Source organism: Globicephala melas, chromosome 3 (assembly GCF_963455315.2).
Source record: "Globicephala melas chromosome 3, mGloMel1.2, whole genome shotgun sequence".
Lineage (NCBI taxonomy): Eukaryota > Metazoa > Chordata > Mammalia > Artiodactyla > Delphinidae > Globicephala > Globicephala melas.
In genome coordinates this window covers 159,692,843-159,947,858 of record NC_083316.1, presented here as the reverse complement: position 1 = coordinate 159,947,858, position 255,016 = coordinate 159,692,843, and the positions used below count along the sequence as shown (strand labels likewise).

The 255,016-nt window shown below is 54.6% G+C and overlaps 12 protein-coding genes and 1 pseudogene across 48 annotated transcripts; 6 read left to right on the top strand and 7 right to left on the bottom strand.

The window, feature by feature from the left end:
• Positions 1–13,920: 13,920 nt before the first annotated feature.
• Positions 13,921–18,915, bottom strand: TMEM59L (transmembrane protein 59 like). 3 transcript variants are annotated; one of them, XM_030880069.2, is made up of 8 exons: positions 18,667–18,915; positions 17,597–17,756; positions 17,402–17,511; positions 16,109–16,174; positions 15,435–15,537; positions 15,012–15,129; positions 14,792–14,909; positions 13,921–14,546 (listed from the first exon to the last, which is right to left on the bottom strand). In XM_030880069.2, exons 1-8 carry the CDS (start codon positions 18,826–18,828, stop codon positions 14,418–14,420), a joined length of 966 nt encoding a protein of 321 aa, XP_030735929.1. In that variant the 5' UTR covers positions 18,829–18,915; the 3' UTR covers positions 13,921–14,417. The 3 variants fall into 3 exon arrangements, with proteins under 3 accessions (XP_030735929.1, XP_030735928.1, XP_060152902.1); XM_030880068.2 differs by having other exon boundaries at positions 16,109–16,261; positions 18,667–18,913; XM_060296919.2 differs by lacking the exon at positions 16,109–16,174.
• A 6,321-nt stretch (positions 18,916–25,236) lies between these two features.
• On the top strand, positions 25,237–37,460 carry CRLF1 (cytokine receptor like factor 1). 5 transcript variants are annotated; one of them, XM_030880067.2, is made up of 9 exons: positions 25,237–25,349; positions 29,952–30,233; positions 30,570–30,699; positions 30,867–31,036; positions 32,053–32,210; positions 32,345–32,513; positions 34,437–34,624; positions 34,738–34,780; positions 35,279–37,460. In XM_030880067.2, exons 1-9 carry the CDS (start codon positions 25,238–25,240, stop codon positions 35,290–35,292), a joined length of 1,266 nt encoding a protein of 421 aa, XP_030735927.1. In that variant the 5' UTR covers position 25,237; the 3' UTR covers positions 35,293–37,460. The 5 variants fall into 5 exon arrangements, with proteins under 5 accessions (XP_030735927.1, XP_030735926.1, XP_060152899.1 ...); XM_030880066.2 differs by having other exon boundaries at positions 34,733–34,780; XM_060296916.1 differs by having other exon boundaries at positions 31,993–32,210.
• On the bottom strand, positions 35,864–39,977 carry REX1BD (required for excision 1-B domain containing). 7 transcript variants are annotated; one of them, XR_009563540.2, is made up of 5 exons: positions 38,456–39,316; positions 38,279–38,361; positions 37,763–37,991; positions 36,651–36,800; positions 35,864–36,097 (listed from the first exon to the last, which is right to left on the bottom strand). XR_009563540.2 is itself a non-coding variant. In XM_030880075.3 (5 exons), the coding sequence occupies exons 1-5, from the start codon at positions 38,555–38,557 to the stop codon at positions 36,025–36,027; spliced, it is 552 nt and encodes a 183-aa protein (XP_030735935.1). In that variant the 5' UTR covers positions 38,558–39,311; the 3' UTR covers positions 35,864–36,024. The 7 variants fall into 7 exon arrangements, 6 of the variants coding, with proteins under 6 accessions (XP_030735935.1, XP_030735938.1, XP_030735937.1 ...); XM_030880075.3 differs by having other exon boundaries at positions 36,724–36,800; positions 38,468–39,311; XM_030880078.3 differs by having other exon boundaries at positions 36,724–36,800; positions 37,763–37,967; positions 38,468–39,301.
• A 132-nt stretch (positions 39,978–40,109) lies between these two features.
• UBA52 (ubiquitin A-52 residue ribosomal protein fusion product 1) lies at positions 40,110–42,632 on the bottom strand. 2 transcript variants are annotated; one of them, XM_030880083.2, is made up of 5 exons: positions 42,512–42,632; positions 41,491–41,604; positions 41,138–41,224; positions 40,386–40,488; positions 40,110–40,300 (listed from the first exon to the last, which is right to left on the bottom strand). In XM_030880083.2, exons 2-5 carry the CDS (start codon positions 41,591–41,593, stop codon positions 40,207–40,209), a joined length of 387 nt encoding a protein of 128 aa, XP_030735943.1. In that variant the 5' UTR covers positions 41,594–41,604; positions 42,512–42,632; the 3' UTR covers positions 40,110–40,206. The 2 variants fall into 2 exon arrangements, with proteins under 2 accessions (XP_030735943.1, XP_030735944.1); XM_030880084.2 differs by having other exon boundaries at positions 41,491–41,601; positions 42,512–42,623.
• Positions 42,633–42,772: 140 nt separating this feature from the next.
• Positions 42,773–50,834, bottom strand: KXD1 (KxDL motif containing 1). Its single transcript, XM_030880082.2, has 5 exons — positions 50,709–50,834; positions 48,025–48,146; positions 46,832–46,984; positions 45,386–45,432; positions 42,773–44,583 (listed from the first exon to the last, which is right to left on the bottom strand). Exons 2-5 carry the CDS (start codon positions 48,123–48,125, stop codon positions 44,354–44,356), a joined length of 531 nt encoding a protein of 176 aa, XP_030735942.2. The 5' UTR covers positions 48,126–48,146; positions 50,709–50,834; the 3' UTR covers positions 42,773–44,353.
• Positions 50,835–55,556: 4,722 nt separating this feature from the next.
• On the top strand, positions 55,557–64,993 carry FKBP8 (FKBP prolyl isomerase 8). 3 transcript variants are annotated; one of them, XM_030880088.2, is made up of 9 exons: positions 55,557–55,701; positions 57,088–57,407; positions 59,753–59,922; positions 60,077–60,165; positions 60,460–60,680; positions 61,251–61,423; positions 63,323–63,400; positions 63,901–64,032; positions 64,458–64,993. In XM_030880088.2, the coding sequence occupies exons 2-9, from the start codon at positions 57,113–57,115 to the stop codon at positions 64,542–64,544; spliced, it is 1,245 nt and encodes a 414-aa protein (XP_030735948.1). In that variant the 5' UTR covers positions 55,557–55,701; positions 57,088–57,112; the 3' UTR covers positions 64,545–64,993. The 3 variants fall into 3 exon arrangements, with proteins under 3 accessions (XP_030735948.1, XP_060152897.1, XP_030735945.3); XM_060296914.2 differs by lacking the exon at positions 55,557–55,701 and adding an exon at positions 55,752–55,873; XM_030880085.3 differs by lacking the exon at positions 55,557–55,701 and having other exon boundaries at positions 60,463–60,680.
• A 7,604-nt stretch (positions 64,994–72,597) lies between these two features.
• Positions 72,598–154,077, top strand: ELL (elongation factor for RNA polymerase II). The gene is made up of 12 exons (XM_030880089.2): positions 72,598–72,747; positions 124,692–124,739; positions 131,473–131,594; positions 131,970–132,133; positions 134,297–134,571; positions 138,095–138,219; positions 143,657–143,753; positions 144,974–145,448; positions 149,620–149,686; positions 149,909–150,080; positions 151,223–151,267; positions 151,867–154,077. Exons 1-12 carry the CDS (start codon positions 72,613–72,615, stop codon positions 151,981–151,983), a joined length of 1,842 nt encoding a protein of 613 aa, XP_030735949.1. The 5' UTR covers positions 72,598–72,612; the 3' UTR covers positions 151,984–154,077.
• Positions 154,078–157,397: 3,320 nt separating this feature from the next.
• ISYNA1 (inositol-3-phosphate synthase 1) lies at positions 157,398–160,737 on the top strand. The gene is made up of 11 exons (XM_030880094.3): positions 157,398–157,536; positions 157,643–157,771; positions 157,922–158,083; positions 158,454–158,586; positions 158,679–158,872; positions 159,069–159,218; positions 159,301–159,516; positions 159,629–159,793; positions 159,903–160,016; positions 160,090–160,307; positions 160,433–160,737. Exons 2-11 carry the CDS (start codon positions 157,652–157,654, stop codon positions 160,632–160,634), a joined length of 1,674 nt encoding a protein of 557 aa, XP_030735954.1. The 5' UTR covers positions 157,398–157,536; positions 157,643–157,651; the 3' UTR covers positions 160,635–160,737.
• Positions 160,738–160,972: 235 nt separating this feature from the next.
• SSBP4 (single stranded DNA binding protein 4) lies at positions 160,973–180,575 on the bottom strand. 15 transcript variants are annotated; one of them, XM_060296901.1, is made up of 17 exons: positions 180,463–180,575; positions 168,775–168,847; positions 168,343–168,404; positions 168,172–168,256; positions 164,670–164,759; positions 163,889–163,948; positions 163,734–163,803; positions 163,507–163,574; positions 163,355–163,422; positions 162,982–163,027; positions 162,848–162,883; positions 162,693–162,747; positions 162,539–162,609; positions 162,382–162,460; positions 161,964–161,992; positions 161,594–161,817; positions 160,973–161,339 (listed from the first exon to the last, which is right to left on the bottom strand). In XM_060296901.1, the coding sequence occupies exons 1-16, from the start codon at positions 180,558–180,560 to the stop codon at positions 161,608–161,610; spliced, it is 1,200 nt and encodes a 399-aa protein (XP_060152884.1). In that variant the 5' UTR covers positions 180,561–180,575; the 3' UTR covers positions 160,973–161,339; positions 161,594–161,607. The 15 variants fall into 15 exon arrangements, with proteins under 15 accessions (XP_060152884.1, XP_060152890.1, XP_030735957.2 ...); XM_060296907.1 differs by having other exon boundaries at positions 161,710–161,817; XM_030880097.3 differs by lacking the exon at positions 180,463–180,575 and adding an exon at positions 176,880–177,237.
• On the top strand, positions 176,242–194,213 carry LRRC25 (leucine rich repeat containing 25). Of its 4 annotated transcripts, none has more exons than XM_060296912.2 (4): positions 176,242–176,395; positions 189,820–189,931; positions 190,535–191,334; positions 193,215–194,213. In XM_060296912.2, exons 3-4 carry the CDS (start codon positions 190,544–190,546, stop codon positions 193,351–193,353), a joined length of 930 nt encoding a protein of 309 aa, XP_060152895.1. In that variant the 5' UTR covers positions 176,242–176,395; positions 189,820–189,931; positions 190,535–190,543; the 3' UTR covers positions 193,354–194,213. The 4 variants fall into 4 exon arrangements, with proteins under 4 accessions (XP_060152895.1, XP_030735965.2, XP_060152893.1 ...); XM_030880105.3 differs by having other exon boundaries at positions 176,243–176,395; positions 189,820–190,009; XM_060296910.2 differs by lacking the exon at positions 176,242–176,395 and adding an exon at positions 179,640–179,890 and having other exon boundaries at positions 189,820–190,009.
• Positions 194,214–196,264: 2,051 nt separating this feature from the next.
• Positions 196,265–199,909, bottom strand: GDF15 (growth differentiation factor 15). The gene is made up of 2 exons (XM_030880106.2): positions 198,249–199,909; positions 196,265–197,075 (listed from the first exon to the last, which is right to left on the bottom strand). Exons 1-2 carry the CDS (start codon positions 198,529–198,531, stop codon positions 196,432–196,434), a joined length of 927 nt encoding a protein of 308 aa, XP_030735966.2. The 5' UTR covers positions 198,532–199,909; the 3' UTR covers positions 196,265–196,431.
• A 12,189-nt stretch (positions 199,910–212,098) lies between these two features.
• On the bottom strand, positions 212,099–254,623 carry PGPEP1 (pyroglutamyl-peptidase I). 5 transcript variants are annotated; one of them, XM_060296913.1, is made up of 5 exons: positions 254,491–254,623; positions 252,357–252,409; positions 239,338–239,454; positions 230,699–230,931; positions 212,099–213,118 (listed from the first exon to the last, which is right to left on the bottom strand). In XM_060296913.1, exons 1-5 carry the CDS (start codon positions 254,522–254,524, stop codon positions 212,920–212,922), a joined length of 636 nt encoding a protein of 211 aa, XP_060152896.1. In that variant the 5' UTR covers positions 254,525–254,623; the 3' UTR covers positions 212,099–212,919. The 5 variants fall into 5 exon arrangements, with proteins under 5 accessions (XP_060152896.1, XP_069901403.1, XP_030735971.2 ...); XM_030880109.2 differs by lacking the exon at positions 212,099–213,118 and adding an exon at positions 225,406–225,742; XM_030880107.3 differs by lacking the exons at positions 212,099–213,118; positions 254,491–254,623 and adding exons at positions 225,406–225,742; positions 253,860–254,460.
• On the top strand, positions 237,044–237,739 carry LOC115865480 (COMM domain-containing protein 10 pseudogene; annotated as a pseudogene).
• Positions 254,624–255,016: the final 393 nt, after the last annotated feature.

Genomic DNA, 255,016 nt, shown 5'->3' with positions numbered 1-255,016 from the left:
GGAGTAGGGGCAGCCCGACCGTTTAGTGCTGCACTTCAGGAGCGGGGTTGGCTGTGGGAAAGGGGAGCGGCGGAGCCGAGCCGAGATGAGAGGAAGGACATGGAGAAACTGGTCGAAGAAATCTGAGAAACCCCCCTCTCTCCTTCCAGGGTCACTCCCTCGCCAAGACCTCCCTCAGACTCAGGAACTCACCTGGTGCCCAGGCCTCAGACTTCCAACCCATCTTTGGGTCCCAGCCCTCCCCCATCTTCCCAGAGCCTCCTCTCTCCCATCCAAGAACCTCCACCTTCAGATTCCAACATCTGCCCTCAGATCCCCAAACCTCCTGCTTCACCCTCAGTTGTGGTTCCCATACCCCCAAACCCCTGCCCTCAAGTTATCTCCCCCATCCTCTGCTCAAATCCCAACTCCACTCCCCCAAATCCTTGCCCACAGACCCTTCAAACCCACACTTACACCCCCAAAGTCCATTCCACCAGACCCAACCCCCTGGACATCCCAGCTCCAGTGCCGCAAACACCCCTGTCTTCAGCCAGGGCGCGAAGTCCTGCATCTGTTTCCCTTTGTTCTTCCTTCTTGCCTCCCTTTCCTCTCCTCCCTTCTGGACCCCATGGAGCCCAGAGCCAAGAAGGTAAAGTTTCCAGAGCCTTTGAGACCACCCCCCACCCCACCCCCAACCCACTGAACGCCTAGAATCTTCACCCTGGAAGGGTCCAAGCTTCCAGGATTTTCTCTCCAGCCTTGAACCCATTTATTCTTTCACCTTCTGAGTTGGAAAACCCTCCCTTGTGCAGCCTCAGACAGGGTCCAAGGGTCCAAATGGGGCTCAGAGCCTTCCTGCAGTCAGCGCTGGGGAAAGGGGCTGGACATGGGGCTGGAGGGCCCAGAGGAGGAAGCAAGGGGCCTCCCTGGGTGGGCTCCTTCAGGTAGAACCAGACGCAACTGATCCATCTCCAGCAGAGGGTCGGGTACACAGTAGGTACTCAGTCATTTGTGTAAAATGCTCAGGACACTGGAAGTTGATAGATACTAGGTGCTGAAGGGCCCTGCTAACTCCTCCAGCACACAATAAGCGCTCGATAAATATTGAATGTGTGAGAGCATGAGCAGCTCACATTCCGGCTAGCTCTGCACACATCCCCTCACCTGCCTGTAGTCTGCCTGCCACTTGAGCCTTTGTTCCGGATGAACCACATGCAGGCATCAAACCCCGCTCAGCAGAGACCTTCAGCTCGCACGCCCGACACATACAGCTGTAGGCAATGGCATCCATGTGCACCCACACTTCATAAACACACAGATTTGACCCACATGTCAGACACATAGTCAAAGATAAGCAAGAAGAGGTTCACTGGGCCCCTGGCTGCGTGTTTACAGGTAGCACACTGCAGACGCATGGTCTGTGGACACACTAGTTACTTCAAGATCACATAGCACAGGACAGCCAGTGCAAAGGCCCTGAGGTAGCATGCCTGCAGTGTTGCCTGGTGGGGGAAAGTGAGGGAGAGGGAGAGGGAAGGAGAAGATGAGGTGGGCAGCCACGAGGGGTGGTCTAGGTCATGGAGGGCTTGTGGACCACTGTGGAGGCATTTTCCCTGTGTGAAATGGGCGGGGGGCTAGTGAGCAGAGGGAGTATAACCAACACCGACAGTTGGAGGCAATATCTTGACTTAGAGACATTACTTAGGAGGTAAGATTTCCTGGCCAAAAGATGGTGCTCATCCCATGGTGGTGGCCAGGGAGGAATGGGAGGCGATCCTTGCCAGGATGTACTTTGTAGGTGGAGCCAACAGGTGATACAGCAGATGGGATGTCGGGGGGCAGGCAGAGCGAGGCCAGGGATCCCCCCCAGGGTTCTTGGCCTGAGCCCAATGGGCTGCAGTACCTGGAATGCATCACGGGCAGGTGGGGACAGAGAGGACCCAGGAAGGTTACTGCACACAGTCATCCAATAATGATGACCCACGGTCTGGCAGAGCGCACAGGCAGGGACATGGCAGACAGCGTCTGCAGGCCTGGCCACCATCTGGCCCACAGCTGGCACAGCTCTCCCAGAGGCAAAGGCCTCACCACCTGCTCCCCGCTCCAGACCAGCTGTGGGACTCACGGCCCCAGGTTGGAGCTGGGAGGCCTCCTTATAACCTCCAGGTGTTACAGAGGAGGAAATTGAGGCCTGGGGGATAGGAGATGCCTTGCTTTCCTACATCCTCACCCTGGGGCCTCATCCACCCTGTCTGCCCTTCACCACTGAGTGGCCTCAGAGCAAGCTGCTGACACTCGGGCGCCTCCTTCTGCTTCTCTATAAACTAGAGAGGTCACCTTCAAATAAATTCTCACAATCTTTGCTATTACCCTTAGTTGCGCATCAACTTCTTATGAGCCTCGAGGCCTTGAGTGGGTTGCTCCAGCTCTACACGTCAGTTTTCCCATCTTCAAAATGTCCTTGTGGGACAGAGCAGAAGCCCGGATAAAATAAACAATGTACAGGGCTCAGGGCCACTCAGGTAGTAGATCCTAACTCCATGCCAGCGGTGGGCATCTCCCCTCTCCCACACTCACTCTTCGACCCTCAGCCCTGCTTGATTTTTCTATCTAACAAACTCTGCATTTTAGGTTTCCTTGTTTTAAAATGGAGATATAATTCCCATGCCGTAAAATTCACTATTGTAAAGTGTACAATTCAATGGCATTCAGTGCATTCATGATGTCATGCAATCAGCACCTCTATCTAGTTCCAAAACATTTCCATCACCCCAAAAGGAAACCCCATCCCCGTTAGCTGTCACTCTCTGTTCCCACTCCCTCAGCCCCTGGCGATCACTAATCTGTGTCCTGTCCCTATGGATTTACCTATTCTGAACATTTCATATAAATGGAATGACATGTGTCCTCCTGGGTCTGGCTTGTTTTATTTTATTCAGCATAATGCTTTTGAGGTTCATCCACATTGTAGCATGTGTCAGTGCTTCATTTCTTTTTATGACTGGGTAATATGCCATAGTATGGGGATTTCCCTGGCAGTCCAGTGGTTAAGACACTGCAATTCCACTACAGGGGGTGTGGGTTCGATCCCTGATCGGGGAACTAAGATCCCACATGCTGTGCGGCATGGCCAAAAAAAAAAAAAATTCCACAGTATGGATGGACCACGTTTTGTTTATTCATTCATCCACTGATGGACATTTGGGTTGTTCCTCTCTTGGCGATTGTGACTAGTGTTGCTGTGAACATGCGTATACAAGCATCTGTCAGAGTCCCTGTGTTCACTTTTGGGGGGGCACATACCTAGGAGTGGAATTGCTGGATCACAGGTTAGCTCTATGAGGAATTTTTTGAGGAACTGTCTTGCATTTTCTTTTCTTTTCTTTTCTTGTTTTTTGGCCTCATGGCGTGCGTCGCTTGCAGGATCTTAGTTCCCCAGTCAGGGATTGAACCCGGGCCCTCAGCAGTGAAAGCGCAGAGTCCTAACCACTGGACCACCCGGGAATTCCCTGCATTTTCTTTTCTTCCTTATCCTCTGTCATCTCCTCAAGGGATGGGGACTCTGTTTTCTTCCTAGCCACTCCACAGAGCCCTGGGCAGCACCCAGAATGTTAAGTAAATACACGATGCATGAACAAATCAATGTGACTATTGGCTGAACAAGAACTCTTAGGTTCTCTGGGTTCTCAATTTCCATATATGTGAAATGCGAATGGACTCAATCCTTCCCTTGGTAAGAATTAGTCCTGGGCTTCCCTGGTGGAGCAGTGGTTAAGAATCCACCTGCCAATGCAGGGGACACGGGTTCGAGCCCACGTCCAGGAAGATCCCACATGCCGCGGAGCAGCTAGGCCCATGGGCCACAACTACTAAGCCTGCACTCTAGAGCCCGCAAACCACAACTACTGAGCCCACACGCCACAACTACTGAAGCCCATATGCCTAGAGCCTGTGTTCCGCAATGAGAAGCCACCACCATGAGAAGCCCACGCACTGCAACAAAGAGTAGCCCCTGCTTGCCGCAACTAAAGAAAGACTGTGCACAGCAACGAAGACCCAACGCGGCCAAAAATAAAATAAATTTAAAAAAAAAAAGAAGGAAAAGAATTAGTCCCCCTTTCTCCAAAAAGGCTGTGAGCCTGACACTCAGATGCCCACGGTGTAAGCACCATGGTTTGCTAACTCGCCCCAAGCAAACAGTCACCAATTCTGCATTTCTTCCTCCCACTGCTGCCTCCACAGATGCTCAATGGCCAGAACCTGAACAGCAGAGAAGGTCAAGTGCAGAGATGGGGAGGGGCTCCTGCAGTTACACAGCAATGGCTTTGGGCTCTGCGCCTTAAGGAGTGGGCCATCTGGGAGGCTGAGACAGAGACAGCTCTGGGGAGCCCCACCTCAGTTGGAGCACTGGGGGCAGACGCCAGTCCACAGCCAGGCAGGGCCAGGACTGCTGCTTAGAGGTGAGCCAACCCCAGGGAACCTCATGCAGGGTGGGCAAAGGAGGCCCCAGTAACTGATCCCCAGTGGAAGTGGGCTCTGGGCGAGGGGAGGAATCCCAGCTTCCTCCGTTGTAACTATTAATAACATAGTAGCCACTATGGGCCAAGTGTTGTGACATGTCCTCCCAGAAGCTTCTTCCTATGAGCCAGGGGTCCTGGTAGCTCCCCAGGACCAAAGTCACATGTGAGTGTCCGGCAGAGCCCAGCCTCAAGCCAGATCCAAATCTCACCTCGTTTCAAATCTACACTCTTCACAGCTGACTCATCCCCTCTCAGCCTCAGTTTTCTCATCTTTAAAATTGGCATACACCCAAGGGACGTGAAATCGGGTGTTTAAACAAATACACATGCACACATGTTCACAGCAGCATTAGTCACGACCGCCAAAAGGAGGAAACAGCCCAAGTGTCCATCAAGTGACAAATGGATAAGCAAAATGTGGTCCATTCATACAATGGACTATTACTCAGCCATGAGAAGGAATGAAGCTCTGACACATGCTATAACGTGGAAGAACCTAGAAAATATGCCGAGTGAAAGAAGCCAGACACAAAAGGTCACCTTTTGTATGATTCCATTTATATGAAATGTCCAAAACAGGCCAATCCTTAGAGACAGAAAGCAGACTGGTGGTTGCCAGGGGCTGGGGGAGGGGGGTGGGGAGTGGCTGCTAATGGGAACAGGGCTTCTTTTCGGGAAAAATGGAAATGTTCTGAACTAAACAGAGGTGATGGTTGCACAATATCGTGAATGTACTAAATGTCACTGAATTGTTCACTTTAAAATAGTTAATTTTAGGGAGTTCCCTGGTTGCCTAGTGGTTAGGATCTGGTGCTTCACTGCCAAGGGCCTGGGTTCAATCCCTGGACGGGGAACTGATACCCCTCAAGCTGCGCAGCAAGGCAAAAAAAAGGTTAATTTTGCATTATGTGAATCTCACTTCAGTGGGAAAAAAAAGGGGAGGGGCATAGAGACCACTTCCTTCCAGGATTGTGAGCGGGGCTCAGTGACAAATAAACATAGTTGCCCTTTATCTTGCTCTCTCGCTGTCACCCCAGCCGGCCTCACTGCAGCGCCCCCTTGAAGTCAGATCTGCACCGGGTCCACCTTCTCTAACTTTACCTGCCGTCTAGAACGTTTCCTGCCTGGGTCACCCTCCCGGGCCACCACCATAGCTATACCTCCTAAGATCATACTGGGTACTCGGTGACCTCCAGACTTTGACCCTCATCCTCACAACAACCTTGCGAAGTGGGGAAAGTGAGACTCAGAGAGTGGAAGCATCCTGCCAAGGCTCAGGAGCAGGAAATGGAGCCCCCAATCTCCGACTCCGAGGCTATGCCCTCTCCAGCACCCCATGCTGACTCCCTCTCCTCCTTTTCTTCAGGCATTCAATGAGCACTTATTGACAGCTTCCTATGCCCCAGACCCTGTGACGGGCACGGAGTACATGCTCCAGACAAGGCTGAGACAGCCCTACCCCCAGGAGAACAGTCTCGCTGAAAAGAAATTGAACAAACACCCTCACTGTACTGGGTTGAATGGTGTCCCCCCAAAGACATGTCCACCTGGAACCTCGAAATATGACCTTTTTTGGGATAAGGGTCTTTGCAGATATAATTAAGGTAAGGATCTCGAGATGAGATTATCCTGGATTGGGTGAGGGAGCTAAATCCAATGACTTGTGTCCCTAGAAGAAGAGGTAAATCCAAACAGAGGGAAGGCCATGTGAAGATAGAGGCAGAGATTGGAGGGATGTGGCCACAAGCCAAGGAATGCTTGGAGCCACCAGAAGTTGGACGAGGCAGGGAAGGATCCTCCTCTAGAGCCTCCAGAGGGAGCACAGCTGCCAACACTTTGATTTCAGACTTCTGGCACGGCAGAAGGGCTGGTCAGTGTGGTCTCGTGCACCCTCCCATGTTCTTCAAACCCACCACAGGTCTCTTCCTCCAGGAAGCCTTCCTGGCTGCTCAGCAGAGACCCCATTTCCCCTCTGCCTAGTCTGGCTGCCTAGCCTGTGTCCAGATTGGGGCCTTGCCATGTTTCCAGCCTCTTGAATCCAGCACTGACTGGCAGCAAATCTGTCGGTGAATGAATAATATTTTCTTGTGCTGGCTCTGCTCTGGCTTTCCTTCGTTGCTTCCAGCCTTGCAGCTCTCTTGAGCCTCCCAGTGTCCGCACTATCACCCCAGAACCCAGCCCCCACTGGCTTCTCCTACAGGGGGAGAGGGTCCCCAGCCCGAGCTCCCTGTGTGTGACTTCTTCTAGGGAAGAGCAGAAAAACCCAACATTGAAGACAGATGGAGCCGAGTTTGCACCTTCTCTGCAATTTTTTTTTTAAGTTACCATTTACAGAGTGTTTTCAATGCCCAGAACTGTGCATTCTCATGTATTCTCACCACACCTCTGAACGGTTATTAGTGTCCCCATTTTAGAGATGGAAACGTGATGGCTCTTACGCTCATCTGGTGGGAATGTCAACTGGTACAACCACTTGGGACAGCCGTTTGGCAATATTTGCTAAAAGGGAGTATTTGTACACTCTGTGGCCTAGCAATTCCAGCCTTGGGCATTTTACAAGTGTCCTGGGGCTGCCACAACAAATGACCACAAACGGATGGTTTAAAACAGAAATTTACTCTCTCACAGTTCAAGAGGCCAGAAGTCCAAAATCAAGAGGTTGGCAGGGTTGGTTCCTTCTGAGGGCTCCGAGGGAGAATCACGCCTCTCTCCCAGCTTCTGGTGTTGTCTGCCATTTTTGTCATCCCTTGACTTGCAGCTATACCACTCCAATCTCTGCCTCTATCTTCACATGGCCTTCTTCTTGTGTCTCTCTGCATATTCATTTCTGTCCCTAACCAAGACACTCTCACTGGATTTGGGGCCCACCTTAATCCAGTTTGATCTGGATTCTTAGCTAAATTCCATCTGCAAAGACCCTATTTCCAAACAAGGTCACATTCTGAGGTTCCAGGTAGACATGAATTGGGGGGGATTTGGGGCACCACTCAACCCACTACAGGTATCCCTCCAACAGAAAGGAGGACAGGGATTCACCAAAATATGTAAACATAAATGGTCATAGCAGCCCCAAACTGGAAACAGCCCAAAGGTTCATCAACAGGTTGATGGATAAACAGACAACGACATGGTCAGTGGTGGAATACTATGCAACAAGGAAAAAGAATGACCCACTACTACATGTATCCCACAAGGGATCTCACCAATGCTAAGCAAAAGAAACAAAAAGGACACGTGTTGTGATTCCATTTACTTGAAATTCACAAACAGGCCACACTAAACTGTGGTGACAGAGGTTGGGCCAGGGGGCCACCTGGTGGGGATCATCAGGGAGGCAAATCAGTGACCACAAAGGGACACGGGGCCTTGGGGTGATGGAAATGTCCTATATCTTGATTATGGGGCAACAGGGGGGATTACATTTGGCAAAATTCATTGAGCACTTAACATGGTTGTATTATTAAATGTAAAGTTTGCCTCATTAAAGCTGATTTATTAAACAAAAATAGGGAGTTCCCTGGTGGCCTAGTAGTTAAGATTCCGGTGCGTTCACTGCCGTGGCCCAGGTTCAATCCTTGGTAGGGGAACTGAGATCCTGCAAGCTGCATGGCGTGGCAAAAAAACAAAAACAAAACAAAACAAAAAAACAGGTCGGAGCTTCCCTGGTGCACAGTGGTTGGGAATCCGCCTGCCAGTGCGGGGGACATGGGTTCGAGCCCTGGTCCGGGAAGATCCTACATGCCGCGGAGCAGCTAAGCCTGTGTGCCACAACTACTGAGCCTGCGCTCTGGAGCCCGCGTGCCACAACTACTGAAGCCCGTGCATCTAGAGCCCGTGCTCCGCAACAAGAAAAGCCACCGCAATGGGAAGTCAGTGTACCACAACGAAGACTAGCCCCGGCTCGCCGCAACTAGAGAAAGCCCGTGCGCAGCAAGGAAGACCCAATGCAGCCAAAAATAAATGAATTAATTAATTAATTAAAAAAAAAAAGCAGGTCGGATGGAGCCAAGGGGACAGAGGTCAGATGTGGGGCTGCCTGTGGGAAGTGACTGGAAGCGGGCACAAGGAAGCCCCTGGGGGCTGGTGTGTACTCTGTATTTGGGTCACAGGAGTGTTAACCATTCATTGGGCTGCACAGTAAAAATGGGTGCACCTTGCTGTTTGTAAGTTACATCAGATTGAAAAGAAAAAACCTGGGGCTCAGAGAGGTAAGTAACTCACCCAAGGTTCCCTTGGAGCTCTCACCACCTCCTGGAGCTCATCACCACCTCCTGGTCTCATCACCCCCTCTCTCCATTCAATCAACAAGCACTTATTATGCACCTAGGGATTCAACTGTAAGCACACGAGACCCGATCCCCGTCCTTCATGTTCCAGAATATTCTGGAATGTATATTCTAATGGGAAGGACAAACCTGAGACATACAAACCAATCAATGGCCAAGATCTTTCCAGATGTGATCATTGCCATGAAGGCAATGGGCTGAGAGTGACCGAGCGGGGAAGGACTGCTTTAACCAGGAGGTTGGGGGGAGCCTCTTTGAGGAGGTGATGTCCCAGCTTTAATAAAGCAGGAGACAGAATGTTCTAGGGTGTTCTGGGACATTCCAGAACATTGTGGAAGGGCCCAGAATGTTCCAGAATATTCCAGGTGGAGGTACTGTGTATGGATCAAGCCGGGTGCCTGAAAGAGCCTGAGGAACAGAGGTGAGACCACATTGGCTGGGTTGACATGGGCAAGGCTTGGAGCTAGGAGGGAGCGTGTTGACAAAGATGTATTGACAGCAGCCTCCTCAATGTGTGGGACACAGCTGTGACCGAGACTGCTACAGTGTCGCATCATTTATTAAACCAATCATCACACAAGCAAAGAAGGCATAACTTAATTGTCAACATGATAGAGGCTTGAGCTGGAGCGTAGTGAGTTAGGGGGGCTGGGCTGAGTCACGAGTTCAAGGAGAGACATTCGGGCTGAAAAGTTGGCTAGGAAGAGATCAGAGTCTTCCAGCCAGAGGGAACAGACTGTGTGGGGACTGTTGGAGCCACAGGAACCTGGTGGGACTGGGTGTGAAGGGGGTGGTGGGCAGCATCACGTAACACAGGACCCCTGGAGACTTCAGTTTCCCTGTTGGGCTCACACTTGGCCCCAAGCAGGGACTTAAGCAATCCTCAGCTGGGATCTGACTTAAGCAATCCTCAGCTGGGATCTGGCCTGCACCTGCCCCCCTCACAGAAGAGAAAGACATGAGTCCCCATTCTTCCCTCCAAGATCTTGCAGAGTGTCTCCAGGGACGCCTCCCTCCCTCCCTTCCCACCCCTAGGCCCAGAACTCAGGCCTGTCGCCAGGGAACCAGGACCGCAGGTTGCCATGGCAACCCTCACTACCCAGACACATGGGCGCTCCTGCTTGTTGCCATGACACCAGCCACCCACCCACCTTCCACCAGGCCTGCACTGGGGTACGAGAGGAAGGCGGAGGGAGCGGCAGAGAGGGTGGCATCCCAGATGCCTTGCGGAGCTGGGGGGAGGGCTGGGGACAGACGAGGAAACTGAGGCTCAGAGAGCTGCAGCAAGTCAGGACTTATCTGTGGGTAAGCTCTGTGGACACCTGCCCCTGGGAGGAGCCTCTGATGGAGGTGAAGGGCTCCCTCTCTCCTAAGACTCCAGAAGAGTCTTCACTTGGCACTTGAGGCCCCTTCTCCAGTGAAGCCCTCAGAACGGCAGGTTATGTGAGTAGGTATTACTTTTCTCTGAATGTACACACACACCTTCAACACGCATACCCGTGCACCTGGGACACCCTCCCTTCTCCCCGGATTCTACCCATCCTTCAAAGCCCAGTTCAGCTGCCACCTCTTTCAGGCAGCCATCAGTCACCACCAGCTTGGAAGGGAATCCTCTCTCACCTCCACACATCTACAGGGCTCACAGTTTCTACCCGCACCAAATGGCGTTACGCATTCCACAACTATGAGGGATCCGATCTGGGCCCAACCCTGGGCTGTTCACCGGGGTTTCAAGAACTAATGCACTAGGGACTTCCCTAGTGGCGCAGTGGTTAAGAATCTGCCTACCAATGCAAGGGACGCAGGTTCGAGCCCTGGTCCGGGAATATCCCACATGCCGCAGAGCAGCTATGCCCGTGCGCCACAACTGCTGAGCCTGCACTCTGGAGCCCACGAGCCACAACTACTGAGATTGGGTGCCACGCTACTGAAGCCCACGTGCCTAGAGCCACCGCAATGAGAAGCCCACACACCGCAACCAAGAGTAGCCCCCGCTCGCCGCAACTAGAGAAAGCCCGTGCGCAGCAATGAAGACCCAATGCAGCCAAAAATAAATTAATTAGTAAATTAAAAAAAATAATTAATGCACTAGGGAATTCCCCAGTGATCCTGTGGTTAGGACTTCATGCTCTCACTGCCAGGGACCCTGGTTCAATCCCTGGTCCGGGACCTAAGATCCTGTAAGCCATGAAGCAAGGCCAAAAAAAAAAAAAAAAAAAAGATTTAATGCACTAGACACACACCAGCATACAAACAAAGCTCTCTGCCCTTGCAACTCAGTCTTGAGAGAGGGGAGGGAGGACAAAGAGACTGGGATCAGTCACAACTTTTCAGTTCCAAGGAACCCAACACAAACTGGCTTAAGCCAAAAAATCAAGGACAAGATGGCTTCAGGCACAGCCTGATCCAGGACTTCCAGCAAAGGCATGAAGATACTGTCTCTTTCCATCCCTCTAGCTTCGGACTGACATTCTCCCAGCTCAACAACCTCACTTAACAGGGCATGTCTCTCTCCCAATAAATCCCACCAATACCAGAGGAAGCTTGGGTCATGCTGCTCAACTTCCCCTGAGCCACATAGCTTTGATCAAACCAAACCAGAGTTCTGTTAGAGAGCAAGATGAGGGTGACAAGGTGACAGGTAGATTCCTACCAAGTCTATGATGGTGTCCTGAGCAGAGGGAGCAACTATAGCAGAGGTCTGGAGGCTGGAACATTGATGTCCCTTATGTCTTCAGACTAAAAGTTTGGAGGAACATAAGAGGTGGTGGCTGCCAGCTTGGTGAGGATTAAAAGCCCTTAAAAGGTTAGCAGAGGAGGTACTTCCCTGGTGGTCCAGTAGGTAAGACTCTCGCGTGCATGCCGCAACTAAGAGTTCACATGCCACAACAAAAACAAAAAATATCCCGCATGCCACAAGTTAAAAAAAAAAAAAAAGAAAAGGTAAGCAGAAGAAATTAGGTGGTGTCCGAGGGCAACAGGGAGCTTGTAGGAGAGGGACAAGGTCAGACTTGTGTAGAGAATGGATGTGACTAGGTGAGGCTGCTTCTGGGGTCTGAGAGGGAAACAGGGAGACACCCAAGCAAAAATAATTACTGGTCACCTGCTCCACGTCAGTTCACATGTGAGATCCTAGGGAGCGGCCTTCCTGGAGCTCATAAAATTATGTTAAACGAGGCTGACATTGAAGCAAATAATTCTTAATCGACTGTAAATGTGGTAAGCACAGGGAAGACGAACGGGGAGCTGAACATGGGTATAACAGGGGATGCTGGCCGAGTCTGGGGTGGTGGGGATGTCTTTGGTTGAGGATGAGCCCTTTTTGTTGAGAACTTTGGTAGAACAGGGCTTCCAGGGTGTTGCTGGCAGAGGGAGATGCAAGTGTAAAGGCCCTGGGGCTGGAAGAAACAAGGTAGGTTCGAGGGATCCAGAAAGAACCCATGTCAGCAAGGGACAAAGCCTCTGTAGAAGTGGTTGGAGATGCTAATTGGGCCAAGTCATGGGGGTCCTTGTTGGTTCATGTGGATATTTGGGCTCCTCATGGCAGCACTAGACCCCGGAATTAGGGTAATCATTTAAATAGATAATGGTGATCATTGCACAACATTGCAGATGTACCTAATGCCCCTGAATTGTACTCTTAAAAACTGGCTAAAATGGCAAATTTTATGTGATGCATATCTTTTACCACCACGAAAAAATAGAGGAAAAACCTTAAATGTACATCAACTCAAACTAAAGAACCAGGAAACAGTCCTTGAGTCGCACTAGCCAGGGCTGTGCAACACCATGTGGCTGCGGGTGGCGCAGAAAGAACGTTTCCGTCATCACACAATGTTCTGCTGGGCAGCGCTGGCCTGCCATCACGTCTCACCTCTGCCCAGGTCTTATTTCCTGGTGACATTCCCGGGGCTGCTCTGAAACCCTACACTGGGCCCAGAAATGTACTCAGGGGCCTAAATTGTCTTTATGTTGAATCCTGATGCTCATGATATCAGGCAGGGTCCTGGCAGCAAGCAGGAGCCAGTCAGAATGGAAGATTCAGGAGAGCAGTAATAAAGGGGATATTTACAAAGGCACAGCAGGGTTGGGTAACGAACATGGGGTGGTGCAGCACACAGGATGGGCAACAGTGGGGAGCTGTTAACACGCCCAGGCTGAAGGCTCATTTGGTGGAGTTGTGGCATTGGGTTGGAGGATGCAGGGAGAGAAACAGGGAGAGAAACTCCCAACTTCTCACTCCTCCTTCCTTCCACCTCCTGCTGGTGGCCCCCCGGCTGACTCTAGCAGAGGCTGAGGGCCCAAGTGAATCAACCTCCCAGGACACCGGGCGGGGTGAAGGGTGGTGGGGCAGATCATCAGCCCCACTCAGCTCTCTCTAACTCACCTTCCCCCAACCAGTCACTCATCACCCACAGGCCTCCATCAGACCTTGGAAATCTGTGCCACATTGACCACCATGTCCCTCATCCCAAACTCTTCCCAGGAGATGCGGCCCCCACCAGCCAAGAATCTCTGGTTGCCAGCAACAGAAACAACTCTAGCCTACTTAACCAAAAGATTTACTGGGAGGATCTTGGGGAGTCTGCAGAATGGACAGGAAGGATGGAGTGCCATGGCTGTGGCCTCATCAGGGTGGGCTGTTCCTGTCCTACAAGACTCCTCTTGAATGCAAAGTGCGGGAAAGAACGCCAAGTCTGGACCTCTTGAGTAAGGAAGGGGAGAGAACCTGTGGACAGGACCCTGAGACTGCCCCCAACGGGGCAGAGCTCCATCCCAAAAAGAAAGGCGGATGGAAGCCAGGTGGTGACAAAATTAACAAATGTCCTCTTCAAGATGTGACCTGTCCATTTCACAGGAGCCACGTGGAGGCCCAGGACCCACCTGGGCCAGGCAGGTGGCCCAAGCCGCTTATCCAGAGTCACCCCTAGTTAGGAATGTGATGTGCGCTGGGTAGCAGAGGGGCTGTCCTTCCAGGTGTCAGCTGGTTCTCATCACTCAAGCCACGGGGAGTTCCCGAAGTTCACCTCCCGCATCTCAGAAAGGGCCTGGTGGGCAGAGGTCATGGCCACGTTCAGGCCAGTCCCCAAGAGACAGGTGGAAAGACCAACAGAAGCAGGCTCAGTCAAAAATGGGTTTTGTATCATGGTTTATTCCTCCCGACCACCATGCTGCAACTCCCAGCATGGCGCTACCCACCACCTCCCCTCTTGGGGGTGGGGGGCCTCCTCTCACGAGGCTACATCTCCGGTGGTGGGGTGGGGAGAAAGGGGGAAGCCCTGGAACGAAGCGGCTCCCCTGTGACCTCAGCCCCCCAGAGGGGAGAAAGGAGGAAGGACGAAGGCAGCACAGAACTGGCGTTGAAATACTCAAGAAGCTACACGATAGAAGACAAAAGTAACACGCTCTGGGGAAGCGGGGTGTGGAGGAACCAAGGTCAGATCCCGCCCCCCAGGAGGGGCAGGGCAACCCCAGGATGGGGGGGGAAGGGGGAGGGGAGAGGGGTGGGACTGGGAAGAGAAGAAGAATTTGGGGAGAGGAGGAGCCCAAGGACCGTCCCACCCTGACCCGGACTCCTAGGCAACGGGCAAGTGAGACCCAAGGAGCTCCTGAACTTGGCAATGGAGGCCTACAGCTTGGTCAGGTCCAGCTTCAGCTTGTAGGGCGGGGGATTATCTGCAAAGGCGTGCGACGGGGAAGGGTACAGGGGCCAGTCTGGCTCTACCATAAAGCCCTTGTGCTGCTCCAGAGACAGGGGCTGCAGGAGGAGGAAGAGGGAGCGAGGGCTATGAGTCCCCAACCTGGCAAGGCTCCTTCCCACCCCTGACCTGAGGTTGCCCCTACTAAGGGTGGGAGTTGTTTCCCCCATTTCATAAGGGAGTGAAGAAACTTGCCTAATGTCACGCAGCAAGTCAGGGGTCCCTGCCTCCATGGGAGAGGGGGCAGCCCTATCCAGACGAGGGAGCAGTTCTCCTCCCACCCCTGCCTGTGGGCCCCGCCCACCTGGAACTTGAGGTGCTGGCCGGGTGCGGTCACCAGGGTGGAACAGCTCAGCCACAGCATCACCAGCACGGAAAGAAAGAGGCAGCAGGCCAGGATCCAGCGAGGAAGCCCGGATCGCCTGCCCCACCCCGCAGGCACGCTCAGTGGCCCTAGTTGGGCCAGATAGTCACTCCCCTCTGGCCCCACCCCCCTCCACCATCCCCAAGGTTCTGCAACCCACCGGGACATGCAACTGAGGAAGTCGTTGTCCTGCAGCTCATCGGACTCCACCTTGGCCTTGCTGCTGGTCTTGACTCGAATCTTGGCCTTCCTTACCTTGTCCAAGGGGCCTACAGGGTCTGAGAGAATAGGTCACCTCTCAGCAGCCTCCAGGCCTTCGCCAAGAGGCGACAGCAGCCATGGAGAACAGAAAGGAGGCCAGGACCTGGGGCAATGGGGCATGGGGTCCTGGAATAAATCAGAACCCTGAAAGATGGACCACGGACCCCTGGGAGATGCACCATGGAACCCAGGGAGATGGACCAAGGAACCCCAGGAGCTGAGAGATGGAAATCCCAATCCTCAAAGGTTCATTTGTCAGGAGAACCCCTTGTGACAGTGGAGCCACCTGTGGAAGGAACACGGGTCTAGGCTTGGACCTTACCAACATGCACCTCCAAGGCCTCAGGGTGGGATCCCCGCCAGGTCACCTCCACTCGCTGCAGACGGGCCCCCTCGTGCCCCAGGCTCTCTACCACAGGCTGGGTCTGGGCCAGGAACAATACAGCACAGAGAAGCCCTTTAGAAAGGCACCATCTTGGCCCTAGGAGGCATCTCTCTGTGCCCCCTGTAGGTTACATTGTCCCAAGCCCAGCTGGCACCTAGTTCCCCTGGGGACAGAGAGGACACCCTCTATGGAGCTGTGAGCTGTGATACCAGGGATGCTGTTCCCTGCTAATATGGGGCCCTGATTTGTCTTGCTCCTAAAGTAGGGATGTGATCCAAGGCATGCCAGTAGAATCACAGGGATTGGCTGAGAGGTTATCACATGACTGAACCAGGGCCAATCAGCTCAGTTAAAACCTCAGAGAGGTTGTCATCTAGAGCCTCAGGCATCCACCCTGCTGTGCGGAGGGATGTGCTTGCCTGAGAATAAAGCCACCAAAAAGGACAGCAGAGTCCAGCAGTGGAGTGAGACACTGAACCCCTGGATCCAGCTGTGCCTGAAGCTTGTCTCCTGTGGACTTTGCATCCCATGAGCCAAGAACCAACTCATCCCACCTTCTTAGCCTGACCACCCAACCACTACTCTAGTGCGGCCCCTGCCAGAGCCCTCACCTGGAACACCACCACCTTCCCATTGTCAGTCTGCAGGTAGTATGTCCAGGTGGAGGAGACGAAGCCCTGCGCCGAGTTGACAAGGTCATTGCAGAGGGTGGAAAACAAGTCCAGGAGCGAGAGGGCCCCACTTGGAGCTTCCAGAACTTTTCTCTGCCAGGGGGAGGCCCAAGGCACAGAAATGTCACCAATGTAGGGCATTAACCAGTGGGAGGGCAGCTGGGAGAATTGATTGTGATCAAAATTCACTAAGTGGTTTGAGGCAACAGGGCTTCATACAATGAACACAGACCTCAGCACTGTATTTGGCTGACTGTGTGCCCTTGGGAAAGTGGATTGCCCTCTCCGAGCCCTGAAATGGGGATGATTCTCTTCCCTCGTGGGGTTGCTATGAGATTTCAACTAGACAATGGTACAAGTGCCTAACATGTAGTAGCTACTATTATTAAAAATATCACCATCATTGTTCTTATTTTGACAGCATCAGGAGAGAACTCAGAATAGGAAGAAATGATAGTGCACTGTGCTTTTATGAACAGTGAAAGCCTGGAAGGGGTGGAGGAAAATGAGTGAAGAGGGAAAAGGCTTTCTGGGGAATCCCAGCCCATGCGTTTCTGGCTGTGATGAAGGATTTCCTGTGCCTCAGCTTCCCCTGATGCAGCGTTTTCTAGACTCTCTCACAGACTATGATAGGTGAGCAGTTATTATTTCTCCCTGGAGTGGGGGGAGGGGTACTACCTGTGTGCCTGGGAGGCTGCTCCCTGCACCTCCGTTCTGAGCCACCCCAGATGAGAGTGGCCACTTGTTCCTCACGAGGAACGTGATTAGACCAGTAGCTGGCATGTAGGTGGTCAGTAGTCAGCTCTTGTGGCACTGAAGATGAGGGAGGTGAGGGGTGGTCACAAGCCCTAGTGGCACTGGCTTTAAATCCCACCTCTGCACAGCCCTGTGTGACCTTGGCCAGTTGCTCTGTGGGCATGAAATGAGGATGACACTGTCTCAGGTGCCTCCGGGTGGCCCAAGGAATTGAGGACAGGCTGAGGTCAGGCCTGGACCAGGACAAACGCTTGCTAAGTAATGTAAACGGTGGCTGTTTTGGCGGCAGCAGGGGAGGGGAGGGGGAGAAGTCACAGAGATGATAATTGAGTCTTGGGATGTGAAATGGCTTAATCAAGGACACTCAGTAGGCCCCGAATGGAATGGAGAGCTTCAGAGACGCTGGATGTGAGTGCAGATTTGGGGGGTAGAGGAGAGGGGGGATGGGCCTGGGGCCACAGGTGGGAGGGCGCCCACCTTCTGCTCCAGCTCAGGCTCGGCTTCGGGCTCCGGCTCTGGATTCTGGCTCCAGCAGCCCTCGCTGCAGGCCTGCTGCTCTGTCTCCTTCACGTAGGCCTCCACACAGGCTGCAAGAGGCAGGAGAGGGTGACTGGGGGCACAGCCCTTCCCAGGCCACCTCTCCCCACCCTGGCCCACCCATCCAGCCCTTACCGGCTTCACACTCAGCCTGTGTGGCATTGGGCTTGGAACTCCTGGCCACGAATCGGCAGATGGAGAAGAGGCGGCAGCCTCGCTCACAAGCACTGATCAGGACGGCCCTATTATGCGCATTCGCTTTCCGGGACTCAGTGGGGTCCTCCTCCAACTCCTCCTGGAAGCGAAGATGTGGGGTTCAGGCCAGGGGAGGGGCAGGAGGAGGGCAGCGCTGGAAGCCCTCATGTGAGGAGGTAGAAGATTTGATCCCCCCCAGACCTTCTAAGGAGTTTGGGATGAAGTTGGGGAGGAGGCCAAGCATATTAACAGGGGCTCTTAGCTCTGATGAGGAGAGAGGGAGAGGGGGCTTGAGAAAGAATAAACAACGGAGGTTGCTGGGTTTGGGTAATGGCTGGAAAACTGGGGAAGATCGAGGGAAATGGTCCCCCCCCAAGGCTCCAGGGAGGAGGGCTTCTCAGGCCTGAAGAAGGAGGGGGGGCTCAGAGGAGGTTTTGTCACCCTTCAGGCCTGGGAAAATTGGGATCCGACTGGGGGGGCATGAGGATAGGAGTGGGGGCTGGTAGCTCTGAGGGGGGGAGGAGGAGGATGTGGAAGCTGCTAGGGTAGAGGGGGAGGAGAAGGGGACTGTCAGGCCTGAGGAAAGTGGGGGTTGGACGCCCCAAGGGTCCTTGCGCAGCAGTGTGGAGCCAGAACCCTCTAGGTAGCATCGGGAGCCCCAGTCTCCTCCCTGCCTCAGGCTTGGAGAGACTCCAGCAACACCGAATTCATCGGAAGGACCCACATCCCTAAACCCTCCCCCATCAGAGGGACCCCACGGCCCCTCCCCTGCGGGAGGAACATCCCCATCCTCATCGGAGGGACCCCCGACCCCTGAGCTCACCACCATCGAAGGAACGCCAGCCCTTCCCCCACCAGAGGGACCACCCCCATTGGAGAGCCCCCTTCCCTGACCCCTTCCCCCTCCGAGGAACCCTTGTCTCCCACTCCGAATGGGGGGAATCGCATCCTCAACCCATCCCCCATTGGAGAGATCTCTGGTCCTCCCGCTGGCGCCGCATGCGCTTCACCTGAGCGGGCTGCGGATTAGGGTAGCGGTCTCGGCACCGCAGCTGGCAGCTCTGCGTGTCCCCGAGCTGCAGGGCGAAGGGGTCGCGGGCAGGCGGCGCGGGGGTGGCGGGCGGAGGCTGCAGCAGCAGCAACAGGAGCGGCATCAGGGCGACCGAAGCCATGGCCAGGCCGGGCGCAAGGAGCGCGGGGGACGCCGGCTCCTGGCAGGCGCGGAGGATGCGGCGGCGGCGGCGGGGACCGGTTAGCTGACGTCACCCGAGCGAGGCAGCCTGGGAAGGGGGGGTGGGGGATGCGGAGAACTGGCGGGGGAGCGGCGCTGCGGCACCGTGAGGGTGCGGGCAGGGCGAGGCAGGTGGATCGTGGCCCCCGCCGTCTGTCCCATCTCGGGGGTGCCATGACACCTCCCTAGTATCCACGCACGAGGGATCTCAGCCGTCGCTAGGGGCCAAAAGGAAACAAATAGTGTGGTAGGATGGGGGAGAGATCTATTCTCCAGGGAATCAAGGAAGGCCTCCCGGATAGGCAACGTTGGAGCTGGCCACGCGAGGAGGCCGAAGGAACAGCGAGGGCCCTGAGGAGGGGATGAGCTTGTTGGAAAAGGAAGTAGGAGGGCGGTGGTCGTGGCTGGAACCCAGCCAGAGAGTGGAGATGGAGGGTCGTGAGTGTCGCAGAGCTGTGTTAGAGAAGGCCTTCTGAAGGTCTGTGTCATCATCTACTTTGGTACCCAAGTCAGAGATCCGGTAACGTGTGCAGTTTGCCTCCTTTAGGAAGCCCTCCCAGACCCTCCAGGGCTCCCCCAGCCTCTCCTCCCTCTGACCCAGCCCTGATCTACAAACCTTGGGGATCTGGTCCCTGCTCTCCCAGACTAGGGGCCCCTCGGCCTGGGGCTGAGAGGGAGGCGGCACAGAGATGTTGATAGGGGCGATGGGGTGCTGCTAAAATTTCTAATTCTCATGGGAAAACTTGGGACAAGCAGGAACATTTCTGACTTCCATCGCACTCCAAGGTGACAAGAGCGTAGCCCCATGAATCTTGGGTTAGGAGGTCCCCCTAGCTTCCTCTCCGGCAGGCATGGGAGTGAGGGCTCCCCTCTAAGCCTGAGACCTTGCAAAAATGACACCCTCCCTCTCTCTGGCGTGCCCCGCGCAGGTGTCTGCCGCCTGCGCATCTTCCATCCACCCTCTGCCTCAGCAGACAGGGCACAGGGCGGCAGCCACTCGGGGTCGGCGTGTCAGAGGGCGCCGTAGGTTCCGGCCGAGGAGGAGGGGACTGAGGGGGTGATGGCTGGCAAGCCCCCTCCCCCGGCCGGCCGCCGCCTTTTCATCTCCGCGCCTCGACCAGCCCCCCACATGGCTTAATCAGGCGCGGCTGTGCCTGGCGGACCCTGAACATCTGGATCCCCGCGCGGCCCTCCCCCGTCCCGCCCCTCCCGGGCTAGGCTGCCGCGACCCTGCGGCTAGGGCCTCCAGCCTGCGGTTTGCGCGAGAGCCAGGGAACCCCGCATCTAACCCACCGCGCGCCAGGCCTGCGCCTTGGGAAACAGCCATTGGTTATGACCAATACTGTTCCCCGTTTCACAGGTTGGGAAACCTAGTCCCCAGGACCCCTCCGCAGAGCCAGGTTTCAAGCCCACACATGTCAATTCCAGAGCCCAGCGCGCTGAAGCCGTCCACAATTACTGTTCTTCATTCATTCCAAACAAAACACTTCCCAAGTATTTTCTTGTAACAACCTATAAGGAAGAACTGGCAGCGTTGTCCAAGTTACAGCTGAGGAAATTGAGGATCAGGGTGGCAAAGAGGGTCGGCCCGGGTGACAAGCGAGGGAAGCCAAGGGAGGTGGGCAGACCCCTGCCAAGACTAGGAGGTGGGGAGTCAGGGGAATCGGGCTTAAGAGGCGTCTCTTAAACCACAACAGGAAGGAAGGAGACCCGCGCCTTTTTAAAAGCGGAAGGGGAAACTGAGGCTGGAGGAGTTGGGACGCTGGCCTAGGTCGCTGGAGAGGAGTGAGAGGGTTTGATTGCCTCCCACTCACCCCCTTTTCCGCTGCAAGAGGCCGCCTGGGGCGGGAGCGGAAGGAGGACTTGACCCCGGCCCCCCAGGTGAGCCCCCGCGCCCCTCCTGCCGTTCCCGAGGGAGCAGGTCCAGGTGAGGGGCAGGCGGGCCGGCGGGCGGCCGGGGTCGGGTTTCAGGAAATCCGCCGACATTCCTTCGGGGCTTAAGAGGGAAAGTTGACTCGGCACCGCCCCTCGCCCCCCCCCACTTCCTACCCCCCGGGGCGGCAGTTGGTGGGGGGGGGCGGGGGGAGGGCGCTGCGGCCGGCCTGGGCGTGAATCAGAGGCGGGCCGGGAGTCCGGGAAGCGGCAGCCGAGGTCAGGGCGGGCATCGGACAAGCGCCCTTTATCCCTTGCCGCCCTCGCCACGACCCTGCTGACCCCCACCCCCAAGCCGGGTACAGCCTGGGGAGCGGGCACGGCTCCCTGGCGCCGGCGGCTTGCAGACAGTGGGTGGGGGGAGGGGAAGGGACACAACTGTCACCCCCAACATAGCTGGTGCCTCCTGGAACCCAGACGTCCTAGGTTCTCCAGGGTGCGGAGAGGCAGGGAACCCAGGCCTCCGAGGCCCGGTAAACACTGGCCCTGACCTAGACACAGGCAGCTCTTCACTCCTGAGATCTCACCTCCAATGCCTATGGGGGCTGGATTTTTTTAAGTATAGACTGCACAAAGCTTGGGACCCAGGCAACCCAGCTCCCCAGGCTGAACCTCCAGGGTGGAAATGATAAAGCCCCGCCTTCTCTGGCACACATGTCCTGAACCTAGGTTCTGCTGTCCCAAGCCCACGTCCAGGCGAGCCCCTCACTGTCCCTGCTTCCTGGGCACACTGGCCTGGAACACAAGGCAGCTAATCCCATACTGAGGGGTCTCAACATGGGAGAGGCAGCTCTGTGCCCTCCTCACTCCCAATGGGACCCTGAAGGGGCTGTTACTACTGCCTCTCCCTGGGGCCCCCTCAGTGCCCTGGAATTATGCAGGGAGCTGGGCTGGAGGCTCTCCCCCAAGGTAATCCTTAGGTGCAAAGACTGAGGAGCCCCTCCCTCATGTGGGGCCCTCCCTCCATCTGCCACCTCAGTACATTCCCAGCCACCTTCAAGGACTTGGGTCAATATTTGTCAGAAGTTCCATCAACGCTCATTCCCCTTCCTGCACAAAGAGGTGGTGGGACTGATGAGGAAGGGGTTAAGCCACCTGGAGAACCAAGGGCAGGGAAGGGTGCACCTAGAGGCCAAATCACTTTCCTCAAAGTCAAAGGTTTGAGGTAAAGGTCACCCAGAGGGCAGAGGGTATGCTCCAAGGAGGGGCTGGGTGAACAACCCATACCCTTCTACAGGTAAGGATCAGAGAGGGGTGGCTACCAGGTTGGGTCACACAGCAAGTCCAGGGCCTGGCTGGGATCCCAGACAGCATGATTCACTGGGACTGAACTTTCTTGCTACTCTGAGGCACTGAGAATTCTCCATCCTTTCATTTTGCAAATGTTCACTGAGCTCTTCTCCTGTGGCCCTCACTGGGCCCAGCATGAGGTCCTAATGGCTCTCAGGGTGCTCACAGTCTGAAGAAAATATCTCAAGAGAAAGATGATGTTCGAAAAACTGTGTTACAAAGATAATTTAAAAAGGAGAAGGGGATGGAGGGTGCCTGGGAAGGTTGGGGGACCCCTCCGAGAATACTTGACCTGTGACCTGACGGAAGAGAAGGTGCTAACTGGGGGGAGATCTGGGGGAACTGCATTCCTGCAGGGGGAAAAGCAAATGTACAAAGACCCCCTGATAATAAACAAGCCTATGTGTTTGGGAGAAACGGGTGCAGCAGCTGGAGTGGAGTGAGGGAGAGGAAGAGAGAAAATGAGAAGAGAGGAGAAAAGGAGGGGAGAGAGGGTGGCAGGGCAAAAAAGACCTGCTTTGCTTCTTGTAAAAACTCCTTCTGGGGCTTCCCTGGTGGCGCAGTGGTTGAGAGTCCGCCTGCCGATGCAGGGGACACGGGTTCATGCCCCAATCCAGGAAGATCCCACATGCCGCGGAGCCGCTGGGCCCGTGAGCCATGGCCGCTAAGCCTGCGCGTCTGGAGCCTGTGCTCCGCAACGGGAGAGACCACAACAGTGAGAGGCCCGCGTACCGCAAAAAGAAAGAAAGAAAGAAAGAAAAAGCTCCTTCTGCCTGCTGTACAGACGAGGGCAAGAGGATTTACCCAGGAAGCCTAGGAGGAGGCTGGGCGGCATCCCAGACGGAGATGGTGGGGCCTGGAGCCGGATGGGGTGGAGGAAAGGGGTCCGAATCTCAGAATGGGGATGTGTTTTGGAATCAGCCAACAGGATTTGCTGATGGATTGGACGTAGGGGATGAGCGAAGGAGAGAGCTGTCACGCGCACCTCCAGGTCTCTGGCCCGAGCATCTGGGTGGATGGGGGAGCCTTTTCCCGAGACTGGGGAATGACTGGGGAGGAGCAGAGACTGGGGAGGAAAATAATCAAGATTTTGCTCCAGAAGCCTGAAGTCCTCCAGGAGGGAGTCAAACGTTGCAGGACAGAGGTTGTGGGGGAGGGGGTGGTATATATCCTGGAAACACAATTCCAGCCAAGAACTGCCACCTCCACTTAACTCTCTGGACCACCTGGCAGGTGGGACTATGGCCCCATTTTTCAGAGGTGACAAACTGAGGCTCCAAAAGAATGTGCCCCCGGTGCCAGACACTATGCTAAGTGTCTAGACCGTGGAGCCTTCTGCTACGTTGCAACTTCCCACAGAAACCCTTAGGCTGGCTAGGAGTCACCCACTGCGCTGAGGAGGAAACTGAGGCAGAGAGGCCTGGTGTGCCCCAGTAAACGACAGTGCAGTATGCCAGGGCTTTACTCTCTCCTTCACAAACCCATCCAGCGTCCAGATGGGGGACTAGAGGGGCGCACCCCGGACTCCATCCTTTAATCCTCTTTTCTGACAGTCTGAGGTCTGAGTTGGGGACCCAAGTAGCAGGGGTGGAGGGCAGCCGTGAGCAAACGAGATGGGAACTCCTGAGCCCTCCTCAGACACTTTTACCTGCTTGGCTCGTTAGGGACCAAGACGGAGGGTCCAGATCTCTAAGGGAACCCCTGGAAAGGGGAGTTAGAGCCCTTCCCCTCTGAGGGCACGCGGCTGGGGGCAGGGCTGCGACTCTAACAGCCCGGCTGAAGGCGGCCCCGGAACTCTCATTTCAGGCTCCCCCTCCACCGGGGCCTTGGAGGTCAGGAGCCCTTTTATCGTGGGCGCCCGAATTGGGTGGGGACTAAGAGTAGGGGGGTGAGGCGCCCGGGCCTGGAGGGGTCCCGAAACCCAAGCAGTGGCCAAAAATAATAACACGGAGAAGGATCCCTACGCAAAAAAAAAGAAGACAAACTATGCGTCGCTCGGGGCAGCCGGCGTTACCTGGAGTCGGCGGGCGGCGGCCGCCCGAGCGATTAGTCACTGCGTGGCGCACCCCACCCGCGGGCCGCTGAGCGGATTTTTCGGTGGGGAGGGTGTCAGCGAGTCGGGGGGCGCCTCCTTACCGCTCTCCTCCTGGGAATCTGTCCTGCCCCGCAAACGGGACCCGCGCAAGCCCCCGTCCCCTTTCCCACGGGGGCCCATTTCTCCCAGCCTCCCCACGCGGGAACTGCCTACTGAGGCCCCCGGGTGCCCCCAAAGAACCTCAGCTTGGTGCCGCTCGAGGGGGACAGCTGAGCCAGGGTAAGGTCCAGGGAGGCTGTGCCTTGCGGCTTTTTCTCCGTCTTCCCTCCAGCAAAGCCTGGGGCCGAGGCTTCGCGCGCTGGAGGACCAGAAGAGGCGGGATGAAGTGGGAGGGGGAGCGCTGGGCCAAAACCGGTGGGACCCGCGCGCCGATGGCGTGGGGCGGGAGGGAGGGCGACTTTTAGGCCCCTGGGGAGGAAGGGGGGCTGGAGATGGGAGCAGGCGGGGCTCAGGGACCGCTCAGTGGGGGGCGGGGCCAGAGTTCGGGTGGGGGCCGAGACAGAGGATGGGGGGAAGGAGCGGGCGAGGGCTGGGGGCCTCAGGGGACGCCGAAGGGGCACATGGCTGAGAGCAGGGTGCAGGGAAGTGGGCGAGGGTATGGAAACCCCACTGGGGGCTCCAGGTCCCAGATTCGGGGTAGGGAGCCTGGAGCTCGCGGGGTTGGAAAAGGAGGTCCCAGGTCGGTAAGGGTAGAGTGGGGGGTTTGGGGCCGCGGGAAAGGGCGCGTGCGGTGCGCGGCGGGGCGGAGGCCGGACGGGTGGGGCCCGCGGTGCCCGCGGGCTGGCGGGCGTTGGGGAGGCCGGTGCGGGGCCCGCCGCTCGCCCCCCCCCGGGGGCCGGGCCGGGGGCGGGGCCGGGCGGGGCCAGCGGCGCATTAGCGCCTTGTCAATTCGGTTGCTCAGACTTGCTCTGGCCTCCGCGCCCGCGCTCAGCGACGTGCGGGCTACTTGGCCCGCGCCCCGCCTGCGCCCCGAGTCCCTCGCCGCCGCCGCTGCAGCCGCCGCCCGCCGCGCGCCCCCGGCAGCGCCGGCCCCATGCCCGCCGGCCGCCCGGGCCCCGCCGCCCAATCCGCGCGGCGGCCGCCGCCGCTGCTGCCCCTACTGCTGCTCTGCGTCCTCGGGGCGCCGCAAGCGGGATCAGGAGCCGGTGAGTAGCCGGCGCCGTGCTCCCCTCTTCCCGCCTGGGCCGAGAGCGTGCGCCCCGGGGGCAGCCGCGGGGGGAGGGGGCGCGGGCGCCACCTGGACGGCCCGGGAACAAAGGAAGGCGCCCCCGGCGCGGCCCTCGGGGCATCCTCACCTGTGGGGCGCACGGCGCCGAAGTCCCCTGGCCCGAGGGTCCGGCTTCCGCTGCCGAGGCCTTTTTACCTGGGCTCTCCTCTGGAGGACGCCCGAGTCGGCCCAGGGGGGTCGAGGGGCCGCGCGGCCTGGGACCCTCTGCACTCCAGGACGCGGTGGGCGCACGCGATAGCGTCTGCTGACTCGGAGACGCGGGGACCGCGGGTCACCGCTCTTGGGCGGCGGCGCACGCGGTAGGCGCGCTGGGTGCCGGCCCTGAGCGGGGCCCCCCCGGGTGGAGGGATGAGCCCCGTGAGGAAGGCGGGGCGGGAGGGGGCCGCTCTGGCCGCCTGGCGCGCGGCCCGGGGTCCCCGGGGACGCGCCTCTCCGCGGGCCGGCGCCGCCGCCCTCCCCCTGCGGGACCCCGCGCGCGGGGGTCCATGGAGTCCTCTCCACTGGCGGCGCTCAGAACTGTTCCCGGCCACGCTGCGCCGGGCTAGGAGAATCTAGCGAGAGAAATCTTTGTGAGAGAGTGGGTGAAAGTGAGAGGGAGCGGGCCCAGGGAGTCCGGGCACCGCAGGCCCAGCCGTTGTGGGGGGGAGCAGCCACCGGGAGCCCACAGCCCCCGCAGGCCGAGACCCCCGCCCTGCTGGGAGCGCCTGGCCTCCGGTACTCTCCGGTCCCCCACCCAATGCACACCCCCGCCAGGACACGGTCTCCACATCCAGACCCACTCTGGGACACACCCAGAGACACACAAAGACTCACACTGGCTTGTGGCCCGTCACCCTCGCCCTCAGATGTGCACACACTGCATCCCAGATGCACATTCGCACACCATCGGGGCGCACACACACATTCCATCCCTGACACACACACATTCATGGTCACACTCTTTCCGAGGGAGAGGCAACACAGGGCACGCACGCAGGCACAACCTGCCCTGGATGTTCGCAGTCACTCCACACACCCCATCCAGGCACACAAGTCGACCCGGGTCGGCAAACACTGCACCCCAGGTGGGCCTACATTGCGCAGAGCGGTTTGCAGGCTCCCTGCGGTGCTCTTTCAGAAAGAGCAGGGTCCGGTGTCCTGGAGGTACTTGCTGAAAGCCTAACATGCCCAAGGCTCCTGGGCAGATGAGGGGCTGTCCCAGGCCCTTCTGGGCTTCCTGATAGCTCTGCCAGGCAGTGGGCAGCACCTGTGATGCCACCTTTAGTGGCAGGCTTTGTTTCCCAGCCAGCAGAGCAGCAGGCAAAGGTGGTCGTGGTGGAAGGATTGTTGTGCGTGTGTTTTTTCCTTTAAGGGGGAAGAAATTAAAGATTCTCACACCTCGGCAATATGTTTCTACTTACGGTGTGGTGTGTCTTAGCACCTGACCAGCAGGCGGGTGGGTCGTAAAGCGTCTGCAGGTACCAGCGGGACAGGAGATGGGGACCCCGGATGGAGGCCACCCTCCTGCCTTGCTTGCAGAGAATCTCACACTTTTCCCTTTTAAAACACATGGTGTTCCTTTTTAATAACGGCAGTGGCTCCAGATTGGGAAGGGGGAGAGAAAAGACTTTTAAAGGCCCCAGCTCTGCGGGAAAGGCGGGGAGGCAGGGAGCAGGGGAGGGGGGCTGTCCAAAAGCCTAGCCCAGGGATCTGCTTAAGGGAGCCTTCTAGGAAGCCCCCCAAACCAGGCCAAGGGCCCTCCCAACCTCAGTGGGCTGTCCCCAGCTGCTTTGCCTGGGCTGGAATGTGTGCATCCTGGTCCCAAATGCCTTGGCCCATTGTTTGGGGAGGCCTGGAGGGAGTGCACCAGCCAGCCAGGGACCCCAGAGCTGGGAGGGGCCCTAATTCCAACAGTTGCTAGGCACTGCAGTGTGCTGGGCCCTCTGGACATGGTGAGCTCATCTCATTCATCTCCCCAGCAGGTAGAACGTATTTTCCTCCCATTTTACGGAGGAGGAAACTGAGAACAGGGGATGGGAAGCCAATTGCCCAGGTGCCCCAGCCGAGATGGGCACCCACATCCCAGGAGGAGAAGGTCTCCCTGTGACCTTTCCTGCTGGAGCTTGGGGTGCGGGACTGGCCTGTCCAGGCCCGCCTGGCCTTGCCCTCTTGCCCTGTCCCCCGCCCAGCCCTGGGAGGGCAGCTGCAGCTGCTGGCAGGCAGGCCACACCAGCCCAGGCCAGGCTGGTGTGGCAGAGGGGCAGTGCCACAGCCAGCCAGGACCCCCCTGAGAGCCCCCTTCCTGGCCTGGCCGTGGGGGTGAGTGGGGGACAGGAGGGCTGTGACCCACCCCTGGCAGTTTGAGAATGGGCCTGGGGTCCGGGCAGGCCTGGCCGTGCCTCCCACCCTGCTGGGGGGGGGGCCCAGGCAGGAAGCGGTGGGTGGGCCGGGGCAGAGACGCTGGCACGCCCGAGTTCATGCTGAAGGAATTCCGAATTAGCGGGCGGCTGGCTGCCTGGGACCTCCGGGGCGGCCCCCTGGCCCCCCGCCCCCCAGCCGCCCCCGCCTCCTCGGCTCTGGCCGGCACAGCCGGCTCCTTCGCACGGACGCTGAGACCTCCGGCGAGCCCTGGGCCAAGCCCCAAACGCAACTGCGATCCCAGGCTCCAACAAGACATGGCCCTCAAGCCAAGTTTGCCCCGGAAAATCGTCAGGGCTGGCCCCGGGAACTGTGTCCACCCCATCTCGCCCATTTGGGGCAGTGAGAGCCAGCACAGGGCAGCCGCTGGCATTTAGGGGCCTCCCAGGGAAACCAGGATCACCCTGTCCTTGGCTGCCAGGGAAGCTGGGCTGCCCCTGCCTCTCTGCCCCCCTGCAGTCCCTTCTTACAGCTGCCCGGTGATCCTTTTAAAATATAAATCCCTCCCTTGCTCAGAAGCCTGGAATAACTCCTCCCTGCAGGTCTGGCCCCCTGCTAACCTCCCAGACCTCATTTCCTACCACCCCTGCCCCCCCAGTATCTTTGCACTTGCCGCTCCCACTGCCTAGACACTCTCTTTTGTATATTTTCATGGCTACTTCTTTCACTTTATTCACATCTCAGCTCAAATGCCACCTCCCCAGACAGGCCTCTTGGGCCATTTAGCTGCCACCCCTGATTCGTGCTTTATTTTCTCCCTTACTTGTTCTCCTAGACATTTATTTGTTCTTTTTCTTACTGCTCCCTTGGATTCAAGGCCCAAAAGGGCATGAATTTTGGGTATCTTGGTCACCATTGTGCCCTCAGGTCCTGGCACACTGTAGGTGCTCCTTGAATGAATGAATGAACGAATGAGTGAATGAGTCCTCACTACTACTCTGGGTGGAGGGAGAGGCCCCTTCCCAAAGTCTCAGAGAAGTAAAAGAACTGAGTTAACCTCCAGAGTGACCTGGGGGCATTCGAACCCAGCTCAGCCTGGCTTAAAGATCCCACAAGGTTGTCCTTAAGACAATATTTTCACTCTTCTCAAACAATCTCATGTGGCTGATACCATGATGCCTACTTCCCAGGTGGGGAGACTGAGACTCAGAGGGGCATCAGGGGCTTGAACTGTGCATCCCCTCCCCCTCTTCTGTGCCTTGGTTTCCCCTCGGATAAAAACAGCTCTCTCTTAAGTTCTGATCTTTGGACTAGAAGGCTTCTCCAGTGGAAGGCAGGAGGAAAGGCATCAACCACGGCACCCCAGAGGCCCCTGTGCCCAGCACCCAATTCACACACAACCCAGTTTAGGAAGTCACTTCCCATCTGATCTTCCCAATGGCCCTGAGGACCGTGAGTTTTCTTGTTCCCATTTTGCAGATTAGGAAAACTGAACCGAGGGAAAGCATGATGATGGCAAGTCCCTTTGGATGGGGGTGGGGAGCCTAGAGCTTGCCACGATCACTTTCAATTCCAGCGGCAGCGCAGAGACTGACAAATATAGGTTTAAATAGTGTGCCCTTCTTCTATTTGGTGACCTTAGGCAAAGGACTCGATCTCTCAGAGCCTTGTTTTTTTTTTTCATCCATAAAATGAGCAGGATTCTAGTAGGGGTCAGGGCACCCCTTTTTAGAAGTGCCTTCCTCCCCACAGAGACACATGTGTGAGGTTCTGGGGGTAGAAGAGAAAGAACACACAATCTGTTACTTCTAATTGTCAAAAATAAAATGAAAAAAAAAAAGCAGAGTGTGGTGGTTGTCAGAAGTATGTGCAAAGCAAGAGGTACTTGGATCTGAGTGAGGTTTGTAACCACTCAGAAAGCCCTGAGCAAGTCAGTGAGGAAGTGCTTTGGGAGGACCTGAGTTGTGGAATCAGACAGTCCTGAGGCTGAATCTTGGCTTTACCACCAACCTTGGGTTTGTCACTTGACCTAATAGAGCCTCAGTTTCCTTCTCTGTAAAATGGGGACAATCATATAAAGCTCCTTTGCAGGACTACCGTGAGTCTTGGAGGACCTAGGATGGTGGGGGATGCTCAGGGCAGCTCCATCCCAGGCCTGACAGGTGCTCCTCTCTGACCCCAGACACGGCTGTGATCAGTCCCCAGGACCCCACGCTCCTCATCGGCTCCTCCCTGCAGGCCACGTGCTCAGTGCACGGGGACCCACCAGGGGCCACCGCCGAGGGCCTCTACTGGACCCTCAACGGGCACCGCCTGCCCCCTGAGCTGTCCCGAATGCTCAACGCCTCCACTCTAGCCCTTGCCCTGGCCAACCTCAACGGATCCAGGCAGCAGTCGGGGGACAACCTCGTGTGCCATGCCCGTGACGGCAGCATCCTTGCCGGCTCCTGCCTCTATGTTGGCCGTAAGTGGGCCCCCAGGACACCTAGGGGTAGCTCTTGGGGGCAACATCTCCCTCTGGAGAGGGGCATGAATCATGGGTCCTCTGGTCTGGGGCTGAACAATGGGTATACTGGCATAAGTTGAGAGGTACAGGCCACTAGGGTGGGAATGAGAACCTGGAGACCACCCCCCCACAAGACCATCCTCAAGAGAGCCACGCAGGCGGTCCTGCCAACATCTGCTCTGTCCATCCTCCTTCCGCTCCAAGGTGGGGGCCCCAGCTGGCAGCCAGCAACTCCCCCTTCCACCTGTCCACGGCCCATCCAGACCCTCAGCCCCTGCACCCCCCCTTCCCCAGTTCCCCCAGAGAAACCCTTCAACATCAGCTGTTGGTCCAAGAACATGAAGGACCTGACATGCCGCTGGACGCCGGGGGCCCACGGGGAAACCTTCCTCCACACCAACTACTCCCTCAAGTACAAGCTGAGGTTGGTGGTGGCCCTCGGGTGACATGTGTTCCAACCTGGCTGTGTGGCCTTGGCCAAGCCTTTCCTCTCGGAGCTCTGGTGTCCTCTCTGCACTCCGGGGCTGCTGGGGGGAGGTTTGGGGGCCCAAAGGGACCCTCACATGTCCTCCTCCCCTCCTGCCCCTGCAGGTGGTATGGGCAGGACAACACATGTGAGGAATACCACACGGTGGGACCTCACTCTTGCCACATCCCCAAGGACCTGGCTCTCTTCACACCCTATGAGATCTGGGTGGAGGCCACCAACCGGCTGGGCTCGGCCCGCTCTGATGTGCTGACACTGGACATCCTGGATGTGGGTGAGCCCTACCCCCGCTGCAAGGCCAGCCTGGCCCACCTGGGATCCACCCCCTCCCCCTCGGCCCCCACCAGCCCAGCCACACTGCAGCTCAGCTGAGGTCTGCACTGCTGGTTGGGTTGGGGAGAAGCTAGGCATCCACCCGTCCGTCCCCAGCCCCCTGAAGCAGCCAGGATACCCCTACTCTGTGGAGAACACCTGGCCTGGCTGCCTCCCCCTCGACAGCCCAGGTGTGCTGAGAGGGGCCCCCCGGGGAGCTGGGAGGGGGGCGCCCAGGTCTGGAGGCGCCCCAGGAAGCAGCAGCCTGTAGCTGGGGGGGGGCGTGCAGGCGGGAGGCAGGAAATGGATGATCTGCGAGCAGAATTGGGCCTAATCTAATTAGGGTGTTTCTCAGCCCCAAGCAGGCCTGTGCCTTAACCCTTTCGGCCCCTCACCAAGGCCTCAGGGGAAGAGGTCAGCCCTCCCTGCTGCCCAAAGGGCTCCCAGAAGGTTCCTCAGAAGTGTTGCAGTGACTCCGTCCTCCTGCTTCCCACTTTGCTTCCTTAAGTCCTGAAGCTGCAGTGGGCATGTTCTAAGCCTCAGTTGTCCCTTTGCACCGAGCAAAGCCGTCACGTTGAGGACCTTTGTGAAGTTGGAAAGAGCAGGAGGTGGTCAGTGGAGGGGTCGGGGGAGCTTCCCAGGAGTCTGGCAGCCCGAGGGCTCCCTGGTCTCCTGGGCATAATAATAATAATATCATCATGCAGGCAGTGTCTGCTTTTTACATAGTTCCCTGAAGATAGGATTATGTTTCTCCTGTCACAGATAATAATGGTGATAACAGCTAACATTAATTGAGTGCTTCTAGGTGCTGAGTGTTTCCTGAATATTATCTAATGTAATCCACCCGTCCTGAAGGGGGGAGAGGGGAGAACGGAGGCAGGTGCCATCTAAGCCACGTTCCCTGGTATTTGGACCCAGACAGGGACCAGCCAGGTCCAAAGAGAGCCCGGTGCCTAAGCCCCGCCCCGCCCCCCCTAGTGACCACCGACCCCCCGCCAGAAGTGCACGTGAGCCGCGTAGGGGGCCTGGAGGACCAGCTGAGCGTGCGCTGGGTTTCACCGCCTGCCCTCAAGGACTTCCTCTTCCAAGCCAAGTACCAGATCCGCTACCGAGTGGAGGACAGCGTGGATTGGAAGGTGCCCGCACCCACCCCCCAGTTCCGCTCCTCCCTCCTCCTCTCGCCCCTCCCCACCCCAAGCTGCCCCTGCCTCTGACCCTGCCCTTGCCGCCCAGGTGGCGGACGACCTCTGACCCTGCGCTTTCTGCCCAGGTGGTGGACGACGTGAGCAACCAGACCTCCTGCCGCCTGGCGGGCCTTAAGCCAGGCACCGTCTACTTCGTGCAAGTGCGCTGCAACCCCTTTGGCATCTATGGCTCCAAGAAGGCAGGGATCTGGAGCGAATGGAGCCACCCCACGGCTGCCTCCACCCCCCGAAGTGGTGAGCACCCCAACAGGGCTGGGTGGTCCTGGGACCAGCCCCAAACCAGTCTGGGCCTCTGTTTCCTTGTTTCCTTCAAGAGAGCAGAGGTCTCAAACTCTTGGCCCCAGGGGCCAATTGTGGCCCTTGGATCTATTTTCTTGGCCTGTCATTTGGGAAAAAAAAGTTTGACCTACTGGCAGACTTTTAAAAACAATAAGTTTGAACACAAATATCCTAGATTCCCTAGAAAAATTGTCTAGAAAATGTAATAGGACACAGCCAGAGTTACTCCACAGCCCCCATCAGCAGAGGCTGCCCCTTAAGTCAGGGCCTTTACTCTTTCAGTTGCGCCATCCCCACCTGGCCTGTTTCACCCACATGTACCCCTTCCCCAGCCCCTAAGGGCAAGTAAGTTTGAGACCCCTGCTTCTAAGACGATGGGCTGCCAACTCTCCCTATGACCGGCTTTGATTTCCCCTTCTGTTAAAGGTAGCGGGATGGGATGATCAGGGGCTGGGTCTGATTTCCTTTGCGGTCGGGCCGTGGCGGGGGGGGGGGGGCGTATCTAAGCCCATGGACCTCCCTTCTCTCCTTTGTGAAATGGTATGAAATCTTATTTGGTACGTCTGGCCTCAGCTTCCCTATCTGGAAAGTGGGGATGATAATCATGCCTGCCTCAGGCTACTGTGAGGGTTAGATGAGAGATAACCCATGGAAAGTGCTCTCATGGTGGGTGCCACCCAAGCGTTTGCAAGTGATAGTTACTGAGACTCCCATCCCCTGCTCCCCCAGTGGTTTCACCTAAGGGAGAGCCCCTTTTCTGAGATGAGGACACCAAGGCCCCAAGGTCACACAGGGATCTGAACTCAGTTCCCTTGAAGTCCTGGCTCATGCTCCTGGGGTGATGGGGAAACCAAGGCCCAGAGAGGATCCCAGAGTCAGGGAGTGGCAGAGCAGGGCTCCAGCCAGTTCCCCAGACCCCATCCCGGGCCCCTCCAGGTTCGGCGGTGGGCGGGAACTAGCACAGCTGGGAGGGGCCTGGGCCTTGGCCCCTGCTCGTGCCCAGCACCTGTGATTCTTGCACGTGAGCCAGCAGGCGGCTGTGTCCGCTGGGGAGGCTGGGGAGGCCAGGGGAAGCCGGCAGGGGCGGTGGGGGCCGGGGCTGTGCCAGGGCCTGTCAGCGGGTCCCCAGCGTTATTTATGACGTGAGGCCGATGTCCTTATCCGCCAGCCTGCTCAGGGCTGGCTGCGGCCAGCGACTGGACCGACAGGCCGGCCTCCCAGCTGGCCCTCCTGGCCCACTCCCCATCCAACAGGCTGTACTCTCAGGCCTGTCCTGGGGGCTTGCCCCTCCCCCTCAGAGCCACCTCGAATTCTCTGTCTCCCTTCATCTCTCTGTCACTCACTCTCTTTCCCTGTTTCCATCTTTCTGCCTTTCTTGGTTTCTGCGTCCCTACACCCCCAGTGTCTCTGTCCCTCCCTGCTCTGGCTCTCCATCTCTCGAGCCTCTGCATCTCCTTGGCTGTCTCTCATTGCTTTCTCTCTCCCTCTATCTGTCTCTCCTTGCCTCCATCGCTCAGTCTCTGTCTCTCTCTCTCCAGCTCTTTCTCATCAGCGTCTCTTCCTTCCTCTGCCCCCTGCTCTGTCTGCTTCTCATCCCTTTGGCCCTGGCCTCTCTCTCCTCCCCCCGCCCCCTTCCACTCACACCTGGCTCAGGCCACGGGAATCGGGTTCCTAGAGGGGATGTGGAGGAGGAGCCCCTTCCTTCCCCTGCCCCCTATCTCCTTGGGGGCGCAGCTGGGCTGCAGTGCAGGGCTGGGCCGTGGGGAGGATCGGGTCCCGTAGAAACAGGGTGGGAGGTGCCCTAAGGGAACATCCCTCTCCTGCCCGCGCGCGCCCTCTGCCGGGCGCGCCCTGACCCTGCCTCTCCGCCCCCATTAGAGCGCCCGGGCCCGGGCGGCGGGGCGTGCGAGCCGCGGGGCGGCGAGCCGAGCTCGGGGCCGGTGCGGCGCGAGCTCAAGCAGTTTCTGGGCTGGCTCAAGAAGCACGCGTACTGCTCGAACCTCAGCTTCCGCCTCTATGACCAGTGGCGAGCCTGGATGCAGAAGTCACATAAGACCCGCAACCAGGTAGGAAGGAGGGACGCCCGGGCGAGAGGTGGAGGGGTGGGGCCAGGGGGGTAAACGGGCTGGGGAGGTAGGTCCTCAGCCCTCAGACACTGCCTCCTTCCTTCCAAGCACAGGACGAGGGGATCCTGTCCTCGGGCAGACGGGGCGCGGCGAGAGGTAAGGGGGGCCCAGGTGGGTGGGCAGGCAGGGAGACAAGGGCCCCTCCTGGTGGCCGTAGGCCACGGGACCTCCACCCTCAGCCCTAGTTACTGAGGTGCAATCCCTTCCTCCATCTCTCTTATCAGCATTTACGTTAACACCTCCTGTGTGCCTGCCCCTGTAGCCCTTAGTCTAGTAAGAGCATCCAGACCCCTTTAAAATGTCCAGAGGGGAATGTCATCCTCAGGGATGAATGCACATAACCACCCGGTAGCATTATATGAGCGCCTACTGCATACCGGCCCCGTGCCAAGTACATTACCTGCAGGACACCCCATGGAATAGATATTACTTTTCAGAGGGGAAAACCGGTGCCTAGAGAGGGGCAATAGCCTACCCAAGGTCACCCAGCTGAAAGTGGTGGGACCAGGACCTGAAATGGGGCCTCCTCATTTGCTCTGTGCTCCTGGCCCCTCCCAGGCTCCTTGCTAAGCCTGGCTTCCCCTCTGCCTGCAGGTCCTGCCAGATAAGCTCTAGAGGCTGGGGCTGCCCTCCCTGCTGCATGGAGACCCAGGGGCCACCCCCAGACTGGGGGCCACCTCTGTACCCTCACCTCAGGGTGCCCCAGCCCTCTCGGCAGCAGCTGGGGTGAGCACTCTGAGCTCCGAGGGCCACAGCAGCTCTGGCCTCCACGTGAGGTGCACCCCAGTGCGGGGAATGTGTGTGAGGGGGGCTGAGCTTCCCAGAACGCCTGCCAGGGCTGGGGGTGAAAAAGGGTCATTACTCCTCCCTACCCAGGACCACTCCAAAGAGTCTTTTTAAATAAACAAACTATTTAGGTGCCCTGACTGTGAAGGTGAGTTTGGGGCTAGAGTGGCCTAGGGTGGGGGCTGACGAGGAATCCTGATGACCCTTTGGGATGGGAATCTTGACCTCCCAGAATCTAACTCTCTCCATGATCTGAAATATCTGGTTTCAAACTCCTTGGAGAGTGTGATTCAAAACACCAGAGTTTTTACACTCATGGAGTGGGGGAATCTTGCACCTGCCACCCCTGGCTTTGTGGGATCCCACCGCAGCACAGAGAGACAGTGGAGCAGCTGCAGACGAAAGGTTCTTTAGGTTCTTTATTATGAGAGGTGAGGCGAACTTGAAGAGGGTCAGTGGTCCGGTGGGGCATGACCCCAGCCAGCTGGCAGTCAGGGCAGAGCGCTGTACACCCCATTTCCCATCTCCTCTGGCTTGTCCCTGGGGAGCCACCATCACTCGGCAGATTCTGCATCAAACCTGAGATCCTGGAGAACCTCACTGATCGCTTCCATGGTTTTAATTACCCTACAAGAGTGGATGGGAACTATAAATAAAATCCAGATGGGGCGAATTAGCCGCCGCTGCGCAGCTCCGAAGGGGCTGTAGCCAGCCCCGGGCCCTCTTGCCTGCCGCCAAACCTCCAGGCAGCGCTAGCAGCCAGAAGGACCATTTAGGTGCCTGGGAGGATGGGTGGTCCCACGGGTCCCGAGTGGCAAGAGAAAAGGCCATCTTGGGTGGGTGTGTGCCATCAGGAAGGTGTGCAGGGTGACTGTGGCACATGTCTAGTGGGTGTGCACACGTGTGCGCTTGGGGGGCCAAAGGAAGGAACGTGCAGGCGTGTGCCTGGTGGGGCCTGGGCGACCATGTCCAAGCTCGGAGTTGAGCCATGTGAGCAGGATTGGTGTGTATGAGGTGCGCAGCTGTGTCCTGGGAATGCACAGCGAGTCTGGTGTGAAACTGCATAGCCTGTGTGCTGAGGGAATGTGTGTAGTACATCTAGGAGTCACCAAGTGAGTACTCTGGCGTGCACACCCTAAGGGTCGTGTGCAGATCTGCCCTTGCCAGCCCTGGGGCGCACCTGGCTGGGGGTGGGTGCCCAAGGGTGCATGTGCAAATCTAGCATGGTCAGCCCACTGGGAGGCGGTGCTCACTTCATCTTCAGCTGGTGCATCTGCAGGTTGTCCTGCCCAGTCAGCTCTGGCGTCCCCATCAGCTGCAGCAGGGCCACCTAGTTGGGGAATAGGCAGCAAGGAGGATGTCACAACTGGCAGAGGCCACCCCCTGCCCTCCCACATAGTAGGGAGGAAGAGACACTGAAGCACCGGGAAAGGCAGCGCAAGGGTGGGGCCACAGCAGGCGCGAGTCTCAAGGGGCGGTACTTCGCGCAGAAGGAATCTAGGATTACGTTTAGGGGGGCTCCTGAGGAGAGGGGCCGAGTGGGCGGGCCCTAGAATCAGTGCAGAGCGCAACATGGGCATGACCTCATGTAGGCGGGGAAGGGGAACAGTGGTGCAATCTCAGGCAGGGATAGGTGGGCGGGGGCGGGGGTGGGGTGGGGTGGTTGGGTTGTGAGGGTTGTGAAGTAGGCGGAATCTCAGGGACCAGCCGGGGAGTTACAATCCCTAGACTGGGATTGGGTCTCTAAAGCAGCGTGGCCTGGGAATCCCAGCGTAGAGTGTGATGTGGGCGTGGCTTCACGTGGAGTTGGCCTGGGAATGGTAGTGTATCTTGGTCAGGATTGGCTGTAGAGGCAGAGTAGGCTGGGCCTTGGATCCCTAGCGGGAGGAACAGAACCTAGGCTGGGATCGAGGGTGTACCCGGAAGGGGACCTGGCCTGGAAATCCAAGGCCCCCAATCAGCAGGGAGTTGAGTACCTGTCCTGGGGCATTGGGACAAGCCGGGGGGGGTGGGGATAGGAGCATTGTAGGGTCGGGGTCTGGGATAGAGTGGGCGTGTCCTGGGACTAAAGATCTGGATGAAAAGTGGGGGCGGACTAGGGGGCTAACCCTGAGACTCTCCAGTGAACTTAGTGGATGACTGAGGTGGGGCAGGAAGAGGGGGTGCTGGGGCGCCAGGGGCGGGGTTCGAGGGAACGGAATCTGGTCCCTCCCCCAAGGGGTGCACAGTGGGCCATGGCCCGAGAGACAAGCCGAGGAGTAGGGGGGATACATGGAGGGGGCGGGACCTAACCGTGGCCAGGCGCGTCTCCTCCAGCTGCTGCAGCCTGCGCACGTGGCTCGCGAGCAGCGGCTGCGCTCGGGGTCCGGCTAGCTCGGCCTCCACCGCCAGCACCTCCCGCGAGGCGGCGGCGAAGGCCTGGGTCACCTCGTGTACTGTGCTCCGGTAGCGCGGAAAGTCGTAGGGCGGGCCGCTGCTCAGGTACTGTCGGTGGCCTCTGCAGCAGGCGGGGATCCTGAGGCTACGGCCCCGGCTCTCAGGCCCTGCACCCGCATCGACCACCTGAAAGCCCTCCAAGTGTCCCCTAAACCCCAGAGTGTGGAGGACGTTCTGACTCCCGCAGGGTAACCCGAAACGGGCCCACTCCCGCGCACGCGGAAGGGAGCGATCTGGTCTCCCCGCAAATCCCGCCCCACCTCTGACACCGCGGCCCCGTGGGGACCCAGTTCCTCCCCCGAGGCACGCTCATCCCCGGAGCGGGCTGTGGGCTGTGGGCTGACCCCTCCCCTCCCCTATGCCCTCACTTACTCCTCCAGCCGGCGGAAGGCCTGCGCGCGCTCAGCCTGCAACTGGTGGATGCGCTGCACCAGCGCCCGTATCGCGGCATCTTTCTACGGGGCGAGGGGCACGGCTAGGGTATGAAGCCGGCGCCCCCGCGCCTGCACCGCCCGCCCTGCGCCTGTTCCCGCTCGGGCTCGAGCTCACCCAGGGCCACACCAGCTGCTCGCGCTCCGGGGCTCCAGTGGCTCCTGCATCACCGGGCACCGCGGGGACAGCGGACTCTGCCGCGGCCTCAGTGATGATCATGACTACGCAGCTCTGGTCCCACCCGGGAGCAGGTTGCTCCGCTGCGCCTGGCGCCCCCTGCAGGCCCGGAGGCCTCTGGAGCCAGCTTGTGGCGACCAGCTAACCTGGAGACCCCGGGGGAAGAATGGGGAGCGAAGACTGGGGGCTTCTCAGGCCTGACACCCTCCACCCACCTCCACCCCTGTGCTTGTTCCCGACTGGCGCCTGCCTTAACGTTTTCGACCTTAAATGTACGGTTCTGTATACAGCAAGGCTGTCCTTCGGCTTGTTTCTATGCAGCTATGTCAAAACCCGACTTCAGGGCTTCCCTGGTGGCGCAGTGGTTGAGAGTCCGCCTGCCGATGCAGGGAACACGGGTTCGTGCCCCGGTCCGGGAAGATCCCACATGCCGCAGAGCGGCTGGGCCCGTGAGCCATGGCCGCCGAGCCTGCGCGTCCGGAGCCTGTGCTCCGCAACAGAAGAGGCCACAACACTGAGAGGCCCGCGTGGAGGGAAAAAAAACAAAAACAAAACCCGACTTCACTTCCTCACATCCCATCCCCACTAATATAAAGAAAATTGAATCCAAGAAGTGATAGCCATCATCTAATGCCACAAGGTTGTGACAAGAGTGGGATTTGAACGCAGGTTCTGACACTGGAGAATTCCAAGTCACTGGCACCCACAGGTTCTGTGTGAACTGCTTTGAAGAGGGGGGCCTGTGCAAAAGGCCCTAAGGTGGGAGTCAGTGCAGGGCTGAGGTCAGGGGTGGGGGGTGGGGGGTGGGAGGGTTCCTATTAAGTACAGAGAAGACCTGGGAGCTGGACATACACTGCCTAGTTTGAGCTTCAGGAAGCCTCCTCCTCCAGGAGTGGACACAGGGTAGACCAGAAAGATGGTGGTGGCCTGGCCTTAGGGAAGAGGGGGCAACTGACAAAAATGAAACTCAACTGAGGCCTGAAGTGAGAGCCTTTAGCTGGTACTCCAGGTCTCAGCTGTTCTCAAGCATCACTGTCTAGGCCTGGGTTGTCACCTACAGGAAGCCCCAATCACCCCAAGACAAATAAAAGCATGGCGTTGTCAGGGCACTACAAGCCCTCACCTGACAGACATCAGTCTTGGGTGGGACTCAGGAGCTCCTAAAGGTCAGTCAAAATTGAGAACAGGTATTTTACGCTAGGTGGGGTGTTCCTTCCTACCCCGCCATCCACCTACACCCAAACACCTCCAGGCCCCAGATGTGAGGGTTGTTAATGTGCCTGACCAGGTCCCACCAGTCCCTAGGCTGAGGTTTTTATTCCCATATTACAGATGACAAAATCCAGATGGTTGGGCTCACTAGGCTATGTGGCAGAGAGCCAGGAGTGAGACTTGCCTGTGCTGTGGTTATGACAACTTTAGACATGAAGGGCCGAGACCATGGTCAACTTTACAGGTAAGACAACTGGAACCCAGGACAAAGGACCCCCAAGAGCTATGAAAAACTGAGTGACAGGACGTCCCTAAGGGAGATGCCCGCACCTCAGCGACCTCCCCACTGGACAGACCAACCACATGGACAACCAGTTACTGCTCCAGTCAACGAAAGGGAAACTTTACTGAGGCCCCAGGGTCATGGGGCTTAGGCAGGAGGCCACCCTGTGGGCAAAGAAGAAGCCGGTGGAGGGGCCTTATTTGACCTTCTTCTTGGGGCGCAGGTTGTTGGTGTGGCCGCACTTCTTCTTGCGGCAGTTGACAGCACGGGGGTGCAGGCGAGCGTAACACCTGTGCAAGGACACGAGCGAGTGGTGAGGGCACATCCCGACCCCCAGCAGGGCCAGCCCACACCCCCAACCTGAAGAGTACATACTTGCGGCAGATCATCTTGTCGCAGTTGTATTTCTGAGCGAGCTGGCGAAGGGAAGGCTCGATGATGCCACCTCGCAGACGAAGCACCAGGTGCAGGGTGGACTCTATAGGAAACGAAGGGCAGAGAGAGACAGTGACTGAGCCTAGGCTCACCACGTCAGTCCCACAGGTGCAGGGCAGCCTCCAGTGCCCTGCAGACCAGAGCTTCTCACGTGTTGACAGGGACACATCAGAATCCGTTGCGTGTTCTATGTGTAGATGGACACACCAGCCCAGCCCAGCCCACAGAACCTCCACCTTGTCATTTCCCACCAGTCCTCGGGGAGTCTGAGACTAATATACATATACATCAACAGTGGTGTCCATCTGGGTTTCCCCAAGGGCAAAGCAATTCTAAGTGGTGCAAGGACCTTTTATTTTCCTAGGTAAGATATTTAAATCTTTTGCTGCAAAAAGTGGTGCCGATTTTCTTTACAGTAATCACATTGAGAAACACAAACACAAGAATTAAAGAAAAAAAGTGAGTAAGAACATGAGAAACCATCGCCATTTGGAAATCCTGGTGGAGATCTTGAGATGCTTTCCAGCGATGGAAACAGTACCTTACAAAGCAATACTCCCTAGCCCTATCTGATCCTCACCTTAAGAACAATCCTCCTCTACAGCCCCCTCCCAGTGCTGAAGAGGCTGTCAGCTACCCATCCTGGGTCCTAGGCCCCACTGAGGTCCTGTCTAGCCACCCCACCCTCGTACCTTTCTGGATATTATAGTCTGACAGAGTGCGGCCATCCTCCAGCTGTTTGCCCGCGAAAATCAGACGCTGCTGGTCAGGTGGAATGCCTAAAAAGAGAGCACTTCAGTTACTAAAGCTCTGGCAAGAATACTACCAGCAGATCTCCCCTCCCTCCACAGGGCTGTGCCAGGATCACCCCCAAACTGTCAAAAGGGAAAATGAGGTAGAGAGGACAAGCTGCCTTCCCAAGATCACACAGGGGAAGCACTGGCATGGCTGAGATCTGTCCAAGCACCCATTCCACAAGGGACAGCAGATCCCCAGGGCTGAAGGGCCCCCATTTTGCGGAGCACCCAGCCCCAACCCAACTCACCCTCCTTGTCTTGGATTTTAGCTTTGACATTCTCAATGGTGTCACTGGGCTCGACCTCTAGAGTGATGGTCTTGCCCGTCAAGGTCTTCACAAAGATCTGCATCTCTGCGTCTGCTGGGGAGACAGGGGGGAGAATGGCCGGATGGAGTAGTGAGCACTGAAGGTCTGAGCAGCCCGAGCTCACAGGCTGGCCAGCCTTAGTTCCTGACAGCCCTGTGCCGGCATCGACTTCAAATGCAGGCCCGCCCCAGTGCCTGTTTCCTTCCACCCTCCAAGCCGGCAGCTTCGTCTTTAAAGATGGAACGAAAAGTTCAGGTCTACGGCACCACCTTGCCAAGAACGGTCTGGAGGTCCCATCCTTCCTCTCCTCCGCCAGCCCCCAGTCTGCCTGCAGCCGGGGTGGGAATCCCATCTTAGTAGCATCCCCCCAACACACAAGCTTTCCTCCCTACAGTCCCTTCTCCTTATTCCAAGCTCAGACACCCAAAACTTTGGCTTCCTTCTGGGTTACGCCCTAATCCTCAGACCACATTTCCTGCCTTTGATCCAATCCATAAGTACCAACTGCCAACCACGTGCCTGATACTTGTTTACACAGGTATTTCCGTTTTTTCACTTTCCAAGTCTAGAAAACGGCTGCTACTACCAGACTCTACTTACAGATTTAGAAAAGGAGACAGAGACCCAGCTCAAAGGCTTAATATTTTTAAATGGACTGGCAGAGTGTCTGCCACGAGACAAAGTTACAGTTAATACTCCTCCCCATTAAATCGGATATGCCCCGAAGGACACATCCTCGCCCCAAAGCCTCGTCAGATAGCTGGGGCCGGCGGAGCGGGCAGGCTCCTCTTCCAAAGGCCGGCTTCCCTCCCATGGCCCAGTTCGGGCTCGGAACCCGGCCCAGTGCGCCTTGCTAAGCCGCCCCACAGGGCCTAGCTCGCCTAGACGGATTCCAGGCCGCCCCCTCCGCTGCCTGGGTCCCCGCAGGCTACCGCGCAACCCTATCCAGGCCATCACCGACCTGCTCCGTCGTCTCGTTGACGAGAAAGAGAGCGGTTGAACCGGAAACCGCCGATTCGCCGCCGAGGGCGCCTGCGCACCGAGCACGCTGCGCGTCTGCGTCACAATCCGCGCCGCGCCCCACCCTCGGCCCCGCCCCGCCCCTATGCTGGGTGCGGGCGCACGAAGCAGCGGTGCCTGTGAGCGGCCGATGCCCACCTGCCTCGGGGTGCGAGCTCCGCCCGTCGGGTCACGTAGGAAATGCCGCACTTTTCCTGGTGTTTCTGCTCGCTGTTTCCAGGCCGCCTGAAGACTGCCCGCACGTAGCGGGTGCTCCGGAAATATTTCAACAGAGTAGGGGAAACTGTTTTGTGCTAAAGTGGAGGCATTAAGCAGAGGGTCTGCAGGTCCAAGACGCAAGGGTCGAGGCAGGAGGCGGCGTAAGGGCCGAACGTGTTGGAGCCACTGGAGGCCGGCCGCTGTGCACAGATGGATTAAAGGGCGGGTCCGTACAGGAGCACGGAGAGCAGGTGGGGCTGGTGCATTCAGGAAATGGGGTGGGACCCAGGGTCTGTTTAGGATATAAGACGGAGGAGACTCAAGGATGGCTAAAAAGTGCTGGGCGCCGGAAAGCGGTGAGAACTGAGAAGTTACCTGTGGGTTTGGCAGCGTACCTTATTTCCTTGAACACTTCCCGGCGCCCCCTATGGACCAGGCAAAAGCAGACACTCTGAAGTCTGGGAAGAGGCCTTTAATAACACAATTTCTAAGTGCTCCAAAGATGAGGGGACTCTGTGGGAGTGTCTGATGGGGAATGAGACCCTCAGCTCCTTGAGGAGCCCACCTTAGGGCTGAGATTTGGAGGAGGAGTTACTCAAGGAGGTAAAGGAATAATGTTGTGGGCACTGGGAATAGCACATTTGAAGGCCTGGTTGGTGACAGGAAGTGGGGTTATTATGGTTGCCACCACTGGAGACTCCCACTCAAAGCAGAGCAGCCCACTTCTTTCCAGCTCAATGGTGCCTGGCTGTCCATAACCATCCTGTCCCACGTCCAGCACTTGCCCCCATTCTGGACTGCTGGGCCCAAGGATGGAAGGAAGCCACTGCTAGGTGCACCCTTCCCTTTTTAGTAACAGAGTCTTTTTATTGATAACTTCCCAACAGCATCTGTAAACATCGGGTACAAAAATATTCTGCTTAACTCTGTTCTCCAAGGTGGCTCGGCTTGCTCCATGGAGGCCCCAGGAGAAGCCTGCTGGGCCCTCAGGGTCCATACCGCTGGTCCGAGAAACAGGGCCTAACCAGGCTCGGTGCTGAGGGGATGGCTAATCTCTGCCTTGAGGCTTCTACAACTGTCTCAGAAACCTCTTTGAGATAATGATTGGAGAAAGTATTCAATACTGTCATTGAAGGAAGGGGCAAGGAGACCAGAATTAGTAGGCACAGGGGTGGGCTGGGGTGAACTCAGACATGACAGTGCTTGGCCACCTTGAGGAGGTCCTGACCAGGGTGCTGGGGCAGAGGACATCTGGCTCTGGTCTCTGGGAACCTTTAGGTGTTGCTCAGAGCAGACCTCAGGCCTGGCTCTGCACCCAACCCGACTCCAGCTGGACTGGTCATCCCCTGGCCTGGCAGAGGGGTCTACAGAAGAGAGATGTTCTCAGTGAGGGAGGAGGAGGAATGATAGATCCCCAGGAATTCCATACCCCAGGGAGGGAGCCTTGTCCCCCAGTGAGCCCCAAATGACAGAGTAGGGTGGCAAAGCTGACTGTCTCAAGGCAGGGTTACCCACTGCCACCTCAGACATCTGGGCAGTGGCACCGCTGCTGCCCTGAGACCCATCCGAGCTCCTGGGAGTAGGGCTACTCGCCCGGCGTCTCCTCGTCATCTGTATGGCTGTGGCCATTGATGGCAGGGGAGCCGGGCCGGACGTGGGACAGGTCCTCGAAGCCGGGGCTGAGGGAGGGCGAGACTGTGTCGGGGCTGGTGTCACATGAGCCTGTGCTCTGTTCCGAGGTGGCAATGGTTGTTGTGGTGCTGGGCGGGATGGGGTCTTCATCCTCGTCTTCCAGGAGGGACGCCTCCGGGATGTCTGGGGGAAGGAGGCCCAGCAGTTGGCTTAGTCACCATGCCAGGCACTGTGATGAGGGATTAACTGGGCCCAGGACCCCTGACAGCTACCCCCACCCCATGGGACATAACTCAGTTCATTTTACAGATGAGGAAACCGAGGTCCAAGCAGGTGAGAGGCCTCTCTTTAAGGTGAGGTAAGGTAAAGACGCAGGTTCTCTGGGGTTAGGCCTACGCGGGCCCTGGGGGCAAGTCTGAGCCTGGCTCTGCCCTCTTGACTGTGTCACCTGGGCCAGGCCCCTCACCTGCCCGTGTCTCAGCTCCCTGCTCTATAAACTGGGAATGATGGCATTGCCTTTATGCCTGTGGTTGTCAGCGGCCCTGGAGTGGGGAGCTGTTGGCCCATTCTGCAGACTGGGTAAACTGAAGCTCAGCATGGAGGACGCTGTGCTTCCTCTGACAAGTTACTGCCCCTCTGGGCACAGTCCCCACCTCATAGGTGTTTGTGGGTAACAGCCTGGCTCGTAGGGGTACGTGACATTCACTGGGCTAAGGACTGTCATCATTCTTGTCCACATTCCCTCGTGTCACCTCCCCCAAGGGAGGAGGCTCTAGTCCCAACACCTGCTCCGCCGGTTGCCAAGAAGATCAGGCCAGCACTCCCGCCCCTGCCCCAGGTCTTACTGGACCCACTGCCCACTAGGGCCCGGGCTTGGTGTCAGCCCTTGAGGTGACCTTCCAGAAGCCAGCCCTGGGCTGAGGGCCCTGGCATCCAAGGGCACAGAGCCCAGAAGCGGGATGTAGGAGCTCTGGGTGACACTTACGGCTGAAGGCCTCCGGGTGCTGCCTGGCCAGCTTCCCTTTCAGTGTCCTGCAGGGGAAGGGAAGGCACACAGGGCTGAACCTGCAGAGTGTGCAGGCTGGGCCCAGTGCAGGCCAGGAACCTCCCCGTCACTGCTTGTCATACTCTGCTCCAGGGCTGGAGGTAGGACTGGGCGCTCAGCCAGCGGACCTCCCACCCCCAGGATGGATGGCAGCTACCCAGCTGTCACCCAACTTCTGCGTGTCCTTGGTGCTGGCTCTGCGTGCCGGCTGGGCCCTCTACCTGCAATGCCTCATGTCTAAACCTCTTCTACCGGGACAACCTTCCAGGAAGCTTCCCTTCCCCTTGCCTCAACAGGCACTCCTCTGGGTGACTTGTCCTAGCCTGTCTCTCCATCCCCGGGGTGAGGATGTCTGTGGGGGCCAGGAGTGTTGACTATCCACACCCCAAACACCGAACACTGGCACTCACTAAACTGAGCTTCACAGAGAAGCACCTGCTTCCCTTTTTAACCTGGTTTTTCCTTTTTACCTGAAGTAACGCAGTTCTGTTTACAAAGAATTACAAAAGGCTCTTCAGAGCAGTCTCTCACCCTTGACTATGGCCAGCCAGCACTGTCCCCCCCAAAGTACCACTGCTGCTGCATCCCTGCCTGGGTGGACACACTTATCTCCTTCCTGAGTGACACAGATACACACAAAAGGTGTCAACCCTTGTGGTTCCTACTCTACTCCCACCCCTGCAACACCACACGTGGGCAACCAGCCTGGTGAGATGCCCCAGAAAAGATACGCTTTGATAAAGGATTTATCCGGCCTGTCTTGTGATTTCTGCACAGAGCATGCTCCAAGGAAACATGTTGCCCTCAATCTGTGGCACCTGCTCTGCCAGCAGATGCGGCTGCCCCCGGAAAAGAAGAAGCAGCACAGTCAGCCAGAAATACAGCTGTAGTGCCAGCTTGTTCCAGGCCTCGGCGCCCCAGCAGCAGTTGTTAACGGCAGTAGTGGTGATAGGAGCTCTGGGGGCCGTGTCAAGCATTCTATGTGGCTGGGGACTTGGACATCGTCTTTCTCTGTCCTCATGGAAACCAGCTTGAGAAGGACCCGCAAAACCTGGCAATCTCATTTTCCTCTTGAGAGAAGTCCTGGGTGGAGGCCAAGGGGGACATAAGGCTAGCCTTTCACTGTCTGCTCCTGCCTGCCTTTTGCATTATGGGTCTGGCACTATGTTGCATTTTCAAAAAAGGAATAAAATCTAAATTCAGAAACTCCAAGATTTTCAGATCTTCTCTAATACTAAGTGTGCAATGAAGACTCCTAAAACAAGCTGAATCTCCCCACCACCCTGCTATGTGGAGAGGACGGCCCTTATTGAAAAGAGGAGGAACCCTCTTTTCAGGCTCAGAGGCTCAGAGCAGGAGGCAGAGACTGGAGAGCCAAGCACTCACCTGATCCTGCGGAAGATGCTGTCCAGGTCCCGTTTCATCTCCACCAGGGTCCTTGTGTGGTGCAGAAAGCGCTCGCTCATCTGCTGCAGGCGGGCACTTGACAGGTTGTTGAAGTTGAGCAGCATCTCGTTTGTCTTCTCAAAGCGGTCCAGCCTGGTGGCGGAAAAAGGGCACCGACTCCTCTGCTCAGCCTCCAGGTCCCTGCCAACTGATCCTGCTAGGCCCTTTCCTGCTCCATGACCTTTGCATAGACCATTCCCTTGTCTTGTGGAGCTCTACCTGGTGTTTGAGCCAGCTAGCAAACTCCTATTCAACTTTCAAAACCCTACTCAAAAATCCTACTCAAGTGTACCCTTCTCATGTAGCCTTAACCCTCTCCCTCAAGTAGGCTCTTTGACACTCTGACTCCCCTAGCCCCAGCTTCTTTCTCTTGCCCAGCCCTGACACCCCGAGACCAGGAAGGTTCAAGTCTGATTTTGTCTCCCCTCGGCCTGGGAGTTCCCCAGGGTCAGGTCTGAATCTGAACTAAAGACCTAGGAGGGAGATGGGTATGCTGAGACCCAGACATATCCAGCACCACTGTCACAGGGCAAGAAAGGTAAGGTATCAGGTCTGTGCTGGGTTGTAAATGGAAGGAAGAGCCTTTGGCTTAAAGACACAAAAATAAAGCCCCAGGAGACCATGTTTCCCCCGGAAGGTTGTGTCAGCCCTTCTTCCCCACAGAGCAGGCCGGAATTAGGGTGAGGCTATGGTGGACACAGTGCCAAGCCCCAAAGAGGGCAAAGGCCATTCACAGCCCTTCCAAGTGACCCTGGGTGCTCCACAGAGACAGCCTAGGCTCTGAGAGAACAGGTTCCCAACAGGAAGTGAGCCGACTGGCTCCCTTAAATCCCCCAGCAGTTCCTTCCTTATCCCCCTCAAGTCTCCCCACCCCAGGCCTCGGGAAAGGAGCTGCTGTGGTCCCCGCCAAACTGTCCGCAGCTGCGAAACTGTCCCAGAGCCCTGCTTCCTGTGCCAAGGCCTCGCCTCCAGACCAGGAAGGAATTTACTTTGGAGCCAGCCAGCAGATTTGCTCATTTCCTTCATTTTATCACCAGTGTGGGCCCGGGGTAGAGGCGGGCAGGGCAAGAATGCTGGCCAGCAAGTGGATTCCTTCCCATACCGGAGGCCCAGGGCCCTTGGCTTCCACTCACATGTTCTTCTGGGCCAGGATGATGGCGTTGACATCGTCCGCATTCACCATGCTCAGGATGCGGCTACAGAAGACCCTCGAGGCCGAGTCCGGGGGGTCCATCTCTTCCTCCTCCTCCGCTGCCTGAAACAGGCGGGAAGAAAGTGTTTTCAGTCTGCATCAGGAAGTGGGGGGAGGTGGGATGGGGGGCTGGGAACCCCACAGGCCACCTGTCCGTAAGTGGGTCATGCCACCTGAGCCTCAGCTTTGTCATGCCAGGAACTCGGGGGTGTTTCGAGAACCACAGGAGTTCCTATTTATAACTTGCACCCAAGCACATCACAATCCCATCACCCCTCCCACCTCCACACCTGCCCCTCTCCACGTGCCCAAAGCTACAGGCACCTTCCTCCTGCATAGACCTGCCCCCTCCTCCTGGCTGCCCCCTCAAATCATCACCCCCTCCAATGCCTTTTCTCCCAAGAGGTCTTTGATGACTACCCCTATTCTGGTCACTCATCACTTCACCTTTTTTTAATTGCTCCACTGTCTCATCGCTTCCTGAAATTATCTTAGTTATCAGTTAACCCTTTTGCCTGTCACCCCCACAGCAATATTAGCTCCAATAGAACAGAGGCATGTGTTCTTTCTTGCTCGCTGCTCTGTCTCCAGAGCCCAGCCCAGAACCTTGTTCACAGCAAGGGATTGCCTGAATTTAGTTTTATGAAGGCAAACGGAACCTTTCAAACTCAGCTCTGAAGCTAGACTTATATCAGCAAGTTAAAGCCAAGAATTTCAGGCACTGGCAGCCAGGCTGTGGGCCCCAGCAACCCAGATGGCTCTGTGGCTCTTGGCTCCCAGCTTCCCTGGCACACAGATGCTATCCCAGCAGGTGGGGACTTCCTGGACCATGCTAGGGCAGGAGGGACCACAGCTTCAGCACTGACCCTCCTAAGGAGGTTCAGGAAAAACCCAGAATCCTGACATAGCTTGGCTCTGTGGTCTGCACGTTTAATCGCCGACTGAAAGGCCCACTTGCAATTGGTTAAGGTTCACACACAGGATCAGGAAGGGCTTTCAGAGCCCACTTAACTACCCTCCTCTTTATTGAGCACCTACTGTATATTAAACAAGACACCGATTTCAAACCCTGGCAATTGTTACCATCCTTATTCATACATGAGAAAATTGAGGCTCAGAGACTGAGGAACTAGGCAGTTGTCACACAGCCAGTGAACATGGGTCACAACTCAAACACCCACAGACCACAGGATCCACAAATATGTGACTCTGACGTTCAGTAGCTACCTGTGACAGGACAGCTGCTTCTTGCAGCACCTGATTCCTGCCAGACTTCTGATTGTTTCCAGAAATAAACCTGAAATATGGATTTCTTTTTCCTGTGAAATCGCCTCATTTACAAATGTTAGCAACTAATATTTTTCTTACCCCAACACCATAGAGGCCAAGAGTACGTATCTATTTATGCCCAGAATCTGGCTATCAGTTTGCAGCCATTACGTGCCTTCTGGAGATAAACTGCCACACCTGACGAAATCCACCACCTCCCCAATCACCATGTTTGAGCTCCTTCTATGTGCCAGGCATGGACACCCACACCCTCCACATTTCCAAAGAAGATCATGTATAAAGAGGACACTTGGGCTCTCAAAGGACAGAATGTGGCGGGAAGCCCACAGCTAGAGCCTGGCAGGTGCAGGATTTGGACCTGTGGGAAATGGTTCTGCTACAAAGATGGGCTCTTTCCTGTCTCTGGCTCCCAGATGTGAGGGCTGAGGGATTCAAGGCACACTCCCCCACCAGCTGCCTCTCACCAGGAAGCCTTCCCTGACTAACATACACATACAGAGTGGAAATGACCCAGCATGGGCTCTGATCCTTGCTCCAAATATATTTATGGGGGACACACGCAGAGAGGGAGACTGTGTGACCTTGGGAGAGTCACCTCACTTCCTAGATCCATTTTCTCACCCAGAAAATAGGTATAACAAAGAATCTGAATCTCACAATGCTGTCTGTGGGGACTAAAACCAATAGTGCTAAGAGGTGCTGGGCTCGGAGCAGTCAGTTTCTCCAAGTGGAGTGTGAAGAAATCCTAGGACAGGGCCCGGGAATCAGTATTCTAATGAGGGCCTCCCTAGTGCTTCCAAGAATACAGAACAAACACTTATATAGCACTTCATTTAATCCTCAGTCTCCCCTACAAGGGCATCTCCGAGGGCACCAAAGGCTCCCAGGGGTGGGCTCAGGTCACACACCAATACGGAAAGGCGCCGCTACTCCACCCAAGTCATTTAACAGAATTTAATTTGGCTGCCCAAGCTCAGCAAAACCCGCGAGGCGGGGCGGGGTTCACAAATCCCCTCATGCCCCGCCCCTGTGAAGCGGGAAACTGAGGCCCAAGCAGGTCAACGCCCGATTCCGGGAGACACGGCACAGCCTGAACACAGGCGGCCCCAACTCCCGCGCCTCGGATCCAGACTCGGCCCATGGCGCCGCCCGCGCGTCCACCGCGCAGACGGGGAAACTGAGACCTGTGCGCAGGAGGGGTGCCCAGATGTTGCCAGCGGCGCGCCCCACCCCGCTACAACCCGAGAACCGCGCCCGACCCGGCCCGGCTCCCCAGAGGCCCCTGCGTCCCCAGCCCCACCCCGAACTCGGCCCCGGCGTCGGTGGCAGCAGCACCTGCACATCTGGCGGCCTTGCTCGCGCTTCCGGGATGGCGCCCGCGCCGCCGCGACGTCACCACGCACCATGCGTGCGAGCGCGCGTGGCGGCGACGTGCCCTGGGCTGACTTGCGTGCGTGGAGGCGCGGCAGGAACGGGTGGAGCTTAGATGCAGCTTCTATTTGCGGGTGCATCACAACAAATAGCCAATCAAGCAGTCTCTCTCGCGCCTGCGTAGTTTCCAAAGCCTGAGCTCCAAGGCAGCCCGGAAGGGGGGAGGGGAATGGGGAGGGAGGATGAAACAACCAATTTTATAGATAGTAAGACTGAAGTCCGAGAGCGGCAAGCATTCCCACAGGGTCATACAATCCTCGAGTGGGCTGTGGTGGATCCAGACCCAAATGTTCTGCTTTCCAGGCTGAGAATCAGACTCACTCGCGTTCAAACACTCTGCTGCGTTTTTGGTAACCTTTTTCTGGGCCAGGATCCTGCATTGCATTTAGTCATGTCTCCTTGGTCTCTTCCACTCTGTGACAATTCCTGTCTTCCTTAATCTTTCATGACCTTAATACTTTTGAAGAGTACTGGTTTTGTAGAACACCTAACATTATGGGTTTGTTCAATATTGCCTCATGATTAGACTGAAGTTGAGCAGCTTGGGAAAGAATCCCACAAAAGTGATGTTTCCTTCTCAATGCATCATATCAGGAGACACTGGGATGTTGATATGTCTCATTGTTGGTGACGTTAACTTTGATTACTTGCTTAAGGCAGTGTCTACCAGCTTCTCAACTGTCAAGTTACTATTTTCCTTTGCAATTAATAAGTATCCTATGGGGGGATACTTAAGAGACCATGTAAATACCATTGGTGTTTTGGTCTTGGGTTTTTTTTGTTGTTGTTTACATATTTTTCACCCTTTAGTTTTAGCATCCATTCATGGCTCTTGGCAGCAATAATGATTACTTACTATGTGTTTGCATAATGGTGATTTTTAATTTAATTATTAATTGGAATTCTGTTGTAAACAAGAGCTGTCCATTCTTCTCAATTATGTATTCAAGTATTTATATCACTATGGAGTCATGAGTATTTATTTTATTCTGTGCCTTATAATTAATTTCTATATTATTTATTTTACTGCCCCTTTAATTTAGCTCCTATGTCTTTTTAATATGTCTCCATGTTTCTGTGAGTACGTCCTTACTTTTGGCATCACAAGATGTTCTGTGCTTGCTTTGGAATATCCCTGGAATCAGCCATTTCTCCAAGGAGCCTGGTTCTGCTTCTTGGAGAATGGTATTTAGAGACCAAGATCTGGGTGCTGGGTGTGCTCACTGCTACCCAGGTATTATTGCTTAGAGACCCTCTCAGCAGTCAGAGCTAGGAAATACATGTATGTCTACTAACGCATGCATATACACATCTATTTTTAGTTCTATATCTGTTCCCTTGTGTCTCTACTGAAAACCATGAGTTCATACTGAGATGAGGATGCATTAAGTGAGATAACCCAAGTTAAATGCATGAACAAAATGGGGCAAATAGTAATTGCTTGATAAGTGTTAGCAATTATCATTAGTTTCTGGGGTCTTATGAAATGTATGTTATATATTATATGTCTGATTTTTCTGTGTCTCAGTTTGTTAACTGTGAGTCTGGGTGAACCTAGCATCTGCCTCTTAAGGTTGCTAAGAGCTTGAGAGATACACACATACCTTTGGGCACATGGAAGACTCTTTGAGAGCCCTGGAATTGGCATATCTGAGTTCTAATTCCAGCTGTCACATCCTAGCTGGGTAGCCTTGAACAAGTGGCTTAACCTTAAGAAATCATGCAGGTTAATTCCTTACAAGAGGGGTCCCCAACCCCGGGCTGTGGACCAGTACTTTTCCTCGGCCTATTAGGAAACAGGCTGAACAGCCGGAGGTTGGCGACGGGTGACCAAGCAAAGCTTCATCTGCCACTTGCCATCACTCCCCATCAGTCACATTAGCACCTGAACCATTGCTGGCATTACGGCCTGAACCATTGCCCCACCCCACCCCCATCCGTGGAAAAATTGTCTTCCACGAAACCAGTCCCTGGTGCCAAAAAGGTTCGGGACCGCTGCCTTACAACAGAGTTTGGCCCATTGTAAGCCCTTGGTAAACTGAGGGTAAACTCTATTATTACTCTCACACTCTCCTGCCTTCATTCATTGAAAAGTAAACGATGATCAGGAATCTTATACATTCTTATAGTTCAACCAACAGTTTTAAAAATTGTTCAGTAAACCCTCTAGTCACCCCTTCTGGGTTTGGCCCATATTCTGAGAATCCAGAAAATACTCAGTCCCTGCCTAGCCTTGGAGGATGAAGGAGAGTCTGACACAGACAATCCCAGCCCTGAAGGGAACAATGTTGGGTTAGAGGGAGGAGAGACTCAAGGCTGGAGGAACCTACAGAGTGGGGTTTGAGGACTTCTGAAGGCCAGGAAGCAGGTACATCTGGATGGAGTTTTGAGGTAGGATTAGGAGTTTTGCAGGTGCTGACAATCATTCAGGACTGAGGGGATCACAGGAGCAAAGACAGGATGGTGGGAAAGCACATAGTGTGGATTTGATCTTTTAAGAATTGTGGAGCTCCATGAGCCAGACAGCAGCCAGTGCTGAGAAGAGCCTGGGTGGCGGCTGCTGGGAAAAGTAGACCTGTGGCTCTGTCTGCATGGCTTTGCCAAGCTGTAGCAGAAGAGGCCCAGACTGGAGAAACCAAGCTTTTCAACGGGTCTCTTGGGCTCTGTTGGAAGCCAGGGAACAATTACGAGGGTCCTGGAAGGGGTGGGGGCTGCACACTGAAGCCAAAAGGGACTTGGCTGGTCCAAAATGTTTTCCTTTTCTATTTTGTTTAAATTTTATTTATTTATTTTCTTGGCTGTCTTGGGTCTTTGCTGCTGTGCGCAGGCTTTCTCTAGTTGTGGCGAGCCAGGGCTACTCTTCGTTGCAGGGCGCGGGCTTCTGATTGCGGTGGTTTCTCTTGTTGCTGACCACGGGCTCTAGGCATGCGGGCTTCAGTAGTTGTGGCACATGGGCTCAGTAGTTGTGGCTCGCGGGCTGTAGAGCGCAGGCTCAGTAGTTGTGGTGCAGGGCTTAGTTGCTCCGTGGAATGTGGGATCTTCCCAGACCAGGGCTCGAACCCATGTTCCCTGCATTGGCAGTCGGATTCTTTTTTTTTTTTTAATTTGATTGATTGATTGATTGATTTTTGGCTGTGTTGGGTCTTCATTGCTGTGCGCGGGCTTTCTCTAGTTGCAGTGAGCGGGGGCTACTCTTCGTTGCGGTGCATTGGCTTCTTATTGCTGTGGCTTCTCTTGTTGCGGAACATGGGCTCTAGGTGCACAGGTTTCAGTAGTTGCAGCACGTGGGGTCAGTAGTTGTGGCTCACGGGCTCTAGAGCGTAGGCTCAGTATTTGTGGCACACAGGCTTAGTTGCTCCGCAGCAGGTGTGATCTTCCCGGACCAGGGATCGAACCTGTGTTCCCTGCATTGGCAGGCAGATTCTTAACCACTGCGCCACCAGGGAAGTCCTCCCCTCCCCCCCCACCTCTTCTGACAGGGCAGCCTTCCTTCCTCCCCGCCTTCCTTCCTTCCTTCCTTCTTTCCACAATGATTTCCCTGAATACCTCCCCCTGTTTTGTGCCATGCAGTATGTAGGCCTCAGGACTAAAACAATAAGAAACAATGTACCCTTCTCAGATTTTGGGGGTCTTCCAGTCTACCGGGTGAGGCAAAAGTCAACTGACGGCACAGACACAAGTGAATCAGTTATGAAGTGGAGGTTCATTTTACCAAGACTGCAGCCAATCAGGACACCTGGCCTTGCCATGGGGAGGTCAGGGATGGCTTCCAGTAGGAGGTGACCTCAGAGCACCTATCTGACAAGTTACCGCCAAAAGCCAGTTACCTTCTCCAGTGTTAGCTACCTCCAAAAGCCAGTGTCCTGCTCATTTATTCATTAATTCATTCAATTATTCATTCATCTATTGAACTCCCATAGGGCCTTAAGCATCATTCAAGGAGGTGGTGAGGACAAAACAGACAAAATTCTTTCCAGGCTGGAGCAAGATGGGGGGAAGGGGGGAAGCAAAAGAATGAACAAGATCATTCTGGAAGGGGGTAACTGCTGGGAAGAAAATAAAATAGAGTGAAAAGGAGTAAGTGCCCCCTCTTTCAAAACATGAGCCATAAAAACCCTTCTAATCAATGCTGACACCTTCTCCTGGGGCCGTGGACACCTTATCATGCTCTAGCAGAAGGTGCAGGGAGGAGGGACTCCTCCCAGTAGCCCTGCTCTCTCAGCAGTTAACCTAGCCATTATTGAGTTCCTCCAGTATGCACCAGGCCACCCTCCCGGGATTAGACAGACCAGGTGCAGGGGCGGTGCAGCAGGGCGGAGGTTCTGTGTGCTCTTGGGCACGTCGCTCCCCCTCGGGGCCTCGGGTCTACAGAAGTAACTAGCGGTTCAGAGTGGGTTATCCAGCAGTCTGGCTGCTCTGACCTGCAAGCCTGAGCTCCTTAAGGAAATACCATTTAGTGTTGTCCTCCCAACAGCCCCCAAGGTGAGAGTGCGCGCATAGAGGTGTTTATCCCCATTTCACAGATGAGCAGAATGAAGCTCAAACAGGGGTTGTATGTCTTGCCAAGATGCGCGGCACTGACCCGAGAACTGACTCGGATCTTCAGCCCCCCGCCCCCGCCTCCGCCTCCGCCTCCGCCCTCGCCTCCGTCCGGGGTTGGCGCGACGGCCTCTGCCCCTTTAAGAACGCCCCAAGGATGCAAGCAGGAAGGGGGCGGTGCCTGTGCCTGAGACGGATGTGCTCGCGCACCAATGGACGCTGCAGTCACCGCGGCGGCGTCCAATGGGCGCGGTGAGGGCGGTGCTGGGTGCCAGAGCCTGGTTCCCGAGGCGCGGCGGCCGCGGCTGGGGGCGGGGAGGGGGGCGCAGGACCCCAGGCTGGGGTCCCGGAGCCGGAGGCACGTGTCCCGGGGCGCCGGCGGGGTAGCGCTGGCCCGGAGCGCTGCCCGGACCTGGGCTAGTCCGGGGGCCGGCGCGGCGGGGGCTGCGGCTGCTAGGCGGAGTGAAGGGCCGCGGGGGAGGCGAGCCGGGGGGCGCGGGGGTTCTGAGTGCCGGAGAGGGCGCGGCCTGGTGAGGGCAGCTGGGGGTGGGGGCCACGGAAGGTCAAGGGCAGCGGCTGGGGGCGCTGCCGGCGGAGACGTGCAGGGCCGGGGGCGCCCGAGGGTTGCGGGGGGTCGGGAGCCCCAGACTGGTGGCGTCAAACAGGCGTGGGGCGTTGGGAACTTGGGTGGGAGGTTGACGGTAGGCCAGGCCGGTGCAGGGGGCGTCTGGAGAGCGTAGGGTGTTATGGGATGGGGAGGGGGGGCGTCTGGGGATATCAAGGTGTTGAGGGGCGACGGGCCAGCTGTGGGGGAAGCTGGCCCGGGCTGGGGTCGGTGCTTGGGGTGGGGGGAGGGCTATTTATGCGAGCGCAGGAGATTGTGAGGGTGGGGGCTGGGAGGGTCTCAGAAAATGGGACCCGAGCCCGGAAGGAGCAGGCAGGTGAGGGTTAGGGAGGGGATGCTGTGGGTTAGAATGACGGCTCTACCACCGCCAGAGCTTGGGGCCTGGGGGAGGCGGACAGTTCTTGATGGTCCAAGGAAGAAGCCGTGGGGGTCTCGACCACTCCTCCTCAAAGGAGACTACTTTGAGAAGGTGGTAAGAAGGCCTGAGGAGAGGAGAAAAGGCTCCCAAGGAATGGCTTGGGTCAAGGTCCCTGGTGTTGGGGGCGGTGGTATTAGGTTCAGTGTATGGAAGGAAAGCCTTGGGGTTTCTGGGTGGCTCCCCTTAGGAGAAGGGACAGCTGGAGGTGGGGAACTCTGGTAAAGATTCAGTTATTTTTCCCTTGGGCTCTAAAAAATAGTCTCCCCAAGATCTCAGGGGTTGTCCCCCTGAAAAAAATCCCAGCACCAGCTCTGGACATTTAAGCAGATAAAGCCCTAGGTTCAAATCCTGCCTCCTGTGGTTGGCTTGCTCTGTGACCTTGGGCAAATGGCTTTGCCACTCTGGGCCTCAATTTCCTTTTCTGCAGGGGGAATGTTCCCTACTTCCCCGGGGTGTTTATAAAGATTAAATAATAGTTAATAATAGCTAACACTGTTTCAACCTGATGCCAGGGCTTGATGAGTGGGTTGTTAAGTCCTTTGGACAAACCAGGGTTGTTACTCTACCCACGCTGTAGATGAGGAAACTAAGGCCTGGAGCCCCTGAGTCACACAGCAAGTGATCGGCGGTGTGGAGAATGGAGGCAGAGGAGATTTGAGGGGCTTGGTGGGATTCTTACCCCCATCCATTCTCCCCACCAGGGCCAATTCCCATCCCCCCAGCAGCATGGCATCCTGTGCTGAGCCCTCTGCTGCGGACCCTGAGCCCACTGCCCCGCCACCTGCTGGGGTCCCACCACTTGAGGACTTCGAAGTGCTGGACGGGGTGGAAGACGCAGAGGGCGAGGAGGAGGAGGAGGAGGAGGAGGAGGATCTGAGTGAGCTGCCGCCACTTGAGGATGTAGGGCAGCCCTCACAGGAGGAGGCCGAGCAGCCCGGGGCCCTGGCCCGAGAGTTCCTGGCTGCCATGGAGCCAGAGCCTGAGCCCGCCCCAGCCCTGGACGAATGGCTGGACATCCTGGGTAAGGAGCAGGGGTGGCTCGGGTTGACCGACAGGGCCTGGACAGCTCAGGTTCAGGAGTGACCTTGGCCTAGGCCCTCTCCCCCTGAGCCTCATTTCCCCATCTCTGTTGTGAAGGAGGTTGGAAGTAAAACATGTGGTAACCACGTTGATCGCCAGCCACAGGCAGTTGCTCGAGACACTTCACGTTTATGCCCTTTTCTTGCCTCCCCACCCCATGACTTGCTTTCGCAGAGCTGTTAACAGGGCTCAGAGAGGCTGAATCACTTGCCCAGAGCCGCACAGCCAGCACAGCAGGCACTGGCAGCTCCCAATCCCCACTTTTCTTGGCATTTGTCTGGCAAGTGCCTGTCCCCAGAACAATGTGTCCTGAGGTCAAATAGATCTGTGGAACATTCCATTTTGTTCATCCCTGTGTCTGGTTGATAGTATTCATTAGTGTGCTAATTGTTCAGAAAAGTCCTGCAAGAAAGAAACTAGGAGAACCCACACATGTGCCACCCCCATGTACCCCATCACAACAACTCTAGAAGATAAACACAGCGATACTAGTTCTGATATCTAATACACTAAATAATGCTAATGACCACACAAATAATAGTAAAACATTATTACTACTATCATTAGTGCTAATGATACAGTAGTATCGAATAATACTGGTACTGATAAAATCGAATTGGTACTGATTTCACCTCCACTACAGATATAAACCTTACTGCGCCTAAAAATAACACCAGGTGATATTTACTGAGCATTGGTTCTGTGCCAGGCCTGTGTATCATCTTATTTTATCCTCACAGCAACCCCACGATGTAAGTCCTACCATATCCCCGTTTTACAGATAGGGAAACAGGCTCAGAGAGGTGAAGGCACTTGTCCAAGGTTGCACAGCCTCCTTGGCTGTATTAAAGTTTGGGAAGCTCTTCTCTAATGATATTAAGAGCTGCCCTGCTCCCTGCCTGAGCATGAGGATGGCTCTGTTTGTTTATATTCGAGCCAGCTGCTTTCTGAAGTCAGAATTCAGGCTTCTAGACAAGGAAACTGAGGCCTTGAGAGGGGCTGTGATTCTACATCCCCGGGTTTACCTGGGTGAGAGGCAGTGCCTGGTTGAGGTCCTACCAGCATATCCACTATTAGTGCCCAGAAACCTCAAGACACAGGGGTCTCTTGGCATCCACTAGATCATTGGTTCTCAAACTGGATGCAGGGGCATGTATAAGTTGGGGAGCACTGCAGAAATTTGGAACACTCTAGAATATTCCATAGTATTAATAGATCTCTCTGCCCCTAACCTTTAGACTGGGGTCTACTCAGACTCATGGTAGTATTTTCCAGACCAGTGGAATATTATGGAATACAGGTACTTGTTGGAACATGGGTGACTGCAGATGATGTCAGTCTGACGTGCCCCGTAGGTGTAAGCCCTCTATTGCCCCAGCAGTTGTCATGGCATGACAGTGGCTGTCATTGCGGGGGCTCCTTGAGTGGATTCATGAGAGCACGGGGCCCCATGCCTGGTACTCAGTAGGTGTTGGCTGTGGCCATTTGGCCATTCCTAAGATCGTTTGGGGTATGGAGGGGAACATAGTGGTCTCTTCGGCCGCTGGAGGGGGGCGTTGGGGGCTACTTTTGCTTATAGGTCCTTCAGTGATGTGGTGCTTTGGTCGGGACACAGTCCTGGCATCACAGGTGCTCTGCTAACCAAGCAAACTACTCACTAGGTGTCACCAGGATACCCCCTGATCACCCCATTTCATGGCTGGGTAAATCGAGGTCCACACGTCACAGGGCTGAGATTGGAACCGGAGGAGGGAGGAGAGGGTAGCTCCAGAGTCTCATTACTGGGTATCCCTGCTGCCCTGATTGTGGTAGGCAGGATGGCTTTTCTCAGCCCTTTGCCCTCACTGAGCCTTGACTTTCTTTTTTTTTTCTTCTTTTGGCCACGCTGCCTGGCTTGCGGGATCTCAGTTACCTGACCATGGATTGAACCCGGGCCACAGTAGTGAAAGCCTGGACCCGGAATGCTAACCATTAGGCCACCGGGGAACTACCTTGGTTTTCTTAAGATAACAGACCAGCCAGCGTTCACTGAGCCCATCCTTGGAGCCAGTATCGTCAGTCCCCAAATCAATCCTTTCATGCCCAGTGTCCAAGCCGGGGACACTGAGGCCCAGAGGCATGGGGTCACCTGCCCAGTAGTGGCGGAGTGGCCACTGAAAACTCAGCTTGTGCCCTGGTGCTGTGCCACCCCCAGGATAGGCAGGGCTGGGGAGGGGGGAGTGCCCAGGGGGCAGCTGCCCATCTGAGCTGCTCAGTGACAGGCTGCTTGTCCCTGCTCCATGGCAGGGAATGGGCTGTTGAGGAAGAAGATGCTGGTTCCAGGCCCACCAGGCTCAAGCCGCCCGGCCAAGGGCCAGGTGGTCACTGTGCAGCTGCAGACTTCGCTGGAGAATGGCACACGGGTACAGGAGGAGCCGGAGCTGGTGTTCACTCTGGGTGACTGTGATGTCATCCAGGTGGGAACGGTGCAGGGCCTGGGCAGTTCTGGGTGGGGAGGGGCTGGGGTGAGATGCAGGGGAGGTGGTGGTGGTGGTGGCGGCCGGGTGGGTGGGCACTGCTGTACTGCACCTGGACCCACTCAACTCATGCCACTCCCCTCCCCGACCCCAGGCCCTGGATCTCAGTGTCCCGCTCATGGACGTGGGAGAGACGGCTATGGTCACTGCTGATTCCAAGTACTGCTACGGCCCCCAGGGCAGGTGAGTACCTGCTGCCTGCAGGGGTCCCTGTGAGGGTGAAGAAGTGGGTGGGACCGGTTGCTCCCCCATCTCACCCTATCTAGGTGCACATTTTATAGAAAAGGAAACGGGCTCCGGGAGGGGAACACCCGCACCAAGTCACGGAGCTCAAGAGTAGCAAGAGTTAACTTCCCTTGTGTTTTACTGAGGAGGGGGTGACGGCCCTTTCCCGCCTGTTCCCACTGAACCTAGTGTGTTTGGGGTTCAGTCATGGTGGCCGCTGGGTCTGAGTGCTGTCCCCACCCCATCCCCCAGCAGGAGCCCATACATCCCCCCACACGCGGCCCTGTGCCTGGAGGTGACCCTGAAGACTGCCGTGGATGGGCCTGACCTGGAGATGCTCACGGGGCAGGAACGCGTGGCCCTGGCCAACCGGAAGCGGGAGTGTGGCAATGCTCACTACCAGCGGGCCGACTTCGTGCTGGCCGCCAACTCCTACGACCTCGCCATCAAGGCCATCACTTCTAGTGCCAAAGGTGACCGCCAGGTCGAATCCCAGCACCTCCTCTGCAAAGCCATCCCCACTAGTGCTAGAAACTTCAAGCCACAGAGGGCCCCAGATTCAAAATGTTCTAGAAAATTCTAGAATACGGATAGATGTTTATGCCTAGTCTTTAGATATTTCTAGACTTATATCCCAGGTCCGTGGACTGTTATGGAGTGCAGGTAGATGTTGGAACGTGGGTGACTGCAGATATTGTCAATCCATGATCAGGCCCTCGTTCACTTAGGCTCCATTTTTGTCGACTCCTTGGGAGTGCCCTGAGGACGGCACTGGTCTTGGCCCATGTTAGAGATGGGGAAACTGAGGCCAGAGAGGCCTGAGGTCCCCCAGGGAGTAGGTGGTAGAGGCCCCAGCACTGGCATCTTGAAAACCCCCCATTTCCTGTGACTGGGACGCTCAGAGACCCTTCCCCCCCAGTCTCCTCCAGTACCAGCTGCAGTGGGGTGGGCCTAGGCCTGGGTCACATAATCCCTCTGCAGATGGTTGTGGGTGGCTGGCGGTGTGGTAACAGTGGCTGTAGTTGAGTGCTGTCCCCCAACAGTGGACATGACATTCGAGGAGGAGGAGGAGCTCCTGCAGCTGAAGGTGAAGTGTCTGAACAACCTGGCAGCCTCACAGCTGAAGCTGGACCACTACCGTGCAGCGCTGCGCTCCTGCAGCCTTGTGCTCGAGCACCAGCCCGACAACATCAAGGCGCTCTTCCGCAAGGGCAAGGTGAGCTGCAGCTCACAGGCAGCAGGCGGGCAGGCTGGCTCCCTGACCTCAGAGCAGTGGCGCTGGTCCCAAACCCTAGATTTGAGATAGGCACAGGTATCAGTCAGCCAAGCTCTCTGGGGTATAAATGGGGAAACTGAGGCTCAGACAGGTGCAGGGGTGTGGCCTGGGTCACAGCAATTCATTGACTGAGGCCAGATTTTTTTTTTTTTTTTTGTGGGCTGCACTACATGGCATGTGAGATCTTAGTTCCCCAACCAGGGATCAAACCCGTTCCCCCTGCATTGGAAGCGTGGAGTCTTAACCACTGGACCACTAGGGAAGTCCCCTGACTGAGGTCAGATTTGAACCCTGGGTCTTAGGTTCCCTCTACTCCCCAACACTGCCCTTTGGCCCATTGATAACTGTTCTTTGCATATAACCCTTTGTGACTCTCATCTCCCTCAGAGTAAAAGCCGAGTTCTTATTTCAGCCTTTAAGGCTCTGAGCTATCTGGTCTTCCTCCTGCCATCATCTTCCAGTGTGCTGTTGCTTTTTTGCATGCTGCTCAGCTTCTCCACTACTTGTTGCCTGGGCCAGGTCTGCTCCTACCCCCGTGCCTTTGCACAGGCTATGTTCTCTGCTTGAGATATTCATACCCCAAATACACCTATGGGTCCTTCTCTCACCTCCTTCAAGTCTTTGCTCTGATGTCACCTCCTCAGGAAGTCCTCCCTACAACACCCACCCTGACCCTCTGCCCTGCCTTCATGTTTCCTGTGTCACTGTCAGCATGGCCAGGTGTCATGCCTCTTGTCCATCTCCCTTACCAGAAGGTGGGGATTTTGTATGTCTCATTCACTGCTAAATCTCTAGCCCTTCAAACAGAGCCAGGCATACAGTAGGTGCTGAGTAAGTGCTGGTGGAATGTAGGAGTGAATTTGGCTTGAATGGATTTGACTTTAATTGCTTTTGTCCCCATCTCTGTTCATCTTCACCCTGTTGGGATAGGGGGTGCTTTCAGCATTTTTTAGCAGTAAACCAAGGAAACTGAGGTGCAAGCAAACGCAGGGTCACCTAGTGTGTTAATGAGAGGCCTGAGCAGGCCAGCCAGCATTTTTTAAGTGCTTTTTGTGTGTAGAGTTCTGCATAGAAACGGAGAGTAGAGAAAAGATGTTGTCCCTGTTTTTCAAGGGTTTAGAATCTTCTTGTGGGGAGTGAGACTGTCTGCTCATGTAGCCTTATACATGTTTGGGTCTGCTGGTTGAAGGTGACGGAAAACTACTCAAATAGATTCAGCCAAAGGAATTAACGACTTGTGGAACTGCCAAGTCAGGGGTAATGGCTTCAGGCACAGCTGGATCCAGGTGTTTAGAAATGCTGTGCAGATGCTGTGTCTGTCTGCCGCATTTCTCTCTCAGGCAGGCTCCTCTCTCAGGGTGACCAAGATGCTCCCTCCTGCTCTGCCAAAAGCTCCAGGCTTCCATCCCTTCCACTTAGCAACTGGCCTCTCAGTGGTACCAGCAGAGTTCAGGCTGGATCTCACTGGCTGGCTTGAGTCACATGCCTGGCTCTGAATCATTCGATGTGGCCAGAGCTTTGGCAGCATCCATTTGGCTTCTCGAGCCAGCCGAGGTGGTGAAGGAGGAGGAGAGACCAGCACCTGGGTCTCCTGCACAGGATGAGCCAGACACCCAGGAGAAGGAGCAGGTTAGGGGAGTGACACCAAGCCTGGTGGTCTGCTCATGTAGTCTAAGGGCTCAGGGGAGCAGTGTACGGGTGACTGGACCCCCGGGGCACTTGCTAGAGATACATTTGGGACTAGTCAGGTGGCCAGGAGCCTGGCAGGGCTGGGTCTCTTGAAGGAAAATGTGGCCCACCGTGGGTCCAGAATGATATACGCCCCACTTCCTCCCACAGGTGTTGGCCCAGCAAGGCGAGTACAGTGAGGCCATCCCCATCTTGAGAGCAGCCCTGAAGCTGGAACCTTCCAACAAGGTGAGCAGAATGGGGGCACCCTGAGATTTGCTGTGCCGGCCTGTCTGGGAAGTTTTTCCTGTGGCCTGCCCCTTAGCCTTCTTGCTGTGGCTCTCCCTATGGTGTTTCTACCTGGGAAGTGGCAGGGGGTAGGTAGCTGAAGGGCCCCAGCCCACCTGCTGAGGCCCTTATTGACCCTTGCATAGGCAGTCTGGACTCACCCCCAACAGGGGTCCCAGAGGCCAAGGGCACTAGCCAGCCTGGCCAATGCCAGTGTCTTCAGCTTTCTTCCCAGAACCTTCCTCTCTCCTGGCCACCCTTGCTCCACTCCATCTTCTGGCTTCCTAGGAGGATGGAGATAGCAGCCTTCACTTCGCCGATGCCCAGAGAATAGCTGACAGAATTCCCATGTCCCAGTGGTTCCAGCCCCGAAGGGCCCCAGGGCCCCAGAAAGGCAGACTGCCAGCAGTGATCGTTGGCTTCTGCTGCCACCTGCTCTCACAGACACCCCCCTCTCACAGACGATCCATGCAGAGCTCTCAAAGCTGGTGAAGAAGCATGCGGCCCAGCGGAGCACTGAGACCGCCCTGTACCGGAAGATGCTGGGCAACCCCAGCCGGCTGCCTGCCAAGTGTCCTGGCAAGGGTGCCTGGGTGAGCTGGGGCCGGCGGGCACAGGGAGGCTCCTAGAGTAGGGGCAGGGGCTATGGGCAGGGTACGCCATGCAGAGGGAGTTTCTTCATTTTGCAAACATCGATGTCTTCATGAACTGGGGTGTTGTGGACCATGCTGGGGACACAGAGAAGCCCAGTGCTGTGTGACCAGGACTAAAGCAGAAGATAAAACACAATCTGGAGGGCTCAGGGTGGGGCTCATCCAGAGGGGAAGGGGAGGTGTACCAGAGGAGGGGACATTTGGCTTGAGTTTTGATGCATGAGTAGGAGTTTTCCAAGAGGCAGGCAAGGCATTGTCAGGCAGTGGTTTCCTGGGAGGCCTTTTTGGGGCCTGTTGCTAGCTGAAGTGCAAGACATCCGTCTTGACCGCTGTCTAGCCTCCTCTTCCCTCTCCTTTATCCACAGTCCATCCCATGGAAGTGGCTGTTTGGGGCAACTGCTGTCGCCCTGGGGGGCGTGGCACTCTCTGTGGTCATCGCTGCCAGGAACTGACCACCCAGGTGGCCGCCATCCCCTCCACTCACCGTGGACCCCACCCTGCGCTCCCTAACTCCCCCAGGCTCCCTGTCCACTGCCCTAACTGGCCTAGCCCCCTCCTCTGGGGCGGGGGCAGTGAGGTTTGGGGGTCGTGTGGCCCAGCGAGCAGGAGGGACTGAGCCCTATAGGAGGAAAGTGAGGCAGGGCCCGGGCCCCACGTCCAGCCCGGAGCAAGGGGGCCCTCATTCCTCCAGACCCAATTCCCACCCCTGACCCCACCCCCTGGGTTAGGTCCCAACAGGGTCCAGCCTCAGTTTCTCCTTCCCAACAGGCCTGGGGGCAGCCCTTCCCCCACCCATTCCCTGTCCAAGCGCCAACTCCTCCTGCCCCGCCTGCTGCCCTCTGTCCAGGTACCCCACCCGCCACCCCCCAACACACAGTGAAATAAAGCCTCCCACCCCGCACCCTGCTGGCTCTGGAGCCTTCTTCCACCATCACTTGGGGCTGAGCCAGAGACAGCCTGTGCCTTGTCCAGGGTCACACAGGACCGTGGATATGGCCAAGCCAGGACTAGAGTGGGGGTTGTCTGCTCTCAGATCACAGCAGACCATCTTTACCAATGGGGACACTGAGACCTGGAATAGCGGGGCGTTATGCTCAGGGTCCCTGGTCAGACTCTGGGGGGGTTCACAGCTAGCTATGCTCCTTACCCCACCTCTCTTGACTCTGTTGCCTCTTCTGAAATTGGGGACCTTGATGGGACCTAACTGGGGACTCTGCTGAGCCCTCAGTGACCACAGGGGTCTGGCTGTGCAGCAAGAGGACAGCCCCATGTCTGGGCAGCAACATAGCCAGTGCAAAGGCCTTGGAGCAGCATGGAACCTCGTCTGTTCAAAGTTGATAAAGGTGGGTGGTCAGCAGAGCTGGACCCTGCAAGGCCTTGGGGGCTATGGGGAGGGGTTGGGAGCTCCATCCCATCTCCTTTTCCCTACAACCCAGGGCTGTTGGAGCTTCTTTCCAAAATGTTGCCCACCGTCACAACCAGGACAGCCAGAGCCAGTGTTTGGGCCTTTATTAACCTGAGTTCCTCTCACTGCTGCTGTCTCTGAGATAGACCACACAAGTGTTCGGCCTGCCCCCATCCCTTACAGTCCAGGAGTAGAAGCAACTGGCCACAGCCACCCAGCAGAAGGTGGCCATCAGGCCTGGAAACTAGATCTTTGCCCTGCCTGCTCCAGGCCGTTGCTGGGCCACCTGGATTACTCTCAGGGCATAAATTGGGGTGGCTTGGACCTGCTTCTCCTCTCCACCATTCAGCCCCCTTAGGTTTCTACCTTGTCCTCAGACAGGAAGGGGGCTCCATGGAAGGTGCTGGGGCGGGGACCATGGGTTGGCCAGGCTCGGGAGACCTGCATCTCAGGCAGGATACCCCCTCTTTCCTCAGTCTCCTTGACTTCAGGCTGGGAAGCTGGCCTGAAGGTTGGCCAGGGGGACTGTGGGCCGGCTGGGGTGACTTCCTGGCCCGGGTGTGAGAGTCACCACTGCTGACATTCCTGAGCACTGATTGTGTGCTGGCAATGGGGTTAGTCCACTGTTTACCCACAGCAGCCTTGTTCTGTGCCCATTTTTCATGTATTCTGGGGACAAGTCCTTTGTCGTATAGGTATATTGTGAATGTAGTTCCCACTCTGTGGCTCACTTTTCATTTTCTTAATGATGTCTTTCAAAGAGCAGACATTTAAAATTTGATGCAGTCCAATTTGTCAGTTTTTTTTCTTCCATTCCATGTGCTTTTTGTCAATATTTGCTGAGCCCAGCTTGTAGAGATTTTCTAGGTTTTCTTTTAAAAGTCCTATGGCTTTAGCTTTTGCATTGAGATCTATGAGCCACTTTGAGTTAATTTTTGTATGTGGTGTGAGGTTGGGGTTGAGGTTCATTTTTTTCTTCTTTTAAAATATTAATTAATTAATTTGGCTGTGCTGGGTCTTAATTGCAGCACATGAGATCTTCGTTGCCGCATGTGGGACCTTTAGTTGCAGCACACAAACTCTTAGTTGCGGCATGTGGGATCTAGTTCCGTGACCAGGGATCGAACCTGGGCCCCCTGCATTGGGAGCGCAGAGCCGTAGCCACTGGAGCACCGGGGAAGTCCCCATTTTTTTCCATGTAGCCATCCAGTTGTTGCAGAAACATCTGTGGGGAAGACTTACTTTTCCCTAGTGAGTTACTGTGGCAGCTTTGTCAAAAGCAACTGACCACACATGTGTGTCTTTTCTGGACTCTGCTCTATGGTAAGGGTCTCTGTGTCCCCTTGGCAGGTTCCACACTGTCCTGAAGACTGTAGCTTTTTAGTAATGATGGAGTCAGGCTGGGTGTGCCCTCCACCTTTGCCCCTTTTCTCCACGGTTGCTTTGGTTGTGTCCCATTATTAGCTGAGCAGACTGAGGCCCAGAGAGGAGACATCTCCTGCCCAGGGTCCCACTACCTGGAAGCAACAGGCAGGATTTGGCCCAGGTCGGCCTGCCTCCAGAGCACATGCTCCATCCACCAGCTGGTTCTGCATCTTACTGCAAGTTAAGGCCAGGAGATGAGAAAGGCCTTGAATGCCATGGCCAGATGTGTGACTTTAATGTGTTCACCCCCTTGGTCATTCCATCCTCAGTAGTCTGAACAGGGTTGGGGTGGGGAGCCAGGGCATCCAGGACGAGGGGCATCGAAGTTGCCCTAAAGGCACAAGGAGGCCTTTGGTGGGTGGCAAACGGTGCTTGCTCCTGGTTCAGGCATAGCATGTGCAAACGTGTGCTGGCTGGCTGGTGCGTGGTATGTTCAGAGGACAACTAGGATGGATTTTTCTTTCACATCAAAACATATACCAGTGCCTTCTGTGTACCCTGTCTTCGGCGATGACTCAGCCTGAACTTGCCCTCGAGGGGCGCGACTCTCAGTGGGCTGTGAGTTGGAAGTGAACATGGTAGAATGAGCTTTGCGTGTGAGAGCTCATGTCTCCCGAGCACTTCAGTGGGATGACCTTTGCATACTTCCATCTCATGTCATCCTTAAAGGACAACTTCCTGGTGGGGAGTGTTGGCTGGGGTCACCCAGTGTGGAATCATCAGTGTCTCTGAATGCTTGTGCTCTATTTCTCCTCCTGGTGGAACTCACCTTTACTCCTCATCATGCAGATGGAGCTGGTTCCCCACCAGCCTTCAGGGGTGGATCTGCAACCCAGGCCTGACCAATCAGAGCATTCTAGCCCCCTGGCCACAGTGATTGGCTCCTGGGTGGTCACGTGACACACAGTGAACTATTAAAGCCTTCTGTGGTACTTCTGCTGGAGCCATGAGGGCACCTGGAGCCCCACCTGCTTTAGAGTGGTAAAGAAATAACTCATCAGGCCTGGGTTGTCCAAACTATGCACATTTAAAGGACTGGCCCTTGACTGGCACCTGGGAGGTCACCTCTAGACTCTTGGAATGTCCTGACTGGTATAAGTGTTTACCTGAGGTTGTGGGCCACACCAGATAGTCCATGCTAACAATATGATTTAGGGTGGGGGCTTTTGGCCACATGATATCAGTTCAACCTCTGGACGGGCTGGAGAGTGAATTTCATCGCGTGGGTGGTCAGCCATATCTTCATGACTGACCCCTCCTCCCCAACAAAAACCCTGGACAAGGCTCGGGTGAGCTTCCCTGGATGGCGGTATTCCATGTGTGTTGTCACATGGAATTGCTGTCATTGCTGGGAAAATTCAGTGCTGTCTGCAGCCAGAAGCTTGTGCCTGGTTTCTCTTGGTTTCTGCCTTGTGCACCCTTTTCCTTTGCTGATCCTTATCCTTTCGCTGTGATCAACCATAGTCACGAGTGTAACAGCTTTTCTGAGTTCTCCTAGTGAATTATCAAACCTGAGGGCGGTCTTGGGGATCCCTGACAACAGATGTCTTTACCCCCATCCCGAGAAGAGCTGTGAGCACCCCCCTACCCATTGCACAAATGAGTCCTGAGGCCCCAAAAGGTAGACTTGCTGGCTCTGAGGTGCCCAGCTAAGGGAGCACCGGAGCAGGCTGCTTGCTGGCCACCCTACCATGCAAAGGGGCCAGCTCCAAACTGAGTGTTCTCATGGATCATCACGTTCCCTTTGCTGCAAAACTGTTTGCTTCAAAATCCCAAAGGTCCATTTGCTCTGACCTAGCATCTCAAGTTTCAGGAAGTTCTGGGACAGATGTGCAGAGATGTGTCTCTAAGGGCTGTGCGTTGCAGAAGTTTTAAGGCGTTTCTAAGATTTCTCATCCTGTGTCATCCCAGGTCTGGGAATGTGGTAGACCTCACTCCCATGATTGTGTTGTTATTGGGCACAGTTTAGCTTAAGATAACCTGGGTGGGCCTGACTCTGCTGGTTGTAGAAGAGGAAGTCAGAGGGATTCAACATGAGGGAGGTCTCTATTGCTGAGATGGAGGGGGCCACGTGGCCAGCGCCTGAGAGTGGCCCCCAGCTGACAGCAAGGAAGTGGGGACCTCAGTCCTACAACCACCAAAAAATGAGTTCTGCCAACAACCTGAAGGAGTTTGAACACAGATCCTTCTCCAGATGAGCCTCTGGATGAGGACACAGTCAAGCCAATACCTTGATTACAGCCTCATGAGACCCTGAGCAGAGAACCAGTTAAAACATACTAGACTTATGACTCACAGAAACTGTGAGATAATAAATGTTCCTTATATTAAGTCACTAAGTTTGAGATACTTTGTTACACAGCAATAGGCAGCAATAGCAAACTAATACATATATTAGCGATAGCCAACTAATGAATAGTGGGTGTTCATCCCAGTGTAGTTTAAAAACCCACAAACTGCAAAGAACATAAATGTCTAACGGAAAGGTTATGTACATAAACTCTTGTAAACCCATTAATAATAATAACAATTTCCATGACGATGCCATTTGCCTTTGGTCTAGGGCCAGGCTCTTGGGTAAATGCTGTTATTATCCCTATTTTATGGATGAGCAAAATGAGGAACAGAGAGGGTGAGACACATCCAAGGCTACAAGGGGTGAGGGTCAGGCTAGGGTCACTGTTCCCATCACAGAGCTAGACCTTTTTCAATGGGCTTGTTACGTGGAATATATGTTGAGAGGCTACTCAAGGTGATCAACTGGCTTCCAATTTCTTGAGTGACCTAGTTCTTAAAGGCTTTTGGAGAGCATGCCAATGCCTGATGATTTCCTCCATTATCATTTCAGGGGTCCTGTTGGGAGCCACTGGGGCATTCAGTGTAAAGTGGAGAAAAATCAATACTTGTTACCAAGCACTACAGCCCATTGTTGCAGTGTTCCTAAGTCTTTTAACTTCTCTAAGTGCTCAGTTTCCTCATCTGGCAGATGGGACCAAGTCACTGTATCCACCCCGAAAGGCAGTTGTGGGTGCCAGACACTGAGCACAGAGCCTCGTGTGTTTTAAACACTCTACGTGGGGTGACTGTTACTAGTACTGTTGTCTGTTTCTCAGATGAATCCACTTACACTCAGAGAGGGGAAATGCCTTTCCCAATGTCACACAGCAAGCTGGTCAGCACTTAGAGCTGGCTCCTCCCATGTTCTACTCCATTCAGCAGTCTGGCTGTCTCTCCCCTCCTCATCCTCTTAACTCCAGACTGCCTGCTCCACAGCTACCCTTCTTGCCTTTCTGTGGCCCTTCTAGGGGCAGTGCAGCCCTGGCCTGCTCCAGTATTTTCCTGGCCCAGCCTCCGGATACGCAGTTGGGCACAGCAGTGGGTAAATAGGTCAGCGTGTCTGAGCAAGTGCTGGCATGTTGGTGGTAGGATGATCTGATCCTAGATGAAGGGTGGAGGATCCCAGAGCTTTGGCCCTGAGCTCAGACAGGCTGGAGTTGGAATCTCTGCAGCAGTATGTAAGACCTTCCAGATTCTCCGAGCCTCGCTCTCCCCATCCCTGAAATGGGCTGATAGCTGTGTTGTGAGGATTAAATGAGATCATTTATTAATTCAACACATATTTCCTGAGCACCTACTCTGTGCTAGGCCCTGTGCTGGGGTTGTTCAATGAGGAAATACAGAAAGGGACCCAGGTACCAGAGGCAGGATGAAGGGTAATCAGGAGGGCTCTGGATCAGAAAGATCCAAGTTCAAAGTTCCAAGCAGCCCATTCACTGGTAGGGTGAATATCGTCACATGTTGCCTAACCCTTTTGAGCCTCAGTTTCTCCATTTGTAAATGGAGATATTAATGACAGGTATGGAAAAAGGTTTCACAGAATCTAGCATTGCCTTTAGGGTCAGCAGTTCATGATCGGGGTAAAGAGATGGTAGTGCCAGCCTGGCACTGGTGGGCAGAACTAATGAGACCACCTGGGTAGAGACATACACCTTCACCTTCCTGTCTTGCCTCAAAATATTCATTCTATGACCACCGTAAATTAGATTCAAGCGAGAAGGAAAATAACTCAGGAACTTTTTGCAGGTCAGAAGACCCAGGAGCCCAGGAGGAGCTCTCCTGGGCAAGCCAGAGCTGGTCTTCAGCTTCAGTTTCCCCACATGTAAAACAAGAAATTGACAAAATGGCGCAGTTGCTGTGAAAAACAGCTTGGCAGTTTCTCAGAAGGTTAAACATAGAATTTCCATATGACTTAGCAATTTCATTCCCAGGTATAGACCCAAGAGAAGGGAAAACATCTGTCCACACAAAACCATGTACATAAATGTTCACAGCAGCACTATTCGTAATAGTGAAAAAGTGGAAACAACCCACATGTCCATCAATGGATGAATGGATAAACAAAATGTGGTTTATCCACACAATGGAATATTATTCAGTCATAAAAAGGGATGAAGCATTGATACAGGTAACAGCATGGACTAACCTTGAAGCCATCATGCTGAGTGAAAGAAGCCAGTCACAGAAGGTCACATATTATATGATTCCATTAATACGAAATGTCTAGAAAAAGCAAATTCACAGATAAAGTAGCTTAGTGGTTGCTAGGGGCTGGGGAGGGGGGATGAGGAATAACCTGTTTAGTGGGTATAGGGTTTCCTTTAGGGGTGATGAAAATGTTCTGGAACTAGATGGTGGTAGTGACTGCACAGCACTGTGAATGTACTAAATGCCACAGTATTGTACACTTTAAATGGGTTAATTTTATATGTGAAATTTTTTTTTTTAATAGGAGAACTGGACAACCACCATCTCTCAGGGCCCGTGGGGATGTAGGATTTTATTCTATTAAAAGTCTACTCTTGGGACTTCCATGGTGGTCCAGTGGGTAAGACTCCGCGCTCCCAATGCAGGGGGCCCGGGTTCAATCCCTGGTGGGGGAACTAGATCCCACACGTATGCCGCAACTAAGACCCAGCGCAGCCAAAATAAATAAATAAATATTAAAAAAAAAAAAGTCTAGTCTTATTGCGAGCAAAGTTTACCAGCCCCCACAATTCCCCAACAACCTTAGGGAAGCCCCACCAGCCCAACCCAGCGTCCAACGCGCGCTCGGTTTGCATAGTCACGCCCACCCACTCAGCCTGCAGCTGGTTCCGCCCCCCCCCCCCACGTGTTTTGCGCCGGCCTGGCCCCCTCCGCGCCCTCGTTGGGGCTCTCAACAGAAGCCAAAGGCGGAAGACTTGGAGAGACTGCGTAAGTAATACATCACGTCAGCAGCTGGTGGGGCGGGGCTTCGACGGGCCTGGTTGTCAGGGTCTTGAATAATACACATTGAGGCGGGGCCTGAAGGTGGGCGCGTGTCGGGGCGGAGTCCGGGCACGAAAGCGGACACCTCTAGAGTTCTGAGAGGTGGGGCCATCCGCGCCTTATGAATATGCAGGAAGTCGGGGCGGTGACTGTGGGCCTCACTAGGCCCGCAGGGTGGCGTGGCCAGCCGCGTCTCACGAATAATGCAGCACGTCGGCGGGGGGTGCGGCGGCGATTGTGGTTCTCGCTGGATCCGGAGGGGGCGTGGCCAGTCGCGTCTCATGAATAATGCAGCGCGTCAGCAGGCGGCGGGGTGGGGCGTGGCCGGCGCGCCTCCGGCCCTGGAGCCGGGAAGCGGGGGGCGGGGGAGCGATGGTCGCAAGATGGCGGCGCTGAAGGAGGCTCGGAGCTACGGGCTGTCGTGCGGGCGAGTGAGCGACGGCAGCAAGGTGTCCGTGTTCCACGTGAAGCTCACCGACAGTGCCCTGAGGGCCTTCGAGAGCTACCGCGCCAGCCAGGTGAGCGACACGGGGCTTGGCGCGGCCGTCGGGGACGTCGGGGCGCAGGTCGGCCTCGCGCGTCCCTCTCCGTGGCGTCCTTGCCTGGGGGCTCGGGGTCCGGCGTCTGAGGTGCTGATCGCGGGTTCCTGGGCCGGTGGGGCGCGGGGTGGGCACCTGTCCGGCTCGGAGCGCGGGGAGCCTCGGCGCGGGGAGACGACCCTGGCGGGCGGCCCAGGGCGGCCAAGGGGCCCGAACTCGCGCGCCTGGTCCGGGGGACGTCTGTGTCGGCACCTGGAGGCGTCCGGGGCCTTTCCCGACTTACCCGGCACCTGGGCAGGAACTCGTTTTTTCACCTGACCAGGGGAGGGGGTGGAGGCAGCGCCGTCCGAGCACGGGAGGTGGGGGTTTGGGACTTCTCAGTCTGGCTCCTTGTAGGGTGGCTGGTAGGGATGGCTGACTGCACTCCTGGGGAGCAGCTTTAACGTCTAGGACACTGGCAGGGTGGGTCAGTGGGGCACCGCTGTCGGGGCATCTGTGGGGTCCTGTTCCGTTTGTTTATGGAGGTTGTGTCTACACTTGGGGGCCGTCTTTGATGCTTTCCAATGAGGCCTCTGGAGTTGGGTTCACTCTTGGTTCTTGTGAAGGGGAGTTTGGGCAGAACCTGACAGCTTGTCCCCAACTCCCTAGGTGAACCTGAATCACTGGACACCTTTAGAAAGTGGGAGTGTTTTGGGGAGGGAATTGCTGGCATGGTGCCTCTCCCAAGCCGGGAGCCTGTTGTGGGCACCTGGGGAGGAGCTCTGGCCACTGCACCTGGCTGCTGACTCAAACTTCTCAGGGGCCGATTTGGGCCCATCTCGGGAAGTTCGAGGCGTTTCAGTTCTGCCACCTGGTCCGGGGGGATGGGGAGAGGCTTCTTTCTACCTTCTTTCAGGCCTGACTTTGGGGCACATCTGGGGCCCGTGGTCAGAAACTGCTTCTTCCCATTTCTGTTTGTGTCATGGCGCCCTCCTCCTGTGTTGGGACAGAAGTTGCAGGTGCCCAGTGGTCAGGTCCTGAGGGGAGGTGGTTTGGGAGCCCTTTTCCTCCTTTCCTGGAAAGTGGGGGCTTCATAGTCAGTGGCTGTAGGGGGAGGGGTCTGGCGTCAGGTTCAGGGAGGCCCTAACGTGTGCGTGTGTGTGCGCGCGTGTGTACTGGGGATGGGGGGGCCTCGGGCGGGTGAGGAGAGAGACTAACTAGGAAGGAATGTGGCTTTCTTCCTGCCCTGGACTTGTTCGGCACCATTAGCTAAGCTGGGAATTTCTTCCCCTGTTTTGTTCCCAGTGCCCACCCTTCCCGCTCTTCTTCCCACTTTTTTGGACAATTTCCTTCCTGTCCTCGTGTCTCAGTTTCCCCTTCATAGAACCGGGATTTCATCTTTCTGGAAGAGTGAGTTCTCACCTTGTCAAAAGGGATTCCCCAAGGTGAGGCTGGGGTGCCAATGCAGGTGAGGAGGAGGGGGCACGGTGGCCAGCTTGAACCTCCCTTCCTTGTGGAATTCCAGCCGGGAGTCTTTTTCCCTGGGCCATTCTGACTTGTTCCCCTGGAAGGCAGGATTTCCTAGAAACAGCTGGGGGAGAGCTTATGCGTCATGTAAATAAGGTGAGCTTGGTAGCTGGTCACTGTGAGTTCGGAGCCCCGCCTTCCCTGCCATGCTGCCCTCCCTTGATCTAGTTGTCCGGAAGGCCTGCCTGTGCGTCCACCTCATGCTGTCACGCTGCTATTTTTAATTTAGGGTGTTGGTTACATCCCCTAAGCTGGATCTTCCTCCTGTGAGGGTGAAGGTATAACTGTAGACTCAAGTTCGTCCCACGGAGAGCCCAGCTGTGTATGTCTGTGTTGATCAGCCGGAAAGGGCTCCCTCGAAGAGCTTCTCCTTCTCAAGCTACTCGTGTTAACTTGGCTAGCTGGGCTAAATTTTGGGGGTGACTCAAACTTTCATTTTTCTCAGAGGCTGACTTGTCATTTAAGTTACTTGGCAGTTTTGTATTTAATCTTATCCAGTGGGCAATGTAGTGGACTGAAGTAAAATCAGGGCAGCTTGGGCACACTCAGTGTTCTTGGGTGGTGGGCATGGGGAAGGCGACTTGAAGAACTTGTTTGTGTGACTAGTGAAGTGTATTGGTTATTAACAAAACCTCATATGTTTGACTGTCAGTAGCGTCTAGAGTTTTCTATTCTCTAGCGCTGTGGTTATATGGTTTGCCAGTGGCAACTTGTGGGGAGGGTTTTTACTTTTACAAAATTTTTACAGTTGCCCTTGAACAACACAGGTTTGAACTGCCCGGGTCCACTTGTATGTGGATTTTTTTCACTAAACACATACTACAGTACTAGGGGACCCACGGTTGGTTGAATCTGCAGATTCGGCACTCAGGATATGGAGGGCCGACTGTGAAGTTTATAAGGGATTTTTGACTGCTCAGGGATTGGTGCCCCTAACCCCTGTGTTGTTCAAGGGGCAACTGTAATTGCAAAGAGGTTTTTACAGACTCAGATGTAGCAGGGGCCTGGAGAGGAGCATCCTTCAAAACTTTCTCTGTGGCTCCTGGGAGCCTAGCTGTTGGAGTAGCCGGAGAAGTCCCTGACAGCTTCCCTCTGCAGAGAGGTCTGGAGTCTGAGCTGCCTTTGTACAGACCTAGTGACTAGCCTGGAACATGGTGGAAGGTAAAGATGTAGTCATATGTGCAGCTGCCACCGTCCAGACTTGGGCTTCACGCAGTCTTGAGTGCATCCCAAGGCACTCCCGTGGATCTCCCTTTTCACTGTGATGGGTTACTTCCGGGAGAGAAGAGAGGGGAAGCGTAAACACAACCCATCTTTCCAAGACAGCATCATGCGCCTGTTCAGAGAAGTGTCCCTGACAGTGATTGAACGGAAGTGACCTTCCCTGGGGCACCTCCCTCGACCACCTGAGTATTTCATCATCGGATTTGGTGGGCTCTGTTGCTGAGTGATCCTCCCCTCCCCAGATTAAAAGGTCTTTGATGAAGAGTAGCATATTGTTGTTCAGGAAAAATTGAGGGCCCAGGGAGGGGCCCAAACAACCTGGGAATTGGAGCCTATCTGGGTTTGAATCTCTGAATCTCGGCTCTACCTGCGTGAGGCCTTGGGTCAGTGCCTTACCCCTCCCGGTCCAGGTTCTCCTCCTCAGAGCTATGAGGATCCCAGTGGCTGCTCTGGTTCCTTCTTCTCTTTAGGATTATGAGTGTCCCAGTACCTGACCCCTCCCAGCTCCAGATCCTTCTCTCCGGACTCAGGGCCCTGCCCTCTCTGAGCTCTGGCTCCTCCTCTCAGGGCTGTTGGGATTCCTTTGGCACACGTGCGGCCCTCAGTGCAGCCCTGACCCCTCCCAGGTTCTCAGCACTTGGTGTCGGTACTCAGGGCTGGTTCCCACCTGGAGGTTTGAGCAGAGACTATAGGAGAGCCTGGGCTCCTACATTTTCCCAAATCTGATTGAGCGCCTGCTCTGTACAGGGACACTGCTCAGGGGCTGGACATTTATAAGTGACCAAATGAGTCCCCAGTCAAGCTGGCATTCTAGAGGCAGGAGACAGATGATGAACAGGGTGGCACAGAAATCAGCATGAAGAGCTTGTCAGCAGTCATTGTCAGGAAGGAAATAAAATGGGGCGATGTGAAAGGGCGCTGCCTAGGAGATGCCAGAGCTGAGGTCTGCTGGGCGAGGGGTCCCCTGGGGGGAAGGGGTGTGAGTTCCAGGCATGGCACATGCATAGGCCTTGAGACATGAGGGGCTGGGGAGGGTGTTTGGGCAGGGGGCAAGGCCCAGGTAAAGACGTGGAGGCAGCTGCAGGGCTCTGTCCTGGGACGGGCTTAGGAAGAGGAGGTCTGCAACAATACTCTGTGACTGTTCTGACCCACGCTGGGGGCTGCTTGCCTGCTGCTAAGGGGCTAGCTGCGTGGGTGTCAGCCTGGCCACCGGTGGCAGGAGGAGCCTTAATTTAGCCTCTACTCCCCTCCCACTGTGAGGCCCCAGGAGGTGGGTTTGTCTCTCCTTCCTGGGGGGCTGCCCCACTCGGCCCTAACTAGGTCGCTTCTTGTCTGTTTTTCATATGAGCTGTCTTTATTTTTTTAATTTTTTTGGCTGCGTTGGGTCTTCGTTGCTCCACACAGGCTTTCTCTAGTTGTGGCGAGCAGAGCCTGCTCTTCGTTGGCGGTGTACGGGCTTCTCATTGCGGTGGCTTCTCTTGTTGTGGAGCACGGTCTCTAGAGCGCAGGCTCAGTAGTTGTGGCGCATGGGCTTAGTTGCTCCGCGGCATGTGGGATCTTCCCGGACCAGGGCTCGAACCTATGTCCCCTGCACTGGCAGGCGATTCTTAACCACTGCGCCACCAGGGAAGTCCCCGAGCTGTCTTCAGGAATAGCTAAATTCGCTGCCCCTCTTGGCCTCTGGCCAGGCCCCTGTAAGCCCTTTGTCCAGGCATGTGTCACCTTCTTGACAGTTTTGGCAGGAAGGCTAGCTTATTGTTCCCACTGTTCATTGGGGGCAGTTGAGGCTCTGAGGGGCAGCGTTGCCTGCCTGAGGTCATGCTGACTGTCCTCACCGGCCCAGGCTGCCTCTCCAGTTGGGCGGGAGTTTGAGCCACAGCTATGAAAGGGAGTCCCACTGTGGTCTCAAGTCCTCATGACATGCCAGCATCCCTGGGTCCCGAGAACATTGGTGACATGAGTGGCCATGCAAATTCCTGAAGTCGCCAGCTTTGACTGTCCCGTGCCCTCTCCCCTGAGAAAGCTTGCAGGTGATAACCAGTGCCTGTGGATTGTGCCCTGCATGCCAGCGCTGGCCTGAGCTGTACATGTTACTTCGTCTTGTCCCCTGGCTGTCAGCCCTGTGGTGGGGAGCGGTTCTCAATTCTCAGGTGAGGAAACAGGCAAAGACTCTGGGAGGCCGAGTCACCAGAAGGAGTCTCCCAGCTGGGATGGGGCTGAGAACCGGGCATCTGGCTGGAATGCAGTATGTGTGGCCTTGAGCTTTGCCTTCTCTGAAGGGTGGTGGCCGAGTGGACTGGGCTGGCCCATTGGTGTCAGGAGCATGACGTAGGGGTTCGGTTTGCATGTGTGTTTCAAGGTGGGCACTCAGTAGGTCTGGGTGGGGTGAGTCCCTCCCAGAGGCGCATGTCTCATAGGTACTGAGGGAAGGCGAGCAACCTGGGGTATGGAGTGAGTGCTGGTCATTTCTGCAGATGGCCTATGAGGCTGTGTGAGGGGCCAAGCCCCGCATCTGCCACTGTGACCCTTGACTAGGCTTCCGGCAGCCATTCACCATGGTGACTGTGTGTAAACAGCCGGTGGCTCTCGGAAACCCACCCTCTGTTGACTCATCGGCAAGGCCAGAGTTCATCACCCTTGAAGTAGTTTTGACATCACACCCGGATTGTGACATCTCTGGGGAGTCCTTGAAAAACAAGACTGTTTCTCCTGTTCCATGCATCTCTTGTCCCGGAGCAGACCCTGGTTTTGGGAAATCTGCTTCTTCATGGCAACAGCCCTGCTCAACGTGCCTGGCTGGAAATCCATCCTGTGCCTTTGGGTTTGCCTCCCCTAGGTCCTTCACTTGTAGGGCCTTGCTCCCTTGCTCTCTGCCTTTATGACTTTCTCCTTGGTCTGTGACTCGCGTGGCCTGGAGGTGTCTGAGATCTCACCTCTAGCGATACGTGGCCACTCTGCAGTCACCCAGAGACCACAGGGATGCTTTCCAGAACAATCCCTACAAACAGCCTCTGACCTGTAGTGCAGTATGTGACACAGACAGCCACCATGTACAGTTTTATCACTTTGATTTTTAATAAAGAAGCTGGTGTCCAAGTAAACCATTCAGGGGGAGATCTCCTGCTCCCACACTAAGTGGCTGCACTGGAATCTGACGCTAATTATATCCTCCTAGCTGGGTCCCTCCCTGGCCACACTGAGATGCGGCTCCTGGCTGAGTCACCAGGTCAAAGGGGTGCGTTGGTGACTCGCCACAACCCTTCCAGAGGGGAGGGGGCCTCACATGTCTGTGAAGTTTGTGGGGTCACCGAACTCCTGTTTAAAAGCGACACATGTCAAAAGTTTCTTTCTTTTTACCACAAAAGCTGTAGAGTTCAGTGAGGAACACTAGCAATTCCCTGTTCCATGGGCTGTTGTTGGCACCTCAGCGCCTTCCTCTGTCTTGCATCCAGAGGAAGTGGACATCATAGTGGTGTCCTCATATAATCTTAGGTCTCGATTCTTTTTTATCGCAGTGCTAAACTTTGTTTTTTAGTGGCTTTAGTCCTAGTCTGCTGTCCGGTACTGAGGGCTGTGCAGAGATGCTGAATTGCAGTGAGAGGCATCCCTGGTGTACCTGTGTATTTGCGAGTGGAGCTGGAGGTTGCAGGTGCTGAACGGTGCAACTATTGTTATGTTGAAATTGAGGCCCAGGAGGGATATGGTCTGGTTTGTGGTGTTGGATGCTCAGGGAGGTCAGGCCTAGAGGTGGGGAGGCTGGGGGTGGAGACTTTGATGGCCTGAGCTGGGGTCCACTGGGGTCGGGCAAGGGGACAGATGTAGAAGTATTTGGGCTGCCACCTGAACCTGGTTGGGGGAGGTGGACATTTCTAACCTTTCCTGATTCTGGCCATAGGGCAGAAGTGTCTTTGCACACTCGGCTTACTGTCATGCCTGAGCTGGGTTTGTGAGAGTCGGGTTATGCAGGGCTTGATGAGACGCTAATGGTCACCTCTGGAGTGACGCTTGGCTGGAGGAAAGGCGACTGTGGCTGATCAGAGAGCTGCTGCAGGTCTGTGGTGGGTGAACAGCATCAGCATCATCGTCATTGATGTGGGGCGAGGTGGAAGACGTGCGTGTGCAGCCGTGGTGATGCTGCTTTAGGGCCCGTGTCTTTCTGGGTTGCTAACTTTGTCTCAGGGTGTGGATGTCATGAGTTTCTTGCCAGTGTCCTAACCAGTGCAATTTGAAGGCGGTTTAGAACGGATGTGGTGGCCTTGGAAGCCAGCAGCCTTTCTTTTTCTGGTTCTTGGATTGTGTTCGTTGCTCAGGGGCAGTTGGATAGCAGGTTTCCTTTATTGTGCTAGCATTGACCAGTTTCTGGACAGTGGGTGTTCTGGACACTGGGGGAGCCAAGGCTGGGCCTGGATGTAGGGGCTGCACCCTGAGACAGCATTTGGGTGTCAGTGTCACCCCAAGTCAGCCTCATGGGCAGACGAGCAGGTGGGCTACGCCGTCCAAGTGCAGATAACATTGGGTCGAGGGCCCAAGGCTTGCTTAGCACTTCCCAGGGTTCCCAAGCACACTCCATAACAGGAGGTCCTGGAGAAGTTCAGCCCGCCTTGGACTGCTGTGCTTTCAAGAAATTAATGAGCCACCGATGATCAAGGGCTGTGGTTAATGCTCCACATCATTGCTCCATCATCGGTGTTCTCCTGGTAGACGTTCAGAAAGGGAGACTGCGGCTTGGCACAGGACACCTTTCCCGAGTACGTGCCCTTGCACCTACCCTGGTTCCTAACCCAGGCTCCTCACTGTTTGCCTTGCTGCCCCTGTGTCTGTCTTAGATACTAAGGGAGGGTGTCCTAACAAGGGAGTGCCTCCCTCAAAGGATGCTACACGTTGGGGTCAGGTAACCTGGCTCCAGCCAGGTCCTGCTGACAGCCTGGGGGCCCCGGGCTGCTGGCTCCCTCCCAAGCCTCAGCTTCCTGGGTTGAAGCAACACCTGCAGTTGTAGTGGCCTCGCAGGTCAGATGGGCGAAACATATGGATGCTGACCACTCCTGCCCCCGTGTGTGTGTGTGTGTGTGTGTGTGTGCGCGCGCGCGCGTGCGCATACTCTACAAATAATCTGAGAAAGTGAAGCCCTTCAGAATTTAAAATATCCACTTCTTTGCCTCTATTGTCAAGGATTTTTTTGTAAAGTAAAGAATGACTAGATTAAATGGATTTCCCCAGTCTTTTTTAGCCACTTTCCTGCCTGGAAGTCCACCGCACTGTGTCGGAGGGAGCTGGGCCTTGTCATGCATCCCGCTTCTTGATCCCTCGAGCGGCCTCAGTGGGCACTACTGGTGGAGCAGGCAGTGAGCAGAGGCCAGATGGAGCTGAGGAGGGACAGGAGGTCGTGCCGGGGTTTCTGGAGACGTGTCCGGCTGGGCCTGGGGATGACTGCTGAGCCCACTGGGTTTGTGGCTGCTGCCGGCAGAGTGTGAGGAATCAGCCCCAGAGCCCAGGATATGGTGGCTCCATCTTTGCCTTCAGGTTGTGCTCAAGCTTGTGAGTACTGGGGAGTCACACAAGGGCAGTCTCGAGGGGCCAAACTCCCTCTCCATTCGAGAATGCTGTTCCCTAGGTATGTGAGGAGGGGTTCCTGGCCCTTCCATCATCCAGCTTGGCTGAGTGTGGCCCTGGCAAAGGTGTGCAAAGGCCGAGTAACGAGGGGCCACCCTGTCCGCCCCTGCCCTTTCCTGGGCCCCTCGGCTTCTTTTTGGACAGGAGTGGCAGGACACGGGCATGAGAGGCCTGAGGAGTCCCTGGCCTACCTCTCTCCCCATCTGGATGTATGCCTGTGGCCTTCGTGTCCTGTTGATTAGACTGACTGACTTGGTCTCACCCTGCAGTCCCCACATCCCTATGGGGGAGGCCAGCTGAGGGCATGGTGATGATGGCTGCCAGGTGGGAGAAATGCAGCGGCGATGGGGAGGGAGGTGCCCTTGGGAAGCAGGGCAAGTGAAACCATCCAGGAAAGGCCTAGAATGTCAGCGTGAGATCTGAGAGAGCGGCTGAAGGAGGGAGGCTGGTAGGGAGGCTGGGAGGGTGGAGCAGCCAGAGGAAGTTGGGGCTAAGGAGTGCCTGAGCCGGAAGTTGGGGTTAATTTCGTCATCCAGGGAAGCCCTGAGTGAGTAGCTGTGACTCCTCTGCTTTGTGTGGGTGTAGACGGCTGCAGCCCCTTCCTGGGGGCTCCCTGTGGAAGGCTCGACCCCATGGCTGATTTCACTCTATGCATGAACATTTTCCCTTGGGGGCTTCCTCCTGTGACAGGCAGGACTGGGGGCAGGGTTGTGGTCAGGAGGCCTTGGGAGTGCTAAGACCAGTCAACCCCAGTCTTTACCTGGGATCTCTCAGAGCCTTTTCTAAAAAAATTTTTCATTATTGTTATTTTTTATTTGTATTTTTTATGCGGTACGCAGGCCTCTCACTGTTGTGGCCTCTCCTGTTGCGGAGCACAGGCTCCGGATGCGCAGGCTCAGCGGCCACGGCTCACGGGCACAGCCGCTCTGCGGCATGTGGGATCTTCCTGGACTGGGGCACGAACCTGTGTCCCCTGCATCGGCAGACGGACTCTCAACCACTGCGCCACCAGGGAAGCCCTATTGTTATTTTTTATCTTTTTTTTTTAAGAGTGAAACCATATATAGCTGAGACCACTCCTATTTATTTATATCTGTGTTGGGTCTTTGTTGCTGCACACGGGCTTTCTCTAGTTGCGTGGAGCGGGGGCTACTCTTGTTGTGGTGCGCGGGCTTCTCATTGCAGTGTCTTCTCTTGTTGCAGAGCACGGGCTCCAGGCGCGTGGGCTTCAGTAGTTGTGGCACATGGGCTCAGTAGTTGTGGCTTGAGGGCTCTAGAGCGCAGTCTCAGTAGTTGTGGCCCACGAGCTTAGTTGCTCAGTGGCACGTGGGATCTTCCTGGACCAGGGCTCAAACTCGTGTCCCCTGCATTGGCAGGCGGATTCTTAACTGCTGCACCACCAGGGAAGTCCTGTTATTTTTTATCTTTAATTGTAAAATTCACATAACATACATTTGCCATCTTAACCATTGTTAAGTGCACAGTTCAGTGGCATCAAGTATATATATTCACATTGCTGTGCAGCCATCACCACCATCCATCTCCAGAACTTGTTCATCTTCGCAAACTGAACCTCTGTCCCCGTTAAAAACTAACTGCCCGTTCCCCTCCCCCAGCCTCTGGCAACCACAATTCTGTTTTCCGTCTCTATGAATTTGATGGCTCTAGGGACCTCTTAAAAGTGGAATTGTACAGTATTTGTCCTTTTGTGACTGGCTTATTTCACTTAGCATAATGACCTCAAGGTTTGTCCATGGTGTAGTATGTGTCAGTATTTTCTTCCATTTTAGGGCTGAATAATTTTCCATCGTTTTGATCTACCACTTTTTGCTTATCCATCCATCTGTCAGTGGACATTAGGGTTGTTTCCACCTCTTGGCTGCTGTGAATGATGCTGCTGTGAACATAGGTGAACAGTTATCTGAGTCCCAGCTTGCAGTTCCTTTGGATATACACCCAGAAGTGGGATTGCTGGATCATGTGGATCATATTCTATGTTTAACTTCTTTTTTTCTTTTTTTTAAAATAAATTTATTTATTTACTTATTTATTTTTGGCTGCTTTGGGTCTTCGTTGCTGTGTGCAGGCTTTCTCTAGTTGCGGCCAGCTGGGGCTACTGTTCGTTGCAGTGCGTGGGCTTCTCATTGCAGTGGCTTCTCTTGTTGCGGAGCATGGGCTCTAGGTGCACGGGCTGCAGTAGTTGTGGTGCCAGGGCTCAGTAGTTGTGGTGCATGGGCTTAGTTGCTCCGTGGCATGTGGGATCTTCCCAGACCAGGGCTCGAACCCATGTCCCCTGCATTGGCAGGCGGATTCTGAACCACTGCACCACCAGGGAAGTCCTATGTTTAACTTCTTGAGGAACTTCCATACTGTTTTCCATAGCGGCTACACCATTTTGCATTCCCACCAACAGTGCACAAGGGTTTCAGTTTCTTGACATCCTCACCAACACTTGTTATTTTCTCCTTTTTTTTTTTTTTTTTGATACGCGGGCCTCTCACTGTTGTGGCCTCTCCTGTTGTGGAGCACAGGCTCCGGACACGCAGGCTCAGCGGCCATGGCTCACGGGCCCAGCCGCTCTGCGGCATGTGGGATCTTCCCGGACCGGGGCACGAACCTGCGTCCCCTGCATCGGCAGGCGGACTCTCAACCACTGCGCCACCAGGGAAGCCCTATTTTCTCCTTTTTTGATAGTAACCATCCTGACGGGTGAGAGGTGATCTTGGAGCCTTTAAAATGTACTAAGATGCTTGTGACTCTCTGGTGAGAGTTAAGGTCTGAAGGGCCTCTGGCACTTGTTGGACCATTGATAGGCTCAGGAGTTCCCTGTGAAGGTGACAGAGAACCTGACCCCAGCAGAACGGAGGCATGTTGGTACCCACACTTGAGGTGGGCTTGGGCTGGCTTCAGGTCCTGCCTGAGGGAAGATTTTGAGAGGGTCACCCCTGGGAGCAGATGACAGGAAGGGCAGGGAGAGCAGGTGTGGCCCCACCCTGAATGAGAAGCTGTGGTCAAGTGGAGATGACAGTGACAAGGGGAGGATAACAGTAATGAGTTGAGATAGCAGTGACGGTGTAGGAGCCTGGGCCCAGTCAGGACCCGGGTCTCTAAGTTGGGAGAGTTAGTACGTACCTTGGGTGGTCTGGAGAACCTGTGGGGGGGGCAAGCAGTGGGGGCTGAGGGCCAGGGAAGGGTGGGAGTGTGTGTGACATGGGGTCAGCCCAGGTAGCTCAGCTCTCTGCCACCCTCACCACTTCCTGCCCTTCCAAAGGCAAGACTTCTGTGCTCCCCACTCCCCCTAAAACCAAAGAGAGGCCCTGAGGTCATGTGACAGGGAGGGTCTGGGCTCCTCCCTGCGGGCACCTGAGGCTGCTGGGCCCTACCCTAGTCATGAGCTCCGATGTGGCAGAATCTACTCGACTTTTGTGAGTTTAGCAGTTTGTGTCCCATGTTGAATCACAAGGGGACTGTTTCGGAAATGGGCTTTCTTCCAGGTGGGAAGCGGCTTGGAGACCCCAAAGGTCAGGCACTGCCCTTTGTGGGGCACTGGGCAGGTACAGGCTGAGCTTCAGCCTTCAAGACCTCCAGTACCGTTGACCCCGCTCCTGCCCTTGACCTGGCCTCAGGGCCTGAGGGGGAGGAGGAGCAGTGTTTTTTTCTGGACCCAGTGGGCAGATGCAGCCCGCTTGCCCTCGGGGGGGACTTCAGCAGGTGGGCTCCCTGTGCAGTCCTGCTTCCGCCTCCAGTTCTCTTGCATGGTGTGTGTGCGTGCGTGTGCGCGCACAACGTGCACCCTGGCCCCCATGCTTTTGGTTCCCTCCATCCAGGGGAGGCTGATCTGAGAGGGCCCGAGGGCCCTGGTTGGGGTGACCACCCTGTTATGCTGCCCTGGGGTCAGGGTGACCTTGCCTTCTCTTACTACCCTGAAGAGAGTAAGTGGGCCGGGAGGTTCCTTTTTCCTTTTAAAGTTTTATTTATTTATGTGTTTATGTATTTATGTATTTATTTAGGCTGCACCAGCTCTTAGTTGCAGCATGTTTTAGTTGCGGCATGCAGGATCTTTTTTTTTTTTTTTGGCTGTGTTAGGTCATCGTTACTGTGCACGGGCTTTCTCCAGTTGTGGTGAGCGGGGGCTACTCTTCGTTGAGGTGCGCAGGCTTCTCATTATGGTGGCTTCTCTTGTTGCGGAACACGGGCTCTAGGCGTGCAGGCTTCAGTAGTTGTGGCACCCGGGCTCAGTAGTTGTGGCTCATGGGGCTCTAGAGTGAAGGCTCAGTAGTTGTGGCGCATGGGCTTAGTTGCTCCGTGGCATGTGGGATCTTCCCGGACCAGGGCTCAAACCCGTGTCTCCTGCATTGGCAGGCAGATTCTTAACCACTGCGCCACCAGGGAAGCCCATGCAGGATCTTTTTTGTTTTTAGTTGTGGCATGTGGGCTTCTTAGTTGCAGCACGTGGGATCTAGTTCCCTGACCAGGGATGGAACCTGAGTCCCCTGCATTGGGAGTGCAGTCTTTTTGGGGAAATTCAGCTTCCTGCTGTGGACCTTGTGGTTCTCCCCACATCTGGAGGGAGTGATTTAACGGTCCCGGTGCAACATTTCCAACAAGGGGAAAACCCACTGAATTGAGTCAGGACAGCCTAGCTCACAGGGGCTAGAGTGGGGGCAAGCTCAGCTTGGCCTCGCCCTTGATGGTGGGTCCCTCCCTGCCACATTTTTAAGGTCCTGACAGTGAGCCAGTGCCACATCGCCCTTCTGACTGCTCCCTTTACCTGTGGGATTAGTGGTGGAACTGATGGGCCCTCTTTTTGGCCCTGAAGAATCTGAGGTCTCTTGGGCCCAGTGTTGCTGCTGTAGCTGTTGGCCCCCAAGACCAAGGCCTCGGTAGTTTGCCACCATGTTAGGTGAACAGAATCGGATAAGGATGCTGATGAAGTGCACTGTTATGGCATGTTCCTTTTTTCAGTGTCAGCCTTAGAATCTAAAATGAGGGCCAAATCTGGCCCCCACCTGTGTTTGTAAATAAAGTTTTATTGGGACGCAGTGGTGTTGTCTATGGCTGCTTTTGCACTGCAGCGGTGGCAGAGTTTTTGCAACAGGGACTATCTGGCCCTCAAAGCCTGAGACATTAACTCTCTGGCTCTTTACAGAAGAAGCCTGCAGTTGTTCGTCTGGAGTGTTGGGATGGGTGTGTTTAGCAGACTGTTGCTGTCCTGGGGGAAAGCTCAGGCCTCGGACCCCTGGTCCCTGGGCTGTTGCCTGCAGCCCTGTGAGCCCTGGCAGACAGCTTGCCATGGCATCTCAGGGCTAGACGGATGCTTCAGAGGGTCCTTTTTGTCCAGCCTCTTCATTTCATGGATGGGATGTCTAGAGAATGGTGGTTGGCCCACGGTCACATCAGCATAGATAAATCGAGCCTCAAACCCAAGGGTGTCCACTCTGGGACTGCCTGCCCTCCCAATTTCATGGAGACTCCGAGTGCTTCCTGCCCCTCTTGTGAGTCACTGGGTTTCCTGGGAACAGCTTTTCTCAGGCACAGTGACAGGCTTGGCACAGCTTCCAGTGGGCCTGGCCTTTTTATTTGTGACCTTCTGGTGAACTCTGGAAACATAACTGTGCAGCCTGGGTGGGAAGGGCTGTGTGCGTGTCCCTGGCCGAGCTGGGAGGGTGGGCGTCTGCCTCTGATTCGAGTCAGGCTCTGGCTGAAGTCCTCCTCGTCCCTCAGCCTCGGCTCCATGAGTGTACAGTGGGGCTGGTGTCACCTTCCGAGGGGAGATTGTGCCCAGTAAGGGGTCAGTTCCCACAGTGTTTTCGAATGTGTTTCATGACATGAGGAACAGTCAGATGACAGTGGTTTCAGATGGGTCCCTTGTGTGGAGACGACGGACAGCAGGCCTCTCCTGCTCCCCAGGAGTGAGCTGTCCTCAGGCGGGGCCCGGGGGTTGGCGTTCGGGGAACCTTTGGAGCGTTCTCAGCTCTGGACGAGTGCTACCTGTAGTTAGATTCTGACAAGTGCCATCTGTAGATGATTCTGAGTTGGACACTAGAGAAGGCCTTCTTGGGCAGGCCTCTGCCAAGGGGCCGCAGTTTCTGGGTTCTGTTCGCAGAAATGGCATGATTTTGCTGTTATCTGATGTCATTTCTCCCTTTGTAGAATCAGATGGGACTGTTGAGCTGTGGCAGGGTGGGCAGGGGGACGGTGTAGGGGGAAGTTTGAGGCAAGGGGGAGGTCCACAGGGGGATCATACTGGGGACATCCCAGGGTGGAGAGACTGCTGGGAGATGTCTGGGGCAGGGACAGGCCACAGCTAGAAGAATGTGTTCTTTCCTCCTCTGGTTGTACTATTTTTGGTATTGGATGCTCACAGATGTCTGCTGGTTCCAGCAAAGTATGCTCAGCTCACAGTGGATCTGGCTAGTGGGATGAGGACAACCAGCCCTAGTCGCCTATGTCCAGCTTGTCTCCAGCCTGCTCTGGGGAGCGCACCAGGCCCATGCTTGCTCCCTTACCTGTGCACAGCGTCCCACTAGTCGAGAGCCTTGTTTGTAGAGCCACATGACATGGTGATCCGTGCCAGCTTGCCCTGACAGGAAGCGGAGCTGTGTTAAGAAGGATTCTGAGGTGGTGTTTGGCCTGGAGTGTAGGATTAATGGTATGTGGCCCCTGGCCCTCCCTGGTCTTAGCCCTGCCATCTAGCATCTCTGTGGGGAGGGTCCCTTCTTGTTATTGAGCAGGTGAGGTTAGTGACCCCCCCAGGTGAGCCTGGGCTGTGAGAGTGGGGCCAGCGAATGGGGCCTGCCAGTGCCTGGGTATGCGGGGCTTGGCTCACAGGCTGTCAGTGGAAGGTGGACTGATGCCATGCTACAAATGCACAAAGCTTTGGACCTGTTTTTCCCCAGGGGTTGAAGGTGACTCTCCAGGGTCTGTGCCCCAGAGCCGTGGCTCTGATTGCACTTTGTCCTGGGTCTTCACACAGCTCCTGCCACCTGCCTCTCTTCCTCCTGGTTTTGGTCTCTCATGTAAGAATTCACTGAGGCCTGGATGCTTTCGTGTGACAGGAATTGCCAAGTGAGTGATCTGCTGGGCACAGTTCAGCTTTGGTGAGTGGCTGGTCTGAGCAGACGTGGCTTCTGCCTCCGTGCCCTCTTCTTGGAGCTCCTGGTGCTGTTCCCGGGGCTCAGCCATTCAAGAGCGAGCACACAGAGTGGGTGTCCCCCTGCTGTTGCTTAGCTCAGGGGGCGGGCGAACTTGGAGGTGTTGAAGCAGGTCACTGGAGGACGCAGGGCCCAGGCCTGGGACAGTGAAGCAGGATACCTCGAATTGGCTGAGCTGGGGCTGGTTTTGAGCCAGCCTGCAGACCTGGGGAGGCTGCCCACTGCTCCGTGTTCATATGGGCACCCAGCAGGCCTAGGTACAGAGGTTCCGGATGTCTGAGCTCTGTACCTCAGACAGCTGAGGGCCGGGGTAGGGAGGCAGGCCGTATTGTTTCTAAACTCTCACTGGTATTGACCATGCATGGGCTGGGTGGCTGCAGAGTGCAGCGCAGGACACGGGTTGGGGAGAGGGGACTGGCTGGACAGTGGCACCACTCTCTGGACCTCATTTTACCCCCCCGCGGGATGGGGGTCATGTTGTGGGGTCTGTGCCTTCCTTCCATGCTGCAGCCCTAGCTGTCTAGCAGAAGAGTCAAGGCCTGAGGTGTCTCTGAAAGGTAGGCATTTGCTCCTCTGTTGGAGCCATAGGCCAGGAATCTCCTGGGTGCAGGCATCATAGACCTCAGGCTAGCTGGCTCCTCTGCTGCTCAAGGTTACAGGGTCTTTGCGGGCCCTCAGAGCCTGTCGACTGGACAGGTTGGTGGCCGGACTCGGTGGTGGCTGTACAGGGCTTAGCAGAGTGGGCATGTTCCATTGTAAATAGCATTTCCCATGACAGCCCTTAGAGCACATTAGAGATGGTGAGCGGGGACACAGTTCATGCACAGACGCTGCCGGGCCTTAGGCAGGATGCAGGCTGGGGAGCTCTGTTTGTTTAAAGTTGGGTCTTGTGTTCTTTGTTGTTACTTATTAAGCCATTGATTAACCTTGTGGGTGGTACCAAGCTGGCCTTAGGCCTGGCAGGTGGGGTCTGAGCTCTGCAAGCTGGCCAATTCTGGACGGAAGAGCATTGTTGCTTTGAAAACCGGGTGCTGGGATTGAGGATTCTGGAGCCTGTAGTTGCTTCCCCTTCTGGCCCAGTCATAGATGAACGTGACTGAAATCAGATGTGCACAGCAGTTTCACATAGGCGGCCAGGAGGAATCCTGAAGTCTGCGGAAAATTTAGGGGAAATTTAGAACAGTGATCCCCACGTCATCATTTTCACTCAGGATGTGCATTGAGATTTTGGTAACTCAGAGAGTCACAGGACTGCATTTGAAAAACAGAACAGGAGTGGCGTCAGTCAGCCCACGCAGGCAGATCCCTCAACAGGGTGGCTGGCCTCCTGCCTCTCTTCAGTCCCCTGCACCACCCCAGCCTGTCTGCATGGTGGCCAAACACCCATTGCCCAGGGCCTGAAATGAAATAGTGTGTGTGTGTGTCCTCTGCACACTGCAGCTACCTGGTGAGTCCTCCCCAGGCTCTGAGGCCCAAGCGAGGCCCTGGCCGCAGGGAGTAAGCAAGTGGGATGCTACATGTGGGGTCCTGGTCAGCCCCAGGCATCTGGCCCAGAGCACCTGTCCTTAGGTGGACAGGCCGGGCTGCAGCCAGGCCCCAGGTGTGACATCCCAGTTTTGGAGTGCCTGGCCCTGTGCCGAGCGTTGTGGGTCCTGAGTGAAGAGCGACAGTCCCGTGGGCTCTAATTCCACCTACAGGTCAGGAGGGCTTGCTGGAGATGGAACATTTGCTGGAACCTGTTGGAAAAGTGGAATTCCTGGGGCCAGAGCCGGTGGTGGGGAAGAGCCTACACCCCAGGAGGCCCGGGAGGCTGTGCTGAGGAAGAAGCCCGGCCCTCTCCCAAGAGTGCCGAGATCAGACAAACAGGTCAGAGTGCTGGGGAGGGTGGCCAGCACACGGCACCGCAGGGCACAAGCTTCAGGAAACAGCGTGTGTGCCTGTGCCTCAAACACTTTTCCTCTAGGTCTCTATGGGCCTCTCCCTCCCCCACCTTTGTAGTCTCTGCTCAGAGGGCTCCTCCGTGTGTCCCCAGCACTCAGCGTGTCCCCTGAGGTGTGAGTGCTCCTGTCCCAGCGTCTGGAGCCACATCGGCACTCTGTAGCAGCAGGGTGAACCATACCATATGAACATGTGGTGGGACCGTGTCCGGGAGGGGTGCAGGCCCCGTGTGATTGCCTTGTCCAGCTCACTCTGCCCAGTCTGTTCTGTCACTCCAAGGGCCAGCATCCTGCTCCAGATTCAGGATGCCGTCAGCTCAGCTCCCTCAGCAGACCCCTGCCCTGGAGGCCGTGACTGTTCTCAGTGGGGGGACTCTCCTCAGTCACATGTGTCTGATTCTCTCCCTTCCTCATTCTCCAGCTCTGCCAGATTCCTTTTCCAAATATAAAAGCTCTGCCACCTCCTTCTCACCAGCTTTATCCCAGTTCTCACCCCAGGGTGGTGGTATTCCCTCCCAGAGCACCATAAAATCCCCTCTGGAGTTGCTTGGGGCAGCAGCGCAGGCCCCAGGGTGGACAGTGCCGCCAGAGGGCCAGTGGTTCACAACACCTCCTCTGCGGCGGGTCTGGGCCTGGTGTGTTATGCTAATTTTAACGTTTTTCTTTTTGAGCGGGGTTCCCTTTTTACCAAGTAAAACCAGCTTAAAATGCCACTTTATAAAGCAGGTGACAGGGGTGACTCTGGTGGGGGCCGGGGAGTCCTACTGGGTGGCCCATGCCATGGGGGTTGGGCCCCAGCTCTGCCCAGGAACCCTTGGTGAGATTCTGGCCTCATCCTGGGCAGTGTCCTCCCACTCCCAGGGCTTTCCAAGCCTCCACAGCCTGCCTGGGTTGGGGGCACCCCAGATGGCAGCATTGGGGCATTTGCTTGGAGCCCCGTATTGTTACCAGTGACCAGGCTCCTTCCTGGGCATTGGCAAACCTTGCTAGGCTGCTGAATGCTTTCCTCAGGTAGGGGCTTTTGGATTCTGCATTTATGGGCCCAGAACTTCTTCCCTAAGTTGGCTCAGAGGCAAAAAGAAAGAGGAAGGTCATTGAGTTTCCTCGCAGAACCCTGACCACGCTGCACGCGCACGTTCCTGCTTCTCTGTCCTGGAGATCTGGCATGCGGCCGCTGGTGTCGCTGCTGTTTGTCTTCCTTCATGGATAGGGTTTGGGAATCCCAAAAAGCCGCTGTTTGGGGTCCTGGAATGTCCTTGGTGGGGATATTTGACCTTTTGACTCTAAAGGTTTCCTCCTAATTTGGCTGGTTGGAGGATTTTCTGTGGTGGTGTGGTTCCCATTTGCAGAACTGACAAAGGCCAGCTCACCCTGGGTTCTGGCTGCCCCAGCGGTCTGCAGCACCGCTGTCGCCAGTGCCTCCACCTGGAGCAGTTGGTGCAGGCCTGCACCCCTCCCTCCCTAGGGGTCTGTGCCCCTTGCCACCCTCACCTGGGATGCCCTCTGTCCCCTCCTGATTCACTCCTGTCACACCCACGACTCACGGAAAGCACTCTGTCAGCATAGATAGCTCTGTGGTCATGGCTCCCGGAAGCCTCCCTGCACCCACAGACACAGGGCCTGCCGTGTGTTCTTGTGCCGTCACCCCAGGGTCGCCGTGTCTCTTCTCTGGGTCCACTGCTTTCCTGGAGCCCTCATTCATCTCTGGCTGGGAGTGTGGGTCCTTAACGGGATATCCAGCCACAGTGATAGGGGCCACTCCTGTCCTACAGAGCTCTGGGACATTTGGTGGCCTAACGTGGAGTTTCTGCCACCTGTTACAAACCCCTCATTTGTAACAGCTGGGTGGTGTTGCCACTCACTGCTGCTGGGGGCCACCTGTGGGCGGCGATGTGCGATTCACAGGGCTCCCGGGGACCCCGCTGCCCAGGCCCCAGCATTCTCTCCTTGACAGCCAAAGGCCTTTCTTTGAAAGTCTCCTCGGGAATTCCCTGGCAGTCCAGTGGTTAGGACTCCTCGCTCTCACTGCCTAGGATCCGGGTTTGATCCCTGGTCGGGGAAATAAGATCCCACAAGCTGTGCAGCACGGCCAAAAAGAAAAAAGGTCTCCTTTTTAGTGTCTGTGTGCTCTTGCTGCCTCCCCTCCTTCCTGCCCACCAAGAAGCACACTCCTGGAGTCCAGAATGCTCCCCAAGGACGGAGTGTGCATGAGAGGGCCTGGCACACACCAGGCCTTTGCTGTGAGCCTGTGAATTTGATTGGGCCTTCTCTTTCTGGATCAGTGGTTTCTGACTTTGTTTTGCTCTTACATGGTGCAGCCAGCTCTTAGGCACCAGCCAGGTGTGTCAGACAGACCAGTGGGAAGTGCCTCACTCCCACAGAGCACACCCTGCTGAATGCTGAGGCCCCTCAGGTCCTGCCCCGTGACTCCAGTGCAGCCTCATCTGCTCCCGTGAGCAACTGGCACCTGGCTCAAGATACTTGGCCAGCCCGACCACAGACTCGAGGGAGGGCCAGGATCTGCTGTCCTGTGGGTTGTGCCTTGTTCCCCACTACCCCCAGCAGCTGACCTTTCGTGCCACCTCTGCGAGCGTGTCCCAGGACGTTTCCCACTTCTTTGTGCATACCAGATTGTCTTATTCTTCCTAATTTTGTGGTAGTGCTGGGCAAAAATGGTATCTCATTTGTGTTTTCTTGGTGGCATCTCATATATTTTAGCCACTTGTACTGTTCTCAGTATGTGCCACTCGTCGCCTTTTCCTCTTGGTGTGTGTGTGTCTTTGAATGGGGTTCACTCCCGCGCCAGTTAACCCCCTCAGCTCTCTCACTGGGTGCCACCTGAATGCTGTCTGCTCTCCAGAACGGCATTGCGGCGTGGTCATTTCTTCTCCCAGGTGTGACCCACCACACACTTTTTTTAAAAAAATAAATTTATTCATTTATTTATTTATTTTTGGTTTTGTTGGGTCTTCATTGCTGCGCGTGGGCTTTCTCTAGTTGCGAGCGGGGGCTACTCTTCATGGCCGTGCGCGGGCTTCTCACTGCGGTGGCTTCTCTTGTTGCGGAGCATGGGCTCTAGGTGTGTGGGCTTCAGTAGTTGTGGCACACGGGCTCAGTATTTGTGGCTCGTGGGCTTAGTTGCTCCGTGGCATGTGGGATCTTCCCAGACCAGGGCTCAAACCCATGTCCCCTGCATTGGCAGGTGGATTCTTGACCAGTACACCACCAGGGAAGTCCGTGACCCACCACACTCTTGACCGAACAAGATCGCCTCGGTTTTGGCTTGGCTGTCCCTGTGAGTGACACTTACTCATGGGCTCTTCTCTGGCAAGTCGGCTGTGTAAAGTTGGCAACCAGCTGGCCATTTGTCACTTGCTTGAGTGTGACGGTGGACCCAGCTGGCCAATGACTTTGAAGCACTTAGACTGTGTTGTTAGACTATTTTCCAGGGTCTTGGGTTTGCTTCCATTTACCTCAGTGACATATTAGTGGAAAAAACGTGCTTGTGGATTGGAAAATACTAGTCTGTATAGCCCCTGTTGGTTCCCAAAGTTATTCCATATATGTATAGCGTTTGAGCCCACGCCAACTTTAGGAAGCAGCGGTGGTCAGTTAGGGCCACTGTGCCAGGCCATGGGAGGCACTGCTTGTCCCTGGGTCAGAGTGAGGGCTCACTGAGAGGTCTGGGCCCCTGTGCCATGCTGGCCTTGGCTGGGATAAGGATGTGCCATCCATCAGCCCCAACCCACAGCTGCTTCCCTGAAGGAAGCCATAATTCCCCCATCATCCCTCCATCCTGCAAGGGTGGTTCCTATTTCTGCCTTTGACAGAGTCAATTCCTTGAGGAGGGATCTGCTGACAGGTCCTGCTTGGAGAAAACTGGATTTGACCTGCAGGATTTCAAATGTCATGACCAGAGGGTTGACGGGGCTGCTGTTAAAGGACTCCATGACAGACGTCTGCGTGGTGAGTGCTTGGTGAGCACCATCTAAGGGGTTCAATCAAATGCTGAACGTGCACTGGGGTCCTTACGGAGATACCCACCACGTACATGGCAGATGTGGAAACATGAGTGTGGCTAGTAATCATGTTTTACTTAAATGAGCTTGTTATTATTACTTTTATTATTATTGACTTGTTATCACCTTGTTGAATATTATTTGAGATCATCAATACAGTTTTGGGAAAGGTTCCCTGGCTCTGATGGTTCCCTTGGTTTGGGGGGTGGGGTGCTCCCTTTGTCTGGGTCTGGCCTGTCAGCCGTCCCTGGTGGGGACGAAAAAGGCAAGAACAAGGTCATTCCCATTTCTCAGATGAGAAAACTGACCACACAGCTGGTTAGAGGGTGGTTTCCCTCACTCTGGAGGTCCTCGGAGGTCTCTTGGCCTTGCCTTCTTCCTTGCGTCAGGGTTGTTGTTTGTTTTGTTTTGTTTTAAAGAGTGTTGCAATACTTTATTTTCCAGCGTTCAAAAACTGAGAGGCAGGAAGGAGCCGGAGGTCACGTGCGTGGCAGAGCCGGTTTGTGCTGTTCTGTACGTTGTTTCAGCACAGCCCCGTGTGGCCAAGCCAGAGAGATTAAGTGTCTTACTTAGGTCACACAGCTCTTAAGTGGCAGATCCTGAAGTGGAAGCAAATCCTCTGATCGTAGTTCTGGGCCCTGAGACAGAAGTTTTGCTTTTGAGTCCCAGCAGCTGCTGAAAACCCCAGTGTATCATTCCTGTTCTTAAGCCTTTGGTTCCCTGTCTCTGCTGGGACCGGTTGACTGATATGGAAGCCTGGCAGGTGCACTGCTCCGATCTCCTATAAGGAAAGGACAGGACACCTCCAGGTGCTGCCTCAGCTTTCAAGCAGTGCCCAGCCCTTCCCCCCCAGCTATGGGTTGGGTTTGAATGGCTTGGAGTGGTGTGGAGGAGGGGACCCTGGACCTTGGAGCAGGTTAGAACCTTTTGGCTTATCGTCCCTGCATAAGGCTGTGAGTTTCATGTGACGTTCTCCTTAACCCAGCCCCCGGGGCAGCGTGGTGGTGATGGGAGGCTGGACCAGCCGAGGGCCCCCAAGTTCACCTGACCTCTCATCCTGGTTGATTCTGTGTTCCTAGCCTAGAAGTCCAGAAAGCGTTTGGACTGTACTGTGCAGTCTCACTGCCGATGCACGCGACTGTCAGTGCCAGCGAGACACTTCCGTCTTCCTTTCCTAAATAGACCTTCTGGTCCTCCTTCCGCTGAGGCGGCTGGCCTGGAGTCCTGCCAGGTTCTCCTTCTGTGATGGCGCAGATTGTAAGCTGCTCCCGAAATCTAATTTCAGGCCTGAGATAAAATGGTTTTGTTGACCTGAGGTTGTTGAGTAGGAAGGCAGGAGACTTGAGTTTTTCCTTCTAGGGGTTTCGTGTTGCTGGAGTGATGTTTGCTCGCTTAGAAGACTCGGTATTCCGGCCACGGTGAGAGTCCACTGTGCTCCTCCTGTCGCTGAGGCTGGCCTCACTGCGTCTCCTACACAGATTACCCTTCTAGAAACTTTAAAAAAAGTTGTTTCTTGCACCTGACCTGGTTTTATTTATTTTCGAGCTCAGGAAGACGTGTTCTGTCACTCACAGGTGTGGCACGTGGCTGGGTCTCCTCAGGTTTGGCCTGTTGAGCAGCCGAGTGGTGGAGGCAGCACTTTCCTGGGTCACCCCTCGGGAGACTCTGCTGCTTCCCGAGCCTGGAGGTTGCTCTGGCTCCGTTGTCTCCGAGACTACAGAATGCTCACTGCAGGAGGCTCCTGCCTCTTTTGGAATCTCAGCCAGTGTCCGCGCTTGAGGTCCTCCTGTGTGAGGCAGGGGCTGCACGACCCCTGGGCTCACGCATGGCTCTCCTTTGCTCCAGCGTGCCACGTGGCACACACTCAGGCACGGCCGTCGCAGCTCGAGGTTGTCAAGATCTGAAGTTTGGCTTGGTGGTGCCTAAAGGCACCTGTGTGGGGACCTGGCCGGTCTGGGTTGAGTCCTCCTTCCCTCGTCGTGGGGCTCAGGCATGGCCCGAGCCTCCGTTTCTCCCTCTGTGAGGAGGGAGCAGTTGCCCCTTCCCTGGAGGTTGTGAGGGACTGAGTGGAGCGTCAGATGAAGGGCCACGTGAAGGGGTGTCCTCTGCTCATCGCTGTCACGCTGGGGAGAGGATGCACTCGGCCACACCTCCACGCCTGTCCAAACCCTGGTCATCGTCTTTTGGGGTGTGCAAATCCCCGCCGTCAGGGCAGGGAGCAGGTGTGCCAAGGAGAGGCCCCTTCTGGAGAGTGCAGGGGCCTCTGCTCGGCCCTCCTCCCTGAGCCCTGTCACCCCAGGCTCAGGTCAGAAGGTCAGCAGAGGCACTGGCCTCTGCCAGATCTTTCCCTCAGCCCAGGCTGAGGTACTTGGGGTCAGCCTGCCCATCCCCTACCCTAGTGCAGACTCCCCGGAAGTGGCTGTGCAGGGGACCTGGCTTCTACCGGCCCTGCCTAGCGCTGGGGGCCCCTCTTCCCTCCCCATCACTCTACTCTGCCCGACTCAGCATCCTTAAGACTGGTCTCTCTGTTTGGACCCCCCCCCCACTTTCCTCCCTCAGCTGCAGTGGGGAGCTAATGGGGACACGAGTGAGGAGGAATGGCAGAGGCCAGCAGCTCCCATCTGGGGTCTCCTGCTACTCCTTACTGGCTCCTGTTCTGTGCCCCAGCTGCCCAGAGCAGTGGTTGACATGCGCGTGGGACCAAGCAACACCCCTTTGGGTGCTCAGGCCCTCTCTCCCTGCTCCGTTTCCCTGGTCTGGCCTCCCTTGAGGTCTGTCACCTCCCATCCTTCTGGTCTTGGCTCAGCGCCCCCTCTCATCCCATCAGAACAGCCTCTCCCAGTGTCACTCTATTGTCCACTCTTAAACTGTGCCAAGGGACCCTGAGTGGACAGGGCAGCGTCTGTCTTATTGGCTGCTGGGTCCCCGCCTCCCGCCTCCATCCTTCCAGCTTGCTGTAGTGCTTTTGCTGCCTTCTCCAGCTATTAAGTCCTAGGCGAGATGGTTCTGAGATTACACCTGCCAAAGGTGCCAGGTGTCCAGGTGTTGCCAGCTCAGGAAGTGGAGGGAGAGGATTCCAGTCTGGCATGGACAGAGCCGATGCAGCTCTGAAGGCAAAGAAGATGCTGGGAGATGCAGTTACCTGGTCTGGCGCCCAGAATGGGGCAGATGAGTGTGGGGTGGTGGGAGGGGTCGAGCTGAGCAGAGGTAGGGAGTTGGAAATTTTCGTCTGTGGTCTTTAGTGCCAGGCAGCAGAGAGGAGGGACCTGGGGAGTAGAAAGACCTGGGGGGATTTCAGGGAGGGTCTTGGTCTTTGGGGATCCTCATGCCCTGGGATAGATTTCTAGTATTGATTTTTGTTTCTGATTACCTGCCTGGTGAGAGAGACCTTACTGTGCCCTTGTAGGACAGGTCACCTCTTAGGGGCCTCTGGGACTGTCCCCTCTGGAGGGCACCTGTGTGCTGGGACCAGAGCAGACAACACTGGGAAAAGTGATCAGTGACCCAGCAGGCCTTTCCCAGGCTGCAGGGTAAAGGACGGTGTTTCCCAGGGACCAGGTGGCTGGTGGGCCCTCTCCCTTTGTCTGTGGGGCTGTCTAGGTATGGACGTCCTGCCTGCCCTACCCGTTGGGTCACCTGGGTAGGTTAGAGAGGGAAAAATATGCCATGTTCTTTTCATTTCATCCTCCTGAGTGGGGCGTCTCGCTCCCATTTAATGGTCTCTGTTTTTTGCCCAAGGTGAAGCCCCAGACCCTGCGTTCAGTGGAGCCCAGCCCTTTCTGCCCTGGCTAGCAGCCTCAGAGGGGACAGAGGTGTCATTATGCTGCCTAGAGCCCAGGCAAGCTCTGCAGTGCTGCAGTACAGAGAGGGTGTTTTTTGGTAGGTGCTGGGTAGAGCTTCCCAGCAGGGCCTGGTGGGCAGCTCTGGTGACAGCGGCCCCTTCTCACCACCCTGGGGTCTGAGCTGCCTGTGACGGTCTCCTTCTTTCCTTTTTAGGTTCTCATACAAATCCCTGGGCTTGTAGAAATGGTTTGTCTTTGGTACATCCCTCGCTTTCCTTCTTAGTTACCCTCCTGGTCTGGTCTTGGTGCAGAAGACGAAGGCAGCCTGCCCTCGCCTCTGCTTGTCCAAGTGGCTTTAGAAACCGCACCAGATCAGGAGCAGCAGTTTGGCCCAGCCTGCTCTGTGAGGTGTTCAGAGCTGCCCTTTTCATTTTGGGGGTGGGAGGGGGTCTTAGGAGGAATTGCTGGGTGTGGGGGGAACATGTACTTATTCTAGCCTTTCCTGGTGTCGTCTCAGCCCAGCTGATGGAGGTCCGACTGAGGCCAGCACACAGGCTCTTCCTGCCAGGGGGTTTGGGGAGATGGGGCAGGAGGGACAGCCACTCCAGGGAGTAGGCAGCCTGACGCTGCAGAAGGGCAACCTGAGTGAGAAGGCGAGGCTAAGGGGCCTGCAGAAGGGGCCTGCTCAGGGGGAGGTACTCCAGACAGGCGGGGAGGGGGGGTCATTCATTTCCAAATGTCCTCTCAGTTGTGTGACATCTTGTGGTGCCTGCATGCACCTGTGTTCATGATGTAGTAATGGCATTTTAAATAATTGGAACCAGATGTTCTAGGACTCAGCCATGTGTTCCCCACTGCATGGAGGACCCGCCCGCTCCGTGGGCATCAGCAATACTGGTGTGGAGGTCGGGGTGCTGACATTCCATGCCCGAGTTAGCACTTTACGTGGCTTATCTGGTGATTCCTCACCCCCAACTTTCTGAGGCCAGGAGTAAATAGTGTTTTAGAGACAGTGGATTAGTGGGGGTAATTTTTTTTGAACACAGCCTACTTTATAAGCACCTTCCCAGTCAGGCTGTCATGGCCACACCCTATTTGGGGCAGCTCCTGGTAAGTCACTGAATTTGGGGCAGCTCCTGCTAAGCCTCGGCCCTTTCTGGGCATGATCCCTCTCAGATGCCTAAAATATGTAGAATTACGAAGGAAATGTGCTACACAGAGAGTGAATAAAGTATTAAAAAGGAATGTGTGACCTAGTAACAAATTTATTATGTTGATGTGTTAAGTGATGAGATCTAGCAGTGGATCTAGTTGCTGTAATTTTGAAATTGTGGTGAGCAAAAATGGTGTTTGAAGACAGCAACAAACCATCATTTGATGCGCTAAAGCATATCAGAGTTGATACTGCTCATAACTGCTGTAGTTTGTTGCCTGCCTTTGTAACTGAAGGAAATGCTAAGTTACAGTTAGTGGAAATAGATGTGTTTTTTCTTCCCACCCAAATTCAAGGACGCCCCAAATGTGAGCCCTGTTCTGTACACTTCTTCCAATGTAGGGCCCTCAGCAGCTGTCTCGGGCATGGACCTCTGTAATCTGCTGTGAGGAATGAGGAAGCTTCCTAGTCTCAGTCTTGGAACCGAGGCTCCTTTGAGAGCTGGACAACCCCTTGGCTCTGGCCAGAACCTCTTGTGGTGCTAGGACGTCAGAGAGGTCCCAGAGGAGGGCGGGGATGAGTTGGGAGCCAGCACCAAGGACCCCAGGGCCAGTCTGAGACAATCTGAGTATCAGGATAAGTAAGGACTGGAATGCACTTGAGACCATTGCAAAAGGCAGTCCATGAGTCTGTCCATATCAGGGCTCTCCAGAGAAACAGAACCAATAGGAGTGAAGGAGTGAGAAGAGACTTGTTTGCGTGTGTGTGTGTGTGTGTGTGCGCGCGCGCGCGCGCGTTTGGCTGAGCCTCGCGGTTTGTGGGATCTTAGTTCCCTGACCAGGGACTGAATCCAGGCCATGGCAGTGAAAGTGTGGAGTCCTAACCACTGGACCAACAGGGAATTCCCTTGTGTGTGTTAAAAAAATTTTTTTTTTTATTGAAGTACAGTTGATTTACAATGTTGTGTTAATTTCTACTGTGCAGCAAAGTGATTCAGTTATACATATATATACATTCTTTTTAAAATATATTTTTTATTAAGGTTTATCATAAGGATATTGAATATAGTTCTCTGTGCTATAGGGTAGGACCTTGTTGTTTATCCATTCTGTGTATAATAGCTTACATCTGCTAACCCCAGCCTCCCACTCCATCCCTCCCCCACCCCCCTCCCCCTTGGCAACCACAAACAAGTCTGTTCTCTATGTCTGTGGGTCTGTTTCTGTTTCATAGATGGTTCATTTGTGTCATATTTTAGATTCCACATGTAAGTGATATCATATGGTATTTGTCTTTCTCTTTGACTTACTTCACTTAGTGTGGTAATCTCTAGTTGCATCCATGTTGCTGCACATGGCATTATCTCATTCCTTTTTATGACTGAGTAGTTTTCCATTTTATATAGGTACCACATCTTCATTATCCATTCATCTGTCCATGGACATTTAGGTTGTTTGCATGTCTTGGCTATTGTGAATAGTGCTGCTATGAACATAGGCGTGCATGTATCTTTTTAAAAATTATTTATTTATTTGGCTGCTCTGGATCTTAGTTGCGACATGTGGGACCTAGTTCCCTGACCAGGGATCGAAACTGGGCCCCCTGCATTGGGAGCGCTGAGTCTTAGCACTGGACCACCAGGGAAGTCCCATATGTATCGTTTTGAATTAGAGTTTTTGTCTGATGTATGCCCAGGAGTGGGATTGCTGGATCATATGGTAATTCTATTTCTATTTTTAGTTTTCTGAGGAACCTCTATACTGTTTTCCATATTGGCTGTACCAACTTACATTCCCACCAGCAGTGTAGGAGGGTTCCCCTTTTCCCACATCCTCTCCAGCATTTGTTATTCATAGAGTTTTTAAATATTTATTTATTTTATTTATATTTATTTTTGGTTGTGTTGGGTCTTCGTTGTTGTGCGTGGGCTTTCTCCAGTTGTGGTGAGCAGGGGCTACTCTTCGTTGCGGTGCACAGGCTTCTCATTGTGGTGGCTTCTCTTTTTGCGGAGCGCGGGATCTAGGCGCGCGGGCTTCAGTAGTTGTGGCACGCAGGCTCAGTAGCTGTGGCTCACGGGCTCTAGAGCACAGGCTCAGTAGTTGTGGCACACGGGCTTAGTTGCTCCGCGGCACGTGGGATCTTCCTGGACCACGTCTTGAACCCGTGTTCCCTGCATTGGCAGGCAGACTCTTAGCCACTGTGCCACCAGGGAAGTCCTCGTAGAGTTTTTAATGATGGCCATTCTGACCGGTGTGAGGTGATACCTCATTGTAGTGTTTTTTTTTTTTTTTTTTTTAAAGACTAGGTTTTATTATGGTTTCTAATTTAAACTTGAAAATATGTTTCTATTTGTTTTTTTTTTTGCGGTATGCGGGCCTCTCCCTGTTGTGGCCTCTCCTGTTGCGGAGCACAGGCTCCGGACGCGCAGGCTCAGCGGCCCATGGCTCACGGGCCCAGCCACGTCTGTGGCATGTGGGATCTTCCTGGACCAGGGCACGAACCCGTGTCCCCTGCATCGGCAGGCAGACTCTCAACCACTGCACCACCAGGGAAGCCCCTCGTTGTAGTTTTGATTTGCGTTTCTCTTAATAATTAGCAATGTTGAGCATCTTTTCATGTGTCTATTGGCCCCTTGTGTTTGAGAAGAGACTTCTTGTAAAGAATTGGGTCATGCAGTCATGGGGGCTGGCAAGTCCAAAACCTGTAGGGCGGGCTGGCAGGCTGGAGACTCGGGGAAGAGCTGATGTTGTATCTTGAGCTCAAAGGCTGTGCGGGGGCAGAAGTCCTCCTTTTTCCAGAGGATCTTGGTCCTTTTTTCTCTTACAGCCTTCAACTGATTGGAAGGGTTGTGGAGGGTAATCTACTTTACTCAGAGTCTATTGATTTAAATGTTAATCACATCTAAAAAATGCCTTCACTGCAGCTGGTATCTGACCAAGCAGTTGGGTTCCCTGGCCTAGCCAAGTTGACACATGAAATTCACCATACTGCTGATGGTAGCGTGTAAATAAATTAGTGGGGAAAAGGGAGGGCTCCTGCTTATGGTGGGATGCCGAGGCTGCCAGAGACAGGGACTGAGTTTTACAGTCACCACCGTGAAGCTGTGGAGGGTGGGGCTGGCTGAACCCGGGCTGTGGGTGGAGAGCAAGCGTCTGTTGTGACCCGCATGGGGAGAAGGCAGACCGAACAGGGTGGCCCTGCCTGGGTGATCAGAGTTAACCGTCCCAGAAGGGCAGACAGACCCCTCTGCGAGTGCCTCTGGGTGGGGTGCCGTGGAGGACGATGGTCACCTCCCGTCATGCGGATGGAGCACAGTGCAGTTCATCACAGTGACACTAGGTAGACCCAAAGTGTAGCGTGCTCTAGTAAAGAAAAGGCAGGGCCGCCTGTATCCTCCAAAAATGTCAATGTCCTAAACGTCAAAGAACAGCCAAGAGGGCTTCCCTGGTGGTGCAGTGGTTAAGAATCTGCCTGCCAGTGCAGGGGACACGGGTTGGATCCCTGGTCCAGGAAGATCCCACGTGCCGCGGAGCAACTAAGCCCGTGTGCCACAACTACGGAGCCTGCGCTCTAGAGCCCACGAGGCACAACTACTGAGCCCACATGCCACAGCTACTGAAGCCCGTGAGCCTAGAGCCTGTGCTCCGCAACAGAAGACACTGCAATGAGAAGCCTGCGCACCGTGACGAAGAGTAGCCCCCGCTCGCCACAACTAGAGAAAACCCACACACAGCAACAAAGACCCAATGCAGCCAAAAATAAACAAACAAACAGCCAAGAAACCTCCAGATTAAAGGTGGCTGATGAGCCGGGGTGGCTCAGTGCTGTGTGCTGTTCTCCTCACTGGAGGGAGGGCAGTGGGAGGACACCACCGAGCCAGGTGGCAACGTGGAAGGTAGACAGTGGTGCACAGTGTCCCGTCAGTAATGAACATGGTGAAACTGGCGGCTGTCATGTGGTTTACTCCTAGGAGACGCACTGAGTGTTTAGGGGTGAAGCGCAGTGGTGTGTGCAGCTTACTCTCAATTGGTTTGGGAAAGCAAGCACGTGCACCCAAATCTATATGTCATGGCGTGCATGTGTGCGTAGGGGCAGAGAGCTTGTGGGCAGGTGGGGAAAAGTTAGCGGCAGGTCAGTGTGGGGTTTAAAGGTATTTGGGTATTCTTTGTGCCCTTGCAGCTTTTCTGTGAGCTTGGGATTATTTCCAGACCATATTTAGGAGAGATAGCCAGGCAGGGACGTTTGTTCCCTGCTCCCGGAAGCAGCGTCTCACCTGCCACACGGTGTGGTTAGGGCTGGCTCACGTCTCTACTCTGCATGCAGCTGAGCCCTGACTTGGGTGACCTGGTGCCAGACCATCTGGAGATGGTCACCATCCTGGAGACCAGCAGTGATAGGACATCCTCCCTCCTGGGACTCATCTTCAGACCAGCCCAGCATGTCTGTCAGGGAGATGTCCTCACCTGGTGGCAGGAGTCTGAGTGAGCGTGCCCCACTGGGAGCCTTTCTGAGGAAGCCTCAGTTGAGGAGTCAGCCGGTTGGATCCAGGGAAGAATGCCTCGGACAGTGGCTTGGGGGGGTGTCACACAAGTGCTGGGTTTGAGTATCGTAAAGGGGGTCACCGTGAGCCCCCAGGGCTGCAGGATGTGATTTGACGAATGCTTGTAAGAGTCCTGGAAGGACTCCTCATTTACATCTACACTCTGTTCTTACTCAGATCCGCAGTTTGCTCAGCAGAACTCCAGCTGCCTCCTGGCTTCTGGGGCGCGTCAGCTTTACACAAATACACAGTGCTTAATCTTGTCACTTTGAGCCGAGATCAGTCACTTTTGTTTTTAGGCAGGTGACAAGATGTTCTGTAAAAAGGTGGCTGACGGTTTCAGACTTCTGGCTCATTTGTGCTTTCAGGGCAAGACTCTCCTCCAGCAGGCTGATGAATGAAAATGGATCTGCAGAAACAGGAGCGCCCTGTGCAGCTCCGGCGAGGACGCTGGTCAGCCAGTTGAGGAGGGTGACAGGAGCATCCAAAGCAGCATGGCCCCATTGATGCTGAAGGAAAGGCAGTCAGGGGAAAAGATCTGTCCTAAAGTAGTAGAGGACCCTCCGCCTCCTGGTTTGGGGGGCCGTCCTGGGTTTGAGTGTGTGCTCTGCCGCTTCCTGAGCTGGTGACCTTGAGCAAAGCTGCTGGCTTCCCTGAGCCTCAGTTCCTCATGCACCCAGAGCTGATTGTGGAAACACGTGACCTTGTCCACGGGAGGTCCCCACGGTTAGGCTCTTGAGGGCCAGTGGGTGCAAGCTGCTGGCAGAACACATGCTGCTCCCACCCCAGAAGAGACCAGCATTGCTGCCCCACCCGCTCTGCAGGATGGGCCCAGTTTGGTGACATTTCTCGTTGGGCTGTTTGCTCTGGGGGCAGGTCATGTTTCTTGGGGGGTAGTTAGTTGGTGGACCTTGGTGGACACCTGTGCACAACTTAACCCAGGAACAGGGCTGATCCTTTTGCTGATGGGAGCCAGGTGGCAGCTGATGTGTTTGGAGAGGCGGCCTGGGCCAAGCGTCACTCGCTGCTCACCTGCCGGGGGCCCGTGGGCACATCTCTCAGAACTCCAGTTCAGAAGGAGTGTGGTGGAGGCAACCCGCCCCACAGACTTCCCTGTCAGCCCGTCTGTGCTCAGAAGGGGCTGTGCTCACCACCCGGCAGCGGCAGCTGGCAGAGAGCCCTTTGAGAGGTTGGTCTGAAGCCAATGGCTGGGATGACAGCTGGATGGGCAGCTGGGCCCTGCCTCCCTGGGCTCCAGCAGCTCCTGAGTGTCCAGAGTCTGAAAGTCCAGGTTGTTCTGGGAAGGCCTGTTCTGTCTGTCAGGGTGATAGAGGATCCTCTTGCTCCCAAAGTCTGACACCTGGGTCTGTCGGAGGCCAAGCAAGGATCGGAAGGGACTGATCCGTTCTGGGCTCTGATAGTGATGAGACCTGAGTGCCCGACAGCCACACGGGTCCTCACTGTGGAGATGCTCTGCAGGTGCAGGACTCAGGGCAGTGTTGGCTCCCAGGGCCTCCCCGAGGGTCCAGCACAGCCTGGCCTCGGCCAGGTCAGGTTAGGTTCTGTTTCTCAAAGACAAGTTTAAAAGTGTGCCGATTTCATACAGTCTGCTCCATGTCAGACCCTGTGAAGTTGAAGACTTTCTTGGGACATGTAGCTGGTAACTAAGGGCCCATATCTGAGCCAGCCACCTGGCCGCTCAAAACCCTATCCCCAAACTGCAGGCTGCACCCAAGCCCAGCTCCGTGCATGGTGCCCTAGTGCTCCTCCAGGAGAAGGAAGATCGTGGGCTGAATTCAGCGATGTTGGCTTTCTGAGGCCTTGCTGCCCAGAACACACACCTCACACGTGTTTGTTTGTCACGTTTGTTCTTCTCTCTCCTGCCCCACACATTTGAGGGCAGGCCAGGACGAGCCCTGGGCCCAGTCAGTGCCCACCCCCTGGTGCCATAAGAGCAGGCCAATGACCAAGGGACCTGTAGGCGGGTCCCAAGCCCTAGGCCATCTTTTCTCCCGGATTTTTTTTTTTTTTTAACAAATTCTTGTTTTATTTCTTTTGGCCCTGCCACGCAGCTTGTGGGATCTTAGTTCCTGACCAGGGATTGAACCCGCGCCTTTGGCAGTGAAAACGCAGTCCTAACCACTGCAACACCAGGGAATTCCCTTCTCCCAGATTTTGATGGCTCTTTGAGACTTTTGGAGTTTTCTGGCTCAAAATATCAGAGTTGGGCTTCCCTGGTGGCGCAGTGGTTAAGAATCCGCCTGCCGAGGCAGGGGACACGGGTTCGAGCCCTGGTCTGGGAAGATCCCACATGCCGCGGAGCAACTAAGCCCGTGCACCACAACTACTGAGCCTGCGCTCTAGAGCCCGCGAGCCACAACTACTGAGCCCGTGTGCCACAGCTACTGAAACCCGCATGCCTAGAGCCTGTGCTCCGCAACAAGAGAAGCCACCACAATGAGAAGCCCGCGCACCACAATGAAGGGTAGCCCCCGCTCGCCGCAACTAGAGAAAGCCTGTGCGCAGCAACGAAGACCCAATGCAGCCATAAATAAATAAATAAATAAAATTAATCTTTAAAAAATATATATATATCAGAGTTGCTAGAAAGAGAGAGGTTACCCAGCTCTCTGGGGAGGTTGGCTTGTCCAGACGTTTCTCCAAGCCTCTAGGATGTCTCTGGAACCCTCAGGAACAGTATCCCAGCCTGTGCTCCAAGGCCATGTCTCTGACCCAACCTTGTGGTGGAGGCAGCCTTTACTGCCCAGCTGATCGAGAATCGGCTCTGCTCAGAGGCAGTCTCCCTTCCCGGGGTCCCCAGCTGGTGAGTGGTGGTGTGTTCAAGGCAGGGTCTGCATGGTGAGGCCTTTTCTGTGGTTCTGAGCAATTAGGATTTACTCCTTTGCAGTGGTAGAAGTGGTGGAGGGTGTTGAACATGGCCTTGAGCTGATGCCTGAAGCTGGTCAGAGGCTGGTGGTGTGGAGAGGTAACATGGACTGGGAGCATGTGTCCGAGGTGACACGGTGGGACCAATGCTGAGTGAGCTCCTAGGCTGGGAGGGTGGGTCCCTGACCTGGCAGCTCCCAGATCCAGATTGCAGGTCATTTGTGTGTGTGAGAAGGAGATACAGGAGAGTGACCCTGCTGTGGGCACCAGCTGGAGGCCATGGGGTGGGGTGGGGGATCACATCCCAAAGGGGAGAGAAGGCCGAGTTCTCAGCCATGGCATTTATTTGTCTGTAATTTGTGCCTGCATCTCCTGGGACAGGTTTGGGGTGCTTTGCAGGTGATGAGAAGGGAGCAACTCGAGCTGAGCCCCATGCCGAGATGCAGACCAGCATCCTGGGCTGCGCCCCAGAGTACCTGGGCCATCTAGGTCAAGCCCTCAGCTTCCTCCGCTGTAAGATTCCATCCTCGTCACTGCTGTCTGGGGGGGAGAGAGAGAGAGAGAGAGCGAGAGAGACAGAGAGACAGAGAGACAGAGAGAGAGAGAGAGAGAGAGAGAGAGAGAGAGAGAGAGAGAGAGTGTGTGTGTGTGTGTGTGTGTGTGTGTGTGTGTGTGTGTGTGGTCGTGTTGCCCCCAGGCCATGGGCAGAGGACAGATTTGGGCACAGTGAAGTTTGATGCTGAGTTCAGTGCCTGTTGATGAGTTTTAGTGGGCATTTAAAAAGGAAAAACAGGGACTTCCCTGGCAGTCCAGTGGTTAAGACTTCACCTTCCAATGCAGGGGGTGTGCAGGTTCGATCCCTGGCCGGGGAGCTAAGATCCCATATGCCTTGCGGCCAAAAAACCAAAACATACAACATAAAACATAAGCAGTATTGTAACAAACTCAATAAAGGCTTTAGAAGCGGTCCACATCAAAAAAAAATTCTTTTTTAAATATTAAAAAAATAAATAAAAAATAAAAAGGAAAAACGAGCCCACTCAACATTCAGGCTCCTGGCGAGGCACGTCAGAAGCGCAATGGTGCAGAATGCCCCAGGTAGCTTTCTGCCTTTTTGTCTGCATTTCCGGAGTGCTTCCATCAGCCTTGTCAAGGGCTCCCTGAAAGAGAGTAAGATGAGGCCAAGGACACAGCTCCCTGAGGTGGGCTCCTGCTCAGAGGGAGGGGGCCTTAGGTCCCCAGAGCAGAGCAAGGGGCCTGGGCTGCAAACTCCAAGACACGGTGCTGTGGTTCTTTGCGCAAGCTTGCTCTGTTCCCACAGGGCAGCGGTAACACAGACAAGATGAGATCCGAGGTTCGGCCATCTGGGGACAGGGAACTGAGTCCAGCGTGTGGACCTGGCTCCTCCGCAGGCTGTGCTCAGTGCTGCAGGCTGCGTGTGCCGGGGGCGTGCAGCAGGTACTGACGTGGGGCGGCTTCTTAATTTTTCTATTTGAGGAAAGGCAGATGGGAAAGATGAAATAATAACGAGGCAAAGGTGTTGAAAAGAGGGCCTGGCGCAGGCGTGGGTTGCAGAGCTCAGAGAGGTGGCAGGGTTGGTGGCTCATGAGAGCGCACTCCCCTGGAGGCAGGCCTGGGATGTGCTGCGGGCAGCTGTGGATGGAACAGGGCTCAGCGGAATAGGAGCACTTTAATGTGAAGAATTGTTTAGCAAATGTTTGTCTCATCCCATTATGACCGGGTCACGTGCATTTCACAAAGAGTTTGGATAAATTGTGAAATTGGGATACAGTCTAATGGGGCAGTGACCAAGCATGAGCAGTGTGAGGGCCCCAGGACTGGCCTTCCTGTGAGGTTGGGATCAGCTCTGCTGGTGGAGTGGGGCCCCCAGCCCTGCCCTGTGACCTCCAGCAGCCCTGCCCCCCCGTACCTTATTTTCCTCCGTCGTAACAGCAGGAACCCTGATATCTGAGTAGTCGAAGATGGGAGTGAGTTTCCTGATGGATGCCTGCTGTCCTTGATACCACAAGTCATCATGTTCAATTTGGCTGTGATTTCCATGGAGAGCCTGTGCCCAGCAAGTCCGTGCAGCTCCCCTCCAGTCAGGGCTCAGATGCCGCCCACCCACTGACATTTAAGTAGAACGCACACCAGACCCTGCCCTGCGGGTCCTTTTGCCCTTCCTGTGTACCGACGTCCCCTGTGCTCTGACTTGTCCAGTGACCCTCTGTAGAGTCACTGCTTTGGACACCTGGGGCACTCGTGTCGGCTGGCACACGAGGGACACGGGACCCAGCAGGGGAGTGGTCTTGGTTCCACATGGCCTAGGCCCGACTTGTTGGCTTTATGGGTGTGTGAGCAGTGGAGCAGCATGTGCTGCCGCTCAGGGTGAGGCAGGGGTGTCAGGGGCAGGCAGGACACCATCTACCCCACCCCACCCCACGGGTGTTGTGAGGCTGAAACCAGATGATGTCCTCAAACCCTGCACCATCTGGCTGGTCAGCACCCAGGGAGTGTCGGGTCATGATGCAGAGAGCATGCAGACATGGGAGTCTGAAAGAGACCCTGCAGTGGGATCTGGGGTGGGGGTGGTGTTGGACTCAGCAGTTCTCTGGAACTTCTTTTTGTGGAGAGGAGAGGGAAATTGGTAAGAATTTAGAAGATTTTAATAAAATTGAGCCATTTAAAAAAAAAGAAAGGAGCAGGACTTCCCTGGTAGTGCAGTGGTTAAGAATCCACCTGCCAATGCAGGGGACACAGGTTTGATCCCTGATCCAGGAAGATCCCCCATGCTGCGGAGCAACTAAGCCCGTGCCGCACAACTACTGAGCCTGTGCTCTAGAGCCAGCAAGCCACAACTACTGACCTCGCACGCCACAACTACTGAAGCCCACGCGCCTAGAGCCCGTGCTCTGCAGCAAGAGAAGCCACGGCGATGAGAAGTCTGCGCACCACAACGATGAGTAGCCCCCGCTCGCCGCAACCAGAGAAAGCCTGCGCGCAGCAAGGAAGACCCGACACAGCCATAAATAAATAAATTAATTAATTAATTTAAAAAAATAGAATTAAGGACTGCATTTTGAAGGACATTGTTAAGAGAATAAAAAGACAAGCCACAGACTGGGAGAAAAATCTTTGTAAAACTCATCTGCTAAAGCTCTGGTATCTAGGATATAAGAAGAACTCTCAAAACGCAATAATAAGATGACCCAGTTTTAAAAAATGCGTTGGAGATTTGTATAGCTTCACCATAAAGATTCAAGAATGGCAGATTAGTCCATGAGAACATTCCACGTCATTAGGGAAGTGCAAGTTGAAACCACGAGATACCACTTCACACCTACGAGAATGGCTAAAATAGAAAACCTGACAACATTAAATCCTGGCATGGGCAGGGAGCAAGTGGAACTCTCCTTCTTTGCTGATGGGACTGCAGAATGTACAGCCACCCTGGAAGCCAGTGTGGCCATTTCTCATGAAGTTAAACATACACTTACCATTCGGACCCAGCCGTCATGCTTCTGGCTGTTCATTAGGTGAAATGAAAATTCGTGTCTGCACAAAAACCTGCATGTGAATGTGTATAGCAGTTGATTCATTAGTTCCCCAAACTGGAAATGACCCTAACTTAGTCTGCAGGTGGATGAACAGATTGTAGTATAATATGGTGGGTTAATACTAAGCAGTAGAAAGGAATGAACTTCTGGTGACAGCAGCGTGGTTGAATCTCCAGGGCATTATGCTAAGTATTGTGTGGTCAGCCGGATAAGGGCCCCCTTATCTATTGATGTCCAGGTCTTAACCTCTGGAAGCTGTGAGTGTGACCTTATGTGAAAAAAATGACTTTGCAGGTGGGAGTAAGTTAAGGATTCTAAAGCAGACTCACAGATACAGAGAACAAACTAGTGGTTACCAGTGGGGAGAGGGACGCAGGGAGGGACAGTATAGGAGTAGGAGATTTTTTTTAAAAGGGTTATTATGGGATTATTTGAAATCATGTGGGTGAAACTTCTGAAAATTGTAAAGCACTGTAGAATTTAAAGAATTTTTCATTCAATAAAAAAAGTTTTTAAAAGTTTAAAAAAATAGTAAAATATGATAAATGTAAATCTATGTTTAGATCCAAAAAAAAAAGCCAAGAAAAAATTATTTTAAAGAGTTAAGGATTCTGAGATGGGATTATCCTGGGTTTATGGGCCCTAAATGGATCACAAGTGACCTTTTAAGAGAGAGCAGAGAGAGATTTGATGCAGAGGAAGAGAAGGTGATGTGACTACAGAGGCAGAGGTTGGAGTGATGCGGCCATAAGCCATGGAATGCCTGGAGCCTCCAGAAGCTGGAAGAAGCTAGGAAGGATCCTCCCCTAGAACCTTCGGAGGGAAGTCAGCCCTGCCAGTGACGCTTTGATTTCAGCCCAAGGATACTGATTTCTGGCCTCCAGGACTGAGAGAATAAACTTCTGTTGTTATATGCCACCAAGTTAGTGGTGACTTGTTACATAGCCACAGGAAACTAATACAGTATGATTTCATTTATATGACCTTCTAGAAAAGATGCAACCATAGGGACAGAACACAGATTGGAGGTCGCTGGGGATGAGGGGAGAGTTGGAGTACAGGTGGGCATGTGGGAATTGCAGCAGAAAGGAAGGTGGCCCGTCTGGTGCTGACCATGTTTATTTGCTGACCCAAGAAGAGCAAACAGAAATGCATGGGAAGGTGTCAGGGCCAGTTGCAGGTGATTTACATCTGTTTTTCTAATCCTCAGGATGTCTTAAAATTTTTTCCCTAAACTTTCTGTGCACTTCTCTGACTTTAGATAGAAATATTTGCTGTGCTGGCCACCATGTGGGTCCTGATTTACACCTGGCCTATGGCCACTTGGAATCCCTTTTCTTGCCTTTCTTTGCATGTCCCTTCACATAATGATGAATGTTGTGCCGTCCTCCCGGCCAAGGGGAGGAGCTGCTGTGGGCCCCTGTGCTGGCCTGCCATGCCCTTGCTCTGCTGTGACCTCATCAAGTAAGGGTAGAATCTTATCAGTGTGTCCACCCAGGTTTCCCAGCTTGGCCCTGAGCTGGCCACGCCCACAGGACTGATCTGGAGATGCATCCCAGGCCTTTCCACCCGCCTGTGGTTCACACAAATGGCCCCTCTTGGTCCCAGACACTGTCTAAACTCTCTGTGGTCTCAGCATCCCACTCGGAACCTGCCAGGAAGTCGCAGGGAGGATTCCTGAAAGGCGTTTCCCAATCGTCTCTGCTTTACTGGAAATTGGGGGACAGTTGCCAGGAGGTTGGCTGACAGGCCTTTTCTCAGGACCTAACCTCCCCCTTTGCTGGCCACGCACTGCTCAGGAGAGGTTGGATCCCAGCTCTGCAGAATCAGCTCAAGGGCTACGTTTGTGCTTTGTAGAATCAGAAAGACAGACTCTTTAAGGAGGAACAGAAGCCTTCCCTCCCATCACTTTCCACAGGCACCTCTGAGTTATGGGGGCTTCAGGCCACAGGGAGCATGCTGCCTGGGCACAGTTTCCACTGCCCCCTGTGGGCACTTCAGGACCGAGAGGGGCAGTGTTGGGTACTGATGCTCCCCACGTTCAGCCAGTGGTGGGCATCCTGGGACTGTGTCCAGATCTGCCCCGTCCTTGATGGTCCTTCCACCTCCACTGGCTCCAGCCCTTTCCCCCATGTGAAACACCAGCTCTGTGCTCACCAGCCTCACACCCTCCCACACCGTCCATTCAGTGTGCCTTGGGTGGAGGGTCTTGTGCATGTACACTTAAAAAAAAAATTATTGTGCGATAGGGAGGGTGGGAGGGAGGGAGACGCAAGAGGGAAGAGATATAGGAACATATGTATATGTATAACTGATTCACTTTGTTATAAAGCAGAAACTAACACACCATTGTAAAGCAATTATACTCCAATAAAGATGTTAAAAAAATATATATATATATTTATTTATGGCTGCGTTGGGTCTTTGTTGCTGCACACGGGCTTTCTCTAGTTGTGGTGAGCGGGGGCTACTCATTGCTGCGGTGCGCGGGCTTCTCATTGCGATGGCTTCTCTTGTTGCAGAGCATGGGCTCTAGGTGCACAGGCTTCAGTAGTTGTGGCATGCGGGCTCAGTAGTTGTGGCTCACGGGCTTAGTTACTCCGCAGCATGTGCGATCTTCCCGGACCAGGGCTTGAACCCATGTCCCCTGCATTGGCAGGCGGATTCCTAACCACTGTGCCACCAGGGAAGTCCTGCACTTTTAAATTTTTAAAAATTATTTTATACAGCAGGTTCTTATTAGTCATCAGTTTTATACACATTAGTGTATACATGTCAATCCCAATCGCCCAGTTCATCACACACACACACACCCCTGCCGTGGCTTTCCCCCCTTGGTGTCCATACGATTGTTCTCTACATCTGTGTCTCAATTTCTGCCCTGAAAACCGGTTCATCTGTACTATTTTTCTAGGTTCCACATATGTGAGTTAATATATGATATTTGTTTTTCTCTTTCTGACTTACTTCACTCTGTATGACAGTCTCCAGATCCATCCACGTCTCAACAAATGACCCAATTTCGTTCCTTTTATGGCTGAGTAATATTCCATTGTATATATGTACCACATCTTCTTTATCCATTCGTCTGTCGATGGGCATTTAGGTTGCTTCCATGACCTAGCTATTGTAAATAGTGCTGCAGTGAACATCGGGGTGCATGTGTCTTTTTGAATTGTGGTTTTCTCTGGGTATATGCCCAGTAGTAGGATTGCTGGATCATATGGTAATTCTATTTTTAGTTTTTTAAGGAACCTCCATACTGTTCTCCATAGTGGCTGTATCAGTTTACATTCCCACCAACAGTGCAAGAGGGTTCCCTTTTCTCTACACCCTCTCCAGCATTTGTTGTTCGTAGATTTTCTGATGAAGCCCATTCTAACTGGTGTGAGGTGATACCTCGTAGTTTTGATTTGCATTTCTCTAATAATTAGTAATGTTGAGCAGCTTTTCATGTGCTTCTTGGCCATCTGTATGTCTTCTTTGGAGAAATGTCTATTTAGGACTTCTGCCCATTTTTGGATTGAGTTGTTTGTTTTTTTAATATTGAGCTGCATGAGCTGTTTATATATTTTGGAGATTAATCCTTTGTCCGTTGATTCGTTTGCAAATATTTTCTCCCATTCTGAGGGTTGTCTTTTCGTCTTGTTTATGGTTTCCTTTGCTGTGCAAAAGCTTTTAAGTTTCATTAGGTCCCACTTGTTTATTTTTGTTTTTATTTCCATTACTCTAGGAGGTAGATCAAAAAAGATCTTGCTGTGATTTATGTCAAAGAGTGTTCTTCCTATGTTTTCCTCTAAGAGCTTTATAGTTTCTGGCCTTACATTTAGGTCTCTAATCCATTTTGAGTTTATTTTTGTGCATGGTGTTAGGGAGTGTTCTAATTTCATTCTTTTACATGTAGCTGTCCAGTTTTCCCAGCACCACTTGTTGAAGAGACTGTCTTTTCTCCATTGTATATCCCTGCCTCCTTTGTCATAGATTAGTTGACCATAGGTGCGGGGGTTTACCTCTGGGCTTTCTATCTTGTTCCACTTTTTATTTTAAACCTTTTCACATGGGTATGTGCGTGGGTTGTGGGACAGAGATGAGCATAACGAGAGCCCCCTGGCTGTCAGTCTCACCCTCTGAGCTTTTACCCATCTTGTCTCAACTTTTCCCTGTGCCCTCCTCAGTTCCCCATTTTTGGTTTGTTTGGTTTGCTAGAGCATCTTTAAAACGATCCCAGGTATCTTTTCATTTCATCCATGGCTATTTTAATCACTGTGTTGAATGTTAACAGATACAGACTTGTGTTTTTTAGACATCGCCTCCGTGCAGCTCCCTGAGAGCACCCTTGCTGGCTCTCCACAGGCTCTTCACTGAGGCTAGTTCAAGTAGGGTCCACACAGAGCCACACGCGACATTCGTGTTAAGTCTGTGGTAATTTATAGCACTCCATTCTTCCCCTCGAACCATTCATCTGTTGAAGAAACCAGTTCATCGGTCCCAAGGAATTTCCCATGTTCTGCCCTGGCAGTCACTGTCCTCGTTACTTTCCACGTGGCAGCAGCTAGCTCAGGGCTTCTCGGCCTTGGCTTCACTGACATCTGGGGCTGGGTTACTCTGTGGTGGGACCATCCTGTACACCGTAGTCTGTTGGGCAGAGTCTCTGGCCTCCATCCATCAGATGCCAGGAGCAGCCCCCCACAGCCAAGTCACGACATCCTAAAATGTCTCTGCGCGTCGCCAGTGTCCCCTGGGGCAGAGTCACCCAGTGGAGAACTGCAAGTGTAACTCGTTGCCTTACCCACTGCACTTCCTACAAACTGGTTGCTAGACCTGGAGGTGGATTTCGTAAGCCACTTCCTGTTGCTTCACCCTCGTAAGTGTTCTTCTCCATGGGGAGAGAGAAGAGGATCCCGGCCGTAAGCTTCCTTCTCGCCCTCGCCCCATCTTAGGGAAGAGGAGTTTCGGGCCAGGAGTCACACCTTCTCCCACGGGCCTGCCTGTTCCCCTGACCGTCACTGCCCTGTGCCCACCCTATTTTTTCTTACATGCATCAACATCTTTATTAAACAGGTTTCTTCACCCAAGTTGCGCCCCCCGCATTGGGGAGCTGCCTGGGGGCTGAGTGACCTCAGGGCGCGGACGCCCCTGCCCTGCTGTGTTGAGGCCTTCCTACTGCCCACCACTGCCAGGCCTCCCAAGTCAGCCCTGGGCTCTCAGTCAAAGCATGGCACTAGCAGTGACACTTATCCCGAGCAGCTCCTGGTTTCATCCTCCCTGCACTGCTAATGGGGGATGGTGTTCTGCTACTTGGGGTGCTGACAGGGCCGGTGTGGGGGTCGGTGCTTGCTGCTCAGGAGGTGGCACACTGGGCAGCTTGGCCCCGGGGGAGGGCGTGACCTGTGAGCCTGTGATGTGAGCGACACAAGCCCTCAGAGGGTCTGAAGAGACTAAGCGTGTCGTGTGTAATGCTGCCAGCCTGAGACGTAGCCCGTGCATGTACCAAGTGTGACAGGCATGGAGATGGGTGGTGGTGTGCCTGGGGGGTGTGTGTCATGGGAAGTTACATTACCTGGTGGCTTGTTAATCACCGTCTGAGGGCTGACCCAAAAGCTGCTGAGGAGACAGGGAAGTGGGCATTGCCCGGGCTAGTCCGTCAGTCCCTCTTGGTCCCTAAAATGTAGAGGAGGTAACAGGGTGGCAGGTACCCCTAACAAGCGGTGCGTCCCTGATCCTATGAGCTGTCAGCCCCTGCAGGGAACAGCCAGCCAGAACTCAAGGAAAGACCATGTTTGCACGTTCAGCCCATGCACCACCAGGGGCGTCCTAGCTGCTGGGATCCAGGGCAGGCTGGGTGGGTCTGGAGGGTGACGCTGGTCCTGCTATAAAGATACCTCTGCCTGTTTGCTCAGAAGACACTGTTGGTACCACATCTACTTTCTGAAAGGGCCCACGAACCCAGGGGGACCCCTGTCTCGCTCATACCACGGCTGCCCTCAAACCTTGCCTTCTTGGGCTTCCCTGGTGGCACAATGGTTAAGAATCCGCCTACCAATGCAGGGGACACGGGTTCGAGCCCTGGTCCATGAAGATCCCACACGCGGTGGAGCAACTAAGCCCATGTGCCACAACTACTGAGCCTGAGCTCTAAGGCCCGTAAGCCACAACTACTGAGCCCACATGCCACAGCTACTGAAGCCTGCGCGCCTAGAGCCCGTGTTCTGCAACAAGAGAAGCCACGACAATGAGAAGCCCATGCACCACAACGAAGGGTAGCCCCCGCTTACCGCAACTAGAGGAAGCTCGCACGCGGCAACGAAGACCCAACACAGCCAATCAATCAATCAATCAATAAAACAAAAAAACAAAAACCTTGCCTTCTCACCCACGGCTGCTGTCTCTGCCACCCTTGCTGCCTGCAGTCCAGCTCAGCATCTCCGCTTCATCTCCTTATGCCATGTGCACTGTGCCCCTTACTTGTTCCTTCCATGTGCAGTCAAGGCCATGTGGTGTCCTCTCTGTGTCCAGCTGTCCCACTCTGTGAGGCATGGCCTGGGACCCTCGAGGCTCGGGAAGTACCCCTTGAGGGCAAGAACGGGTAAATGGTCCGACCAGGCCAGAGGTGCACGTTCAGCATGTCCAGCGGCAAATATGCGAGTCCACCTGCTCCACGTCCCCAGAGCTGAGGTGCAGGAGGTCCGGGTCAGCTCTGGCACCGGGAGACCACGCCCTCCCAGTTAATCTCCTGCAGTGGGTCAGATGGTGTCAGGACCCTGGGACAGGCTGCTCCCATCTCCTGCTCCTCCTCCTTGCCCCATTTAGTGTTGCACATCCAAATCCCACACTTCATTATTGTTATTTATGCCTTCAACTATCAATTAGCTTTTACAGAAACATAATGAGAAAAAGGTCTTTCATGTTTATAAATGTTCACCATAACCTGACAGTCTTCATCCTCTGTGCAGATGTGCATGTCCATCTGGTGTCACTCTCCCTTCCTCCTAAAGAACTTCCAGAACCTTCCTCGTAATGCAGATCTGCTACAAACAGACTCTCAGCCTCTGTCTGAACAAGTCTTTATGTCACCTTCTCTTTTCACTGTATATGGAATTCTGGGTTGGCAGTGTTCTTTCCTCAGTGTTTTGAAGATGTCCTTCTGTGGTCTCTGAGCTTGTTTCTGACATTTGGCCTCGTGAGCGCGTCTCCGTTTGTGGTGCGTCAGTCAGCCCGCTGCACTTGTTTGCTTATGGTGTGTTGCCACGTGGTTCCTTGTTTTCTGCTGGAGCTTCTTAGGTCAGTGGATTTATAGTATTTGTCACATTTGGGGGTTTGAGGCCATTATTCCTTTGGATATCATGCCCTTGGGATTCCAGTTACATGTATAATGGACTTCTTAGTACTGTCCCACAGTTCACCACGGCTTTTTTTTTTGTAATCTTTTTATTTTCCCATATGCATGCACACACGCATATCTACAGAGTTCTTGTCGGAGTGTGCAAGCGGCGTGGGAAGACAGTTTTCACCTAACATACATTTCTGGGCCATGGCCCCGCACCACCATCTACGCAGCACTCCATGGCAAGGTTCCAGAACGTCCCACGCAGCCTCGCGGCGCTCATTGCCGCGGTGAGACATCTGGACGTCTTCCTCATGTCTGGGCACTACTTCGGCTTTTCCGTGTTCCTACTCACACACACTGGCCTTGGGCGCCCGTGGTAATGCTCCTCCCCTCATGCTTCCCACGCCTGGATTTCCCACCGTCTAGGGCCACGGGCTGGCCTTCCTCACCTCCCACAGTCTTCAGACACGCAGCCGGACTCACCAAGGCTTTGTTCATTTTCCTGTAGATTTTTTTTTGTGTGATTCATTTTGGGTAAATTGACATTACTTTGTCATCAGATTCACTAACCTTTTCTTCCACAGTGTTTAACGTTAATCCCACCCAGTAAGTATTTCATCAAGATACTGCATTTCTCAGCTCAAGAAGTTCCATGTGACTCTCCTCTGGTACTTCATATTCCTCTTCTCACCAGTTCAAGGTTCCCTTTAAGCCCTTGAGCATTTTAAATTTAGAGTAGTTGCTCTAAAGTGAAACCCTTGTCTGATAGTTCCATCTTCTCTGTCCTTTCTGGGTCTGTTTCCATTGACTGATTTTTCTCCTGGGTTAAGGTTCACATTTTTCTGCAGCTTCACATGTCTGGAGAGTTTTGGGTTTTGGATACTGTGTGTTGTAGATTCCATGGGATTGTCTGCTGGATTTTATTGTCTTAAAGCGTGTCAGTTCGGCTGGCTGCTGGCAGGCAGTTTGGTTAGCAGTGGATCAGCTGATCTTGGGGAAGCTTGTTTTTGAAATTTCTTAGTAAGGGGAATAAGAGAACCCCTTAAATGAGGGCTGGTTTAGCTCCACTGCTGAGTGGTGCAGTGAGGACTCCTCTGGGCTGGCTGGCTGTGGCGTGTCCTGGCCCATATTCCTGGGCTTGGGGCCCCAGCCCAGGGAGAGACCCGAAGCCTTCCTGGGCAGCAGCTCAAGGCCCCCTGCAGGTGCCAGGAGCTGTCCCTCTGCACTGTCCCTACCTTCATGGGCCTCTGCCCGCACGTGCAGTTCCTTCGGCCTCCCTGGCCCGTGGTCCAGAGGTTCCTGGAGGCAGTGAGCTGAGCAGTCCAGAGGCTCCCTTGGCCGTTTCCCTTCTTTCACATCTCTGGCCAGTGCTGCCTGCATTCACTTTGAAAGCATTGTTGTGTGTTTTGTCCAGCACCCTAGTTGTCACCAGTGGATGGCTTGTCTGGTCCCAGGTGGTCTGTCTGGCCCTGACATGGGGGCCTGCTTGTGAAGAAACTGAGAAGATTCAACGGGACAGCTATCTGTCCATTCACCCCTCCATCCATCCAGTGAATATTTCCTGGGCTCGGGTGGCCCACCATGGCCTTCCAGTGGTGGAAAGGCCTGCCCCCTCTAAGTGGAGTGCAGGGCATGAGTCACCGGCCTAATCACCAAAATCCCCAGACAGAAGGTTGGAGGTGACTGCAGCAGACGTGGCTGTGTCCTCCTGGGGTCAGCCTGCAAGTCCCTGAAGGGCTCAGAGAACGGGAGGCTGCAAATGTGTGTACCACCCAGCACAGAGAACCTTGGAGGTGGCAGGTGGAGTTGGATCCTGGCCCTGTGTGGGTTTGGGCGAGTCATTTGACCCCCTCTGATGCCTGAGGTTTGTGGTGGAGTTTAGCAATAACAAGCCTAAATTCAGCTCTTAGCCTGCAGCCTGCAGGATGTGTTCCTGGGTGCCATGTGCCCTGGTCCCGTGGTGCCCCCCCTGCTCAGGATGGCTCTGGGTCCCGAGCCTTCACCAGGCTGTTAAGACAAGGGAAGTGCAGGCGGGCTGTTCCTCAGGGATCCTGGATCTTTGGCTTTCAGTGTGGCCTGCCTACAGGAGGTTGGAAGTTGCCGGCCTGGGGCCTTGAGGCTGCTCTGCCCAGGTTTCCCCGGAACCTTCAGGAACAGCCAGCATCAGACCTGCACAGTGTGCAGCGCTGCTGGTAGACCACAGCCACTCCTACTCCCACCAGCCCAGTGGCCACCCACTGGAGTCAGGCACAGGCCTTTGATGGGTGGGGCTTGTGTCCTGAGCGCACCCAGTGGACACCCAGCAACCTCCAAGTAAGGGTCCCCATTGGCGTCCACTGCAGCTTGCTGGTTGGAGCGGGAATTAGCACAGATGGTCCTGTCCTGCCTTGTTTAACAGCAGAGGGTGGAAGTGGGGCCATGGCCCCAGGTGCTGGGAGGCACCTCTGTCATTGTGAGCGACCCATATGGCAGGGTTTCCAGAGGGGCCTGCGGCACTTGGGGTTACCCTCAGACTACCTGCCCCACTTTGAACCTGACTCAGAAGGAAGGGAGAGAGCCGATGAGTTTATCACGTGACCAGCTTCCTTCCGATAGTTTCTTGGAGGTGACAGGGCTGGATGCACTTTGAGTAATTCAAATAAAGTGTATTTGCTTCACAGTAAGCACCTAAAACTTCTGTTTAAGAAGATGTTTTGATCTAAAACAGATCTCCATTTCAAGTAGCCCCTGCGCCACAACAAAACAGTAGTTGCCAAAGGCCACTTTGGTGGATGTTGAAGACGCACAAGTAGTTTTTAAGTACATTTTAGAACGCTTTAGAAAATTCTCTTTTCTTAAACCTTCTTGTAAAAATTTTAATTTTGTTGTGCTTCATTAAAATGTTATTGGGCCTCCAAGCTGGGAGTCTGTGACAGGTGGGATGGTCACATGCCAGTGTGCAGGACACTCCAAAATCAGAGACTCCTGCAGCCCTTGGAGAGGTGCCCTGGCCAGTGCCTGTGTTTCCTCCTGGAAACCGGATGCGGGGGACACAGTGGTGAGCAGGCAGCTTACCTACCGGCACCCCATGTGGAAAGGTCTGCAGAAAGGATCAAGGCCGTTGCCCCCAGGACAGAGGAAAACTGATGGGCGAGAGCCACAGCCAGCTTAGGCAGCTGCATTAACCCAGATCACTGAGGGTGGGCCCTCTGGTGCCAGCAGATGTGCTTTTGACTGCTCTTGGTCGCCAGCTGTTCGGCAGCATGGGCTGAGTGCCATTAGAATACACCTCAGGGGAGGGACTTCGCTGGCGGTCCAACGGTTTGGACTCTGTGCTTTCACTGCTGAGGGCCCGGGGTCAATCCCTGGTCAGGGAACTAAGATCCCACAAGCTGCAAGGTGCAGCCAGTCAGTCAGTCAGTAAACAGACAGCCACGGAGCAACTAAGCCCGTGCGCCACAGCTATTGATCCTGCGCTCTAGAGCCCGTGAGCTACAGCTATTGAGCCCGCGCGCCACACTACTGAAGCCTGCACGCCTGGAGCCCATGCTCTGCAACAAGAGAAGCGACTGCAATGAGAAGCCCGTGCACCGCAACGAAGAGTAGCCCCCGCTTGCCGCAACTAGAGAAAGCCCGCGCACAGCAACAAAGATCCAACGCAGCCAAAAATAAATAAATAAAATAAATAAGTAAATTTATAAAACAAACGAACGTACCTCAGGGGAAGTCCCTGGTGGTCCAGTGATTAGGACTCTCTGCTTTCACTGCCGAGGGTGCGGGTTCCATCTTTGGTCAGGGAACTAAGATCCCATAAGCCGTGGAGCGTGACCCAAAAAAATGGAAAAGAAGAAAAAAAAATACACCTCAGTCATTGACCAAGTGTCATTGACTCCTCTTTTTGTTCCAAAGTCTTCCAAATGGGGGCTCTTGTCCCCTCTGCCGGCACAGGGGCTGGTGGAATTTAGACAGGTCTTGGCTTGGTGTCTTTTTTGCTAATAACGATAGACAGGTGGCCCATCACCTACATGTGTGTGTGTGCGCGCGTGTGCGTATGCATGCACGCGTGCACAGTGGTATGAGTGACTTGCTCTGTTGTCGATGAGAAGGACCTGGCCTGATCCTCCTACTGGAGGGAGGAGACACCACAAGAACCCATGTGGCCCGGACCCTGGTTCTATGATGAAAGTCAGGCGGCATGGGGACACACGCTTGAAGCCAGCCCTCCTGGCGTAGTGGAGGAAGCTTGGGATTTTAGACCTCTTGGCTAACTGCTCTACAGTATAAAGTCTTATTCTCAGTGCCCTTGGGGATTGAATGACTTTGTGAGAAAAGAGTCTCCCAAATAACTTGCTTGACAACTAGGCCAGTTAAATGCTTCACTAGATGGCCCACAGGGAGCGTGTGATCCAGGGGGAGGATGGCCCACCACACCATCGAGTCAGCCAGGCACCAGGGGGGCTGCCCTGATGGAGTCTCTCCTGGGAAGGTGCACCCTTCTTAGTTCCTCTCCTTCGCTACCTAAATCCGGGCTCACATCATTGCTGATGTCATGGCCTCTGTCCCCCAAGCCCCTGGAACACAGAGGCTTTGCTGTGTGTGGATGACAGACACGCATGGTGCTATGGTTAGCCCCGAGCTGAGTCTTGCATGGAGATCTGAACCGAGAGACCTGGGGGCATGAGAACCAAGTCCTGCATGCTCTTTACTACCATGGTGTCCCACGTCTCTGCTCCGGGCTTTGTACTTGCTGTTCCCTGGTCAAGAACACCCTGACTTCCTAGCTTTCATGATCAGGTGATGTCAGTAGAGAGCTCCGTAATGACGACCGACAGGGTGGCTTTACCTTGATGCTGTCTTTGCTGTGTGCTTGTGTGTTCTGCTGTTTCCCTTCCACCCACTTTACATCACTCTTGCACTGAAAATGGTTAACAGATGGGAGTCTCTCCCCATGTTCAGGTGGTGTTCCTCAAAGCCCACACGAGTCTTCAGAGAAAGACCCTCTGTATGCCCTAGGGCAGGTCACAGCATTATGGAGGCATCATTTGTAACCCATAGAACTTCCCCATTTTAGGTGTATAGTCAGTGAGTGTTAATGTTCTACCCAAGAAGTTCCCCCCAGCCCTTCTGCAGCCACTCCCCACTTCCAGGCACTCACTGATCTTTAGTTTTGCCTTTTCTGGAACTTTATATAGATGGATATAGAGTTCTATATAAAGTTCTTTATATAGAACTTTATATAACACCACACAATCATCCATTGTGTGGTGTTATATGTTGGGCTACTCTCACTTAGCTGGTGGCTTTGAGGTTTGTCCACGTTGTGCCCATCAGGAGTTTGTTTCTTTTTATTTCTGGGTAGTATTCTGTTGTTTCTCTGTCCACCAACTGATGGACATTTGGGTTGTTGGCTATTTTTTGAATAGTAAGAGTATTCTGCTATGTATGTTTTTTGTGCAGACATATATTTTCATTTCTCTTGGGTATATCCCTAGGAATGGAATTGCTGGGTCATGTGGTAACTCTGTGTTTAGCCTTTTAAGAAACTGCCAGACTTTTCTACAGCACCTTGTATGTTCCCACCAGTAAAGGACGAGGGTTCTGGGGTGTTGTCTTTTTTCTTTTAGCTAGCCCAGTAGGTGCCTGCGCCGTCTCTTCCTCACTGATGAGTAAGGGCTTCTGCCGTGCTTATTGGCCACCTGCAGGTCTTCTTTTTGATCTCTGTCTTTAACCCATTTCCAAGCAGAGGCCACTTAAATGTTGCATCTGCAGGGGCCCAGCTAGGCGGGGCCCCCACCGGTGCTGCTCCTCTAGTACTCTGAACAGCAGCCCAGGCAGTGGTCTGGTTGTGGTTTGCGGGACGGGTCATCTGGTCCTGAGCCTGCTTTGAAGGGACCTTGGCCCTTGTCTCAGCAGCACAGTGGCCCTTGTGCCTGCAGGGGCTGGAGCAGCACAAGGGGCTGGAGGACCTCCCATATCTGCCAGCCTGGCGGTGAGGAGTGTTGTGCTTTAGAAGTGTGGGGTGGTTTCTGGGGGGTCAGATCCCATGGAGGTAAGTGCTGGAGCTCCGTGTGACCTCTCAGGTCTGCTCCAAATGGCGGAGTCCTTGGAGATCCTTGGCAAAAGGGGAGGCTCCTGGTAAGCAAAGTGGGGTGAGTGTGTGGCCCACAGGGTCCAAGCTGGCTGAGCCCTGTCTCCCTCACATGCCTACAGCCCTTGGCCCACTTGGTGACGGGGTCACGGGCACCAAGATGCCAGTCTGCCCATTGGTTGGTTCTCCCCACGTGTATGTAGCTCCTCTGCCCACCCAGGGCTTGCGGTGGGCCTGACATTCTGAGTGGGGAGCAGACAGGTAGCCACTCCAGACGCTCTGAGAGAGGCGTGGGGGGGCCCAGGTGGGAGAGCCTCCCCTCCCTCTAGGGGGCGCTAGGGTGGAGACCTGACAGGTGGGCTCTGATGGAGGTGGGAGAGCCCAAGACTTCGGCACCCTGTGGAGGAACTGGGGAGGACAGTGGGCACAGAGGCCAATTTGGGCCCTGTGGGTTTGGGGGTAGAGGGAAGGGGTTGTGGTGACAAACCAGCACCACCCTGTCGGGTGATGTCTGCTACACAGAAGGTGGGTGCTGAGAGCCCCAAGATAGATGAGAAAAAGAGGTGCGACCCTCCATCTGGATCCGTGTTCTTTCTGAAATTCCACCAGAAGGCTGATCTCTGAATAGCTAAAGCTTAAATTATTTTGAGTTTTTTGGTGTATTTTTTCTTGTGACATTTGGAAATTCCGCCACTCCAAGTGCAGTGACAAGCTGCTCTGAAGCTGTGACGTGGGAGCTGGGCAGGCGTTGGGCTCTGTCCTGCCAGGGTGTTGGGGGGCAGGGCGTCACCTCATCAGCCTGCCTCCTGGCTGGTGGTGCTCACCCACCCCGATTCCTTTCCAGTGGGGTGTTTCTGAGGCAGGATGACCTGGGCTGTTGTTGGTTTTGGGCGAATGGTGAAAGGGGGCTGCCCATTGCCTGTATCTTCACTCTTGCCTCTCATGTGTACCTTCAGCCCTGGCCCCTGTGCCATCTGAGGAACTCCTATTGATCCTTCAAAACCCTGCTCCAGTAACCTTTCCTGTAATTTTCAACATGTGTGGATTTTATTTCACCCCTCCTGAAAACACTGTCCTTATCTGGCTCCTTGTATGACTGGGAAGTGAGTCTTTGAATTTCCAGATTCTTTATTGACATTTTTCCATCTTGCTTTTTTGCAGGACTCTGTTTCACTGAGACCTTCGATCCGATTTCAAGGAAGTCAGGGGGTGAGTCTTTTTTTGGTCTTAATCATATTTAGAATTGTGGAACTGGTGTGCTCCCTGCCCTGTTAGGGCTTGCTGGGCACAGCAGCCGGCTGGGAGCAGTGTTTTGGCCCCATCCACTTTTGTGCCAGGCTGGGCCCTATGCTGAGTCAAGGTCTGCCTCTGGTTGCCTCCAGGCTGGTCCTGTGGCTGGGGCCACACCAACAGGCCATCTGTGGTCTGAAGGCAGCTCTCCTGTCCAGTGGCTCTTCAGTCTCTCCCACTTCCTTCCTGTAGCCGCCAATCTGACTTGATCTCTGTGCTGATTCAAAACTATGGCCCCAGAGCCCAAGCAAGCCTGGAACTGTGCCCCCCTAGGGTGGGACGCTTGTCTCTGTTGGTGGACCTGGGACCATGGGTGTTTGTCTGGCTTTTGGTACTGGGCAGGGGGGTTATAGAAACTCAACATTCCCATTTTTTCATGAAAGGTATTTGATTCTAAATAACCATCTTACAGAAAAATTGGGGAATGGAAGAAAGGGTGGGTTGTCTATAATCCTTACCCCCCCAGGTCTTAGGACCCCCATATCGTCCACCTACCAAAGGTGCTTTAGAACACTTTAGTTTTTCTTCTAGTCTTCATTGCAAGTCTTTTTTTTTTTTTAAATCTGAAGAGTTGCCATATGTGTCTAAGTCAGTTTCCACCTGACAGCCTGCTGGCTTCTTACAGAACCAGGGGTTCTGTGGGTTTTGCCCCAGGCAGCATGCTCCAGAGAGATGGAGCCTTGAGGAGATATGTGTCTGAATGTGCAGATACATTGATACCAAGAGATTTATTGCAAGACATTGACTCATGTGGTAGTGGGGCTGATGAGTCTGAATTCCATGGGGCAGGTAGGAGCTGGCACTGGGGTTCATAGGTGAGCTTCTTCCTCCTCAGGGAGGCCTTAGTTTCCTTCTTAAGGCCTTCAGCTGATTGGATGAGGCCCACCCAGAGCATGGAGGGTCATCTCCTTAAAGTCCGCTGGTCGTGGGTGTCACTGCATCTACGGAGTACCTCCACGGCACACCCAGATTACCATTCATAGAGTCTTTGGGGGCTGTGGCCTGGCCAGGGGGACACACGAACTGACCATCACCCCAAGACCAGTCAAGGTCGGTGGGGCCCTTAAAGGCCCCAGGGCCCTCCCCCCGACACCCCCACCCCCCCGCCTCCCCGTGCCTCCTCTGGGGCTTCCTCCACACCTTCATTGGCCCCATCAGTCTTCTGCCAGTCACCCTTTTGCAGTCTCCACTTTATCTTCCCTGAGACATTTCCCCAGGGGTTGGAGGTCAATGCTGGGCTTGCTGCCAGACTGGCCCAGTGGCGCCTTCTTGTGGCCCATGATCACTCTGTGCCCTCAGCAGCCGTGGGAAGATGAGGAAGCCAGTGCACGGATTGGTGTTCATTTATCCAGTGAGCGATGCTTTCTAGTCAGCAAGGCACCACGTGGCTGCTCATAGAAGCGCTGTGAGGTTCTCCTGGGTTGTACCCCGTGTCGCCCAAATTCCTGTGCAAAACCTAAGAGCCACATCCATTCAAGTTAGGGGTCCCAACATCTTAGTCTTAGACTTATGCTTTGCCCACATTTCCTTCCTTCTGGGCATTCTCATGTGTAATGGAGTTCCTAGAAGGTTCTGAGGGTGTGGAGGCCCTGCGCTGCAGCTCGGGGCAAGCCAGGCCATGAGTCTCCACTAAGAGGCTATTCCCTGTCTGAGACCATGTGAGGGCTGGAGGGGGCTGTGTGACAAGGTGGGTGCTTTCCCAGCTTGCTGTGAAGGATCAGGTGCTAAGTCTGCCCCTTATGACCTCTGGACCTTGTCCTTCTCCTCCTGGGCATTGATGGAATGTGACCATTCCTCCCTGCCAGGTGTGAGAGGCCTGGCCTGGTGCCAGGCACACGGCGGACTCTGTCCTGACCAGGCCATACCTGCATGGTCACCCAGAGCGGAGGAGGGGAGGAGGCAGGGTGCCTCGCTCTCCGCTCCCACTTCTCCTGGTCGCTCCGTACACTCCACCTGTGAGGTTGGAAATAGAGTAGGAGGCTGGCGGGTGGAGTTGGGCAGGCTCATTCAGCGTTCCTGATGCTTGGGCTGACTCGATGTTCTGGACCCCGCGTAGGCCGACAGGGCCCACTTCCCAGAGACCCATGAAGCTGGCAGACTGAAGATTGAGACCCTATTTGCTCCTTAGCTCAGGGACCTTGGCCAGATCTTCTCCCTCTGTCCCTTGGCCTCCCTGCCCAGGAGATGGGCCACCCACCTCAAGGGTTGTATGCAGGTTAACTTGGCCTTAGGAGAACCAGAGTCCTCCCTGCATTCCAGAACCCGCTCACTCAGTTCCTGGTGCTAATCCCCACCTGATGTGAATGCAGTACAGCTGGCGTAGGGTCTCGGTGTCACTCAGCTCCTGGGTTGGGAGTCACATCCAGTCCAGCCACCTCCCCGCCTGTGCTGTGAGCGCCGCAAGGGCTGGGTGCTGTGCGGCTGGGCCCCGGTGTTGGCTGGTTCCTTGGGGCAACTGTATGGCATTGCCAGGTTCCCCGGAGAGCCTGGCCCCACCTGTAGCACATCCATGATCTAGGGCATCTAGGGCATCGTCTTCAGAGCAAAATGCTCACCTTTGTTTCATTTGCCGTGTACATGTGTGTTCTCTGCCCTCTCACAGACACTGAGCTGGCTGACCTGGGCCCCTCTGCCATCAGGGGTCACTTCTAAGTTGTCAGCCCCTGACAGCTGGTGAAGCGTCAGGCTGCAGAGGGGAAAAGAAAACCCCACTTGGCCGGCTGCAGCCCAGCACTCTTCAGTTGATGAAAAAAGAAAGAAAGGGAAGTAGGGTTGGCATCCAGGGCTGTTGAAGGCATTTGCATGTGCTGCAGCAGGAACCCAAACGGCAGTTTACAGAATGAGGTTTGGTGGCACTTGTCAAGGGCCTTTGACTGGTGTCTCTGTGATCTAGGAGCCAACTCTGCGGGAATCATTAGGGATGTGCGCAAGATTGAGCCACAGGGGTGCTTGTTGCTGTGTCACGGGGATAACTTGGAAAGCCGGGGAAGGGGCGGGCAGGTGGGCGGGCGTTGTGCACTCCCGCTTCCCAGGGCCCACAGTGTGCGGGAGCGGCTCTCCAGAAGGAAATAGGTGCTTAGAAAGCGCCCTGGGTCTGGGGTTGAGGAAGCTAGCCTCCCAGTGGGCGGAAGAGGCCACTACAACTCTTACGAGTTGTATTTAGCTGCGCAGTAGTAACTCTTTACCCAAAATATGTTTTATTCTGAGGGTTCCCTGGAAAAGAAAGATAATGAAAACAAACGTTCTCTGAAAACCCCTCTGGCTGGAGAGAGCCTGGCTCATCAGTTTGGTTCCTGTGTGTGCCTGTTTTGTCTTGTTCTTACCTGACTGGAATACCAAGTGCTCCCCACCATTTATCCCCCACCCAGCTCGGGACCTGATTTGTCTCGTCGAAGCTCCCACCTGCACCGCGGACAGACCAGGCCCGGCAGGTCTGGGGGAGGGCTGCCGGCCTGACTTGGGACAGATTTCAAAGGGGGTTGATTTAAGGGCTCTGGCAGGAACTCGACCTACTCGCAGTGGAACCAACACCCCCTCTTGGGCCTTAGGCCTCAGAGGCGGATGTCAGTCCCTCAGGTGCCCAGGACCATTTGGGATGGGACAAGGCTGTTTGTTGCTCCAGGTCCATCTGTTCGTCTGTGCACACAGACACATGACAACTCCCTCTGCCTCCCCATAACCAGGAGTTGGGGCTAACATCAGATGCACCTAAACCTGCCATGCTCGGGCCAGCTGAGGGCCACGTGGCAGCTGAGACCTGGTCCAGAAGGCACACGTACTGCTAAGCGGGGCCCAAGTTTCGGAAAACGTGTCGAGCTCTCCGCTGTCACAGAGAAAGCCACGCATTCCTGAGCCATTCGTGCCCAGCTGGCTGGTTTCCCTGCTGGTTTCCAGCGACTGGTAGCCATTAACCAGCATCGTTAACCAGCAGCAAAACAGCCTGTTAACCAGAGGATTCCATAGGGGGTGGTGCCACAGAGCTGGGAAGGGCCTGGGGCTTCAAGAGCCTCCAGTGCCAGGCTCCAAGCAAGCTCCTCTTCCCACCGTCCTGCAGCCCCAGTAGCTGCACAGACCCTCCTCTGGGCTCTGTACTGTGCCCCCGCCTCCAGGATTTTGGAAGTGGCCATACATACCCATGTGGAAAAGGTTCTCACAGGGTAAAAGGATCACAGTGAAGGTTCCACCACACCCCTGCCCAGAGAGAAGCACGGTTGCATCAAGGCTCATGCTGTACGTACCCTCTCCTTTCCTCGTAGGGGCGATAGCCTGATGGGGACTGTGGCAGTCATGGCAGCCACTGCCCTTTGAGCAGACTGAGATGGAAAAATGCCACCTGGGGAGGCCTGGTCTCTGCCAGAGCCGGGATGTGGCGAGGGGAGAGGATCAAGGTCAGGATGGAGGAAGAGCCACCCGTGTTGGGGTTCAGGCTCCATCGGAAGTGCCTTTTGATTTTTCTGACTTTGTGGTGTACAGTCTTCCTGCCGCATTTTGGGCGACTACATCAGTGTGTACCTGGCTGCGGGTGCATCTCCCACAGTGACCCTCAGAAGCATCTGAGTGCTGGGTTTTCAGTTACTTCTATAATGGAGAACAAAAGTCACATCTGCAAAGGAACGAGCAGACAACACAGGGTGGCTACTAGTGCTGGACGAGATGCTGCACACGCACTGGAGCGTGTGTGTGTGTGTGTGTGTGTGTGTGTGTGTGTGTGTGTACATGTGTGTTTTCCTGCCCGAGGTGAGTGATAGCAGGCAGTCTGGGTTTGAATTTTTTATAGATGCTGAGTGTGAGCTGCTCCATCTCTTTTTGACCCTCATAAAGAAACAGGTGTCTGTGTTGAGATGAGGGCCTGCGTGGCTGGCCAGGGCCGACCTGGCATTGCCACCCTGCTGGTCTCCTCCATGGACTTTGGCCTCACCTGCCACTGGGTGTGTGTCCTGGGGGGGGGGCCCTGCCCCCGAACTGCATTGACAGGATCATGCTGGAGGGCCAGGAGAGAGTGCTGGACAGACCCCAGCTGGGTGGCTGGGTGGAGCTGGGCCAACGGGGCAGCCTTTCTCCTGGGCAGCATTCATCCTGGGGCGGGGACGTGGGGGACAGGGATGATCATTGGCCCAAGGTCATTTGCAGTCCTTGGACGGCTGGTGCAGACTGTCCCTCTCCCCCAGGCCAGGCCCTTCCTGCCCTGAGCGGCTGTGCCTGGGAGCCACTCTGTGACGCCTTGGCTCTCAATGTGCACGGCGGGGGCCTCTCTTTGGAGCAGGGACTGGCTGTGCATTGAGGGCTTCCTGCAGCATTTTGAGCCAGCCCTGGGTTGTGTGACCTCCCAGCTTCCCTCATGGGTCTACACACCACCCTGAGGGCTGGGGCAGGGGAGCCGCATCCCTCCCTGTGGCCCAAGCTGCCGTGTCCTTGCTCTCACGGACAAGGCTCAGACAGGCTGAGCTGCCTGCAGTCACACGTGACAGCTGCGCACAGGGCAGGGGGGATTCAGCCCTGAGCCGCATTCTGTCCAGTGCTGATGAGGCGTGTTAGCGTCCTCACACAACCAAAGAGGAGACGTGCTCGCCCTGGCCTGCTGGGCTGGTGCGACAGCCCAGGAACGAGGCCTGCTGCCCCCTAACCCCCAGTGCTGCCCCTTCTTGTTGACCACCTGTGACCCCACCTTGTGTGTCTGCCTAGCTGTGATGAGCTCCTGTGCTCAAGCCCAGGGATTACTTTAAGGCTGGTCACCTCTGGTGACAGGGTTCTGGAGGCCCTTCCACTGCCTGCACAGGGGCTGGCAGCCGGAATGTCAGGTTTTCCTGTCTGTGTTTTTCAGCAGCTGCTGGCCTTCACCCAGTGTGGGCAGGGGGCCAGAGGGTCGGCCTGGAATAAAGTGGCCTCTGGATGTCCTGCCTATGCTGAACCCTGCACTTTGGCCAGGACTAGTGCTGTCTGTCTGTCTGTCAGCCAGGTCGTCTGTCTCTTCCCTCTGGCGGCTGTGACTTTGCCTCGCTAGGCTACAGTGGTGCTCTCTGAAGTTGGGGTTACATAAACCATGGCACACGCATCCCCTGTCATGGTTGATTGGGGGCAAGTGCTGCCCCTCTGTGAGCCCCTCGGGGCCCGTGCCTGCCTTATTCACGGACACCCAGGTGGAGTCATCAGGGTTTGGCCTGGAGGAGGTGGAGAGGGCGTTGCTAAGTAGGAGTGCGGGTCAGGGTATCTCGACCTCTCAGCATGCCCTGCCCGCTGCTGACGCCCACCCATCTTGTCTCATCTCATCTTTACGGTTGTCCTGAAGCAGATCAGCCCTGTTTGGTGGGGAAACTGAGTCATGGCCCAGCTTGGGGTGGGGTCCCTGCCTCTGGTTGTGTGCTGAGTGCTCTGTACTCCTCAGACTGAGTTGCCATTGCTGCTTAGAAACCAGACACAGGACCCCACCCCCCTGCCACTGCATGAGAACCCAGGACCCACCAGCAGCCTGTCCATGGTGACACGCTGGTCCTGTCACTGTCGGGAAAACAAAGGTGCGTTTCAAAGGAATGTGGTTGCACATTCCCACTGTAAGGGGCATGCTTCAGGGATGGGCCTGGGTCCTGTGCTGGCCCATCCTGTGGTCCCTTCTGTGCTGTGGACCTACCGGTGATGTCCCCCCCTCTCCACGCAGCACATCTCCATCCCCCAGCCTGACTGCCCCACGGAGCCGCGGACGTTCTCCTTCTACCTCTCCAACATCGGCCGTGACAGCCCCCAGGGCAGCTTTGACTGCATCCAGCAGTACGTCTCCAGGTGAGCCTTGCCCAGGCTGCCCCAGGTCTCCCAGTGGGCAGACCCGCCTCCCCCGACTTCCACTGTGGCGTCCCCTGCCCCAGCCTGCTGTGCAGATGTTTACCCACCACCTCCAGCCCCAGCGCCCCTTCTTCCCCTTCTCAAGTGAGCTACCCTGGCTCCTTACAGTGTGTTCAGGGCACAGGTCTAGGTCCTGGCGTGCCACCTGTGGCCCAGGGACCTGGGTTCCCTTGTTTCTTTCGGGTCAAGATGTGCCTTGAAGAAACCGTGTTGCCCAAGTCAGCACCAAGCCCCATTTCTTGGACATGGGGGTGGTGACCATCTCTCCTGGTCATCCCAGGTGCTCATCCCAGCTTCTGGCCCCTTGTCTTGCAGCCATGGGGATGTCCACCTGGACTGCCTGGGCAGCATCCAGGACAAAATCACAGTGTGTGCCACCGACGACTCCTACCAGAAAGCGCGGCAGAGCCTGGCACAGGCTGAGGAGGAGACGCGGAGTCGAGGCGCCATCGTCATCAAGCCCGGAGGCCGTTACCTGGGTGAGGATCAGGGGCCTGGGGCTCCACCTGTGGGGGCCTTGCACCTGCTGGGCACCTGTCGGGGGAGCAGGAGAGACTCAGGGCCCATCCAGACCAGGAGCGGGAGTGACGGGTTGACAGAGGTAGGATGAGCTGGGTCAGTGTTGGGTCAGGACAGAAGGTCCTTCCTGGGTGGCATCTGCTGCCTTCTGAACCCAAGATGGACTAAGGGACCCGAGAATTCCAGGCATTCTGAATCTCAGGGCTCCTCTCCCAGGTTGTAGCCTTAGGGACCTCTGCCCATCATGGAAACTCACCCTACATGAAGCTAGAGCTTCGGTCTGTCCTCCAGCTGCCACCCCTGCCCTCACCTGCCCAGATGTCTCCTTCCCAAGACCGACGTGGCCGGGGCAAGGTGCAGATGACGAGATGCACCCTGTGGCGGGCAGCCTGCTGCTGTGTTGGGGCCAGCGAGGGGCCATAAGGTGGAGACCAGGAAGGAAACGCATTGATCCCTGTTCACTGGGAAGGCTCTGGCCCCTCAGCATCTGCTTGGCAACAATTTCAGTGAAGTCGAGACACTGACAACATTAAAAGTATAGGGAGAAGAGTACTATCTATTTATCCATTTAGAAAGCCCCGTCATCTTGCTGTAGTCTTCCCGCCTCCTGGATGCAGATGGAGTTAAGGAGTCATTGGAATGCATTGCCAGGCAAGAAAGCCCTGAGAGAGGTGTGAAACGGCTTACAGCAGGGGAGAACTTGATGGCTTTTGGGGTTTTTTTCTTCTTTAAGGAAAAGCAAGAGCGTTTCACATTGCTCCAAAGAGCATGCGATTTTCCTTGCTTGGCAGTGGGGTTGGCTCTGAATGAAACCCCAGACGGTGCAGGAATCTGTCCTGCCTGTCAGCGCTGGGCCCCAGTGGATGTGGCTGTAAGTGACCAGGGAGCCTGAGCCCTGGACAGTAAGCTGCCCAAGAGGTGCCAGCCAGAATCTAAAAGGGCTTCAGAGCCTGCTTTTGCTTCAAGATGCAAATGTGGACATTTGTACACATTTGAATACATTTTGGGTGGGTCTTTCAGTCAAAAACTTGGTCCAAAATTCGTGTTACGGTGCCATTTCGGGTACAATGAAGGTTTTTGCAGTAGTTTACGTTCTGGTGGAAACGCTCGTGTCCTGGCCTCTTAAGCCACCGACGTGCACATCCTGGGTGTGTCAGGCCTCTCCCCCCACCCCACGTCGGCCCGTCAGATGGGTCCTCTGGGGACGAAGTCTGGCCCTGAGGATTCTAAAAGCACTTCTTCCCTGTGTTCATTTGACAAATCAGATTTGAGGGATACATGCAAAAGGAAGTCGTCGTGGAGAGGTTTCTGGCCCAAGGATTCAAGGTGTGCGCTGACTTTGCTCAGCAGTCCTCGTTCCTGCAGTGGCGGGAGCGCCGTCCAAGGTGGAGTTAATGACTTAGGAGTGGAAGCACCCTCCTTCGAGAGCAGTGCTGGAGGCTCCATGGAGGATCCCCTTGTACGTCTCTGTTTGCAGCAAGAGGGTGAGGGATCGGCCTGCTGCCCCCGGGCCTCCAAGCACAGCCAGGTCTGCCCAAGGAGCACTTGCCAGGGCCACAGCTGGGGAGCTGCTCACACCCTGGGGTCTCTAGAGCAGCTGCCCAAGTGGCCCTGACGCCTTTATTTTCCTTCTCCTTTTTCATAAAAAAGAATGACGGATCCTGTGGGACCAGCATAGTGCTGTGGAGTTCAGTCTCTGGGTGCCTGCCTCTGGCAGTTATGGGACTCCCTTGTTAACATCAGCCCCCTCTCCCCATATGGGTCAGGTGTTTTGGGTCCCCAGGATGTAGGCTGCCCATGATGAAGTCAGTTAAGGCTCTAAGCCCGCTTCTCTTTCCTGTAGCTCCCGCTTCTGAGACTGTGGGGCCCTGCAAGTGCCCACTGAGCTGTTTGTGGTCAGCAGGTGGCAGTCTCGGCCGCCCAAGGGCCCCACTGAGCAGGTGGGGCTGGACGAGGCTTGAATTGCCTTCTGTTGGGCTTAGTGAGAGCTTGGGGCTGTCGGCCATCGGCCATCCACAGGTGCCCACGAGCTCGCTCAGGAACTTGGCGTCGGCCCCAGGCGGTGGGACACGGTGGCCACTCCCTCACCCCTTCCAGTCCCTAATGCCTGGCTCTTATTGCAGGCAAAAAGGTTCAGTTTCGGAAACCGGCCCCGGGGGCAGTGGATGCTGTGCCCTCCCGGAAGCGGGCGACCCCCATCAACCTGGCAAGCGCCATCAAGAAAACCAGCGCTGGCAGCGTTAGCGGGGGCAGCGGGGTGTCTCAGCGGCCCTTCCGTGACCGGGTGCTGCACCTCCTGGCGCTGAGGCCCTACCGGAAGGCCGAGCTGCTGCTGAGGCTGCAGAAGGACGGCCTGGCCCAGGCGGACAAGGACGCGCTGGACGGCCTCCTCCAGCAGGTGCGTGCTTGCCCTGGACTGGCCTGGGCTGCGCATGTGGCACTCACTGTCCAGGGCCCTCCTCCTTACCAGCTGCGGACACACAGGCAGTGCGCGTAGCACAGGGGATCCAAGACTTCAGTCGCACAAGGTTTTTAGAATTGAACGAAGTCTGAGGAACCCGCAAGCATGAGTTAGCAAGAGCTCGGGCTTCACAGTCAGACAGCAAGGGCCTCCTTATTGCTCATCAGTTGTGGCTCCAGGCAAGGGGCTTCATGTCTGGACCCTCAGGCTTCCATCTGCGGCTGGGGCATGACCACAGCACCTCTCTTGGGGTCAAGAGCTAAGCGGGCAGGAGCGTGGTGCCAGCAGGTGGAGCCTGCTGTTAAGCAACCGGGGCTTTGGAGCAAGGGCGGTGGCCCCAGCACCTTCCTGAGGCCTTACCCTAGAGGAGGCAACTTGAGGACCCCTGAGAAGGTGAGTGGCTCACTCCGGCTTCACCACATCAGCTGGGCCATGTGGATACCACTTTGCCATGAAGTGGGGATGGGCCACCTCAGAGCGCTGTGAGGATGGCACAGCCAGCAGCAGTCACGCCAGCATCCTGAGGAGGAGGCGTGGCCCTGCCTCAGATACTCTGGGCACTTGGATGGTGCCTCCTATAGCAGAAAGTACGCGCCGTGACCATCAGTAGCTATGTCTGAGGATGAGTTTCAGATTTACCGAGTTCTTCAGCAGGCCTCTGGGCACTTCTCTTCCCCATCCCCAGTGCAGTCCAAGGCTGCTGTGACCACACAGCACGTTTGTTGGGAGGATGTCGGCATGGCTCTCATCCCCCCGTGCTCTGGCTGGGGTCCCTGTGTTACCCATTACCCCCCGAGAGTTCAGGGCAAAGGGAACGGGTGAAGAGGGAAGAGAGGCCTCTGTGACATTCCCCTGCATTCCGAGGCGCAGATGCAGGCCTGGGCAGGGGCTGGGCCCCATCCACAGAGCAGGTGAAGGGTGCCTCCCCCATCCTTCACCCGAGGAGAATCCTCTTGTGTCCTGAGGGCTGAGGTGCTCACCAGAGACTCACGTTACTGTCAGGAGCGCCCATGTCCACTCACTGGGTGCTTTTGTGCGGATTTGGCCTCCTGAGCCGCTGTCCCCCACGTGGAGGTCATGCTGGCAAGGACTGAGCAGCACTGTTTCTCCCTGCAAGCTTAGGAGTTGGCTCGGGGCCTATTAGAAGATAGATGCATGGCTCTGGAGCCCAGAAGTTTTCTTTGGCAAAGGGGCTTGCCAAAGCACCCAGAAAGCTCTAGAACCAGGAACAACATTCCCAGGGCGCTCGTTTCCTTGGAAAGTCGCGTGCTGGCCTTGCCCCTGGGAAATGGGGGGAAGTATGTGGGAGGCCCTTTCCCTGGGCTGGGGGCCACCCAGAGCTGCCTCCTGCAGCACGGGGTGACCACAGCAGGGCTGAAGGGAGCTGGACAGAGGCATCAGACATGAGCCAAGACTGGAGACAAGTGCGGCAGCCACGCCCACCCCTGGCTGTGCCCGTAGCTTGCATTGCCATCCAGCCAGGCCCTCGGCCCCTGGTATAGCGTTCTTAGAAATGCCCTTGCTCCCGCTCTCTAATCTTGTTCTGTTTGTGCCCAGAATAAAAAAGCACAATGCAGAATGTGACCCTTAGCTGACCGAGCACTTGATTACACCTGAGATTTACCCACTGAGCAGCCCTCAGATGCGGCAGGGATGCCAGGCTCAGTTCTCTGGAGAGAGAGGGGTCTGGTGGTTCTGACTTAGGTCTGCCTGGGGCACTGCTCCATTTTTAACCCCTGTAACATTCTCATTGCTCCTGGTCCTTTCCTGGGACCAGAGAGGCACCGTACTGGGCTCCAGCTTCTCCAGTGGACTTGGGTTTGGCAGCTCCTAGGGGGTGGCCCAGCCAGTGTCTTGGGGTAGAGCATCCTCCTCGCGCCCGCTCTGATTTCTCCTAAACTGCCCCAGCTGCCTTGTGCTTCTGTGTTTACTACCCAACTTGTTCTCCGCAGCGGTGTGGGGGGCAGGAGGACCCCCGCCAGCTTGGGGATGGGAAGGTGTCGGGGGCTGTGCCTCACCCAGGATGCTCATTTCCAGCCCCCGCAAGTGACCAGGGACTCTGATGAACAGCACTAACAAAACCACACTGCTCAAAGGCGCCTTCTCTATTCCTTCTGTGAAAACAGAAAAGATTTAAGGCATTCCATCTTCCTGGTGGGAGTGTTGACGGGTGGGTGGCTCTTCTGGAGAGCATTTTAGCAAAACGTATCAAGAACCATAAAAATGTTCAGAGCCTTTGACCCACTAATCCCACTTCCGGGAAGCTGGCTGAAGAAAACCATCACCAGCATGGAAAAACCTGCACAAGTGACGTCTGTTTATGCTACAGAGAAACTGGAAACGGCGTCAGCATCCAACAAAGGAGAAACGTTTGAGTACCTCACAGTGTAGCCACTTGGTGGAATATTACTCAACCATTAAAAATACTCCTTGTGAAAACTGCTGTGATGTGGAGAACTTGTAGTCTCAGTGATAGCGAAAAACAGCGCGCCAGCCACACGGCTACACACGCGTGTTCTGGAGACCATGGTGCCCAAGCGAGACACTCAGGGAAGTGCCCGCTTCAGGTCAGGGGCCTGAATTCCGTCAGACATCTTACGGCAAACGTTTTAAATCCATCTTCGCAAAGAGTCTTGGAGACAAGCTCAGCTTTTGTTAACCAGCAGCAGCAGGGCTGGCTGGTTGCAGGGAAGGTGGGCTCAGCATGGTCCCTGGAGGCACCACTCACCCAGCACCCCAGTCTCGGCCGACTCTGCCACAGGAGGTCTGAATCCGAGAGCGGGTATGTTAGTCCATCGGGCTGCTGTAACAGAATACCATAGACTGGATGGCTTATACACCACAGACGTTTACTTCTCACAGCTTTGGAGTCTGGGAAGTCCAAGATCAAGGCGCTGGCAGATTGGGTGTCTGGTGAGGGCATGTGCCCTGGTTTATAGACAGCTGCCTTCTTACTGTCATCACAGGGGGGAAGGGGTGAAGGAGCTCTCTGGGTTCTCCTTTATAAAGACACTAACCCCATCATGAGGGCTCCACCCTCATGACATAATCACCTCCCAAAGGCCCCACCTCCGAATACCATCACCTTAGATTAAGGGGGTTAAGATTTAACGTGGACTTTGGGAGGACAAAAATGGTTCAGTCCATAGCAGGGGGATGGGCTGGTGATGGAGTCTTGGGAGTATAGATGGCAGCCTCCCCTTTTTGGAGCCAACCTAGCCTCCAGCAGCTGTAAGACGTGTATATATGGACCTGCTGCCCTGACCCTTCTGCACCCCGAGGGTTGCTGCGCTGGCACACAGGGGAGCTGTGGGGTGAGGTGTTGGCTCGGGGAGGGAGTGTGCTGTCCTCTTTCCCCTTTCACGTCTGTCTCCGCCTCTCCCTGCCCCCTCGCAGATGCTTTCAGGAACATCTGTCTCTCTCGGGCATCACACAAGGTGACACCAGCTCTGTCTTGCAGGTAGCCAACGTGAATGCCAAGGATGGCACGTGCACGCTGAAGGACTGTGTGTACAAGGATGTGCAGAAGGACTGGCCCGGCTACTCAGAGGGGGACCAGAAGTTGCTGAAGCGGATGCTCATCCGGTAACTGCCTCCCTATCCCTGAGCGAGTTCCCAGCCCCTGGACCTGGGGCAGATCTCATCCCAAGGATGCTGGGGGGGCCTCATCTGGCCCCAAAGGCTGCAGGGCCCGCAAGCAGGATGGAGGGGTCTGTGGAGACTGCCTGGGTGGCCCACCGTGTCCTCCTGTAGGGTAAAGGCCAGCCCTTACCGAGTGGGGTGGAGGGTGTGAGTCACCATCTTGAACACCAGAATGCCCGGACAGAAGGCCCCAGACCGTTCCTTCTGCCCCCTCTTGCCCTTCCTGTCAAGGTTGCTTCCAAAACCTGCACATCCCCACAGGCGTCTGCTGCGGGCCCTCTTTCTTAAAAAGAGCCTCTCAAGGACGAGAAGCAGAGAGAAGCAAAACAAAACTCCCCACAGACAAGATTAAGCAGCATTAATTAAATGCATCCCCTCTCTGGTTAATTGGGACCCAAAGTCAGGAGTGGCCACGGTAGCTCTAGGGAGAAGTGGGTAAGTAGACCCCCATCTGAGGCAAGCAATTAATGATTTCCTTCTCAATTGATGCCTGGCTCCGGAGCCCGGGCTGTGAAGTGAAGTGCTGTTCAGAACAGCCTGATATGCTAATTAGTCCTTAAGTGATTTCTCAGGGACTTGGAGCTATTTATGAAGGATTTTGGGTTTTTTTTGTTTTTTTGATTTTTTTTTTTTTAAGTTTAGCTGTTTAAAGCAGTAATTGCGTCTGGAAAGCAGAGCTGAGTCGGGGCCAGTCTAGGTGAACCCTGAGTTCCTCCTTGGCCCTGCGGGACACTCACCTGCTGTCCCGGGGTCACTGCTCTGGCTGTCTGGAGGTCTCTGGGTGCTCAGGGAGGCTGAGAGGAGATGGTCTCAGCAGAAGGTGCCCCCCCGGCCCCCACTGCCCTCTCTGGGGGGTCCTCTGTTGCCCCAGCAAAGCACATCCTGGGTAGGCAGTCACCTCCTGCAGGTGTTCACATCTATCACGTTTTTTGGCAAAGGGTTGAAATAGTCACTTACACCCACCCTAGTGCTTTGAGGTGGCCAGGGGCACATGGTGGGGGGCACCTTGAGGCTGCTTCCACTCTTCCTTCCTTCAGAGCCTCTCACTGGGTGCCTCGCTGATCTCAGACCCCAAGCGTCTTGTCCTCCCAGAGCTCCCAGGAAGGGGTGTGGCCGAGAGCAAGCAGCCTGTCTGTGTGTGAATGGGTGTGGTTTGTAGGAAACAGCGCCTGGGCTGAATCTTGAGGAGTGTTAGGTGGGAGGTTCCTAGGGATGCGGACTCTGGAGCTCAGTATAATGCCAAGCTCACGCTTCCTCCCTTGTTTTCGCTCTGGGCTGTCTGGATGCTCTTCTCTCCGTCTGCGTGGGCCGCTGGGAGAGCAGCCTCGCCACCGGAAGCCTCTTGGGAAGCCGACAGCTCCTACTGCCCTTGGAAGCGTGAACTGATTGGCGCGCAGAGGGCAGGGTCAACACCCCTGATGCCCGCAGCCACACAGAAGGTTTCTCCAGGCGCCCCTCTGCACAACTTGTTTTTCTTTAGGTTGCTCCCTTCCTGAAGAAAGCCCCAGTTATAGCAGGTCTTGATGCTGTGGTCTCACGGCAAGAAGGAAAAAAACAGGATCTTGGGGTGTTTCTGTTGTTACAGGCAGGGTGTGGGGACTTGTGTCACCCCAGGGGCTATAACACCTCCTTTTCCTACAGCTTGTTCTGAACTCGTACCTGACTTAAACATGCTCACGCTTCCAGGGTCTGCCTGGGCCCCCGTGGCTTTGCTCTGCACAGACGTGCACTCCCAGCATCTCGGCTGTTGACTTGGATGCTGCCCCTGTGCTTTTAGTCCCCACGTGTGTAGCTGCTTGGGCCTGGCCTGTCCCAGGAGGAGTCTGTGGACGTCGCAGTGCAGGATGAGGCCTCAACTCCACCTGGCCCTGAAATCAGTCACCCCGGCCTGCCCGTGTCCTGGCCTCACCTCCCCCGGGGCACAGCCTAGACAACCCGAGCCTCAGTCCGTCTCGCACGCATCATGCTTTCCCTGGAGTTGGTAACCTGCTTGGCCGAGTTGTTACTTTCTCTGCTCAGCGTTCTGTGTCCTTCATGTCCAACCCCAAGCTCCCCGTGGTTGTGCCGTGGCCTTTTATCACTATCAGGGGATCAGGGGTTCCACCGGGAGCTGCCCCCGTCCCTTGCAGGTCCTTCTGTTCCTGGGTCTGTGATTCTGCCCTGGGGTTGAAGGGACGCAGCTCTTGGAGCATCTCTCAGAGGAGAGGGCTTTGGGAGCTCCATCTGTCATATCTTCACGCCTGGGTGGCCGTCACACTGGATTGGCAGTTGGCGAAGTCTAGTCTTCCAGATTGGAAGGAACTTTCCCTCTATGTTGAAGACCTGGCCCCCGGAAAGCCACGGAGGTTCCCTTCCTGGCCCTGTATCCATCTGCATGGGCACAGGATGGCCTGGCGGGTGCTCTGGGACCGGCGCCCCAGCCCTTGCAGTCTGAAAACTTGCCTCGTCCTTCTTCCCGTCCTGGGCGTGGTTGTGAGAGGCCTCACTGTCCTCCCTCGCCCTTCCTCTCATTCTGCCACTGGGGGCTGTGCTGCACCGTTCACCATTGTCTTCCCTGTTGTTTCTTTTAATTTCTTCTACTTTTGGAAGATTCCTTCTCCCTCTGTCTCTTTTTTTGCCATTGTTGCTAGTTCCCAAGGTGCAGCTCCCACTTCTCTCTAGTTCCAAAGCAGTCACCCCAAAACGAAACCCCACGTTAACAGCCACTCCCCGTTCCCCCTCTCCCAGCCTCACTAAGCTGCCTCTTGTCTTGGTGGATGTGCCTGTTCTGGATGTTCCATACAAATGGGATTATGTACTCCAGCCTTTTGTGTCTGGCTTCTTTCACTTGGATTAGGTTTTCGAGTTTCGTCCACACTGTAGCACGTGTCAGAGCCTCACTCTTTTTTATGGCCAGGTAGTATCCTATTGTGTGGGCATTTTGTTTATTCATTTGTCTGTCCATGGACACTTGGATTGTTTCTACCTCTTCATGATTACGAGTAGTGCTGCCATGAGCATTCCTGTACCAGGACATGAATATAGCTGACATCGATTTTCAGTTCTCTCAAATATACACTGAGGAGTGGAATTGCTGGGCCATATGGTAATCCTGTGTTTAACTTTCTGAAGAACTGCCAAACTTTTTCTCAGTGGCCACGGCATTTTACATTCCCACCAGCAGTACTCAGTTCCAGTTTTTCTACATCCTCACCAACACTTGTTATTTTCCATTTTTTTGATTCTAGCCATCCTGGCAGGTGTGAAGTGGTATCTTATCATGGTTTTGATTTGTGTTTCCCTGGATGAATAATGATGTTGAGCATCTTTTCATGTGCTTATTGGCCATTCGTATGTCTTCTTTGGAGAAATGTGTATTTAAGTTCTGTGTCTTTCTAAGGCTATTAAGGATGGTGTTTTTCTCGTGGATTTAAAGTTTTCATCCCCTTACAGTGTCTCTCTTTCTTTTCAAATGCATTTTCCTGTCTATTTTGGGGTCTGACATTTGTTGCCTGGAAGCCCGGGTGCGCAGCCTCTTCAGGACTTTCCCATAGGCAACGCAGCCTCCTCAGGAGCTGCTGAGGCGTTTCTGAATCCCCCATAGGCCCCTCTGTTTCCTCTTCTCCCGAGGCCACGTCTCTGTCCATCCTGTGTGGCCCGAGCATCCTGGAGAAGGCCTGGGCTCCTTCACTCCTGAACATGCTGTGGGCTCCCTTCCCTGCTGCCCCACAGCAGGCCGGGACCCAGAGCAGGGCTCTGGGGGGACAGCCTGGCAGGGGCCCCTCTGCTGAGGTTCCTGAGGCACCCATCCTGGGCCCGTGGGGTTCTGTGGCCTGGGACTCTGTTTTCTTGGATCCTATAGGACAGTCACCACTTGTACTTCTGCATTGAATATCATTTCTCTCATTTCTCTCATTTCTCTCTCTCTCTTTTTTTAAATAAATGTATTTTATTTATTTTTGGCTGCGTTGGGTCTTCGTTGCTGCATGTGGGCTTTCTTTAGTTGTGGCGAGCGGGGGCTACTCTTCGTTGCGGTGCGCAGGCTTCTCACTGCGGTGGCTTCTCTTGTTGCAGAGCATGGGCTCTAGGCGTGTGGGCTTCAGTAGTTGTGACACGTGGGCTCAGTAGCTGTGGCGCACGGGCCTAGTTGCTCTGCGGCCTGTGGGATCCTCCCGGACCAGGGCTGGAACCCGTGTCCCCTGCATTAGCAGGCGGGATTCTTAACCACGGCGCCACCAGGGAAGCCCCCTCATTGCTCTCTTCTTCCCTTTCTCTTTTATGCCTTTTTAGTGGGGGCTTGAAAGAGAGTGGATGTAAATACCTGGTCCTCTGTCTTTAACCGAAAGCTCTGGTCGCTTCCACGTGGCTGGAGCAGCAGAGTTGCCCTCAGCCTCATGGATTGTGTTGCCCCAAGTGCCTGCATGTTTCGGGCCCTTTTCCTGTGGCTCTGCTTGCATTTCAGGCCACCGTGGAGGGGACAGCAGCAGTTGTCTAGAGTGTGGCTGTTGGTCAGGGGCTGGGCTCTGCTTGTCACTGGTTAGAGCAGCGCAGACATGGCCCTGGACCTCAGCTCAGCTTCCCTGCAGGGCGTGGAGGGCCCTCGGCACCACTCCCAGCACCTGGCCAGCTGCCTGGGCTCCCATGAAGCGCACAGTCTCCGGGAGTGCAGGAGGCTAAGCGGAGAGCCCCCTCCCCCCCGCCGAGCCGGGGTGACTGTCGGGGGCCTCCATTTGTGTGTCAGGCATTGGGGTGTTTCTTCTCTCTTCCTTGGCTACATTGTTGTGCTCGCGTCCCGCCGGACTGGTGGCCACCCCTGCCATCCCTGGAGGTGCTGTGCCTGGGCTCCCAGGACGATGGGCGCTGAATCTGGAAGGCCCTCCCACCACAGACCAGGGCATCTCAGTCCTCTTCTGTGTTCTCTGTTTCTGCAGTGAGTGTTGTTTATTAGGATGACAGTTGTTTTTAAAAGTGAGGACCAGCACCCCAGTGACAGCAGCTCCCCTGGGGACACAGCATGGATCTTGAGTGTCTGGTCAGTTTTATATGGGTCCTTGGTCTCCATGGTAATGAGAGTCTAGATGAGTGGGTGGTCATCTGACCCTTCTCTGGGCGCAGAACACCCAACGGGACAGTCCTCCTGGCAGTGAGGCTGTGACCTTGGCCACAGGGCAGCTGTGGATAAACCCAGGGTGGAATGTGCTCAGGCTGCTCTCTGCCTGCCGGGCCCTGGTGTACCCATCACACTCAGCCCTGCTCTGGTTCTGCTCTGGAGTCAGGCCCTCCCCAAATCCCTGGGCGTGAATGGGACAGCGTGGTGTCAGTGCAGGGACAGGTGGGCGTGTGTGCGCCCCACAGGGCACTGCTAAGGATCCCTCCAACCCACCCTGCTTCTCCTTTGCAGGAAGTTGTGCCAGCCACAGAGCTCAGGCGGCCTCCCTGGGGACCTTGCGGCCAACAGTCCCCCGGGCGAGCACGGGAGCTCAGCCTCACCCCCTCAGGTAGGAGCGTGGTGGGGAGGGAGGGTGGGTCTCACCAGAGCCAGTGGGCCTGACCTGGCCTTGGTTCCTACGGAGCCTGTTGGGCTTTCGGCTCAGGGCTGGCAAGCTTTCTTGAATGAGTGAACAGCTGGCTGGGGGTTGGGTGTCCTGGGCCTGGGACTTGGTTATGGTTCCTTGGTTTACCTGTGGGTATGTGGCCGAGGGAGGGCAGGCTGCTGAACCACACTGAGCCTCCTGCTTTCTGTGTGGTGGGCGCTCCTGCCTCCTAGGGCTGTTGGAAAACCAGCCAGGGCGCAGTGGGGTCCTATGAGCAGTGGCCACGGCCATGTTAGTCAGTAGTCGGGAAGGGCATTTGGGGGGGCCTTGCTGTTGGGGGCTTGATCTTCAGCAATACCCGCCTCACCGTTGCTTGAGCTGTTTGGTGAAAGCTCTCCCCACCCACCTGCATGCTCTGACTTATGAGTCCCACGTCTCCATCCCTGCTTGGGAGAGGCCAGCCCCTCTTCTCCCTCTTCCTCCTCTGCCCTGGAGGCACCCAGCCTAGGCCCATGACCCTTAAAGCCTCCCCGTGGCTGTAGGGCCGTTGTGGAGAACAGAGGGCCTCATTTCACTTGCGTCCCCACTGCTTCCCTCTGATCCTGGGTTGCCCATCTGCCTTCTTTCTCCCTACCGCTGCTTCCCTGGTCCTGGGCCACCTGGTCTGATCCTGGCTCCATTCCTGGGGTCTGGCCTTGCCTCACAGGCCTCAGTGTTCTTGTCTGTGAAATGGGGATGAAGCCTGCACCATGTCACAGGGTTGCCACGGGGATCCAAGTAGTCAGGGGCCTGGAGGTGTTGGTCCTGTCCTGTGGGGCTGCCCTGTGTCACTCAGATTTGGCTCTGTCACTCTTCCCATCGTCCAGGGAAGATGCTGAGCACAGTGGTGTTTTAGACCAGTTCCCAGAGGTGGCCCTTCTGGTCTGCAACCAGGTCCACTAATGACCCAGCGCCCTTCCTCCGCTCTGGTGGCCTCTGGGCCCAGCTGAGAGCTGAGACCCTGGGCAGGCAGCCCCGGCTGAGCTCTGGGCATCCTGGGCCTGGCTAGTGTTCGCGCGCCCCCATGTGGTCAGCGTGGGCCTTGCGTGTGGGCCCTGGGTTTCCTCCGGGCCTGCGGTGCCCAGCCTCTCCCCAGTAACTCTAGGCACAGGCTCCCCTCTGAAATTGTCTCCTTTCCTTCCCAGAAACGGCCACAGCCTCCTGATTTCATCGACCCTCTGGCCAACAAGAAACCCAGGATATCGCACTTCGCCCAGAGAGGTCAGCCTGCAGTCAATGGGAAACTGAGTGTGCCCCACGGCCGTGAGGCCCTGCTTCCCACCCCGGGCCCACTGGCTGGTACAGACGCCCACCTGCCCCTGCGGCTGGAGCCACCACGGGCCCACGACCCCCTGGCCGACGTCAGCAACGACCTGGGCCACAGCGGCCGGGATTGCGAGCGTGGGGAAGTGGCCGCCCCGGCACCTACTGAGTGCCTCAGCCTGCCCCTGCTGACGGACTGTGCCCAGCCCAGCAGGCCCCACGGCGCCTCCTTGCACGGCAAGTCCAAGAAGAAATCCAAGAAGCACAAAGACAAGGAGAGGGCGGCTGAGGACAGGCACCGGCCCCGGCCGCCAGACCAGATGTCGGGCCCCCTTGGAGCCCCACCAGTCGCCCCGGGTAGGTGCCAAGAGGCAGGCCTAGGGGCAGGGGCTCTGCAGGAGGGTGTTGCCAGGAGCCTGAGCACTGGCCCCATGCCCACCGCCCTCACTCCACAGAGTGCCGAGAGGGCTGCCCACGAGCCCCCACTTCGGCTCAGCCTGCACATGAGGCCTCTTTGCCTCCTGTGTCCTCGCACCGGCTCGTCTGTGACTGCCCTGGCATTGTTATGCTGAGAGCCTCTTGCAGTCCTGTGTGTGCCAGGCCAGCTCTGGGGGCCAGGGGCTTGGAGCCTGACGAAGCTGAGGCTCACGGGAGGAGACATCACACAGGGAGAGCAACAGTTCCAGGGCCCAGCTCTGGCTGCGGGGAGGTCCCAGACACAGAGAGAGAACAGGGTGGGACTGGGGCTCAGGGAAGGCAGTGGGGGGCAGGTCCTGGTGGAGAGGGAGGTGGACAGCCCCTGGATCACCAGGGACCTGGTGTGGCCTGCTAGGCGAACATTTCAGCCTGTGGAGAAAGGGTTTGGGAGGTGGGCCCAGAAGGAGGTGGGAGACTGTCCATAGAACAACAGAAGGTAAGAGCCAGAACACGGTCTTGCAGTTGCAGCCTGTGGGGAAGCTGGCAGTGGAGAGACCCTCAGCAGGATGACGGGTGCAAGGCTGCCCAGGGCCATGTGCTGAGCAGGGAAACCTTCTCAGGCCCGGGGCACTGGGGAGGCGCATGGATGGGCTAGGATGGCGGTGGGGCTGGGGTCATGTCCCCCAGAGCCACCCCGCCTCCAGTTATAGCCCTAGGCACCTGAGCCGAGCACCCCTTGTGGCTACTGTCAACCCCAAGAATAATTCAGGAGGCTGCAAATAAGAAAATCGTGTATTTGAGGTCTTAAAAATTACAGTTTGGGAGACGAAGATTCAGGTGAGCGCGAAAGAGTGTTCTGAGGAGGAGAAAGAGTCGGGCTTATAAAGACAAAAGCCACGAGTCTGTTAAAGGTTGCCTGGTGAGGATGGTTTAGCTCTGACGCAAGTCAGAAAATATTTGTTTTAGGTTAGGGGTCCAGTAAGTAGACAGTGTCACGAGTGTTTTTAGGGTAGGGGGTCTGATGAGTAGATAGGCTGTCACAAGTTTCTGGCAGATGACTTCATTGGGTCAGAAGGTCAGATTCCATCTAGGCTGAGACGTGCACAAGTCACACTTCCTTAATGGCCTCTTGGTTCCGTTTTTAGAGCGCTCTTTTAGCAATACGGACTCCATTGTGAATTTCCTTTCATGTAATTTAACCTTATCAGCATGTCCTGGCAACAGGCGCAGCCACGGGGGGGGGGGGGGGGGGGGGGGGGGCCTCGTCACCTGCTGCAGCTTTCTGAAGATTTCCTCAGGAGGGTTCCCAGCAGGGGGCATTCCTGGATGGGGTGGAGCCACTTCTCCTTAAGGCTTTTAAATTTGTCCTCACCTATCCTTCACGGGCTTGCCAGCCCCTCCCTCTGTGGCTGGAGGGCAGGTCCTGGAAGAGCAGGGTTGGTCCGGTGAAGACGGACTTTGCAGTTCCGTCAAGTCCCCTGGTATTCCTCAACCCTGTTGCACGCTAGGCTTCCTAGCACCTGTGGGTGGGCCGCGGGGGAGAAGGCGGCCTGGTTCCCGGAGCACACGCTATCTGATCCGGCTCCTCCTCAGGGAGACAGGCTCACGGGAGGAGACATCACACAGGGTCACAGAGACATCACTCAGCAAACTGCTGAGCAGCCGGGCAGCGCATTCTGCCCCAGATGGCAGAAGCGGATGCCGTGTGCTTCTGGCAGGGCCCTGGGCAGGAGCACTGTGGGGCCGGGCATCAGATGGGGCCAGGAAGATGCTGCCCAGGCCGGCCCACACGCAGGGCTCAGATGGCTTTGCGTCCTGCCCGGTGTGCGTCAGCTCCAGGCAGCTCCTCCCCAAGCCGAGGTAAGAAAGTGACATTTGGGGTCAGGCAACCCAGGGAGTAGAGGCCCCAAGGAAAAGGAAAAGGGTAACTGAGGCACCAGAAGCCGGGTCTGGCGCCAAGTGATCCACCTTAAGCCGTCTCTCAGGCGGCTCAAATGATAGTGGTAATAGGTGGGTGCAAAGCCCCCCCAAGCTCCCAACACTCACACACACACACACACACCACACACACCTCTGCTGTAACATGTTGTCCCCAAGCTCCCAACACACACACACACACACACACACACCACACACCCCTGCTGTAACATGTCCCCAAGCTCCCAACACACACACACACACACACACACACACACACACACACACACACACACACACACCGCTGCTGTAACGTCTGTTGTGACTCCTTCCTGGGTTGGGGGCATGTGCAGGCAGGAGCTACCCACCCACTGTTAACAATAGCGTTGTTCTCTGAATGCTCCCCCAGCCTCGCTGGAGAGCGCTCCAGGTCAGCCCCTGAGGAAGCTTCCTCACCCTTATGTCCTGTGGGGCAGAGGGATGGGCATCTGTTTAACCCACCCTTCTGCGTGACACTGTCCCCCTAGTCTGCTGTCCCAGCCCTGCCCTGTGATCGCCTCTGACCCTGACAGGTGTGGCGGCTTCCACCTGTCAGGCAGGTGGCTCAGCTCAGCCTCCCTGTGGCCCCCACTCTCGAGGCCCCCCTCTGGCCATCTTCATCCCCCTATGCCGCAGGCCCACTCCTGGGTCCTACGCCCACCCTCGACTGCCCCCGACTCTTGCTCAGGCTGTGGATCCCTCCTGTGGCCAGAGGGTGCCTTCCTGGGCAGGCTGGCGTGCTGGGTGGAGGGCTTGGGCTCAGCCAGGCCAAGCTCAGGCCCACTGACCCCTGTGTGGAATTGGGGGCACCCTCTCTCATTGGCACCCAGACCTGGGTCCTGCAGGGTGAACTCACAGACATGTCCCTGCACCCCCTGCCCTGGGGAGGCACAGGAGAAGCTAGTGGAGGGGACACATGGGTGTGGGAACCAGCTCGGCTGGTGCAGGGGCAGCCAAGTGACAGCCTCACGCAGCCAGTGCCGGAGCAGGAGTGGGGACCACAAAGGTTTGCCACAGGCTGGACCCCAACAGTGTCTTGGGTGCCAGGTCAGCCTGACCCTAAGCCTCAAGGCAGAACACCCCAGGAGGCCTGTCGTGTGTGGGGTGTGGGTGGTGGGAGTGTAGACTAAACCCTCATGTATGTGCCTGTTGGGCTGCATTCTGGGGAGGCCACAGCCTCTTCAAAGGTGACACCAGGTGGGGGTGGGCTCCATCCATTGGTGGGAATTGCACCTCGCGCTGGAGTATAAAACCACAGGAGGGCTCAGCAAACTGCTGATCCACTGGGTGGGCTGCTTTCCTCTGAGAGAGGCACAAAAATACGCACTCAGGATATGCTTCAAAGCGATCAAATTGCTTCTCAGTTGTGGGGAGGGGGAGGCCAGCTGGAACAGTTTCCAAGGGGAAGAGGACCGGACTGTAGCTTTGGTCGACTGCAGCCCGGGCAGGCCTCGAGCCCTGTGGACAGTCTTGTGTCACAGTCCCTGGCCTCGCAAGCCACCAGCCCAGCCCTGTTCCGGGGCTGCCCCTCTGATCCTGAAGTCCCATCTCTGGTGTGAGGAACGGGAGGATGGGGAGAGGGGGTGGCTCAGACCAGGGACCGGAGCCTGCAGAGCCTGCAACTCCATCCACGGGGAGAGGTGTGGACAGGAGCCAGGGCTGTCCCTGCTGGCCGTCTGACTTTGTCCTGTAGGGCTGGAGCCCGGGATACCCCTGGGACTCGATTATCCAGGGGTCACCGGTTTTCAGCTTAGTGATCTTTTACACGAGGTCAGTGGAGGCGGCAGAGGCTCTGGACGAGTTGCCCAAGCTTTGCCCTGCAATGAATCCATCCTTTGGGGTGCTTGCTGAAAACGTACCCACGATGCCATCTCTGCACGGCTGTGCTTTGGGGACACACACCATGCTGCCTCGCCACTTCTCCCACGGGCTGAGGGCACTCCTGGCTGCAGCTGGACCCCCGAGGTAGCCAGACAGCACTTGCCCAGTGCTCATGCCTCCTTTGCCGGTCCTGGCTCCCGCTACGTGGCCTCAGCAATCCTCTGCACGCAGCGTCCCTTCCAGGGCCTTCAGACAACAAGGCATCAACCTTCTGAGGATCTCACCGTGGACACACGAGCTGTGGACTCAGGAGTTATGCGTTTGCTCTTTGTAGGTTTAAATGGGACCTGCAGCAGCTCAAGTGTTCCCACGTCGACCTCCGAGACTCCCGACTACTTGCTGTGAGTACTTCCCTTGCCGGCTGTGCCTCTCCCCTCCGGGCCCCTGCCCTGCACGTTAGCAGAGGCAGAGCTGACCCCAGGCCATGTGTGTGAATTCCTGGCCCAGTCTGCGCGAGGTCAGGGCTGCTTCCTGGGTGGGGCCGGCCGCAAGGCTGTGGGCACTTCCAGGCTCTCTCCTGCCGCCCCCTGAGCCCCTCCTGCCCCTCTCTCTGGTCTCTCCAGAAAATACGCCACTATCTCCTCCTCGGAGCAGCGCCAGAGCTACAAAAACGACTTCAATGCTGAGTATAGCGAGTACCGAGACCTGCACGCCCGCATCGAGCAGATCACACGACGCTTCACGCAGCTCGATGCCCAGCTCCGGCAGCTCTCCCAGGGCTCTGAGGAGTACGAGGTAGAGCCCTGCCCACGCACGTCCAACGGCTCTGCCCGGTGCTGGCATCCTCGGGCATGTTCTGGGCTGAGGGCCCTGCTCGCCCGTCCTTCCCACTCCCCAAGTGGTTTAGGCCTGTCCCTGGAGCTCAGCGTCCTCAGCAGTGGGGCCAGTTGTGACCGACTCCGCAGGTGGGAGATGACCCACGGGGGCGGGGGCGGTGTTCCGAGCAGTGGAGACAGCGGGGAGCAGCGGGCTGGGGTGCCTGTGTCCCCACCTCTGAGAGCGCCTGGGGTCCCCTCTGCAGCCCACTACCCACGTCACACGAGAATTCTCAGTCCCCCAGCCAGGAGGGGCTGGCCAGGCCACACCCCACGGCCCATCAGAGCTGTCACAGACACAGTGGGGGGTGGGAGGGGATGGAGGGTCCTTGGGGTTCCCCCGCCCCAACCCTCTTCCTCTGGCCAAGGGCACCTGGGTTCCCCAAGCCATCCCATGTGGGAGCTCACTGCAGGGGGCTTGGTCACCAGCCCTGGGACGCCAGCCCTCCCCCTTGTGCCACCTTTCAACGCTGGTTACCTGACTGCAGGGCCAGCCCTGATTAATCGTGATGTTGGGGTCCATCACCCCTGGTGGAGGCCACTTGGGTTTCCAGAGGAGATGGCTCGTGATTGGGGCAGAGAAATGGGGCCTCTGAGGGTGTAGGACAGAAAATCCCCAGGGCATCTCTGTCCTCCCTCCTCCCTGCAGGCCCCACAGGGACACTCCCCAGGTGGTCAGGGGGCCTCTGCGCTTGGCCTTGAACGGTGCACAGGCCAGCTGGGTGCGAGGGAAAGGGGCCGTCCCATCTGCTCTTTGCCTCCTCCAGAGGCTCTGACCAGCCCGCCCCTCCTACCGCGTGGCCTCATGCTTGTCCCTGAGGCTGGGCGCCTGCCCCTCGCTCCCCTGGCCCAGCTTCCTCCCCCACCTCCTGCCCTGCTCATCCCCCAGCCTGCCCCCTGCCCCTCCTCTGTGCTTCCTCACGCCATCACGCCATGCTGAGGCCACTGTCCCCCAGCATGCGGTGACCTTGCAGGTCGCAGGTTATCAGGGAGAAGGGGACATTCAGTTGGGGTGTCCTGCAGGTAATGCATTGTTGGCTTTCTCTTTTGTTTTTCCTCCAGACTACTCGTGGGCAGATTTTACAGGAATATCGAAAAATCAAGAAGGTGAGTGTCCATCCCTTTGTTGGGGTAGGTGGGGTGGGGTCAGAAGCTGTTTCAAGATGAGTGGCGCCAAAGTCTGGGAGAGGAGGGAGGGAGGAAGGGCCTCACTGGGCTGGTCTCAGGCCCTCGGAGTAGCCCCCGCCCCTGGTCACAGCTGAGGAGCTGAGCCTGTCGTATGAGCTTGGGTGCAGCCCCCACCCCCGCTCTCCCAGTGTTTGATGGGCACAGCCCCAGGTCCTTTCCGCCTCCCAGCCTTGGGCTCCCTGAGAGTCTCCTGCGATGTGGTTCCACAACAGCAGCTCACGTTCCTGAGGGCCACATGTGCCAGGGCGGCTCACTGCCAGCCAGGCCCCCGCCAGCCAGGCCCCCGCCCAGCGTGGAAGCTTCATGACCTATCTTGCCTCAGCCTCTCACCCTGGCTGTGACGGTTTCCCAGGGTGGAGCCGAGGGGCGGAGCAGGGGTCCCCGTCATGGCATGGAGAGTTCAGGCCGCAAGCAGGGCGAGTGGGAACCTGGGGCAGCCAAGCGGGGCAGCTCGAGTTCGGGTTGGGCTCTCAGCCTAGGCCGTGTGGGCGAGTGTCAGCCCGGCCGCTCTCTTACAGACCAACACCAACTACAGCCAGGAGAAGCACCGCTGCGAGTACCTGCACAGCAAGCTGGCCCACATCAAGAGGCTCATCGCTGAGTACGACCAGCGGCAGCTGCAGGCCTGGCCTTAGCTCAAGGCCACAGGGCAGGAGGCCCCACCCAGCCAGCCAGGCCAGCTCACCTCACCGGGCTGACCGTTCTGGATGGTGGGGGAGCTGGGGGTGAGGGGGAGCTGAAGATGAGGAAACAAGAGATTTATTTGAAAAAATAAACGTGAGGAAGACGCATTCATCTGAGCCAGGAACGCCGGCTTTCAGGGGAGTCCCTGCAGCCCTGGCGCCCACAGGTCACACAGACCCAGGTGGGGTGTCCACCTCCCCCGGGGCCCCACACACCTCCTGAGCAGCCTCCCCACCCAGATGGGCTCCCCAAGAAGCCCACCTCCTCGCCAGCCCCCCCCCGCCCCCCAGGGGCTTCAGCTTCCTATCAGTGAAAGACTCCAAGGCCGGCCTGCCTGCCTGCCTTTTCTAGTTTTATACAAAGACAGCCACTTTTAGCTACTGCTTATGAGACTTGAGTCTATTTTTATACGAAAGAGAAAGCATCTTTTTTCTAAACCTGTGCCTCCCCTCCTTGGACGCCCAGGGTCTAGGCGCTGCCCTGTGTCCTTTCTACAGTATTACAGATGCTCGGGAAGTTCGGCGTTGTTTCTGCGAGCTCCAGGGCTCCCAGGAGAGAACCCGTGGTGGGCGGGCAGGGGTGCCTCTCCCACGCTGGTCTCCCTCACACACAGCCTCTCCCTGGCTCTAAGAGGGTGGGCAGGGCAATGCGACCCCTGCAGCTCTATTTGGAAAACTCCAGCTGGTCCAGGAGCAGCTGCTGGGAGCCACCAGGCCCGCCCTGCTATTCCAGGCCCTCAGCTGTCAGGGGTCACTGGGAGTTTCTGTGCTTGTAGCCCGCGCTCTGCGGCAGCAGTGTCGGATTTTATTTTACTGTCTTCTCGATTCTCCCCTTTGCTGCTGCTCTTCGTTTCGCACTGTTGAGACCAAGTGGTCTCCATGCTGTTGACCTCGCCCCGCCCCTCAGCCCACTTGTGGGTCCTGGGGTCGTCTTTGCAGAGCCGCCACGGGGTTTGCACTCAGGGAGGGGCTGGGGGGTCGATAGAGCCGGGGGCGGGGGGGCGGGGGGAAGAGTGAGCTCGGAAAAGGCGCCGGATCCACCCATTTTGGGGGTGCTGGTCCGAGGACACCCCAATTGCTGCTTAGTCACTGTGCCTAGTCTAATGTCCCCCAGGGCGTGAGGGGGCGTGCGTGTTTGTGTGTGAGGGACCCCCGGGCGCGGTGGGGTCTAAAGCGAGCGTTCACATGAATTCAAAGCCGTGTTCAGCGAAGCCACAACTGGGGAAGGTCATGGGGGTGGTTGCAGCCCACAGCCCAGAGGTCACGGGGGGGTGGGGGCGGAGGTGCTGCCGGGAGCCGTAGCAAGGGAGAACGGAAATGCTCACGTAGACACGTCTAGTTTTCTGAGCTGTGGCGGTGTCTCCTGATGGCTTCCCAAAGAGCAGGCACGCCTGCATTGTGCCCACCCCACCCCAGAGTCTCTGTGGGACCCCTGGGGTGCCTGGAGTGCCGAGGATGCTGATCCTTTCTGTTTCAACAGCTGTTGTTTTGTTTCTCATTTGGGATGGAGAGGGGGAAGGGCTGAGCACACCCTGGGACCCCAGGTTCCCCCGACAGCCATCTTGTACTCAGCCTGGACGTGCAGACTCAGGTGAAATGGGAGCACTCAAGGAGGCCCCACCCTGGAGGGCCGAGCGGCCCTCTGCCCTGGGATCCAGTTCAAGGGACTCTCAGTTCAATTTCCTCCTCCTCATTGTTTTTTATTGTTGTTGTTTATTTTCTCCTTTTAAGGAATCATGAAGCTAAGAAAAGTTTTGTGCTTTGGGGGTTGATGGACAAAAGTTCTAGCTGATTAAATATGGTCTAACTTATTGATACTGTTTTTTTTTTTTCCTTTTAATATTGTACTGTGGAGAAAAACTTTTGAGCCATGGAGTTGGTGTTTACAAGAACTTTTCACTTTTGCCAAAATGTTACAATTGAAAGGCATCTGCATCTTTAGTTTCCTAATATTTTCTTAAAAGAACTAGTGTCCTTTTTGTACACTAAACAGGTGAATGCTGATTTTTTTCAACCTATAATAAATTTCACTGAACTGAACCTGTCGGCCCAAGCTGGAAGTGTATGTGTCATTCCCTGGGGGCGGGCGGCTGGTTCTGTGTTGGGGTGGGCTGGGGTGAGGAGGCATGGTGATGGGCGGGGCACAGGCTAGTACTGCCAGAGCCACTGCCCAGGAATGAGGCGGGCAGGTGGAGGGCTGAGCTGAGGCGGAGGGCGCTGCAGGTAGGTGCCAGAGCAGGAGGCCAGACAGCCTGGTCATGGGTGAGAAATGTCAAGAGATGGGAGGTGGAAGCAGCGGGGAGCCATGGCCGGTGTATGAGAAGGGCAGTGCCCCCGTGGAGTGTGCAGGGTGGGCTGGGCCAAGCAGGGGGTCCCCGGGGCTCCCACAGGGCCAAAGCCCCCAGTAGGGGGGCCACATGGGGCAAAGGGAGTGCCCTTATTTGGGGTAACAAGCTGTGACTGACTGATGAAACAGCAATGAGTAACAGCACTGCTTGATTATTCCTCCCGGGCCACACGCTGGGGTGGGGGGTCCCCTTGCCTCCCCCCCATGGGGACACGGACACCAAGGCCCAGTGGAGCCCCACTGGCTCAGGACACCAGCCGGATGGCCATCCTTGCCCCTTGTTCTAGGTGAGGAGAAGGCAGGGGGCAGGTTCTACCCTCCAAGGACACAGTGGGGGGGAATGTTTATTTTAGGAAGGAAAAACAAAGAATAAGACCAGGATTAAAGGGGTCCAGGGGTCAGGGACTGTGGGCCTTAGCCTCTCTGGTGGCCCTGCTGGCCAGTGGCCTTGGCCTGAGTTCTGAGGCGGCCCAGGAATCTGAGGGGCGCGGGAGGGGAGGTCAGGCAGGCCCTGTGGGGCAGAATGTACCCTGCTCCCCAGGCAGCCTGTCCATGCTGTTCTAAGGGGTAACAATGTCCCTGCTGCCACAGCCCCAGGCCGAGGGCCGACACCTGCCTCCTTCGGCCTCCCGCGCCTCAGCCTTGCGTTGCTTACCCGCCTCCCCCATGGCCCCCACGCTGCCCCGTGGCACCATGGCCACAGGCGGTTCCCTGACCATCCTTTCCCGAGCCGACGGCACCTGAGTCCAGTCCCTCAGGGGCCCAGCAGGGTCTTCCCACCCTCACGACCTGCACTGTGGCCAAGGGGCTTGGGGTCACCCACCGGCCCCTGCCACTTGCCAGACAAGAACATCCTGCACCCAGATCCTGTGGCCCCTCCTGTGCACCGGGCTCCATCTGGGCGCTGGCACCCAGCAGTGACCTCAGCAGCTTTGCCCTTGCCCTCGGAAGCCTGCGGTCTGGTGGGATCGGGGGTCTCCAGTCGCTCACTGCTCACCGCCAGGCAGCACACTCACCCCGTGTCACACACCCAGGCGGTCCCCACAATGGCCTTACAGCACCAACTGACGGCTTGGAATCAAAGCAGCCACGTCCCTCCCAGCTGCCCCAACACTGACCCTCCAGGGATCCTGCCCGGGTCCGCTCTGCTCCCACCACCCTCCTGCCAGCACCTCCCACAGGTTGTCCTGTGAGTGCTGGGGTTTCCCAGGGCTGGGTCTTTGGGGACCTTTCTGTACCCATTCCTGTGACATCACACACAGCCTGAAGGCACAGCCTCCCGTAGATTCTCCGACACCAACTGGAGGTCCAACAGTTCCATTATCAGGTCTGGCATCAGACCCCACAGGTGAAGGGGCTCAGGCCCCCACTTCAGACACCTGCCACAAGTCCCTGGCCACCCAGACTTCTGACCAACCCGCTATAAATCAGGGGTTCCCTCCCGCCCCCTCAGAGGTTTGGTGAGTTGCTAGAATGGCTCACAGTGCTGAGGAAAACACTTCAACAGCCGAATGGAGGAGAAGCCAAGAGCAGGGTGTGGGGAATGGTGCAGGGCTGCCATGACTCCTCCAGGTGGGCCACCCTCCCAGCACCTCCATGTGTTCCCCCGAATCCTGTTGTTTAGGTGTTCTTTTGACAGAGGTTCCATTACATAGGCATGATTGAGTAAATCGTTGGCCGTCGGTGATTTTTTTTTTTTTTTTTTTCTAATTTTTGGCCGCACCACACAGCACGCGGGATTTTAGTTCCGCGACCAGGGATCTAACCCTCGTCCCCTGCAGTGGAAGGGCGGAGTCCTAACCACTGGACCACCAGGGAAGCCCCTGGCCATTGGTGACTGAACTCAATCTCCAGCCAGGAACTGGGGACAAAACCCAAATATTTATTATAAAGAATTCTCTGTCCCCAGCCCTGAGGGTTTGCCCTGGTCCCCAAACTGCCTCCGTCTCCCTCACACCCAGCCCCGTTTCATCTGCCCCTGAAACCAGTACCCCAGGTTTTTGCCCGGGCAGCTGCTCTTCAAATCGTTGATAGGAGATGTCTGGTTATCTCAAGACCCCTTCCAGCAGCCACCTCCTCCAAGCAGTCTGCCCTGCCCACCCCTGCCTCTTAGGTCCCTCTGGCTGGGAGTGCCCCAAGTCCACTTCTGAATCCCCTACACTGGGGCCCCTTGAGGGCAAAGCCTGGACCAGAGTCTTCGAGTCCCCACTCCCCAAGGCCAGGCTCTGACCAAGTTTCCTGCAAACGTTCCCAACGATCCACCTTTTGGGCCAGCTCCAGTGGTGGAAACTTTCCAGCCGGAGGAGGCCGCTTGTTTTGGAAAGTTCCTGGGGGAGCCGCCCCCGCCCGCCTGCCGAGTTCCCACGCTCCTTTATCACTGGGCGCTTAGAGGGGCTCAGTGCTTTGCAGGCCTAGCTCCTCCCAGCTGGCCACCTCTGCCCTGCCCATCCGCTTCCCTCCCTTCCCCATAGAACAGTCTCTCCCCCTGCCCCCACTCCAGCCCGGCCCTATCAAGCCCTCCTGCTATAGGTGAGGACACCGAGAACTCGAGGACTCGCAGCCACCCCCGCTCCATGCGAGCCCTGTGGGGGTGGAGTGCCTGGTGGGTGCTGCTGCTCAGGAAGTGGGAGGAGGAGGCAGCCTGGGCTGGAGGAGCGTCTCGCGTTGAAATTCGAATCCTGACTTAGTCTTCTGCCTCAGTGTCCCGTGCCTCAGTTTCTCCAGAGACGCGCCCCCTGGTCCCCCTCACGCAAAGAATGAGCTTCCTAACCTAGCTCCACCTCCTGCCTTGTGGTTGGGGCCTGGCGCTCACTTACAACCTTAAAGTCCTCTTTTGTAAAATGGGAATAAGCGGCCGCGGGCCCTAAGTTAATCACGCACGCCGAGCTAGGGCCGGGGCGGCGGGAGATGGGGGTGGGGGGTGGCTGCGGCCCACGTGATTGCCGGGCCGGGGACCAGATAGCCGCGGAAGCTCCGGGCAAAAGGGCCTCGAACCCAAGCCCCACAGCCGGTGCACGCCCTCCCCCTCGCGAGCGCCCCTCCTCCCCTGCGCGGGCGGAGCGAGGGGCGGGGCGGGGGTGGGGCCGCGGCTCTTTTCTCTGGAGTTCGCGCGCCCGGAGCCCTAGCTGTCCCCTGCTGTGCCAGCCGACTCCGCGCCGGTGAGTGCCGCCCCAGGAGGGGTGCAGGCTCCCCGGGGACCGAAGTCGGCTTGGCCCGGCCGGTTCTCGGGTCCCCTCTGACCTCCTGGCAACCCCGTGCCCCCAGCTCGTCGCGATGGAGGCCGCAAGTGAGTTCGTGGTCGAGAGCCCCGACGTGGTCTACAGCCCCGAGGCCATCGAGGCGCAGTATGAGTACCGGACGACGTGCGTCAGCCGCGAGGGCGGCGTCCTCAAGGTAAGCGAGGGACCGACCGGGCGGGCCATGGGACTGGGGGAACCAGGGAGCCGGGAGGGAGTGGGAACTGCCCAACTTCTGCGACTCCCGCCGTGCAGTGAGGCGGGAGGGGCCTGCGGCCCCGCGGCTCACCGAGCTGCCCGCCCTCAGGTGCACCCCACGTCCACGCGCTTCACCTTCCGGACCGCCCGGCAGGTGCCCCGGCTCGGGGTCATGCTCGTCGGCTGGGGCGGGAACAACGGCTCCACGCTGACCGCTGCCGTGCTGGCCAACCGACTGCGCCTGTCCTGGCCCACGCGCACCGGCCGCAAGGTGTGGGGTCGGGCGAGGCTCGGTCGGAGAGAAAGCTTCGCAGGAATCCATGCGGAGGGGGAGGGGCTCGACGGAGGAGTGGGCCCGCAGTGGGCAGGGTTTCTGGCTGTGGGCTGACTCCGGGGAGGGGCTTCCGCGGGTGGGCGGGGGGAACTCCTCAGGGGTCTTGCGGGGGCGGAGCCTAAGGTGTGGGAGGGCTTCGGGGTGGGACCTCAGGAGCGGAGCGGCTTCCGCCCCGGCTCGGAGCGCCATGGGGAGGTGCCCCAAAGTAGGGCGGGGCTTGAGGGTGCCGATAGGGGTCCTGGCCAGCTCGTGGCCCACGCCACGCCCACCCTTCACTCAGCCCCCTCTGCCCACCCCCCCAACCCAGGAGGCCAACTACTACGGCTCGCTGACGCAGGCGGGCACTGTTAGCCTGGGTCTGGACGCCGAGGGCCAGGAGGTGTTCGTGCCCTTCAGCTCGCTGCTGCCCATGGTGGCACCCGACGACATCGTGTTCGACGGTGGGCGGGGCCCTGGGTCGGGGGTGGTGTGGGAGGCGAGGCCTAGAGGGGCCCAGGATTGGGGCCGGGCCGAGCTTGAGGGTCCCCCCCAGGCTGGGACATATCGTCGCTGAACCTGGCGGAGGCGATGCGGCGCGCGCAGGTACTGGATTGGGGGCTGCAGGAGCAACTGTGGCCGCACATGGAGGCCCTGCGCCCGCGGCCCTCCGTCTACATCCCCGAGTTCATCGCAGCTAACCAGAGCGCGCGCGCCGACAACGTAATCCCGGGCACGCGCGCGCAGCAGGTGCAGCCCCACCCCGCGTCCATTACCCCTGCCACTTGTCCTCCCTCCCCACCACCTGTTACCCCTCTTTTGTCCCCATGCTTCCATCCCGAGGGTCCAGGTCCCACTTTGGACTTGGGGAACTGAGTGGCCCAGGCCTCCAGAGGTCGGGGGAGCCTGTACAACCTCCTCCCCCTCCATCCCCCCCCTCCCCCAGCTGGAGCAGATCCGTAGGGACATCCGCGACTTCCGGTCCAGCGCCGGGCTGGACAAAGTCATCGTGCTGTGGACAGCGAACACGGAGCGCTTCTGCGAAGTGGTCCCGGGCCTCAATGACACCGCTGAGAACCTGCTGCGCACCATCCAGGTGGGCGCGCCCAAGGGGTGGGGTAGGCTCAGGGCCAGCCCCCACGGACTTCTCTGTGCTGACTGCTCGCTTCTGCCCGCAGCTGGGCCTGGAAGTGTCGCCCTCCACCCTCTTTGCCGTGGCCAGCATCTTGGAGGGCTGCGCCTTCCTCAATGGGTCCCCACAGAACACGCTGGTGCCTGGTGCCCTCGAGCTTGCATGGCAGCGCCGTGTCTTTGTGGGTGGAGACGACTTCAAGTCGGGGCAGACCAAGGTCAAGTCCGTGCTCGTGGACTTCCTTATTGGCTCTGGCCTCAAGGTGTGTGGGCCTGGGGGGCTGCTCAGCTCAGTATGGGGGGGCGTGGACCCCGAGGGGTGGGCTTGTGTGCTGCGGGGCCTGCAGCTGCCACGGGTCTCCTTGCCCCCCGCAGACCATGTCCATCGTGAGCTACAACCACCTGGGCAACAACGACGGGCAGAACCTGTCGGCGCCGCCACAGTTCCGCTCCAAGGAGGTGTCGAAGAGCAGCGTGGTAGACGACATGGTGCACAGCAACCCAGTGCTCTACTCGCCGGGCGAAGAGCCCGACCACTGCGTGCGTGGGGCGCAGACGCGGCAAGGGGCGGGGATGGGGTGGGGTGGGGTGGGGCGGTGCTCCCCACAGAGAAGGGCAGGGACCCGTGTGACCTCGTGCCGCCCCCCAGGTGGTCATCAAGTACGTGCCATACGTGGGTGACAGCAAGCGTGCCCTGGATGAGTACACATCGGAGCTGATGCTGGGCGGTACCAACACGCTGGTGCTGCACAACACGTGCGAGGTGTGGGGCAAGAGGGGGCAGGAGTGGGGCTGCCCACCAGCCCAGCCCACCTCCTGACCCGCTGGCCCCACAGGACTCACTCCTGGCCGCGCCCATCATGCTGGACCTGGCCCTGCTGACTGAACTGTGCCAGCGTGTGAGCTTCTGCACCGACATCGACCCGGAGCCGCAGAGCTTCCACCCGGTGCTGTCGCTGCTTGGCTTCCTGTTCAAGGCACCGCTTGCACCACCGGGCAGCCCAGTGGTCAACGCGCTCTTCCGCCAGCGCAGCTGCATCGAGAATATCCTCAGGTGTGCCCCGACCTTGGGGATCCCCACCTATGGCCCAGATGTCCACTGGCGGGGCTGTGCACAGAGCCTAGGGACTGCAGGGCAGTCTTGGGATCTGGCCCCGCTGAGCCGTGACCATCTCTCAGGGCCTGCGTGGGGCTCCCGCCGCAGAACCACATGCTTCTGGAGCACAAGATGGAGCGCCCTGGCCTCAAGCAAGTTGGGCATGTGGCCACCGCCTGCCCCGTGCCTTGCAAGAAAGGATCAGCGCCAACTGCCCCCAATGGCTGTACTGGTGACGCCTATGGGCACTCACAGGCTGAGGCACCCCAGATGCCCACCACCTAAGGCCATGGCCATACAGCTCCCCTGTAGCTCCTGCCCCCATTGCTCCTCAGCAGGCGACCCTTCCAGGCTCCCTTCAGACAGACAATAAAGCCAGTGCCACTGAGCCACACCTGTGGATTCTTGGTGCCTGCGACCTAACCCTAACGGCCCCCAATACCAGCCACATCTCCCTTTTCCACCAGCTGGACTTCTACCTACCCTTCCAAACTCTGCTGTCCCAACTCTCAGGGGCTTTCCAGAACCCCCGGGGGGAGGGGGGCTCTGCCTAACCACAACCCTTGAAGGTTAGGCTAAGCAGGCTGTGGCTATAAGCCAAAGCAAAGAAACCCGAGAACAGATGCCAAAAACCAAAATCGAGTTATGTTTATTGTTGGGGCCCACCCCTGCGCTCCAGGGGAAAGGAAATCCCCCAAGGAGCCCCCTGGACAAAACAGAAATGGCGGGAAGGGCCCATACAAGAAAGAACGTCTCTGAGGTCCTTGCGTTTTTTTATAAAATGAATGAGTCCTTCGCGCGGGGCCTCCCAGCCATCCAAGCCTTGACCGGGAGTCCAGTTGCCCGCGGTGTGACCTCAGACCCTCACCCTGCAGACCACCCGAGCCCCTGGACCTTGGCCCCGGGCAGGGGCGCTGGGCAGAAGCCGAGGTCGGCAGTGGGCAAGGGGCTGCGGCCCCATCACACGCTCATGGTCATCCCGGGGGAGTACTGCGGAAAGACGAGGGGGTGGCGCGCGGGGGCCGGCTCAGTTCCGGCCTAGGCTGGGACCCGCCCCCGGGGGGAAGGGGGAACAGGGCGGGGTGGACGTGGGATGGAAAGGGACCAGGTGTTGATGCGTGGGGAGGCCGCCCTGGGCCGCGGGTCCCAGGGTTGGGGTGGGATGTGGGCGGGGCGGGGCGATAGGGCGGGCCTGGGGAGGGGAAGGCGGGAGGAAGGGAAGGATGCCGCGGCCGCCCCCCCACCTGGCCCGCCGCGGTCACGGTCTTGCTCTGGCCCCCCGGCCGCCCCGCCGGGGTCTGCCCGCCAGGCCCCTCCGGCCCGACGCCGCCGCGGGGGGGGAGTCGACGCAGTCGCTTACGCTTTCGCTCGGGAACGGGTGCAGGAAGGTCCCGGCGGCCGCCATCTCGCCGTCGTCCCGCGGGGTGCCCGGGGTGTTGCTCAGGCCGGCCACGGCGCCGGGGGAACTCTGGGGGCGGCCGCGGTCAGAGCGGAACACCCCGCCCCGCGGGCCAGGCCCCGACCGCCGCGCGGCCCAACCAGGACTAGGCCTCTCCACGCGGGCCGACCCCGCAGCCCCGCCCCCCGCCCCCCGCAGGAGCGCGGCCCCCTCACCTTCGGCAACCCGTCCAGATCGCCCGAGCCTGTGGACCGACAGACGGCGGTGACGCGGCTCAGACGCGCCAAGCCGGCTCCACCGACCCCTTCCCGAACTTCCCCGGCGGCCGCGCCCCCTCCCTCGGCCCAGCCCACTGGGGCACCGCCGGGGGTCCCGGGCCGAGGGCCCAGATCTGGGGTGGTGGGTCAGTGCCGGCGGCCGGGCGTCCCCCCGGTTTAGTTACTGGACCCTCCCCGCAGCGCTGCCAGCCCCAATCACTGAGCCCAGAGAAGCTCGGGGCGCGCCCCCAACGCCGGCTAAGCACAGAGGCGGAGGGGCTGAAGGGGGCCACCAGGGGGCGCACGAGGCTCGCGAAGCAGCTGGGTGGGGGCGTGTGTGTGGGTGTCTGTGTGTCCCGGGACTCCGCCCACTCACCCAGGGATCCGTTTACATGGTGAGGCTCCATCGCATTCATGGCGGCCATGGGGGCCTCCGGACCAGGGCCAAGCGGGAACTGCAGGCAGAGGAGCAGCTTGGGCCTCGGGCCACCACCTCTCCGCCCCCACCCCGACCCCCGCAAGCCCCAGCTCACATTAGCCCTGCCGGCGCCTGGCCCGATGGGGTTCATGATGGTGTACATGTTCTCACTGGAGTTGGTGGAGTCTGAGGCAGCACGTGAGGGGGTGGGGTGTGAGAGGGCCTCACCCAAACACACCCCTCCCTATGCCCCGCCCAGGCTGTAGTACCTCCAGGGCTGGGCATGATGGGTGTTCCAGGGGGCCCACCTCCTCCTGGGGGTCCCTGCACACAGAGGGAGACAAAGAAGGTGAGAAAAGCCCTCCAACTGCCACCCCACAACCGCTGCCCCCAGGTCGGGTGTCCCAGCTTCGGCATCACTCACCGTGTAGCTGCCAGGGGAGGAAGAGGAGTAGGGGATCTGGGGAGATGGGCAGCTGTGAGCAGTCCGCCCACTCTACCAACTCGCACACTCCTAATCCCCCCACACACACACACCAACGCCATCCCGACACTCACCGAGTTGCCACTGGGGCTGGCCCATGGGCCACGCACTCCGGGTCCCCTAGAACAGACAGTGGTGGACCCTGGGTCTAAGCCAGGCGGTACACAGCCCCCCAGCACACACTCCCTGACACCCCCAGCCTGCCCCACGTGCCCTCAGAGCAGCAGATGTTGGCCGAGAAGTAACCAAGCAGATGCCAGGCCAGCCTTCAAATCCCAACCCCATCCGTCACTCACTGGTCTTTGAGCCTGAGTTTCCCCACCCAGCAGTGGCGTAAACAGTATCGGGACTGTTGTGCGGCTTCGGGGTCTGCCCCAGCATACCCAGCCCATGAAGCTGGGTGGTGACCCACATGGGCACACTCTCGGGGGTTCCTGAGGGCCTTACATGTTCATGGTGGGCAAACCCGGGCCAGCAAGAGAGTTGGGTGGGGGCCGCATGCCACTTCCGTAGCTCTGTGAAGGTAAAGGGGCCGTGAGAGGGCAAACCGAGAGAGGGCAGCCCCTGAAGCTGCCCTGTCGCCTGGGCCCAGCCCTTACCTGGGGCCCAACGCTGGTCATGCCCCGTGGAGGCGTCACCCTCTGCATCGGGCCCATGCTCGAATGACCTGGGGGCAGAAGGAAGAGGGCTCAGGCCGCGGCCGTTCCCCGGTGTGGACAGGCGCTGTGCTGGGGGTTGGGGGTATTCCTGCACGGTGGGCGGCGGGGAACAGGCTCTGGGATCCTGACGGGAGGCGGGGGACAGCAGCGGGAGCTTCCCTACTCACCCTGAGCACGTGGGGAGGGGTCCATGGCGCCAGGGAGGAGGGGCTGGGAACCGGGTAGGCCCACGGGAGGCTGCGGAGGGGGAGTGGCAGCACTGAGTGTGGGTGCCCCCACCCCGGCCCAATTCCTTACCCCCCTCCCCTCATCCCTCTCTCACCTGACTCTGCATCCGCAGGGTGGGCCGAGGGCCCCCTGGGAACCGCGGTGACATGAAGGGCTGGAAGAGGTGGGCCGCGGATCAGCACCTCCCCCCACCTACTCAGCCCCCAAAGCTACCCGCTTCCTGCCGCACCCGGGCCCCCAGCCTGGATACTCCCCCTCCTCCAAGACCAGCCGGCAGACCTCAGCCAGCCGCGCCGGGGGCGTGGGAGCGCAGTGGGACGGGCCCAAGAGCCAGGGGGAGGGGTGTGCGTGCTCGAGGGGGCGGGGCACCACAGGTCCTTACCGGAACCTGAGGCCCCATCATGGGGGCGTTGGGGTTGTCGGGGGGAGGCTGGGAGCCGGGGGGGGGCCCTAGGAGGACAGAACCAGGTGGGTTGGGAGGAGCGAGGTCACCCGAAGTTCCACGGTTTCCTGTGGCTCTGCTGAGCCTGGCCAGGGAGGGGAGGGGACACCGTGGAGGCAGGAGAGTGGGCCAACTAGCCCCATCTGCGGGACGTAGCGGGGGTGGGGTGGACCCAAAGGGGGAGGTCATGGGCAGGACCCGTGGTTCAGCGAGCCAAGCTGTGCGGCCCCAGGCGCCCCGACACACACAGGCGCAGGCCTAGTGCAGAGACCCCGCCCCCTCCCGCAGCGGGGCCCAGGCCAGATAGCCCCTCCCTCACCAGCACTACCGAGGCCCGCAGGGGCATACCCACCCCGTCATTGCCCCTGCCTGTCACCCTCCCACACAAGCCCACCCAGGGTCAGGAGACAGGGAGCCCCAGCCCCGGCTATACCTGGAAGAAGCCGGTTGCCATGGGGCCTGATGCCATTGCATCATTGGGAGCCATGCTCCCCATCACCGGGCTGGGGGCCGCTGCAGCGCTCTGCAGGGGTGGGGGAGATGGCAAGAGCCAAGTCAGGTCACTTCCTGTCCAAGTGTTTCCTTCTCTCCTCAAGCAGCTGGCCCCACGGAACAAGGAACCCAAGCCATCCAACTACTCAGGCACGGGAGGATTTGCGGGGGGGGGGGGGGGCAGTGGAGGGGGGAGGGGAGGGGGAGGGGGGAGGCGGCTCTAGGTGAGGGAAGAGCTGCGGCCCCTGTCCCCACCCTGGCTTAGCAACCAGATGTGCTGGGTGGCCCTCGGCAAGGGCTCTGCCTCCTTGCTGAACCCGTGACCCTGGAGGTGATCAGGGCCCAGCCTGGCTGAGCCCACAGCCCAGGTGATCAGGGACCTCAGCCCCCCATGTCCCCACCCTGAGGATTCCGGGGGTCTGAAAATGCCATCCACCCAGGACTCCAGTGCGTGCCGCATCCTTCTAGCACAGCCTTGTTCTTCTGGTCTGAATCTAACTTCAGATGGGTGGGGGCACAGTCCCCCACTCCCAGCCGAACCCAACCAGCCCTGATTCCTCCTGCCTGGCAATGCAGGTTAGCTGGGCCCCCAAGACACCTCAAATCAACAGACAAAAAAATCAATAGACAGCTTCAAGATGAACCTCCCTCCCAGAGGGCTCCTCCTTGGAGCTACTGTACAGACCACTGCCCCTCCTCCTCCTCCAGGAAGGAGGGGAAGGAAGAGCAGAACTCTGCAGTGGGGTCTCCAGGCCCCCAACCTCTCTTCAGATGGAGGAGGGGGGAAGACCGGGTGCCTGAGAGGGGAGTTCCCATGTCTGCCAAGGGTGGAGATGCTGGTGGCAGGCCCAGAGTTGGCAGGGGGACAGGCTGACAGGCCACTTCCTCTGGTCGGTTCCAAGTCCCAGGCTTGTCTGCCTTTGGGGCCCACAGAGCAGGGGGAAAGGGGGCGATAGAGGCCTAGTCTTTAGGGCAGAGGAGACACATCAAAAGGATAGGGACGGGGGAAGACACTGCAGGCATTGAGTAGGGCACTTCTCTTAAGGCCCCTTGACTCTTGTGGCTGCATCATCTTCCCCCCTCCGCCTTCAGGCCCCAAAAGGAAGAGGCTGATCTGTCTGGGTCACTGCTGTCCCTGCAGCTGGCACAAGCCAGCACACAGGGGCACTCAGGAATTTGTGGAACTGCAGCCACTTGGGTTCCGAAGAGTTAAGCACTTAGCCCATGGTCACACAGTGCATCCTGCCCTACAGAAGTGGGGAAAGGGGCCCCTCGTCTGGGTCGGAGCAGGGCCCCTGGAGTCACACCCTTCCCTTTGTGGACTGACACCTGCCCCCTTCTTGCTCCTTCTCAAAGGTCAGCCTCTAATGGATTTCTACCCAGGCCCAAGTTGGGAGGGTACCAGTGCGAGCACTCGCAGGGCCCAGCACAAATCTTTGAAAACCCAAGTGACCCCGGGGGTGGAGGGGGACGAAGCTCTCAGCCCCTCTCCAAAATGCTGGGTCACCCCTGCCCTCCACCTCACCCTCTCCCACAAACACAACACGATGGCTTAGAGCAGCTACTCTCGCTGGCGCCGGCCTCAGTGGCTGGAGGGAAACAGCTCTGAGCCCTGGGTCTGTCCACCCCTCCCCAACCCTTACGGAGGGCAGGAGCGCAGCCCCCCTTTTGAGCCGCAGCAGGCGCCAGAGCATTTCCTGGTTGGGGAGGGTGGTGGTGCGGGTGGCTGCCGCTCCAGACCGTGAGGTGTGGGGGCGGGGAGAAGATGGGGCTCCCCAACTCTAGGCCTTGAAGGGTTAATCCAGGGTTGGGGGGTGGGGGGTGGGGGGTAGGGCCCACCCTCCCGGTCGGGTGACCTGAGCTGGACCCCCCAAGTCAATCAACCACCCCCAGAGGCGCCAGCCTGGCCTGCGTTGCCATAACAACAGGCTGGGCGCGCTCGCGTTTCCTGGAGACGCCGAGGTTGGCCCCCAGCCGGGAGGCTCTGACTGAGCCCCCTCAGGGGGCGGAGGGCGGGAGGAGGGAGCCCCGACTGCGAGGGAGAGGCGGCAGGACGCCCCTTCACCCCACCCCCAGTAAGTGCGGAGGTGGGGCAGAACGTGTAGCTGGCTTCAGTCTGCTGACACAGGGACCCTGTCACCCCAGGGACGGGGCGCCACCCCCCTCCCTTGACGCGCCCTGCTGCCATGGTAACCAGCAGCGCGCCCATTCCGCTGGGAGACCGCGCTCTCCCCTCCCCGGAGGCGCCAGGCTCGGGGCGGGGACGAAGGCAGGCGCGGAGAGGGAAGGGCTGCGCAGCCCGGGAGGGGAAACAGAGCTCAAGGGGCCCAGGAGAGGCAAAGGGAGGAGCTGGGGACTACATTGGGGAGAGAGAGCTGGGCCCACGCGGAGTCACGCACGCACACAGCTACACACACTTCTGTTACCCCAGTTCTGGCGGGACCACAACATGAATAGTGGGACCTGATGGGGGTGAACAGCAGCGACCTCGGCTCCCATAAATGCGCATACAGCGTGCATGGGGCGTCTTCAGGGATATGGTGAACCCCAGCCTTCTCGGGCTGCACCCTGGCCCTGCAGAGGCCTGCACGCCTCCACAGGGGGGCCTCTCTGTTGGCGAGGCCGTGCGTGGTGTGGGACCCAGACTAACCGCAGAGGGCGGGGAACAGCCAGGCCCTGAGGGGCACAGCAGAGCAGAGGGCGCAGCAGAGCAGAGGGCTCAGGATGTGAAGGCGCCCACTGCAGGAAGAGTGGTTGCAAGGGAGGGGGGAGGGCAGGGGGAACCTCTCTCAGGGGCCAGGTGGCCAATCCCCACGGGCCAGGGTGAAGAAGTTAAAGGCAGGGGGCTGCCATCTCCCCATGACAACAAGGTGGCGCCCGCCCCCTCACGTTACCCACCCACCTCTCGGGACAGGCCTCTGACTCCCACTCAACTTGTATGAAACTGAGGCCAAAGACGTGAAGTCAGCAGCCCCAGTCGCAGAGCAAGGTTGGGAGATCTGCCAAGTGCTCGGCCTCTCCTGCTCCAGGGTGCACAGGCAGTTAGCCGTCCCCCAGCACCCCTGCCTGGGCCCCCACCCCAGAAGGCTTGGAAAGGCTGGGGTGGGAGGGGACAAGCAGTGGTGGCCACCCGTCCGGCCCTGCATACACGGAGCTAGGGAGGCAGGAGCTGTGGTACTGTCTACCTGGTTCCACATAGGGTTCACGTGAGGGGGAGCAAAGGAGGAGCTGGCCTCGGGAGGGTGTGGGGCTCATGGGGACCGTCAGGAGTTGGGTGCAGTGGGGGGCAGAGGGACCCCACAGAAGCCATGATCTCAGGTCAAACCCCACAGCCTGGCCCACTAGCCCACCTGAGCCAGCTTCCGGCCATGCAGCCCCCCAAGGCCACAGGACCCTGCCCACACCCGTGAGCCCTGGTCCCAGCCCCTGGGGCGGGGACTCACGTAGTCCTGGAAGGCCTTGGCTTCACTCGAGTGCTCGCACGCCTCTCTGCGGTCGGGCGCTGCACAGTACAAGTCCCAGAACACGCTGTGGGCGGCAGGGGGGGACGATGGTTTCCCCACGCGCCCCCCCCAGCCCCCCCCATGTCCCACCCACACCAGCCTTGCGCGCACCACCACCAGGAATGCAGGAAGCCCGGGGGCTCCCCCAGCGTAATGTTCTTCTCCCATCGGATCTGCAGGGGAGAGGGAAGGAAGGTGAGGGCTAACGGCCTGGCCCTGTCTGACCCCTTCCCCTCCCAAGAGGCAGCCCCAACCCAAGCCCGGGGCCCAGGAAACACCGGGTCAGGAAACCAGCAGATCAGAGCAAGGGAGCCAGGAGGGGGACAGCTTGGTGAGGACAGGGACAGAGGAGCGGGAGGCAGATCCTCAGATGGATGGGCAGATACCAGGATGCCAGCCCTGCCGCTCCGCAGCCCTCAGTTCCCAGGGCACAACCCAACCCCACCACGGAGACCTGATAAAAATGGGTTAGGGAGGACCCCAGGATGTGGGTGCCAAGGAAGGGGCTGGCTGTGGGGGCCCTGCCTGGCCAGGCCAGCTTACCTCGGACAGAAAGGTCTGGGCTGACTTCTGGGCACCAACGTGCAGCAGGTACTCATACACGTACAGCGCCAACCTGCAGGCGGGAGGGGTGGGGGCCGGCTCAGGCTCTCAGGAGGTCCAGGCAGACCCAAAGCTCTGCCCCGAGGGTCCCTGGGAGGGGTTTTAAGGTGCGGCACCTGCCCTCTGGTGGGAAGGTGGAGAGGGGCAGGGGCCCACAGTGAGCCCCTCATTGTACCTACCACCTACTGCCAGCCTCACTCACTTCCCTCTGCTGGTCTCCCCCTCGCCCCACCTCCCCCACCCCTGAGAAGAGATGGCCTCCTCACCAGTTGCTCAGCCTGGCCAACTCCTACACATCCATCAACACACAGCCTGCAGGCCCCTCCTCTAGGCAGCACTCCTAGCAGTCCCCAGCCCCCCACCTCCAGGCCAAATTCTCAGTTCAACACCCCCCTGATGGACCAAGTCCTGGCCCCATCCTGCCAATGCTGAGACCTTATAGCAGCCTTGGCCCCAGGGAGTTCCTCTCCTTGGAGAAATGGCTCCTGGGCTTCACTCTAGTTTGTGCTCTGGGTGGGGTCTCCCGGCAGGCACCCCGGGCCATGTGGCCAGGGCCCAGGGCCTAACTCACTCCCAGCCTCACCTGCCAAGGAAGAAAAGGGGCTCTCTGACCTGAGGTCTTCCTCCTCCAGGTTTCCCTAGACCCCATCCTTTCCCTCAGGATCAGTTCCCATCCGCCAGTGGTGGCTATGACACATCCACACCAGCCCCCCAAGGGGGAGTCTGGGGAAACGGGAGGTAGGGCCAGCAGTGCCACTCAGCTGCCACGGCACCGCCCTGTCCAAATGCCCACAGTGCCCAGTACCCCTGCACACACCAATCGGCCACTGCCCACCCCAAGAGCACAGGCCACGCTCCAACCAGCATCACCATCCATTGGCCTCCACCACACCCCAATCTGTCTTCCACACCCGCCAGCAGAGGGACAATTCCCCACCCGCTAGGGTCACCCATTCCCCAGCCCCCACTCTACCAGTACCGGCCCCTCCGGGCACCTCCAGGGTCTTCCTACTACCCAGCCAGGCCCCAGGTGGACCGAGGGGAGTCTGGATCTAAGACCGGGGGCTCCCCAAGGGCCAGCCTGAGGCTGCTCCGGTGAAAGCTGTAGGCCCTTCCAGATGCCTCCCCGCTCAGCTGGCCTCCCTCCCCTGGCTGATGGCCCCATACTGAAATAACCTTGCTTTGACTCATGCTCCTGCTTTCTCTCACCCTTCCCAGCCAGGCTGCTCAATCCTCACATCCCAGCCCCCTCTGCAGAGCACCCCCGCCCCCAGTTCCAGCTCAGACCTCACCAAGGCAGTTCTAGCCCTTCTGTCCCAGGCCCCACCCCACGGCTTCTGCCCTTGCCCTGGACCCTCTTTTCCTTCCTTCATCCATCCATCCGTCCTTTCAGTCATTCATTCAACAAACATTCACCTCCTTGAGCAGTGAACACAACAGACCCCTGTCTCCCTGGAGGCTACCTGCTCACGGGGAGAGACGGAGGAGCAAAAATACAAAGGAGGAGGTAAGTCATCTGGTGGGGTGGAAGGTAGTGTGTGCTACAGAAGTACAAGGGGGGACATTAGGGAGTCCGGGTGGGCAGCTGAACCAGGGCAAGGTATGTCCACAGCTCACATTACACCACGCGAGCTGTGACAGCCACCGGAGGGACAGAAACAGGTCACAGAGGGGTAGGATTTGTGGGGCTCACATAGTTCTGAGCATGGGTCTCCCCCAAGACTGGCCAAGGTTCCTGCCTCATCATCACACCCCTCTCAGCAGCGCCTCCAGCCCGGGCACCCCCAGGTTCCAACATCGCACCCTGGCAGCATCCACCCTTCTCCAGCCCAGTGGTCTTCCTCACCCCCCAGCCTCCAGGCTCACCTGTCCAACTCACTCCTGGGACCCCCCTCCCTTTCTAGAGGTTTCCTGAGCCTTCACGAGTGGACTGCATCTACCAGGCCTGAGTCCATCAGTGAAAAAATGAACATGAAAAGTCAATGGGGCCGGAGGAGACCTGAGCAGCCCCAGCCTGCTCACCAACCGACCCTCCAGGCAAATAGAGAGGTTTGAAGAGATCCAGCTGGCCCCCTGCCACCTTGGGGAACGAACGGTGCAGGGAATGAGGTACCCAGAGACAGGGAGCAAGACAGAGTGGGGGGATCCAAGTAGGCTGCCCAGAAGGGAAGTGCAGCAGGGCAGGGGAGCACATGGGGGGCTGCAGTCTGGCCCCACCCCCACCAAGAGCAGAAGCCTCTCCTCAGGGTTCAGGGAGCCTCCTGAAGAACATGCTGGCTCCCACTAAGGCCACCAAGGGCTCTATGCTGCCAGCCCATCGGGTCCCTCTCCATCACCTCTCACCCTCCACTGGCCAGGGGTGGCATCGGACCCCGGATGCAGGTCCCGGAGCCCACCACTGCCCGCTCCCCTCCCTCCTCCGGCCCTGCCCCAGCTCTCGTCTCTTCTCCCTGGGTGGCCTCCCCTCCTGCTTTGATGTTGAAGACTGACGTGGTGCAGCTGCCCACAGGGTTCCTCCAGCCTGGCCTCCCCTGTGAACTCAGGGTCTGCCGTCCACTTGACATCTTAAAGGCCCAGCCCCACCCCAGCTTCTTCCCCTCCTGTTCCCTAACCCGGGTGGTCTTGACTCACATAGGTGTGGCGCAAGTGTGAAGATCCACCTAGCTGTCCCCCAGAGATCACTACATTTATTGAATTTAGGGGAAAAACTTAAGGAAAAAGCACTCTCTCTCCTGATTCTGAGCCTTCTCCCTGCCTTCCTCAGCACACACTTGGTCCAGGCCACCACTATCACTTACCTGGATCTCAACAGGGCCCCTCTAGGGGCTGCTTCCTCCCCTCCCCACCAGCACTCCTCACTCAGACCCTTCAGTGCCTCCCACACACGTTGGCCACTCTCTACCTCTCCACCCCAGGGCCTTTGCACAGGCCATTTCCCTGCCTGAGACACTTCTGCTAGAGACCCTCATGGCTCCAAAGTCACGGGGCAGAGGCTTCCCTATCACTTCTAACGGCAGCCCTGCTCCATTCTCCACCTGCCCCCCATCATATTTATCTCCATTTGACACAAGGCCCTCTGCTTACTGCCTGCAGCCCCCACTGGATGTAGCTTTGGGAGGGCGGGACCTCGTCTCACTCCTGAGCTTACACAGCGCTGGGCATCCTGGGCCCCCAGCCACCCCAATGAATGAACCAACCAACCCTGAGCCCCCTCGCTCCCGGGATGTCCAGTAGGCACTTATGAAGGTCAGCACTTACTTACTATTCTGATGTTAAGAATTTGGGGTTTTATCCCAAGAGCAAAGAGAAGCCAGAGAAGGTTTTCAGTTTTGCTTGATTTCTCTTATATGCTGGTACTTTAATTTTTATCAAGTCTCAGAGAACCGTGAGCAGCTTTCTTTGTTTGTTTTCAGTGAAAACTTTTGAAGCCTGGACATCTGGTCAGGTTGCTTCGGGACCTCCAGGGCCCGCCACTCAGGGAGGGCTTATGGCTTGCAGGTCGCTGTCTAGGCCCTGAGATGGGTTGTGGGAAAGGGCCTGGGCTCTGGATCCAAATCCTGGCCCCACCCCAGCCCTGGTCAGCAAATGACCTGCAGAATGAAGAGCCCACCCATCAGAGGGGCTCCCGACGCAAGAAGGCAGGAGATGGGAGGGAGTGTGGGGTGCACCGGGGGCCCTCCCTCCAGAAGGAACGGTGACCTGGAGGATACAGGGTGCCCGGACCTGGAGTGCTCATGGGGAGAAGCTGCAGCTGCACAGGGAAGTGGTGACAGAATGGGGTACTGGAGCCTCCCGGACTAAAACGCAGCAGTACTACCTTCATCATCAAGAATTACCATAATAACCAAGAATTAAGGTAAGAGGTGCTCCCTGCCAGGCTCCCCCTCCCCTTTAAAGCCCCTGGAGGCACATACTGCTGGGGGCTGGAAGAAGCCCTCTCTACTCAAGGCCTTGTGTCACCCCCTCACCCCCATCTAATCCATCAACAGGTCGCACCGACGCCCCTAAGGGACTCTCCAGCCAACACATTTCCTCCCTCCCCTCTGCTACCCTCATGGCCAGGCCCTCAGCTCTTAAGAGCCAGGGTGGTGGCCACCCTCCTCACTGGCCTCCTGGCAGCCTCCACATTTGCCCCTTACAGCCTTTCTCCTACCCAGCAGTCAAAGTAACAGCCCCCACTAACAAATTCCATCCCAGCATTTGTCCCCCAGATACTGCCTCAAGACCTTCCCAGAAAGCTCCCCTGTGTCCACGGGCTCTGCTCAGCCTCCAGGACTCAGTTTGGGGGCTCCTTTCTCAAGAACCTCTTACCCATGCACCCCCCTCCAACAAGGATGCCCACGGGCATGGGCACCTGGAAGCCCAGCTAGGGATGGGACAGACACATGGTGAGTCCCTTGCCTGCTGGGATAATGAACAAACTACCTGAGGTGATGTGCCCATATCAGAACTAACCCTGGGGACTTCCCTGGTGGTCCAGTGATAGAGAATACGCCTTCCAATGCAGGGGACGCGGGTTCCGTCCTTGGTCAGGGAACTAAGATCCCACATGCTGCTGGGCAACTAGGCATGTGTGCCACAACTACTGAGCTCACGCGCCTCAACGAGAGCCCGCGTGCTGCAACCTACAGAGCCCACACGCCCTGGAGCCCACGCGCCACAATTACAGAGAGAAAACCCGCTGCCACAACTAAAGAGAAGCCCGCATGCCGCAACAAAATAATCTGCATGCCTCAACAAAGATCCCGTGTGCCACAACTAAGACCCGACGCAGTCAAAAATAAATAAGTACTAAATAAATCTTAAAAAAAAACAAAAACAAAACTAATCCTGGTAGAAAAACACAAGACACCCAGTGACACTGACAGTGACCATCACTTACGGAACTATTCTAAACCCACGTGGCAGCACTTAAAGTGTTCAAGGATGTACACACACGATGCAAACATTTAGATCTCTCCCCTCAACTTAGGACAGCACAGCCTCTGGGGCTGGAAGGGGGAAGGGATGCAAAGGGGACACAGGGGCCTTCAACTGTCCCTGTCACCTTCATCTTATTTAAAGAGACCTGAAACCAGTGACCGAATGCAAGCGCTAGTTAGTTCTGGGTAGGAAGTGATCTCGGGGTTTCCCTGTAGGTTGGAGTGTTCATCACTCACACAAGGAGAGGCTGTGTCTTCCTGCAGGCAGCCCACTCAGACCCCAGCCTCCCTCTCGCCCACCCTGCCATCCCTTCCTTGTATTCCCTGGACCCAGAAGTCACCACGGTTTGCTGTGAGCCCCCAAGAGCAGGGACCCACCATCTGTGCACCAAGCAGGCACTAAGTCCATTTCTGGGACAGGCTAGCCCAGACCTAGTGCTGAGATGGGGAGCCAGAGGGGGCTCAGGACAGGGGCCCAAGAAGGAAAAAGAGGAAGGGCAGGAGGAGTCAGGAGGGTGAGATCAGGGAGGAAAAAACAGTCCTGGAGAGTCGAGCAGTGGAACCCCCTTCACCCCATTTCACGGAGGAGGAAACCAAGTCCCAGAGACAGGAAGTGGCATGATTGGTGAATGCCTGTGAGGGGTGCTCTATCTGCAGCCTCTCCCCCAGTCCTCGTGAGAATCCTGCAAGGCCGGCTGTCCGTGTTTCAGAGGGGAAACTGAGGCTCAGAGCAACCAGCCTGCCTCTCTAGTGTATCAGCCCCAAGCATCTGAGAGCTCTCCTGTGCCCCAGAACCTGAGTCTTCAGCAGGGTCCTTCCTCTCCAGGGCCTGGCATCCCCGTCAGTGAAGTGGATGCCACCATCTGGTGTTTTCCAAACTTTCTTTAGCGGCAGAACCTCGTCTCCAAGCCAACACTGCTACAGGACCCTCTCGACAAGAAATGGATGAGTGCAGGATGGCTCTGGCCAAGAGGTCAGATAACCCCCTCTTCTATCCCTAGCCAAGAGCCGAGGCCCGGTTCAAAGAGTCAAAATCTCTCCTGGACTGTCTAGTGGGATTGAAGCGCACTCCAAACACCATGACCCCAGCTCAAACCTATTTCCTCCCTTCGCTTATCTCCACAGCCACCCCCTAAGCTGCCACCATTAGCTCTCTCCCAGATAACTGTGCCTGCCTCCCCCAGGTCTCCTGGCCCTCTACCCTCACGCGACCCCCAGTAAGCCCCACTCCACAAAGGAGCTGGAGTGTACTTTGGAACACAAGCCTCTCTGGCCCACACAGCACATCCCCACCCTGGGCACCAGCCCCAGCTCTTTGGCCTGGCCTCGCCCTAGGGCCTTTGCACTTGCTGTGCCCTCAGCCATCGGTTCTTCCTCCAGGTCTCTGCACACCTGACACACCTCCTCACAGTTCACTACCGCCCACTTTCCCATTTTGCTTTTCTCAGAGCATAGCTCCAGATCCTTCCATCGGCTTGCTGAGTAACTCACTTGCCTCCTAGCTAGGATGTGGGCTTCTTCAGGACCAGGGCCTGGCTTCCCAACCACTACACCCCAAGACCCAGCCCAGCACATGTCTGAACAAGTGAACGATTCCCACTGGGGGAGTGGTAGCCCCCAGAGCCCAGAAGCCAGGGTACAAGGATGGCTGGAGATGTGCCAAGATCCCCAGGAGTGGGGTGGCTACACCCCCCTGCTTCCAACCTGGGCAGGAGCCAGGTGCCAGTTTCAAAAAGTCTTCCTGCTTAATGGTGCTTGGAAATGGACCCCAACCTCATAACTGTGCAGACAAGAGAGGTCTGGAAGGGCAATCATCTGTCTAGCATCTCCTGGCCAGAAGAATCTCTTCTCCAAAATGACCCCGAGGCTGGGTAGAGAATGGACACTCATCCTTGGGTTGGGGGGAGAGGTGGTGCCCCAGTGTCAGTCCAGGAAGAAAAGACAGGAGACAGCCCATATTCAGGGCTCCTTTTCACTGCCCAGACATTCAAGTCCTCACTCCCGCTCTGGCCCTCAAAGAGAGTCATCATGGGACCTCTCCCCAATAACTCAGCCTCCTAACTGCTCCAGCAGCTGGTTTCCCGCCCTAGGTGGCTTGACTTCTAGGATCCTGCAAATCAGCCATTGGCCATCAGACATCAGAAGGCTTCTCTTTTCCCTGGCATTTTAACAATATCGCAAACTGTTGGGTGCCCTTGCTGTGAGACAGTCACACGTCCTAGCACCTTTCAAACACTCCCCAAACCTAAGAGACAGCACTGTTATTATGTCTGCATTTCTCAGGATAGGAAAATAAGCCTAAGAGGGAGTGCTCCCTCACCCAAAGCCACAGGGCAGGTAAGTGGCAGGGCCAGGAGACAAGCACAACAGCTCAGCTTCCTCCCCACCCCAAGAAGCTCTGAGCGCCCTCCGCCCCTCACTGCGGAGTCTGGGAGTTAGGAACCTGCCCCTCTACCAGCCTAAGACCATCTGCTACCCACGGCCCAGCGCCATGCCCAGAACAAGTGGGGGCCCCAGGACTGTGATCCTGCGGCTTCCCCAAGGGCCCCACCCAGCTGCCCCAGGCCCGGCTGGACAGGTGGCCTTTCAGGGGTGGGGCCGGCGCCCCTCAAGCCCTTCTCGCGTCTCTCAAGCTTTCGGTAAGCAGCGGGGGAGGGGGGAGGCGCCCAGAGCGGCCAGTCTCGCCTGTCCGGGAAACTTCCCCAGAGGATGGGGGAAGCGGCACGAATGGCGACTCCGCGCGCACACACGTTCGCAACCTCCCACACCCAAGGCTTAACCGTCGGGAAGGTCTCGCGACCCTCTAGTCCCGCTCGAATCTCGCGCGCCCCCGCAATCTCACCCCCCTCGGGTCTCCGGGGTCCCTTCTACTCTCACGACCTCTCGAATCTCGCGCGTCCCCTCAAATCTCGCGACCCGTTAAGCCCCTCACGCCCCTTGGGTCTAGCGAGCTCCCCAGTAGCTTGCGACCCTCCAGCCCCTCCGGTCTCGCGCGCCCCTTAAATCTCGCTCCTGCCCCGCACCCACGTGCCCCACGCGGTGCCCGCCGGCGTTAGGGCCACGGAAGCGGCGCGGCCACCGAGCCCCGCCCCCGTCTCCCACGGTCCCGGACCACCGACTCACTTCTCTCGTGCCTGGCTGTCGGAGGGCACGGCCGAGCCCTTGCCCCCCTTGGCGTACATGCTGCTCCGTGCCGCCGCCGCCGCCGCCGGGGCCCCACACCTGTCAGGCGGCGCCGCGGGCCGCGCTCCCGGTCGCCATAGCTACCCCGCGCCCCGGGCCTCACCGCCCCGAGCCCCGCGCGGGCATCGCGGGCATCGTCCGCGCGGGGGAGCTCCAGACGGCTGAGACGGCGGCGGCGGCAGCTCCAGCTTTGGCTCCGGCCGCGGGTTTTATTTTCTTCCTCTCTTCCCTCAGCGCGGGCTGTTCCGGGAAGCGCGCGCCCCCTCCTCCCGCCGCGCGCGCCCCCGCCCGCCGCCTCCCCGTCGCCCGCGGGCGCCGCTCTTAAAGGGGCGATGGCGTGAGCGCGGGTGGGTCCCGCCGCCGGGACCGTGGGCCGGGCGCGCACGCGCAGTGCCCGCCGCGGGGGGAGGGGGCGCGGGGATACACATACTCGGTGCGACTGGGGACAGCCACCCGGGGACACACAGCGGGACACAGCTGATCACGGCTACACACACACTTTCCAGATACACCCAAATTGTACACCCAAGAACACAGCCACACACTTAGTTGCGGCTACATTCTCCGACACAGGACTGCACACGTAAGTCTCTATAGCTACTGGAACAACTACTGATAGCCCCGTAAAGCTACAGGCAGTTATACTGGGTGTATCGCCCCGCAGAGCTACCCACGCCCAGCACGGGTGGGAACCGCCACACACACAGTCTGCCCAGGGATACACTGTCACACACGTAGGTATACACAGCTCAAATAGTGGCTGTTACAGAACGTTGAAACACACTCGACGTTCACACACGCACACAGCCGCACAGAGACAAGCATCAGCACCGCTATGCCATAGCTTCCAACAGCTGTGGAAAGAGCCCACGCAGCTACTTGCTGTCACCCTGGGGCACACCGTCGCAGCCTCCCGAGGGCTCCACACAGGGACCTGGGGTCTCACCGAACCACAGATGGCTCAGTCACACGCAACACACAGTCACACAACACAGATACATGCAGCACAAAGACACCACACAGACAAGAAGCTCCTGGGGTACCCAGGCCACACCCTGGGAGCTACCCTGCACTGCCCCACAGTCACACTTCCGTGTCAATTGTAGGTGCTGGGTGACTTGACTGACTGGGTCATTCCCGCTGGCTCCGCCTCTCAGCCTGTGCTGCCAGCTGTAAATATTCCAACTTTAATAGCACCTTTGCAGGAGTCAGGGGTGCAGGCAGTGGGCACCCCATTCTCCCTCCTAGGGCCCTTCTTCTCCCCCCAGGAGGTGTGCAGAGGTGGAGGCCGACACCGAGGCAAGGACACCCGCAGGGCAGGGGTGTCGGGTGGGCGCGGAGGCCTGTGTGCCAAGGTACCTGTGGGCAGTGTGCGCCGGACGTGCGTGGGCTAGGTGGCGGGAGGCGGTCCAGTTGTGACTCTAGGTCTAGATGCTTCTGTGAACGTTTGCCATAGGTTTTTTTGTTTTTCTTTCTTTTTACGACCACAAGTGTGTGTGTAAACACGCGGTTCCTGTGTGAGTGCACGTGTGCGTCGTTGTGCGTGGGGGGTTGGCAGGCACCCAGTCGCTGTCTGGGCAACTGTCCCTGGCTCTGCGACAGTGGTTATGTGTCCGCGGCGGCCGTGCGGGGCCGAGTGACGCTGCGTCAGGTTTTGTGCACTAGTGTGTGTGCCTCCCCGAATGGGTGGATTGCTGGCTCCCTGGGACGTGTGTGGTGTGGCTGTGCGCTCACATTTCCTGTGTCGTGTGTTATGTGATGATCGGAGCGCCCCTCCCGCTGCCGGCCGACCCCCCATTATGCCTCCAACGGCCTCCTCCCCACCCAGGTCTTCTGCCGGGCGGGAAGTCTTGAACCGCTGCGGTTCCAGACAGGCGAAGAGGAAGGGAAGGGCCAGGCCGGCCCCAGCCCCGCCTCCATCCCGAGGGGGCCACGGCCGGGGGGGAGGGGGGGACACGCCAACCCTTCCCACTTCCTGTCCAGCAGGTCGTCCCCTCCCCCAACTTCCTCTCCCGCGGACCTCCCGGGCCCCGGGCCGGCGCGGAGGAGGGGCCCGCGCTGCGCACTAATGGGGGCGCGGCAGGCCAGCTTCAGTCGGACGTCGAGATGGGGACTGCCCAATGACCCGGGGGCCACCGGTGAACGTGGGCGTCAAGGACACCCTCATCGTAATACCCGTTCCCATCACCGCTCTCCAACTACTCCCGGCCAGGCACAGAGAGGGTGTGACTCACCCAAGCCACACAGTGTATTGGTGACAGCTGTGATTCCCACGGACGCTCCCACCACCACCCCAGGCGCCCCCATTTATCTCCTAATGCTCTGTTGCTCCCCAGAATTCTGTGTGCCCTGGGCGGGTCCATGGCCCTCTCTGAGCTCCGGTTCCTTGAGTCGATGTGAGTCTTCATCCTCCCGACAAATATTTATTGAGTGCCTTCTGTGTGCCGGGCTCTGTGGACCCAGTCGGGACACGTTGCTACTGCTTGTGGAGCAGAGGGTCTGATGGGAAAGGCGGACAGTCAAAAGCTGGCGAACAGTAGGATAATTTCAGGGAGTTCCACGTGATGGGCAGAGGGAGGGGACCCCGGTGTAGAGGACGGGGCGACCGCAGGGGCGGAAGGCGGAGGGAGGGAGGCTGGGAGGCGGAGGCGCCCGTGGCGGGGCTAGCTGCGGAGGGGGAAGCGCGGCCGGCGGGAGAGACTAGCGCGGTTCTCATGGCAACAGGGACGGATCTCCAAAACACTGCCTCGGCGCCGGCGGAAAAGTCGGAGAAGAGCAAGCTCTAGCCCCCATGCGGCGTCCGGGGAGCTGAGCCGCGTGCACAACCAACCAGAACGCACGCCTTGCAAAAACATATATATATATATATTTAATAAGGGGAGGGAGTGGATCCGAAAGATCTGGAAGAAGAATGTTCAGATTGTAGTAACGGCAAGTGCAAAGGTCCTGAGGTGGGCACACGGTTAAAGTGTTGGAAGCAGAGCGAGGAGGGCGGGGGGAAAGGAAGAAACGGGTCGGGCCATTCCTGGTGGGGACGGGTTGGGCTTTGTTTTAAAAGGAATAGGGAGCCACAGGAAGGTGTGTAGCCGCGAGGGGCGGGATCTACGTCAGGATTTTAAGAAGCTCCTTGGGGCTGCCAGGTAGATCGGGATGGCGTGGAGGAGGCAGGGAGGTTGACCCGGTAAGAGGCCCTGGAGGACCTGACAGGCCCGGGAATTGATTTAGGAGCCGGTGTGGGGGCGGGGGACGGTAAGCAAGGAGCGCTAAGGGTTAAGGCTGGGCCCCAGACCTGCGGCTCCTTGCCGGCTCCCGGTCGCCCCCGTGTGGCTGCCGGGGACTGCAGCCCTGAGCTGGGTCTCTGACTCTTGGGACCACCGACGCCCCCAAACCCCAGCTCCTTAACGTCGGGGTCGGTGCCTGGGAGAGTCCGAAGTCGGCTCTGCTTGTAGGGTAGGGGGATTGCCTGCAGGAGGAGCCACCCCTCCCCTCACTCCCTTCCAACCCTTCCATTCTTCAGACCCACCTCTCGGCCTTTGCACTGGCCGTTCCTGCCTCCTGGAGCGCTCTTTTCTCTGGCTCTTGGCCTGGCCTGTTCTGGCCTCCTTCGACTTTTGGCCGCATTATTCCTTCTTCTCCCCCACTCGCCCTTCTCTTTCTCCTCCCTCCTCCTCCCCTTCTTCTCCTCCTCCTCCATCTCTCCCTCCCCCAACTCCTTGCCTTCTGTGGCCATCTCCTCCAGATTACTGGTTCTGCACTAGCCTTGGTTGGACTTGTCACTGTTATGATAAAATAATGCCTAAGTCATCTGTTGGCAGCCTCCGCCTCCCTCTGGATCTGCTCTCCCTGCAGACACAGCGGTAGGGGTCCATGAATATGTTGCTTGAGTCGTTGGGAAGGCTAGTTTGGGTTTTCCCGATGATGCTTTTTCCTCTCCACAGGAGGTGGAAGCAGCCCCGTTAATGGGGGGGGGGGACGGGGGAAGGGAGGGATTCGGGGAGGGGCCAGGATCCAGGCTGGAGACCCCTGCAGCCCCTCCTCAGCCGTGCGTGGGAGGCGGCCACAGCTGGGAGCAGGGTCTGCGCCGTGAGACGTTTCCTTTCAGAAGCTGTAATTATGGGTAATTTTCTAACTGCAACAGAAAAATTAAAACCCAAACAACACCGGGAGGGAAGAAGCCACAGCAGCTGGTGAGCACCGGCGCAGGCTGGGCTGCGGGTTCCAGCCTAGACCTGGTGGGAGGAGCAAGTAGTGGGGGAGGAGGTTGTGAAGGGACACAGGGCGGAGGGTCATTAAGACAGGCTGGACTCTTTGGACAGCCAGCAAACCCTGTAGTCTCGGGTTTGCGAAATGGGGGTTATACCCCAAGGCTGGTCACCTGGAGGCAGAACTCCCCGCTTGGAAGATCTGGACCTGGGTTTGAACCCTGGCGCTGTCGGTCCGGCTGTGTGGCCTTGAACCTCAGCCCCCAGGCTCTCAGGGTCTTGAAGAACTCAGGCGAGAGAAGGGACACAGGAGGACTGAGTGGAGGAGCCTCAGTCGAACCCACAGCTCACTCCCCCGTTCATCCTACGTGAAGCTCAGCCTGAGCCAGTACACTGCCAGGCTTCCAGCACCTTCCATGGCTCCACAGCTCACAAATCAAGACTCCGCCCCTCCGCCCTGCACATTCCAGAGTCAAACTAATCCGTAGGAATTGGTACGCCCAGCTCTGTTCATCCCTTAAAATCCTCCCAGCAGCCTCCTGAGAGAGGCAGCACTTTTTTCTCCCCATGTTACAGAATGGGGAAACTGAGGCCCAGAGAAGCATGAAGGGAGATACATGGGCGACCCAGAGGCAGCACCCCACTCACCGGAGTGCCCCCAGCTCCCTGTCTGGGTCTGGGATACTCTGGGAGATTGGAGGCATTTTGTGGAAACCTCAAGAGCAGGGAAGGGAGAAATGGGGGAGGGAGAAACCTATCGCAGCTACAGAGAAAGTTCTGCAGATACATCTGAGGCTCAAAGCCGGGGAGCCACTCGCCCGGGGACGCACATTAGGGAGTGGAGGCACCGGGTCCCACTTTGGGGTGCCCTGGCAACGCTCCTCCCTCGCCACCTCTCTCTGGAGCTCCGCCTCTCTTCCTGTGGTGGATTTTCCATGGCAACCTGAAGTCCTAAGATCCCGGGGCGGTACAGGGGGAGGGGTCTTTTCTTCCCTTTGGGTGGGGGGCTTCCTCTGCTGAATAACAGCACTGGGGAGTGGATGCTCACTAAGGACCAGAAACTGGTCAGTTTTGTCCATGATCCTGTTGTCTGCACCCAGCTCATTCCCACCCCAAAGCCTCTGCACAGGCTGTCCTCCCGGCCTTGGACACCCTTCCCCAGCCCTTCCCCATAGCCCGCCTCTCTTTGTCCTTCAGGCCTCAGAGAGGCCCTCCAACCATCTGGATCACATTGCCCTGTTGGGTTTTCCTGCAAATCTTATTTTTGCACGTTGATTGCCAATGTCCCCAGTAACCCATGAGTTCTGTGAGGGCAGGGAATTCTATCATTTTGTTCAGTGCTGTGTCCCTAGCACTTACACGTCTTGGCACACAGGCGCTTAATAAATACCTGTTGCCGACCGAATGAGTTAAAAATTACCAATGTCCCCTCTGTTCTGGGGCCTGAGGCCTCCAGTACCCTCCTTCAGGGGTCTCAGCCTGAGAGCGACACAGACCGTCTTGAACTCCCCCCATCCTCCCCGTGTTGGTCGGGATGGAGTTTGGGAGTCAGAGAAGTGGGAGGGACCAATTCTCTGCCTCTGCCAAAGCCACCAGAACCTGCAATCCCGAGTCTGGCCACACGAGGGCAGCAGAGATTCGCAAGTACAACTCCGGAGGGTCCCAGCGGGCCCCGCCTTAGCGCGCCTTTGGAGTGGCTCTTGAGACCCCGAGTTTCAGGCTTGGAATCTGGTACACCTCTGTTGACTTTGCCCATGCCCCCAAGTAGGCTTCCAAATGTATATTTACATATTTATGTACTGAATTATTTCATGGCAAAAAAGAAGAAAAATACAGAAAAAATCACCCAGTTCTCCCATCCCCCCCAAAGTGTTCTCATTTTGAGCTCTTACCTGCACATGTTTTTTTCCCTTTTTGTCTGTTTTCTTTTTTTTTTCCCCCTCGAGAGGTTTTCTTTGACGAACCCTCTTCAAAACTGCAAACCGCCCTGTCTTTCTCTCCAAATCCCCCAAATTCTTTTTAACTTTTCCTCTCCCCAGCCCTATTATTTCCTAACCTCCTTTAAATTTGCTAATTTACGGTTCATCGGATCTCTCCCAACCTCCCACCCCTCCCCCAATTCACCTTTCTAAGGGTGAGAGTTTTGCTGCATCTGGTAGGTGCTCAGTAAATATTTCTGGAAGGAAGGAAATCTTACCAAAAGTAAAAAATAAATTAAATAAAACCTAGCAAATAAGCTAAATAACCTTCTTAGCCCCGCCACCCCCAGGCAGCCACTACCATGAAGTCAAGTCTAAACCTGCGCATCCAGGAGCGGCAGATTGTCATCGTGTGCCGCGCAATGGCTCTGCACACGCTTCTACGTAGATGCAGACAAATGAATCTTGTCTGAGCACAGTGTAGCCTAATGGTTAACCACACGGTTTGAGGGCTCACCCTCGGTTGCTGTAGAGCCTTGGGCAAGCTACTCAAACACACTGTGGCTCAGTTTCCCCGTCTGTGAAATAGGGGGGTAATGACAGTTCCTACCTCAAGAAGTTATAGTGAAGATGACATCGCTTAATAGCCAGTGCTCGGCTGCTGCTAGTTATAATTACTTAAAATGTTTTAAAAATCTGACGGCTTATAATGTTTCTTTATATTCCTCCACCTATCTTAATTTGGGACCCCCTGGAAGTTGACCGGAGATCGGAATTCAAGACAGTAATTATTTGGGAGGAAGCCCTGGTCCGGGTGAGAAGAGAGACGGGGACCTGCAGGGGGCGCCAACGAGCAGGCTCCACAAGGCTGGGTTCCCACTGGGCCCTCAAGAAGCCCGCCAAGAGCAAGTGCCTCTGAGACGTCCTACCCAAGGGAGGAGGGAGGAGGAAGCCGAGGCGTTTCTAATCAACTCTCCTTCCGTCTGTGGTCAGGGCAGCTCCCAGGAGAGCCGTGTGGGCCAACAATGTGGCATCCTGTGACCAGAGCAGCCTCAGCAAAGAAATGCCGGTCTGGCAGGTGGAGGGTGCTTGCTGACCGCAGCTGCCCTGGTGCCACATTTTGTTTGCCCACCCCTCTCCTAAAGGCATTCTTTGGCTTCTAAAATGTTACTGTAACCAACGAAGCCATGTGACCTCAAATAAGGTCTTTCCATTACATTAAAAATCAAGCTTTACCTTCTGAATTCGATTTTTGTGCATGATGGACCATTTACACCTCCCCCACCCTTAGGACACTCAGCTGTGTATTAGTCACACACGGCCTGGTACCAGGCACATGCTAACATTCACGTCCATCTCCCAGCCCTTCACGGCCACCTTGCACGGTGGTTTTCACTGTCCTCATTTTACAAAGGAGGAAGCAGAGGGACGTCCCTGGTGGTCCAGTGGTTAAGACTTCGCCTTCCAATGCAGGGGGTGAGGGTTCGATCCCTGGTGGGAGAGCCAAGATCCCACGTGCCTCCCAGCCAAAAAACCGAAACATAAGAAAGAAGCAATATTGTAACACATTCAATAAAGACTTTAAAAATTGTCCACATCAAAAAAAAAAAAAACTTAAAAAAAAAATTGGGCCTTCCCTGGTGGCACAGTGGTTACGAATCCATCTGCCAATGCAGGGGACACAGGTTTGAGCCCTGGTCCAGGAAGATCCCACATGCCGCGGAGCAACTAAGCCCGTGCGCCACAACTGCTGAGCCTGCGCTCTAGAGTCCGCGAGCCACAACTATGGAGCCTGCGGACCACAATTACTGAAGCCCGGGCACCTAGAGCACATGCTCGGCAACAAGAGAAGCCACCACAATGAGAAGCACACGCACCACAAGGAAGAGTAGCCCCCGCTCGCCACAACTAGAGAAAACCTGTGTGCAGCAACAAAGACCAATCGCAGCCAAAAATAAATACATAAATAAATAAATTTATTTTAAAAATTACAAAGGAAGAAGTGGAGGAACAGAGGGTTTAAGGTACTGGCCCCAGGTCACACAGCAATGAAGTGGCTCAGTGCACTGTTTGCTGAATTAACGCATGGAGGTCTGCAGTTGCTGGAGTCTGCTCACATTCCAGGTTTGCCCGTAAGTTGCTTGGCCACCTTAGCCCAGCCCTTGGGCATCATAACTGCCTGTGGTCCTGACCAGCCAGCTCCAGAGCTCCTCAGAGGCCTCAAGATCCCCAGGCCCTGTAAAGGGCTTCTACTGTGGCCTGGGCTGCCTAGCAACCTGCCCTAGACCCTCCCTGGGGTGAGACTGGATTCTAAGAGTAGCCAGACCAGAGCCAGGGGATGGGGGTGTCGGTAGTTCAAAGGCTGTCACAGGGAGAATGGAGATGGCAGGAAGGGGCTGAGGCCAGAGGTTTAGAGACCTCACCCTGGGGAAGCTCGGAGGTGGAGAGGGGTTGATTCCAGATAAGTGTGAGAGCCTCGGGACGGAACTGGAGGTGGATGTGGGGAGGGGAAACCCTTGGCCCCTCTCCAGCTCCCCAGACGAGGGGCTCCTGGGGACACACCGAGGCCTCACTCAGCACAGGGTGCGTACTGGGGATCGGAGGGTGTTGGGCAAATGTGGCAAAACTGTGGGACCACAAGTTGGTGGCCCTGAGGCTGGGTTACCCCAGGGTATGCCCCGCATATCTGTCTTTGTCTTTGGGAGTGGTCTCTGAATTTCTTCTAGGTATCTCTGGGGTCTTGGGGATGTCTGCGTTTTTCTGGGTTTCTCTGGGGTTTCTGAAGGTCTCTAGGTGTCTCTGAGGCTCTACAGAGGTCTCTGTGCTGACAGGTTGGCCCTGCCTGGGACTCATATGGGCAGGAGGGGGAGTATGAAGGTGAGCCCTCTGGAAGTTTCTGGTTCCTCTCAGCCAGGTTGAGGGCTGGTGTAGCCCCTCTTCCCACAGCCTAGCCATGGCCTGCCAGGGCTGCAACAGGAAGGCCCAGGCCCCAGGCTCCCCCAGACCCACCTCCAGAACCCACTGTCTCAGGCCCCAAGCCGGCCTGTCCCATGCCCACATAGTCCACCCCAAGCCTGAGTGTCTGGCCCTTTAGTTCCTCATTTCCTTCACTTCATTTCCTCATTTCCTCCCATTCTAAGAGGCCTCAGTGTTGGAATCCACCCACACCCAGGCCCGCCAGCTGGCGCCCCTCTGTCCCTCTCATCCTAAAAGCCTGATTTCTTGTGTATGCTTGTTGGCTGATTTCAATGTTTGGATTGAACGTGTTGACTGATTTGTATTCACATGACATGATAGGATTCTAAAGGAAAAAAGATAAAAATATACATGGGGAGCTTCTCCTTCCCATCCATCTGCCACTAAGAGGTAACCCCAGGGTATTTGTTTTTCCTGTTTCATCAAAAGTTTCTATAGGGGGGCTTCTCTGGTGGCGCAGTGGTTAAGAATCCACCTGCCAACGCAGGGGACATGGGTTCGAGCCCTGGTCCGGGAAGATCCCACATACCACGGAGCAAGTAAGTCCGTGTGCCACAACTACTGAAGCCCGTGCACCTAGAGCCAGTGCTCTGCAACAAGAGAAGTCTGCACACCGCAATGAGAAGTAGCCCCCACTCACTGCAACTTGAGAAAGCCAGTACGCAGCAATGAAGACCCAACTCAGTCAAAAATAAATCGATTTAAAAAAAAAGTTTCTGTAGGAAGCTGCTTTCCCCCCCACCCCAGTTAACATATTCATTTGAAGACATCTGCTCTCACCCAGGCCCACTCTCGCCCCAGGGCCTTTACACAGGCTGTTCTACTCCCTGCATGCCCTTCCCCCACCTCCTTGCTCAATAAGCCCCCTTATCCTTTGCAATAAACCCTCCCTTGATCATCCCATTAAAAAGTTGCCACCCTCCCTGCTTGCTTCCCAACTTTACTTTCTCTGCCACCTGTTACATATGTTTTAATTAATTAATTAATTTTTGGCTGCGCTGGGTCTTTGTTGCTGCGTGCGGGCTTTCTCTAGTTGTGGCGAGAGGGGGCTACTCTTCATTACGGCGCATGGGCTTCTCACTGCGGTGGCTTCTCTTGTTGCAGAGCAGGGGCTCTAGGTGCACAGGCTTCAGTAGCTGTGGCATGCGGACTCAGTAGTTGCGGCTTGCGGGCTCTCGAGCGCAGGTTCAGTAGTTGTGGTGCATGGGCTTAGTTGCTCCGTGGCATGTGGGATCTTCGCGGACCAGGGATCGAACCTGTGTCCCCTGCATTGGCAGGCGGGTTCTTAACCACTGCGTCACCAGGGAAGTTCCATATTTTCTTGATAGGTTCTGCATGTTTCCAGCCTCCCCGACTACTACAAGAACTCCACGGGGATTGGGAGTTTGTCTGTTTTGTTCATGGCTGTATCTGCAGCTCCTAGACCAGTGCCTGGCACACAGTAGGAGCTTAATAATTGTTTGTGGAGGAAATGAATTAGTCTTTCCTTATTGTTTCATAGAGATCTATAATTTCATTTTCATGACTCTGTAGCACCTCCCAGGATAGATGAGCTGTTATTGATCAAACCAATCCCTTAGGTGGTTTCCAATTTTTGTTTTCATAAAACAAGCAGTGCTGCAATGAATCATCCTGTAGCTCTGTCATCTTTTTGCCTTAAAAAATTTTTTTTATTCAAGTATAGTTGATTTACGATATCTTGTAAGTTTCAGGTGACTTTTTTTTTAAATTGTGCAAAGTACACTTAACAAAAATTTACCACGTTAGCCACTTTAAAGTGAACAATTCAGTGATTTTTAGTACATTCACAGTGTGTGCAACCATCATCCCTATTTAGTTCCAGAACATTTTTATTACCTCAAAAGGAAACCCCGTCCCCATTAGCAGTCACTCTCCGTATCCCACTCCCCAGCCCCTGACAATCACTAATCTACTATCTGTCTCTGTGGATTTGCCTGTTCTGGACACTTTATATTAATGAAATCATACACTGTGTAGTCTTTTGTGTCTGGCTTTGTTCACTCAGCATAATGTTTTTGAGGTTCATCCGCGTGTAGTGTGTATCAGAGCTTCATTCCTTTTTATGGCCAAATAATGTTCACGGTATGGATGGACTACATTTAGTTTATCCACTCATCTGTTCCTGCCCCTGTCATGTTGTAAACATGAAAATATTCAGGAGTCCCAGGAGTGGGATGCTGGATCAGTGGGCATGCGCCTTCATCATTTCTGTGACAGGATGCCTTACATCGGGCTGCACCACAGATGCTCCCCCAGCAATGTGTGGGGTTGCCTGTTTCCCCACAGCCTGGCCAGCACAGGGTGTCATCACACGTTTGAATTTTTGCCCATCTGATAGATGGAATCAAACAGTATCTCAGAGTTGCTGTGATCTGCTGTGTTTTACTAGGAGTGAGTATCTTTGGGTTGTTGAAGAACAAATTGTAGCCCTTCCCCAAAGTCTCAGTTCAAGACCTTTGACCATTCGTCTGAGTTTGGAGATGGAAAAGGGGCAGAGTCTGAGGAGAGGGGAAAGCGTGGGGGAGTAGACTCCAGCCTCCCAGAGTCCAGGAAAGACTCTTGACATTTATCCCATTTTACAGATGTGGAAACTGAGGTCCCATTTTACAGATGTGGAAACTGAGGTACCATTTTACAGATGTGGAAACTGAGGTACAGAACAGTTAAGGTCAAGCAGTGAGCCAGGGGCTGGAAAGGATTTGAACCTGGTCTGCCTGAAACCCAGACCCCAGTGAGGTTGAGACTCTCTGCCAGCCTACCTGTACCCATTCCCTCCTCAATCTCTCTTGTGTCACTATCCCTCAGGTCTGACTCAGCTCCCCCTCTCCCTCTGGGACTCCAGGCTCCTCAAAAGGTTTGCCACCTCCAGACCCCAGACTCACTCCAGAAGAATCTTTCGACACAGTGCCCCTCCCCTGCTCACATACCTGCTTGGCCCTGGGAATAAAGCCCCACTCCTCCGCCTGGCTTTGGAGGCCTGTGCTGCCTCCCCAACCTGCCCATGTCACCAGTTCCTCCATTTAGTCAGTCCCTTCCAGCCACTCCTAACCACGCTGTCCCAGCCGGCCATGCTTTCTCAAGCTGCAGGACCTTTACTCCTGCTGTGCCTTCTGCCTGGAATCTGCAATGCATTCCTTTCTGCCTTCCACTGCAACTCATCCTCCAAGCCCCAGACTCAACATCCCCTCCCCCAGGGAGCCCTCCTCACATCCCCCCTGCAGCATGGAGGCATGATTTGTACATGAGGAGAGCTCTGATCTTGTGGGAGAGGCTAGGAGCTTGGAAAGTCAAAGGCCGTTTGCCAAGGAATCCTTGGCAAACTCCTACTCATGTGTTGAAACCCCAATTCTAATGTCTCCTCTCCAGGAAAACTTCCAGTACCCTGTCCCTCACTCTGGCCTTGACCTGACTCCATCAGACTTGGGGTGCCTGTGTCCGGTTCTGTCTTTTTCCGAGACTGGTTGCTCCTGAAGCAACTGGACAGGACTGAAGTCTCTTGGGGGCTCAGCATGGATGATGTTTGTTGAACGAATAAATGAATGCATGGGTTGGGATTCAACTGAACTGAGACCAGGAAGTGAGCTGATGAGGTAGCAGTTAGTTGGGGTGTTACTGGGGGACATGTAGTCATTGGGTTCCAGCAAGAAGGAAGCAGGCTGCCCCTGCCCTTCCCGTAAGAATCCTGGTCCTTGAGGCCTTTCAGCGGGGAGGGGGTGGGGGCGGGTCTCTGTATCTTCTTCATTATTCCCCTCTGCACTTCAGCCGACACCAGTTCCTCTTCCCCTGAGTCGCTGGGTACAGAGCCTGAGAAGCGCCAGGCACCGCAGTGGATCCGGATCCGCGGAGGGTCAGACCCTCTGACCCCCGCGTCCAGGTGAGCCACGACGCAGCCCCTCGGCACCGGAGACTTCTAGCACGACCGAGGCCAAGGCGTGGCAGGGGGACCAGAAAGGTAGGACGGAGGCACTAGAACTTGGGTCTGTGCAAACCACAGCTGGTGGGACCCCGTCAGCAGCACCCCCCACGCCCACCCCCACCGCCAGCCCAAGACTCCCAACAGCCTGCAGTTCGGAAAAGAAAGGCAGAGGGGCGGGGTCGTTTCCGGGGCAACGGCTCATTTGCATGTAGTCCCGACTTGGCCAGAGAGGGCTCCTGAAATGTTGGGGGAAATTGGGCAACTTAGCCCAAAGGGGCTGATCTGAGAGAAGGGGAAGGGGTTGTCTCGGTCAGGTCTCCTCCTCGCCTTCCATGCCCCTGAGGCATCCCGGTTAGGTACCCATTCCCCGAAAGGGGAGACTGAGGCAGGGGGCCAGAGCCAATCAAAGAGGAGCCACCAGCGGAAGGGCTAAGTTTGAACACTTCAGAAGTGGCCTGAGCTGCTCTCGGCTATTAAAAATGTATATAACAAACACAGGTGGCGAGGGGGAGGGTGACCCTAGACTGAGGTTGGGGCTTGGATTCCGGTGTCTCCGCTTAGGTTGCTTGCATGGGGGGCGCCCCGGTGTGGGTGCTGTTGTTGCCGCTGCTGTTACTGCTCCGTCCAGGCAGCCAGGAATTGTCGTGCCACGTGTCCTCGGGGGACGTGGACTGGACCCGGGAGTTCACGGACAAATGCCTGAACTTCAGTGGCCGAAACCTGAGCCTGTTGCCTCAGAACCAGTCTCTGCAGGCCAGCAGTGTGCTTCATCTCGACCTGTCTGGGAATGGCCTTCGAAAGCTCCCACCGCTTTTTTTTGCTCACCTGGGAAAGCTGCAGGTCCTGGATGTGACCAACAACCCCCTGGACCTCGTGGACAGGGCACTGGCCGAACACTGTGACCTTGACCTGAGGGCTGACTGCAGCTGTGGCCTATCACCCTGGCACGAGGTCCGGCGGGACAACTGCTCTGGCCCACAGCCTCTGCTGTGCCTGGATGTGTCCACCGGTGCCTGGCGCAACGTCTCTGCCTTCTTGGAAGTGCGCTGTGGCCTTCCCCTGACCATGATAACCACAGGAGCTCTGGTGGCCAGTGGAATCCTGCTCCTCATGCTTGCCATTGCTGGCCCAGTGCTGGCGTGGAGACTCTGTAGACGTCGGGTAGGCAGTAGCGGGGGCATGAGCAAAACGTGGGCTGCTCAGAATGGTCCCAGGTCTGGTTCGGGCCAGCAGCCACGGTATAGTAGCCGGGGCCTCAGCCCTAAGCTCCCAGCAGCCACCCTGCCTGGATCTTCCACTTCTGACTATGAGAACATGTTTGTGGGCCAACCAGCTGCCAGGCACCAGTGGGCTGAACACAGGTGAGTGACCCACACACATCTGCTTGCAAGACTCTGGAGCCAGATGGCCAGGGTTCAATTCCCAGCTCTGCCTCTTACAGGCTGTGTGATCTTGGGCAAGTCATTTCCACTTCTCTGGGTCACCGTTTCTTCACCGATAAAATGGGGACAATAACAGCCCTCCGCCTCATGGAGTTGGGATAAGAATTGAGTTCTTGTGTAGGAGACAAGTGTTCCTCTCATGACCTGCAAACCCAGCTTCTGGCTGCCAAGGATTGGGAGAGAGGAGGCAGGTGTTCAAGGCAGAGTCGGGGTTCTGCGGTAGCAGTCAGCGGCCTGGGCTCAGATGTCGTGTGACCCAGGGCCGTCTCTGAACTTCTGTTTCGGTCTCTGTAAAATGGGACAGCACTCCGGTCTCCTTCTGACACACAGGAGATGCTAAGAGAGCCATCTGTGTCTCTCTCTACCCCACAAAGTCCTGCCTCCAAAGTTGCCTGGGCTTAGATAGATGGGTTCAACTTTTCCAGGTTGGACGAGGGAGTGGAGGAGATTTCAGGGGGGCAGGCACAAGGAAGGGCAAAAGCCTGGCAGTGAGAGAGAACAGAGAATCTGCTGTGGATGTGTTTTGTGAAGGCAAGACATCAGGGCTGAAGTTGGAGGGGGCTGGGAGGATCCAAGCAGGAAGGGAAGAGCTTGGTTGTGGCTGGGTTTTGCGGCCGCAGAATCCAGAAGGTGGGGAGGCCTGTGAGAGACTATTGGTTAGAAATAAGAGAATATGCAAAGCAGATGCAAATAGAGCTCAAATGCAGAAGTGGGCTGAGGTAAGGAGTTGAAGGCACCACACTCCCTAAGGCAGCTTGTGTTCTGATGCTTGCCTCTGCCTCGCTGTCACCAAGACCTCAGGACCAGTCTCCTCTAAAAACACTGTTAAGAATTGGATGTGTCAATCCCAACCTACATTTTAAAGTTGCAGAGATGGAGGTTCTGGAAATTCCCTGGTGGTCCAGTGGTTAGGACGCTGTGCTTTCACTGGTGAGGGTGCGGGTTCAATCCCTGGTCGGGGAACTAAGGTCCTACGAGTCGTGCTGTGTGGCTGAAAAATGAAAAAGAAAGAAAGAAAGAAAGAAAGAAATGGAGGTTCTGGAAGGCAGGGGAATGACATGCCCAAGGTCAGAAGCAGAAGCAAGAAACAAACCCTGAGTTCCATCCCCATACAACCATTTATGTATTTGGAGTAAATTATACTAAAGTACAAATGACTGATAGACACCATTTACCCAAAGTGGCCTTTTTTACAAGAGGAGCGGGGGTGGGGGTGTTAGGATGTTCTGGAGGCAGGAAAGTTCTTCTCTGGGTGTCTTGCCCACCATAGCAAGACACTCCTAAGAAGCTACCTCCTCCCTGATCCATTTTGTGGATGGGGAAACTGAGGCTCAGAGATTTATTTTTGTATCAAGACCACAAATTCAGCTGCTTCTGGGGACCTGGTGAAAACATTTCCCATCTGAAGGGGCACTGGTTCAGCTCCAGCTACTTGTGTTCATGTGGCTGGTGTGACTAGAGCTTCCAGTTTTTCAAGAGGAAAACAAAATCTAGAATTTAATGTAAAAAAATGGGCAACCATCTCAACTTTAAGGAAGAAAAAAACCCTACAATGACTCAAGGTCCTTGGACCACAGCGTTACAACGCTGAATCCACAGAATATTCCCTGAATCACTGCCCCTTACTTGCTTTCCTCACAGAAAGTTGGGCCAGGCTGGGAGAACACTGCCCCATGACTCACTTTTCTCATATGTAAATATTAGGAGTGGACTCAATTGCCCTGAACTACGTTGCCTCTCAAAGCTGATGTGCCCGCTTCCTGAATCCTACCTGCCCTGCCATCTGTCTGTCCCCACAGGCCTCACCCTTCAGAGGACAACGACTTCTACATGAACTATGAGAGCCGCCACCATGATTCCCAGCCTGTCTACTGCAACTTGCAGTCGCTGGGCCAGGCCCCATCGGATGAAGAAGAGTATGTGATCTCTGGGCGCTGAGCCTTCAACATCTCAAACTCCAGCCTACCCCCTTCCAGGTGACTTGGGGCACCCTGGATCTTCCCTGGCCTCAGTCTTCCCATCTGAGGAATGGGGCCAGGGAAGGATCATCCTTGAGGCCCCAGGGAGGCTCTGCAGCCCTCTCCCTAGACCACTCTGCTCCTCAGGCCACTCAGCTGCTAGAAGTGGAGAAGGAGAGACGCCAACACAGGGATGGGAGGGTCAACGTGTGAACTCTGTCGTCACCCTCCCGTTGGTGTGCAAATATTACCCAATAAGTTCTGCGGGACAGATGAGGCTGCTGGGCTTCCAAGACGAGAGGTCTGGGACTCCCAAATTGCTCCCAACCTCCAGTCTCTCCCCTCTGTCACTCTCAGGCCCCCTTCTCAGGTGCCTGGTATCCAGACTTGGCCCCCCAGGGCAGCCCACACTAGCCTCAAGGGGATCCTTATAACTCATGAATGGGACTGCGCCCCTCCCCTGCTCACGCACACTCTATGGCTCCCCACTGCCCCCAGATTCTCAGCCTGGTGGTTGAGACCTGCGTGACCCAGCCCTGCCCAACCCACTGCCCTCTCCCATTCCTCTGCCCTTCTGGTCTGGGCCTCCTCTCCATCAAGCTCACCTCCCTCCTGAAGCTTTCATTTTCTCATGTCATTTACCCATGCCTTTCCTTTTGCCCAGATTGCCATCCCCTTCCACGTTTTCTCACTCTTAAGCATCTAAATACAGATGTAGAACTCTGGTCTGGGCATCAGGAGGCATGGGTCCACTTCCTGACTCTGCCATTAACCCTCTGGGCTTCAGTTCCCCCATCTGTAAAACAAGGTGATTAAAATTGGCCTCTAAGGCTGTTTTAGCTCTAATATGCTGAGATACCTTAACTCATCCTTCAAGGCCCAGGTGCAATGCCAATGCCACTCTGAGAACCCTTCCCTGGTTCCTCCTCAGGCAGAGTTCATCACTCCCAGAGCTCAGTGTATTTCAAGAGTTTGTTCAAGCTCATGCCTCAGCTGGGTTTTCTATCAGCTGCTCCCAGCCCGACTCCTGCCAAGCCCCCAAACTAGGGGAGACAGAGCTGGACACAGACACCCCCAGTCCTGGGAGGTCAAGCCTGGGCCAGAAGGAGAGATGGAACGACGGTCCCCAGAGGGAGATGAATGAAGGAGTTTAAAAAGGGCTGTACGTAAGAGGGGAATCTGAAGTGTGTTTTGAAGGATGCATAGGTGTTCGAGAAGTAGAAAGGACAAGGCACACTGGGCAGGGGGACCAGCCTGGAGGTGTGAAGAGGCACATGGGCAGCAGTGTCCGGCAAAGGCAACAGTTGATGTTTGGGGAGAGACTCAGTATGGCAGCTGCTACCTTTGGGTGATCCTGACATTGAGTTTAATTTTGAGGTTCCCTTGGCTTCCCCAACACCTGGGAGTGACCCAGGGTGGGAGAGGCAACCTATGAGGGTCTTCAGCTTCCTTGTACCCCTGCATCCCTGCCCTGGACACTACTCGAGCCCCCACTCCTGCTGCCAAAATTCTGTCTTCCTCTGCTCACTAATGCATTGCCTGGGTGGACCTCTTTGCACGATTCTTACTACAATCAGCCACTTATGATTTATCTTCTACTCGTTTGTCCCTGCACTCAGCTGAGCTTGAACGGAGTGGTGGAATTTTGCCTACGTTGCTCCTTCGTGTCCTCAGTGCCCAGCCATGGCCTGGCACAAAGTGGGTACTCACTGAATACATTCGGGGCACCTGCAGTCATTCAGATCTGCCTCTGGATGCTGGGCTTCACAGGGGACACATCTCACTCACTGCTGAAGCTGGGTGCTCTGTCCTCCAGACTCCCATGACAGTTCCTCAGGGTGAACAGGCAAGTGGGTGTGGGGAAGGGGCTGGGCTTGGTACAGCTCAGCAATTCTAAGATCCTAAGTAGGAAAAGATATAACCTGGGAGATGTGGTGTGCATGAAAACGTTCTTCACAGCTTACTTCTCCCTGCTCTTTTTTTAAAATTAGTTAGTTAATTAATTTATTTTTGGCTGCGTTGGGTCTTCATTGCTGTGCACGGGCTTTTCTCTAGTTGTGGCGAGCGGGGGCTACTCTTCATTGCGGTGCTCAGGCTTCTCATTGCAGTGGATTCCTTTGTTGCAGAGCATGGGCTCTAGGCATGCGGGCTTCAGTAGTTGTGGCACACGGGCTTAGTTGCTCCATGGCACGTGGGATCTTCCCGGACCAGGGCTCGAACCCACGTCCCCTGCTTTAGCAGGTGGATTCTTAACCACTGTGCCACCAGGGAAGTCCCTCTCCCTGCTCTTTTTATATGAAAGGATAAAGGCATGATTAACATGAAGGGAGGTGCCACAAACAGGAGAGGTAATGGGACTCTTCCAGGTCAGGGGCAGATTCACACACAATACACGTGACTCTGGGCTGCCTGTGTTTGGAAAGGTGACCCCCATGGAGGGAGAGAGAGCAGGATGGTGATAAAGACAGGGCCAGATAATTACGGAAACAGGAGTACTGAGAGATCAGAAGAGATGGAGGGAGGCTGAGACCCAAAAGGGTCTCAGAAACAAAAGCAGAGGAATAGGGAGGTAGAGAAGCACAGAAACAGAGAGAGGGATGTCCCCGGCTGCGCTTGAGGACCATTGGCATCGTGACCACCGTCCAATCTCTTGGCATCCCCAAGAACGTCCTGCCACCCATTCCCCGGACTGTTCCAATCATCTCATATCAGCTCCCCTGAGGGAACTGAGGCCAGCGGGGGTGGGCTCTTCCCAAGGTCACCAGCTCCATCCTGGACACCACAGGGATCAGGTCAGACAGCTTCATTTTTATTACCAGAGTTTTCCATAAACGCACACCCTGTCAGACCATGCCTCCCCAGCCCTCCAGTCCCCAGGCAGATCACCCCAATAAATTAATAATAAATACAAACATAAATACATAGGTTTGGGCCAGGAGGGAGCAGACTGCAATGGTTAGGAATCGGGTATTTCAGGTTCCACGAGCCCATTAGACAGACAAGGACAACTGAAGTCCTTTCCATTGCATTTGTACCATAAGTGAAGGACCAGGGCTGCTCACACGCAGTGGCAGTCCTTCGCCACGAGGTCGTCGAAGGGCGTGAGTGACACGCGGCCGTCGCTGTCTTGGTGCATGAGCACCACCGGATCGTAGCTGGCTGGCACGCAGCATGGGGCAGGCGCAGCATCAGGGTTCAGGCCATGCAGGCGCGCTTGCATCTGCGCGTGCGTGTTAGCCGATCGGAAGTGGCTCGGGCACGCGCCGGTGCACATGCGCACGTCCAGCTCGCGCGGCGCCAACACCCAGTCAGCCCAGCCCAGGTCCTCGAGCGACGCGCGCAGGCTCTGCAGGCGACAGCAGCGCCCCTCCCCTAGCGGGCAACCGTCCCGGGTGCGAGCATGCGCGTGGCGTCGCCCCCTGGTGGCGCTTGTCCGCCAGTGCAGCTCAAGCTGGGGCTGTGCAGAAGACAATGCCTCCAGCAACTGGTCCGGTCGCCGCAACGGTCGCAGGCGTATTGCGGGAGCCCGGGAGCTTCCGAGGCTGAGCTGACGCTGTAGTGGCCGCGTCACGTCCCACGAGCTCCGCGCCTTCGGGGACAGCCGGAGAAGGGCCCTATGCAGGCGGGAGGCTGCCGGGAGCCCCTCAGTTAAGTCGACCCGGGGGATGCGCAGGTGCAGGTGGCCGCCTGGTCCAAGTCGCACTATGGGAGAGAGGGAAACCAGTCATTCACGGGCTTACTGTGTGCCGGGCGCGGGGTGGTGGTGGTGTGTGTGTGTGCCCATTTCCTCCAACACCCCAAGCTAGATCTTACCTCACGGCCTTTGCACAAGCTACTTCCTCTACCGGCCACACTCCTCCCCTGAATCTCAGCATGGCTGGTTACATACCACTCCAGCCTGCCTAAAATTGGAACCGACCTATTTTAGTTGGTTGTCTATTATTTGCCTCCCCCACCAGAATCTCAGCGGGGATTTCTGTCTGCTTGGTCACCACTGTGTCTGACACATAGTAGGTGCTTAGTTAACGAGCTACTGTGTTTTCAACTCTCTGGTTGCCTCCATATCTGAGAAATGAAGGGTGTCTGGCTCCCCAGGATTCTCAGACTTCCAGGCTGGTACAGATGTTGGGGAGACTGGGGAGACTGAGGTTTGAGGGCTCGCAACCCAGTCACTAGGCTCAGAGAGAGGGAAGTTTTCCTGGAGTCCCACAGCACAAGTGGGATTAGGGCGGGATAAGAGCTCTTCCTTCTGGCCTGATATCCACCCCTCAACTCCCAGTTCCTAGCGCAGCCCACATCTCCTTGCACCCCCTCCATCCGCTGGAGGCTCGGTGGAGGGCGTGAAAATACTCCACTCCCTCCCTAAGGCACCAGTCACGTGCAACTTTAGCAGTGCCTTGGCGCGCGATTGCATCAGATTCGGAACCAGCCCAAGCAGGTTCTGCGCATCTCTGTGCACCTCTCTGTCCCTTTCCCCGTCCTGCCCTTCCGCCGGACCCCTGGATCCTTCCCACTGGAAATCCCCCTCCAACCCTTTCCTCACATCCAAGAGCAGGGACCACGTGCCCTCGCCCAACCTTGTCTCTGGGTTCTCCGGACTCTTGGAGTGTTCAGTAGAGTCTCTGGATTCTCTGGCCTTAGTTTCCCCATCTGCCACCCGGGGAGGTGTTGTAACATCTCAGGTTGGCTAAGCCTCGCCTGGTCCTGATGCAAACCCAGCCTTTAGTTCCCCCATCAGCCTCGAGGGGTGACTTTCTTGCCGGGTTCATGGATGGGAAAACTGAGGCTCGGTGGCAGGTCTAGGCCTCTATGTTTAAGAACCACTGGTTAAATGATGGGAGCTGCCCAGGGTGGGGTCTCCGAGATTTTACTCACGCTTTGGAGTGACTACCAGGACTTGAGGAAGGGGAATGAGGTCCGGGTTCGAGTCTTCCCGGGTCTGGTTCGCTCGAAGCCGGGTCAGCAAATCTTCGTAGCGTTTCCGCAACTCCCGGAATCTGGAGACATCAGGACTGGAGTGCACGTTTGAGGGTCCCGGGAAAGTGGGGAGGTGCTCCTGGGCCAGAGATAGGGCGCCTCGCGACGGCAGCCAGGAGAACATGAACAGCATCAGCAGCATCGGAGAGCAGTGTGGTGGTGTCGGTCTCTGCCCTGGCATGGCTGTGTTAGTTAAGCTCTAAGCTGGGACTGACCGGACGCTGCTGGACTAGCCTTTATAGTCCCCGGACTTTGTCCGCCCCCGCCTGCCTGGTCCCGCCCACCGTGGGTGCAGAGTAAACACTCCAGGGACCACAACTGGGCGGGGTCTTCGGCTGCTTTTCAGGGGGCAGTGCTTTCTGATGGGTAGGAGCTCCTCGGTATGCTGGGAAATCCCCCTCAGGAGCCTCTCTGAGCCTCAGTATCCTCTTCTGTGAAATGGGGACATCATCCCAGCTTGGTGGACTGGAGGGAAGAATAATTTTCTCAAAAAAGATTTATTACTATGTGCTAAACTCCACAACAGGAGCTTAAGGGATGAGGTGGCTTTCTTCCCTGATGAGATTCCTGCTCTCCCCTCTTTGCTTAGGGTCAAAGGCTGAAGATAGTGAAAAACAAAGGAAGCAGAGGAAAAAAAAAAACGGCCAGAAAGTGCAACCTGGGGCAAACCATTCCTCTCCATCACACCTCTATTTCTTCATCTGGAAAATAAGGAAGGATTGAGACTTTCACTGGAGAGAAGGTCAAATGAGGTGTAAAGGACAGGACCAGGCACATAGCAGGTGCTTGATAAACTGGGTGTTTTTGCAGTTACTCATCTTCAGCTGGGGAACTCCTATCCATTCCTCAAAACCCTACTCAGAAAGCCCCTCCTCCAGGAAGCCTTCTGACATTTCCTTTCCAGGCTCAGCAGGGTGCTTCCAACCCCATGCCTTCCTCCAGCCCAGCCCTGACCCCACAGCGCTGGGAGTGTGTGTGCTTGCTTGTCTCTGTCTGCCCCAGACTGGAGGCTTCTTGAAGGCTTGGGCAGGGATGAAGCTACTCTGGGCCCCCATCCTTTGGCTGGGCCTGAAGAAGAGGTGGCAGAGAATTGGGGTGCCGGGGCCTGGGGCAGTGAAGGCTGGTATCAAGTCCAGTCACCAGAGGATAGAGGGGTAGAGGGTGCCCCAGGAACATCCTTTCTCCTGGGGTACCCAGCCCTTGCCCTACTGCTCAGGACTCCTGGCCCCAGGCATCCATCCCTGTGCCTACTCCCAGCTTCCTGGCCTCAGGATGGGCCACTGTGCAAAGCAGATCGTGGGGGTGTGTAAAGTGTGACGGGGTGTGTGCAGGCAACAGATACAAGGAGGGGTGTCACACAGCAAGGCTCCTACTGGAGAAATGGAGTCCAGGCCTTCCCCACCTCCAGCTGTGTGAGTCCCACCAAGCATCTGGCTCCACTGGGTCTCAGCCTCAGCTTCTATCAGTGGGATTATCGCCCAGCTATGGGGGTGGAGGGCTGAGGCTCTCGATGTGATGCCCCGGGCATTCAGCAGGTGCTTAGTAGAGACGTCTCTCTGCTCATGTCACCATCATGTCTAACTGACTGCAGCTGGTTGGGAGGCTGGACCAGTCCTCTTCTTTCCATGGGACTCAGTTCCTTTCTAGGGATAAGGAAACAAAGACTTTGAGGGGCAAGTAAGGTAGGTAGAGTTGTAGGGGACGATCTCACCATAGGATCTTGCACGTGTCCACACAGGCCACGCAGACCTTATCTGAGTCTTGTCAGAATTCCTGGGTGCCCTGGGAACCCAGAGTTTGGAGGCCTGGAGGGAGTTTCTCGGAAGCCATCACCACTCACCTCCTTACCTCTCTTGGAAAGCTGTCATGGGACAGCTTCTCATGCCTCCCAGGTATGAGCCTCCCCAGGAAATTCACAGAAAATTCAACTTTTAAAGTGAACAGGACTTCCCTGGTGGCGCAGTGGTTAAGAATCCGCCTGCCAATGCAGGGAACATGGGTTCGAGCCCTGGTCCAGGAAGATCCCACATGCTGCGGAACAACTAAACCCATGCGCCACAGCTACTGAAGCCCGCGCGCCTAGAGCCCATGCTCCGCAACAAGAGAAGCCACCGCAATGAGAAGCCCGCGCACCGCAACGAAGAATAGCCCCCGCTCGCCGCAACTACAGAAAGCCCGCGCGCAGCAACGAAGACCCAATGCAGCCAAAATAAATAAATAAATAAATTTTAAAAATAAATAAATAAAGTGAGCGATTGAGTGGCATTTAGTACATTCACAGTGTTGTGAAACCACCACCTGTGTCTAGTTCCAGAATATTTTCATCACCCCAAAAGGAGACCCCGTCCCCATTAGCAGTCACTCCCCATCCCCCCTCCCCCAGCCCCTGGCAGCCACTAATCTGCCTTCTATCTCTATGGATTTGCCTGTTCTGGACATTTAATATTAAACATTCTTTCCCCACATGAACAATTCTCTGACACCAGCTGGGTGTCCTATAATTCAACTCAGTTATGGCACTGTCTACCCAGAGATAGCATCAGACCCCACGGCTTAAGGGCTCAGTACCACAAGACTGCCCTCCACCACCCCTCTTTAGATGCCAGTCACAAGTCCAGGTGGTCACCTGTACTTTTGACCAATGGCTATAAATCAGAGGTTTCCATAATCCCTTCCTTGGGTTTGATTAATTTGCTAGAGCCAGTGAGAGAACTCAGGAAATCCATTCACTCACTAGATTACAGGTTTATTACAAAGGATATTAAAGGAAAGGGAGGGACTTCCCTGGTGGCGCAGCGGTTGAGAATCCGTCGGCCAAGGCAGGGGACACGGTTCGACCCCTGGTCCGGGAGGATCCCACATGCCGTGGAGCAACTAAGCCCTGCACCGCAACTACTGAGCCTGCACTCTAGAGCCCGCGAGCCACAACTGCTGAGCCCACGTGCCACAACTACTGAAGCCCACGCACCTAGAGTCCATGCTCCGCGACAAGAGAAGCCACCGCAATGCAAAGTCTGTGAACCGCAACAAAGAGCAGCCCCTGCTCGCCGCAACTAGAGAAAGCCCGTGTGCAGCAACGAAGACCCAACGCAACCAAAAATAAATAAATAAATAAATTTATATTTAAAAAAATAAAGGAAACGGATCAACAGCCAGATGGAAGAGATGCATAGGGCAAGGTATGTGAAAAGGGCATGGATTTTCCATGTCCTCTTCCAGCACACCACCCTCCCAGCACCTCTGCATGTTCATCAACCCAGAAGCTCTCCAAAGCCCATCCTTTGGGGTTTTATGGAAGCTTCATTACATAGGCACAGTTGATTAAGTCATTGGCCATTGGTGATTGAACTCTAGCTCCAACCCCTCTTCCATCCCCAGAATTGGGCGGTATAGGGAGGTTGGGGCTGAATGTTCCAACCCTCTAATTGCATGATTTGTGCTCCTAGCAACCAGCCTCTATCCTTGAGTTGTTTTTCAAAAGTCACCTCTATAACATAACGAAAGACACCTTTATCTCTCTCTTCACAGGAAATCCCAAGGGTTTTAGGAGCTCTATGCCAGAAATGGGGTGGAAGACCAAATGTATATTTCTTATTATAAGTCACAATATCACATATATAAACGGAATCGTGCAGCATGTGGCCTTTTAGATCTGGCTTCTTTCACTCAGCGTGTTTTCAGGGCTCATCTATGTTGGAGTGTGTATCAGTGCTTTTCTCTTTTTTATGACTGAATAGTATTCCAGCATATGAAGACACCACACTTCATTCATCCATTCATCCGTTGATGGTCATTGGGTTGTTTCCACCTTTTCAACTATTGTGAGTAGTGTTTTCGCGAACACATACATGAAGATTTGAGGACCTGTTTTCAATTCTTGTGAGGTTGTACGCAGAAAGGGAATTGCTGGATCATATGATCATTCTATGTGTAACTTTTTGAGGCATCACAAAAATGTTTTCTACAGCCCTCTGCCTTTTTATTTATTATTTTATTTTATTTTATTATTATTTTTTTTTTGCGGTACGCGGGCCTCTCACTGCTGCGGCCCCTCCCGTTGCGGAGCACAGGCTCTGGATGCGCAGGCCCAGCGGCCATGGTTCACGGGCCCAGCCGCTCCACGGCATGTGGGATCTTCCCGGACCGGGGCACGAACCCGTGTCCCCTGCATCGGCAGGCAGACTCTCAACCACTGTTCCACCAGAGAAGCCCTGCCTTTTTATTTTTAAATTTTTATCAAGATATGACTTACAGAAAGCAAAAAGGCCTAATCTTAGGTGTTGAGTTTGATGACATTTCACATAACCACCTCCCGAAATGAGGTTCCAGAACATTCCCAGCTCCATCACTCTCCCTACCTTCAGATAACAGCTGTGCCCACCTCTGTTACCATGGATGAGTTTGCCTGTTTCCTAACTTGATGTAAACAGAACCAGCCAGTACATCCTCTTTTCTGTCTGGTGACTTTCACTCAACACCATGGCTGTGAATGGCTGTGTTCTTCACCTATTGTGTGCCTTGTTCTTTTTCCTTGCTGTATAGTATTCCACTGTGCATGTCCAGGAGTGGAGCTGCTGACTCATGAGTGGGTGTCTGTCACTTTACGAGCAGGACCAGTAATTAGTTCCCTTTATTCCTGGAACTTCACAAGGGGACACAGCCCGTGGGTGGTCCCTAGGGACAGGAAAGGATGACATTAGCTCCCTGGTGGTTTCCACTTCACCAAATTCTGGAATGCTGGCAGCCAGGCCGATCTGGCTCCCCTTCACAGCATTGTTAGCCGATGACCTCATGGCCAGTCCCATGGCCAAGCTGGGAGGAACAGTGGGGCAGGCCGCAGGCAGCCAGCCAGCGATGAGCTCAGTCGGCCGGGACCCTGCATTCCTCATTGGCAGCTTCCACGAGCCCCAGAGGCCACGCCACGGCAGAGGTAAACAGAGCACAGAGGCCGGGGGTCAGGCTGTTCCCTCCACTTGGCTTAGCTCCCAACCTCCTAGAATTTTTCCTCACTTCCTTCTGTTGGCCGTAGGCACCCTCATCAGACACACGCAACACACAAGAAACAACCCAAACCCAGTTGTTGGTTTCTCATTATGTGAGGCAAACACAGTCATGACACGAGATCCAGAAGAGGTGAAAAAGCAGGTTATTAAAAAATCTCTTGAGTTCAACGGACAAGGAGAACTGCTGTCCTGCAGCTGTGAACGTCCCTCCAGGCCAGCATGTTGCCTGTGTCATCGATGGGGGGCCACAGGCAGCCTGGGTTCAAATCATGGCTTAGTCCTTGAGATGCCAAGCAGATTTGGGAAGCATTACTTATCTCTCCAAACCTGTTTCTCAGTGCAGCCTGTTTCTCAGTATTACCCTCTTATAGGGCAGCACTGAGTAGATGAAGTTGGATTGGAGCTACACTCCCAAGAACAAATAACTATTGGTATTATGGGTAATTGGCCAATAATATCTCAGCTTCAGCTGGAGTTGAGCTCAGATAGGTCTGGGCAAGCTTACTTAGAAAGAATGGCCCCCACTGGCAAACTCCTATTTACCTCTTAAACCCCAGTTTGATGCCCCATCTTCCAATAAGACTTCCTTGTTCTCTGCCCAGGTTCCCTCAGGCTGAGGGGCCTCCCTCTGGCCTCATCTTGACCACACAAGGCTGGAGGGTCTGAGTCTGGCTCTGTGCCCTGTCAGACCAGAGCTTTCTGGGACCAAGTCCCAGTATCATTATGTTAGTTTCCTGCGGCTGCCATAGTAAATTGCCACAAACTGGGTAGTTTAAAACAACAGAAACTTATTCTGTCACAGTTCTGGAAGCCAGAACTTTGAAATCATAGGTTGGCAGGGCCGTGCTCCCTCCAAAGGCTCTGGGGGAGGAGGCTTCCTTGCCTCTTCCAGCTTCTGGGGGCCCCAGGTGTTCCTTGGCTCGTGGCTGCATCACTTCAGTCTCTGCCTCTGATTTCCCATGGCCTTCTCCTCTTCTCTGTCTATCCCTCCTCTTCTCTAAGGACACCTGTCAGTATGCAGTAAGTCTCCTACGTGCGAACGAGTTCCATTCTGAGAGCGCGTTTGTAAGTCCAATTTGTAAGTCCAACAAAGTTAGCCAACGTACCCAACTAACACAATCGGCTATATAGTACTGTACTGTAATAGGTTTATAATACTTTTCACACAAATAATACATACAAAACAAACAAACACAAAAAAATAAAGAAAACATTTAAAATCTTACAGTACAGTCCCTTGAAAAGTACAGTAGTACAGTACCACAGCTGGCATACAGGGACTGGCATCGAGTGAACAGGCAAGAAGAGTGACTGACTGGTGAAGGGAGAGGAGGTGGGAGATGGTAGAGCTGAAGGATCGTCAGCAATAGGAGACGGAGGGCAAGCTGCAGTTTCACTCACGTCCCACGTTGATGGAATGTACGTTCGCATCTTTGAAAGTTCGCAACTTGAAGGTTCATATGTAGGGGACTTACTGTATTTAGGGCCCAGTGTAAATCCAGAACAGTCTCATTTCAAGATCTTTAACTTAATTACTTCTGCAAAGACCCTTTGTCCAAATGAGGTCACATTCACAGGGACTGAGGGATCTGTATCAGCTCATCAAGGGAGGTGTGGTCCAGAGAAGGGCCATGAAATTCCCTGAGAAACATCACAGCAGTGAATGATGGCGATGGTGTGGAGAGACACCTACATCTGCAGCAAAGTGTGGAGGGGAATACCTGGGGAAAAATTTTGAGCACCTACTGTTACCAAACTGAACTCGGGTCAGCTCACCCTACGTGCAACAAAGCCAATCTACTGACACCAGGTTGTGTTGAAGGAAAGCACAACGTTTATTGCAGGGCACCAAGCAAGGGAGTGAGAGACCAGCCTCCAATCCACTCCACCTTGGCCCCTGAGTTAGGAGTTTTTTTAAAAGGGGAAGAACAAAAAGGCTGAAATTAATCATCTTGTGACATTGCTGTCACATTTCTGGTTTTTTTTGTTTTTTTTTTTTTTTGGTACGCGGGCCTCTCACTGTTGTGGCCTCTCCCGTTGTGGAGCACAGGCTCCGGACGCGCAGGCTCAGCGGCCATGGCTCACGGGCCCAGCCGCTCCGCGGCATGTGGGATCTTCCCGGACCGGGGCACGAACTCGTGTTCCCTGCATCGGCAGGCGGACCCTCAACCACTGCGCCACCAGGGAAGCCCCTCTGTTTTTTTTTAATCAGAATTGTACCCATTCTTTTCTTCTTCTTTTTTAAAATATTTATTTATTTGGTTGCACTGGGTGTTAGTTGCAGTGCTTGGGCTCCTTAGTTGTGGCATGTGAACTCTTAGTTGCAGCATGCATGTGGGATCTAGTTCCCTGACCAGGGATTGAACCCATGTCCCCTACATTGGCAGGCAGATTCTTAACCATTGCACCACCAGGGAAGTCCTGGAGTACAAAGTCGTAACTACTGTGCCACCAGGGAAGCCCCTGCTGTGACATTTCTTAATCGTAGTTTCAGGCATCAGGATATGTCTGGTTTACGATGCTCTGGCCAGGTGGTCCATGGCTCTGGGGTCTGTGAGCCCATCTCGCCCCGGAGAAACAAGCTGAGTTTGTATGTTAGCGATGTTATCTACAATAGCCATTTTGGTACATTAACGATGTTATCAACATCAGCAATTTTAATCATCTGACTCTGGTTGATTAGTGTTCAGGTAGCACAGGATTGATGTCAGACGGGACAAGAAAGGGAATGAAGTTTGGGATCGAGGGATTAATCCTAAACTTGGTAAGGGAACTCGGTTTTAGGGGGGCTCAGTTTCACTACTATGTGTCTGGCACATAAGACATAATCCTTATAAGACCTGATGGGAGCGGATGACGATCTTCACTTCACAGGTGACAACCTGAGGCCGGAGAGGCATTGTGCCAAGGCCAGAAACCAGTGAAGCTGGGCTTGAAGCCCAGGCCAGCCCCCTAGCCTGCTCCGTCTCCCCCAGAGCCTCTAAAAAGAGGGGATCTGGCCACCCTCAGGGGCCAGCATGAGATGTGGGGCAGCGAGGTGGAAGACGAATTCTCCCTCTACCCTTCTGAGTTCTTGGTTGAGACCCCCTGGAATAAAAGACAGACTAGCAAGAGAAAGACACACAGAAATTTAACATGTATATCTCGTGTATATATGAGAGATACAGAGGGAAACTGAGTAAAACTCCCCAAGGGGGCCCCAGCCACTCCCTTAAATATCATCTTCCGCTAAAGACAAAAGAAAGGTGCTGGGCCTGGGGTGGGTGTTGAGGCCAATTCTGGGAGGTGACCAGGAAAAGCACAGTAAACAAGGGTAAGATTCGTTCTGCAGGTTTTAATTTGTGCTCTCTCCACTGATAAGATTCTCCAGGGATTCAGAGCCAGGCTCTTCCTCCTCGTACAGAGAGGGAGACACACTTAACGAATGGAGACTTCTTTTATAAATGTAAGTGCCCCTTACAAAAGCATAACTTCTACTCTGTTTTCAGAGTTTCTCCTGTACCTGCAGTTTCTCAAAAGAATCTTTATGCCAAAGAGGCAGGCTCTGGAGTGGCACCTTCTGCCACCCTTCAGATGGGACTGATGAAATTGCAATGTTGGGCATATGATGGGCTTGCAATACCTGGGCATTGTGGGAAGAACTCAGGCTCAGGGAAGGGAGATCCAGGTTCGAATCCTGATCATGCCAGTTCCTGGCTGTGTGACCTTGGGCAGGTGGCTTGGCCTCTCTGTGCCACTCTTCCTTCAATGTCCTGAGTCCTGGACAGGCCACAGCTGTGAGGATCCACAGGTCTTTCTCCTTGTGCCCACATGAGAAGTGCTTTAAAGGAACTCATCTATTCATTTATCCATTCACTCCTTCATCCATTCACTCCACAGATATTTCTTTAACATCTATTATGTGCCAGACCTCCTTTCAAGTAGCAAAAGAAAAGTCTCTAGGCATGGGAGGAGTAGAGGAAAGGGTGATTCTGGCAGGGGAACACAGCATGTTCAAAGACCCTGAGATCAGACAGGCAACTCCAGGCACCAGGCTGGCAAAGGAACTTGAAAGCTGATGCAGGCCCATGAGGCCATTCACAGCAGACAAGCCTGGTTCAAATCCGAGTTTGGCTTCTCCTTGGCTCTGTGGCCCGGGCAAGCAAGCACTTCACATCCTAGAATCTTTTCCTTGTCAAAGGTAGTTTTCCTCACCTGGAGAGGTTTTTTTGCAGCTCTTCACAGTCAAGGTAAGTTTTAAAAAAAATCTGTGAGCATGTGAATGCACCCCCAAAGGTGCCCAACTGATGGCCGGGGTTACTTGAGCAAAGTCACTTTTATTTTATTTTATTATTAAAACAATTAAAAAATTATTTTCCATTACGGTTTACTACAGGATACTGAATGTAGTTCCCCTATGCTATGCAATAGGACCTTGTTTTTAAATAAAATTTTTAATTGTGGTAAAATACATGTTACATGAAATGTATCATTTTAACCATTTAAACATGTGCAACTTAGTGGCATTTAGCACATTCTCAGCGTGGTGTAGCCATCACCATTATCTATTTCCAGAACTTTCCCATCACCCCAAAAGGAAACCATGTCCCCATCCGCAGTCACTCCCCATGGCCCCTCCTCCAGCCCTTGGCAGCCACGGAAACTGGCCCCAGAGAGTTGACAGAAGCAGAAGACTAACAGGAATTCTTGAGTTTGTCTTGCAGAGCAACAGATAGGGGAACAGCTTGTTGAAACCCCTCTGCTTGTAAACTGTCTTCACTGATTAAGCTTGCTTTAGTTATTTTTTCTTTCATTCTTTTCTTCCTCTCTTTAATTGCATACCCTCCCAGAGTCACGTAGGCCAGCTGTTTTACAGGAACTTGGAGTCAGCTCTTGTTTAACTAAGGCTGATGGGGACCACTGACCCCAAAACTGGGCCCGTGCAAGCATTGAATGAATGGCCTTTTTTTTTTTTTGCGGTACTTGGGCCTCTCACTGTTGTGGCCTCTCCCGTTGCGGAGCACAGGCTCCGGACGTGCAGGCTCAGTGGCCATGGCTCACAGGCCCAGCCGCTCTGCGGCATGTGGGATCCTCCCGGACCGGGGCACGAACCCCTGTCCCCTGCATCGGCAGGCGAATTCTCAACAACTGCGCCACCAGGGAAGCCCTGAATGGCCTTTTGACGTCAGAAAACTCCACCCTCAGATCATGCTAAGTGCCTCCATTTTTGAAGATGCAGAAACATGTAACCCAGATACGCCTGTGCAGAACACTGATTACCTCACCTTTTCCCCTACCTCCAATCACCTTTTCCTATGCCCAAGACCACTCTGCTTCTCCCATAAATATCCCAACCCCCTCGTCTTCGGGGAGGCAGATCTGAGACTTGTTCTCCCGTCTCCTCGCTTGGCTGCCTTATGAATAAATTCTTTCTCTGCTGCAAACCTCAGAGTCTCAGTGTTTGGTTTGCTGTGTGTCAGGCAAATGGACCCAGTTCGGTAACACTGGTATCAACATGTGTGTACAAGTTTTTGTTTGAACACCTGCTTTCAGTTCTCTTGGGTATATATCAAGGAGTGGAATTGCTGGGTCATGTGTTAATTTTATGTTTAACTTGTTGAGAAATCACCAAGCCTTCTCCTGTCAGTTTTATTTTTCGTTATGAAATATTCCAGGCATATACACAAAAGTATCAATAATAAAGTAACAAACACCCAAGTACCCAGCACCCTGCTGAAGAAACATTCCCAAGAGAGCTGAAACAACATTCCCAAGAGAGCTGAAGCCTGTGTACACCTCCACCACCTACCACTCATCAAGCCTTTGTCTAAAATTGGGATTTGATTTGATCATCCCCATGCATGCCATATATATATATATATATACATACATATATATAGTAAGTATATTTAAAATTTTATCAACAAAATGGTGCACTATGCAGCTCCAACATCTCCTTCCCCTACAGGACCATCAAACAAAAACTATCAGAATTGACTTTGTTAGAACTCTGGAAAACAGAAATTTGTAACAACTAAGTGCATGTTGAAGCAAGAAAAAGGCAACTTGAAAATGGTAGGAAAACTTTGTGGCATTTCCACTTGCCCTTGCCCCACCCACTCTGCAGCTCGGCTGTGGTCTTTTTTTTTTTTAATTTTTATTTATTTTTTATTTTTGGCTGCAATGGGTCTTCACTGCTGCACGCATGCTTTCTCTAGTTGCAGCAAGCGGGGGCTACTCTTCGCAGTGGTGTGCAGGCTTCTCATTGTGGTGGCTTCTCTTGTGGAGCATGGGCTCTAGGTGTGTGGGCTTCAGTAGTTGCGGCATGCGGTCTCAGTAGTCGTGGCTCACGGGCCCTAGAGCGCAGGCTTAAGTAGTTATGGTGCATGGACTTAGTTGCTCCGCGGCATGTGAGATCTTCCCAGACCAGGGATTGAACCCATGTCCCCTGCATTGGCACTGTGCCACCAGGGAAGTCCCACAGCTGTGGTCTTGTAGCGAAAATAACCCATGTTCCCAGTGCAGGACCCTGGTCCTTGGATCTGGTGGGAGCAGTGCAGATCTTATTCACAAATTATTGTGTAGTTCTATTCTAACCTGTCTGGGGCTTCTTGAAGGACTGACATGGGTGCTCACCTCTGAACTGCCTAACTTGGAGCTCGGGCTGGAAAAGTGGTGGGTGTTGCTCAAAAGCACTGCAAGCTGAACCAAACATATACAGACACTTAGGGCAAAAGGTTACGTTCAAAACATATTATCAACCACTTAAACCCTGAGAGGAAAAGCTGGAGGATATTATTTGGGAAATTAGGACATTCAAAAGCACCTGTGTATATGAAGGGAATTTAGAAATCCATGTACACACCCAGGGGCAAGACTTATGCTCAGAAGAGAACTGAGAAGACTCTGAGCTTCACCTCAGGCTGATCCCTAGTCTCAGTACAAACCTGGCTAAAAGTTAAAGGAGTGTTCCAGCCCAGAACCCATCTACAAACACTGGGAGATGTGGATTTTGTTTGTTTGTTTGGGTTTTTCATTTTTAGCTCCTGGCATTCAAGGAAATCTCTGTCAAGACATTAGCCGGACATGAGCTAAATGGACAGAGACATCAGTGACCACACATGAAAAGGAATACAGTCTTTGCAAAAAATAGTTTGGAAAAGTACCTAAACAAAAGGAATACTGCAGCCTTCAACAATTCAAAAACAAAATCAAAACAGCAAAACCCTCAGGAAGGCATAGAACCTGATTTCCAGAGTTTGCCACATTATAATATTCAAATGCCTAGTTTTCAACAAAAAAAAAATCACAAGACATAAAAACATGAAAGAATGGCCCATTCAAAGGAACAAAAGTAATTGACAGAAATCGTCCCTAAGGAAGCCCAGACATCAGACCTACTAAACAAAAACTTTAAAACAACTATTTTAAACATGCTCAAAAGCTAAAGGAAAAAAGAAAGAAAAGAAAAAGCTAAAGGAAAACATGAAAAAAGAACTGAAGGAAATCAGGAAAATGGTTTATGAAAAAAATGAGATTATCAATAAAGAGACACAAATTATAAAAAGAAACCAAACAGAAATTCTGAATCTGAAAAGTACAATAACTGAAATGAAAAATTCACTAGAGGTGTTCGACAGAAGATTTGAGCAGGTAGAAGAAATAATCAGCAAACCTGAAGACAGGACAATTGAAATTATCAAGTCTGAAGAGCAGAAATAAGAATGAAGAAAGGTGAACTGAGTCTAAAGGACCTGTAGGACACCATCAAGAGGACCAACATATATATTATGAGAGTCCCAGAAGGAGGAGAGAGAGAGGAAGGGCAGAAAGAATATTTGAAGAAATAATGGCCAAAAACTTCCCAAATTTGATGAAAGATACAAATCTACACATCTCAGAGGCTCAGTGAACTCCAAGTAGAATATACTCAGACCCACACTGAGACACATTGTAATCAAACTGTTGAAAGCCAGAGACGAAAAAGCGAAACTTGAAAGTATTAGGAGAAAGCTATTTATCAAGTACAAGGGATCCTCTATAAGATCAACAGCCAGTTTTTCATCAGAAACCCTAGACTCCAGAAGGCAATGAAATGACATATTTAAACTGCTGAAAGAAAAACTGTTGACCAAGAATTCTATATCCAGCAAAACCATTCTCCAAAAATAAGGGAGAGGGAATTCCCTGGTGGTCCGGTGGTTAGGACTTGGCGCTTTCACTGCCAGGGTCCAGGTTCAGTTCCTGGCTGGGGAACTAAGATCCCACAAGCTGTGCTGCATGGCCAAAAAAAAAAAAAAAAAAAGAAAAAGAGAAAAAAAAGAAAGAAAGAAAGAAGGAAAAAAAAAGGGAGAAATCAAGACATTCTCAGGTAAGCAAAAGTTGAGGGAGTTTGTTACCATTATACTTGCCATGCAAGAAATGCTAAAGGGAGTCCTGCTGGTTAAAATGAAAGGACCCTAAACAGTAACTCAAAGCTGTATCTAAGACTTGAAGGGAGAAGTAAATAGTTCTACAATAACAGTTGGAGACTTCAATACCCCACTTTTAATACTGGATAGGACATCTAGACAGAAGATTAAAGATATGGAGGATTGAGCAGCTCTCTAAACCAACTAGACCAAACAGACATCTATAGAACACTCCAACACCACAATACACATCTCTATCAAATGCACATGGAACATGCTCCAGTATAGATCAGCTATTAGGCAAAAAAGCAACTCTCAGTACTTTTTTTGGCATCATTTATTTAATTTTATTTTTTATTGAAGTATAGTTGATGTACAATATTATATAAGTTACAGGTGTACTCTCAATAAATTTTAAAAGGCTGAAATCATCTTCAGCTACAATGGAATAAAGCTGGAAATCAATAACAGAAGGAAAGCTGTTATGTTCACAAATATGTGGATATTAAACAACACACTCTTTTTTTTTCCGCTGCAGAAAGTTTTATTGTTTCCATTTGGTCCAAGGCTTGGGAGAGAGCTCCAGGGTGGTTAAAAATCTGCCTAGTGGCTGCAGAGACGGGCTTCAGGCAGAAGCTCTGATGCCAGAGGGGCTCCTCAGAGGCTGCTGGATTTCAGAGACTCCTAGTCATGCTTGAGGGTGAGTACTTCCTAGAGATACTCGCCCAGCCCAGCCTGGGGACCAGCCATCCCGTGGAGGTTGGTCAGGTGGCACCCATCTTCTTGATGAGTTTCACCCCCTCATCTAGGGAGTGGCTCTCCAGGAAGTCACAGAGGTGGGGGTCTGCATGGGCAGAACCCAGGGCATGCAGGTCCAAAAGGGCCTGGTTCAGGTTCTTCTCAATGAGAATGGCGTCTTCCATAGCGTCCTGGGTTTTACTCCACTCATCCTGAGATGGCTTCTGCACATCCTGGAAGAGGGCACGGCCGCCGCGCTGGTTTTGCATTTTCAAGAGACACTCAGCGCCCTCGCACTTCTCTTTGGCCAATTCGAGGGAAAAGTGGCCCACGCCCTCCAGAGCCACGTCGTCGGGATCAAACTAGAAGCCCAGAGACAGGTAGGTGTGGGAGACCCACAGATGCATGTTGACCAGGCGGTTGATGGCGGCCTCCACCTCAGTGGAATAATTCTGATGAATCTGGGAGCTCACGGTTGATCGGTAATAAGGAGTTAATCTCGAAAAATGGTGTTGGCTGGTCCCGGTAACCGAGGATAACTGAGTGGCTGAGTCTGAAGGCTGTGACCGGAAAAAAATGTTGGAGGGTGGTCAGAGGCTGGAGCAAAGGGTGTCCCTGGGTCTGTTCCATCCAAACACTGTTGAAGCAAGAGACAGATGCACGGGACTGCTGAGCACACTGCTAACACACTTTTAAAGAAACGATGGATCAAAGAAGAAATCACAAAAGAAATTGGAAAATACTTGGGGATGAATGAAAACAAAAATACAACACGTTAACGAACGAAACTTGGGTCTGCTCGCCCACGTGCAGTAAAGCCAATCTATTGACACCAGGTTGTAGTGAAGGAAAGTGCAGCATTTATTGCAGGTACAAAGCAAGGTGTCCAGGTAGCTAGTGTTCAAAACACCTGAACTCCCTGGTGGCTTTCAGGGAAAGGTCTTTAAGGACAAGGTGAGGGAGCGGGGTTGTGGGTGTGTGATCAGCTCATGGACATTCTTCTGATTGGCCAGTGGTGAGGTAATCGGGAGTCAACATCATCAACCTTCTGGTTCCAACTGGCCTGAGGTCTACGTGCTTGTGGGCAGCATATGGTTACCCTTTTCCACCTGGTGGAGGTTTCAAGCATCTGAAAAACAACTCAAAGGATGTGGCTCAGAATATTATCTATAGCCCTTGAGATGGAACTAAAGGTTCTTGACTTTGTTTAATGGCTAAACTAGTATTATTTTGTCTTGATTGACTGTTTTCCCTCCTTTCTGCATTTTCTCACTTCTCTGATTAAATTTATGCTTTGGAACTTGAGGAAGGCCTAGGAGCCTAATGTTCTTCTACAGACAAGAGGCAGGCAGAGGACATGGCGGGGTCATGGTGGGGGGGTCTGTCCCAGGAAGGCCCCATAGGGTCCTGGTCAATTATAAACATACTAAAAGTTATCAAGAACCTAACTTTATACTTTGAGGGAATAGGAAAAGAGGAGTAAACTAGAATCAAAGGTAGTAGAAGTTAGGAAATCATAAAGATTAGAGCAGAAATAAATTAAATAGAGAATAAAGAAATAATAGAGATACTTCCCTGGTGGCGCAGTGCTTAAGAATCTGCCTGCCAATGCAGTGGATACGGGTTCGAGCTCTGGGCCGGGAAGATCCCACAGGCCGTGGAGCAACTAAGCCCGTGCGCCACAACTACTGAGCCTGAACTCTAAAGCCCGCAAGCCACAACTACTGAGCCTGTGTGCCACAACTACTGAAGCCCATGCGCTTAGAGCCCGTGCTCTGCAGCAAGAGAAGCCACCGCCATGAGAAGCCTGCGCGCTGCAGTGAAGAGTAGCCCTCCCGCTCGCCGCAACTAGAGAAAAGCCCGTGAGCAGCCATGAAGACCCAACTCAGCCAAAAATAAAAATTAATTAATTAATTAAAAAACAAAAAGAACCAAAAAACTTCGGGATTTCCCTGGTGGTCCAGTGGTTAAGACTCTGCGCTTGCAATGCAGGGGACGTGAGTTTGATCCTCGGTCAGGGAGCTAGGATCCCATATGCCACGCTGTGTGACCAATAATAATAATAATAATAATAATAATAATAATAATAATAATAAACCTTCCAACAGAGAAGTCCAAGACCAGATGGCTTCACTGGTGAATTCTGAATCGTTTATGGAATAATACCAATTCTTATCTAATTCTTCGAAATAATAGAAGGGGAAGTGACAGTTCTAACGAGACCAGAATTACTCTGATAATAGTGACAGGTAAATATGTTGCAAGAAAAGAAAATTACACACTGTGAGATAATAGGAAAAAATATATATATATATATTGGTCTCTGCCCCCGGTTCCTGGCACAGAGCTCCTGAAAACCTTGTAACTTCCTATGTGATAAGAACCCTCGGAGCATCTTTTGTTCTAATATTTGGTCTTTGACCCTAGTTCCTGACACAGAGTTCCTAGAGCCTCTGGAATTTCCTGGGTGATAGGAGTGTCTTTCGTTGTAATGATGGGACTGGGTGGGCTCGTGGATGGCCCCTGGATGGGGGCTGGTCACCAGGAGGGCCAAGCCATGATTAAGAGTTTGGAATTTTCAGCCACACTCCCTCCCCCACCATTCTCCAGAGAGGGGGGATGGCCTGAAAATGGAGTTAATGATTGATCATGCCTACGTGATGACGCCTCCATAAAGATCCCAAAAGAACCGGGTTCAGAGAGCTTCCGGGCTGGTGAACACGTGCAGGTGCTGCAAGAGGGCATGGAAGCCGTGCGCCCCTTCCCGGATGCCTTGCCTTCCACATCTCCGTATCTTTTTCATGTTCTTCTTCTTTTTTTTTTTGCCGGGGGCGGGGGTGGGCTTAAAACAGTAGCAATTTATTTTCTCACAGCTCTGGAGGATACAAGTCTGAAATCAAGGTATTGATAGAGCCACGCTCTTTCTGAGATCTATAGGGAAGAATCCTTCCCTGCCTCTTCTAACCTCAGGTGTTTGCCGGCAATCCTTGGTGTTCCTCGGCTGGTAGAGGCATCACTCCAATTCCTTTTTAAATTTAATTTAATTTATTTATTTTTGGCTGCGTTGGGTCTTCATTGCTGCATGCGGGCTTTCTCTAGTTGCGGCAAATCAAACCTATGGTGAGATACCACTTCATTTATTTTTAAAATGTATTTATCTATTTGTTTGTTTGTTTATGGCTGCGTTGGGTCTTCGTTGCTGCCCGTGGGCTTCCTCTAGTTGCGGTGAGCGGGGGCTACTCTTCGTAGCGGTGCGCAGGCTTCTCATTGCCGTGGCCCTCGTTGCGGAGCACGGGCTCTAGGCGCCCGGGCTTCAGTAGTTGCGGCGCACGTGCTTAGTTGCTCCGCAGCATGTGGGATCTTCCTGGACCAGGGCTGGAACCCCTGTCCCTGCATTGGCAGGGGGATTCTTCACCATTGCGCCATCAAAGAAGTCCCGAGATACCATTTTATACCCATTAGCATGGCTATTAGCAAAATAACAAGTGTTGGTGTGGAGAAATTGGAACCCTCTTGGACCTCTGGGGGAAATGTGAAATGGTGCAGCTGCCGTGGAAGACAGTTCGGTAGCTCCTTCCAAAGCTAAACACAGAACGACCATATGATCCAGCAACTCCACTTCTGGATATATATTCAAAAGAATTGAAAGCAGGGGCTCAAACTGAGCTTGTACACCAATGTACACAGCAGCACTATTCACAAAAGCCAAAAGGTGGAAACAATGCAAATGTCCACCAATAACTGAATGGATAAACAAAATTTGGTATATCCACACAAGGGACTATTACACAGTCATAAAAATAGAATGATGTTCTGATCCATGCTACAACGTGGATGAACCTTGAAACATTATACTGAGTGAAATAAGCCAGTCACAGAAGGACAAACATTATATGATTCCACTGGTATGAAATGTCTAGAATATGCAAATTCATAGAGACAGGAAGTCAATTTTAGGTTACCAGGGGCTGGAGGAAGAGGAGTTAGAAATGAGGAATTATTGCTTAACAGTTACAGAGTTTCTGTTTGGGGGTGATGGGAAAGTTTTGGAAGTAGATAGTGATGTTATACTATATGTATGCTCAACATTTCAGATGTACTTAATGTCACTAACAGTTCACTTAAAAATGGTTAAAATGGCAAATTCTATGTATGTTATATATATTTTACCACAATACAAAAATGCAAATTAAAAAAACTTTATAAAAATGGTATCACACCGTTACAATTATTTTCACTCAAGGGTCTGGATTGGAGATTTTTGCCTGCAAGTCTGGCCCATCCTTTTTCACTGCTGTATAGTACTCCATCGTAAGAACACACCTGAATATTTCCCAAGTTTCCAGCTCCTTCTTATTATGAACCATGCTGCTGGGAAGGCATGCACATGTAGGTTTCTCTAGGGTTCACACTAGGACCATGAGGGAGGGTCCAGCCATCCTCAGCTGTGTTAGCATGGCCAAATTGTTCTTCTGAGTGGTCAAGCCAATTCCCACGCCCATCACCAGTGACTCTGTCCCCTGCCTAAGAGTGAAATGGGATCTCAGTGAATTTTTTTCCCTGATGACTAGATTGAGCTTCTATTTATTGGTTGTCCTGGGTTCATCTTCCCAGAATTGCCTTTTCATGCCTGTACTGCATTGAAGAGTGTGTCCCCAAATTCATGTCCACCAGAACCTCAGATTGTGACCTTGAGGGTCTTTGTAGATGTAATTATTTACATTAAGATGAGGTCATACTGGAGTAGGGTGGGCCCTAAATCCAATGACTGATTACTTTGTAAAAGGACACATGAAGATGGAAGCAGAGATTGGAGTGATGCAGCCACACGCCAAGGGACGCCAACCAGTGCCAGAAGCCACCAGAAGCCAGGAGAGCGGCCTGGGACCAATTCTCCCTCACAGCCTCCAGCCCTGCTGACACTTTGATTTGGGACTTCTGGCCACCAGAACTGTGAGAGAATAAGTTTCTGCTGTTGTAAAGCAGAAATGTAAGACCCAGTTCGTGGTCATTGTTATGGCAAAAACAATGCCATCTGCCCATTTTTCTGTGTGGTGTTTTTTCTTTCCGTCTAGTGTGTCTGGTGGAGTGGGGGCACTTCATATGTCCTGGAAGCTATTCCTTGGTCAGTTAAATGCATCGCAGGTATCTCCTCTCTGTCCCTGGCTTATCTTTTCAATTTCTTGATGGATTTTTTTTGGTGGCCGAAAGTTTGAAACTGTGACTGATTCCAAAGGACTGTCCCAAAAGTATTCATTTTTTTTCCTTGTCAAGAGCAGGTTTTCATTTTTCAGGCAGTTAAGCCTGGGGTATAATTTTCTCTCTTCCATGATGCTCTCAGCCGGCCGTGACTTCCCTGCCTTCGGGGTTTGGGCCTCTGCCAGCGCCCCTACCTCTCAGAATCAGAGCTCAGTGAGGGAAGAATGGGGACAGCTGAGTGTGAGTCAGCAGGGCCTGGGCTGCAGGCGGAGCGGGGGACGGAAGTGGTCAGCTCAGGCCCTGGGACCGGCTGTGCGGATTCCTGGCTGCGGGTGGTCACCAGCACAGCCCAGGCCGGGCAGGAAGTGGGTCAGCTGAGGCATCAGGCTTGGAGCCCCACATGCTCACTGCCCGGAACCCATAACCTCCCGACCTCCTGCCCCCACACGACCCCCTCCAGCACCCTGGTTTGCATGCCTGCTCCCGTAATGGTTTCACTGACCACAGTGTGCATTTATGGAGCACCTGCTGTGCGCTAGGCCCTGGCTGAGTGTGGACCCCCAGCCCTGCCAGGTGGCTGGGGGAATCAGTTCCCTGACACTGGGGGAAACTGAGGCCCAGAACAGGGCAGCCCTGTGCATGACTCACACAGCGTGGTGTCCCAGCCACCCAGCCTCCCAAATCCTCCTCCTTGGCTGGCTGGGGCCCTCTCCACCTCTAGGTGTCCTCACCCTAAACACGGCAACTTAGAAGAAAAAACAGCTAGGAAGTTTCCACGTTTTCTCTCTTTGCCTCCCTCAGTCCCTCTCTCTCTCTCCTTTGTTCTCTCTGCATTTCTGGTTTTCTGTTTCTCACCACCACCCCCATCAGTGTGTGTGTGTGTGTGTGTGTGTGTGTGTGTGTGTGTGTGTGTGTGTGTGTGTGTGTGTGTGTGTGTGTGTGTGTGTGTGTGTGTGTGTGTGTGTGTGTGTGTGTGTGTGTGTGTGTGTGTGTGTGTGTTGGGGGTGGGGACAGCCTGAACGCACCCCTCCTCTCTTCCAGGGGACCAGGACACATCCGGGCAGGTCTGGACACTCCTTGTAGAAACTGCTGACTGCCTAGTGGCAAGATGCCAGGGCAGGAAGGAGCCAGTAGGAAGGTTGAAGAGGGTGTGCAGGAAGGCCTAGTTTGGGATTTCTGGTGTGGTGCTTTGCCCTTCTTACCCCCACCCAGGCCTGTCACACTCAGAGTGTCCCAAGATGACCTCAGCATCTTCCCCCAAAACTTTGGGTTTTGAGGGATGCATAGGAGTTATCTAGGTGTAGATGGAGGAGGGGGGACTTCCAGGCAGAAAAGACAAGCTGGGGTCAGCAGAGACAAGGGAAAAGGGGTTCAGATGTCCAGCAGAGGAGTCTGGCTTGCTCCTGTGGGCCAAGGGGAGCCACCGAGGGTGTGAGAGGCGGAGAGGGGCCCAGGCAGATCCCTGGAATGGGATGGACTCTTGTCTGAGACCCTCACCTTTAAGACCGAGAACATCCAAGTGAGAGCTGAGGGAAAACTCTGTTGAATGGGGCCAAGGCTTACCCTTGAATGAGCCTCCCTGAATATACCTTAGACCCTTCAGCTGCCTGTCTGTCCCCCATCACAGCTGGGACCCCTACACTGTACTCCCAGCCTGGAAGCTGCTGGTTTCCTGGTGTGTCCCCAGTCCAAAGCCCAGTGCACAGTAGGTAATTTATAAGTTCCTGGAGCAGCCAAGAGGAGATGGGGCTCTAGAGGCAGGGAACAGGCAGGGTGGGGGCCTCAGCTGGAGGAGGTGCCTGGCCTTCAGGGGCGTGTCATCCCCCTTCCCCTCCCCGGAGGCTCCTGCGCCTCCCTGCGCCCCCTGTTGGCCTCAGAATGGAACACCCAGCCCCGACCCCTCTCCTCTCTCCCATAGCTTATTGCACACCTATTATGTGCCCAGGGCTGTTCTGGGTGCAACAGACACAGGGGACCCCAGACAGACCTGCCTGTCCTCCGGGACTCCCATAGAACTAGTCAGTTACTACCCAGAGTATGTTGGCACGAGGGTGGGGGGGAACCAGGCAGCTATGGGAGGCAGAGGAGGTACCTGGACAGCCAGGAGGGCTTCCTAGAGGAGGAAGTAATAGTAGTTGTACTTATTAAGTAAGTACTATGCGCCAGAGCTGTAAAAGCAGAATCTCACTGAATTCTCACACAAGGCCCATGAGTGTGGGGAACGGAGGCTCGGGGAAGTGGGCCTCAGATCGTCCCCCACCTCGCAGCTTCTCATAGCCTTTGGAATAACACCCAGACCACTCGCCAGGCCTTGAGACCCTGCGCCATCAGCCCTGCTACCCCTCCCACATCCCCTCCACCTGAATCACCCAATCTCCTCCACACACAGCCATCCCTCTTGGCCTGCAACTTGTAGGGTACAGTTGAGGTCAGGGGGTTTCTCTCTGGGCAGCGTGGCCAAGGGTAGGCGGCGGTTCCCGTTGAACCAGGGAGGTGAGGGGAGGTTTCCAGGATTTGGGAAAAGGATACCCCATGTAAAAAGGACACAGCCCCTTCCAGTGACCACAGGAGCATCTATATGGTACACCTGGGACCCTGCTCACACCCCGGGGCCGTGGAAAGAGCCAGCCTTAGAAGCAAAACCACCGTGCTATAGACACCTCATCTTGGGGTGCAAAGACCTTGGGGGCTCAGGGACTTGGAGGGGGTACCCCTTCCCCTGGGACCCATGTTCCCCAAAACAAGCCATTTCCTTACTGCTGAAGCCCCTTCTTCTTTGAAGGCCACTGACTCTGGAGTGTCCCCATTCCTGCTGAGGACAGACACAGGGGGATGACCGAATCCTGTTTCCGGTGTTCAAGCTGCTCAGTCCAGAGTAGCCGGCTTGGGTTCACATTCCCGCCCCTCCTCTCCTTGGGACAAGGGGCTTCAACTGACAGAGCCTCAGTTTCCCCAGCTGTAAAAGGTGGTAATAGCACCTCCCCCACAGGGGAATTCTGCACACACTGGGGGTCAACATGATCACGATTCAAATCCCACTCCCCACCCCGCTTGCTGTGTGACCATAGGCAAGTTACTCAACCTCTCTGTGCATCAGAACCAAGGCAGTGGGTTGTAGGAGGTAGAACACTCAGTACAGAAATCCTCTCATCATTATCCATTCAGCATACTCATTGCAGTGGCCACACACCAAGGACCAGGTCACACACCAAGCACCAAGGACAGAAATACTGGTGATTTGAGGTCCCCTCTGCCAGTTGATGACCCCAGGTTGAGGATGATCCTGGCGGATGCCAGCTTCTCACAAAGACACACAAGAAATTGCATATTTCAACTGTTTTATTTGCTTTCTGGGGTGTCAAGTTTGGGGTCTCCCGGGGTCCAGCCCCCAGCAAAGTCTGGCAGACTCTTGCCCGGCCTGGGGTCCCAGACACGGCGCTTTCAGACAAGGCACTCATAGGGTTCAGGGAAAAGCCACCCCGAAGCTGCAGGGGCTGGACCCTCCTTTGGGGACAGAACACGGGGTCACCTTCAGCAGGAAGGGTTTTTCCTAGAGAGAGATTTATGACAAGATAGAAACCTGAGATGTTAAGGGAGCTCCGGAAACATGCCTGGGCAGGAAGAAGGCCAACTCTGTTTCCCACGATCCAGATGGGTCTCCCGTGGCATCCAGCCAGGCCTTGGGAGCAGAGAGCCCAATTCCAAACCGGCTTTCTCTGGGATTTCCTCCAAGTGTGCAGGACACAAAAGCCACTGGCCCCAGGTCCCACCCCTGCGAACGGCTTGGGTGAGGCCGGTCTGGGCAGCGGGGAACCAGGGCCTGGGGGTGCTTCTCTCTTTCCCATCCTGTCCCCTTTCTCTGTGCCCCATGTGTACTGCAGAGGCAGGCACTTCTGTGGGTCTCTGGGCAGCTGAAGGGAAGCCTTGGGTGAGGAGAGGGAGGAAGAGAAAAAGGTCTTAAGTGGGGGGAGAAGCTTGGGCTGGACTGGAGCCCTTGGGGGTCTAGGAACCCCTGAAACTCAAGCTGTGACAACTGCCCCTAAACTGGAGGACAGGATCTCGTAGCAGGTATGCCCAGTGTCCATCCAAGAACTAACTTTCAAGATGTGGATTTTGGGCAAATGTCCTTTCCCCTCAACAGCCATTCTGCCCTGGGTCTGAGGGGGATCCTGGCCTTTAACACACTTCTTCACTGCAAAGATGGAGATGTTTTTCCTCCCAGTGGCAGCCCTGGTCCCTTTACGAGGCACTTGTTCCATGAGAAGGGAAATTTAATTGGGGTTATAAAAACAAAGCCCTTTTTAGCTCCCCACAAGTCTGTGGAGGCCATGAGACTCTTGGCCACGAGGGATGACCTGACAATAAGGCAGCAGCCTCTGCCTGTATGACCACCATCAGCGCCTCACGCTGGCTGCAGGCTTGAGAAGGCTTCCAGTGGCCTCAGGGCAGAGGCTGGGCCCTCAGAGGAGAATGGGGCTCTGTCCCACCATCCCCGAAGGGGACTTCTGTGTTCAGACACTCCAAGAGGTGAAGAGGTCAAAGGTCAACAGTCTAGACAGTGGCAGCAAAAAACAGGCCAGTGTGGTGGGTGGATTTCCACGAGCAGCTCCCTTCCCCCGCCCGGCCACCCCTCGGGGGAACAGGCCTGTGGGTGGACATACACACCCACTGGCCCGGCTTCCTGGCAGAAACTTCTAAGATAACAAAAAGGCATCAACAGTATCCTTTTCCAGTCGTCCCCTTGAGCAGGCCCTTTCTGTTCTAGAAGTTTCCACGCCAGCAAAGAGCAGGGTAGCTGAAAACTATTTTTCTTGCTGAAACTATCACAACCTGACCTTTCCCCAAAGACCTGGCACCGACTGGGAAGCCATGACCTCTGCCCCCACCCCCTGCTGCCCCACGGCCCTGTCTCTCTCAGTGGCCAGGAGACCTTGGCTGTTCCTTGATTGGACCAGGTGAGCCAGGTGGCACCAAGCCCAGTCCACCAACTGGAATTGCTGCTTCTTCCCACCTTTCTTTCTATCCACTCCGTCTTAGTTCTTTTCCGAGCTACGTACTCATATGCAGACCACCGACCTCCTTTTTGGTGGGAAGCGGGGCGTCAAAGGGGCTTAGAGAAGAATAAAGTTATAAGGTGCAGAGGCTCTGGCACCTTAAAGGAGATGCCATCACCCGACGCCCAGATCACTGTCTCTGCCCCCATCCCCCACCTCAGTACCCTCCACAGGACTCACCAGAGAGAGGCCCCCTCCACTTTCCTATGAGTCCACCCCCAGCATCACTTCTCACTTTTCCCCCACCAGCCTTCCCGCCACATCCCTCAGCCCATCCTTCCACCATGAACACTCACTGCACCCACCCCTTCTGGCATTGCTCACCTCCGTACATGCCAAGCTGCACCCACTTCACAGGCTCATCCCTTTCCCTATTCTGTGCCCCCGACAACCCAGACTCTGAAATGACAAGGCAGAAGGAATGAGACTTGGCCCCCCTCTTCTCACACAGGGACATTTTTTTCCGGGACCCAACAAATGCAGACAGATATACCATGGATTGAATGGCTGAGTTTGCCCCAAAGAAAATGATAAAAAGTAATTAAAACAGGAAAATTTAAAAGCTGGCAGGGAGCGAGTGAAATGTTTAATGGCTATCTGATTAAACAAACATCATGAACAAGGACAGGGTTCTGGTTTGACTTGAGGAGGAAATCTAAAACCATGGCAGGAACACAAAAATGACACGCACACACTCGACAATGATCAGACAATAAATTATATCTCTAAGTTGCTAAACCACATGGTGCTTTAAACAGAGAAGAGAAGGGAGGACAAAAGAAAGATGAAAATGCAGAGTTTGGGGATGGTGTGTCTGGGTTCCGTGGGCACCCAGCTAAGCTCAAACCTGGCTCACTTCCAGTCTTCCCTCCCTACTCCAGCTTGCCTAGGTCCATTTCCTCCTCAGAGCCCCACACATCAGACCTTTAGAGAACAGAGCTAGTTAGAGCCAGATGCCATTCTTAATAAGACCTCTGGGGGACCCCCTGGCCTTGAGCCCCCCGCCGCATTCAAAACAGCCACAACCTCTGCTCACAGAAGCCAGCTGAGTGAGTAGATGCCATGATATCCTATGCTCCAGATTTCTCAGGAGACTGCAAACTCGGACCAGGGATGTGGAGGGGGCATTTCTGGCAGATGGAGGGTTGGCATGGAGAGGGGAGCTAGGTCCTGATCATTTTACCCTGCGGGCCATGGTACACAGCCACCATATGCTGACCCCACGTCACCATATGCCATATGCTGACCCCATGTCACCCACCTGTGCCCACTTTTCCCCTCCAGAAAAAGCCCAGGACTCAGAAAATGCATTTCACTCAGAAACCTATCAACTTGGTCTCCAAGCGACACAGCAGCTCAACGGAGGCAGCAACCACCCTGGGCATCGGAACAGCGGGGAAAGAGGGCGAATGTTTAAGAAAACAAAACAAAAATCTCAGTTGTTTTCAAAAGAGCTGCATGCTGGGAAACACCAACGTGATCCAACACAGCATCAGACTACAGCAAGCTTCACACTTAGTGAAGCGATAAAACTGCGCATTCTCCAAAAAAATAGAAGAATACTTCCAAACCGTGTGCTTTCCTCACGGTTGCTCCTGCCACCCCCTCTCTCTGATGGGTGCCAGGGTCCAGCTGAATTTAGTTGCCTCCTGGGAGATGTCACTCTCAACCCTGCTGGTAAGTTCAAAGTCACCGGGGAGTGAGATAAAAATTTACCAGGGACTGAGATAAAAATTTACCGAGTCCCAGGCGCATCCAGAAACCAACTACACGAAGCCTGCTGGCAGCCCCACCGCTCTCCTGCTCAAATACACCAGCACGCATGGAGCTCAGCCCCCAGACTCCATTTTGGCCCTCTCCCCTTAAGGAAAACAAGCACCAAGACTGAAAATCCAGGTCAGATGTGGGGTAGGTTTGCAGCTCCTATGCACTTTTCCATTAAAAAAAAAAAAAAAAGTCATGTGCATGTTGAAATGAGAGTCTGCTTTCCCACCGGCAGCCTGGCCGCAGTGGCCCCGTGGGTACAGCTCACAGCTCGGTCGTTGAAAGGGTCAGCCAACCCTTTCAGTCTCCTGGGGCACCAGCCACCCCCCGCTCCCTGTGGTCTGGCCGTGGGCCCAGTGCCACAAGCCCTGAGCAAGGGGACCTCAATGTCACCCCCAAAACAAAGTTGTAGGTCCAGTGTTCAGGGCAGGAGGCTGAAGGGGCTGCACCCCAGGAAAAAGAAAAGACACTTCTGTGTTTGGCTAAAGCCCGCGTTTTAACCAAAGGGAATATAAATTACTCTGTGCCCAAACTAGCACTATTGTTTTTAAAAAGAGAATAAGAAAGAAGAAAAAAAGCCATGCCACGTCCCAAGGCGGCCCTTGCCGGGGCTGTCCAGGCTGCTGGGACATGGGTCGGGGTAGAGAGTCTCCAGGACATGTTTACATTTGGGAAGAAACAGTCACGGACGGAGGGAACTCTGGAATCCCTCCACCACAGACTTAGAATGGCAGGCAGCCCCAGCCATGGGATCACGGAATAGAGACACCTGAGCGGGGTTCTCTGCAGAAATCAGGACCTCCCCGCTTCCTGGCTGCCACAGCTGTATCCCCAGATGCAAAGAGAAATAGAGGAAAAAAATCTTCACTGTGGCCTTCAAATCAACCAGTGCTTTTGCAGAGAAAAAGGGAGAGGAGGTGTGTAAGTTGGCATATTTGATCCAAAACAGATCCCCAGCTGATGGGCTCGTTCTTCCCGGTCAGGCCCCGGAGGGCGGACGTCTCTCTCAGGGTCCCTGGCAGAATGAGGTCTTGGGAGGCCTGAGCAGCAATCAGTGTTTGTGGCAACAGTTGAGTTTGCCTTCTGACTGCTCTAGGACGTCCAGCATCTCCTCGATGATGGCCTGAAGCGCCCGGCCCAGCTGGTCTGCATTGTAGGGCTTGCCCAGAGGGGGCACATGAACAAAGGCTGAGCGGCCGTGACTCTGGTACAGAGAGGTATAGTAGGCGAAGTCGCAGAGGTACCTAAGCCACAGGGCGTGGGGGATGGGAAGGAGACCAAACGGGGTCAGAGAGTGAATGTTCCATTGAAATCCATCATAAGACACCCCCCCCGCCCCAACCTCACCAGTCATCCACAAGACGGAATACTGCTTCTCCCTCCCCAGGCCAGCCAATAAATAAATAACTCCAAGTGCTGGGGTGTATGTGGGGAAGGAAGCAGTGTGAGATGCTGCTGGCTGGGATACAAATTGCCCCACGGGAGCACAATCTGGCAGGCTAGAAAAATTACAAATGTGCAATATTCAATATTTTGTGATAAACCTTAATGGAAAAGAATATGAAGCAGAATATATATATATATATATATCTCTCTCAATCACTTTGCTGTACAGCAGAAATTAACACAACATTGTGAATGAACTATACTTCAATAAAATTTTTTTAAAATAATTTTTGGGCTTCCCTGGTGGCGCAGTGGTTGAGAGTCCGCCTGCCGATGCAGGGGACACGGTTTCGTGCCCCGGTCTGGGAAGATCCCACATGCCGCGGAGCGGCTGGGCCCGTGAGCCATGGCCGCTGAGCCTGCGCGTCCGGAGCCTGCACTCCGCAATGGGAGAGGCCACAACAGTGAGAGGCCCGCGTAACGCAAAAAAAAATAATAATAATTTTTTAAAAATTACAAATGCATAGACTTTATGACCTGATGTTTTGAGTTTTTAGACTATCTCAGGAGCCATCTGCACACGAGCACGAGAAAGACGAACAAGGTATCTGCTGCAGCATGATGTGTAAAAGCAGAAAAACAGGAAGCAACCGGCTAGGATCTGAATGTCCCCCCAAATCCCCTCCCACCCCGTGAGGACACGGCCAGAAGTCGGCAGTCTGCAACCTATAGGAAGGCCTTTATCAGAACACCACCATGAGGGTGCCTGGATCCTGAACTTCCTTGCCTCCAGAGCTGTGAGCAGTAACTTTCTGTTGTTTATACACTGCCCAGCCTGGGGTTTTTTTTTGGTTATAGCAGACTAAAACACCACCTAAGTGTCCACTGACAGAGGAGTGGCTTAATAAACTCTGGTTCATCTGCACAGTGGAATACTATGCAGCCGTTCACAAGGCAGGCAGTGGAGCCACAGGAAGACAGAACTCGCTAAGACCCATGTCACATGCCCACAAGTGAAACCAACGAAGGGAACTCTCATGAAAATGCACACCACGTAACCCCATCCACGTGAAAGCGAAGTGAAACAGGACAAAATTCGAAAGTAGTACGCCAGATGTCCTACATATGTATGGAAACATATGTGTGGGTGAGTAGGAAGGGTCATAGTTTAAGTCTCTGGTTTAACCGAGGGATTCCTGGGGCGGGGAGGGGCAGTGGGGAGGAGAGAGGACAAGAGAATCTTTCACAACAGGAAAGTATGACAATATTCTCTAGAATTATCTGAGTAACTTAAAATTAATTTTAGGGGAGTTCCCTAGTTGCCTAGTGGTTAGGGTTCCGGGCTTACGCCGACAGGGCCCGGGTTCAATCCCTGGTCAGGGAACTGAGATCCTGCAAGCTGTGTGGCGCAGCCAAAAACAAAAAAAAAATTAGTTGAAAAAAAAGACTGAGCCCGCGTGCCACAAATACTGAAGCCCGTGCGCCTGCAGCCCGTGCTCCGCAACAAGAAGCCACCGCAATGAGAAGCTTGCGCACTGCAGCAAAGAGTAGCCCCCGATCGCTGCAACTGGAGAAAACCCGCGTGCAGAAATGAAGACCCAATGCAGCCAAAAATAAATACATTTTTAAAAAAAGACTGGTGGGAGGGGGAAGGGGCAATATAGGAGAAGGGGATTAAGAGGTACAAACTATTCGGTATAAAATAAGCTACAAGGATATATTGTACAATACAGGGAATATAGCCAATATTTTATAATAACTATAAATGGAGTAAAACTTTTTAAAAATAAATTTATTTATTTCTTTTTGGCTGCTTGGGTCTTCGTTGCTGTGTGCAGGCTTTCTCTAGTTGCGGCAAGTGGGGGCTACTCTTCCTTGAGCGGGCTTCTCATTGTGGTGGCTTCTCTTGTTGCGGAGCATGGGCTCTAGGCATGCGGGCTTCAGTAGTTGTGGTACATGGGCTCAGTAGTTGTGGCTCGCAGGCTCTAGAGCACAGGCTAGGTAGTTGTGGTACACGGGCTTAGTTGCTCCACGGCATGTGGGATCTTCCCGGACCAGGGCTCGAACCTGTGTCCCCTGCATTGGCAGGCGGATTCTTAACCACTGTGCCACCAGGGAAGCCCAGGAGTGTAACTTTTAAAAACTGTGAATCACTGTATTGTACATCTGTAACGTATACTATTGTACATCAACTATACTTTAATTAAAAAAAAATTAAGGGACTTCCCTGGTGGTCCAGTGGTAATGAGTCTGCCTTACAATGAGCGGGGCACGGGTTCAATCCCTGGTCAGGGAACTGGGATCCCACATGCCACGGGGCAACTGGGCCTGCACGCCACAACCACTGAGCTCAGAAGCCTCAACTAAAGAGCCCAAGTGCCACAAACTACAGAGCCCACATGCCCTGGAGCCACGACTAGAGAAGAGAAAAAACCCGCACGCCGCAGCTAGAGAGAAGTCCATGCATCACAATGAGAACAGCCCGCGTGTGGCAACGAAAGATTCCACATGCCACAGGGAAGATCTCGCATGCTGCAATTAAGACCTGACGCAGCCAAAAATAAATTAAATAAAGAAATAATAAATAAATCTTTAAAAAATAATAATAATTAAAAAAAAAGACTGATGGTAAATTCAGCCACTTCATTCTGTCAACTGAATTTGCCACCTGCCGCCTTTGGACTGGAGAGGTGTACAAAGTGTTGAGAAATCAAGGTATCTGGGGTTGAGAGGGCATAGAACAGAGATGTCTGGGAGGCTGGGGAGTCCTTCCCAAAGGGGCAACATTTTGGAGTTAAGACCTGAAAGAGGTATTATCAGAGGGAGGTGAGCTCTGGGCAGAGGTCTTAGCATGTGCAAAGGCCCTGATGCTAGAGTGAGCTTGGTGTGTTTGAGGAACAGGAGGAGGCTGGTTTGTGGGTCTGGAAAGCAGTGGTGAGGCAAGAGTGAAGGCAGAGGAGGGTGGAGAGGTGGGCAGGGGTCAGACCACACAGAACCTCTGCATGGTGGAGAGTTGGGATTTCATTCGAGGTGCAGTGGAAGCTGTAGGAAGAATTAAGCAAGTTAGGGACATCATCAGACTTAAATTAATAGACCCTCTAATAAGCTGAATAGTTAGTTTCTGTCCCAAATCTGTGTTCATCTAGAACCTCAGAATGTGACCTGATTTGGAGATAGGGTTTTTGCAGATGTAATTAGTTAAGATGAGGTCATAGTGGTTTAGGGTAGGTCCTAAATCCAATGATTGGTGTCCTTGTAAGAAGGCCACATGGGGACTTCCCTGGCTGTTCCGTGGTTAAGACTTCGCCTTCCAATGCCGGGGGTGTGGGTTTGATCCCAGGTCGAGGAGCTAAGATCCCATGTGCCTCGCAGCCAAAAAACTGAAACATAAAACAGAAGCAGGGACTTCCCTGGTGGTGCAGTGGTTAAGAATCCGCCTGCCAATGCAGGGAAAAATGGGTTTGATCCCTGGCCCAGGAAGATCCCACATGCCGCAGAGCAACTAAGCCGGTGCACCACAACTACTAAGCCTGCGCTCTAGAGCCTGCGAGCCACAGCTACTGAGCCCACACGCCACAACTACTGATGCCCGCGCTCCTAGAGCCCAAGCTCCGCAGCAAGAGAAGCCACTGCAATGAGAAGCCCGCGCACTGCAACGAAGAGTAGCCCCCACTCGCTGCAACTAGAGAAAGCCTGTGCGCAGCAACGAAGACCCAACGCAGCCAAAAATAAATAAATACATTTATATATTTAAAAAAAACAGAAGCGATATTGTAACAAATTCAATAAAAACTTTAAAAATGGTCCACATCAAAAAAATCTTAAAAAAAATAAAAGAAAAGAAGGCCATGTGAAGACACACACAGGGAAGAAGGCCGCGTGGAGGTGAAGGCAGAGACTGGGGTAAAGCATCTCAAGGCGCGGAACACTCAGCGCTGTCAGCAGCCCCCATAAGCCAGAGAGGCATGGAACAGATTCCCCTCAGCACCTCCAGAAGGAGCCAACCCTGCGGACACCTTGATTTTGGACTTTCAGTCTCCAGACCTGGGAGAGAATAAATGTTTGTTGCCCTAAGCCACCAACGTGGTAATTTGTTATATATAGCAGCCACAGGAAACTAATAGAGAAACTGACTGCTTAGGAGAGAAGGACTGTCAGGGTTGGGGTAGAGGTGGCCGGAGGAACAGCAGGGAGACGGCCGGAGCAACGTGCAGGTGGGAGATGCCGGGGTCCACAATCCACACACAATGAGTTCCAGGAGCAGAATCCGTGGAAACTGTTTTATATATATATACACACACATACCCATATATACTTAACTCTGTGCCTCATGGATGGTGAGGTTTATATACTGTGAAATTCTATGTAAAAATATCATGTATAATACTGTTAAAATATCCCATGCATAAAAAAAAATTATCCCACGCTTTAATCAGGTGGTAAATCAATTATGTTTTCAGAAGTGAAAAAGAGGGCTTCCCTGGTGGCGCAGTGGTTGAGAGTCCGCCTGCCGATGCAGAGGACACAGGTTCGTGCCCCAATCTGGGAAGCTCCCACATGCCGCGGAACGGCTAGGCCCGTGAGCCATGGCCGCTGAGCCTGCGTATCCGGAGCCTGTGCTCCGCAACGGGAGAGGCCACAACAGTGAGAGGCCCGTGTATCGAAAAAAAAAAAAAAGTGAAAAAGAAAAAGTGAGCACTTGGCCCAAAGAGGCTAAAGTCAAACACACTTGGCTTGTTCAACACCCAGCCTGGGCTGATGTAGGAGGGAAACTCCTACTCACACCTACACCATAGGGCCCCATGGTGCCTTACCTGCCGGCATCTTGTGAGATGGTCACTGACACATCCAGGCCCAGTGTAGTAACCCTCTTACATACAGCGTCCATGTCAATGATGGAGTCAATGCTTTCAGGCCCATCCTCCACACAGCACTGGGAGCCAGGGCAGAATCGGCAGTTGTCCAGCCCCTTGTAGCCCTTGTTGTGCCCGCACTTCTCCAGCGTGACTGTGGTCGCCATGCCTGACACCCCCACATGCACCACCAGCTGCAGACAGATGGGCAAGGCTTAATAGGGTCTGGTCATGGGACTGGGAGTCCCCCCAGGCCAAGGAGAGGGCAGCATCCTCACAGAGCTCTGCTGGGGGTTACCTGCTTTCTGACACCTTGCTGCTGGAACAGACCCTACAGTCACTCTTACAGAAAGGTGTGCCAAGTGAAACATGCAAGAATGTGAAATATGCAAAGATGTTCATTGCAGCTTTGTCATTACAATCAAATATTGGAAACAACCTAATTAGCCATCCATGGTGAGGCGGGGGCGGGGGTGAGGTGGGGGCGGGGGGGGTGGGGGTGGGGGGGGCGGGGGGGTGGGGGTGAGGTGGGGGCGGGGGCGGGTTGGATAAGTAAAGTATGAGCTACTTTGTAGCTGTTAACATGCCCAAGGCAATTCTGTGTGAAATAATCTTCAAGACATATCGCCAAACACAAAAGGCAAGATATAATTTCCGGGAATCTAACCTAAAAACAATCAAAGGGATAATAATTTGCCGATGGTCACTTCGGTGTTATTTATAAAAGTGAGGAAAAAACCCCCAAAACATAGAAATGACCAGCATGCCCAATAATAGGAGAATGGTTGTATTAATTACTAAATATTACCCAGCTGTTAAAATAATGTTAAGGGAGAATTTTTCATGACCTGCATGATTAAATGCTCATGATAACATATTTATAAGAGGCAGGATACCAAACTGAATACAGTTTAACTTCAAATATTAATTATTTGTGTGTATGTTTATATACAGAAAGGGCACTGTAAGAAAATATGTGAACATTTAAAATAAAGACTGATGAGCACACTGTGCCATACGGCAGTCACAGGACACATGTGGCTATTGACCATTTGAAATGCGGCTGATACAAACTTTCTTCTATGCATTTTCTTTTTTTTTTTTTTTTTGTTTTGTTTTGTTTTGCGGTACGCGGGCCCCTCACTGCTGTGGCCTCTCCCGTTGCGGAGCACAGGCTCCGGACGCGCAGGCTCAGCGGCCATGGCTCACGGGCCCAGCCGCTCCGCGGCATGTGGGATCTTCCCAGACCGGGGCACGAACCCATGTCCCCTGCATCGGCAGGCGGACTCTCAACCACTGCGCCACCAGGGAAGCCCTATGCATTTTCTTTATTTCATCATTGGTTATTTCCCTACGGTGATATACCTCACAGTGACTTTTTTTTTCACATCTTTATTGGAGTATAATTGCTTTACAATGTTGTATTAGTTTCTGCTGTATAACAAAGTGAATCAGCTGTATGTATACACACATCCCCATATCCCCTCCCTCTTGCGCCTCCTTCCCACCCTCCCTAGCCCACCCCTCTAGGTCATCACAAAGCATCGAGCTGATCTCCCTGTGCTATACAGCTGTTTCCCACTAGTATATATATGTCAATGCTACTCTCTCACTTCGTCCCAGCTTATCCTTCCTCCTTCCCATGTCCTCAAGTCCATTCTCTGTGTCTGCGTCTTTATTCCTGTCCTGCCCCTAGGTTCATCAGAACCATTTTTTGTTTTTTAGATTTCATATATATGTGTTAGCATACAGTATTTGTTTTTCTCTTTCTGACATACTTCACGCTGTATGACAGACTTTAAGTTCATCCACCTCACTACAAATAACCCAATTTCATTTCTCTTTATGGCTGAGTAATATTCCATTGTACATATGTGCCACATCTTCCTTATCCATTCATCTGTCAATGGACACTTAGGTTGCTTCCATGTCCAAAAATAAACACAAAATGGGCTTCCCTGGTGGCGCAGAGGTTGAGAATCTGCCTGCCAATGGAGCGGACACGGGTTCGAGCCCTGGTCTGGGAAGATCCCACATGCCGCGGAGCAACTAGGCCCGTGAGCCACAACTACTGAGCCTGCGCATCTGGAGCCTGTGCTCCGCAACAAGAGAGGCCGCGATAGTGAGAGGCCCGCGCACCGCGATGAAGAGTGGCCCCGGTTTGCCACAACTAGAGAAAGCCCTCGCACAGAAATGAAGACCCAACACAGCCAAAAATAAATATAAATAATTAATTTTAAAAAACACACACAAAATGGATTAAAGACCTAAATGTAAGGCCACACACTATAAAACCCTTAGAGGAAAACATAGGCAGACCACTCTATGACATAAATCACAGCAAGATCCTTCTTGACCCACCTCCTAGAGGAATGGAAATAAAAACAAAAATAAACAAATGGGACCCAATGAAAATTAAAAGCTTTTGCACAGCAAAGGAAACCATAACCAAGACGAAAATATAACCCTCAGAATAGGAGAAAATATTTGCAAATGAAGCAACTGACAAAGGATTAATCTCCAAAATATACAAGCAGCTCAATATCAAAAAAACAAACAACCCAATCCAAAAATGGGTGGAAGACCTAAAGAGACATTTCCCCAAAGAAGATATACAGATTGCCAACACATGGCTGATACAGATTGAGATGCCAGTGCAGCACACACACCAGTTTCAGAGACTGGGCATGAAAAAAGAATGTAGGGAATTCCCTGGTGGTCCAGCGGTTAAGACCCTGCGTGTTAAGACTCGACTGCAGAGCACGGAGATCTCACATGCCGCGCGGTGCGGCTAAAAAGTAAAAAAAAAAAAAAAAGTAGCTGTAGTATAGAGGGTTGAATGGTGATTCCACCACCACCACCAAAAAAAAGAAAAGGAAAGGTATGTCCCTGTCCTAATACCTGGAAACTGTGACTGGGAACTTATTTGGGAAAGGATCTTTGCAGATGTAATTAAGTAAAGGATCTTGAGATGAGGTCCTCCTGGATTACCTGGATGGGCTCAAAATCCATTGACAAATGCCCTTAAAAGAGACACACAGAGCAGGGACAGAGAGAGGGGAAAGGAGAAGGTCATGTGGAGCCAGTGGCAGAGGATAGAGTGATGAGGCCACAAGCCAAGGAATGCCTGGGGCCACCAGAAGCTGGAAGAGACAAGGAAGGATCCTCCCCTAGAGCCTTTGGAGGGAGCCACAGCCCTGCTCATGCCTTGATTTTGGACTTCTGGCCTCCAGAACTGTGTGCTTATAAATTTCTGTAGTTTTAAGACACCTAGTTGGCAGTCAATTGTTACGTCAGCCACAGGATGCTAATCCATGCAGTACGATGCTTAAACAGTACTTGCGGGTGAGCACAAATGTATATGAAGATGCATGTGTGTGAAGAAGATGTGAGTGATGACAATAGCCATGGTACCAGTTAACCACTATTAAGAGCTTACTATAGGGACTTTCCTGGTGGTCCAGTGGGTAAGACTCCACGCTCCCAATGCAAGGGGCTTGGGGTTCTATCCCTGGTTGGGGAACTATATCCTGCATACATGCCGCAACTAAGAAGTCTGTGTGCCACAACTAAGAAGTCCGCATGCCACAACTAAGAGTCCACATGCCGCAACGAAGATGCCGTGTGCCAAACTAAGACCTGGCGCAGCCTAAATAAATAAATTTTTTTTTTAAAAAAGAGCTTACTACAGACCAGGAGTTCTCAACCAGGGGTGAGCCTGCCTCCAGAGGATGTTTGGCAACATCTGGAAACGTTATGGGGTATCAAACTGGAGACACGGTGCTCCTGGCATCTCATGGGTGGTGGCCAGGGATTCTGCTCAGCACCCTACAGTGCACAGCACAGCCCATCACAGAGCAGGCTCTGGCTCCAGTGTAGCTGAGAAACCCTGGGGTGGGCTGAGAATTGTTTATTGCCCTACTGGCCTCATCTCTCTCATCCCCACCACAAACTCATGATGTTAGTGCTTGTGATAGCGAGATCTATAGTAAGAGACATACATGTGTTGGAACTTCCCTGGTGGTGCAGGGGGTGAGACCCCATGCTCCCAATGCAGGGGCCTGGGGTTCGATCCCTGGTTGGGGAACTAGATCCCACATGCATGCTGCAACTAAAAGTTCTCATGCCATAGCTAAAAGCCCGCATGCCGCAACTAAGACCCAGTGTAGCCAAAATAAATAAATAAATATTAAAAATAAAAAAAGAAATATATATTTGTTCTTAGTTCACTCTTCCTGGCACAGAGCTCCTAAAACCGTTAGAGTTCCCTAAGTGATGAGAGCAATAAAGATGTCCTGTTTGGTTAATTTTTTTTTTTTTTTTTCTGCTGCATGGCATGTGGGATCTTAGTTCCCTGACCAGGAATCAAACCCGTGCCCTCTGCAATGGAAGCGTGGAGTCCTAACCACTGGACTTCCAGGGAATTCCCCTGTTTTGTTAATGAGGTAACTTTTGGAAAGCACCTTAGAATGGGAGCTGGTTGCCAGGGGAACCAACCACATGATTAGAGGGTTGGAACTTTCAGCCCCACTCCCCTACCTCAGAGGAAGGGAGAGGGCCTGGAGATGGAGTTCAGCTGGGGAGAGTAGGGCGCTTGGGAGGGCGAAGCAGCATATGCTTGGGAGGGCGTAGGACAAAGCATACATTGTCCTATGCATCTCTTTCATCTGGCTGGCTGTTCTTGAGTTATATGCTTTTATAGTAAACCGGTAATCCAGTGAGTAAATGGGGTTCCTGAGTTCTGTGAGCTGCTCTAGCAAATTAATGGAACCCAAGAAAGGGGTCATGGGAACCCCTGATTTATAGCCAGTTGGACAGAAGCACAGGTAACAACCTAGACTTAAGATTGGCATATGCAAACTATTTTATATAGAATGGATAAACAATAAGATCCTACTGTAGAGCACAGGGAACTATATTCCATATCCTGTGATAACCATAATGGAAAAGAATATTAAAAAAAAGAATGTATATATATGTATAACTGAATCACTTTGCTGTACAGCAGAAATTAACACAACATTGTAAATCAACTATACTTCAAAAAAAAAAAAAAAGATTGGCATCTGAAGTGGAGGGCAGTGCTGTAGGATGGAGCCCTTACCCTGTGGAATGCGATTCTATCTCTGGGTAGGTAGTGTCAGAATTGAGTTGAATTGTAGGACCCACAGCCGCTCTCCAAGAATTGCTTGGTGTGGGGATAACCCCACCCACGCGCTGGAATTGGGTGGTAGAATTTTAGTACTTCAGTCACCTCTCGCTTCGGTATCCACAGGAGATTGGTTCCAGGTTCCCCCCCTCTTCAGATAACAACAGCTGGGGATGCTGAAGTCTCTCATCTAAAATGGCGTAGTATTTTCATATAACCTACTGCACATCTTCCTGTGTACCTCAGATCATCTCTGGATTGCTTACGATACCTAATAGAATGCAAATGTTATATAAATAAATAGCTGTCAGCTCAAGGCAAATTCAAGTTTTGCTTTCTGGAACTTTCTGAATTTATGTATTTATTTATTTATTCTGCACTGCACGGCTTACTGGATGTTAGTTCCCCAACCAGGGATTAAACCCGGGCCCCCAGCAGTGGAAGCATGGGGTTCTAACCACTGGACCACCAGGGAATTCTCTGGAATTTTTTTTCAAATATTTTTGATCTGTGCTTGGTTGATTCCTGACTATTATTATTTCCACCTGTCACAGGAGGAAACTGAGGCACGGGGAGCCCAAGGAGCTTCCCTGAGACCTCACAGCTCATCAGTAGCAGCCTGGACCTAAAATGCTTCTTCTTTATTCCTTTCTATATAGTGAGACATTTCTAAGACATCTTCATGCCTTAGGTTTTCTTTTTAGCTAGAATAAGGCAGGACTATATAGACAGTAGAGGAAAAAGCTCATTCACAGAACCTTCAGTCACATCTCACTGAGCCTCCAGGTCCCCCTCTGTAAAAAGGGACAAATTCTAATTTTTTTAAAAAATAAATTTATTTATTTATTTTTGGCTGTGTTGGGTCTTCGTTTCTGTGCGAGGGCTTTCTCCAGTTGCGGCGAGCGGGGGCCACTCTTCATCGCGGTGCGCGGGCTTCTCACTGTCGCGGCCTCTCCCGTTGCGGAGCACAGGCTCCAGACGCGCAGGCTCAGTAGTTGTGGCTCACGGGTCCAGTTGCTCCGCGGCATGTGGGATCTTCCCGGACCGGGGCACGAACCCGCGTCGCCTGCATTGGCAGGCAGATTCTCAACCACTGCGCCATCAGGGAAGCCCCCAAATTCTAATTTTTAAAAAAGAGTTTTGAGGGAGCTTCAACGATGGCGGCATCCACGGCACTGACTCTGCAGGAGAGCCCCAGCATGAAAAAAGCAGTGTCGCTGATAAATGAAATAGATATAGGAAAACTTCCACGATTGCTCACCCCAATTCTTCAAAAACTTCACCTGAAGGCTGAGAATAGTTTCAGTGAAGAAGAGGAAGAAAGACTCCAAGCTGCATTTTCTCTAGAGAGACAAGATCTTCACCTAGTTCTTGCAACAATATCATTCATTTTAGAACAGGCCGTATATCACAACGTGAAGCCAGCTGCTTTGCAGCAGCAGTTAGAGAACATTCATCTTAGACAAGACAAAGCAGAAGCATTTGTCAATGCTTGGTCGTCTATGGGTCAAGAAGCAATTGAAAAATTCAGGCAGAGGATTCTCGCACCCCACAAGCTGGAGACGGTCGATGGCAGCTTAACCTTCAGATAGATGGCCCACTCTGCCCAAGCAAAACTAAAATCTCTTCAAGCTGTGTTACAGCTAGGAGTGAGCAATGAAGAGTCGAAGAGCCTGAAGGAAGTTCTTGTGGAATTCAGTCACAAGGAATTGTTTGATTTCTATAACAAGCTTGTGACCATACAAGCACAGCTGGATTCCCTTACAGGATGTTCTCCAAGACTTGTTTCTCTATATACTCCTGCCACCTTATTATTTTGCACTGAAGATAAACGGCCAGGTTGTGTTTTCTGAAGGATTCATTAGCTTTCTTCTTGTAAATTATATGGCTTATTGCTTCTTATCACAGTAACGGCCAAGGAAGATCATTGTTCTGAGTACAGATGTTCTAATATACATTCTCTAGTTCTGTGAGCCAACAGCAAGCAATTGTTAAGAACACTTCTGTTTTAAAGGAAACAAAAGTGAATATCGTATTGTTTTTACTGTCCTATTTTTGCTTTATTGCCTGACCTTTTTGTTTTTTACATACTTGATGATACTTTTATGTATCAAGAAGGGTCCATGGATACAAAGTGTAATGTGTACCTTAGAACACAGAACTTCATTAATTACAATAATAAAAATAAGAAAGTAGCCACATTCAAAAAAATTTTTTTTATTGGAGTATAGTTGATTTACAATGTTGTGTTTCAGGTGTACAGCAAAGTGAATCAGTTATACATATATCCACTGATTTTTAGATTACTTCCCCATATAGGCCATTACAGAGTATTGAGTAGAGTTCCCTATGCTATACAGTAGGTCCTTATTAGTTATCTATTTTATATATAGTAGTGTGTGTATGTTAATCCCAACCTCCCACTTTATCCCACCCACCCACCCCTTACGGGACAAATTCTACTTGAGGTGCAATGAGAGGGCTTCTTAGAAAGGAAGATACCTCCAGCCAGCCCTGGAGGATCTGAAACAGCAGGCTAGGGTCGGAAGCTGAGTGAGGCCCCCACAAAGGGGACTGGGACTGCACTTGTCAGAGATACCAGCCCAGGTAAGTTCCCAGATGGCTCCTGCCCAAGGTCTTGGCTGGGCCAAAACTACCTCTGTGGGAGGGTGTGGTTCCTGCCTGTCTGGCCTCCATTCCATCATATTGGGTTAAAACCACAGCTCTCTCCCACAGCTATTTTCCCTTTGTGGACCACCCTCCACTTCTTCTCATTCTAGGAGGTTTGGAGAGAGGTGACACCACCCTCTGGCCACCGGAGTGGGCATGTGGGACTCAGGCTTCACAAATCAGAGCATTCCTTCTTCCCCAACCATAGTGATTGGCTCAGGGACTGGCCTCTGACCCGAGCCAGCCAATGAGAATCAGCCATAGACTTTGGGGAATTATTTGGAGGAGAGGTGTTCTCTTTCTGCTGAGTGGCTGAGTTGGGAGGATATCAGCCAGCAACCACCTGTCTTTGCCACAGCAAAAGCAAAGTGGAAAGCAAAGCAAAGCTACGTGGTCAAGAGAGGAGGCTGACGACATTGGGTGAGCACCTGAATCTATACCACCTGAAGCACCTGAAGCTATACCTAAAGCATACCAACATTTGGGCTCAAGCTGGATTGAGGTGTGATTTGACTGTCACTTATCACCAAACAGGTCATGACTGATACAGAACTCAAGTGGGACAGAACCAGGCTCTGTGAAGTTCCAGATGTTGGCTTTCCTCTCTCACCTCTAAGGGTAACCCAGGAAAGTGCGGCACTTTAGGAAATAAGGCTGTGGCGTCAGCCATGTGATCAGAGCAGGAACAAAGTCACACGAGCCATCCATGTGTGGGGCACCCACCTGCAGGTCCTGATGGGGAAGCACCTACCTTTCCCCCACTCATCTTTGCCCCATTTACCTGTGGACTGTGCTTCTCCCACAGAGCGGGGATGAGCCTCTGGACTGTCTTGTACTCCACTGGAATCTCATACACATGCAGGTCCACGCTGTCACCGAGCCCCAGCTTCTCCAGCTCCTGGGAGCAAGAGCAGAGGAAATGTGGCATTAGGTCAGGGCTGCAGGGATAACTAGATCCCTGGGGACAGAGTGACCTATCCTCAGAAGACAGGCGGGGTTCCTGACTCACTGCAGAGCGGGAAGGCACATGCGCTGGCCTATCCCAAAGATCCTCCCTCAGCCCCTTCCCCACCCCCTCTCTCAGCATCTCCGTGGGCAGCAGCATGATACCATGGCCTCTGAGGCTAGTCTCCTGGATTTGAACCCTGCCTGTGGGGGGAAGGGCAGTGACTTGGGCAAGTCACTCAACCTCTCTGTGCCTCAGTTTCCTCATCTGTAAAATGGGGATAATAAAGTACTTACTTCACAAGGTAGTTATAACAAATGAAGGAACTAATTCACGCTAAAGAGTTCCAAGCAATGTTTGGCATACTGTAGGGACTCGAATAATGTTGACTACCATTACTACTATTATTTTTGTTGTTTGTTATTACGCTCTCCCTTTGTTACACCTGTTAAGAATTATTTATAGACTTGGTGCATGGTAGATAGCAGGGTCTCAACATATATTTACAGATGGACCCAACTCCTTAGGGAGCCTCTAACCATCTCAGGAATGAAGGGGTTTAAGAACATCATGAATTATAAACAAAAATGGGCTATGATGACCCCAATGTTCATAGCAGCACTATTTACAATAGCCAAGACATGGAAGCAACCTAAATATGTCCATCAACAGATGAATGGATAAAGAAGATGTGATATATATATAAATGGAATACTACTCAGCCACAAAAGAGAGTGAAATAGGGACTTCCCTGGTGGCACAGTGGTTAAGAATCTGCCTGCCAATGCAGGGGACATGGGTTCGAGCCCTGGTCCGGGAAGATCCCACATGCCGCGGAGCAACTAAGCCTGTGCACCACAACTACTGAGCCTGCGCTCTAGAGCCTGCAAGCCACAACTACTGAGCCCACGAGCCACAACTACTGAGCCCACAAGCCACAACTACTGAGCTCACGTGCCACAACTACTGAAGCCCACGTGCCTATAGCCTGTACTCCGCAACAAGAGAAGACACTGCAATGAGAAGCCCGCACACTGCAACGAAGAGTAGCCCTCGCTCGCTGCAACTAGAGAAAGCCTGCACGCAGCAACAAAGACCCAACACAGCCAAAAATAAATAATTTTTTTAAAAAAAGAGTGAAATAATGCCATTTGTAGCAACATGGATAGCCCTAGAGATTATCATACCAAGTGAAGTCAGTCAAGCAGAGAAAGACAAATACCATATGATCTCACTTATATGTGGAATCTAAAAAAAAATGATACAAATGTACTTATTTACAAAACAGAGACAGACTCACAGACCCAGAAAACAAACTGACGGTTATCAAAGGGGAAAGGGCAGGGAGGGATAAATTAGAAGTTTGGGATTAACAGATCCACACTACTATATACAAAATAGATAACCAACAAGGACCTACTGTACAGCACAGGGAACTATATTCACTATCTTGTAATAAACTATAATGGAAAAAATCTGAAAAAGAATATGTATACATAAGTACATACATATATATGTATATATAAATATATATCTGGGAAAAAAGGGCTATGATGGATCACCACATGCGTACTTTTCTGGGGAAACACGGATGCTTTCCTCAGATTCTCAATGTGGCAGAGCCCATGACTGGGCCTCCTTCCCCCAGATGGCCCACAACCCAGAGCACAGCAGACCCAGAACGAACTTTCCCGGAGGAATGATGATCCTGGCAGCTCTGGCGTCCAGGGGTGAGCAGAGACGTTCAGGGATGAAGGTTTCAGCTCAATATCAAAAACTGAGCATTCTTCATGGTAAAATTAATACCCCAAATAATGATTATCGGTCAGGCTGTTTCCTATTATTCTCAGATCTCATGCAGTAATTTGGACATGCTACCACTGGCGGATGTTACAGAGTTCTATGGGCAGGTCCCAGGCGAAGCAGTTTTTGCATCTGGCCGTGCCGAATTCACTAGAGGTGAGCTCTTTTTTTTTTTTTTTTTTTTTGGTCACGCTGCGCCGCTTGTGGGATCTTAGTTCCCCGACCAGGAACTGAACCCAGGCCCACGGCAGTGAAAGTGTGGAGTCCTAACCACTGGACCACCAGGGAAGTCCCTAGAGGTGAGTTCTTGCATCTCCTGCAGCGGCTGCAGGATTTCTTTCTCTGGTTGCCTTGACCTTGCTATACCCACGCTATGCCAAATCTGTGCCCCACTGACTGCAGTTGCTCTGGAGAGTATCCGATGCCTGGAACAGCAGGTCTTTCCTCACTGATAGCTAATTCCAAATTGCTCCCCAGAGAGGTCACCTGGAGACAAGGACATCTGGAGGGTAGGTGGGGCGAGGCAGGTGTGTGTGCGGGGGGGAGTCTCAAATGCCAACACCAGGATCTGGGACCCCAGCCCTCTTGCTAAGCCCAGTTACGTGTGACATCAGGAAGCCCTCCCCGCCGGACAGAAGAGGGCAGAGCGCAAACCTGCTCCCCAAACGTGGTGCACGGTGAGCTGCAGACACTGATGGGTAGAGGGCTGGGGGGGAGGGTGGTTATATTTTGTGTGAGATCTATTTTAAAAGACGCTAAAGAGAAAACTTTGTAAACCATTTAATTTCTCCCACAATCATTTTTCTTAGTCACTAATATTTTTATTCTTCATGCTCCTTTGTCTTCTCAACTCCCTGGAGTGTGGTGGTGGGAATCAGAGGGGACTTTCTTCAAGGGTTTACGGATTCAGAGACGAGGCAGGCCTGGTGCTCGCTGGCACACAACCATGATTCCTACCTGACCGTATTGTTTTTTACACCATTGAACCCCTGAGAAGCGCTGGAGGTTTTAGATCTGTGCTCCCTGTTTCCATTCCCGTGATTTTATCAATATTCACCCTGTTTGTGCACGCTGCACGCCCGGAGTGATTATTCTGAATGGCCACACATTAAAAATAATAGGAGGTTATAGACCACTGTTTGCTTGACGCTTGTTGGATACACCCAAGTTTTGTTTTGGCAAATTGATTTGGAGATCAAGCCCCACCTCCTCCCCAGCACTGCCCCAGCCTCCTGTCCCCCAAGGCAGCATCTAAAATCACAACGCAGGCTTTCCCTGCTTCCGCTCTGCTGTGGCTCCTGCCACGCTCAGAATAAAAATCTTAACTCCCCACCATAGCCCACGATGCCCTGAGGGGTCGGGATGCTGCCCTCCTCTCCCTTTGTCCCCCTTCTGCTCACTTCTCCCAACACAGCCTCCCACATACCAGACTCACTCCTGCCTCAGGGCCTTTGCACTGGCTATTCCCTCCACTTAGAATGCTCTTCCCATCACTTTCCAGTCAGTTGACTCCTTAGCCTTCATGTCTCAGCCTCCCAAGAAGACATTCTGGATGCCCAGCCTGCTTTACATGCTCTCTTGGTCCCACAGGTCAATGTCTTGGCCACGGCCCAAGATGTGCACACATTCGGTGCTGGTGAATGTCGGCTGAACAAGTGAGCAGTTCAAGCTTGGACTGAGAACAAATACAGACCCAGGTGAGCCTGGGCAAGTACCCGACCCTCCTGAGGGTGCCTTGTTTTTCTTAACTGTAAGTGGGGGTTTGGACTCACTGCTGGCTGTGACCGCTTTCCTTTTCATCCTTTCCTACATTTAAAAGTAGCTCCTAACTATTTGCAACAGCTGAAGTATCCATCACTGGATGAAAGAATATAAACAAAATGTGGTCCATCCATACAGTGGAATATTACTCAGCCATGAAAAGGAATGAAGCACTGACACATGCTACAATGTGGATGAACCTTGAAAACATCATGCTGCATGAAAAAAGCCAGACACAAAAGGTCACATATTATATGACTCTGTTTATGTGAAATGTCCAGGACAGGCAAATCCACAGAGACAGAAAGCAGATCAATGGTTGCCAGGGGCTTGGGGACTGGGGATGGGGAGTGACTGCTAACGGGGACAGGATTTCCTTTTTGGATGATAAAAATGTTCTGGAATTAAATAGAGGTGGTGGTTGGACAACACTGTGAATGTAATAAATGCCACTGATTTGTATACTTTAAAAGTTTTATACTATGCAAGTTCATCTCAATTTTTTTAAAAAGGAAAAAAGCAGCTCTTAATTGCATGGATGGTGGAGGGTAGGAATCAGGGGTGGAGCCTCTAGAGCCAGGTGACCAGGTTTGTTCTCCCTCCCCTCCCCTCACTCCCTGGCTGGGTGACCCTGGGTAAGTCACTCAACCTCTCTGTGCTTTAGCTCCCTCATCTGTAAATGGGTGAACAGTAGTATCCATGTCATAGGGAGAAAAAATAAAACAATAGAAGAAACTAGAAAAAATAAAACAATGTTAAATTATATTTTAAAACATTAATGTGTTTCCTTTAAAAAAAATCCAAAAAAATCCAAAAAAAATCCAAAATTTCTGCCTAATATGGCATAAGTGAAAAAAAAAATAGATAAAATGTGTAAAATAACAGTTTTCAGACGTGGAGTTGAGGAGTCAAAGCTGAGGTTCTAGAAAGTGTAAGAAGGCTACAGTTTGCAGAGTGGAGTCGTGGACAGGAGGTACCTGGGGGGAAGAGGAGGTAGGGGGAGGGAGAGGAGGGGGGAGGGGAAGGGGAGGAGGGAAGTAGGTAGAGAGTGTGTGTAGAGAGGGAGAGAGGAAGAGAGAGGGAGAGAGAGGGAGGAAGAGAGAGAGAGATCAATCTAGAAGTTGATCCAGAGATCTTTTGAGAGTCCGAGGACTGATGGGTTTACACGCATGCAGAGGCCAGGGACAGAGTCACTTGAAAGGAACAGAGGGAACAAGCCTCCGAGCTCACACCAGGTTGGAAATACTTGTTCCCACCAGCCAGAGTGGAAAAACTTCACAAGGAAGTGGAGAAAAATTAGCCCCAGAGCGGAGACTGCTCTGGTTCTGCCTAACAAAACTGAACAGCAAGGCTGGAAAGGAACTGTTTCCAGTAGCTTAATTGTATCCCAGAACAAAGATCAAGAATATTTTGAGGAAATACAAAAGGATACAGCATGCCACAAGGTAAAATTCACAAGGTCTGGCATCAGTTGAAACTTACCAGGCATGCAAAGAAGCCAAAAACTACCACCCATAATGAAGAGAAAAATCAATCAATAGAAACAGGACCGGGGGCTTCCCTGGTGGCGCAGTGGTTAAGAATCCGCCTGCCAATGCAGGGGGCATGGGTTCAAGCCCTGGTCCAGGAATCCCACATGCAGCGGAGCAACTAGGCCCGTGAGTCACAACAACTGAAGCCCGCATGCCACAACTACTAAAGCCCGAGCACCTAGAGCCCAAGCTCCGCAACAAGAGAAGCCACTGCAATGAGAAGCTCGCGCACCGCAACAAAGAGTAGTCCCCGCTCGCCACAACTAAAGAAAGACCGCACGCAGCAACGAAGACCCAATGCAGCCAAAAATAAAATAAATAAATATTTTTTAAAAAGAAAGGAAAAAAAAAGAAAAGAAAAGAAACAGGACAAGGGAATTCCCTGGTGGTCGAGTGATTAGGATTTCAGTGATTAGGATTTCATGCTTTCACTGCCGATGGCCCGGGTTCAATCCCTGGTCAGGAAACGAAGATCCCTCAAGCCACGTGGCATGGCCAAAAAAAAAAAAAAAAAAGAAATGAAATGAAGTGAAACAAAATAAAATCTACAGAGTAAATATCCACTTCCAAGCCCTCCACACACACATAATTTGCAGGAATTTCAAATTCCCAACTGCCTGGGCAGGAGGAAGGACCCAGATATGTGAAGGCACCCAATCTGGGGTCCTCCTCTTTTCCCTTAAATGATGAACTGTGTCCCTTTATCAGGATCTTGAACATGTAGGGGAAATGGGGATACACAAACTTTTCATTTTTAAGGAAAGTGGGGACTTCCCTGATGGCACAGTGGTTAAGAATCCACCTGCCAATGCAGGGGACACGGGTTCGAGCCGTGGTCTGGGAAGATCCCACATGCCGCCGAGCAACTAAGCCTGTGCACCACAACTACTGAGCCTGCGCTCTAGAGCCTGCGAGCCACAACTACTGAGCCCACGAGCCACAACTACTGAGCCCACGAGCCACAACTACTGAGCCCACATGCAACAACTACTGAAGCCCACGTGCCTATAGCCTGTGCTCCGCAACAGGAGAAGACACTGCAGTGAGAAGCCCGCACACTGCAACGAAGAGTAGCCCCCGCTTGCTGCAACTAGAGAAAGCCTGCACGCAGCAACAAAGACCCAACACAGCCATGGAAAGCAGTGAAGCATTGATTCATGCTACAGCAGGGACGGACCTTGAAAATGTTATGCTGAGTGAAAGGAGACATAAAAGGCCACATTCAATTATGTTTTCAAAAGTGAAAAAGAAAAAGTGAGCACTTGGCCCAAAGAGGCTAAAGTCAAACACACTTGGCTTGGGCTTCCCTGGTGGCGCAGTGGTTGGGGGTCCGCCTGCCGATGCAGGGGACGCGGGTTCGTGCCCCGGTCCGAGAGGATCCCACGTGCCGCGGAGCGGCTGCACCCGTGAGCCATGGCCGCTGAGCCTGCGCGTCCGGAGCCTGTGCTCCGCCAACGGGAGAGGCCACAGCGGTGAGAGGCCCGCGTGCCGCAAAAAAAAAAAAAGTTCCTATAAAAGGGTTTCATCTTCAAAGAATTCATGGAAAAGGCTCTGACAAGTACAGGTTTCTGGTAACTGACTATACTGCTGAACTGAATGAAAAGGAATTTTCAGAACTCTAATGGAAAAGTGATGAATTCATAAAAGTGCTAACAAAAGACCAAGATGAAAAACAATTAATTACATGGGACTGAGTGAACTGATGAGGATGATTATAATTTGTGTGACTTTCTGTTTGAATAAAAAAATAAAGTTAAAAAAAATGCATTTCCAAAAAGTGAGCCTGAAACCAAAAAGGAAAGAAGTGCTCAAGAATGATACAGGAGCCAGCCTGAAGGGGCTGCCACGGGCCAAATCCGGGACAATTTGAACATCAAAATTAAGAGAGAAGGATGTAATAACCTATACAGGAAAAGAATCTGAAAAATAATAGATATATGTATATGTATAACTGAATCACTTTGCTGTAGACCTGAAACTAACACAACACTGTAAACCAACCATACTCCAATATAAAATAAAAATTAAAAAAAATTAAGAGATTATCATCTGTTGAAGACAGTACCCATGAGTCCACGCAGATACAAATAAACTCACAGAAGGTCTTAAAAAGTGTCGAAGGTAAGATGGAATTAGAAAACCATCATTTGGCAAGCATCATACTAAAATAATAACTGATTCAGGTGAGACTCACCAGGGGATGCTAATATGGTCTCAAAGCATCTCTTTACAGGGTCTCAAAGTATCTCTCTATGGATACTTTTTCATCACAAAGGGCAAGATAGTAACTTTGCAAAGAAGAAATCCATCAGACCTCACCTTTAGCAAGTGATCAAGGTCAATGATACCAAGAATGAGACGCAGCAATATAACCAGTGCCTCCTGATATGATGCACGGAGAAGGACACAACGTTACTTCTGTGGGATTCCTGCCCCCAATACACACACAGCCTCCATCTAGTCATGAGGAAACACTGGAGGAGCCACCCTGACGGACACTCTCCAAAGGATTGAGCAGTTCTTAACAAGCATGTCATGCCATGAGACACAAAGGAAGACTGAGGAATTTTCCAGACCACAGGGGATTAAAGAAATGGGACAACTGAACCCTACATATAATCTGGAACTTTCTTCTGCTGTGAAGGACATTAACAGGGTGGTTGGCAAAATCTGAATCAGGTCTGTAGATTATAGAATTGTATCAATGTCCAATAAGCCTGCTTTTGATCACTGTGCTGAGGCTGTGTTTTAGGAAACACACAGTGACTTATTTAGGGATAGAGGAGTATCATGTCTGCAACTGACCCTTAAATGACACAGAGCACGACAGTTCCTCAAAATATTAAACACAGAATTACCATAGGATGCAGTCATTCCACTTCAGGGTCTATACCCACAAGGACTGAAAGCAGGACCTTGAAGAGATATTTGTAGGCCCATGTTCATGGCTGCATTATTCGTAAGAGCTAAGATGTAGACGCAACCCGAGTGTCTACTGACCTATTAATGGATAAGCAAAATGTGGTATATACAGCTTGCGACCAGGCAATGGGATATATATCAACCTTCAAGAGGAAGGAAATTCTGACACATGCTACAACACGAATGAACCTTGAAAACATCATGCTAAATGAAATAAGCCAGGCGCAATAGCACAAAACTGTATGCTTGCATTTATATGAGGTCCCTAGTGTAGTCAGATCCATAGAGACAGAAAGGAGAATGTGGTAGCTGCCAGGAGCCGGGAGAGTGAGGAATGAGCAGTTAGTGTTTAATGGGGACAGGGTTTCAGTTTAGGAAGATGAAAAAGTTCTGGAAACCAATGATGGTGATGGCTGCAAAACAATGTGAAGGTGCGTAATGCCACTCAACTGTACACTTAATAATAATGGTTAAGGTGGTAAAGCTTATGTTATATATATTTTACCACAGTTTAAAAAATGACTTGGAAGTCAAAAACATTTTTAAACTATATTTATCTACCTACCTATTTATCTATAGAGAAAGAGCAAATGTAGTATAATGTTAACACTTGGGGACTCTGGGTGTGAAAGGACTTCTTTGTCTTCCTCTCCTGCCGTGGCTGGGAGGAGAGATCTCCAGCAAAGACATCTCAGCATAAGGTAAATAATCTCATCTATCTTTACATCCTGTCAACCACGACCCAACTTTTTCTTACCCTCCTGTCCCCCACAGCTTGAAAGTTCCCTGCCCCCTCCCGTTTCTTTTCCGCATGGCCCTGGCAGTGCTTTCTGGCAACATGTTGAAAGTCCAGTAGTGAAAAGAATCCATCCCCCAGGTTAAGTGAGGACTTAAAAGGATCATCTTTATTTGTTCAGAGTTTCACTCAGGGAGTTATCCCCAAAGCTGTCCACGGGACAGGCCACCCATATGCCCAGGCAAGTCAATTTGGTGGAAGAATCTCTATGGGCAGGGGGGGTGGGGTACTGAGGATGCTACTAACTCGGTTAGTGACCAAGCCAAGGAACCCTCTATACGGCGCAGTAACCCTCCCGGTGGCCACCATGACATCTGATACGCCAAGGTCAGACCCCCAGCTCAGGGCAGCAGCCCCGCCTTATGGATCCTGTCTCTCTGCCCCTCTCCCTTCACCCAGCAGAACAGGCGCTACATGCTGAGCACCACTGCCCGCCCAGAGTAACTCAAGGGTCTCTCCCACTGGGTGATGTTTACCAAGCATTAGTGGGAAGAATCGCCCACATCGACTTTTGACGGTAGGAAATGACCTGGTGCCACCAGGGAGCCATGGAGTGAGTCACCTTCTTGTCCTAACCTTTCCTCCTCATGTCCTCTGGGTTCCCACCTACCCCTCCCCATCTGGGGGAAAAAATAAACTAAGAAACCCACCATCAAAGAAATACACACACCCCATGGCCAGCATCCCCACAGAGAGGCGTCCGCATGCTCGCTAGAGACCCTGAGAGGGGCATCCTTGTTGCTTTACTCTTGGGGAGCAAACCCTGAAGCCCCCAGTGTCAGTGCCAATGGGAGGAGGGGTGGGTCGGGAAAGGAGACAGTTGTCCCCCCGCCACACACACACACACACACACACACACACACACACACACACCCCAATACAGGGTGAGGAAAAGCAGCCGGTGCCAGAGGAACACACCATCCCATTCATTTCTTTGCAGCTTGAGACCAGGCAAAACTCATCTGCGGTGACGGAGCTCAGGAAGCAGCTGAGGAGCGATGGGGGGCGGGGGGTGGGGTAGCAGGAAAGAATGTTCTGGGTTGATGGGAATCAACCACCTTGATCGAAGTATTGGTGACATGGGCATAAACACTTTTCACCAAAGTGATGGGGGCACTGAAGATCTGTACATGTTTTTATACAAATGATTCCCCAATTTTAATAAGGGCAATGGTGGGGGAGGAGCAGCTGTACCATTCATCTGAAGTTAAGAGAAGCAGGTGGCCCGTAATCAAGCGAAATTCTTGGCCTCTGACCACTTTCTGCTCCAAAAGGACTGGACAGTCCTCCTGGGGGGAGGGCAGCAGCACACCCCAAGTCCCACGACAATCTGCAGCCAGCACAGCCACCAAGCACAGACTGTGAAAGTAACGGGGCTTGTGCGCCCCAGACAACACATTGTCTACACCCTACCTACCTGACAAGACCCTGCCGCGCGGCTGCGTCTGACCGATTCCCTTGACCCCATAACAAAGACCCGCTTTGTTCCCTGGTTAATATCCTTAGCAGGTCTGTCTAGACTCACTGTGGCAGTAATTGTCCTGTGACCCGACTCCTCCTTGCCCCACTTGGGCAGAGAAGGCTACAGTTGGCCCCAAGCCAACAGAGTCCAAGCCCTCAACACCCACCTGAGCCTCCTAGGGCGAGAAAGACCCGCAGCCAGCATCCCACTCCCGCCACCCAAGACCTGCGGGGAGACGGGACACTTGAAAAATGCAGTCCCTCCTGTGTGGGGTGCCAGGGGCAGCGGCATTTTTTCCTGGGAAAGAGGAAAGGAGGGGTGCCCCTCTGTCCCCAGAACTCCCACCTCCAGAATGTGGCTGATGGGAAACAGTTCACTCTCTGCTGGGGCGCCAGTTCACCCAGGGCATGAAGAAGGAAGGTCAGATAAGAGAGAGAGGAGAGAGACATAAAGAGAGAGAGAGAGACAGAGAGAGAGAGAGAGAGAGAAGGAGGTGGGGGAGGGAGAGAGTCAGGAAGAGACAGAGACCCAGAGAGAGATAGAGGCACCCAGAGAGAGACTGAGAGTGACAGAGAAACAGAGAGAAGGGGAGAGACAGACAGAGAGAAGTGAGTTGGTCCCTGGCAGAGGAGAAGTTCCTTCCTTCCACAGGTGGCAACTCGAGCTTCAGAAAAATCAGTTGGGACAGGAAGTAACGGCTGCTCACTCCGCCTCACCAAACACCCATCTTCAGCTTGAGGTGACAGACATCAATGGTTGCCCACAACTCATGTCTGGATCACACCAAGAACACTCTGAGGCATATTTTCTTGAGGGACGGATTTGACCCATCCAATGACTACACCCTTTCCATGGGCAAATCTGTTTTATCCAGAGTAACTGAAAAGCACCACCAGCGGCTCCTAGCCACCCCATGGGTGGATCCGGCAGATGCTCTGCTGTGCAGAAGGCATAGGACCCAAGTGCAATTCCAATGACACCAAGTTCTAGAACAGGTAAAACGCACCTATGGAGGCCATAAAGTCAGCAGAGAGGTTTACACCTGGGAGTGGGGTTGGCGGGTGGAGTGGGAGTAGCTGGGAAAGGACACAAGGGGCTTCTGCAATGGGGACGAACAGAGAAGGGGCTGAGAATGTTCTAGGTCTTGATCTGAACTCAGGTGCTGCGGAGGTACACGTGTCAAATTTCATGGGCTAACACTGCTGTGCGCACTCAGGGTATGTATGGGCAACTCCAGTTTTTGCTGTTGTTGCTTTTTTAAGGGAAACAATTGGATCTGGGAAGGTTGGCATTTTTTAGCTGGGGAATGGTGGAGAATTCTCTCTTCTTGTCTCATAAAGTTGAGGAAGAAAACTGAAAGTCTTCTAGAGGTGAGGTCTGGAGGGATGGGTGACTGAAATATAAGGGGTACGTCCCCACCGGCAGCAGGATGAAAAGCTGCCATCCTCCACCATCCGAGTCCCAAAGCTCGGAGGGATTTCCAAAGATTGTTTAATTGATTTTTCTCCTATTTAGATGCAGATCATAGTGTCTGGGGCCCAGGAATTCAGACACACAGCTTTGTGTCCACTCAGCCCCGTGAAGACTCCTGTCTGAAACTCGCACAAAGCCAGACACACACGTCTTCAGAAACACGCTGTTTCCTTTTTGTCTGGGGCTCCAGGGAGCGGGTGCGACGAGCAGGGCCTCAGACATGCTCCCATCTGCGGAATCCCGGGGATCCTGTCCCTCTGTTCCGCTAGCAAAGTGGGGTGAAAATTTTTAAAAAGGGAGAGGAATGTGGCCAAGATTTTGAGGTCCGGAAGAAGGGTAACAAAAAAGGTGGGGCACCCCAACTGGGAATAGACACACTGAGGTTTCAGCTTGGATTTTTCTCCGAATTCAGGGCTCTGGAGTGGAAAGCAGGGGATGCTTTAAATCAAGAATCTAATGGGCTAGGATTAACACGAGCTTGGCTCTGGTCCATGCAGATCTGATTTATATAAGGAGGAAACTTTTCTCTCTTTCTCTCTGCCCATTGTTCCCCAGTCTGTCCCTCCAAATGCCCCAGCTGACAAAGAAACTGGAAGGCTCAGGACAGCGGGAGAGACCTCCTCCCCGGCAATATGCAGCCTTTGCTTCCTCCAGCTGCCAGGAAGCAACACTGAGGGTCACTGCACCCCCTCTACAAGGTTAATACATCCCCCAATATCCCTGCCTGGTCCCCCAAAACCTGGCTGTGGCATGGGATACTTCCGAAGAAATGCCACTCTGGTTTCTGAGCTGGATGACCTCAGATAACTCTCTCTGTGCCTCAGTTTCCTCATCCATAAAGTGGGCACAAGAATAACTGCACCTAAGGGTTGTTGGGAGAATTCAGCATGCTGGGCAGCAAAAAACGCTTGGCGCAGAGCAAGCACTCAACAAACGCAAGCTACAGTGGTAACTATCTGAGAGGAAGTGTATATCAGACTTAAATATCTCTCAGGAAGCTTCACAGGAGATGTTCTCTTCGTAGGTTACTTCCTTTCTTTGGTGTCAAGTATTTCCAGGGGAAGCCCAGCCCCAAGCCTGATTCCTCCCCTCTGGATCCAGTTACCTGGACTGCAATCCAGCTGGCATTCACAGTGTGTTCCCCAAAAGGGCCGAACCCTGAAAAAAATAAGAAAAGCAGCATGTCACCACCCAGCGGCCCCTCCTGCCCTGCCCAGGGCCAGGCTGCTGCTTTCATCCAGGAGAATGGAGCAGGGAGCTTCGGGAGCAGCTGCCACCTGGGACAATGTCGGGGGCCTGGTCCCAAGTTTGGGGTGCACCCAGTGGCCCTTCAGAGCCCTCCATCACACAAACTTGTCTGCTCTTAACAGAAGCTGTGAGTCCTTTCTCGTCCTCACTTTCACCTGACCTTCATGCCCAGCAAGAGGCCAGTGCCCTCCTTTTGCCCCAGAAAAGGCTGGCCTTTGTTCCCTTCCCGATTTCTTCCCCTATCCTTGACCCCCAAATATAATATAATTTTATCATTGTCTTTGTGCCTCCTCCCTGGACTCTGGAACTGCAGGGCCATAGGCGGTCTGTGAATCATCACCTGATAAGGAACGGCCCTTAAGGGATGCATGTGTATATCTCCCAGGTCAGGCTGTCCAGACATCATCCCACCACCCTCCTCCCTACTCACTCAAACTCCAGGCCCCATTTACAAACCAGATTCTCACCTGAGCATGTGCTAAGTGCTCTGCATGCCCTGTGGCATTCAGCCTCCCTGTGCCTCTCTTTCAGGCACGGGTGTTTCCTGGGCCCATTTTAGAGGAGCTGGGACTGAGGTACAGAGAGGTGAAGCCAGCTGCCCAAGGTCTCACAGCAAGGAGACGGAAGAGCACGGATTCAAACACAGACCCAGGAAAGTCTGTGGCCTCCCTCTTCTAATCGCCCCCAACACACCTAAAAAATAAACCTCTCTAAAAAATAAACCTCTCCAAGAAAGGCTGTCATTGAACCATGGGTCACTCCAGTTGGGCCAAGTGTCCCAAGTGGTATCATGGCCCTGGGAGGCATACTGTTCCCTGGATCAGCAGGGGGCCCCCAAGTAGGGTCAGAACCTCTCCACCCCTTTCCTCCTCCTGCATGGACCAAGTATGAGTCCCAGCTCAGCCACTTACAAACAAGGTGACCTCTGTGAGCCTCAGTTTCCCCCTCTGCAAAATGGAGGCAGTAAAGATTTAACGAGCTCATGCAAGAAAAATGCCCAGTCCCGTGGCTGCCTGCTGAGTCAGGACTAAAGTAATAAATAAGCAGATATAGGAGGGCTGCAGGGGAAAGTGACCCTCTGGCAAGTTGACACACCTGTTTGTCAGATAAGTGGCTTCTTCTGTATTCCTGGGAATTCCAGGACCAGCCCAAACCTCCCTGGACCACAATATACCTGTTCGAACCTTAGCTGGATTTCTCACTCTGACCCTCCTGACAGGGTCAAAATACCGCACGCCCGCACGCCGACCAGAGGCCTGGCAGAAACTGACCGCACACGAGGCTCCGAGGTGGAGTCTCCTAGAGGAGAAGCAGTTAGTTTTGGGGAGTCGGTGACAGTGGGGCAGGGGTCCAGACTCACCCACAAACAGCCCGGGCAGGAAAGATTTTGACCAAGACAGTCCTTGGGACAAGCGGAAGAACGGCCGGGCACCCGAGGTTCCCCAAACTTCACCTGCCCCTGCCTGGGGGGAGCAACCCCCCATTAGCGCAGGGCTCGGGGAGCAGTGGCTGGCAAGAGATTAACTTATCACGGGGCACTTCCTGCCCGCAAATCGACCTTTGTCCCCTGGGACCGGGGGTGGTGACAAACCCGACCTCGGGAGGGGCAGGGAGGAGTCCAGTCCAGCCTGCCGGCCGGGCAGACACAACAAACAAGTGCCCGGAGGGTCCCTGTCCCCAACCGGGGAAGGAAGGAGGCCAGAGGGGCCTGCTCCGTGTGGGGCACTTGGCAGAACACCCACGTCCTTGCCTGCCCCGACTCCTGACAGTGGGACCACAGAGGCGCCCCCTTCTCCACTTTCTCTGTCGCGCGGACTGAGCTGGGCTCCCGCGGGCGATGACATCTGCCAAACCTGGGACGACTTCTAGCACCTGCCCCACCCGGGCCACCGCGCTTCTTCCGGCCCCGCTGCCTCCGGAGCCGCCCGACCCGCCCCCGCCACGGGCCGCGGCTGCCGCGGCCGCCATCAGAGCACTACATCAGAGCGTACCCGTCACCACCACCGCCTTCCTGGGCTGTTCCATGGCGGGCTCAGGCTGCGCCTTTGACCCACTCCTGTCCGGCCCGGCGAGCCCGTTGCTGCCGCTGCCGCCGCTCGGCCACCGCGCCGCCCCGCCCCCAAGCCCGGCCCCGCCCCTCCCTGGCCCCGCCCCCGGCCGGGCCGCTGGGCGTGCGCGTCCCCGCGACCAAGACGCAGAGTGCACGCCCCATCCCTAACTCTCCCCACAGTAGTGCGTGGTTGCCCCCACTCCCCAACCTCAGTTTACCCACCCGTACGATGAGGACAGTTCGTACTGCAGGCTGTGGCCGCTTGAACTCGAGTCACACGCTGGGGACGAGCCTGTTATGCATTCCACAATGTTCACCGATCGCTTGCTGTGAGTTATATCGGTGCCCCCCAGCTCCCTGTGAGCAAGGCTCCATTATTCGGCCCCTTTTACAGATGAGAAAACTGAGGCATAGTTCGGAAGGCCATTCACCTAAATCCTCCTGGGGTCACAGATGCGGCATTCAAG

Coding starts and splice junctions, on each gene's coding strand:
- TMEM59L (XM_030880068.2), bottom strand. CDS start 18,828: ATGGCTTCGGTCGCCCTGATGCCGCTCCTGTTGCTGCTGCTGCAGCCT. Junction 14,910..15,011: donor TTCCTCAGTTGCATGTCCCG/GTGGGTTGCAGA, acceptor GGGGTGGGGCAG/GCGATCCGGGCTTCCTCGCT. Junction 14,547..14,791: donor GCCAGCACCTCAAGTTCCAG/GTGGGCGGGGCC, acceptor CTCCTCCTGCAG/CCCCTGTCTCTGGAGCAGCA.
- CRLF1 (XM_060296915.1), top strand. CDS start 25,238: ATGCCCGCCGGCCGCCCGGGCCCCGCCGCCCAATCCGCGCGGCGGCCG. Junction 25,350..29,951: donor GCAAGCGGGATCAGGAGCCG/GTGAGTAGCCGG, acceptor CTCTGACCCCAG/ACACGGCTGTGATCAGTCCC. Junction 34,625..34,732: donor CACATAAGACCCGCAACCAG/GTAGGAAGGAGG, acceptor CTTCCTTCCAAG/CACAGGACGAGGGGATCCTG.
- REX1BD (XM_030880074.3), bottom strand. CDS start 38,557: ATGATCATCACTGAGGCCGCGGCAGAGTCCGCTGTCCCCGCGGTGCCC. Junction 37,992..38,278: donor GCCTTCCGCCGGCTGGAGGA/GTAAGTGAGGGC, acceptor CCGGGGCCGTAG/CCTCAGGATCCCCGCCTGCT. Junction 36,801..37,762: donor AGGAGACGCGCCTGGCCACG/GTTAGGTCCCGC, acceptor TTCCCCAACTAG/GTGGCCCTGCTGCAGCTGAT.
- UBA52 (XM_030880083.2), bottom strand. CDS start 41,593: ATGCAGATCTTTGTGAAGACCTTGACGGGCAAGACCATCACTCTAGAG. Junction 41,225..41,490: donor TAAAATCCAAGACAAGGAGG/GTGAGTTGGGTT, acceptor CTCTCTTTTTAG/GCATTCCACCTGACCAGCAG. Junction 40,489..41,137: donor AGACTATAATATCCAGAAAG/GTACGAGGGTGG, acceptor CGTTTCCTATAG/AGTCCACCCTGCACCTGGTG.
- KXD1 (XM_030880082.2), bottom strand. CDS start 48,125: ATGGACCCCCCGGACTCGGCCTCGAGGGTCTTCTGTAGCCGCATCCTG. Junction 45,433..46,831: donor AGCATCTTCCGCAGGATCAG/GTGAGTGCTTGG, acceptor CTTCCCCTGCAG/GACACTGAAAGGGAAGCTGG. Junction 44,584..45,385: donor GCACCCGGAGGCCTTCAGCC/GTAAGTGTCACC, acceptor TCCTTCCCCCAG/ACATCCCGGAGGCGTCCCTC.
- FKBP8 (XM_030880088.2), top strand. CDS start 57,113: ATGGCATCCTGTGCTGAGCCCTCTGCTGCGGACCCTGAGCCCACTGCC. Junction 57,408..59,752: donor CGAATGGCTGGACATCCTGG/GTAAGGAGCAGG, acceptor GCTCCATGGCAG/GGAATGGGCTGTTGAGGAAG. Junction 60,681..61,250: donor CATCACTTCTAGTGCCAAAG/GTGACCGCCAGG, acceptor GTCCCCCAACAG/TGGACATGACATTCGAGGAG.
- ELL (XM_030880089.2), top strand. CDS start 72,613: ATGGCGGCGCTGAAGGAGGCTCGGAGCTACGGGCTGTCGTGCGGGCGA. Junction 131,595..131,969: donor ATCCAGCAGTACGTCTCCAG/GTGAGCCTTGCC, acceptor CTTGTCTTGCAG/CCATGGGGATGTCCACCTGG. Junction 145,449..149,619: donor AGCCCCACCAGTCGCCCCGG/GTAGGTGCCAAG, acceptor TGCTCTTTGTAG/GTTTAAATGGGACCTGCAGC.
- ISYNA1 (XM_030880094.3), top strand. CDS start 157,652: ATGGAGGCCGCAAGTGAGTTCGTGGTCGAGAGCCCCGACGTGGTCTAC. Junction 158,587..158,678: donor CGACGACATCGTGTTCGACG/GTGGGCGGGGCC, acceptor GGTCCCCCCCAG/GCTGGGACATATCGTCGCTG. Junction 159,794..159,902: donor GCGAAGAGCCCGACCACTGC/GTGCGTGGGGCG, acceptor GCCGCCCCCCAG/GTGGTCATCAAGTACGTGCC.
- SSBP4 (XM_060296898.1), bottom strand. CDS start 180,560: ATGCGGCCAAAAGTCGAAGGAGGCCAGAACAGGCCAGGCCAAGAGCCA. Junction 168,405..168,774: donor CCCAGACCTTTCTGTCCGAG/GTAAGCTGGCCT, acceptor TCTCCCCTGCAG/ATCCGATGGGAGAAGAACAT. Junction 161,993..162,381: donor CCATGTAAACGGATCCCTGG/GTGAGTGGGCGG, acceptor GTCGGTCCACAG/GCTCGGGCGATCTGGACGGG.
- LRRC25 (XM_060296912.2), top strand. CDS start 190,544: ATGGGGGGCGCCCCGGTGTGGGTGCTGTTGTTGCCGCTGCTGTTACTG. Junction 191,335..193,214: donor CACCAGTGGGCTGAACACAG/GTGAGTGACCCA, acceptor CTGTCCCCACAG/GCCTCACCCTTCAGAGGACA.
- GDF15 (XM_030880106.2), bottom strand. CDS start 198,531: ATGCCAGGGCAGAGACCGACACCACCACACTGCTCTCCGATGCTGCTG. Junction 197,076..198,248: donor CCTGGTAGTCACTCCAAAGC/GTGAGTAAAATC, acceptor TCTCTCCCATAG/TGCGACTTGGACCAGGCGGC.
- PGPEP1 (XM_030880107.3), bottom strand. CDS start 253,983: ATGGGGGGTTGCTCCCCCCAGGCAGGGGCAGGTGAAGTTTGGGGAACC. Junction 239,455..252,356: donor CCAGCTGGATTGCAGTCCAG/GTAACTGGATCC, acceptor TCTTGCTCCCAG/GAGCTGGAGAAGCTGGGGCT. Junction 230,932..239,337: donor GGGAGAAGCACAGTCCACAG/GTAAATGGGGCA, acceptor ATCTGTCTGCAG/CTGGTGGTGCATGTGGGGGT.